This window comes from Anticarsia gemmatalis, chromosome 22 (assembly GCF_050436995.1).
Source record: "Anticarsia gemmatalis isolate Benzon Research Colony breed Stoneville strain chromosome 22, ilAntGemm2 primary, whole genome shotgun sequence".
NCBI classification, from domain to species: domain Eukaryota; kingdom Metazoa; phylum Arthropoda; class Insecta; order Lepidoptera; family Erebidae; genus Anticarsia; species Anticarsia gemmatalis.
Window position 1 is genome coordinate 4082710 of NC_134766.1, and position 223688 is coordinate 4306397.

At 36.0% G+C, this 223688-nt stretch overlaps 12 protein-coding genes across 13 annotated transcripts; 5 read left to right on the forward strand and 7 right to left on the reverse strand.

Annotated features, from left to right (window-relative positions):
- The first annotated feature begins 1282 nt into the window (after positions 1-1282).
- On the forward strand, positions 1283-42530 carry LOC142982921 (phosphoenolpyruvate carboxykinase [GTP]-like). Of its 2 annotated transcripts, XM_076129656.1 has the most exons (13): positions 1283-1432; positions 11687-11765; positions 34090-34189; positions 35225-35370; positions 36052-36236; positions 37493-37615; positions 38776-38925; positions 39347-39450; positions 39785-39998; positions 40370-40562; positions 40944-41142; positions 41460-41609; positions 41894-42530. In XM_076129656.1, exons 2-13 carry the CDS (start codon positions 11734-11736, stop codon positions 42194-42196), a joined length of 1899 nt encoding a protein of 632 aa, XP_075985771.1. In that variant the 5' UTR covers positions 1283-1432; positions 11687-11733; the 3' UTR covers positions 42197-42530. The 2 variants fall into 2 exon arrangements, with proteins under 2 accessions (XP_075985771.1, XP_075985770.1); XM_076129655.1 differs by lacking the exons at positions 1283-1432; positions 11687-11765 and adding an exon at positions 32415-32660.
- LOC142982922 (sister chromatid cohesion protein DCC1) lies at positions 42522-57470 on the reverse strand. Its single transcript, XM_076129657.1, has 5 exons — positions 57348-57470; positions 48084-48274; positions 47161-47972; positions 42819-42982; positions 42522-42713 (listed from the first exon to the last, which is right to left on the reverse strand). The coding sequence occupies exons 1-5, from the start codon at positions 57356-57358 to the stop codon at positions 42608-42610; spliced, it is 1284 nt and encodes a 427-aa protein (XP_075985772.1). The 5' UTR covers positions 57359-57470; the 3' UTR covers positions 42522-42607.
- Tim23 (translocase of inner mitochondrial membrane 23) lies at positions 48450-50660 on the forward strand. Its single transcript, XM_076129046.1, has 3 exons — positions 48450-48776; positions 49348-49455; positions 49672-50660. The coding sequence occupies exons 1-3, from the start codon at positions 48560-48562 to the stop codon at positions 49929-49931; spliced, it is 585 nt and encodes a 194-aa protein (XP_075985161.1). The 5' UTR covers positions 48450-48559; the 3' UTR covers positions 49932-50660.
- LOC142982523 (protein DENND6A) lies at positions 52795-57235 on the reverse strand. Its single transcript, XM_076129045.1, has one exon. The coding sequence runs from the start codon at positions 57054-57056 to the stop codon at positions 55371-55373; it is 1686 nt and encodes a 561-aa protein (XP_075985160.1). The 5' UTR covers positions 57057-57235; the 3' UTR covers positions 52795-55370.
- Positions 57471-57877: 407 nt separating the features above from the next.
- LOC142982552 (stromal membrane-associated protein 2-like) lies at positions 57878-70621 on the reverse strand. The gene is made up of 5 exons (XM_076129094.1): positions 70395-70621; positions 65083-65213; positions 63320-63498; positions 62878-62986; positions 57878-62603 (listed from the first exon to the last, which is right to left on the reverse strand). The coding sequence occupies exons 1-5, from the start codon at positions 70510-70512 to the stop codon at positions 61908-61910; spliced, it is 1233 nt and encodes a 410-aa protein (XP_075985209.1). The 5' UTR covers positions 70513-70621; the 3' UTR covers positions 57878-61907.
- Positions 70622-70921: 300 nt separating this feature from the next.
- Vps15 (vacuolar protein sorting 15) lies at positions 70922-102497 on the forward strand. Its single transcript, XM_076129047.1, has 28 exons — positions 70922-71253; positions 72095-72275; positions 72745-72915; positions 73311-73499; positions 73950-74038; positions 74287-74493; positions 83164-83620; positions 84214-84406; positions 84704-84813; positions 84992-85100; positions 85776-85924; positions 86587-86730; positions 87714-87830; positions 88190-88324; positions 88486-88564; positions 88646-88722; positions 90001-90128; positions 90508-90599; positions 91769-91870; positions 92116-92191; positions 92544-92639; positions 92966-93088; positions 96929-97036; positions 97396-97553; positions 97881-98039; positions 99181-99338; positions 99750-99925; positions 100677-102497. The coding sequence occupies exons 1-28, from the start codon at positions 71162-71164 to the stop codon at positions 100888-100890; spliced, it is 4089 nt and encodes a 1362-aa protein (XP_075985162.1). The 5' UTR covers positions 70922-71161; the 3' UTR covers positions 100891-102497.
- LOC142982526 (CCAAT/enhancer-binding protein gamma-like) lies at positions 102399-105725 on the reverse strand. Its single transcript, XM_076129048.1, has 3 exons — positions 105558-105725; positions 105231-105422; positions 102399-104004 (listed from the first exon to the last, which is right to left on the reverse strand). Exons 2-3 carry the CDS (start codon positions 105351-105353, stop codon positions 103771-103773), a joined length of 357 nt encoding a protein of 118 aa, XP_075985163.1. The 5' UTR covers positions 105354-105422; positions 105558-105725; the 3' UTR covers positions 102399-103770.
- A 770-nt stretch (positions 105726-106495) lies between these two features.
- On the reverse strand, positions 106496-197067 carry LOC142982536 (uncharacterized). Its single transcript, XM_076129071.1, has 18 exons — positions 196588-197067; positions 123370-123526; positions 122281-122571; positions 121776-121971; positions 121332-121422; positions 119740-119871; positions 119010-119285; positions 118486-118618; positions 117855-117965; positions 117391-117489; positions 115795-115881; positions 115226-115366; positions 112581-112755; positions 112124-112254; positions 111713-111818; positions 111381-111499; positions 110822-111053; positions 106496-110462 (listed from the first exon to the last, which is right to left on the reverse strand). The coding sequence occupies exons 2-18, from the start codon at positions 123423-123425 to the stop codon at positions 110334-110336; spliced, it is 2505 nt and encodes an 834-aa protein (XP_075985186.1). The 5' UTR covers positions 123426-123526; positions 196588-197067; the 3' UTR covers positions 106496-110333.
- On the reverse strand, positions 165958-166863 carry LOC142982808 (uncharacterized). Its single transcript, XM_076129492.1, has one exon. The coding sequence runs from the start codon at positions 166861-166863 to the stop codon at positions 165958-165960; it is 906 nt and encodes a 301-aa protein (XP_075985607.1).
- A 339-nt stretch (positions 197068-197406) lies between the features above and the next one.
- Positions 197407-202168, forward strand: LOC142982729 (uncharacterized). Its single transcript, XM_076129402.1, has 7 exons — positions 197407-197734; positions 197824-197920; positions 198292-198421; positions 198930-199032; positions 199329-199426; positions 199648-199915; positions 200079-202168. Exons 1-7 carry the CDS (start codon positions 197627-197629, stop codon positions 201408-201410), a joined length of 2136 nt encoding a protein of 711 aa, XP_075985517.1. The 5' UTR covers positions 197407-197626; the 3' UTR covers positions 201411-202168.
- Positions 202169-202297: 129 nt separating this feature from the next.
- On the reverse strand, positions 202298-204123 carry Dysb (dystrobrevin binding protein dysbindin). Its single transcript, XM_076129403.1, has 3 exons — positions 203538-204123; positions 203212-203376; positions 202298-202515 (listed from the first exon to the last, which is right to left on the reverse strand). Exons 1-3 carry the CDS (start codon positions 204040-204042, stop codon positions 202430-202432), a joined length of 756 nt encoding a protein of 251 aa, XP_075985518.1. The 5' UTR covers positions 204043-204123; the 3' UTR covers positions 202298-202429.
- A 268-nt stretch (positions 204124-204391) lies between these two features.
- dgt5 (dim gamma-tubulin 5) lies at positions 204392-213348 on the forward strand. Its single transcript, XM_076129580.1, has 13 exons — positions 204392-204599; positions 204908-205046; positions 205478-205622; positions 206308-206471; positions 208787-208904; positions 209229-209355; positions 209736-209865; positions 210282-210473; positions 210847-210988; positions 211395-211532; positions 211667-211754; positions 212446-212660; positions 213067-213348. Exons 1-13 carry the CDS (start codon positions 204490-204492, stop codon positions 213297-213299), a joined length of 1941 nt encoding a protein of 646 aa, XP_075985695.1. The 5' UTR covers positions 204392-204489; the 3' UTR covers positions 213300-213348.
- Positions 213349-223688: the final 10340 nt, after the last annotated feature.

Here is a 223688-nt window from a genome sequence, read left to right on the forward strand (position 1 = left end):
ATTTATGAACATCAATGCGATGTCCTTTGCTATTGAATTGAAAACATCTTTGAAAACTATCCGTTTGTCTGTTTTCTTAGTATTTTTCTGTTTTGGTCTGTTTGATGTTGAGATGTGGTCTAAATTTGTTTTTGTATTGTTGTATAGGATTAGTCCTACGCGGTTTGTTTATGATATTAACTCTTTGTTATAACCTTAGAAGCTGTTGTTATGGCTAAGGGTATCTATCGTATTTATCGCCTCCTACATTAGATGCTTAAAAATACTTAACTGATGAAAATGTTCAACTAAAACAAAAAGTACAACCAAAATCAGAAACAATTATATTAAGTAGATCAACAAAAAAAATCGAACCTTCTTCCGCTGTAATGGAGGTAGCGACTATTTAACCATTGCGCCACACTCGCTTTTCTTTTCCATTGATTTAGGAATTCCAAATAATTAGGATCTGTACCTAGTGTTCCTACTACTTCATTGTGTACATTTCGTATATATTTTAGTAGTTACCCATTAAATGTATCCCCGGTATACAATTTAATAGATAGGTACTAAAGTACTTACATCATACTATTAAATAAGTAGGTATTCTGACCTAAGTAGGTAATTAGGCGTATTATCTGCCTAAATACATATATACTTAATTAATTGTTAGTTTTCCTTCACAAGGTACATTGTTCTAATTCTTTCGACTTGAATGAAATCAATATTTGAAATATTTAGACGAAACACATTCATTTTAAGTACATGAGAATGATGAGAAATAAGAATCAAACTTGTACTCCCACACGATTCACAAAATAACAATTTTATATCTTGACTGATTTGACAATTTTAGCCAAAGTTTCATGACCTTTGAAGTCAAGTAGAATTTTAAAATTTATTGTCATACATTAACTGTCACTTTATCTACAGGATAAATTTTCTGACACTTATTCATAAGCCGCGGAACAGGTATCAAGGCCCGTTTTCACTACTTCTAAATATGTAACAGATAGTTTATCAGATTAAACTCTGACAGATGTTTTCATATATTTGCTGTCACATTATCTAGCAGATAGGTTATTTGACACTTAAATATAAACTGTGAAACTGGTTCTTGAAAACCTGTGTGACAGCCATTTTGACAGTCTGCACTTTTTTTTAATCCACATGTCGTCGCAAGCCACGTGGACACACGACATTCAGCCTAGTTCACATATCACCTGAGTAGCCTTGACCTATCAAAACGTCGAGAGTTTTGGCAATCACAATCAGAAGACATGCTCGATCGCTGATAAACAGCGAGCAACAGCCATCTCTCGTGTTTACCCGCAGTACAACAGTGCGTTGGCCGCATACAACACGTCGTACACGCTTTTTTTATTAAAAAAAAATAGTTGTTAACGTGAAACTGTATCGAGAATACCGGTTTTCCCGCGCACCGTTAATCAAGGTAAGCATTCTCGTCAATTTTATTATAAAACAGTGATTTCTTTTCAAATATTCAAGCGAAAGTGAAATATTTCATCATTTTATAGGTTAGTAAATGTTATTGTTGTATTGCGACATATGTTTTGAAAATAAACAATAATCTATGTGACGTTTGATAACGAACTATGATTATTATTAATTTATTTATATATTATTTCAAACAATAACAATAATATCACGGTTGTTAGCTGCTCACGTGTTTCCTTTACTCACGGCGTTATTAAAATTCTTTCGTTCTGTACCAAATTTTAAACAATTAAAAAGTTAACTGTCATAATTTCGCGGTATTATGTAGTGTTTTTTTTTAATGTCAAATTTTGTTTACCTACATAATTTTTAAATGTCAAATTTAAATAGCGGATTACGAATTACGATACGTAGGTAACTAATTAAAATAATAATTAATTATTGTCAATCGAACATTTATGTATTTTAAAAAGTTAATGCGTTTCCTTTAAATTAGTTTTCGATGTAATTATATTGTAATTTGGTTCTATATCAGTAATTCTGTGTACTTATTTGTAAATTAACGTGCACGCGGTCAAAAACAAGATGAATATCTTATAACCATTCATGCAAAAGGAGTACAGACCTATTTACATCCCATGTTGTGAGAGATAACAAAACTTTTTATGAAATTCTTTTACAACCCAAATTTAACAGGCAAACCTTTGAAAGTTATGAAAAGTATTCTTCCTTTTCCATCCCATTTAACCCTCTTTAATGGACGACACTGCAAGCCACAAATATGAATAGACATCAACATAATTATGTACAACTACGCACTTATACTAAATTTCTCTCAAAAAAATTTACAAATTGCATTATGGTCTATAAAAAAGTAACTAGTAGTAATTTTATTGAATTGACTATGGTTTTGATTGGACACAAAAAAAAGTAAAAATTGGTATCAATTACAATTTAAAAAAAGCGGAACCTCCTTTTTATCAGTCGGTTAAAACGAAATTTAAATCAAATAGGTAGTTAGTAGTATATTATTATTTACCAAATATAGTGCTTATTCTTTTTCAAACTAAATAATAATGCCAAAAAAGTCACTGTTTCTATGCAAACAGTGGGAGTAGCCTGTCATTATATCTACTATGACACTACCACATAAAAGTGTGTGTCTGTGTGAAACAGGCTTGCGAAACTGATAACTCAGTATCAGTTCCGCATTCATCGGACCGGTCTATGGGATGGGCCATGCTTGCAACATTTTGGTTAGGTACTCACTACGTTTTGGTGTAGGAATAAAACGATTAAAATGAATGAAGAAGTTTCGTCTTTCGTTTCGTTTTTAATATTTATTGGAGTTAATTCGATCATTTCACCTTGGATTGCTTGACGTTTCGGCGCAGGTGACTCTGGTTGTTGTCCAAGGCTTAAAGGCTAAAGTCTCTTAATCCATACTAAACTCGAAAGCCTATTTGGCTGTTCCCATAATTACCTCCTTCGATATTTCTTATAGAATTACTGGATACAGGACAAAATAAACAAGTCACATGTTTTTCTAGAAGGTACCTATCTTATTTACCTTGTGTACCTTTTGCACGAGCCTTAACAAACACAATAAAATATTTTATGTAAAAAACACATGCACATATTAAATTAACGTTATATAAAATATTTAAAAGATCAACATGAATGACATTACAGACTATCATATTAAAATAATCATCGACAATTCCACCCGCATAAAGAGCTACTGTTTCTTTAGACACTTGATAATATGCCTATAAATAGACAAATGGCAAATAAAGAATCACCTTACAGATAGTGTATCATGTTTTCAAGTAGAAATACTCAACAACTGACGCAATTTTGCATTACATACTTTACCCCCAGCAACTATTTGACCTCGCTGCTGAGATAACCTAAAACTCTAACTATTGATACAATATGTAGGGCCTCTTGTAAAAGATAATATTTCGACAGATTTCGCCAACTCTAGATGAATATCTATTTGTTTATCAAATGGAAATTTTGACAGACATTTTTTGGAATTTTCCCGCCTTTTTATCTATGGTCTTAGGTTTTTATGCGTAAGCGACAAAAAAAATATCATACTAGTTCTTCAAAATTGTATGATGTTTTAAGTTTAGATTTCGTTTATTTATTGTTTAAACATTTTCCTCATTGTTTAGTTCAATACAATATCAAAATTGCTCATGCAAAACATTCATCAGGAACTATCTATAGGTTAATGGGTCACAAAAATATTTGTCGCGGGAATAACACACTAACATTGTTGTGACGTTTAATGCAAAATGTAGAAATAAATTTATACAAATGACATACCTACTACAGCAATAAAAATAAAAAAGTAAAGCGATTATCATAACTCCTTTGTGGACTCTCTTAATGTCAATGCTTCTTTCTTTAATTAATTATTCTTCTTTTCGCACAAACATTGCAAACACAGAGTTTCTTGATATAAAAAGTCTCCTTTTCCCTATTTGTATGTCGAGAAAAAGTAAACAAGATTTTTTTGTCACCAACATTCTTTTACTTGAAATGCTTTTTAAAACTGTTACCTTATCCACTGGAGAGACTATCTCATACTTATTTGTGGTAAATCATACCCTATTGTAGTTACTTCAGGCCTATATTATTTTTAATCTATGCCAAACAGCTGTTATATTGTAGAACGTGAGTTGAACGACCTTATCGTTTGTCCAGTTGTTTTAGCTATGAGCTATGCAGTAACTATTCAATTGCTATGCCTAGTATCTATGTATCTATTTAACTGTATTATCACGCCTAACCTTACAAACTGGTGGTAAATTTACCCAATCATTCAAGTGACCTAAATTTAATAAAAAAATATATATTTCTACTAATAGGTATTACAAATGCAAAAGTTTGTTCGCAAGTAGGTACAGACAGTGTCAAAAAAATTTAATACGAATTTTCAATCGTAGTTTTTTTCGAAAACATTAATTTAACACTTAACTGTTTTTCATCAAACAAACTATTTTCCAGAAGTCATTACATTGATTAGAATGCTTCTAAAAGTTTTACAGCATACAGGTATTTTTGATGCTGACCGAACACAAAACATCATTTTCTAAACCTTATTCAACATTCAGTAGTTAGTAAAACATGTAGTTTTCTTCCTCACCCGTCAACTTCGTCTTTATAATAGTAACTAGTCCATAAATATAGTCCACAAAGCCAGCTATTCTCAGCTGGTGGTCAATCAAAAACTTTCCACTGGCCGCAAGAGACGAGCCCCTCAATTATCATAAGTAAACACATGATGTAAGATGGCCGGCCAGCGCTACCAGATAACATGGCTGATAACGCGCGCGTCATTGTTATTGTCATTTACTATTTATCAATCTGTCATGTTGACTCCGCTTTTTAATATTATTTGCAAACATTTGATTTGATTGACCGTTTGATTTTTAAGAATCGTTTGTGTTTTTTTGATGATAATTTCCGGAGAGTAATCGTTACGTTAGAATTTTTTTGTTACGGTTTTAATAGAATCTTAGAGTTTGTAATTTTAACTGATTATTTCCATAAAATAGTCATTACCTTATTTTTTAATAATCTGTACTAATTATGTACGTCATTGTACCAACTTATCATTTGCTGGAATCGTCTCATTATTTGTGCATACGTTTAAACAATATAAATAAATGAACAATCTTTGAGATAACTGATTTATACGTGTTATTTTATAAAAAGAAAAACAACTTTCTTTTAAACAAATAAAACAAAGATTTTCTTTGTTTAACAATAAAATAACACCATTCATTTTAATATTGTGACAAGCAAAAATATGAAACCATAAACAACACTACATTTTTAAACAAAGGCATTTTTATATTCAGCCAGATATTTACTGGACCTTTTTAAAAGCATTATTAGAGTACGTCGATGTATTTGATGCAGAATCCTTGTGTCATATCTCTTGGGCACTATTCCATCAGGTAAGTACCATATTACGCCTGCAAGCTGAGTGCTTCAACAGGTAATAGATCTCTTAGGATACCATATATCATGTTACGTAAAAATCTTTGAAAAGTAAAATATGATGTAGTGTCAACTTTGTATACTTTTGTTAAACTCTAGGGCATGCCTAAGTATCTTAAGAAAGTACATGAGATACATATTTGTTGATTTAAACAGTATATACCTAGTCTGTGTAAAAAAAAGATTTGTTTATTCTAGATTACCTGTACTTATTAATTTTTTTTCATGTGCCAGCTTGCTAGATATTTAAATATATAATAGAAGAGTAAAAAATCTATCTACGAATAGACATGGCGAAATAATGTCATAATAATAACAAGCTGTAAAAATATACTTAAATTGACAAGTGCTAATATTCGAATAGACGAGGAAAATAAAGCGCTTTGCTTATTATTTCACCACCGTTAGTAATATGTCTGTCAATAACAAATACCAATTAGTCACAAACTAGGTTGACTACTAACTATACCTAGGCACAAAGTAATGTGTAGCTTACAAATGCTGAAGGATTTTTCAAAATAGGTTAAATGGTTCCGGAGATTTTCGCTACATACAAACTAGCAAAAATCTCGCTGTGCCCAAAAATATTGGCAAAGATCAAAATAACTAATGTAATTATAGCTATCTTACTTTCCGAACAAATTATTAAAAAAGTATATTATTATGTATGTGGCGCGCGTATGTACCAGGAATGCTACTCATTTCAACTAAATTTTGTAGTTATCTTTCTCTCGCTTCATAAAATACTAATAAACTAATTGACCTATATAATGGTCATGACATTCCATAGCTTTTATCAAGAAAATACCAATTAATTCTAGAATTTATGTTATTATCAAAATCCGGGTGAAAGAGGTTTATTATTTATATTTATACTTTGTAATTGTTCTACCAAGAATATCTGATTTATTTTTTTAACTCATTGCTGTCCCACTGCTGGGCAAGGGTCTACTCCCAAAGGAGGGCGAGGTTCTTTCGTTATGAGATATAATATATGCACGATTTAACATTAATCAGTTTTCGTATAAAAATCGAATGTTTCGACTTATTGGATGCTATTAAATAATAGTCGGTCTTTCCAATTGATTTAATGACTTGTTTATTATCATATTAATTAACTATGTAATAGTTTCAACTCTGTATGCAACTCGTTAGATAGTTATGAAATAATAATCTAAACTACTGCTGCGTATCAAATGATCAGAATGAAAACCTATTTACATAGGTACAAGTGATTAAAAAGTGTATACTATCTATATGTGTACGCACATAGATACATAAAATCAGAACATTTTCCAATAGGGGTAGGCAAAGACCAAAGAACGAAAACCACTTGCTGCGATCCTTACAAATCTCCCTTAGTACATAATTATACCACGTTTAGTTTATTGCGAAGGACTAAATACTTAATACTACTTAACTAGGGTCTACAATGCGGACTGTAAGTGTAACTGTTTTCAGGTAAGACTTTCAGAAGAACAAGAATGTCTTATAGAACTTTTAGGCATAAAACCTTTCCTCAAGAGGTTTTCCTCCATCGTTCTAAGAAATAATATAATAGATAAATCACATGCGCATATTTTTTAGAAAAACAGCCGATATAGTGACGAACTAAAATACAGTTTTATCTCATAGTATAAGTATAGCGTGATACACTATACTCTATAGAAAGATACAAACATATCTATAGGTACTTAGTATTGACATCGCGGAAGCTGTGCGAACATCACTGTGTTACTGATAAGATAACACACTTGAGCCAAGTCCTTGAGTGTTATGCTACTAAATGTTAGATGAACTTGAATAATAAAATAATAAATTTAAAAATGTCCCACTGCTGGGCAAAAGTCTCCGCCCGAAATGAAAAGGGGTGGCTTAATCAACCATTATTATTGCCCACGCTCATCAAGTGGACAATAAAACAATAGGACCCCCCTTTAAAGACTGTTTAAACATAAATATTAGGTCGGGGAAAAAGTCTTTTCGCATTATAGTATGTATGAACTTGTAATAAAATATCTTTGGCTTCAAGAATCACAAATGAGTAAACGCTTGATTAGGTTTCTTTCAGTGAGCTCGTGAGGTACCCAAATATCGAGTTTTTTTGTGTAGAGAAAAGATTTTATTACAAGTTCATACATACTTTAATGCGAAAATACTTTTTCCCCGACCTAATGCCTAGGTTTGCAGTAGTTTCATAGCGACGTTTTCCTTCATGACTAGAGCGACAACTATTTCGAAAACACTTATAATTTTAAAAGGTCATTGGTGTGTTACTTGTACTTAATTTAAGTTTGAACCTTTAACATCTTGCGTGGCAGACGTATGCTTATACCATTCGGCCATCTGAGTTTTCAGCTGAACTTGACTTTAAAAAAAAAATGTTTGGTTTTTCGAAATTAATCGGATGTCTACAATAAATTATCGTTAAAATAAATTGGTATGCCAACCAGGTCAGTTTGTATTACATAAGCTTTGTGTTAAATTATTCTGACCGGATTTGTATTATGTCAGAATCTAAAATTACGATCGCGGTATTTTTTTTAATGTCCTTGATATTGGATATTTAAGGAAAAAGATAACAAGAAAATTCATATTCGTTCATACCATTTTTTGAAAGAGATTATTAGGTTCATTCAAAATATGGTATTCCGCTAGAAGCTTTTCTTTATGAAACGTCAAAATAAGCTTTTTAATAGGTTTAGAAATGACGTTAATAATAAGGTATTTTTAATCGGGAGCATATTATTATGAGTGATTATTATATGGTTTCTTTGATAATTTAGCATTTAAAAATTATGAAGAAATAATAAAATCTTGCAAACACATTATTATGATGACTAAAATATATAACTTTCCTCGCTCATAATATGAGCTATAAAAATATTTAGAAATTCAAAGTAAATCAATATACCTACCTACAATACAACTTATCATAGCGACAAAGAAGACAAGAAAATAATAATCATTAACCTTTTAGTCGCGAGCTGGTGACATTTTCACAAATATTTCCGTGTTCTTTACAATATAACTTGTATTACTTGTTATGTGTGTGTGAGCATACATACATACAAACATGGCGACTGGACACTCCCCCGCCGAGGCTTTGACCGAACAAAGTGTGTTTGACCTTGGACTTGACTTTAATTCTTTTTGAGTTTATTGCACATGGGTGGCGAAATTCTATAGATCTTTTAAAGAAGGCACTGTATGAAGGTTTGTACAAAACCTATACCATCTTATTTACCCATAGATTCGCGGCTGCGTTCCCATAGTCTTTTTTTATTAAGAAAGTAATTAGCGTAGGGTCATAGGTATAAAATAGACTAAGATCCGGCCAAACCTCCTCTGGATAAGTATTAGATAAATCAGAGTGAATGTTAGCAGTTTTTCTTTCAAACATTTGCTGTTAAATAATTTAGACGAAGCTATGAAACTGGCCCTTATTCTTCTAATCAGAGATCTATCTCTTTTTTTACTCATTTACCTACTAATCATAGTTACTAGAAAGTCTAGTTTGGCAATAACAACATTTTATACTTTACATTTAGTTTTATGTAGCCAATATAAAGGTAGCAACTTTCGCATGATTGATTCGAGAACACAGACAAGATGCAAGAGCCGTTGACCGAAGTATCGGGTGTAAAAAGAGAGTGGTCAAGTTTGTACTACCATTTACGGAAGGCAGACATAATTATCAAAATGGCTGCTTCTTTTCACCATTACACGCAGGTTTAATTTAAACGACATGGCGCGTTTATTTTCCAGATTTATATACCTATGAATCGTATTGGATAGACCATCAATTACGTTACAATAATATTACTATGTTGTTTGATCTTAGAACTAAGATTTAAAATGTAATAATCACTTCATCATCTTTCTATGTAGTACACTTTCTTCTTTTATTTCTGCACCACTCTAAGGTAGACCGTTTCCTGCCAAAGGCATTAATTAAGTCTACCTGTAGGCCTATGCGTATGTATATTAAATCAATAAATAGCAAAAAATAAATTAATATCTAATGACGCCAATACGTATATATATAAAGTCAATAAATGAATTATGATCTGAGTCACATTTGGTTGCAAGGTAATGTGGCACTAATGGATAGGCCTGTTATTTTGAAAACCTACTTCCAATAAAGGGAAAAATCATTTGCAACGGCATGGTGAATTTTTCCAGAGGCGAAGAGCTATAAAAACAGTAATGAAAAATCTTCAAAACAATTGCTGGTATAGTCTTTTAGTACAATAAATTGCAACAGTAAACAAATGATGTATTTCATCAGGGCTGCATTGATGCCAACATGAATTATACACCTGCCAACTAATACCAAAATAGAGTTTAAAAGTTACTGATGTTTTGCCAATTATATAAATAGCTTCACTTTCTTCCAACCTTAGATTACAAACATACATATACAATATCATACAGAAAAGTCAAAAGGACTTGACATTGTGTCTCAGTGTTGGGCAGACGGGCAGAGTTCTCCTCCCAAAAATAAGAGGCTAAAGGTTCAGCCTTGTGTCTCTGCGATGGTCTGGTATTGGAGTCTTTGCATTCTTATAACGAATTCTTAGGCATACAAGGTCTCCTCACGATGTTTTCCTTTAAACAAGTTACAATTATTTGTTATACTTACGTATAAATATCTAATGTTGAAGTAATTTGGCCGTCGATTTAATTCTTGGAGTTATTCGACTGCTTGCGTGGGAAGCGAATCCTTCGACTAATCGGCTATCACTGGTATTACGAATCAATTCAGTCATATTAATAATAACTAGTTTCTAGGGTAAAGACAGTAAGTAGGTTACGGGGCAAAAAAGTTGTGTTATTCCAGGTTATGATGGTATCAGTGTGATCAATTTCATTAAAATTAGTTTTGCCGCATTTGGTATATAAGAACGATAGACAAGGCTCTACTTCCCTATGGTTCACATAAATCTATTTCTTATTAACACCATTAGTTACATAATTTCTTTCCTTCATTATCGAAGCTTTCTTATATTATGTATGATGCTTTAAAACCATCAAGTGGACATACACCCCCTTCCTGAAGCTAAATGATTGATGTAAAGACAATTGACCGGCTATCATCACTCGAGATAACTATACTATTCTACTGAATACACTCTACATGTCGTTTCAATGTAAAGAAGTGTATTTTTCAAAGTGGTTTTTGAGTAATAGAGGTTATTTTCGCTTGTATTAGCTTGGCGATTAGCTTAGTAATCGATAAGTACTGTGTTGTTTGTTGTTTGTTGCTGAAGGTGTGTAAATTAATCGTTTGTAGTAATTGACAGTAATTCTATTCCTGTTATAAAGTAGTTATTGTAAGACTAAGTAGTAATGAGTATTGAATTTTCTTACCTTTATAATTTTAAAAGCAGTCGATCTTTTTCTGCAGTCCTATATTTCTGGCTCTACTTACTTTCCCATCATAATCCCATGAGATACAAATGACATGATTTCAGTTTTGAACCTGTAAAAACTAATCGCAGCACTATAATATAAACTGCGAAAATGTACGGACGAATACGTAAGAAACATCAAGGCTTAGTTTCTGTATCTTGAAGCTAAAAATATGGCGCAGATTTCGGTTCAAAATAATATGTAGCAAATTACTTGTACCTATAAAAGAAACACTCAGGATTTAAAGCCCGTTAAATAGCCAGTGCAAACAAACATGTCAATTTCCCATCATATTTGCTTTCCGTTTACTAAGTAGAGAGCACACAACATTACGATAACGTAATGATAGATAATAACATAATATGTTTGTAAACACTATCAATCCTGATGACTGATTATCTGCAAAACAAAGTCATATGGCTGAATATTTACTTAGGCGGTGACAAAAAATAGACTAGCGAATACTTTATTGTGTAGTAAATTGGGGCTCAAAATTTCTTAAGGGAAATTACTATTCTATTAGTTTCCTTTATGTATTTATTAAAAAGTCCCCAACCCACACTTGGCCAGCGTGGTGGACTCAAGGCCTAACCCCTCCCTCTCGTTTGAGAGGAGACCCTTGCCCTGCAATGGGACACTAATGGGCTAAAAAAAATTAGTTTCCTACCTAGAAGAAGATTTTCTTTATTTTTCTAACCTCTAGTTTAAGTAAAACTAGAGATGCAACAATTTCTGAGGATGCGTGGATATATGTATGACCTTCAAACCAAAAACTATTGCAGTAGGTACCTAATGGAGATTTTGTTTTTTGTTTCAGAAAATACAAAAATTGGGCCTGTAAACCTGTAAACGAAAACAATCAAAATGGTGTTTTTATTCTCGAGGATAACTAAGAAGTAAGTAATTTTACATTTCACTAATCAAAAATATCTTTACACATTTATATGCAAATAAGAATATCAAAATAACCCAATAAAAATAACAAACATTAAACAACATTTCAAAAATACAGACGACTTGAAAATCTCGTCCTTATTATGAATTCGGTTAAACATTCTCATCATTTAATAAATCTATTCGTAGAATCATTATAATAATGTCATTTAATTTTGTCATTTCAAATACTAGGTAGCCATATAATAGTAAACATTTCCAAGTAAATGTACCTATACTTGTAGTGACGAGATTCACGCGCCGCCGACTATTGCCTTACATCTTTACATCACCTGTATAATGCGGTATTAATGAGTGAATGTACTTACATATATACATACAAACATACATACATATGCATTCCAGTAACATATAAAGACGGCGTGTCTAAGTGTACATGACTGTTTGAAATGAATCTGTAACGCAATACACGAATGCACGAATGTTTTGAAGATATAGAGTTCCCCTCTACTAAATGATAGTTTGAAGTGATCTGTAAAAGAAGAAGTATTTTAGGTACTTCTGTTCGAATAGATAATTTACGATTGAGTTATGATTTTAAAGAAAGTTTTCACTGACCTCGTTTGGAAGGTAGAGCCAATGATATTGTTTGACTACCAATGTCTACCGACTGCTTGTCTTTATTTTCGTGGAATCCCAAAAGATTCATGTAGATCTGTAGCCTCAAGGCTCGCGGAGCAAACTTTGAGTATGTCTGCTTTGGTCAATTATTTTATTATACTTATTATGTTTCAATGTCTAAGATCTATTGAGGAATGTTCAATAACTAATCTATACTAATATTATAAAGCTGAAGAGTTTGTTTGTTTGTTTGAACGCGCTAATCTCAGGAACTACTGGACCGATTTAATAAATTCTTTCAATGTTAGATAGCCCATTCATCGAGGAAGGTTATAGGCTATATACCATCACGCTACTACCAATAGGAGCAGAGTACCAGTGAAAAATGTTACGAAAACGGGGAAAAAATTCACTCTTATGACGCAAGCGAAGTTGCGCGGGTCAGCTAGTCACAAATAAAATGCAATTAATAATAGGTATATATTATTATGAACTACACAAATATTTTCATTTAAAAATGAAACCAAAACAGATATGCGCTATTTTATTTGATACGTTATAAATTGCTCGTTTGTGCTACAATCAATAACCAATTACTGAAACCTTAACATACATACGATACCTAGTTATATTGCAGCTGTTGATCAGTAATTTTTGGAAAATTCTTCCAATATTATCTAGCAGAATGCAATACTTCCTCTTTGGTTAGCAACAGCAGTGCAATAACGATGATGTACCAGTTGTGTTCGCAACTCACTTGTTATTTACGATCTATTTTCACATTGCGATCAATCACACGTGACGTTACACTGTCTTGTAAGAGACAGCTGAGGAAAATAGTCTAAGTTATGCACTAGTTTCTGTTAGACTAGTCATAACAAGTTTTACTCACTGCTCGGTAAACTATTTGTTGAGTATGCAAAGTTAGACGCGGTCATTGTATAGATGGGTAGCCGATAGGTACTGGGCGTCTTCATGCTTCTGAGGTCATGTTAAAAGACCGTCCTGGTTGTTGTCCGTTAAGATAACAGTCGTTAAACTATGTCAAAGGCCTTTCGGACTACTTGAACAACTTATTCCATAATATTAAAAATCTGATGTGTTTCCGATATCAGCGAGCCTCAGATTTGCTATAACATAGATACCTAAACTATGAAAATGTCAGTCAAGCACACAAAATTATCACAGTCAAAAATGTTCTCAAATATGGATTCTTGAAAACGTAAGACAATCACTTCTAAAATAACACATTTGTTATAAAACATATTATAATGTTTCGAGCACCTGTCACGCGTAATTCCAAGCTATTATTCCTGCAAATTGCAATACCTATATTACCTATGTAATAAATGTAGCAATTACAAGATTATAACTCACGTCTTGTGAAGCGGTCTGCTGATGTTTCTAACGAACGTCAATAACCTTTAAACCTTTTTTTTATTTATATTTGTGTAGAAATTCAAGGATTCAAGACTTCTCATCCTCCCAAAAAGGCTCGCATCCATGACTCCTAAAAACGTTTAAAAATTGTTTCACTTTGAAAAAATAAAATACTAAAATTATTATAAATGCAAATCAATTTGAGATAAAACCGAATTTATCTTCGTTTTACATATTTTTAACAGACTTTGATTTATATTATTTTCGCAACAAAAATAATTATGGCGATACATTTTTTAATTAATTTTTTTTAACGTAACTCTGACATTTCAATCAGCCTAGCTCTTTAAAAAATAGTTCTCGACTGAAATGACTTTATGCGCCATCTATATTTATACAACGAAAATGTTTTAATTACTTGATATTCTCGTTATTAAAGGTTTATACAATATTTTCGTTGTTTTTAAACATTCGAATTATTATGATACATTTTATTAGCGTTAAATCAAAATATTTAGATACAATTCTGATGATATGATAACAATTATTATTCAACACAATAAAACCACATTTAATCAAAACCAAATAAAGGCAATTTGTTATATTTTTTATAAAAAAAAACATGAGTTGTTAACACAATGTTGGCCTAGATGGCGTTAGTTGTAGTACCTATGATAACACTATATTTTAATAGCGTTTCTAGTTATGTCAACATTCTACAAAAACAGGTTTGCTACTTTAAGACTAGACTCTAGGATTTCCTAGTCCTGTTTACATTATTAGATATACACCTGAGAATTATTTAAACACCAAGGTCACTCTTTAAAAAATCATGTACACGCTTTGAAATAACAAGTCAAAAATAAATTAAATTAATAATTATGTCTCCAAAAAAAAAAGAAGTTTTATTTCCATTTAAAAAAAAGACGATCGACAAGCTTGAAAACAGATTAATTTATAGAATTCGGTTATATTTAAAGACGTCTCTAATATTACCTTCTCATATAAAAAATGTAATTCTTATTATACAGTATACATACGCAATTGAGATAGGAGTATACTCACACGCTTCGCAATAAAAAACTATTGATAACAAGTGATAAAGAGGTCGCCTCTTGACCTCACGGAGGCTTGGCCCCACACCTCCTTCACAGTACTTAAACACAATCTATATAATAATATTATATATTTACCTTATTATAATCTCGAATAGTAACAAAATGCGAGTTGCTAAGAGAACATGACTTATCGGGACTAGAGATTATTGTAGAGTTTATCTTGTAAAATACTATAAACTTTAGCAGTTGTTAAGGCAACAGTCAAACTTATATTACGTACAAAGGTTCTACCTGAACCATTTACCTACTTTTTTCTTTTCTTTTTTTTAACCCGTTACTGTCCCACGACCGGGTAAGGGTCACCTAAACGAGGGAGGGGATTCATGATCGCTATTATTAACGATTACCACTAATTAAAAATTTACTTTAAAAAAAGTTTATCATAACCTAAAATGTCTTACCTTGTCATAGATAACAAAAAGAAAATTAAAAAAAAAGAACCACGAATACTCTCTATACTTTATAGTCCGATTTATACTGTCAAAATAGCGCGATCGTGCCACATAAAGTTCAATTTCACAAATCATACGACTCTCGGTATCATTAACCAAAACTTTCCGACCAAACCTGATGAAATTGACCTCACACGCTCAATTTATACGCAATAATTGTAGAGCCGCGTGTATTCATCGAGTCATCATGTCATTATTTTTATCAATACTTATTTATTATTTGAATTGACCCCCTTTTGTCTATATTTAGCTTTGATATGACTTTGATGTACCTATATAGGCGTAAGTACTCGCAATAAACTATAGGTATTTTTTTTAAAACAGTTTTTTTTTCTGATGTCGTTTAAGTGCGGATTTCTTTTGTGCCTTAAACTGATTTGATCTTAGGTCTTAACGCTAACTAGCCTAGATTAGATTCGTACTTGGTAACTGCAAAGAATTGCATTGCAGATCTTGCAATTACATTTAGCTATTAATTTATTAGTGAGGAATCGTAAATATTCATTTGAGCCTAACTCAAGGATTCTACGCACCATATAACTTAAAAAATAAAGAACTTAGGGTATACCAGAGCAATTTATCTCGGTATAACGGTATGATTACCGTAGTAAGAAAAAATCAAAGTTCCTTGTAAAATAATGTTAGCAATAATAAAGCAGCGAGACTGCGGAAAGTAATCGCTTTCAAATTAACTGGTATCAAAATTACAGGCGGTCGGGTTTCCGAAATCGTCGATACCGAGCTTTTTACGAATAAGAATTTAGTTTTAATTTGTTCAAATTATGTATTAAACTAACTACTCCTTGTAGTATTAGGTACAATAGCGAATCCTAGGCTAAATGTAGGTAGATACTTAGATAGCCACTAATGCTTGAAATTGAGATGTTCCCGAAGTTAATTTTGGAAAAGACCGAGGTTAATTTAGTTTCATAATACAATACAATATTATAACGACATTATACAAACCCCAAAAGGGCAAAATATGACCAACGGACAATAAAGACATGAATGTCTCGTCGCACGATGAGGGAGTTTCTTTCACTATAATATTACTAGGAATTATTGCAATTATTGTGTAATGTTCTAGTATAAAATAATGAATATATTTCGCAATACACATGTTGTTCTGTTTATTTGTTTATATTCCACTGTCCGGGTTTACGCGGGTCATGGTTACATGACGAGAAACCATCTCATTAGAAATGGCGATAACTTTCCTAATTATAAATCTAGATTATAATGGAAGGCGTGTTTGTTTATATTATGGTTAGAAAGTGGGTGTTTCTGATTTATTTGATCTGACAATTATAGATTATATATGACGGTTTAACCTTAGGTTGACCACTTGCAGTATTTATGGATCTATAGACGTTGCAGAATAACATTGGCGTGAATATTTACAACATTTTTTAGGTTGGCAATAATTACCATTTGGTAGATCTAACTTTAGAGCAGTTAAATACGAGCCAAACATATATTTCTTTCAGAAACGCTCTCGTTCTTAACTCATAACTTGTACATAACTATTGTTTCAAATGGCTAGCTCTATCGATACATGCCACTTTTTTTTGTTGGCCGGCACTTTGAAAAAAGGCCCAAAAATGTATGGAGCGTGGATTATCTCCTTTTAATAAAGCCTTAAGTGTATAATATAACAGTTACAAGTTAAATTGAACCATAATTTAAGGTTTATTAGAATTAAGAATGATACGAGTAGAGCTTTTAGGACTTTACAATCATCACTAAGTAGTCACATTAACGGTAAAAACATTTAATTTTACTAAAACTTCAAAAAATAATTATTATACCTAGGTGAGAATGACATTACTCCGCTTTGTAAAAACTAAGTACATAAAGTTAGGTACTCGATTGAATCTTTATTTATATTTAAGTTTAAAATAAAAACAAACATGTTTTACATAATCCAGTCATGCGTTTAATATAATTGGTGATACATTAAAACAAATTCGGTTGTTAAGCAGATAACAGATAATTTGTATTATCTGGTAAAAGTCACGTTTTTTTCAACGATGCCCAAATTATCTACTTACTTTTTTATTGACAGCTGTAACCCATTGATAAAAAAGTAAGGGAGTGTTGTAATACTTAATTACGAAATGTATGCTAATTATGTCACTAATTATTTAAATATTTATAGTCATCATGCTATTTGATTGTTTAGAGAAAAATAGCTACCTTTTCGCATAATATCAACAATCACGAATAATTTTCTAATTTTTGTAGGGTTTCCGTACACTATGTGTAAAAAAACGTCAATTTCTATTTCAAATTATGAAAAATCTGGCCAAAGTTTTATATATAACAACACCAATTACCGGGTAATTTATTAAAAAAATACTTAATTAATTATCTCAAAGGCAAATAATCAATAAATAAATTTAGCGGGAAATAAAAATAAATCATAATTTAATCTGTACTTAATAAAAAAAATACGCGGGCTAATTGAGTTAAGTATGTTTTTATTTTTTATGAATGGTAGTAATGTTATTGCAAGCGATAACAAGTCATATTTTAATACAATTTTATATTATGAAGCGTAAAATATTTATTTATTCAGCTGATAAGTGTATAAGCACGTTGCAAGAGGCTTGGCCTGTTGCATCATGAGGCCATACGAAGTGGTTTTAATATCTTTTATCAGCTGTCCGTCTGGTCGATACTCCCATATGTTTATAGAGAATGCTTTGTAAACGCCATTTTATTTATCTAATTAGAAAAAAGTGTTTTAATGAACTTGTATTTCCGTGGTAACCAAATTAATTGATGTACCCCCGGTTTCTGAGGTACATTTAGCGGTAGTTTATCTATTCAATAGCGTAAAAGATCATATAAAAAACGCAATTGAATATATAAACTACCGCTAAATGTACTCACAAACCGGAGGTTAGTAGACTGAAACACTTTTAAAATAGTTTAAATAATATGTATTTGTTAATGAATTCGCAAGTTACTTGGAGTTCCAAAACTAGATATGGGCCTAACTTTCTCTCACTCGGGAGTAAAACCTTTGTCCAGCAGTGGACTCACGGGCTATAAAAAAAAGGAGTATTAGTGTCAGTTGTCCCATCATCATAGAATGACCCGAGTATATCCAAGTTTCATTTAGGAGGTTCATTAACATCTTAACCACCGGTTTCTGAGGTACATTTAGCCGTAGTTTATATCTATTCAATAGCATTTAAACTCGTATAAAAAACGCTATTAAATAGATAAACTACTGCTAAATGTACTCAGAAACCGGGGTAAATAATGTCCAATGTTATTTTACAGTTTAAAAATATATTAGTAACAATGGATTACTTAACAACAAAAGGTCTAAATATAATTCTATCACACATATTTTTTTATAACCTAAGACGCAAATGACATAATAGCGCAAAAAATCTTCCGTCAACATTGTTAGACATGTAGAAATGACAATATTTGAATAGGCCAAGCTTCCTAGTTTGACAAGTGGTCACCATTCTCTAAGCGACATGTCCCGACCTTGCACTGTACACGAGGAAAATTTATATGGTTCGGCAACTTAGTAAAGAACATTGGAATGCACGATTTTAGATAAATAACTAAATAAATAGTTAAATATATAAATAAACATGCAACACGAGAGTTTAAAAGTTATGAAATATATAAATAGTTAGTAAAAAAATAATAAAGTTAGTGGGATATTACAGTAACCAGTTAGAAAAAATATTACGGTGTATTTCTAAAAGCCGCTTTTTTTAAATTCATGGTGATTTTCAAAGTTATGTGTGTATTAGAAATAGTTGTCACTAGTTCCAATGGTGAAGGAAATCATCGTGATGCAACTTTGCATGCTTCGCACTTGGATAGCTTGGAGTCAAGGCCCAACCCAACAATTTACTTTGAAGTTAATAAACTGTAGCAACTTTGCTTTTTTCATTGATTTAAGTGCTATTGAAAAAGTGACTGCGTATATATTTTCTTATAACTGTATACAGCACAAACAACTTAAGAATACCTTTACAATCACTACGATCTAAATTTGGCGTTAATTTATTTATGTTGTTGAAGTAAATAGAATGTCTTATTTCTTATGTGAGACCGGTTTATTTCCTCATTCTGATGTTTTCTAATGCTGATTTATTAACCTGTTTATCACAAGACATTATTTGTTACTGGTATTTTTATAAAACAAAGCTTAACGCTGCAAAAATTACAAATTACGGTTACTTCTTTTTGAAAGAGAAACTACTAATTCAATTTTGAAACACCTCTTACACCATTTTACCTGCAAATTAATATAATTTGGATTTGTAGACCAAGATGGCCCCCCATTTCGTCCGTAAACTCTATAATAAATGCATCGAACTTGACTGAAAGGTCAAGCGTTCACGACTCATCCATTGCAGTACTGACTTGACCCACTCCTAATTAAACCTAGGTTTTAAATTAACTAATATCTTGGCCCATTCCTATCACTAGCCTTTAGAATTAACCAAAATGGTTAAGAAGTAATCTCTTAATATTCGTTCTTATATCAAACTACTTATAACTGATTTATACTTCAATCATGTCAAACTCAAGACCACTCTATCCTAATCTCCCAATGTTGTGTCGATGTTGCATCAGTGTCACAGATAATATATGAATGTTACTGTATCAAGGCAAGTGATAACCTGGGAGCCTAGTGCCAGTTTTTACAAGGATTTACATTGCTACAAGTTATATTAAAGTTCAAATGTCAAATTGGAGTCAAACACATACGACCAGAATCAAAGTTAAGAAAGTTGCGTTACAATTCCGATGTTCGGTAACTACAATGAGTTAAATAAGATTTATGCTCTCGTATTTTTGTAAATTATAGATGAACATTTTGAAATTTTATATTACAAACGAAGTTTGGGAATAAATGAATTTGTTACAAAGCTATTGCTTGGAGCTTTTCCGAATTCATTGCCATATTTATGGTACGTAAGAAAATGTGAAGAAACTAATAAAATGAGTAGATATTCATTACTTATGTGAATTTTAACATAAAACGGGAAAAGAGAGAGATGATCCGACCGAAGGAAGAATAAAAAAACTATGTTGTGGAATAGAAGTAAAAAAATAATAAATAATCAAAATAGATACTTACATTCGAGGCGCTGATGATTTAAGACTGCATCGCTCTGTACAAATGGAGCGAACAGAGTATAAAATATCTTTACCATAAAAAAGACAGCAACTGCTCTACTCAACTTAAAGGTATTCCATGTCGGAAATACGTCATACTCCGTTACTATATGTGAATATGTTTGACTCTAAACTTAGTTATTTGCTACATTTTTATACATTTATGTATGCATCGATTAGAAAAAAAAACAATAGACGCTAACCTAAAAAAAATATGCTCTCCGTCAATCTTGTCTATGCAAATGAAGACTTAGATTCTTTTCCTAAAAAAGAAGGAGTGTCAGATGACAAAAATCCTTATCAAAAGACTCCGAATGTGGTCTGATTTTATGATAACGTCGTGATATGTAAATCGATTATTATTGATTACAGTCATTCGATTGATATCGATTGATTGACAGGACAGCTGTAGAATAACACTAGGTTGCAGTTTTATATCGGTAGAGAAGAGATTTATTGGCTCATGATGAAATGCTATCAATATTTGAAGCTCCTGATTTACTCGTGTTCGTAATCTGATTGATTTTGACAAGATGGTTTATTGTTTTTTTTTTTAAGTGATGTCATACGGCGGCGTGGCGAAGGCGTGACTTTAAGTCACGTTTTCTTTCTTGCTTTCCTTGCTTTTTCTAAAATACACTTTGTGTTTAGATACTTGACTGCACCGTAGCGCAGTGGCTTAGGTCACCACGCCGCTACCATTGCGTCGGGAGGTCGTGGGTTCGAGTTGTGGGACCAATTATTTGTGCGATACACAAATACTTAATTAGTCTCGGGTCTGGTTGTACTTTGCGTCCGTTATTTGTATGTTTGTAAAAGTTCCCGCGACACAAAATCAAATCTAAATGCGGGAGCTGTCTTTTTTATATATAAAAATCATTTATTAACGTTCCAAAGTTGTATTAAGACTCTAACATAGTTGGAAGAAAGGCTAGGTTGATAAATATGTGGCCTGAAATATCGAATTTCTATTATTTTTGTTCTACGATAAACTAGGTAGTTTATGAGTATTGTTTATAAGTGATAGCTTACATCATAGTTGTACAACTCAAGTTGTTTACCTAAAACTGTAGACTTTGATTACTGATACCATATCTTATACGTGGCGACTGTCGATATGCGAGCTACGGTGACAATAACGTGCGACAAGAGTGGGTGTGTCTAATTAATAGATATTCTTAACTTACTAAAATCGATCTACTTTATTAAATACTTTTAGTATTGACTCGCACAATACTCACCCCTTCTTTCCGGGGTAGAAGCTAAACCAAAATGTTACACTTTTTAACTTATATTTCAAGAGTCGTAGCGCAGTTTTGATATTTACCCATAAAAAATATGATGGTAAATATGTGATAAGAAAGATCTGAAACTTGAGAATTCTTTTATCGTTGATAAAAATTACACACTCGTGAAATGTTACATAATTAGATGTTCACTAATGTGAAAAATATCCAATTTTTGTCGTCTAGACCTCATATCGTCGGTGAAAATTTATAAGGATTCAATAAATATACATATGTACATATATACTTCCCTGCTAAGGGACTGTACCTACTGTACCTAATGGCTTATCAATACGGATTTGCCAACAAATTGATAGCTAACTCATAAGTGGGCGTATACCAAAACGTGTCAGCATCAGAGCTTCAAGGCCTGATAACAAACGATAACAGATTTAAGGAAGGTAGGTACACTGTTCCGGGAGCACTCCGGTCATCTATGACGTAATAATTTAATTAATATTTTTATTGTTTTGTAAAGATCCGCTTCCTTGTTATGATAAATTATTGATTGACTCATTTCAGTGCATTTTTCTTTTGTTTTTTTTGCATTGTTGCTAGTGTAAAAAATAGTTGATCTAATTAGTTTGAACAATAAGGAAGAAATTGTGTTCCTTGATTCAGGAGCTTGGTTTTAATTGTGTTGGTAATTAAGTTTCTTTATAATAATAATGTTTCCTATTAATAATAATAAGATAACAAAATATTATACACCGTATTCATATCTACAAAAATATTTCATACAGAGGTATAAGAAAAGTCGTAATTAACTACACTAATTACAAAAAATACATAATTGTTTTAGGTATAATAATACAGATTTATATTTTAAAAGTTATTTTAACACAAAACTGATAATTTTGACTAGTACTTACCTTTTGTGATTCAATTTATAAAACCTCTAAATCTAAAGACAAATCAATGAAGACAAAGGTATCTTGAACAAAACCTATACAGATAATATAAAACTAGCTACATTAAGTATTACATAATATATTGATATCATTTACATAATAAACAATAACAGATATTGCACAACTCATATCCAAAGTCCACGTTACACTTTGTACCTAGATTCCAGATAAACACTAGTTAGAACTAAACATTAGGTACGAAGTCTAGCCTTTCTTCCAACAATGTCAGTCATCTACCAGTCTTACCGAATGTAGCTTAATACCAGTAATTTACATGGAACGACTGCCCATCAGACTTCCACAACCCAGTTACCTGGGATATAACAAGATACCCGTCGATAACACTGGTTATCAGACTTTCCAACTTCTAACTACTGGTAACGACTGTCAAAAATCTTTGTAAAAGACAGCCGGGACTCACAGTTTAACGTGCTTTCCGAAATAGAAAGCAACTCGGAAGGTATAATATGGTCACCCATCTGCATAACAACCTCGGCAAGCCTAACTTAACCTCACAGATCGATCCGCGCGGCAGTTGTTACTAAACCACAAGCTCTTCATAATAAATATTGATATCATTTACCTATTTAACAATAACATATATTGCACAACTAATATCCAAAGTCCACGATACACTTTGTACCTAGATTCCAGATATAAATACTAGTTAGAACTAAACATTAGGTACAAAGACTAGCCTTTCTTCCAACAATGTTAGAGTCGTCTTCCAGTCGTACCGAATGTAGCTTAACAACAGTATTTTACATGGAGCGACTACCTATCTGACCTCCACAACCCAGTTACCTGGAATATAATACGATACCCTTCGGTAAGACTGTTTGTCAGACTTTTCCAAATTCAGACTACTGGTAACGACTGTCAAAAATCTTTGTAAATGACAGCTGGGTCTCACAATTTTACGTGCCTTCCAAAACACAAAGGAACTCAGAAGTATAATATGGTCACCCATCTACATAAGAACCTCGGCAAGCCTAACTTAACCTCACAGATCGATCCGCGCGGCAGTTGTTACTAAACCACAAGCTCTTCGTAATAAATATTGATATCATTTACCTAATTAACAATTACACATATTGCACAACTCAAAGGTATCTATCTATCCAAAGTCCACGATACACTTTGTACCTAGATTCCAGATAAACACTAGTTAGAACTAAACATTAGGTACAAAGTTTAGTTTATAATCTACCTATAATCTATCCAGTCTATTGACGAACATATAATACTACGACTATTATACTTAATATTGTTGAGTCATATTGATTACTCATTTGTTTTTAAACAGATAATATATTAATAAATACTTACATTTCTGGTTATTCATATTTTCGTAAATAATCGATTTTTAGATACGAAAACATTTGGTATACGAAATATCATGTACATAAATAGTCAATAGACAAGTTATTGAAAATAAGACTCATTATTAGCCATACAGATTTGTATGATTGCTACATTACTATAATGATGACAGGGATGATTGGCGCAAAAGAGACGAGTTTAATGCCTTACATTGGGTCTAGAAAAATTGCACATGATGATGAAGATCATTCTTTACGGAAGAGGACAATCATCACCATAATGTTAAATACTCAAGTTGGCAGACTTAAATAACAATTTGACCGTTAAGAATAAAACTTACAGTTTCCCCTCTGACTTACGGCAGTCTGCAGTAAATCATGTTTTGTAGAAAATCATCATGTAGTTTAACATAAACGGAACGTAACCAATAACAAATATTATTAAGCAAAGACAAGGATGAGGCGACCCAAAAAGTATTTATTTGTATTTTGCCATCGATTCACTTCCAAGTGCAGGCAAAGCAGCGCTAGTCTTAGCTTCTTCTTTTCTCACCTAGCTATTAATAACTTTTAAACTCTCGCGTTGTATGTTTAATGTAATAGAATATGGGAATTAACACGAACACGCATTTTACCTTAAAATGCCTAACGTTTGGGCGCAGGTTGCACTCGCCGTAAACCACGACCACGGTAAAATGCGTGTTCGCGTTAATTCCCGTATTCTATTCACCTAGCTATTTTCAAGTGTAAATATTCTACATTCCTCGTGGCAATTCCTCAAACTCGCTAATTAAAAATCAATAGCGGTTATAAAAGGTTTATTCAGCTCGTTATGGTGTAATACAACATTTATTGACGCTGACCATAAATTGATACACGCGCGGTAGTTGACCGGTGCCTCCCGGCTGTGATCCAAGGCCGAGGTTATGGTTTTTTCTGTTGATACAATTTTCTATAGCAAATAGACGCTACATTTGTAGCTAAAAATATTATGTAATAAATAAAATGTTTCACTTTTTTTAAATATATATGAGTATAAAGCTCTAAAACCTCGTTACAAACTTCTTCATAAGAAACTTACATTATTTGTGAGGTGAAAGGTAGTTTTCTTCCGGGAAACAATCACCGAGAAATTAACATGGATTTGAAAGAATTTCTATTAAACCTGATGTCTATTAAATTATCGCCATCATAATGAGCAGTCTTTCGACCCACAACATACAATGATCATTTTCAATTTTTATTAGAAACTTTCAATAGCAGCCGGTATTTAAGTTAATAGCTATAGGTTCTCCCTCTACTACATTAGACTTATATTGTTACCTACCAATGGTGAAACGTGGCTGTATTTTATACACATCTGCTAGCCTAAACTTTAGGGTATGTCTGAATGTACTGTAAACAATTTTGTTACTTTTTTGCTTTTTATTCAAATGTCACGCTAAAGTTATAACTATTCTTACACGAGCCAGTATTTCGAAAAATAAATTAAATTCTAAGAAAAAGGCGTGTCTATGATAAATCATGTTTAGTCTGTTAATGTCAAAGAGCAGTATTATTGTTGGTTTCATGTCAATAAGTGTTTAATTAATTAGATTTATCGGAATTATGTTAATACGTCAACTAATTAGTTAATACATACTTACTTACTTGTTACAATAACACAATTGCGTATGTTAGGTAATATTGACCATACCAAGATAACTTGGTTTGGAATGCAAGTTAGATTTTGTACCCCGTATTCGTAACATGATTAGAACATAGTACTACATTTAACCAAGGAGTAAGTAAATAGTAGGTATATAGTCTACTAACATAACTCTTGACAAGGGGAAATGAGAAAAACTTAATATCCTTGAAAATTTTCTATGGTCTGCGCTCTTGGAGGCATACAGTACCTATAGTATTTTGGAATTAACATTGAGAAAACCTTAATTAAATTTTCGAAGATTCAGAATTTGATTCCTTTACGGAATGTTTTCATATCAAAATAACAACTTTTGACCCTATCAACTTTTTATGCTTTGGACGGCACATTTCGTGAAATTTTGACATAAAAAGCCACTGAAGAAACACGTTAGTTAAATATAAATTTTTGCTAGTTCTTTCCTTTCGTACCACAGATTATAAAAATAGAAACACACATTCACTCATTCAAAATACCCACTATAACTAATCAATCATACTAGCAATCCTGCTAATCTCACACCGAAAATAGATTTTGTACAAACAAAGGTAAGCGAATAATTACAAAGGATTTTGTCATAATCATTGCGCTTAGCTGTCTGGCGGGTAATCACGAGCTAATTATAACTTTGGTTACTGTAATATTGCCATGTGCAAGGTTTTGAACTAATTTCTACATTAGTGGCTACACAGGCATATGTATGTAACAGGGGGCGGGTCTTCTTGTACAACCGTTAAATGAAAAACTGTTGCTAGTAATCGACTTCCTTGGTCTCTGCCTACTCCTATGGGAAAAAGATAACATATTGTGTATATGTATGTAACTAGTAACTATGTAATCTACTGAAATACTATTCTTGTATCAAAAGAGCATAAACTAGATCATAGATCAGACGACTGGTATTCGACGACGAAAAACTCGAGGCTTTTGATTAAATTACTCTCGCGCGATACATGGGTGAAACTCTTACCCAAACATCTCTAGCAGGATTTTGTGTTCGACAGTGTTGACGCTATTTGTTCCTTTGGACAGTTTCTCCTAACCGAATCGCTCGCTGTCCTTTTTCACCGTTAGAGGTGATGGTTAGTGGATGATTAAATAAACATGAAGACCGTTGAAGACTTCACAGTTCTTCAAACACACACATAATATCAGACTTGACTCGTGGTTTTATTCCGAAAGCTTACTTGTCTTATTGTAATGGCTAATCGTCATAACTTTTCCTACCATCGTCTTTGTAAACAATAAGAACCGTGACATCCAGAATCTATTACAGAAACTTTTGAATAAGTAATATAACGAAATTCTAGTTATTAATTAATATAAAATCATTCCAAAAACTTCCATAATTAATTCTTGACCTTGTGCTTAAAGTCAAAAAACTACTTTTGGTGATTTTAGAAGCTTATTCCATCTCATAGGTAGCAACAGAGAAGAGTGGCGTGACCATAATACGAATAATTTAACAAGTACAACTCGATCATCAAACCAGTTACGGCAGTAACATTTATTTTTTACACCGTGGGTGTGTCTGTTTAAAATACGTCGACGATTACGAATACCTACTGTTTTTATATCAAAACACGTTCTTGTTCAATGGATATTTCCACATGCCTACATTATTATAAAGTCTTGTACGTTTTACAAAGATCTATGACATTAAAGCCTGACAACTTTGTTCTGTCCTGATTCTCTTAGATTCGGAATCAACTTCTAATGGTCAACTTAGTAGAGAGTCTTTTATGTACGGTTTGCGGCTGGCGGAAGTATGAAGTCCCATTCAAGTTGTCGCAGGTTCAAACCCGAGGTAATACACACCAGTGACTTTTCGAAGTCATGTGTGTATTGTAAGTATCACATGCTCCAACGGTGAATGAAATCATCGTGAGGAAACCTTGCATGCCTAAAATTTGTTTAATTTATTGAGGGCATGCAAAGTTCCTAACCCGCACTTGGCCAGCGTGGTGGACTCAAGGCCTAAACCCTCCCTATTACGGGAAGAGACCCTTGCCCAGCAGTGGGTCATTAATGGGTTAAATATGGGTTTTATTGCTTTATTCAGAGGAAATTATTAAGATTGTGACTTCATAATATTTTGAAGAGGTTTAGTTGCCAAGTCGATTGTAGTATTTCCAGTTGGAGTCACGTTTTTAAAGGTGGTTTTGGGGTTATTTAAGACGAGAGTGTATGACATTTCTTCAACTGCTATTTTTACTTAATTTCTTAGCTTGTTATACGGAGGAGAGAATGAATAAAATTTTTGTTATGTAGACACAGCATCTCTTAGAAAATTTGATTTTTTTTGCACAATATGCAAGCCAAATGGATTAATAATTAATAACACTAATATATCCCGACAGCGGCTCGTTGCTCAGGGTCAGTCCTGATTAAATTCTATTACAGTTGTTACCTACTCTGAAAAGGATTACGTATTTTGACACTAGAATAAATATTCAAGAAAAACAAACAGAGAAATCTAATTTAGTCTTTTGTGCCAATAATTTAAAACGATGACAGGTCACACAAGCTTTCGCTTACAAGCATGAGTTTTAAAAATACCAACAACAAATCAGACGGCACTACAATCTTACTGATTAGTTATCAAACACACAAAGAATGATGTAACCTGTGGAACAAGCCTACAGCATGCCTACTGTAACGAGGCAGTTAGACTTATAACCCTATCAATCATACCAGTCATTAGCGAAATAAAAACACACCCTCTGTTACGTAAGATGATTTGTCTATGGAACTTTTGTCTCGAATGACGACGTTAGCAAAGACCTTTTAATCTTTATGGTGGTATATTTAAAAAAATATAACTTTTAGTTATTTTTTTTAATTTGGTCCCTTTATAAATATAAGGTTAACTTTTAATATACCAGTCGCTTAGCATATAAGTATACTCGTAAAATCACGCCTTTCTTCATAGGGCTAGGTAGAGACTAATGAACATTATGTTTAATTAACTATCGCGATGTTGCATTATGTGGCGCATAACCTTTTGAGTAGATTGCAAATAATGTTGTAGTCATGCGATGTTAAAGTTTAAAACATGAATATTTTGACTATTTTTTATACACGAATAAATTGTACTTTTGAGAATTAAATAAATAGAGCCAAAAAATAAGATTCAATTTAAATAAAGCTTTTTAGCAACACATCCTACACAAACATACAGTACCTTAATAACAATCATTAATTAATTTCCGCAGTAATTAATTTAATAAGAAAGGGTCAAGTGCCTACGCCTAAAGCCAAAATGTCATGTCCTTATTTCAGAACGCAATAACCCACCTACATTTGTAGTCTTGAAAACTCTTTGAAGTGATCACTGGCCAGGAATAAAAGGATTTTGTTTATGCATAGAACAGGAAAATAAATTTAAAAATAAATACTTTTCAATGGACCGATAAATTACGATAATGATTTTTTATTATAGGTATTAATTCTACCTAGTTTTCTGTAGACTTATTATTATCCCTGGTGAGTAATTAGTTATTGCCTCAATGTGTTACTGAACACTGGTTTAGAGTGACCCATCTCGACATCGCAGAATAAGTCAACCTTTTGGCCGTAGCCCACCAAAATGACAGACATAACGCCGTTTAAGGTCTATCACCGCGTAAGTCATTTTTAGCAACTTTTCAGGAGAGACCAATTTTAATTTCGTCTTTCGATTCTCTAGCCAATGACATCAAAAATCGAAATGTCAAACCTACCAAAAAATGACTTACGTGGTGATAGAACTTATTAAACGACGATGAGCTAGTTTAATTAGGTCTTATTGTACCAAACCAATGGGTAGAGCGATTTTGCATTCCTTCAACAACTGTTTCAAACATTCTTTATTAAATGCATTTTTATGTAAATTTAAGTAAATTTCTTTGTTTCACAACACAGGAAGACATGCTTTCTATATATAAAGAACAATTATGTAAAACACGGATATCTAAAACTATCCTAAAGGTAACACTCTCCTTCGTCACAAGGCTGAGGCTAAAGAAAATACCATCCAGCCTAATACATACGGGCTTATATACTAATTACTTATTTATTATGTGCATATGTTTGAAGACCCGGATTTGAAATAGACAAAAAAATATTAGATAAATATAACTCTTGAACTTTAAAATGAGTATGGAAAGGTCATCCATTTGTCTCAAATGAGGTACCTACATAAAAAAAAACATTGTGATGTTACTATTTTTGGTAATAAGGTAACATACTTAAATAACAGGTTGGATGAATTGTTGATTGGAATAATTAAAAAAACCTTGCACAGATTTTCGAATACAAAATTACATTTTATAGAAAATGTTACAAATGGTGTACAATGTACCTAGGTACGTAGATCTATTTTCCTTAAATATTTTCTAAATTGCGTATTGTAAGTCTAACAAACCGCTTAGTAATGTACGTAATCATATGTCTATTAATAATATTTGTATCAAAACAAATCAATTACAATCTTTAACAATAATAAAACAGCCGATCTCTTACGTCAATTCTCGACACGCCCTCATTGACAAGGCACAAATGCGCGCGAAATTCATTGACAATATTAATTTGACAAATATGGACGTCATTGTACAAAGTTTTGTGCGTTTCAATTACTTCAGTATGATTGATAGGCTTAGCAATAATAGTACACTTACGCAACAACTTATTTGTTATTAAACAAACCCTACCGCGTCAGGCTGTTTGTACAAACGTATAAAATATTAAAAGTATTTTTATGCTGTTAATTTACACCGTAGAAATCTATACTAATATACCTACTTATACTAATATTATAAAGCTCAAAAGTTTGTTTGTTTGATTGTTTGTTTGTTTGTTTGAACGCGCTAATCTCAGGAACTACTGGTCCGATTTGAAAAATTCTTTCAGTGTTAGATAGTCCATCTATCGAGGAAGGTTATATGCTATATATCATCACGCTACTACCAATAGGAGCAGAGTATCATTAAAAAATGTTACAAAGACAAGGAAATTTTTTTACACTTATGTAACGCAAGCGAAGTTGCGCGGGTCAGCTAGTAAACAAATAAATTCTTAAACAGGTTTTAGTGAACATTTCAAACTGGCGTCTAAATTCGCATAGCATAATGTCTCCCAGAAATTCTAGTTCCTTATTTATAAAGTAAAGAAAACACATTAGTTTTCTATAAAAGATGTCATCTACTTTTTATAATAGCCAAAATTTCTGCACTTGCACACATGTCATTTTCATAGAAATATTTTTTCCTTTATTTTCTTTACTTTTATGCAATTTATGCACAAATTGAAAAGTTCTCGTTACGTAATAGAGGTTTTACTTAATCAATCATTTCACGGCTTTCATTGTGATAGCCGTTATCAATGCATGATGAAACAATTGTTTATATTCGCATGTTAAGCTGTGATTTATCATTGCTCTAACTGACGGATGACGAGTAACCTCCTTGAGGATTATTTATTTTTTTTTCCAATCATCATTACAATAAATTCTAATCAGATATTTTAAACTATGCTCACGGATGTTTAGAGATAGCTAAACTTTTTTTTGCAGGTGACCTAATCTTAAGAACCTTTTACTATGTAAAAAAAATATTATCCTGTAATATTTTTATCTCAGGGTGTGATAAAATAAAGTTTGTATTCCTGATTGTAGTTTCGTTCAGTAATTGCAAAGCCAAAGTATCCCAAACTTTGACATTTAACACAAACACCATGTTTTAATGAACGTTTCGTCCTAAAACAACGTTAAATTGAAACAGTAGCTAGGTATGCAATCGGTATGTTCGAGCCGTACCCTTCGGTGATACGGCGCGCGTGACGAAACCTAACTCGCCTTGAGCTTTGGAACGAGCTGACGAAATGAACGCCTTTGATTACTGTTTTATCGGAAACTTGATGCACAAACTGTATTGGAAGGTATAGCTATAAAACCCATTAAATATTTATTATTTGAGTGTGGCATCATGGCATGTAAAAATATGACAGCAAAATTGGCGGGAATCCGCTATTTTTTTTTAAATAAATAATGAATTTTACCATAGACAACTAGAATTAAAAAGTAATATCTATCTTAAACATAAAAAAAAATTGAGTGCTAATTAAAATTCTGGCGCAATTAAATGTTTATATTTAGAACAAAATACTCTGACATTAACAAACGGAAAACCACTTTAATAATTTGATAAGTTTATCTTAAAGTCTTAAAATAACAGTTTGAACCATAGGAAAGTTCCCTCGCATAATCGTTTTAGGCCATTGAAGTTCAAGTTCAAACTAACTTTTTCTGATGCAATAACGCGTCGCTCTTACCACCGCATGGCAATAAAAACTATAGTCTACAGTCTACACACACTTGGGCGAAAGTAATTTATTTTACTGTTACTAAGTGTATTGAAAGGCAATTTTTTATAGGTATTCTGATTGTAGGTCAATATTAATAATGGTCACCATGTGCTCAAAATCTTTGAAGAATATCTATGTATGTCTTTAAAGAGAACGTGCATCATCTAACAAAGAACGCAAAACCTAGATCTGTTATTGTATTCGACATACTATTATATTTCGTAAAACATTACAAAACAAAGCGATAAAAACTATGGAAAACAAGTTGGAATACCGGTCGACGCGACGTATGCACGCGTCACGACACACCCGCGCTCTCGACCAATCACAGCCCGCCGTGCGCACACTCCTTCCATATAAAATGGCGCGCGCGCGGTACTCGATTCACTACGTTATTAGAGCTTCAATACGTATAGTATTAAATGGGTTACAAATTAAATACAATAGGATATTATAGGTGGTTGATATTCCTGTTCAGTTTCAGTAATTTCGATAAAATTTAGTTCGATTTAATTTTTCATTGATTTTTATTGAAAGTATTATTTTAGTCTAATTTATTAAATTCAAAATGTTGCACTTAAACTCTATCCCCGAAGTTTACGTGAAGAAGACCTCTCAGTAAGTATAATTATATTTTTATTTCATTTTCAAATCATCATCATCGTTCCTCACCACCACTTCAACGCTGATTCCCTCCTATCATTGTTCTAGTTCAAGACTTTACATTCACTATAACTTGTTAGAATTTATTAAATATCGTCCAGGTAAAATGTTGGCTAATGTAGCATATTTGTTGCCCAGACTTACTCAAATCTTGAACACTAGATAGAGTCACCCAATTTCAAAGTCCTTTGTCTAAATTGAACATATCTTCGAAACCATTTCAATTACGAGTACCTACCTAAGCATTTATTTCTTCAAACCCAGAACTATTCAGTTTTACTCTACATTACTTTTCAAGCCATAACAAAGACTTACTTTATTCTATAAACCATGATCTCTTTCATACAAATACCTACGTCCTTACAATAAAATTACTTAATTCGTTCCATGTAGAGTTCTAAACCTAAAATATAATCGCAATACATTTTCATAATTTTACTCTACATTGCTCTATTATATTGTATCTTATAGTTCTTAAAAACTACAACATCAGAATTATTTTTTTCAAAATTGCACCATCCATTTTTACTAAATACTTCTTGGAACACGCATGCTTAAAAAAACGTTGCTATCCTATCAAAAGTACAATGACACTAAAAAGAGCGCGAAGTACAAACCATAAAAGAGCTCGGCTCAATTAACACCATTTTGCAACCGGTACAAAGTTCTAAATGTTAAACTATTGTTATAACCGATAACGCTATTATATGGAATTATTTGACGCACTGTTATAAATGATTAGAACATACAAACGAATTTCATCATACATACATACATAATATATTCACGCCTTTTTCCCATAGTGGTAGGCAGAGACCAAAGAACGCCATTTGGTACGATCCTTACAAACTTCCTTTGCCTCACTCACATCCATACATCTTGTCATACAGGACCGCCGGTTTCGAGTTCTAATTATTTTCATTCATACATTTGGTTCAAATATCGTGTAATCTGGGGAAATCCATTTGTTTTTTCAAAATTTTACCTCCTTCATCGGCTATTCTATAAATATACAGGAAAATGAGTACCTAGGCCAGATGTGCAGTTTCATAAAAACCCGCCGATTTGTGCTTAGGTAGTTACTTGGTTTTCCCCCATTAAAGAAAGGTAGAACAACCCACTTGTCATTGTACCACACTAAAACAATAATTAGTTGGCGACGTACACATATTAACAACTAACAAAATTATTGGAATCAATTGGACCACACAAAAAAAAGGTACTTTTTCAATAACTAGGAATTACCTCCTGAAAAATCAGTTTTATGTGATTACAGGCTAGTATTGTTTAAATATGGCGGCCAATTTAACCTTTCTAAAGTTCAGGAAAAATTAAATACTTATTTGAAATGTGTATCTAAATGTAGTTCTGGTTTTGTCCACAGATATGCGCAGGTGGCGCTGGCGTGCGGGCGCGCCGCTCACCAGACCGCGTTGCGAGGGGCCACTGCTCCCAGTCCTCAACTCGCGGCTTTGACACCCAAGGTAAGAACATACTCTTAAAGATTATTGTCTTTTCGAGGATAAATATCTTCACATAAATTTATCAAAAATATCGACCCAGTGTTCCACTGTTAGTCAAAGCTAGACCCTACATTTCTAACCCCCTGTTTCTGAGGTACATTTAACGGTGGTTTATCTATTCAATAGCGTTCAAAACTCATATAAAAACGCTATTGAATAGATGAACTACCGCTAAATGTACTCAGAAACCGGGGGTAAGCTCTTTGATCGCTTACTTTCTCAGGTAATTCTTCTAGAAATCCATCTAGTTCGTCCCACCATTCCTGTTTATATCTCCAAATAATAAAATGTTCAAATCTTCTTGAAACTTTTTTTGCTAGAGTCCCAGGTTCTTCAGTAAAAATTTAAAAAAGTTTTTAATTAAAGACTGCTCTTGAAAACAATTTCCTTTAACAGTAATCAACCATATAATTAGTTTCGATTTCCTACAGTCCATCTTTCCTATTATAAAAAAACCATGATCTCTAAGCTAATTACTGATCAGGAAACATGTTATATCACAATGATTGCATAAAACCTCTTTTTCCTAATTCATTAGAAGAACAATACGCTTAACGAGAGCAATACAAAATCACAAAGCATAAAGTATCTTCTCTGTTCTACAAACAGATTCAGTCATGTAAAGCCTTTCTGAGCTTAGTTATATTTTACCCATACTTACAAAGCCAGTTTCCACCTCCTCTGGATAAGTATCGGTTAGCTTAACCAGGCGAATTTTGACAGTATTTTTAATACCCCTACTGTCTATACCGTATACGCTATCATACACTTATCCGTGAACCGTAGAACTGGTCCTTATCGTCCCATTGGCAGCCACACCGTAAATCCTGAAACTAGTCTTTACTATCCCATTCATATAGTATCCAACCCCCAAGCCCTCAAAATACATCTATTTTTACTCTCCGCCATTCCCAAGCCTTCAGTTATAACAAAGACAAAATTTTTTTCCATTAATGAAAATTCTGGTCAATATATTAAATATCTTTCTTTATCTAGGTTCGTGCATTCGTGGAGCGCAGTGCAGCTCTCTGCCAGCCGGACCATGTGCACGTGTGTGACGGCTCCGACGCTGAAGCAGCAGCCTTGTTGCACATCATGCAGCAACAGGGAGCGCTCAAGAGACTGCCCAAGTATGACAACTGGTGAGTACCGTGTGCAAACAGTCTTAACTACTCTTACCTTTTTAAACTAGAGTGTTTTTTTCATCGTACGATATTCAAACAGGCATTTTCTTCCCTTTTTAAACTGTAGTGATTTTTTTTTGTAGGGTTATTATAGATTATAATTTTCTTTGTCTATGGTCTATCCCGGAAACTAGACTATGGAAGAGATTTTTTTGTTAAGCCTAGCCATCTAGCTTGATGCCATAAGACTAAAAATACCATAAAGAATACGGATTTATATCATTCAGATTTTTGAATTTAATGTAAAATCTTTAAACTTACTTAAACTGCGTAAATATATGTGTTTTATATACTATGTTATTCATATGCAAATTGACCAAACATTGTCAATTCCATGTCATATGGCGTCAACCACAAAAATTTACTTCATAATCTACATACATACAAACAAAGCATTAAATGTTTCAAAAGTATTCTAAACCGTACTGTACAAAAGACTTCTATGATAACTTAAAACTCGACCATAGCTAACAAAACAAAAAACTAAGAACAATCATTTACCAATACTAATTAAGAACAATTTATTTGAAAAATATCTACTACCTAAATAAAGTCATACCTGACAATTTACAAAAAAAAAAAACATTTTTTTTCTATCAAGCAAAGGAAACATAAACCTAATTCCTTTTTCTTCTCTAGCTGGTTGGCCCGCACGGACCCGGCCGACGTGGCCCGCGTGGAGTCCAAGACGTTCATCTGTTCAGCCAAGGAGCGCGACGTGGTGCCCATCGCTCGCGCCGGACAGAAGTCCGCTCTTGGCAACTACATCGCTCCCAGTGATTACGACAAGGCTATCACCGAGAGGTTCCCTGGATGCATGAGAGGTAAGCAGAGATAAAATAAAATAATAGACTTTTTAAAAAGAGCAGGAATTGAATCCTATGCTTTGTATTTCGTCAAAAAATCCATTTTTAAAACAGGCATAATAATTATTAGGTATAGGATTTAAAAACGCACCCGGTCTAGCATTGTGAAGAGTCGTAAATTGTAGAAAATCTAAAAATGAAGATGATGAATATAGTTTGACTCGACACACTTGGTCTTAGATAGGCTGCTGTAGAAAATATAGGTCGCTCAAATTACTTCAGTTTACTTACAATGTTCAAGTATTTCAAAATAACAAAGGAAGTCATATTTCAACAGGGACATGTTTACTTCCGTGTGTTTAATTTCCCACGCAATTTTCTATCGTGAACATACCTCAGTTTTCTATGGACAGTTCCATTGGATTTTAATACTTCTCATTAATACATTATTATATGATAAACAAAAAAAAACATCATAGAACCTTCGCGAAAACCAGTAACTAATTATATACAAAGAGACTATTTTCGCGCTTAAAACAACCAGCCATACTTGTTAGGTAACGCCAATGGAATCGTACAGAACTCTTTTCTCATAGTCGCGCGTGTTCTAAATTCTTTGAAACCGATCAAATTGAAAACAATCGCTCGAAGAATACAAATGTCTCATTGTGCGATACCTTAGATCGAACGTCATCAAACAATGAGCTATGTTGTGCTAACAATGTGCACTTGAAAAACACATGATTAGACTGAATTAGTAGACATTTCTCTAAAAAAAAACAAACCTCAATAAATGCAAATTTGAAACATTTTATTTTCATTTCAGTGATTGATTCTGGCCACAAAAAGGTCCATTAATAAACCACCCACCATTTAACATTAAAAAGTTAAAGCATAGAGTCTACACTGTTTAAAAAATGCATGCTGTCAAAATTCCCGCGTAGACTTATTTGTCATTTCTTCTCACGATCAATGTAGTCTCTCACTGTAGAGCCATTGACGATTAACTCGTGTTCTTAATAATGATGTAATAAAACAAAACGATAATTTTATACGTATAGGTAGGTATACAAACACCCAAGAATCCAAGATAGTAACTCTTTACGTAGCAACCTAGCAACCGATTACGAATACCATTTGACCCTAAAATTAAAGGTCAATAACATATCACTAAGGTTAAATTGATTTTTAAACTACAAATAATTTCAAATAGGTTTTACTAGACATATTTTTTCTATAATGTTGCTAAATTATGGCGATACTTTTGTCAACAGGACGCACTATGTACGTGATCCCATTTTCAATGGGTCCCGTCGGCTCCCCGCTGTCAAAGATCGGTGTGGAGGTCACCGACTCTCCTTACGTCGTGTACTCCATGCGTGTCATGACCAGAATTGGTAAGTTAACTGCAGATTTAAAGGAATTTATGATTGGTAGATATTCTCATACATTAAAAGTTATTAAAAGTCCTTAACCCTTTGACCATGTACCCACGACGCTATATTTTTGTCGACATATGCCGACGAAAGCGTCGTGAGCTCTTTCTGGTTTGTCAAGTATAGCCGACCGTGGCGGTCAAAGGGTTAATCTGGCTTATAAACGGTAATTCAAAGATTAATTGCGTTAATCTAAAAGCAAAATAACATAGTCATAAGTCACACCCCCTCTTGCATCATAGATAAAATTGTTTATTTTACTCAGCTTGTCCGATAATGTACTGTACTGATAATCCCACAGCCTACGTGATACGAACATTAAAACAAAAACAAAGATAAACGCCTTACAAAAATATCATAGCAATGAGACGGAAATAACTTTTTCAAACAGTGATTATAATAAATCAAGAATTTCATCAGGCGTTTGGCGTTACTTAGAATTCAAAACAATCGAGTTACGAGATTTGTTTTCAAAATAAATGTTGCAAGGTCATTATGTTGAATGTTTTTGTATTGCTTATTACTTTGGAAACATGCGTTTGCGTCAAATGTAAATAACTGCACGTGTCTTTTGTTTTACTTTGAGAAATGTGAACAACTGTTTTCATAATGACGTCATGCTTAAGTACTTTCATTTTTATACTTCTTACTTATGAATGGAAGTTCATGTAAGAAGTGTTGATAGTTTTAAGTTCGTACAACGTGTGGATAAATGCAACAGGTCTATATGTAAATACCTAGGTTGTTGGTTCAAATTAGCCACCAAAATGACTTCATATTAGCCTGCTCCTATCACAAAAGAAGTATATAAATGCATTTAAAGCTTTTTATTATATGCTTTATATACAACGTACCCAGTAAATAGCTACGGGCTCGCATCCTATTTCATGAGACAAATATTGCAAATAGCAAAACATGCATTTGTATGAAATACGCCCACGTATTTCGTCCACCTCTGCCTAAACCTTTCCGTATAATTAAACAGCCGTGATATGTACGTATGAAAATATTGTTATTTACATACAAATAACAATATTTTCAACTAGCTGACCGTGCGGCTCCGCTCGCGTATTCGTGATTCCCGGTACTTCCTTAACACATAATTTATTTTGCCGGTGCAGGTGCTAAAGTGTTAGAAGTTCTTCGTCAAGACGAGCAGTTCGTCCGTTGCTTGCACGCGGTCGGTAACGCCGGCACCCCGGGCTGGCCTTGCGACCCCGCACGCACTATCATCTTGCACAGGCCTGCTGATAACGAGATTGTTAGCTTTGGTAAGTAACAAATACTTATTATACAGTTACAAATACTTTAATTGCCTCAAATGAAAAAATATTATAGGTATGTACGTCGACTTGAGATCTTCCTTTTTGGTTTTCGTCGATAAAAAATATCCTTTATTTTAGTAACTTTTGATAAGTATTTAAAATGGTCATAGCAGTCTTATAAGTTAATAATATATAATTAATACTCACTACTTTAAAACTTTTTGTGAATCAGAAAACGCCTTTTGCAAAACTTTACTAAAACTCCTTATTCTAATGCTAACGCCATCTATTGAATTATAAAGTAAACACTAAAAATTAAGATACAAAAAAGCAGTGATAATTATTTCTGTTACTTGCTTGCAAACTAAACTAGCAACTTGCTCATAATATTAAATAATTAATTATATATTTTGCTTCGTAATAACAGGCAGTGGATATGGCGGCAACAGTCTGTTGGGCAAGAAATGCTTCGCTCTTCGTCTGGGCTCTGTGATCGCCCGTCGTGAAGGATGGCTCGCTGAACATATGCTGGTAAATATCTTATACTACTTTATAAACTATCACAACTAGAATCATTGAATATAGAATGGAAACAGAACATATCAGTTATAGAATTAATTATTAAGCATAATAGATATCAATATGGATTAACAAGTGGTGTATGACTTATCTGTCTACCCACAGAAGACATACTTTACTTTGTTTGTACATACGTAGACACTTATACATAGACTTTATGACACACCCAACCATTTTATAACACACATAAGTAGTATCAAAGCAATCAAAGTAATTTCAAAAATGATCTTTTTTTTGCAATAAAAATCCTTCAAAACCACTAGCTAAAGTAACCCTTTTACTCCAGATCGTCGGCATCACAGACCCTAAAGGTCGTAAGCGCTACATCGCGGCCGCGTTCCCCTCGGCCTGCGGTAAGACGAACCTCGCGATGATGACGCCCACCCTCCCTGGGTACAAGGTGGAGTGTGTGGGAGATGACATCGCCTGGATGAAGTTTGATAAGAATGGCGTGCTGAGGGCTATTAACCCGGAGAATGGATTCTTTGGAGTCGCTCCAGGTGAGATACAGTGGAAATTAACTTTAAATTTCGATAAAAAAATATTTTTTTATTGACAAGTACCTTTATCCAATGAATAACGATAATGATATCTGCAGATTTTCATACTTAAAAGAGTAAATAGAAAATAACTAACGGTAGAAAACAAAGAATAATGAATACTTACATTATTCTTTGGTTTCTACTGTTATCTACAATTATATATTATTTATATTGACAGCTAAATTAAAGTAAAGATACATGAAACCAATTTATTTATATTAGAACATGCTTATACAACAATCATTAAACATCTGCAACAATCACCAAAGGATACTATGACTAAAAAGCAATAAGACTCATAACAAAACTAATATTTTTTAATTTCACAGGAACATCAGCTGACACGAACCCAATCGCCATGTCAACAGTATTCAAGAACACCGTATTCACCAACGTGGCTGAGACGGAAGACGGTGGAGTATGGTGGGAGGGCATGGGAGCCGCTCCTGAGAAACTGACTGACTGGAAGGGACAACCTTGGGACCCTAGCAAGAAGACCCCGGCCGCTCATCCTAACTCTCGGTAAGCTGAATGTTTAGTATCCACTGCCTTTAAGTCTTTTAAAAACAGAAAATTTGTTTTTTTTTGTTATTCCGTTTTACGGCTCTGTGATCTGAAAATTTGGTTTATGGTTGAGTGTTGCCACAATAAAAAATAGTTCCCAAGTTTTGGGGAAATGTAGCCGACGCATAATTCTTTGTCTATTTTTCTCTAACTGAGGGCGAATGGTTCGCGGAAACGAAATTACATCAAATATTGCAAGTGTAATCCTTTTCATATTCTATTTTAGAACCGAGTAGGCAATTCAACCGACATTTTATAACGAAAAGAATTGTAATAAGAAACTAACGAAAAGGCGTTTTCTTTTGTAACAAAATGATAATTTAATTTTTCTTTTAACAGTTTCTGCACCCCAGCTGAACAATGTCCAATAATCGACGGTGACTGGGAGAGCTCTGAGGGTGTGCCTATCTCTGCTATTCTGCTCGGTGGAAGGCGCCCGGCTGGCGTGCCTCTAGTCGTTGAGTCGAGGGACTGGCAACATGGTGTGTTCATGGGAGCTTCCATGCGCTCTGAAGCTACTGCTGCCGCTGAACATGCCGTAAGTAGACATAACTTCAAAATTTTGCTGTTTTCAAGTTCAATTTAAGATCCATGCTAAAGTTAACTTTGTTATTTTAATTGAAAGCAAAACTTTACGTATCATATTTGGAAATATCTGAAATTTTGTGAATCAAAAATGCACCAGTGTTTATAAAATCCTCAATTTAAGATTCATGCTAAAGTTAACTTTTTAATTAATTGAAAGCAAAACTTTACCTATCATTTTTGAAAATAACTGAAATTTTGTGAAACTAAAATGCAGAGGTGTTAATTATGTTGTTCAGTTTGTATAACCTATTTTTTTCTTTACCTCAGGGTAAGGTAGTGATGCACGATCCGTTCGCGATGCGTCCATTCTTCGGCTACAACTTCGGCGAGTACCTGAAGCACTGGCTGTCCATGAACAAGCCTGGACGCAACATGCCCAAGATCTTCCATGTCAACTGGTTCCGCAAGAGTGATGAGGTAAGAACTGATTTTGCCATAATTTTATGTAAAATATGGAAATCTTATACTATACTTCTCTTTTTGAAGAGTTTTGGACTTTCCTCATTAGAGATTCACAGTTCGTTACATTGTCATCGTATGGTACGGTTACGTATTACATTCAATACATAGAAGTTTGTCAAAAATTTAGCTGCTTAATTTATTTCAACATCTAGGACATCACTTCTCACCACCTGACTTGTCTCATAAAAAAGTGCTGTCTTATTAATTATTTAATTAATTAACTTTATTTCCTTCAACAGGGTAAATTCCTCTGGCCCGGTTTCGGTGAAAACTCCCGTGTCCTCGACTGGATCCTACGTCGTTGCGACAACGAGCAGTGCCACACTGAAACACCCCTCGGCTACGTCCCGGCTGAAGGCGACCTCAACGTGAACAACCTCGGAGCCGTCGACATGAAGACTCTCTTCAGTATTCCCAAGGACTTCTGGCTGCAAGAAGCTGATGCCATCGAAAAGTACTTCAAAGAAGAAGTTGGTGCTGACTTGCCGCAAGAAATGATGGACGAACTCAACAAACTCAGGAAGAACGTCCAACAATCTTAAATTATACCAAAGTCTAGTCTTAAGTAATAATTTATAAGAATCGGAATGTAAAAAAAAATATTTGACATATTTTTTCTATTATTATCGAAAAAACATTCCCTAATTATGTATTTTAATTGTTGTAACGTTGATCGTACAATTTCGAATTTGTAAAGTGAAGGTTCTTGAAGATGGCTTCTAATGATGTAGCGAAGAAAAACGAGAAGGCTGTGTTATTTAAGTAAAATAATAATTAATATGTACTATAATATGAAATTTTATGACTTATATGATATTGAATACATACTTTTATGTTAGATAATTTTAAAAATAAAACGTATTATTTAATGAGTAACTTTGAATTTTATTCAAAAGTTTAAAACATCCTCCATGATTCTGCTTATTTCAAAAATTCTAATACAAAATGGCACTTTATTTCATGTGTTTCGCTGAAAATACTCTGACACCGTCTTGGGTGGAAGCTCTGGCGTACTTGGTCAAGAGAGCGTTAACGTTTAACTTCTCTGTTGCATAACATCTAAAAATATAAAGCATATTAGATCAATTTTTCTCACAAATTACTAACTTGTTGTTATGTTGAACATAGACCAAAAATTATGATGTATTTCAAGGCAATACTCACTCAATGTATGGTGAAATCTGGTCAACAGTCCACTTCGCTTTAGTTTGAAACAATATTTTAAAACGCTCATTGATGCCTTCAGGCAAATCGCTTTCAGCAAATCCCCATACAACTTGAGGTGTACTTGATTTGTCTATTAATGCTATTCCTGATAGAAGTGATTCCTAAAACACATGGACCAAGATCCCAGAGCTGCCAGACCTACGTCATTTTAGCAAAGCTGAAACTTTGAGGATTGTTAGTATAAAGGGTCTGTTAAGAGGTATGCACATCCACTACCTTGAAAGCGGGGCCGTTTCTGAGGTAGCGCGGAGTGAAGGTGCGTAAAAAACGACCCAACCCACGTTATAGTAGCAAAGTTGGTTTTCAGATATGTTATTAATGATATTATGTAGAATTAAAATTGACTATTGCCAGACCGTTTCCCGGGGCCATTACTTCTGCCAGACGCCTTAAATGTTATAAAAAAATGAGGTCAACTACGTCATAGTAGCAAGCCTAAATTTTATATATGTTATTAAAGGTACAATTTTAAGACCCCCTGTATGCGGACAGACCATTCCGCAGGGCCCTTCGTCCCCTAGACGCCATTAAACTTTCCCTATGAGTGCGAGAGTAAGAGCATTATTCATACGCATAAATGAAAAACAATTGAATTAAAAAAATAAAAATTGAAAAATTATTGAATACTAACTGACCCGCGCATCTTTGCTTGCGTCACTTAAGAGAGATAGGTCAAAATGTTACATAAACGGGTTATGTAACATTTTTCACTGGTACTCTGCTCCTATTGGTCGTAGCGTGATGATATATAGCTTATAGCTTTTCTCAATAAATAGGCTATCCAACAGTAAAATATTTTTTTATTCGCACCAGTAGTTCCTGAGATTAGCGCGTTCACACAAACAAACAAACTTCTCAGCTTTATAAAATTAGTATAGATTTAAAGTACTTGGAATGTTTAGTAAATAAGTAACATTATTTTGGGGATTTATTTTAAAAATAGATATGGCTTACACTATTCACAAAAATTATGAAAAAAAAATTGTAGTCATTCATCATCATCATCATTATCTGAGCTCTTACTTCCCTCATCAAATTGAATATTTAAATCATCTCCACCATCGTCTTCATTGTTATTTGAATTCTCTGTAAAAAAAATGTAGGTAATGATGTTGAAAACAGTTACAAGTAGGTATATTTAAATAATTTATAGTTAAAATAAAATACCTAATTCGTTTTCAAGTGATTCGCTTACGAAACTTGGCAATTGGTCACCATCAAACCACTTAAAATGATAATGGTTATCCTTTAGAACCCACCCTTTATTTGCTGGGCTTAAAATGCTAGGACGCTTTATATGAGCATTACTTCAGACACCCGCAATATAATTTGCTCGTCGAAATTGTTGAAGCAATTCAGATTTACAAGGAGGTAAATTACTTGCGTCGAATTTTTTAACATTTTGCCGGTGGAATTTCTCATTCACATCGCCGACTGTATACCTACGTGTTAATGAAAAGTTGTAGCCGTGCAGCATCTACATCAATTCAGCTCAGACCATTTAAAATTTTAAAGAAATCGCCAGAATATCAAGAAGCTTTTGTTCAATTCGGAGAAGTTGAATTACACAAGTCGACAAAAAAAATTTTTTTTTTTGAGCCTGTGTTTTAATGAATATTTTCTAATAATATAAATCAAAAAGAAAACAGGAACAACATTAATAGTAAGTTAAGTTTGCTTTTGTACTATATATAATGAAACCTAAATATATGGGGTTTTGGCAGATTTTTTGAAGAGCCGTTGCATTTATGATGCAAAACCAGGGGTAACGGGGCTGGGGGTGTGAAGTGAGTGGTAGCAGACTATCATGGCAGTATGCGCGTGCGCGTTCTTAAGGAAAAACGTATTTTTTTGCGTCTCGGGGTCTAAAAATGGCATCGAAAAAGTGTAAAATCGACGTGGACTCTTTTTGCTACATTTGTGATTAATTTATTAAAGTGAGAGCCAATACAATTTGTTTATCATCAAATAAGAGACTTTGTGAAGCCTATGAAGCTTACTTTAACATGTCAGTACGAAATCAGGATAAAATATGGGCACCTCACTTCTTGTGTAATAACTGCAAAAACACTTTAGAAGGTAAGAAAATACTCCTTTTATTAAATGAACATTTATATGCCTATATACATATTTTTTTAAATATAAATTACATGTGTACATCGTTAATTAATGTTATTAATATTTTTTTCAGCCTGGTACTGAGGAGAGAAAAAAAAGATGAAGTTTGCAGTACCACAAGTATGGAGAGAGCCTACTGATACGTTAAGTTACTATTTTCACACAAGAAAAACCAAAAGTATACATTTCTAAAAAAAAAATTGTATCCTTTTTGTATTTTGTGTTTCTTAATGCCTTATTTCATCATTTTAATTAATAAAAATACATAAATCATAACTTTTTTACTTTTATATATTTATAATTGAATGTGAATAAAGAGCTTTTCCATTAAAATTTATAATTCGTTCTAAAAGCTACAAAAGCAAACTTTATAAGATAAAAATATTATTTCTTTACTTAGTTAGGTATACGTAATCAAAATCAACGGTACAGAACTCAGACTCAAAATTCGTGTTGACCAATGTTATCTATTGATAAAGCGAAGGAACAAAATATATTTGATGTAATTCAAAAATTTATCTGCGAGTTATATAATGTTCCCGGATTAATTGATGTAGATGCTGCACGGCTACAACTTTTCATTAACACGTAGGTATACAGTCGGCGATGTGAATGAGAAATTCCACCGGCAAAATGTTAAAAAATTCGACGCAAGTAATTTACCTCCTTGTAAATCTGAATTGCTTCAACAATTTCGACGAGCAAATTATATTGCGGGTGTCTGAAGTAATGCTCATATAAAGCGTCCTAGCATTTTAAGCCCAGCAAATAAAGGGTGGGTTCTAAAGGATAACCATTATCATTTTAAGTGGTTTGATGGTGACCAATTGCCAAGTTTCGTAAGCGAATCACTTGAAAACGAATTAGGTATTTTATTTTAACTATAAATTATTTAAATATACCTACTTGTAACTGTTTTCAACATCATTACCTACATTTTTTTTACAGAGAATTCAAATAACAATGAAGACGATGGTGGAGATGATTTAAATATTCAATTTGATGAGGGAAGTAAGAGCTCAGATAATGATGATGATGATGAATGACTACAATTTTTTTTTCATAATTTTTGTGAATAGTGTAAGCCATATCTATTTTTAAAATAAATCCCCAACATAATGTTACTTATCTTTCTAAACATTCCAAGTACTTTAAATCTATACTAATTTTATAAAGCTGAGAAGTTTGTTTGTTTGTGTGAACGCGCTAATCTCAGGAACTACTGGTGCGAATAAAAAAATATTTTACTGTTGGATAGCCTATTTATTGAGAAAAGCTATAAGCTATATATCATCACGCTACGACCAATAGGAGCAGAGTACCAGTGAAAAATGTTACATAACCCGTTTATGTAACATTTTGACCTATCTCTCTTAAGTGACGCAAGCAAAGATGCGCGGGTCAGTTAGTATTCAATAATTTTTCAATTTTTATTTTTTTAATTCAATTGTTTTTCATTTATGCGTATGAATAATGCTCTTACTCTCGCACTCATAGGGAAAGTTTAATGGCGTCTAGGGGACGAAGGGCCCTGCGGAATGGTCTGTCCGCATACAGGGGGTCTTAAAATTGTACCTTTAATAACATATATAAAATTTAGGCTTGCTACTATGACGTAGTTGACCTCATTTTTTTATAACATTTAAGGCGTCTGGCAGAAGTAATGGCCCCGGGAAACGGTCTGGCAATAGTCAATTTTAATTCTACATAATATCATTAATAACATATCTGAAAACCAACTTTGCTACTATAACGTGGGTTGGGTCGTTTTTTACGCACCTTCACTCCGCGCTACCTCAGAAACGGCCCCGCTTTCAAGGTAGTGGATGTGCATACCTCTTAACAGACCCTTTATACTAACAATCCTCAAAGTTTCAGCTTTGCTAAAATGACGTAGGTCTGGCAGCTCTGGGATCTTACTCTAACAAGTAACATTATTGCAACACATATTTTTTAAAAGTATAGTAGATAGATTACGATTGCTAGGACACTCAGTTTCTCTCAAGCACATCTGGATAACTTTCCGGATATTTGAAAGAATCGTGCATTTTATTTTTCAAATCCGTAATGAATGGCTTACTGCCTATTATTACAAGAAGAATCAAAGAATTGGCAGTAATAATTAAAAATTCAAGATGCTCATAAATAAATAGGTACTTACATCAGTAACCATTCCTTCAGGTACAGAATCCCTCCAAGCTTGCAAAAACTCCGCTAAATTAAATTTCCCAGCGCTCTTTAACAGCACCCTAGCTAAAAACTTACACACTTTATCCTGTTTATATTCATAATACTGAACACCGTCTTCTAAAATAGATGGAACAGTGTAAAACTTAAACATTGCGGCCAATATCGGAGGTGGAACCAAGTCTTTTAGACTGTCTAGCGTAGTTTCCTTAGATATTCGATCCAGTAACCACGAATTCTCATCTATAAGGTCCAACATGTAAGAAAGAACTCGAAACTCGTAATCGAATTCGAGTAGCCGGTAGTACCCATCGATTTCTACCGCTTGGATTTTATCCAGTTCCTCATTTAACTCAGCTTTGGATGCTTGCACTTGATCAAAAATCGCATCATAGGTAAGCAATTTTGACTTATCTACTGCGTATTCTAACTCCAATCCTTGATACATAGTAGGTTCTAGGATTTTACGTAGCTTAGATAACCTAGGCTTGCAAGGTTTCAGTTCGTAATAAGTAAAAAATGTATTGACTACATCTTTGTGTTCTATTTTCCTTGGCGGTTTCGCTCCTTCATCAGATTCAGTAGATTTGTTCAGACTTGTGTTAGATTTGTCGAAAGACGTGTCAGAGTCGCACTCCATAGAATTGTTGTTGATCGTTTCATCGAGGCCTGTTGAAGCCGCGAATAATAACTCTGGTACTAACATGAGGCTGTTGGATGTTTCTGCTTCTTTCACATCGTAAGTTTTGTTACTTGTGCATAGTACTACGTTTTCGTCAGGATCTCCTAAAAGGTAGAAAATATTGCATCAAAAATGGAAACTAATAAATAAGATCCGAAATTGTTTTCATTCTCAATTGGATTGAAACGTGTTTAATTAAAAATTAAATTACCCACCTTTAAATATAAGTTCGTTCCCTGCTTCTATTTGTTTTAAAAGATTATCATCTAATAACATTAGCCTTAAGTTATCATTGTGCTTCTCTGGTTCAGGGAACCTCAGAACTTGTGTAACTTCGGTCAACTCTGACTCATGTAACTTGGCAATTTTTATTATTTTCCTCACTTCTTCCGGGGTTCTCATTTCGCTGTAACAAAAACTAACAGTTAAGTCTACATTTTTAATTAAAGTTTTTTTTTGTTTAGCTTGTGGCGATCCTAGCATTCTGCCTAATGCCGCCAATTACACAATATTGAATAGTTATTCTAAATGTAAATATTTACGCTGGCAACAATATCATATTTTTTCTTTACTCTATGCTCCGTTTTGACATTGGCATTTCGATAAAGTTCGATTTCTGTAAATCCGCTGCGTGATTTTCGAATCACGTTTTAGTTTTTAGATTAGTGAAAATAGTGATAAAACAGCCAAAATGTCTCTTTTTGGTGATATACTGTCTATAAATAAGAATGAGGAGAAGCCTAATCAGGCGTCAGCTGGTCTTTCTCCATATTTGAACTTCGATCCTCATTACATACCTAAAATGCAGCCTGAATTCTTGTACCCTGATGATAGCCACATGGCATCGACTGCCAGAAGGTCAAACGTAGCTCTGCCCATTATCGGAATGTCCTTTATGACCGGATCAGGTAAAAAGATGATGAAATTTTAATATAACCTCTAAACCGCTAATGATTTTTACATAACACTGCGTAACAATAAATACTGTATGAAATATATATGCGCAATTACTTGAAGTATGCTTAGTCAAAAATGTAGTAATTTTTCAATGTATTCAAATCTTATTGGTAATCAAACAATATTAATCATAGGTGCTAATAATGGGCACCCAGCCAAATTTTAAATGCAAATAATTAAACACTTATGTATTTTAAATACCGAATAGATATATTCTTTCAACCTTAGATATCTATTGAGATGCAATTTTAATTACCTATATCACAAACAAAGCTTCACTCATTAAATGATATCTACATTGGTTCTAAAATATTGGCATTATACATAGGAACCTAATAAGTAGTCTTATTGGATCACAAGAAATGAGGTTCTAATTTAATAAAATTACACATTTAGAATGTAACTAAGCAACAAACACTTGTATGTATTTATTTTTGATCTTAGTTGTTAGAAATCTAACAACAGTATAGTTTTTGTTGTATTTTAAGATAATATATAATAGAATTTTGTATCTGTTTCCAGGCTTGGGGGGTATGGCAGGTTTATACAAAGGTTTAAGAGCAACCACACTAGCAGGCCAGACAGGCAAAGTTCGACGAACACAAGTTATCAACTATGTAATGAAACAAGGTTAGTTTATCAATGAATATTGACTATAGTTAAGTTGCTATATCACATAATAGTACTCCAATTTGCAAACCCAATAATATATATTATCATGAATTTATATCATCTTTGTATGGCATTCATATATTAGGTTTTAAACAAGACAGGTGTTGTTTTCAACAAATGATCAACTTATTTCCACAGTCTACACAATACTAAAATCCATTCTCTAACTTTCAGGAACAAACACAGGCTGCACCCTAGGCATCATTGCATCATTCTACTCCTGCATCGCTCTCGGCGTCACATGGCTCCGTGACAAGGAAGACACGGGCAACACCTTCATAGCGGCCACAACCACTGGCATTATTTACAAGAGCACATCTGGCCTTCGTTCCATGGGCCTCGGTGCCGCTGTAGGCCTCACCCTAGCTGGAGTTTACACACTCATTACAGACAACGACAACATATGGAGCAAAGCGAAATATAATAGATTGTGATCAACCCGCCTATAGCTGTAAATAGAGTTATGTTAGATTTTTGTTATGGAAAAACGCCAAAGGATCTTCAGTGTGTAGGGGGACTTATTTATGCCCATGTACCCTGCAACTATTAGATTTAATGCATATTGTTATCCATAAACTTTGTTATTTATTCGCTTGCCTTGACTAGTCTCTATCACGGTTGTATCTTTCTTTCCGTATAAATATTTATTAGACATGTATAATATTGATTATTGTACCATGAGGTACTGGAATAAAAGCTATGATGGAATTTGTGGGATTATATGACGGAATTGTCATAAATTGTATGTAATAAAATTTTGAATGGGTTGGTGGGATTTGAGGGTAGTCTGACTTGAGCAAGTTATTTAATTCATAGTAAATTGGTACTGTAAAGGAAAGGTTTTTCATCTCACTTGCTGATATAATATTATACTATTGTTTGTATAGTAGTGAAGATTCTGTTATAATAACGAATTATAAAACTAGACATTTTTGAACTATGCCAATAGGGTAATAAGGTTTTATAAGATTAGTCTAATGTCTAACGAAAACCATTACCAATAAATATACTCAATAACTTGAAGCTGTATGTAACCATACTTCAAATATTAGTACATTTTGTTCCTACACGGTTTATGGATAGCACGCGCCTGCATACAACATTATACCCGCCTTGTCGTATCAGGAGCACGCAGCGTTAATAAAAACAAGTTATTTGAAAAATATGTTTATTTTATTTACCATACATTGTGTTACATACACAGTGCATTTTGTACATATTGTATTTACAAAGTGGCGAAAACGATGGGATATGTTTAACTAGTGGAAACTGCGAAAGAAAGGACGTAAATACACATAAACAGAGAATGTCATATTAGCAAACTTTACGCGCGCATTTTTTCCCGCGCGAATACAAGATTTACGCGGAAAATGTGCGCTCGTAAAAGTAGCGTAGGCCGGTACGAGTTTGCGTGAAACGAATCGTAATTTGGTACAGATTTGTTATGCGCCGCGGTAAACTTCGGATGGGATTTTCCCACCGATTCAATGTATGTTTCGGTGAGAATAAACCTCTATAAATGATGAAAATAAGCATCTTATGTCTACTTTCTACACCTTTTCTATTAATTAGTATTCGAAGTTCATATTCGAAAGTAACCGGTGTTTGTTCAGGGCTCATTACCTTACACAGAAAAACAAACATTCTTTTAAACAAGTGAACCGAAGAACACCGAGGCACATAAAACACAAATACCATTTCACAGACTTCTTCATAAAACGTCCTACTACTTGACAATATTTATCAACATATTGATAGCAGATCTTTATCCCTATCAAGTGACAAATTGGACACAGATAAGTCTACTCCAGCAGATTTTGCAGCTAATAGGTTAATCACAGAAGCAGGTTACCCAGTGATCTAGTAAGTACAGTAACTCGACCCGGCCTTGACATTATCTGCCAAAACTACGCCCTCACACATTGAGCAAACAGGCCGTATAACAATGTAGTTAAAATAACTAGTTACAGCCGCAGTAAGAACGCGTTTCTCTCATCTCAAGGTATGTCCTTGGATCTTTCGTTCACTTACGCGACGACATGCGAACTTGACCTCACTTATTTTTAAAGAGACAACTGCCAGTTGTATTGCCTTTACTAGACAGTGTAAAGATGGATCGTTCCTCATTAAATTACCCATAAGTTCAAGGTATTCGAGTTCTTACTAAAGCTGCAAGCCAGTATTTACAAAAATAAAATTACAATGCCTTAGCGTCCAATAAAAACAAAAACTTTTGGCACCCAATTATTTACAAATATTTGCGAAAACATTTTCATACATTGTTTAAATTCAATAGCGTAAAAATATTAAATTTTATTTCCGGGTAGTTTGAGAAATTCAATCACGCGATTGGCCAATATTAGTTTTACGACTTGAAGTCGTTGTCTTAGATTGGCCTGATTGAATACAATAAGCTCAAGTTTATTGTTGAAAACTACCGGGAAATATTTCGTTCATATATTTTTGCATCTACATAACATTTTGATTTGTAAAGCTAATATCCAGGGGGTAAATATAAGATGATCAATCGGGAACGTTCGTTAGATCGTAGTAATTAAACGGTAGTTAACCGTGAGATCGACATAATTAATAAATTGAGGAAGACACTCAATTTGCTCCAATTAATCCTGCATGAAGGGATCTGGAACAAAATCTAGCTCTTGCAAGGAATATACTACTTTTCGCTACAACACTCAAGCTTTCGTGTACTACAATCGACTAAAGTTTTATTAGAGGTATTTGTTTTTACATTAGTATTATTAGTTTGATCAAATAGTAGATAATGTTCAAAGCGCCCTCAATAAACATGTCCGATAACGTAAAACATAGGACTACTATCATAAAACAGCTATCACTTATGTAGGTGGCTTGAAAATGCCATTATCTTATGTGCATCATTCAATGCAGCAAAACGTTTATTCAGAACGAAAGAATGTAAACAAATGAATTCTTCTCAACCCAACGAACGTCGGCATCGATTGATCAATCGCATAGCATAACAATTGATAGACACATCTTACAAGCGTTGTTCTTACAAGATTGAGGTCTTGATAAAATACGTTAGAAAAAATCCTTTAAGCGATAACAATCCATTTATCTTATTCTTTACTTAACTATAAAACAACACAACCGTTGTTAGTAGCAGTTATGAAATAAATACAAGTACTTTATACAAATGGATGGACTTTTGTATAAATATATGAGTTCGATTGATAAGTGGCCTGGGTGTGTCAATATTTAATTTAGTTAATGGCGTCGGTGTATTAATTCAAGTGCAATAAGCGCGAGTCCACTCTATTTGTTGCCACTCGCTGCAAAGCTGACAAATATCGATCATTAACCATGCACTATAATAGAGTAGGTTGGGAAATACGTAATTCTTGTTGTTAAAAATATAACCCGTAGACAATGCTTGCATTAATTTTAGTTGATAGTGATTACGCGACCAATAAGGCAATACATTTTATTTATATTGGTATGTAATATTGCGCACATTTATAAGGAGATCATCCAAATAACAAAATGACTTACAAAGTTCCCAAGCTTTCATTAAAAAAGCTATATCACGAACCAATCAGCCTGAAATGCCGTAACAATTCGCTTCCTAAGCATCTCAATAATTCATTAGAGCGTGACTAAAACAGATAACTGAATATGTTCCCACGATTTTTAATAAACAATGGCCTCCATTTTAACATTGACACACGCAAAACTCCAGTTACAATACACAGACAGACATACAGAGATTCTAAACATATACATTTTAGTAATATAGTTTACGAAAATATATTTAACACATACTTATACTATACTTAGCAAAGTACACAAAGGAGGACTAATTACTTAATTTTAAGTAGTTAGGTTGTATGCAGTAATGGCATTGCTTAAATATTAATGTTCTTTTTAACAAGGTCAGCGTGGCCAGGTGTTACACAAAATATCGACGTCAGATTGTCTCAATTTGTCGGCTACGCATGGGAGGTACGGTTAAAATTGGGTAGTTGACTGGGTTAACGAAAAATTATTAAACTTGTACTCGTAAAAGATTCATCTAAAATGCTGAGGCTATGTAAATTTTAGGTATTATTTAAAAATTGTAGTTAATTAAGTTTTACAGACTGAAACATTTTATTAAGCACTCATTTGATACCAACGGAAAATACGATACTTAGTGACGTCACTACACCGTATTTCAATACTAAAATGTGTTTTTGACATTCCATAAAGAGTATCTGATTTGACTGGTAGTCAACTACCCTATTACCTAACGTAACGGGTGATGCATCAAATATATTTGTATTAAACAGAACTTAAAAGTTGATTCACCCGCATAAGTGCTATGACTCAACTATGTCAGGCCGATTCAAATCAGACAATAACAAAATTGTTTCCCCATAAACTATTGAACAGTCCATACATTAGCCTGACTAATTTACAGCATTAAATTATAGTAAAAACCCATTAGATTTGATAATTTTGGACATTTTATAGCCATCGCAATTTTAAACGCTCCATACAAATGAAACGCACACTTAAGGAACATCTTAAATTGATTATAATGTAAGATAACATCTAACAAACATGTCTGTCGACCTACAAGATAAAATTAACTATAAGTTTTATCACTACGCTATTTACAACACCTATATTATTATAATCGACGTAGTTTCATAATATCATATCGTTATCTCCCAGACACACTCCACCAGGGCGTAGCGAGCGAGGTTTTGAAAATCATAAAATTTAATTATTATGCGCATTTATGGCCGTTTATTGTACATCGAATATTTTAGTCACGGTTACGCTTGTTTGATATTTGAGTTTGTACAACAGGTACCTGTATAACCTGGCAGTTTATCTATTCAATAGCGTTTAAACTCATATAAAAAACGCTATAGATTAGATACTAGATTAACTACCGCTAAACGTACTCAGAAAGCGGGCATAAGGCATTGTCGAACTAAACTCAAATCTGTTGCGTATGTTTAAGTTTGCCGATGGCATCTCCCCCTTTTGATCTCGCCTCCCCGTTCTCGTCTAATTTGTACTGCCGATAACGCGTAACGTCTTCAAGCAATCGGCAAATATCCTTACGAGATACTATACCTAAATATTTTCGCGCTTACTGACATTTTGTCTAAGCCTTTTTATCAATTTAAAAACTTTCTATTATAAGAGTAAACATAAAATAGTCGGAGTAAATATTTGTACATCAATTTTGACTAATAGTTGCTTTCGAATAAAGGGCAAGAACGATTTGAAAAACCATAAGAAATATCATGTGAATTCGCGCAGTTTTCCCTTTAATAACTTGGACGTTTCCAACAAGAATATTATGTGCAATAACCCGAAATTAACCCAGATCAGTCATTCCTAATACAGGACATTTGTAACTACATACTATAATAATTATAACTAAACTTATTTTATAATATCAGTATGTGTGTATGGAAGCATCGTCAAAACAATTTGGTCACGCTTGTTTATTACTTAATAAAATTAATTCCCGACTAATTAATTAGTATCCCTAACTCTACAAGGAAAATTTAATATATTGCGGAAAGAGGTCTATTTTAATAATGACTAATATCTTCAATGAATTGCCCGCTATTATTGATCTAAACCAGAACGAAACGGCAAAAACAACGACATTAAAATCTACGTTATAACATGGAGTCGTAAACAATCAAATAACTAATTGATATTTGCAACGCTTTTCGCAATCGACGGCTAATGCGTAAAAACTATTGCATATTGGGTAAAACTAACACATTTCACATACAAATGATAGAGTGACCATATCTTAACTTCTTGATTTGATTTTTGCAGTCATCGCTGCATCCTCGCAAGCTTGAGGCGCAGCAGTGCTTCTGTCACGTAGCTACGTTCAGTATCGACTTCATATCCTCCGGTAATACGCAGTTGAGATCTTCCAAACGTCGCGCCAACAACGTCCTCGTGTTATCTGCTACAGGAGGATTACTCTTCAACACTTCTCTCAGTTTCAAAACCATATCCACAATTTCAACTTCTTTCTTTCCAATAGACCACTTCTTCAGATCACTCTCAGCTAATGCTTCTAGTTGTAGGGCATGCAGTTTATTTGTCAAGTTACTATGCCTTTCATGGAACCATGCACCAAAGTTTGGTGTCCTGAAAAAGTTCCTGTACAGTCCAATCCAATCACCTTTTATCCCTGTTGTCAACTGAGGCCCAGATTGCTGTAAAGTAGCGAAGAAATCTTCTGGATTGAAAGGATTTGGCACTGGTGGTGCTCTGAACGGTGATATGTTCTTTTGTAGAGGCATCAGAGAAGCCATGTATCTTTCTAAAGGAATCATGAAACTTTGTGTTAGTTCAAGTAAATGCCGCTTCACCATTGCTGTTTGAACCTCAGATGGACGGTCTGTCCTGATGCCATTGTGTAGTTTCTTAATAATTGACTTATCCTTTTCCAGAAAAGCCTTGTATTGAGTATATACCCCTGGAGCTGTGTCTAAAAGCTTCATATTGCCAACTTTCCTTAATTTTGTTTTTATTGAAGTTGAATCACCCAACTTGATAGTGTGTGGCCAGTGTTGCAATGTTTTTGTAAAGAATGGATTGGTCACGCCCAGTATCACACAAGGTGGATTAAATTGTTTCCTCGTGAACTCTTTGAATTCACTGTCATGAATTGTGAAATATGGTCTATATTCAGCTGCATATGGCAATGGCTGTATGAGGTATGTCAGTGCTTGAACTAACGCTGAGCATTCAGTTGGTGAGCTGGCCATTACAACAATGGGCTCGGCTGTCAATACTAGTTCCCATAATAAATGCAGGTGAGAAATAACACTTGATAATACATCAAAAACATTCACATCCTGTATTGATGCTAATATATGAGGTACATTGGGCGAATGCACTTGTTTTGCTATGTCTGACCGAGTAATCTTTCCGGTCTGTTGATTAGGAATGTATGATTGAAATACTGTACCAAGCACAGGTAATAAAACATTCTGACCGGCGTCTAGTGAAGGCCACCTGTTTATATCGTGACAGGCCGCCTCTAGACTCCTTTCTCCCTCCTCGAAATGTTTAGGAGCTATCAACTGAATAACTTTATAAAACAAGTTAATGAATGGTAGTCTGGTGAGTAAGATTATACTCTTCTGGAAATAGCCTCGCGGCAGGGACGGGTCCTTGACTTGTCGGAAGTACACGAAGCCCCAGTAGTGCGTGGAATCGGCACGCAGGGTCGGCACACTGTCGTCATTGTACAGTAATTGTTGACGCGTGAGTCCCGCCCTTGAACGCAGCCGCACGTGGAACTGAGTGTCTCCCATACATCCCGAGTTAGAATCCGGGAAGGCTAAGTAACAAATATTACACTTTTCTTGATCAGTCAGTTTAACATCAGGGGGGTACACACTCTCCATAGCCTGTCCGAGCTCCAAATCGAACGTTACCACACAAATGCAGTGCAGCCAGTCGGAAAACCTGCTCCATTTCGTTTGGAATTCGAGTTCTGCCGCGGGCACGTCTCTGTCCTCGTAATTTTGCAATCCACAAGCCATGGTATAATGCAATTATCCGAAACACATCCCGAAACGCAAAAATCTATTCACTTTTATTGATTAACACGACTTTAGCTCTATGTTATCATTGTTTATTACGATGAAACGAGTTTATACACATTTTTTTAATATTAAAAACGACGAAAACAACGGAGCGCACAGAAGTCGTCCATACAACAGCTGTTTTGCACAATATGGCCGCTGGCGCCAAAACAAAACTTTCCCAACATTAAAGTTGAAATTACGATGAAAAATTACATAAACTGTTATTTTATTACTACACACACTTACCCAGGATCCATTATTTTCAATTTATCAGTACAACACTTTGTAAAATACACTGTATTTTTTATAAATCGGCAAAAAAACAATTTCCCTTTTCAAGCTATATTTGTAACATTTCGTTTTACGCAGAGAAGTTGGTTTAATTTCTACATTACGTTTAGTTTCACCTACGATAATATTTTTTAAAATAAATTAGTAAAATCAAGAAATTGAAAATCTCCGAGCACATAAATCATTTGACAAAAATACAAAGTTATCAGTAGGAGCAGTAAATTATTTGGAAGATTTGATCACATACAAATAATTGAATTCTTAGCCAGCATACTATACCTAGTTACTGGCAAAATGTTCTTATTATTCTTATCTTATTCATTTAAAGAATTAAATGCATTCGATCTAGGATTTCACCATTTAAAATATTTCTGTTAAGTCATGTAAAGGTCATATACCATTCTCTGTAGTAATGTGGTATAACATTTTCCAAAAGTACCTATTATCTCAAGGACAAGTTTAGGAGTAATAAATAAAATAATAAGTTTTATTGGCATTATATTTATTTATGTAAACGAAATACAGGCTCAATCGGGGCTACATTCAGCCAATATGACTAATGGCCCGCTTTTAACTATATTACATATTACTCACTTAATACAGAATCACATTTTATAATATTTCAACTAAATACACCAAAAGTGAATTATGAATGACGATCAAAGAAATATCACTACCAGTACTATTACGGGCATTCTAATAAACTCCTACTTACGTTATAATTTTAGTCTTATACACGTTATAACATTGGGAAGTGGGTCCAATTGGAAGTGGGCAGATATATAAGAATATAAATAATAGTATTTTTGGCGCAAGTACCAAACAGATAATCCTGGGAGACGAATAACATAAATTAACACAGAATATGAAAAATTCGAAGCTATAACTTTGAAGTAACAAAACAAGAAATTCTATGACATTGTAATTCATAAGTAGCATCCGTATCTATACTTCCAAAAGCGTCCTTAAGACTAAAATTAAAACATAAGTAGGAGCTCCAATTAAACGCACATACGCTCACGATATCAACATTTGAATACACCGTATAATGCAGTTTTATATCCTGCTACCTTATACCAAAGGCGACAATAGCATATACGACAAAAATATATCATTTGGTGTACGTTTACCGTTAAAAGTTCTATGGTTATGGTTTAAAGACAGCTTATACATCAGTATGAGGATATAAGCGCTACACTACTTGACAAAACTAAGACGGAACTAACTACTGTGTCTTGTTTCCACAAGAATATTGTCACGATCCTTCATACGGTGTATAAACTGACTTATAAAGCAATACACTAGCAAGTTTTTATAAATATAAATAAGCTTATCAAATGTTTTTTTAGTTTTGTGACCTTACATTGCGACATTTGTTGTTTTATAACATGTCAGTTAGATAATAAGGTTTATTAGTCGTAAAATATATTAAACAAGTCTGCTAGCGATAAGTTGTTCTAAACTCTGCAATACAGGCGACTTAATATTAAGAAAATACTAAATTATACATCGTTGTTTCTTAAAGTGAAAAAACAGGGAATAAAACTTGCTAGTGTATTCAAGCCTCAACCCGCGCCATTTTTGTTCAATCATTCTTTGATCGCGTATACATGACGTATACAACTCATGTTCATGAAAATAGAAAATTACGAAAGTAGGAACCTCGTCTCCTTTTTCGATTAGTCAACGCACTGTTTGCGCGTAAATTGACATTGGAATGTAGTGAAAAATAAAGATATAGTTCCAACTCTCGTAATAAACGTTAGGGTCAAAGCTTTCTTCTAAATTTTATTTTACTTTTCATAAATTGACAAATTATTACTGATGATTTACATAACGATATGACCCTGTCCTAAAAGAACGATGATAAATCAGTCTTTTACGACCAAAACAAGTCTAAGTGCAAAATAATTTACGATACGCCGATAGAATTGATTTTTATTCTCACTAAAACATTAAAAAATGACTCTAATACTTGAACTTCTGCAACACCAAAATTTTCCTAAAAAGCATGAGATGGAAATCGTTTCTAAGTTGTAAATAGTTATAATATAGAAACTTTACAATTTAGAGAAAATGTTTTTTTATCAGATTTATTCAACATTTAACGTCTATAAATAAAAAAAATACAAGACGAACACGCACCAATTTTCAAATTACAAACGTTCCGAGCTACACGACAATAATGATTTCCACATTTACGTATTTTAAAACATCAAAAATATAATATTCAAGAAATAAATATAATTTTAGAAACCCTTGCTTTTAATACAGATTCAGTAAATAGAAATAATTCGGAACGCCTGTTTAAAAAAATAAAAATATCTACTTACAATTACCGCGAATTAAGATCAGTTAGACAAACACAATTTATAATCTGTGCATAAATATTAATAATTGTTACAAAGTGCTAAATTATTAATCAATGTGTAAAACTTTTGAATACACAATATAAATAAATATATTTATTGAAACAAAAAAAGAAAAATATCATTCCTTTTGAAATAATTGCACGGGTCGAATCCTAAGATTTATTTTGATATTAAAATTGTGTTAAGTTCATCCAGGTATTATAATTCAAAGCTAAATAAATTGTTAATTACAATAATATCTAATTATACTGTTAATACATTTATTTAGTAAACTGGTGGACCTTTGTATAATGCTTGAAGTACAATACCTGAAACGGACTTAAAACAATAACAAATTCAGAAGTTGCTATTGATATAAATCGACAATGTGACGAAAATATGGGAATTATTTTTATCTAGAAAACAATGACGCTGCCACTGTTTTGTTTAACAAATCCATAACGTTTTATTACACTGATACTTCGCATAAATTTGTTATCTATTGCGATAGGTAATAACTACTGCCTTTACTAATAAATATTGCGTAAGCAAGGATTAGTTTATCTATGTTCAGTCACCTTCGATGAAGTTTGAATCTATGTGTGAGTGAAAAAGACAAAACACTGTATAACTATCACTGCTTACGCGATATCTAGTAGTAAGACAGACCATTAAAACATTAATTTGGAAACTTTAAGATATGCATTTTAATATATAGCATAGGGAATTATATAGTTTTGTGGTCAGTATTATTTATAACTGTTTCAAACAGCGAAAAACCTTAGTCGACGTATATCAATAGGAGCACTGAAATGTGCGTAGTTTTATATCTTCGAAACCAATGGAAAAATACGAAACGAAAAATTAAAGCAACCACCCGTTACTTAACTCTTTTAAGATAGCATATATAAACAAAAATACATAATATTGCTATCTATAAACCTACTAAGTACTTGCCCAGTGCATTCTTTCCACTGGTTAAGAAGTTTCAAGGCCGTACATACGAACTTAGAGCAATATGAACGTATGCGGTTAGCTTTCTAGGCATTGTAGGCAAGTACTACCGAATTTGATTCTGAGAGAAGTAATTATTAATGTGTAAGTTAAATGTCAAATATTTTACGAATTCGCGCTTTTTGTCACCAATGTGAATTTGCAGTTCATTTTCATCCACTGTCTAGAACCCATAGTCAGTTAAGTGGTTTTTAAATTTTATAGAAATGTTACTGAAAATAGTTTTTCATTTAATTTATCAATAAAATACTTAAAATTGTATGGCATCCATTACTTCTAATGAATCAACAAGGCAAAACAAATTCACCTCAATTTCATAACTCAAATCGGTAATACTGTCTTACCCGCTCCGCTCGACGCTCCGCTCATCGCTCCGTCTATGCGTGTACGGCCTCACAAAGCGCGATGTTACGTGAGCATTACTATATAGGAACAAACTGTTGTAACAAGCCGACGAGCCCCATGCCCGAGCTAACTGCTTATCTACATGTTAAATCATTCGCGCTAGTGTGCCACTTGTCCAGCACGTAGAGAAATATTCTTTAAGAAGACCTGATAATTACTGAAAAGCCATTTAATTTTGTTCGTCTGAATTTAGCAACAAGCCGCGGAATAAGAAGCAAGTATACAAGGCGGTTGACGAAGACAACGTTTCTCTGCCTTGATTACGCATCTTGTATTTATTTTTCGTGTTATGGTCAGTGGTGTGTTGCTATATTCGGATATTCAAAGTAAAATGGCGCGTTTTATGTGGATAGATAGAATAGTATAAATGCAAAATGTTACCTTATGAATGGAACGATAAGGTTGGTATTTCTTTGTATAGAGTGTTTTGTTCAATTTTGTGTTTGCATGTCTAACACGAAATAGTACACGTATTGTGAATGTAATCGAAGTTAAAATAAATAAGTAATATTTATATTTGATTTATACAAATTATAAGTTGTTTATGGCAGTATTTGTATAACATGTAGCTATTTCGGTTAATTCTAATAATTCAGTGTTAAATTGGTATTGATTTTCACAGAACACAGAAACTGCGAGAGAGACAAAAAAAACTTTTACCACAATATCAAATATTTCACTACATAACCAAACAAGCTCACACCATTAAATAAAAAAAGTCTAATACAACATATGACACTGATATTTACTGCCATGTCGTGTTGCTGGCGACGTTCGCATTCGGTTGCGAGAACGCGTTAGGGAAACTCTGCCCTAAGTTCAGACTATTGAACTGCTGTGACAACGGTTGTTGAGGCTGGGAGAAGAACTGAGTACTCGGGAACGGCTGACTCGGCATCGGTTGTTGCACCTGACCAAACGGCTGTTGAAACTGATTCATTTGCTGAAACTGACTAAATGGCTGCATCCCATTCTGAGCGGGCATGCTGTTAAAGCTCTGTTGCTGATACACGTTGCCGAACGGTTGATACGACGGCGGCACAGGCTGCACCGGCTGCACCGGATTGAATTGATTCACTAAATTGGTCGAAGGAGTTTGACTGTACAATGCTAATATACTGTCTTTAGTTAATTTTGATTTCTCCTTCTCCGTCGGCGCGGCTTGTTTGAAGAAGTTCTCCTCTTCCGCTTTGAGATCTGATTTCGGTTCCTCGGGTTTGATATCTTGTGGTTTTTCCTGTGGTGCTGAGAAAAAGCTTGAGAATATGTCGTCGTTGGCTGGTTTTGGGTCCGGTTTGGTCGTATCGAGGCCGAGGAGGTCCGCCGAGCCGTTGGACGGCTTGCTGGCTTCCGGCTGAGTGGTGGTGGGAGGTGTGGACCGGCCCAGTTTAGGACTAACTGAAGATTTCGGTTTAGGCAAGCTGGGGATTACGTCCGATTTCTGAAATGTATATAAACATCTTATTAGTGACTGGGGTATTAAAGACCAAGATCATCACGTTATGATATACTAGCTGACTCGCGCAACTTCGCTTGCGTCACATAAGAGAGATTCCTGAGATTAGCGCGTTCAAGCAAACAAACAAACTCTTCAGCTTTATAATATTAGTATAGATTAGGTTGTCTGTTGACAGAACAAGAATACGAGTGTGTTTTAGAGGATTTTAAAACTCTGCTAGAATTGGAAGTGGATAGACAGGTAAGTCAATACTTACGTTATATTTCTTATCACTGGTGGTGGGTGCAGGCAGGGGTCCTAGACCAGAAGTAGTGGATTTCTTTTTCCTTTTCTGTCTCTCTATTTCTTCATCGATCTCTTTGTCCCTGGAAACACATAGCACACATATTTCACATATCTCTATTAATGTTTGATCAAGCAAGTTGAATGCTTCGAGAAATGAAACAAATAAAAAAAATAAGGCTAAAATCAATAATCTAATGTCCAAAGGGCCAAAATAATACTTTTTTACTAATGACATATGATTAAAAAAAAACCCCAAATGGATAGAAAAAAAAGCACACTGGCCTTAGACTATAAATTAGTCCCATTACACAGCGCAATATGATCAATAGACTAACTTATTTTCAGACAATATTGTCATCTCTTTTCCTTACACCATTCCTCACAGGATAAAAAAGGACAAAAGGTAAATTTACCAGTTAACTTTAGGCGTAGGAGGCGGCACCCACTCCTTGGCGATGTACTTCTTCTGTTCATACTTGGCTCTGATGAAGGCCTCCAGCGAGGAGTCGTTCTGCGGCCGCCGGAACGAGTCGGGTAAGTTCGCCTCGTAGACCGCCCGGGCGCGGGAGTTGCCCATCTGCTGGAGAGATACCTGGAATACAAAGAGATATATGTTATTGAACATTCTTGTCAAAACTGCCTCTTTGTGTATTGCGACTGTTGATTAGGTGGCTTCAATTTCCGGTCGAATAAAGTGCTATTGCTTTTACTTATTATTTTAAAAACTAATAGCAAGGTATTAGCGGTGCCGTTAGCAAGCCACAGTAACCCCATCGTTTCCTCACGCCTCTATTTTAAAGACACTCATAGACTTGAAAATAAAGGTAATTAAAGAGAAAGATTAAAATGTAATTACCACATGAAATTATACTATGAACGAAAGAGACTCTGCTAAGTGATGTTTCTTCTTTTGGTTACACCATTTTCAAGACAATATTTTCAATAATTCCTACCTCTGTAGCCTGAAGTGTATGCTAACTCTAATAACTAGTTTGGTTTGGATTTCCGGGTCGGACAAATTGCTATTGAGAAATTCCAATTTATCTCAGAATTGCTTTATGAGCCAACTTTTTACTAAGATAGGTAAGATAACATGTAGCGGCTCGCTACATACAGCGACATCTACTAGGACCAGCGCGCAACCAACCACCACGCGCAGTGTGACTGACGTCACAAGTCCTAGATCGCGCTATCGAAGTTTGCACGGCAACTGACTATATATACAAGTTCCCGACTACAACAAACGGGCAGCCTAGGCCCACCAGGCACGATCACCTCGCCTGGTCGGAGGATCCTCCCTTTGTGTTGGAGGAACATGATCACCTCGTTCCTCCACAGTGGTGACCCCGACGTGATTGGAAGCAGCCTTCACGAGGAGCAGACCAGCAGCAGCAAACCTTCGCACCCTCATCACTCCTCACTCCTACAGCAGCAGTCGTACAACTCCAGCCAGCATCTTCGGCCACACCAGGGCACTCCACGAACATGTCGCTCACGCACATGACTGGCATACCCTACGGCCTCATCGGCATCCAACCTGGGCATCATCGTCACGCTACTCTGACGCACCCAGGGCACCGCAACGCTTCGTCTCGACTCACCGCAGACAACAAGCACCTCGCCCCGACTCACTGGGGACACTTCACCGCACACCGCACACCGCACCTCTCCGACTCCCTGGAGTTAGCGGCATACAGTTCCGACTCACTGGGACTTGCGGCATACAGTTCCGACTCACTGGGACTAGCGGCATACAGTTCCGACTCACTGGGACTAGCGGAATTCGAGTTCCGACTCACTGGAACTCATCAATGCATGGCACTGGAGAGACTGACTGACATAAAGAGAAGATCGACCTACGGTCTGAGGGGGAGTGATGTAGCGGCTCGCTACATACAGCGACATCTACTAGGACCAGTGCGCAACCAACCACCACGCGCAGTGTGACTGACGTCACAAGTCCTAGATCGCGCTATCGAAGTTTGCACGGCAACTGACTATATATACAAGTTCCCGACTACAACAGTCGGGCAGCCTAGGCCCACCAGGCACGATCACCTCGCCTGGTCGGAGGATCCTCCCTTTGTGTTGGAGGAACATGATCACCTCGTTCCTCCACAAACACATTACTCCACACCGTTTCTTACAGTCGAATATATTATAAGGTGGTACTCACCACTTGTTCAGGGGTCCATGAGTCGAGGTTGACGCTCTTCACCTTGGAGATGTGCACGCCGAGGTTGCGGTGAATGCCGGCGCACCTGATGCACAGGAATATGCCCAGGTTCCATGACGCCCAGCGAGGACCTGACACAATACAAACAGAAAAACATTGAAACACTGCTGCAACTTTAAGAGAGAAGTATAATTTCTATGTTAGAAACTTTAGACTGCCTCCGTGGCGCAATGGTTTAGGTCACCACGCCGCTACCATCGCGTCGGGAGGTTGTGGGTTCGATTCCCACACGGGACAATTATTTGTGCGATCCACAAATAATTGTTTCGGGTCTCGTTGTACTTTGTGTCCGTTGTTTGTATGTTTGTAAAAGTTCCCGCGACACAAGAGCAATTCGTAGAGTTGTCTTAAAAAAATTATCTTGGAGTTGATCAGCCGTTCAAATAGAGTTGGCCCTACGATAATAGTAACAGATACCTACTTGTACAAAGACTCGTCCATTAATCAACTAGATGACTTTATTTTAATACTAGCTGACCCGGCAAACGTTGCTTTGCCATATAAAAAAATTTGTGTCACTTAGGTGTATGAAATAATATGCTCACAAAATTTCATGAGAATCGGTCAAGCCGTTTCGGAACAGTATGGCAACGAAAACTTTGACGCGAGAATTTTTTATATTAGATAGGTAGTACATAGGACGTTTGTACAGTTTGTATTTCGATTTATAAATACTTCTCAGTTAACTATTTATTTTATACAAATATATAAACCATACGAAATTCGAACACATAACAGTTGAAAAGAAGCGTCTTCTGACGTGTTATAAGATAAAAAACTAAACACTAATTATTTATTCGGCTATCTTTTGTTACTTTACACCTGTACAAATGTATCTACATTTCTCAAATATATTATCCTCCATTCCTATAATAATAATATAATGTGGTACTTATACCACATGTATGTGTGGAGCCAGTGTCAATAAACTCAAGGTCATAATAATTGCACAGCAATCATTTATTCAGTGTCAATCAATAAACTCGCGGCGGTTCCCTTGAACTTGCTATAAATTATGATATTTAACACATTGTAGTGCATTCCGGAAATAGCAGACAAATATTTTTTTTTTTATATTAGCTCCTAATACCTAGATAGGATCTCTATGTTACATCCCCACTAATATTTAATATTATAAATACGAAAGCCTATCTGTGTGTCTTTATGCCTAAATAAACCACTAAACCGATTTCGATCAATATTTGTACAAAGACAATTTGATACCCGAGAAAGAACAAATGATAACTTTTATCCCAGTATTCTTACGTATAACTATAAATTCCATATAACTATAGTCCACGCGGACGGAACTGTGGGAAGGAGTTAGTAATTCTGATGATTGAAGCTGTTATGTTACCCTTTCACACAAACTACTGAGCAATTTCTATAAAGCTTCACAAACTCAGTATAACCTGGAATAAAACCAAGAATACATACTCCCAATCCCGGGATATTCCTACATGCATAAAACTGTCAGCAAAACCTAGGTTAACCTTACCTAGGTACCTTGATATCTCGGTCTCCATCTAACATTTTATATAAACTTTGTTTAATATAAAATGTTAGATGGAGACCTCCAGAACTCCACAGCCGTTTGTTTACTTAATAAATAAATACAACGACCACGCACCATTAAAAAGGTCCCAAGGCGATAATAATGAGTGCGTACAAAAATTTGTCATAGGAATGTAAATGTACTGCTATTCATATTATTTATACTCATAATAGAATGTTGACTAAACAGGATAATACCAGTTAAGTGTTTCCTTTTAAACAATATTAGGAGTTAAATGATGAAGGCTGAGCCTGCTGTTAATAATACAACAGGTAATTATGTGAAGGCCAGTGTAACCTGCGCCAAAACGTCAAGAAATCTATACTAATATTATAAAGCTGAAGAGTTTTTTTTTCTTTAAACGCGCTAATATCAGAAACTAGTGGTGCGACTTGAAAAAATATTTTACTGTTGGATAGCCTATTTATTGAGGAAGGCTATGGGCTATATAGCATCACGCTACGACCGATAGGGGCACAGTACCAGCAAAAAATGTTACAAAAACGGGGAAAATTCTCTCTAATGTGACGCAAGCGAAGTTGCGCGGGTCAGCTAGTCTATACTAATATTATAAAACTGAAGAGTTTGTTTGTTTGAACGCGCTTATCTCAGGAACTACGGGTCCGATTTGAAAAATTATTTCAGCGTTAGATAGCCCATTTAGCGAGAAAGGCTATAGGCTATATAACATTACGCCACGACCAACAGGAGCAGAGTAGTACGGGGAAAAACATGACCCATTCTCTCTTATGTGACGCAAGCGAAGTTGCGGTGGTTAGCTAGTTCAGGATAAAATGTATGTTCATGTTAGTGCTATGTAACGCAATCGGTAGGTAAAAGTGACCTTCTAGTCATCTAAACTGGGATTATAAATTGTTAATTAAAAGTCCCCGCGGCACAAGACAGACAGAAGACAAATCTTAGTGCGGGAGTTGTCTTTAAAAAAATAAACTGACCAATATTTATCGTAGCATTCAGCTAGCAAATAGTAAAGAACTACAAACTGGTCACTAATTTATGCAAGTGAGTGTTACTTCCACGTTTTTAGATAACATATCTATATAAGTGATAAAGATGTCAATTCTATTAATGGTTTACAATATGTTTGTATGACGTTAAATGTTTTAGTGTATTGATTACTTGTAATCTGATGGCTTACAATTAATATAGAAACAATGTGTTATTTCCTGGTTTAAGATTAAATCAAATAGTTATCATTTTTCTGTTATCTATTTATTATTGGTACATAAATATTTATAAATTATGTTTTTTGTTGCAATTTATTTGATTTGTAAAAGGTTTAAATGTGTTAATGTCAGAGTAAAGCAGACTACTTATCTTCGATGTAAATGAAGCTAGAAAATATTGTAAGTGTCATACCAAGTGGTGTTCTCTGGTCTCTGCCTACCCTAAAGGGCGGATTGATAGACAAAAGTGTGACTTTAAGTATGTATGTAAAGCAACCAATTCAACTGAAGCATAGAGATTGGTCATATTTTTTTCAAGTATTAAATAAATATTTAAATAGAAGAACATATTTTTAAAAGATTCAGATTCACAACTTATGAAAGAGTGTTAGACAAATAACAGAAAATGTATAAAATCAGCTGTAAAAATTCCATTAGATGTAATACTTAATTAGAAGTTGTGCAACTATGGCTCTATGGCATGGCAATGGTATAAGACAGTTGACATGATAATAATAGACTACATCAAAAGTTGATGTTCAGTTATCTCAGTTTTAAAACAAATAAAGATAGTAATAATTTGATTGTTTAACTGATAGTGAAAACCACTTATAGTGTTTCACTCTATTTCATCACGAAATATTTGTGTTTTAGAAAGTGGTTGAGGCTTATTTTGCTGACAGTCAATTTTCGATGGCATAGTTTTGTCGGCAATATTACGACAACTATTGTTATGAAATTAGGAGCAACAATTTAAATGTCCACTTAGCATTCCATAATGTGCGTATTTAAATTTAGTTTGAAGAACTGAAAACATGATTATTGCTGATAGGCAAGCCTGTGGGCTGATATTGATGAGATTGAGTATGGAGAAACTCAAAGACCAGGCATTGCGTTTAAAAAAAAAAGAAAATGTTCATTTTAATTTTATTGGTGGAAAGTGAGAGAACATTTTGCATGGAGATAGTCATGTCATTGCATGGAGGAGTGAAAAATAGTCTCTTTAAATGAACCAAGACAAACTATAGCAGCAATAGCTCTACCTAGGTTTATCTCTAATAGTAGGTAACTAGAAATAAGGTGCATTAAAAGGCATTGTTAGGTCTTTGAACACAAAACAATGGTGTGATAAGCTTGTAAAACAATAATACATACAGTGCCTATGCTTTCAATACCCGTAGAATTATGCAATTCAATAGCAATATAAGACTGTGTAGTAGATTTATAGATCACAAATCAATATATTTGTTCCATGAATATGATATTGACCTGGTCTATGATATTGTGATTACCGTAATAGGTAATAAGTATTCTGCTAACGCAATAATTGACACATTTATACAAAATATCATTAATATAGATTGAAAGAAATATATATATTTGGTCTGCCGCCAAACATCTTGGCATGTAAATTGACATTTTATCACTCCTTTTTCCCAAAGGGGTAGGCAAAGACCAAAGAACGACACTTGGTATGATCGTTACAAACTTACTTTGCCTCATTCACATCCATACATCTTGTCATACAGGACAAGATTTATGACCAATATTTTGTATGACCAGTTTTTTTATGTATTTTTCAGTGTATAAAAATTATAATTAATCACTGCAAAACTATGTAAATAGTTTTATTTACCTTGATGATACTTTTCCTGAAGAGATGGTTCTAAAGCTTATATTATGCAGTATTTTTTTTTTTTATTAGCACTGCCAGTCTAGAAGTGAATGTATTACATTCCAGAATTATTAGTAGGAGGTGAGTGTTATGAAATTCACTGGTCACTGTTCCAAATATTAGTATTGAATATTACATGATAGAAAAATGATTTATGATCTATGGCCAATATCAGTAACCAGAATTTGTGTACCAAAAGAGGAATAATGATTCCTAAACTTAGACTTTGAGATTTGTTAATTGAGAGACTACTGTTTAACTTAATTGTTCTCAAATAGGAACTAAAAACATTAACCTTTAAATATTTATAAAACTGTGTTGTTAATTTTTCAAACACAATCAAGTTATTTAGGTAGTTTATGGTAGGTATTTGATAGGAATTCTGCCAGCTACTTCACATATTGTTCAGGAATCACATTCTTAGACTATAAGTATAATAGAAGGAATGCATGAACGGTTATAAACGAATCATTGCGTGCAAGAAACATTCGCACGAAATACGATACTATTGTTGTAACACTGCAACAAATCATTCAACCATGAACTTGTTTACAGGGTGAGCAGAGTGCATCATAGTTCACCAACTAAACTAGCAGTACAGGATAACTGACCTATGAATTACGATATGATACTAAAACAGTTATTTCCAGATAATTATGACTCATTAAAATAATTTAGATGTTTAAAAATTGAGTTCAAGGACCCTAAATACTTTCGAGAATCTGTATAACGCAATACATTATACTAGTGCAATCCGTTCGTGACGTATCCCTACTTAATTTCAAAAGAAAAAGAGACTACTGGATAATTCAAAAGAAAGAAAAAATCCGCGTACCTTTAGCATCGCAGTCAACACAATATTTATTGTCTTCATCCTTTAACATCTGCATCAATATGTTCTGGCATCTGTCCTGAATCTGTTTAGCTCGATCTTTTTCACTTTTAGAAGACATCTCTCTGAAATATTAGTCGCAAACGATATCAAATTCAATGAAAATGGGTGGAATGCTTGTTTGTTGAAGGAAAGAGAAACCATAGACCTAAAATGACAGCAGTTTTGATGAGTTGTGTTGTCAATTTTCTCTATGATGACGAAAGATAAAAAACCTGATGAAATAGCAGAAAAATCGTAATTGTAGGGCGCTTTTTCGGTAAAATTTAAATTTTATTCCAAATTATACCAATCTCTTGATTCTCTTTATGTGTCTTAATTTTTACGTATCGATTTCCGACGTTCTTGTATATTTTAAAACGTTTAACTGTAACAGATTTGTGTATTTTCATTGCTTTTAATCTTGATTACGTGAAATGAAACGCTTATGTCATGTCACCAATGACAAGTTTACTTTCGACTGACAGAAATATCAGCCAGCAAATTGTCAAAATTGCGAATTTTGCATTGTTTTGAATAAATACGAGACTTATTGAGTATTTATTTTAATTATAACAAGCGAAATTATTCATTTGAATAAACACACAGACGTTATGTGTGCGTGTATTACAACTGCAGTGCTTTTAAAGTAACTGGTTAAACTTAAACTAGTTTTAGAATAGATGATAGAGGCGTTGAACGCAATTTCTGTTTAATTTTTGCATAACACAATGGGCAATCAGCTGGTGGGTGTTGCTCCGTCGCAGATATATCCCGTGGAACATTATTTGAGCGATCATGTTGACTTATCGTTTGATCAGAGGTGAGAACGTCAACCTTTATGGTAGGGCTTAAGTAATGATTAGTCGTACTGATATTGCTTTGTCCACGTAGTATAACGTATTTAGAAAAAATAATGAAAGTGCTTTATAATCACAATGCGTCATATTATTTATTTTTGTTTTTACAATCCTAAATTAGGAACATAGTAAATGCTTTACTAATGAATCATTTCCTTTCTCTATACATTATGACCTTTCACAGTGAATTACAGTCACTTTTCTGTATGATTTGTTTTAAAAACACTTGTAGAAATAATAAGACATTGCCAACATAAAGGTAGCAAACATAAATCATTCCAATTGCTTTAAAAATTATGATATTTTGGTTTTATTTGTCTTTTTTATTACTCAACTTGAAGATGATAATATTAAGACATTGCACACATACAGTGATACTTATCTTAACTATTATGAAAACATCTGAGGGATAATTTATATAGTTTAATTTTTTTCATGCACTTCTCATAACTTTGCCAGAAAATAATCACACCTATGCAATATTGTATAATCTATACTAATATAATAAAGCTGAAGAGTTTGTTTGTTTGTTTGTTTGATTGTTTGTTTGTTTGTTTGTTTGTTTGAACGCGCTAATCTCAGGAACTACTGGTCCGATTTGAAAAATTCTTTCAGTGTTAGATAGCCCATTTATCGAGGAAGGCTATAGGCTATATAACATCACGCTACGGTCATTAGGAGCGGAGTAGCAACGAAAAATGTTACAAAAACGGGGAAAATTCTCTCTAATGTGACGCAAGCGAAGTTGCGCGGGTCAGCTAGTTGTAATATAACTTGCTAACTGTATCTTTATCTCTGTTCCAGCCTCGGCTCAACACGGTTCTTAAAGGTAGCCCGTGCCAGATCCAGAGAAGGGCTAGTAGTTGTCAAAGTGTTTGCAGTCCATGATCCATCACTACCACTAGCTGAACACAAGGAAAGAATACTAAAGATCAAAGAACAACTGGCATCTGCATTTAATTGTTTGCCTTTTCAGAGAGTTATTGTAAGTATTTGTTTTTCTATTTATTTATCTATATCTTCTCATGTTTTTAAGTAATAAATAAAAAAATTATCTTCAGAGGTGTTAGACATGCTATTTAATAATATACATGTATAAAAAGTCTTGAACAACCATTCTAATTAACCTCTAGTATGCTGAAGCACTGATCAGTGCCAACCCCATACGCGAAACATACTTGTGTGCTCCCAGCAGTCCGTAGACCACAGGTTAATAACTGACTTTAAGCTTACCATTCAAATGGTGTTATATTACTTTTCCCTGATGCCTCAAAGAGGAACAATAAATATAAAAACATTATATCTGTCTATTCAACTTACTTCTACCCACTGTTGAGTATAGTCCTCACCCTCAGTACAACATTTTTATAATCTTGTGTTTGTCTCATCCATGTAAGAAAATTACAGACTCACAAATACATCATGTCACTCTCATATTAATGTTTTTGTTCCAGCTTACAGATAAGGCAGGTCTATTAATGCGAGAGTACTGTAAATGCAGTGTGTATGACCGCATGTCCACCAGACCGTTCCTCACAGTGCTGGAGAAGAAATGGATCACCTTCCAAGTGCTGTATGCTTTACATCGGATGCACAAGCTTGGCATCTGCCATGGAGATATTAAGGTCAGTATTTAAAGCCAATGTACTGTAAGGATGACTAAAATGTAGTTAAAAGTATTCTATTCCTTTTTTAGTGTTCCTCTTTTGCTTTTGTGAGCTCAGAAAGAGACCTTCTGCTACTTAGAATAACAGTAACTAGTATTCAATAACTCTGTCTGTCTGTCTAATCACTACTGTACTTTATTGAACTCTCCTACCTCTACTCTGATTTTGAACAGTATTTGCCAGTGATTAGAGACTTAAAAATCTGACAAGCAGTAAAAATATGTCTGATAAGCCAGGTAAAATTGCTACATCTGTTGAGACTGGAAGCCGACTCCGACATAGTAGGAAGAGAGGTTAGGCTGATGATGGCTTTCCAAAATTTAATATGGTTCAATGAAAATGTTTGTTTCCAGCTAGAGAACATAATGGTAACCTCCTGGCTCTGGGTGCTACTGACAGACATCGCGTCGTTCAAGCCCACGTTCCTCCCGGACGACAACCCGGCCGACTTCAGCTACTTCTTCGACACGTCGCGACGACGGCTGTGCTACGTCGCGCCTGAACGGTTCGTGAGAGCACCCGATCCGCATAATAGACCTGCGGTAAGCATTGCACTCTTTTCTTCTACCTACCGAATTTTAATTTGTTTTTTAGATGTATATTACCATAGGGCATCTTTAGAATAAGTAAAAATACGTATTCATGGTATAAAAGTCCCCGACCTACACTTGGCCAGCATGGCCTCAAGGCCTAACCCCTCCCCCTTGTATGGGAGGAGACGCTTGCCTAGCAGTGGGACAGTAATGGGTTATAAAAAATGAAAGAAATATATTCATGGAGAAAGGTGGAGAAGTGTGTGAGAAGCGTACTGTAGTGTCAGTACCCGGTGGGTACTTGAATATAACTAGTTAGAGGTTGGTACCAACGACTCTAGGTGCCTGGTACTCCATAGGTACTGAGGTGGAGTGGGATCTAAAACTATTTTCGTACTAGGGACAAGTACTAAGAATTTCTGGACAGATCGATTAACATTTAGTTATTATTTGTTACAGGGCGACGATAGGTCCGGTGGTTTATTGCTGAGTGAGTCACCATGTAAAGTGGGCGAACTGGTGCCCAGCATGGATATATTTTCAGCTGGGTAAGAGTAATTAAATCAATAAAAAAAATTACAATGAAAATTGTGGCTTTTCGAACAGGCATCTGAGAAATTTCTGAGGGATTTTATATTTGACCCACAAATCGAAGCATGCTTCACTTATTAGACTTATACCTCAAACTTTACATAGCTTTTGATATTTCATATACTTAAACAGTACCTACTAAAAATAGCAAAGTCTCTTAAACAATACCTATTAAATAATTGTTAATTACTTGTCTTTTCCTTAGCTGTGCGCTCCTAGAACTATGGAACGACGGCACCCCCGCGCTGGACCTGCCCGGTCTACTCGCGTACCGCAACGGAGAAGACCGGCCCTCGACCATGACGCTCAGTACCGACGAGCCACAACTCAGGGCACTGCTGCACTCCATGACCGAGAGGAGCCCGAGAGACAGGCGCAGCGCTGAACTGTACCTCGATGAAGCTAGGGGCAAGTGAGTAGCTTCTTGTTCTTCTCGTATACTTATTCTTCTTCTTTTTCGTGTCAATTTAAAGGTTTTAAAGTCTTTACTACCTGCAGTTTAGTATAAACAATATTAAATCTATACTAATATTATAAAGCTGAAGAGTTTGTTTGATTGTTTGTTTGTTTGTTTGTTTGTTTGAACGCGCTAATCTCAGGATCTACTGGTCCGATTTGAAAAATTCTTTCAGTGTGAGATAGCCCATTTATCGAGGAAGGTTATAGGCTATATAACATCACGCTACGGCCATTAGGAGCGGAGTAGCAACGAAAAATGTTACAAAACCGGGGAAAATGATGACCCTGCATTCTCTCTTATGTGACGCAAGCGAAGTTGCGTGGGTCAGCTAGTACTGGTATATGTTTATATTATTATAATAAGAAAGTTTCATGTTTATTATAATTATTATTATATTCGGTCGACCGTCTGCGTCCTGTATAGTAGGATACGAAAATTAAATTGCGCAATTTGCCATGGAGTGCTTGACTTTTAGGCGTAGGTTGCATTTGTCGCGTTAAGTCGAGTGTGAAATGTGAAGCTTGTTAAAACCATAGAACCTTAAGCTAAAATAGAGCATGCACGTATACTACGTGTACGCTTGTATACGTAATGTGCACGTAGTCGTATACACTTTTTTATTTTCATTTTACATATTAAATTTTGCGTTAAAAAAAGATGCGGGTCTAAATTAATTGCACATATGTGCAGCTAAGCTTACCCAGAGGGATTAAAAGAATATAGGTATACTAGTAATCTTAGTGAAAGCAGATAGTATTTTTCCAAGACATTTATTAGAGCAAAACAGTGTGATAGTCGTCACAGTATAGCGAACTGCAGCAGTACGATGATGTGGTTGGTGATGATGCCCATGAGCGTGAGCGGCAGCACGGCGTCCACGTAGAACAGGCCGCACGCGCTCATCTTGCTGAACGACTCCTCGTTCAACTGGCTCACCCGCTTGCATAGGTGCTGCTCTTTTTCTGCAAACACACAAGCACAAAATAATTAAAATAGACAGTCTCTAAGAAAATACTGGCTGTTAGAACTACCGCTCATAGGAGCGGTCATAAAACGCGACTAATAGTGACTCAGATAAGCTTCTCGACGAAGCCATTATGGCCGTCCCTAGTGGATTAGTGGCGACTTAGCCGAATGCGAGCCTCGCTGAAGCTAGCCCGCTTCTGCGGCCGAAAGTGCTGACGATAAGAACGACCAAACACGGCCACAAGAAGCTAGCTAGGACTGTCGCAGCTTATGGCTCAAGCACGGGCACTCGAATGCTCGGTTGACGTCGATACCATTTATAATGTTTGAACAAACTTGTCCACTGCATGTTAACGCATCTAGGAGGACAATGTGCAGACGGTCTAAGGGTGTTATAGTCCCAAAAATTAGAAGAGAGCTTTGGTGTGCACCATTTATTAAGATTATTTTATATTTGTTTAGATTATTACCAAAATAAAGTATCTGTATCGGACAGACTACCGTCAACTACATAAGCGACTGATACTCTAAATAACGAATTTTGTTTACCTTCGCCTGGTTTGAGCTGTAAAAACACATTTGAATCATACCTGAAGATATATTTCTGATCAACACCTCCATGCAGGTATTCTCAGCGTCTTTCACAGCGGTATAGAACTTCTCGCAGTGTATACACACCAGAATGACGAGCGACGCGTCTTTTATCGTCCAACTGAACGTGGTCGGCACTACTACGGCGTAGTCGTTCTGAAAATATTAAGTGAATAACCCCCGGTTTCTGAGGTACATTTAGCGGTAGTTTATATATTCAATAGCGTTTAAACTATTATAAATAAACGCTATTGAATAGATAAACTACCGCTAAAAGAACTCAGAACCCGGTGGATAGAGTAGATTATAGCGAAGCCAGTAGCGGACCTACCAGGGGCCGGATAGGCTGCCCCGTCCTGGGCTTCCAAAATTCTTATAATTTGGTACAATAAAAAATCTAAGTGCCATTTATATTAATACTAGAGGCCGCTCGCGACTTCGCATTGTCCGCGTGGAAACCCCACCCGTGTAAATCCCGATCCCCCGGGAACTCCGGGATAAAAAGTAGCCTATGTGTTATTCTGGGTCTTAAGCTACCTATATACCAAACATCGTAATCAGTTAAGTAGTATTTGCGTGAAAGAGTAACAAACATCCATACATACATACATTCTCACAAACTTTCGCATTTATAATATTAGTAGGATTAATATGATAAAAATACTTACATATTGAAAGTTGCCCGTAGTAAGATTAGATATAGCAAATAGTCTTTGTATATATAACAAACAACGGCAAAATGTGTTTAGACCAGTATGTACGAATATCTGGAAATAGTAATCTAATAAGTATATAAAATTCTCGCGTCACACTTTTCGTTGCCATACTCCTCCGAAACGGCTTGACCGATTCTCATGAAATTTTGTGAGCATATTGACTAGGTCTGAGAATCGGCCAACATCTATTTTTCATACCCCTAAGTGCCACAATTTTTTTTTATATGGCTAAGCAACGTTTGCCGGGTCAGCTTGTAAATATATAATAATATTATATTGTATATGCTACGTTTAATTGAATACATGGCGAGTGGCAACAGTCAAATCGGCTACTCTTTATGAAATGTCATAAAAACATTTTAGTACAGAAATATAGTGTAGTGACGTCATAAACACATTTTAGTATAGAAATATAGTTAAGTGACATCATGATACCGTATTTTCGATGGAATCTGTTCAGTTCGGTCAGTTCAGTCTGTAATAATTATAAATACGAAAATACTAACGTAGCCTGTGCAAAAAACGAGCCTGGGTTTCTATTCCTTTTACGAGTACAAGTTTAATAATTTTTCGTTAACCTATTCAAGTAACTAATTAATTAATTTATGTAGCTGAGCATTAATTTTGCTACTTTTAAAAGAGCTACCTATTAAGTAGTAATCGTAACAGGCTTTAAGAGTGGCCTCAAGTTCTACACAAAAATTTAGAAAACTGATTTCTGATTAAGCATTTATAACGTAAAATTTGATACGAAAGCATTGCTAAACTTACCAAAAGCTGGAAAATCTTTTTATACAAATTATAAGTAGTTAAAATTCTCTGATATATCTCTAATTTTAACTCATAATCTGCTTTGCTAACGGCTACAATCTTGGACCATTCTAACAAATACATCCTTAGCAACATTATAACTCGTATAGCGTATATTACATTGACATCAGTGACGCATAAATATAATATAGTCACTATTACATCTGCGAGGTCGAAATAATCGTACAATACGTAGAAAAAAGCTATAAGAATTAAATCAATACAAATTATACCCAGAACAAAAATCCAATTGTAAATTATAAATCTCATCACCATATTTGTTTTCAAATTTATTTTTTCGTGTAACGTTTGTATTGCTAATATAATTGCAACGTTATTTTCATTGTTTATTATATTTAGATAAAATATTAAACTGATTGCCACTAGATAATATAATGATATAATCCAAGTGATCATTGTTAGCATTGTAGTACCGTAAAATTCCGGTTTTTGTAATACTACACCGATTGCAAGTCCACGAACGTAAAAAGCGAAAAGAATCGTTAATATTGACGATAGAATTACGTAATATTTCATAGGTATGGCGGTTATAGTATTATTTTTTATTATATATTTAGGGGATAACAGAATATTTTGTGTATAATAAAATGGTAGTAATATATTTTTAATATCTTTGTTTATATGATTCTTCTGAGTTGAGTTTATAGAGATGATTGTTACACTTGATTTTTTTTCTTGAACTTTTTTACGAGCCATATTGTTTTATTGTAACGAGTGAAGGTTTCGAAGGCCAAATGAAAGAATATTATAGAAGAAATATTCTTTATTAGGTATAATAATTTAATTGTCTTGATGTAGTGTTAGATTAGAATCTTATGTTGTTTATTAATCATTAGTTTATTTTTGTGTATCATTATGTATCTAAAGTACCTATATAATTTCAATTTCAAACGTAACTATTAATACTATCAATGGGGTATATGACGTACGCATATATTAGGTCGGGGAAAAAGTCTTTTCGCATTATAGTATGTATGAACTTGTAATAAAATCTTTTCTCTACACAAAAAAGCTCGATATTTGGGTACCTCACAAGCTCACTGAAAGAAACCTAATGAACCGTGTACTCATTTGTGATTCTTGAAGCCAAAGAGATTTTATTACAAGTTCATACATACTATAATGCGAAAAGACTTTTTCCCGGACCTAATAATAATATGTGTTTTACTTGAGGCATAATCATGATTGGCCCAACACATGAAATGAAAAACATAGCAGCTAATTAAATTAATTTATTAATATTTATATTCAAATACATAATTACCACAATTTATTACAAAACAAACTTATTTAAAGACATTTAATATTATAATCGTACATGACAGTAGAGCCGGGGTAGGCACAGAGTGAGGGGTGTAGGCGATGGCAATGACAATTATTTGAATTGATTCAACAAAATAAATAGTTACATCCATTGCAGCCCTACTAGTATGTTCATCGAGCTAGCTAACGGACGAAAGATATATTTTATCAAATATGTCAATAAATAAATTGCGAATGGGTTATCTGAACAAAATCAGTCCAGTATATGAATAACTAACTGACCCGCGCAACTTCGCTTGCATCACATAAGAAAGAATGAGTCATAATTTACCCCGTTTTTGTAACATTTTTTCTGGTACTCTGCTCCTATTAGTCATAGCGTGATGTTATATAGCCCATAGCGTTCCTCGATAAATGGACTATCTAACACTGAAATAATTTTTCAAATCGGACCAGTAGTTCTTGAGATTAGTGCGTCCAAACAAACAAACAAACTCTTCAGCTTTATAATATTAGTATAGATTAGTATAGATTATCTAATTCTTAGCTTATACACATTTAACGATGTCGTCCGAGAGTTAGTAAGTTAGTAACACAAGTCAGCAGCCGACTGGACTTCCAAATTTTACATTTTGCCGCCCTCTCATGCCCTATTTATGCCCCGGCTCTCATCTGCGTATTTTGTTGGACTTAGAATAGGAACAAAAGCAGTGTCACAGTATAGCGAACTGCAGCAGCACGATGATGTGGTTGGTGATGATGCCCATGAGCGTGAGCGGCAGCACGGCGTCCACGTAGAACAAGCCGCACGCGCTCATCTTACTGAACGACTCCTCGTTCAACTGCGACACTCGCTTGCATAGGTGCTGTTGCTTTTCTACAAACATACAAAAAAAAACCTGACTGATATCTTAGTGCATAGCTACTCGTAATTTTTACGAATTTCCCCGATCAATCTGACAAAATCAAACCTTGATGACATAAGGCAATTTGCATTCATAAAGCGACAAAAGACCTTAAAATCGAACCTCATCGACCTTAAAATATTTTTTTTATGTATGCATGAAGCAGTGATAGCTAAGTGGTTCTTTTGTTTGGCAAGTAACCGCAGGTTCGAATCCAAGGCAACACACCAATGACTTTTCGAAGTTATGTGTGTATTAGAAATAATTATCACATGCTCCAACGGTGAAGGAAAACATCGTGAGGAAACCTTGCATGCCTAAAATTTGTTAAACACGTTTATTGAGGGCATGCAAAGACCCCAATCCGCACTTGGCCAGCGTTGTGGACTCAATCCTAACCCCTCCCCCGCGTTTGGGAGGAGACCCTTGCCTTGCAGTGGGACAGTAATGGGTTATAAAAAAAAACTATGTAGGTACGAGTAGGTGACGTTAAATACTTAGGCATAATTCAGTAGGTACCTGAAGAACTATTCATGATCAAGGCCTCCATACAGGAACTCTGGGCGTCTTTCACAGCGGTATAGAACTTCTCACAGTGTATACACACCAGTATGACAAGCGACGCGTCTTTTATCGTCCAACTGAACGTGGTCGGTACTACTACGGCGTAGTCGTTCTGAAAATATATAAAAATGTATTAGGTTCCAGAGATCAACCACTTACCCCCGGTTTCTGAGGTACATTTAGCGGTTCTATTCAATAGCGTTTAAGTTTATGTAAACACTAGCTGACCCGCGCAACTTCGCTTGCGTCACATAAGAGAGAATGGGTCAACATCTTCCCCGTTTTTGTAACATTTTTCACTGGTACTCTGCTCCTATTGGTCGTAGCGTGATGATATATAGCCTAAAGCCTTCCTCGATAAATGGACTATCCAACAATGAATTTTTCAAATCGGACCCGTAGTTCCTGAGATTAGCGCGTTCAAACAAACAAACGAACAAACAAACTCTTCAGCTTTATTATATTAGTATTAGTATAGATGACAGTTTGGCTAGAGAGACTACCGCTAAATGTGCCTCAGAAACCGGGCATTAGTAGAAAGCCCGTATGCAAGTTGCGCGGATGAAGGAGGTATACAACATAAGAGTTTAGAACGTCAGTTACTGACTGACTTATGGAGCGGACGGCTACAGCTACTTTGCTTTGAAAATCGCTATACATATAAATGAATTACAAACGATACTTTAAAGAATTTGATAGAAGTAGTTGGATATAGCTAAAAATGACATTTGCGGGTTTCCTACTAATATTAAAATCATTAATGAGTCAGCTTAGGTTTCATCAGAAAGTTATATAAAACATACTTACATAATGAAAGGTACCCGTGGTAAGATTAGATATGTTAAACATTCTTTGTATGTAACACAAACAACGGCAAAATGTGTTTAGACCAGTGTGTACGAATATCTGGAAATAATAAAACATGTATAAAGAAAGTATTCGCAATCCACATTGGGACGGTAGAGCAGGCGAGCACTTTCAGATTAAAGTGGTTGCAAAAGGCAACGGTCGTGGTGCCGAGAGCACGCAGGCATCGGCCGGTGCTGGAGCGATCTTTCCGCGGGCTTCTCCGTCGCCTTCGACGGCTTTCCATCCCCGTGTGAATTAACCCATATACTAATACTTTTTCAACAACAAAAAATAACTATATATTTTAACATGACGTGTAAGTAACTTACCAAAACTTGAAATAGCTTTTTGTACGAATTATACGTGGCCAAAATCTTCTGATACATATCGAACTTTTGCTCATAATCTGTGTCGGTGATGGCAACAATCCTGGTCCACTCCATCAAATACATTCTTAGCAACATTATAACACGTATAGCGTATATTACATTGACATCAGTCACGCACAGGAATAAAACACCCACAGTTATATCAGACAAGTCGAAATAATCAAACAAAATGAAGAAAATAGCTACGAGAATTACATCAATACAAATTATTCCCAAAACAAAAATCCAGTTGTAAATTATAAATCTCGTCACAATATTTCTATTTAATTTCAAAGTTTCGTGTATCGTTTGTATTGCTAATATAATAGACAAGTTATTGTCCGTGTTTATGATATTCAGATAAAATATTATACTGATGGCGATGCAGTAATATATGGATAAAACCCAAGTGATCATAGTGAGCATTCTAGTGCCGAAAAATTCCGGCTTTTTTAACACTTCGCCGAATAAAAGATCATGAACATAAAAACTGAAAAGTATTGTGAATAAAGTTAATAAAATTACATGATACTTCATAGGCACGGGTATTATAGTATTATTTTTAATAATATATTTAGGGGATAAGAGAAAATTTTGTGTATAATAAAAAGGTAGTAATATTTTTTTAATGTCTCTGGTCAAGTTATTATTTTGTGTTGTGTTTATCGAGATGACCGTTACTCTTGTTTTGTTTCCTTGAAAAATATTACGAATCATATTGTTTATTTTAACTAGTATTACTATTTATAAAACTTAATACTAGTAGAATTTTAACGGCTGCGGCAAAGTGTATTGGTTGTGTTTGTAGGAACTGTCAATTGCTTAATGATATTAATTGAATTAACTTTATGTTACGCATTAATCACTCTTCCATTAATAACTGGGTTTTTGTTTGTATCACTCTATGTAATTTATTTTCAATTAGTTATAACAAGCGTGATATTATGTATATCTATGTATATGCCTAACATTATGTACCTAACTATAAATTAGTTTATTAATATGAATATGCCGTCCAGGTATACATATTTTAGTACCTACACACAAAACCTTGACCACATTGAAAGCATAAAATAATGATAATAAAAGGATAGGTTAATTGAACATTTTCTTTGTGTTACTGCAAATGTTTACACTGTAACATAAATTTTATGTTATAGGAGCGCGGCCAGTTAGTAGAAATTAGTAGTTAGACCAGCCGTACTCCGGTCACGATCAGCGCTCGACACGTACTCGCTTTCTGTGTAAACTACTCCTAAAAGTTAATTGAAAAATGTTTGCAAACGTTTATTCTATACTAATATTATAAAGCTGAAGAGTTTGTTTGTTTCTTTGATTGTTACTACTGATTCGATTTGAAAAATTCTTTCAGTGTTCAGTAGGAGCAGAGTACCAGTAAAAAATGTAACAAAAACGGGGAAAAATTTGACCCATTCTCTCTTATGTGACGCAAGCGAAGTTGCGCGGGTCTGCTAGTCTTGGATAAAAAAAAATACACCATTCATAAAATTCGAATCTACAATATTAGAAACTTAGTAAAAAAGCCTAAAAGCATTTATTTTGTCCCAGATTATTCCCGGAATACTTCTACTCGTTCCTCCAATCGTACATGCTGATATTCTCCGCACAGCCAATACTACCGCCCGACGAAAAAATACTACGAATTCACCAAGATATAAAAAACATCATCAAAATCTTTACCCAACCTTCAGACACTAAGAATTACCAAGACTTAGTCGAAGAGACCACAGACCATCAAAACATAGACAACATAGACAAATTAAAAGACAAGTTTAAAGTTTTAAATATTAATACTACTGATTTTGATGAGGATGATGATAAAAGGCCGGAGAACAGAGACATGGGGCCTGATAGTGAGGGGCTGATATTAATTACGTCACTGGTGACGTCATGTATTAGGGGGCTGCATCATTGTACGTCGAAATTGTACAGTTTGGAGATTCTGCAGCTGTTGTGCGAGAATTCTAGCTCGGAGACCATTTTGGATAGAATTTTGCCTTATATTGTGAGTATTTGTTTTAAAGTTTCATTATGTTAACGGTCGCTGTGGCGCGGTCGGAACTGTATGCGACTGCCATGCAAGAGGTCTCGGGTTCGAATCCCGGGTCGGAATACCCGGAGTTTGGAAGTTTAGACCGTAGACCTCCGTGCCTTGTGGAGAGCACGTAATGCCGTCGGTCCTGCGCCTGACCTCTCACTGATCGTGTCGGTGTACCGTCCCACCGGGCTATGAGAGTTGGACACTACAAACAAAGTCCTACACAATTTGCTGGTTTCAATTAAACTGGCCGCTGTAGTCGAATCGACCAGGAGGATATTATTTTAAATTGTTAAGTTTTTGGTTAAATCATCATGCCACCTACGTCGTGGTGTCCAATCTGTCACCAGCCTCGCCCATCGTGGCGGAGCATGGCACAGGATACTGGACAGAAAGGCCTTGTCCAGCAGTGGGACATTTTATGTGTAATATGAGTTAATAACAAAAAAAAGATGTTAGCTTGTGCCTAAGAGACAATTCATTAGTTTATTTCGTCATTGACGATAATATCTTCCCTGGACCTATAACGTTAAAGTATAAAGCAATAACTTGCCTCCCAGATCCACCTGTCGCACGACACGGTGGCGCGCGTGCGAGCCCGCGCCGTGGTGACGTGCGCGCGCGCCGTGTCGCTCGTGCGCAGTCTGCCGCACGCCGACTGCAACGTGTTCCCCGAGTACATCCTGCCGGAGCTCGCGCCACGAGCCACTGACCCCAGTGTACCTGTGCGACAGGCTTATGCTAATAATATCGGTAAGTCCTATCAAAAGACTTTTAGTCACAGAAGAAGAATAAATACGTGCATTATTAATTTTCCGATGAAATGAAAATTAATGAGATTTTTTTTGTGAGCCTATCAATTTCCTATTTTTTAATTTAGTCTAATTTTGACGTATGTTATTTCAGCAGTTCTAACAGAAAATGAAAGACGATTTTTTTCTTGTTTATAACGGTAAAATATTTGATTAACCGAAAGACAACGACATATTTAACTGTAAAAAAAATGTAAAAATGAATATATGCTCTTGACATAGTATTTCTTTTTTTCAGCCAAATTGGCGGAGACAGCAGTCAGGTTCCTGGATCAGACACAAAACATGGTGGACAAGGAGGCTGCCAATATCAACTATGAGACTGAACTATCAGCTTTACATGAAATGGTATGTACATCTCACCCCTTTTTACCATTTTAAGTATCCATACTTACAATACTTTTATGGTGTATAGCTCAAACTCAAACTCAAGACTGCTTGTTTTATAAGTTAAACAATTATTAAAAAAAAAACAATTTAATTTAAATGCTTGTTCCAACATAATTAAAAATTGTGATTACTCCAGGTGCGGTCCACAGTGTCATATCTATTGACAGACTCACAAGCTGTAGTGAAACGAGCGCTTGTTGAAAACGGCATCACTAAACTGTGCATATTCTTCGGAAAACAAAAAGGTAAGAAATCACAATTATTTGACTTAATAATATATTTCTTCCTTCAAAAAATAATATCCTAGCTAATTTTGCATTAAAACAATGATTTTTGTATAAGCACCCAAAAATATAAATTGTCTCCTGACTGCAAAGATGTGATACATGTGTGTACTTCGTGGCTTGTGAGGTTTCTGACGACAACTTCCATATATATATATTTCTAAATTATCTCTGTTGTCATAAATTCACTCTGGTAGGCTTATAAACTGTGCATATAATGTAATACCTACATATATTGGAAATATATTCCTTCCATCAAAAAAAGTAAAAACAAAAACTCCACCTAGTAAAAAGTTATGAGGTAACAAACAGAAAAAAATACAGTCGAATTGAGAACCTCCTCCTTTTTCTGGAAGTCGGTTAATAAATATTAAAAAAGGTACAGTTGAACTAGTTTCGATTATTTTTTCATATGAAACCAACACAATTGATAAAGATTTATTTTAGTTTTGCAAACTTTATCAATTTTGTTGGTTTCATATGCAAATATAATCGAAACTAGTTCAAATTCCCCCGTTCAATGTTACCCAAATGATTCAAAGTTACCCAAGTTGACTGTGCCTATTTCTACCTAAATTACCCAACTTTTCCTTCATAATTTTGGCCATAGTACTTAATCATATAGTGTTCTTTTAGCGAACGACGTGATCTTATCCCACATGGTGACCTTCCTGAACGACAAGGAGGAGGCGGCTCTGAGGGGGTGCTTCTTTGAGCGAGTGGTCGGCGTCGCCGCCTATGTGGGACACCATGCTGCACCTATACTCGTACCTTTACTACAACAGGTGGGTAAACAAATCCCTGCAGTGAATTCAGCCAGCCCGTGACCATGATTGGAACTAGATCGAAGCGTCGGCTAACATGTTATAAAGTATCGTAACCATGAAATTCTCATTGCGTTTGAAATCCGTTAAGAAATGTAGTATTATGAATTGTTGCATTACCAACAAAATCTATACTAATATTATAAAGCTGAAGAGTTTGTTTGTTTGTTTGTTTGTTTGTTTGAACGCGCTAATCTCAGGAACTACTGGTCCGATTTGAAAAATTCTTTCAGTGTTAGATAGTCCATTTATTGAGGAAGGCTATAGGCTATATACCATCACGCTACGACCAATAGGAGCAGAGTAGAAATAAAATATGTTACAAAAACGGGGAAAATTTTGACCCATTCGCTCTTATGTGACGTGTGCTAGTAGGTCATAAATGCGTGTAAAATTCTGGGGATAGATGAGATACCAACAAAATGTGTTTTGTGTCAATTGTATTAAGGTTTATTTTGATCTATTTTTCGAATAAGTAAAGAATGCTAGGAGAGAAAGTGAGTTATGTGAAAGAGAAGTATATAGAGCTGAGAACTTAAGAAAATTTATGAAATTGTTTATAGAAAATATTATATTACTACACAATAGCAATTGAAAATACTATTTTGTTTTCTTGTTTCCAGGGCCTCACAGACCAATCCGAGTGGATAATAGCGAAAGCACTGCGAGCCACCACCAACTTGGCGGAACTAGGGCTGTTGCCCAAACAAGCGCTGTGTGACCTCGTAGCTGAGAGCGCCGTGTTTCTGGCACACCCTAACTTATGGGTAAGTTAATATATTAGAAAAACTTCATTTATATTACATTTTATTTAACTCTCTATTCTATTAACGTAAACTTTAGAAATAACTAGCTGACCCGCGCAACTTCGCTTGCGTCACATAAGAGAGGATGGGTCAAAATTTTCCCCGTTATTGTAACATTTTTCTCTGGTTCTCTGCTCCTATTTGTAGTAACGTGATGATATATAGCCTATAACCTTCCTCGATAAATGGACTATCTAACACTGAAAGAATTTTTCAAATCAGACCAGTAGTTTATGAGATTAGCGCGTTAAAACAAACAAACAAACAATCAAACAAACAAACTCTTCAGCTTTATAATATTTGTATAGATAGGCTTATCGAGTTTTATAAATATAAAAACTCTTTTTTACATTTGTTTAAAGTGCGCCATTACTTACTGTTATAAACGATTTAATACACTTTGTGATATGTTTAGAAGATCTACAGGTTCGATTCCCGACCGAACTAAATTGTGATTTTTTTTAAATGTAATATGTTTCTGTCCCACTGCAGGGCAAGGGTCTCCTCCCAAACGAGGGAGGGGTTAGGCTTTGAGTCCACTACGCTGGCCAAGTGCGGGTTGACATTGCATGCCCTCAATAAATGAATAAATAATATGTTTAAAGAACTATAATTATTTATTTTGTGTAATATTCAGTTTTTTTTATTGTAGTATTCGTGTAAACTTTGGAAATTATGAGTGTCGAGTTTTTTAAATTAGAAACCTTCCCGTTTAAACTGTGCCATTATTTACTAGAATTAGGTGGTTATAAACAATCTAATACACCATGCGATAAGTCTAGAAGGGTTCGATTCCCAGCCGAAATAAATTTGAAAATGTAATAACGCTTTTTTTGTAGATTGTTCAAAAGTCATCATATGATTGTAAATGTAGGTAATAAGGTAGTAGTAGCATTTAATTCTGAAATGTTTGTAAATTATTTGTTTTTTTTGTTTGTATGTAGATTCGTCACGAAGTATGTGGCTTAGTGTCGTGCGTGTCAAGTCTGCTGAACCCCATCGACGTGAACTGCAAGATACTGCCGCTCGTGTGGCCGCACCTCAAACACAAACTTATACAGGTAAACATAGTATATCTCTTGTGAACATATTGTTCATAACATAATTATATTTATTACTAGCTGACCATAGGAGAGAGAATGGGTCAAGATTTTCCCCGTTTTTGTTACATTTTTTACCGGTACTCTGCTTCTTTTGGTCGTAGCGTAATGATATATAGTCTGTAGCCTTCCTCGATAAATGGGCTATCTAACACTGAAATATTTTTTCAAATCGGACCAGTAGTTCCTGAGATAAGCGCGTTCAAACCAACAAACTCTTCAGCTTTATAATATTAGTATAGATATAGATTATAATATTAGTATAGATTAGTATAGATTTAGAAAACTTTTTTTAACCAAATCCTTGCTTTTCCCGCTAGGTGGAGCGAGCTGAACTATTACTGGAGAGTCTAGCAGAGCCGATACCTCGTAAAGTGCTGGACGCTGTACTGCGTCACGGAGACGTGGACCGACTGGTGCACACGCTCAGAGAGAGGAGGAACACTAGACTCAAGGTCAGTGGTCATCTACCAAGTACTTCTATTAATTTAATTCACACAGGACATTCTGACCATGATTATTTTGTCAGTATAAACGGTTTTTTATCATTATTGACATAGGTTTTAAACATTTGCTGCGTTTTGAGATCTCCGTACTAGTACTCTTTCTTTCACAGGTAAAGCAGGGTACAATGCCACAGTACTCCGAGATGGGTCAGCAGCTTAGAAACTTGTTCAGACGATTGGCTTCTGATGGTAAAAATCTAACAATCCGTTTTTAATACTTTTTGTTCAATTAGAGTTTTTGAAATAAGTATAAATGTGTTGTTTGTGTAGGTATGACAGAACATGTAGAGAATCAACTGTTGGCAATGAGTGCACATCTTATCAAAATACAAGGATCTTCTACACAGGTAATAACATTATTTTCAAACGTTTTACTCTCATTTTAACTCTTAATTGAAACTGCAAATTTCACATAAATTGAAAAAGAAACAAATGTGTATTTCTGAATATAATTAATATACGTTTATCGATTAATATCCTTCATATTCCTTTCTTTCAATAAGAGTTTAATTGATTTAAAAAAATAACTGTATCTTTGTCACAAAAAGAAAAAATATGCTCTATATTCTTCAAATTAATACTGTTTTGCCCGTAACATACCGAATGAAAAACATAAATATATAAGTATGTATATGTTACGGTAAATGTGGATAGTGCGGTTATTATGTACAATTACCGGGAACTATGCATAATTACCAGTGCTCGTGGTAAAGGTTGTAAAAAAATTCGAATTAATCACATTTACCCGTAGTTTTATAAAATTACCATACCCCCTTAGTAAATGTAGTAAATAATGAAACCAACCATCGAAATCAAATGTTTATTAATATAAAAACAATTCTAGTCTTAATTATAATAAAATTTGGTTACAAACAACATCAGTCAAACAATTCTACTTCTTAAATATCAAGAGATCAAACCTTCTGTTTGGTTAAGCAAAACATAAAATATATTCTTATTAAATTAACAAATCAAATATCAAAAAACCAAACCTCTTGTTTGGTTAAAAAAAGCAAAAATTATACTGTTATTATAAAATGAAGAAGTCAAGTATCTAAAAACCAATATTTAAAAAAAATATATATATAATCTTATAAAAATTAAATCAAATAAAATTAACAATTGGCAGGCAATTATCAGTAGAACTCTTGAAATTCTTTATCTTTTATTTATTTCTGCAGGTCCGAAATTTGTGACATTTGGAATTGCAGAGAACTTGTGATTTCTTGCACTTGCAGCGATTTGAATTGCATTCTGAAGTGCAATTGCAATGCTGAAAACCTTGTCTACCTAAATTTGAATCCTTACGAGCACATTATCTCAGAGTTATATTAGTTTCTGGAACTTCTTCAATTGTGATAAATCGTTCTTTGCAGACACCGAATTCGTTTCTTGAGTACAACTGGCTTAAAATCCCGTATTTAGTACCAAGTTTGTAAAGATTTTCATTCTCGATCGAAGCTTAAATCAACATTCACCATGGTCGCGCGGAAGTTTTATATAATTACCGGTAAATGTGGATAATTCACTACATTTACCATGTGCGTAGGTGATTATTCATAATTACCGGTAATTATAGATAATTACCGATTGCTTACATTTACCGTAACATATATAATTGTCAGCATATAACGGAGGCGCCAGGTCGTCTAGTGCTGCAACACTCGGGACTGTCCCGCGCCGTGCCGCTCGACACGGGCGGCGCGGACACCATGCCGCATTTAGACAAACTATACACCTCTACGCAAAACAGGTAACTTATACAGCTTAGATATTTAGATAAAACAATACCAGAAAGGCCTTTAGAACTGTTTTGGATGTAAATAATATTAAAATTGTATCTAATAATGCAGCAGAGATATATTAAAGATCATAGAAATTAAAATGTTTTAATTGTTGACACGGTTGCGGTATATTTCAAAGATTTTGGGAGATAAAGGTAACATGTTAGATCAACTTTGTCCCCAAAATCTTTATCTTTACTTAATGAAACGTTGGGAGGAGAAAGGGAATTGTATTATTATACAATAAATTGTATGAATAGCAAGTATATTTTAGTAATCTTAAATGAGAACAAGCCTAAAAACTTAAAAATGGCGGTATGTTGTTTTATGAAGTTGTTTGTTCCGCAGACGCACGCACAAGACGTCAGTGTCTCACGAGACACACATGAACACGGAGTGGCAGCACATGTTCGGACACTCACACGAGCAACACTCTAGAGGTAAAACTACATTATTTATTTATTTATTTATTATGTATCTTTAACAAGAAATACACTTTACAAAAACAGAATTTATTACAAGCTTTCATTAACTTTTTTCACTTTTACTCATAATTATTTAAAGGCATATTATTATCTCTTTACTTTCTTGTGCATTTTATTTGATATTTTGTTTTTATATGCTGAAAATATATTAATATGTTCAACAACATTAAAAAGTACCAAAACCTAACAGCTATGTACGAAAGTACTAAACTTGCATTTTTTATAAAGTATCTTCAGAGTAATTTAGTATTTAGTAAATTGATACTTTATTTATTACCACCTTACAATAACAGTATCTACTACACATGTAAGTTAGAGGTACATTAGAATCTTTATATATATAATTCTTCTGTAAGTGTGTATGTCACTGAACTTCTCTTAAACGACTGGACCGATTTTAATTAAATTTTTTGTGTGTGTTCAAGGGGATCTGACAATGGTTTAGATTCACAATTTTGTCCGCTGGACAATGTTTTTTTAATTAATTTTTACAAATTTAAGACGTGTAGACAGGACAACGTCTGTCGGGTCCGCTAGTTTACTTATATATTTTTACTAGCTGACCCGCGCAACTTCGCTTGCGTCACATAAGAGAGAATGGGTCAGAATTTTCCGCGTTTTTGTAACACTTTTTACTGTTACTGTACTCCTATTGGTCGTAGCGTGATGTTATAAAATATGCTTTTTTTTTCACGAAAAATATTCTCATAATATTATTTATATCTCTTAATATAACGAAGTCGCGCTAAGGCATATCCGCCATTAAAACAGTTACCATGACAACGGAATTTTGTTAATTAAATGTCATTGTAATATTGAATATTCGCGACTTCGTTCGCCATCTGAATTTTCCCGGGAAATGTGTCATTTTCCCGGGGTAAAAAGTAGCCTATGTCCTTTCTCGGGTATCAAAGTATCTCCATACCAAATTTCATGCAAATTGGTTCAGTAGTTTAGGCGTGATTGAGTAGCAGACAGACAGACAGACAGACAGACAGACAGACAGACAGAGTTACTTTCGCATTTATAATATTAGTATGGATTTAGCGACTTTTTGTGGTATTACTCTCATCAAATACAACTGACACTTTACTTAGCTATATACTATATTAACTTGTGTGAAGTGTCGGAGGGCGTGTCGGCGGCGGCGAGCGGCGTGACGTCACAGGCGCTGTCCGTGGCGCCGCAACACTCGCAGATGGGACACAGCGCCAGCTACGTGCAATGTTAGTCTTACAACATCTTAATATATTTACTCATCGAAACTTCCAACGTGAAAAACAAAGGACTTATACCAATTAAAGACATGAGTATCATTTTTAGAGTGGTATAAGTAATTTCTTTATATTTACACAAGATTTTTCGCTTTTTCTCCACAATTGTAATATCATTAATTAATATTATATTAGGAACTAAAAGAAAGACAGAGATTTGCAGTGTTGTTTTAAATACTTGTTGTATTACTTTGCAGACAGCATGGCACCCTGTCGCGTAGAACTGAGAGATTTAACGGCAAGGATGCAGCAGAAATATCAAAAATCATTGAGGTATTAATTCGTTTTTTTTTTGTTTGAATGTCTAGTAAGATTATAACATCAAGAGTTTACATTTTTATAATATAAAGATTTTTAAATAATTAACTAGCTGACCTGGCAAACATTGTTTTGCCATATATATTTTTTTAATGTTAGGGGTGGACAAGCCACCGAACAAGGCAAGCGATTCTCAGGCTTACTGGATATGCATATTAAATTAGGTAAAAATCTGTAAAGCCGTTTAGGAGGAGTAAGGTAACAAACATTGTGACACGAAAATTTTATGTATTGGATAACAATCTTGAAGTAATAATTAGAAAAGTTATGAAATCATTTGTTTATAATAAAAATGTTAAACGTATAGGAGTCACGACGACCCGATGGAACACAATGAGGACACGATGCCGCCGTCTGGTTGGCGACCTGGTAACCAGCTCCTCGCATACTTACATGAACACAAGTAAGTTAATATTATTACTTAACATCGTCGTTAATTGAACAGTAAATTGACATAACTCTTAATTAATTTGGAAAGAAATACTACTAAACTTATTGTGATTTTTTTAGCAGCTAAATTTTATTGGAAATTTACGTTTATAATTCAAAGAAATTTTTTGTCTTGCAATAGTAATGAAATAGCCACTGCTCTAATTACCATATGGTTTGAAATCACACCTAAAGCTTATTCCAGTCTATATTGTCTATAATGTGTTACAGCGCATTTAATGTATAGTAGTTAGTAGTTAGTATTTTAAAATGCAAGTTTTCCAAATATTTATGTTATAGAGCGCGAGTGAATCAGTTAGTGACCCTGCCGGCTCAGCGCGCGTTGTTCGGTTCATGTTCGGACGACGGCACCGTGCGACTGTGGGACGCCGCCAGGCTGCAGGGACATGCACATATCAACCGGTAACTATATATTAACTAGCTGACCCGCGCAGCTCCGCTCACGCTTTCTTGGTTTTATTTAATACCGCAAATTTTCAAATTTATTCACCTTTTACACCTTATCTGGACTTCCACAAATAATTTAAGACAGTTGGTAGTTTTCCTCACATGAAGACGTCTCTTGGTAGTTTTTCCTCACAGTCGAGTGGTATAAGTTGACACCTCCCACGCAAGTGGTCGCAGGTTCGAACCCGAGGCAACACACCAATGACTTTTCGAAGTTATGCGTGTGTTAGTAATAATTATCACATGCTCCAACGGTGTAGGAAAATATCACCTCATTACGGGTGGAGACCCTTGCCCAGCAGTGGGGCATTAATGGGTTAAATTTATTATTTATTATGAAGACGTCTCTTGGTAGTTTTTCCTCTCATGAAGACGTGATGAAGACGTCTCTTGGTAGTTTTTCCTCTCATGAAGACGTCTCATGGTAGTTTTTCCTCTCATGAAGACGTCTCTTGGTAGTTTTTCCTGACTTGAGGAAGTCTCTTGGTAGTTTTTCCTCACATGAAGACGACTCTTGGTAGTTTTTCCTGACTTGAGGAAGTCTCTTGGTAGTTTTTCCTCTCATGAAGACGTCTCATGGTAGTTTTTCCTCACATGAAGACGTGATGAAGACGTGTCTTGGTAGTTTTTCCTCTCATGAAGACGTCTCTTGGTAGTTTTTCCTCACATGAAGACGACTCTTGGTAGTTTTTCCTCACATGAAGACGTCTCTTGGTAGTTTTTCCTGACTTGAGGAAGTCTCTTGGTAGTTTTTCCTCACATGAAGACGTCTCTTGGTAGTTTTTCCTCACATGAAGACGTCTCTTGGTAGTTTTTCCTCTCGTGAAGACGTCTCATGGTAGTTTTTCCTCCCATGAAGACGTCTCTTGGTAGTTTTTCCTCTCATGAATACGTCTCTTGGTAGTTTTTCCTCAATTGAAGACGCCTCTTGGTAGTTTTTCCTCACTTGAAGACGTCTCATGGTAGTTTTTCCTCTCATGAAGACGTCTCTTGGTAGGTTATCCTCACATGAAGACGACTCTTGGTAGTTTTTCCTCACTTGATGACGTGATGAAGACGTCTCTTGGTAGTTTTTCCTCACATGAAGACGTCTCTTGGTAGTTTTTCCTCACATGAAGACGTCTCTTGGTAGTTTTTCCTCTCATGAAGACGTCTCATGGTAGTTTTTCCTCCCATGAAGACGTCTCTTGGTAGTTTTTCCTCTCATGAATACGTCTCTTGGTAGTTTTTCCTCAATTGAAGACGCCTCTTGGTAGTTTTTCCTCACTTGAAGACGTCTCATGGTAGTTTTTCCTCTCATGAAGACGTCTCATGGTAGTTTTTCCTCTCATGAAGACGTCTCTTGGTAGTTTTTCCTGACTTGAGGAAGTCTCTTGGTAGTTTTTCCTCTCATGAAGACGTCTCATGGTAGTTTTTCCTCACTTGAAGACGTCTCATGGTATTTTTTCCTCTCATGAAGACGTCTCATGGTAGTTTTTCCTCTCATGAAGACGTGATGGAGACGTCTCTTCGTAGTATTTCCTCACATGAAGACGTGATGAAGACGTGTCTTGGTAGTTTTTCTCTCATGAAGACGACTCTTGGTAGTTTTTCCTCACATGAAGACGTCTCTTGGTAGTTTTTCCTGACTTGAGGAAGCCTCTTGGTAGTGTTTCCTCACTTGAAGACGTCTCATGGTAGTTTTTCCTCACCTGAAGACGTCTCTTGGTAGTTTTTCCTCACGTGAAGACGTGATGATGACGTCTCTTGGTAGTTTTTCCTCACATGAAGACGTCTCTTGGTAGTTTTTCCTCACATGAAGACGTCTCTTGGTAGTTTTTCCTCACATGAAGACGTCTCTTGGTAGTTTTTCCTCACATGAAGACGTCTCTTGGTAGTTTTTCCTGACTTGAGGAAGTCTCTTGGTAGTTTTTCCTCTCATGAAGACGTCTCATGGTAGTTTTTCCTCACTTGAAGACGTCTCATGGTAGTTTTTCCTCTCATGAAGACGTCTCATGGTAGTTTTTCCTCTCATGAAGACGTGATGGAGACGTCTCTTCGTAGTATTTCCTCACATGAAGACGTGATGAAGACGTCTCTTGGTAGTTTTTCCTCACATGAAGACGACTCTTGGCAGTTTTTCCTCACTTGAAGATGACTCTTGGTAGTTTTTCCTCACATGAAGACGTCTCTTGGTAGTTTTTCCTCTCATGAAGACGTCTCATGGTAGTTTTTCCTCTCATGAAGACGTGATGGAGACGTCTCTTCGTAGTATTTCCTCACATGAAGACGTGATGAAGACGTCTCTTGGTAGTTTTTCCTCACATGAAGACGACTCTTGGCAGTTTTTCCTCACTTGAAGACGTCTCTTGGTAGTTTTTCCTCACATGAAGACGACTCTTGGCAGTTTTTCCTCACATGAAGACGACTCTTGGTAGTTTTTCCTCACATGAAGACGTGATGAACACGTCTCTTGGTAGTTTTTCCTCACATGAAGACGTGATGAACACGTCTCTTGGTAGTTTTTCCTCACGTGAAGACGTCTCTTGGTAATTTTTCCTCACATGAAGACGTGATGGAGACGTCTCTTGGTAGTTTTTCCTCACGTGAAGACGTCTAATGGTAGGTTTTCCTCTCATGAAGACGTCTCTTGGTAGTTTTTCCTCCCATGAAGACGTCTCTTGGTAGTTTTTCCTCACTTGAAGACGTCTCTTGGTAGTTTTTCCTCACATGAAGACGACTCTTGGCAGTTTTTCCTCACATGAAGACGACTCTTGGTAGTTTTTCCTCACATGAAGACGTGATGAACACGTCTCTTGGTAGTTTTTCCTCACATGAAGACGTGATGAACACGTCTCTTGGTAGTTTTTCCTCACATGAAGACGTGATGAACACGTCTCTTGGTAGTTTTTCCTCACATGAAGACGTGATGAACACGTCTCTTGGTAGTTTTTCCTCACATGAAGACGTGATGAACACGTCTCTTGGTAGTTTTTCCTCACGTGAAGACGTCTCTTGGTAATTTTTCCTCACATGAAGACGTGATGGAGACGTCTCTTGGTAGTTTTTCCTCACGTGAAGACGTCTAATGGTAGGTTTTCCTCTCATGAAGACGTCTCTTGGTAGTTTTTCCTCCCATGAAGACGTCTCTTGGTAGTTTTTCCTCTCATGAAGACGTCTCTTGGTAGTTTTTCCTCACATGAAGACGTGATGAACATGTCTCTTGGTAGTTATTCCTCTCATGAAGACGTCTCATGGTAGTTTTTCCTCACATGAAGACGTGATGAACACGTCTCTTGGTAGTTTTTCCTCTCATGAAGACGTCTCATGGTAGTTTTTCCTCTCATGAAGACGACTCTTGGTAGTTTTTCCTCACATGAAGACGTGATGGAGACGTCTCTTGGTAGTTTTTCCTCACGTGAAGACGTCTAATGGTAGGTTTTCCTCTCATGAAGACGTCTCTTGGTAGTTTTTCCTCCCATGAAGACGTCTCTTGGTAGTTTTTCCTCACATGAAGACGTGATGGAGACGTCTCTTGGTAGTTTTTCCTCACATGAAGACGCCTCATGGTAGGTTTTCCTCTCATGAAGACGTCTCTTGGTAGTTTTTCCTCACATGAAGACGTCTCTTGGTAGTTTTTCCTCACATGAAGACGTCTCTTGGTAGTTTTTACATACAATTTTCAAACTACAAAACAATTACTCAAAATATGCTCAGTTTTACGGTAAAATGTAATACAAGTCTTTCATGAATTGAAATCTTAATGAAGAGCGTATACGTTTGTATGTAATGTTTGTCTATGTATGTATGTTGTAGATCTAAGTCGATGTACAATCGTAACGCGGGTCCCGTCGTGTCTCTGGCGGCGTGCGAGGGAGGTCAGTCGCTTGTGGCTGCCACGCAGGAGTCCGTCTTTGTACTCAGGTAAATACAAGTACATTGGTTATTGAGTTATTTAACTTATACTTATGTTGTTTGTATAAGTTTCTTTGCTGAGCTACGTTAGCCTATTAAAAAAATATTTTGCCTGTAAAATGTGTATCTTAATTTATAGGCGTTTAAAAAGCCTTTACTATGTTTCTGTCACCTAATGGGCTTAACGGCACTGAATACCAGATTTTAGTGACAACTTAAACAGATTTTAACGAGAAATATTATTTATTAACTTTTGTTTTTTAACTGATTTCTAATTTCTAAGTCATTAAGACAAGATTTAAACATATACACGAATTGAAAACATTCTTAATTCGTATCTGATTAATAAATGCCCCCCGCCCCCCCAGGATCGACGGCAGCTCGTCCCGCATGAGCCTGTCGCAGGGCCGCCAGCTGGAGGCGGACGGCGACGACGCGGCGTGCGTGGCCGCGCCCGCGCACCACTCGCTCATCTCATACGCCACGCTCCTGGCCACCATCGTGGGCTGGGACCTTAGGGCTCCGGGTAATTGATTAATTATAATAATATTTACATTATACCCACTTCTCAAGGCCTAACCCCTCCCTTATTTCGGGATAGATCTTACAACTCTTCAAAAACTGTTTTATTTAAATTGCAGAGTTTTTTTTCAATATTATGTCATACGGTTAAAACAAATCATGTTAATTTATAATTCACAAATAATTAACAGTCTATAATTTGTCTTGCTTTAGCTTCAAACCTTCGAACATTAGCACTCGAAGCGATTATTATGACCACATAACTATCACTTTTTCCTCAATTTATTAAACAGTAATATATTAAGGTCTAAACCACATACTCTTTGTCCAGGTAACGCGTGGAAGCTGCAGGGCGACCTGAAGCAGGGCGTGTACACGTGCCTGTACGCGGACCCCAGCGGGTACCTCGCCGTGGGCACCTCGAGCGGGGCCGTGTGCGTGTGGGACCTGCGCTTCCATCTACCTATCACTTCTGTCAAACATCCCAACTGTGAGCATCATAATATCTATACTCATATTATAAATGCGAAAGTAACTCTGTCTGTCTGTCTGTTACTAAATCACGCCTAAACTACGGAACCAATTTGGATGAAATTTGGTATGAAGATATTTTGATACCCGAAAAAGGACATAGGCTACTTTTTACCCCGGGAAAATGACGCATTCCCGAGGGAAAATGGCGGACGAAGTCATAATGCGTTCACATACTTACATAAAATAATCATTTCTAGTGTCGATTTTAAAAGAAAATATCGCTGTAATAATATATCGAGAATATGAAAAGTAATCAAAGTTATCAAAGTGATATCATTTTAATAAACATATTACCAATTCTTAGGATCATTCATGAACTAAAATTTAAAAATAATGTTGTGAATTGTCTATGTCTATATAACTGTAGCGCTATTAAAGCGCTGTAAAGCTAAATTTTGTATGAAAAATTGATCAGCGCCCCTAGTGGATTTTTGCAACAACTATGTTCTACAATGGCTCCCTTTGGCCCAAACATTAAAATAAAATAAAATTTAATAAATTAAATTATTTGCTGGAGCGCACTACACACCGGAGCGTACCTAAGTGCGCTCCAGCAAATATTTTTTGCATAGCTAATAATATTTGAATGAATGAATAATATTCGAAATTCGAATTTCGAAATAAAATATTCTTTCAATTTTAATAAATTATTTAAACAACCACATTGGATCATTGTAGGAAGACGAGGCTGAATAGGTATTGTTTCCTTTGCCTGCTTCAACATAGGCAAAAAATAGACGCTGATTCTTTTTTTGTGTTGATAATGTTTCGTTAAACAAACATATCAACTATTTTGTTTTTGTTAATTATGTTATTTTCATATTACTTATTTATTTATTTTTACTAATACGTTCTAACGTAGACTGTAATTATTTTTTATGAGAATAATACCTTTCATGATTGATCATTTGATTGCTGCCGGTTTCCTAACGAGTAGCTCCATAGAAATGTATGGTACTAGATAGCGTTAGTATCGAATGTACAGAATCGAGCTGCTGGTGTCAACTCCAAGTAAATATGGTTTTCTTATGTTTTGTAGGGTTGTTTTAGCGTTTTTTCCAGGCATATATTATTTAATTGTGATTGTGTCTGTCCAGCGGAGCGCGTCCGGCGCATCGTGGGCAGCGGGTGGGGCGGCGGCGTGTGGGCGGCGGGCGCGCGCGACGCGGCGGCGTGGAGCCTGGAGTCCACGCAGCGCACGCACGCGCTGTGGCCCTGCACCAACCACGTGCAGCCGCTGCACTACACGCCCGCCGTAGGAGGACATTATTATTATTACATTTAGCTTGTTATTTATTTCAGACGACAAAATAATTATAATTATTTCTAGTACTTTAAAGAAAAAAGTGACTAAAGACCATTAAATCAATATTTATGAATACCACTAAAACAACCACTGGAAAAAACAACAAAGTTTTCTGTTGCTCCAACTCCGAAATATAATTCAATGTCTTGAAACTGTCTCTGAAGCAGAAATAATATTCCCTTGAAAAATAATTTCACATTAAATATTCAGTTCTAACAATTTTTGTCAAATTTTGTTCCGATTCCCATAAACGTACTTCCAAACCTAAAACACTTAATGCATCCAAATTTAACTAACGCACTAATTAACTAAGCCATCATCACAATAAAAAAACACAACTTAAATATTTTCGTTACCCAGGCGTCTCACTACATCAGCTCGATATACTGCGGCACGCGGGAAGGCAACCGGTTCGTGGTGACGGGCGGCTCCGACCTGCGCCTGCGCTACTGGGACCTGGAGCACCCCGAGGACTCGTACGTGCTCGTTCACGCGCCCGCCGACCACCTCAAGTACTCGCCGCATGCCAAATACAGGTAACACTTAATATTTTTTTCCCTTAGCCTGTTTGATTGAACCACTGCTGGGCAAAGGCCTCCCCCCTTCCTTTCCACTAAAATAATTACTTTTAAAATGTTTGATACGTTTTTACCTAAGTGTATCCGAAATCTGGATGGATTACGGTTTATACGGTTACATATTTAATTTTAATATCTGGTATATTTAACACAATATTCTACTCGGAATAATTTTAAATGTATTTCGACTTGTGACATACTAAACTACCTTTCTTGACATAATCAAATATCAAATGTTTTAAATCTTTATTCTCTGGTTGACGCGTAGTTAGGCCATTAGTAATGAGAATGTTCACAATGTAATATATATGATATCTCTATAAGTGTGGGCTTGTAAATGGCTGACAGTTTGCCATACTAAATGTATATATTATATTATGTTACATCTAGCTGTAAGCCTTCCATATTATATAAATAAATAAATAAATAAATAATCTGTCAGAACAAAACAATAAAAAACTCATTAATTTTCATTCTCAGTTTTAATTTAATGCAAATGTATATTCTGACTAAAGCCATAATTCTGTTTATTTGTAGATTTCGGACAACTTTTTTATTTTATGTCAAGCAAACAATTATGGTCGAATTTAATTTAAACAGAATAACGTCTATAAAATTTACACATATACTTCCACACCAAAGTTATTAATTTCGATAACAACTCTATTAAATCCCTACAACACAACACATCACTATTATTTTCCAACAGGAGCCGCATAATCGACGGTACCACAGTGATCCAGGAGTGTTGCAAGACGAACACCTCCCCCCCCTCCTCGGCGCTGGAGGACAGCGTGTACCGCACCGTGGAGTCGCGCTCCTTCTACCACACAGCACCCATCACCGACCTCACCGTGGTGGAGGGCAACAAGCCTTATCTCGTCAGCTCGGCCGCTGATGGCGTTATCAATGTGTGGAAGTAACTATACAATTATTGATATAAATACTTGTGATTTCATGTAGGCTATCTATATATCTATATATAGGTATAAAAATTAATTGCTGTTCGTTAGTCTCGCTAAAACCCGAGGCTGGACCGATTTGGCTAATTTTGGTCTTGAATTATTATTTGTGGGAGTCCAGAGAAGGTGTAAAAGGTGAATAAGTTTGAATATGCGTGGTATTAAATAAAAACAAGAAAGCGTGAGCGGAGCTGCGCAGGTCAGCTAGTGTTAAATAAATCCGGCAGAACAAAAGTCAATGTAAACTATGTATGGAGTAGAGTCCCGTCGTCGCATCTTTATTTTCGCGGTTAATTAAAATCTACTGAATTTTATCCGGTTTTCATTAATAGTTAGTGATTTTCAAGGTTGATGTGTATAATTTGTTAAAGTTAACCCTGTGTAATCTGGGAGAAGATGGGACGGGCCGCTAGTTTTCTTGACTATGATGTGTATATTTGTATATGTAGATTGCAACCGGGGCAATATATTTGTTAATTGTTTACTTCATACTGGATTGTGCAATGTTTTCTATGTATATCATTATTTACTTCAACAATCAAGATAATAGGTAACCCCTTATGCATAAATAAACGCTATTTGAAAACATATTTTTGTAGACCGACAACCTATTATTGCAATATATCGGCCGCACCTTGAAGCCTGATACAACTTACTTTTCAATAGTGTTCCCAACAAAAGTACTTATACTTAATTAAAATTAGTTCAGTACATTTAAAAAATATATATTTAACTGATTTTATTCTTCGAAAAAAGCCAAAAGCATAATTGGAATGAAAATTAAATTCGAAATGTATGATGACTTTATATTCTATTGTCATGATGACGACAAAATATTGTTGCGTCATCCCACGTTCGTTGAAATAATAGCATAACAACAAATGTTATGTAATATAAAAACAATATGGCGTCATTGAATACTATCAATACAGTTAAATGTTGCGTTATTCGGGTATGTGTAATATTTGTTATTTATTGTTTACTAGTGCTTGTATCATTTGACATTAATTCACATTTAAATTTCTTATGGCCGTATTTGCCACTTCTCAGTAAATGAGATGGAATATGTTATAGTTTTTTTTTCCATATGTTTGCTATTACTATGTATTAGACAGTATCGTTATCCGAGATCGTTATCTGAGACTTATTCAAAATCTGGGAAATTCCCTTATTATGTACAGAGCTTAACTTGTATCCATATTATATTGGCTGTAGAATTAATTGTATTCATTTTTCCAGCCATTCAAATTGCTTAGTTTTTTGTCAATTTAAAAATAGTCTAGTAAATTTTATATATTGTTTTTTTTTTATGTTTTCTTTAGTTGAAATGTTATTTTTACTAGTTCCTTAGTGTTATTTTGATCTGTGATCATTACGTTTTTAATAAATAGATTAGAATTCGATGTAATGTGTATAGTCCATGCTTATAGTCAAGTCAAGGGAGTTATTTAAAAGGACAACGACTGAAATAATTATTGTAAAAAATGTATTTTATAATTTCATGTTTAACTCTAAATTTCTTAGGTATTAAGATTCTATTTTTCCATAATTAAATATTATTATCAGTTTTTGATGTTTTATTTTATAATGTCAATGCTGCTTTCTTTAGAGGCCAAAGATTTTCAAGTTGCCAGGACACTCAACTCGGCTTAACAGATAACAAACAACACTAACATATTTGCTAATACAATCCACTTCCACGAAATGATAGCCATTTTTCTATCATAAGACACATAATAACGACATAATTTCTCAATATTGACAGATTTCTTTTCTATTCTCGTCAGCGCGACAAAACTATTTGCCAAGTAGAGTTTTATTTCGATGGAAAAATTGTCAACTACAACAATCAAACAGATTTTTCTTCATTTCTATCAGTGAACTACTAATAATTTTGAGCTCATTTCCAGTCAATAGCTGTGAATAATCTACAATAACTACTAACTAATACATAACAGCTAGAAAAACGTCAAGGTTTCAGACAATACATCCCTGTATTAAGCAGTGAAATAACATATAGGTTTTATAGTCAAAATAATTGTGATGTACACATAAATGGGTCACAGTATACACAAAACATGTACTATAAATACATTTAAACTATAGGTACTATACTTTTTCTAATACATCTATATATCATAATATGTTGTTAAAAACATTGCATTTTGAAATAAATAGATAGACTTTTGAGATTTTCTACCAACACAACTGCAAAAATATTTTGAAAGCAGTAACAATTTTCGATTAGAAAGAATTTACTTGCAATATTTTTGGACTTTTGTTTTTAGCATGTTGCACAGATCTACACAACATTGCATTGCAAAGAGCAGGAAAAAAATTGTTTATTATAAAAAACAATAAGGAAAAATAATTTGTACTTGTACAATCAATTATTTATGCCATTATAACAATTAAACTGTACTTATAGCAAAACTGATATCAAGTTTACAATAAAAATACAAAATGAATTACATATAAAATTATTTATTGTATATACAAAGTACTTCATCATACAATTTTTGCATAAAATATGCAAAATTAAAACTTTCAGTCTAGCTCATCCGAGAAGGGATAAAAGCCAAACTTCGTCAACATGATTAAATGCAAAACAAGCAGCTAGCTATTACTCAACCAATTTATTTAACTAAAGCTGTATTTCTAATGTCAAATCCATTGTTCTGTCAGTGATGCACACGGTGCAAAGTCAATACACAAAGTGATACTCCACTTTGATCGCAGAATATATTTTCACACAGTTCAGAAAGTCTTCAACCCACTTTTTCTCACTCACACTTTTCTATCACACGCTACGAAGGCAAGTCTATAAAGAACGGCATACAACTATTTCTTTTCATCAGGAATATCTTCTAGAAGCTTCTGCAGGTCAATGCCGTCGAATTTGGAGCTCTGTGTGTTTGATGCGTGGGCTAGGAACAGCTCCTTCAAGAACTGTAGTTCCTTTGTGAGGGTCTTCACTCTGTCCTCTAGAACTTGGTTCTCGGCTTTCAGGTTACTGACCCTTGTGAAGGTCTCCTGTGTCTTCTGCTTTGACTTAAATCGACTCTTTTTCACAGCCTGAGAGTAAAGATACATCATTAAAAACATGTCATTAATTATCTAAAGGCGAACGGCAGGTTTATATGAAGAATTCGTACAGCTTATAAAATGTCATGTTTAGGTTTACTTTTTGTTTTAATTGGTAGCTAATATGATAGACAAGCTTATTTTAAAATTCTTATATTTTTAAAAGTTGGGAGGTAAATGTTATGTCCATTTTTAGAAGCCCCGATAGTTCGCTAAATTGCTCAGATGCTGTCAAAACCACAATTCAAAATAACAGCAAATTGGCGGATGCGTAGACGTCAGACGAAAAGTGACGTCTCATGAGATTTTCTTTTTCTTTAGTTGTCAACAAATATAAGCCATGGACCAAAAATTATTATTTAAATAAACAAATACTTTCTAATTAATCCGGACTTCTAAAAATAATACTCCCAAATAAAAATAAGTGACTTAGTCCCCTTAATAAGTGGTACAAATTCTGTTACGAAACAACACAAACTTTAAGCTGTACGAAATCTGCCGATCTCCTTTGGCAGTATAAATGAGTCATAGCTAGTTATTTATTGAATAATATGATAAAATAGTATACTATTTACACTATCTATCTGTTGTGAAAAGGGGAAAATTAGTATTGGTTTCTCCAAGTTGCGAGTTATTATAACATAACAAGAAATGTTATCAGTACTACAAATCTAGTGTAAACAGTGTAAATGTTGCACCATCATTACAAGTACTTGGGAATGTTTCGCAATATTTTCAGCTTTCTATGAAACATCTCTTTGAAAATGTTTAAGTTTCAACAAAAATACATTCATGATTAAATAATGAGTGCTACAGATAATGAACCTACCAGTATGAATCATCATCTTTATTTAAAAAAAGAACAGTTATGTCTAAATGTGGGTTATTCCAACATGAAATTGAATTAAGAACATTTATGTTGTGTTTTCCTCAAGAAACCTGTTTGTTTCTTTGTTGTTACTGGCCATGCTTAAAGCAATTAAGGAGGGAATTTCATTTTATGAACAATTGTTTTTTTATGTGCTAAATTTTAGTTTTTTTAAGTAGAACATTAAAATGTTTGTGTAGATTATGTATGTAAGGTTTTTGTTTAAATGCAATCCATTTTCAGATATTTGTCCTCAAAGGTAAAAAATGAAAGGATGTTGCATTCTTACCTATATTACACAAACTATGTTACTAATTACATGTTTTTATTGTAATCAAACACTACATACCTCATTATTTCGGTCTCTCTTGCGTCTGTACTCGTCGTCCTCCTCATCTACATCACTGTTCCCTCGTCGGGTACGTTTTGGAGGCATCTCGCCCAAGTAGTCTTCAAAATCGTCTAATATCATCAAACTGTTTCACACACCAAGCTCGCAAACTCTTCACTGAATTCACAATGAAACTCACTGAATACTTTTCTGCAACAAGAACACGAAAGGTTAAAACAACACGGGACTTTTTTGTCACAGATTTACTGAGAAATCATGACGCAACTGTGGTAAACCCCGATAACTGGTTCAAGTGCCTACGTCGTACACAATATAAGTACGTACCAAATTATTAGTTATAGTAAACGAAAGTTTGTTTCGTTTTCGTTTATATTTATGCACTTCCCGCAAAATAAATAAAAACAACAACAATAGGCTTGCACACTTTTCACGAACGAAATGTAAAAGGTCTCTGACGCGTAGTACTCCAGCGTCAAAATATAAATAGCTCGCAATGTCGTCAGCAATCGTGAGATTGACGTCAGCCGTAATAATAGAGCCGTACTTGTTAATGTAATCGATTAAGACAGTTACTCGATTCTAGTATATGTTAAATGAGCGAATGTAAAGTAATAAGGGAAATTAACTAATGAAGAGATTAATAAATTGATCTTATTAGGTAATTTTGACATATTAACAAATAAAGCACAAGTTCTAGCTAAATAGAGGTAAAATACTGAAGTGTTTATTAACAAGATTCACCATTAACGTTACAAAAGTAAGATAGTTTCATTTTAATTGCACGATTGTCTTTTCTAAAAACAAAAAAAAAAAAAAAAACAATGAAATAAAGTATAACACTGAGTGATTTCAAAACCCGGATTCTTATATAAAAGCACGGCAGACTTTACTTGAGTACAAGAGCTATTCGATTACTACCAATTATTATAAAATATAACCGTCTTAATTATGATGGTGCTACTCTAGTTTGACGTTACTTTGACAGCTGTCACTTGTCATTAGTTGACATTTCCGAAGCAACTAGAGAATCGTCATATCCATTGTTAAAGATGCGTTCACGATTAGTCGTTATTTTTTACAATCATTATGGGGTTATTCTAAGAGGATATAATAATTTTATGCAGTACTTTGGTAATATGGAAATAGTTAAGATAAAGATTATGGTGTAATTAAAAATACATGTCATTAAGACTATGTGAAACCAGAGAGACGTTTATGCAATTGAGGGTGTAGGGTTAATAAAATAAAACAACATGTTATCAGACCACAATATAATTCTTTCTTCACGATAAACTTCTAACAATTTACGTAAATCTTATTTACACAAATAATGGAAGCATCGAATGCTAAACTTTCTAATACTGTAATGCTAACCATTCTCAATACATTTTATAACTATACAGAATAATCAAATTGAAGGTAAAATTGCTTATTCAAGATGAAAAATACTTTGAAACTCTTAAATGTTCAATTTTATAATAATATAAATAGTCGAATAAAAAAAACATGATATCAAATAATGATTTTCGTTTCACTCACAGTTGACAACTCTAAAACGCTATAAAATAATCGATGAAACATCACTTTGTAATCGACTATGTATCGATTTTAACTTTTTAACGAGCACAATCGACTAAATGCCATACTGAAAATAAATGCGAGACAGGAAAGATTAAAGAAGTTTGCCGGAGTCTATCGTCAGTTTACATCCCGCTTAGAATAGTGAAACACATTACGGTATCACATTTACGACCAAACTTCTCATTTTACCATAATTTCTACAAATTCAACTGAAAACACATTTTTCTGTTTGTAATCTAGTTTTTCTCCAACATAATTATTGAATACAAAAACCAACTTTTTTACTCTCGTTCTTAAAAATCATGTTGTATACTGCGAACATGTTGACTAAATAGGTTGATTAAATTACAGTAAACATTATTAATGGCCGTAAACTCTTTCCACTACTATCATAATACGTAATTCACAAACTGAGGGTAAAAACAACAGTCTTCTAGAACAATATTTAAAACGGAACGTTAAAATTGTAATTCCTCTATGCGTTGTATGAAATAAAACATGGATTCCTATCCTAACACTATTCTATTGAGATTAGACCAGTCTAATGGTTATTTACATATTGTGAACGATTAAATACCTTAATTGTTGCGTTATTGGAACTATAGTTAAATATTATGCTTTAAGACATAAAATATACTTCGTTCGTGTAATATTGTCTTAAGTCCACAAGTTACATAATATTGTTTTACAACCACCAAAATTATTTTATTGTGACCTTTAAAAATAATTGTGGATATGTTAGTTTGTTTGCTTAAAAATTGAAGTGGTTGTTGAACATAATACGCTTGAATATGGTCAGAAAAAGTAGACTATAGTTTAAAATTAGTCTTGGTAAATGAATAGTTATTGTCTTTGGCGATGTGGCGCATGAAAGTTTATATACTGGAAATTCACGCAGCCACTTCGCTAAATCGACAAGAGATCTTACAACATACCTTACTCGAAATATAATAAATGAGGTGAGTTTGTAACATATCGCCCACAACTCGACTAACGTCTAACACTGTATTTTAGTTCAAACATACTTATTTAAATATCAGCTACTTGTTTTTGCCACAAAAATACAGCGTTAGTTATTATTGATCCATTTTGTGCTCCCAAATCGCAGACATAGGTACCATTGTCTTATTCAGCTAGAATAACATTAATAAATTATATAGATAAATACAGACTTGAAAATATTTACGACAAATCCATAACAGGAACGTTCATTACAAATATTTCGTATCAGTTAGGTTTCTACTGCACGTTTGTGTTCATTTTGAAAATACACAGACAATTTGATAGCAGTTTCCAACGATATTTATTCTTTAATTATTTCCTACAGAACAGAATTCTATGGAAATGTAAAACATGATAATAAAATATAGAATAATTGATATAATATATGAAAGACAAGTGTAAAAAGTAACAGACAAAATAATAGACTCGTGTGAGGCCTTCATGTGGCTTATTGTACATTTCATAACTATGTTCTAATTAAATATAATGTTACAATAAGTAAGTCTTGAGAAACATGTATAATATTATGTAAAATTTGAAAAGAATGTACGTACAATTAATTAAAAACCCAGTAGAAACCATTGGATAGTCAAACTATCTATGTTTTCGTTTCGAAAATAACCTTTAACTCGCCCGATGGCTAAGCTCGCGACTTGTACATAGTTGTCGAGACAAAAATACGTTTCACTATTTACAATCCCAATTTCTCAACGACAGGTCCTTTTTGTGACCGAAAATATATTAATTACAATTTTTTCGTACGTATTTAAAAACTAAATAATAAGGTATGGTAAATTTATTTAGAATAATTTTAATTTAGAATATATTTGACCAATTGATTACTAAATAATAATCGACTAATTTACGTGGTACATTACTAGTTTATGGTATGATTCGAAAATTGTAAACGGTTACAGCTTGCTAATAATATTGAGCACACATTAACTATAGAAAGAGATGCGAGAGTTTAAATCTAGAAGTAAATAGGCCTTAACCAGACTTTTACCGAGCACATTAGTAACCATCCTTATTATTTAGTCGTATGGTAGAGTTATGTCGACTTATTCTAAACGTACCTACAGACTAATGAACTAGTATCGCTTAGTTACCAGCAGTCGACGGCGCCGCGTCGCCGTATACTCGCCCAGATACGCACAGCCTTTATATAGATACATCAACATCATTATTATCGCTCTCGAATAAGCACATATTTCTGTTTTTTTCTGCTTACCAAGTTATTCGAGAAACTCTTTCGCGAGCCTAACAAAGCTTCTACCTACCATGTTTTTTATTTAATTATTGAGCTATGGCAAATCTACGGATACTCTTTCTTCTAACTTACTTGGAGTTTTTGCGTAGGCCTTAATTTTATTGATTTAACTTAACCTGAGTTTATTCCTAAACAGGCAGTATTCGTGTTTCTAAATTCTTGCTTTCAATTTGTTGCAAGATTGAAGAAGAAAAATCTAGTATATCCGTATCTGGACGAGATCACATTAATTAAAATCTTTAATTATTTATTATCATTGCGAAGACGTCAATTTATTAAACGAAGAATTATTATTAAATATCGAAATCTAATTTATCAATCGCCTAAATCTATACTTAGTCGTAGGAAATTAGAATTATTCGTCACTATATCGACGTAATATGAGCAACATTTGGTTCTCTCATTTGTTTAGTATTATTAGTAACATTTCAATAGTCGATTATTCACTCGAATTAGTCAGTCGATTAGTAATCGAGACGTTATAGCGAGAAGCTTATCTTATAGATAACAATATTTAGAGTCGCAATGTTTCGTCACTACTCGCAGATTATAGACTGTTCTATTCGTTTTTGATGTAATTCTATAAGCTATACTAAACCAGTTTATTTGTTAGCCTTACATTTTACGTGTATTTCTGAAGTTTATCAATGTTTTACCTAGATCTAAAATAAATAGTTCGTAGCGTCTTTAGCGGTTTCCTTCAACACTTCCAAATTGTTCAAAATTTTATTTTTTTTATTCACGAACCACAACCACACAATCTAATGGAATTTAGTCTCAAGTTCACGATATCACTTTTTCACCAATCCACTTGACTTTTTATAGCCACTACTGTAACACTATAAGCGAAATTACTAAGTCCAAAAATCTCTCAGTTCAATACAGGTCTTCATTATAAAGAGCCCAATAATCCAAGTGCACAAATTTCATTAAAATTTGTCCAAATCTTTAGTATTTTATATATTCTAGCTGTTCAGGTCCTCATAATTTTCCAGATCATATGTTGCAGGTCTTCAAAACGTTCAATTTTTCCAATAGTTCTGAGTAAACTTTATCTATGTCAATCTTTCGCTACTAATTTTCACTTGCAGCATTTCCAGGTGTTCCAGGTGTATTTGTAAGTGCAGTGTGTTCACTGTCAAGTCTTCAAAATGTTCAAATTTTCCAGTATTTCTAAGTAAACAATCTTTCGCTATCATTTCTTCACTTGCAGCATTTGCAGGTGTTCTAGGTGTAGTGTAATGTGTTCACTGTGGCGGCTGCATCTGCGTCTTGCGACACTGACAGAGCCACTTGATGATGCGAGCGTTGCGTTCCACCACGCTGGGGGGCTCCGTGTTGCGGTAGATCTGCTTCTGGACACCTGGACCTTGCACCTGTGGGGGAAATATGTATGGTTAATTTATTTTTAGATTGGTATTTGTGTTGTGTGAGCAAAAATTTTGTCAGTATATTATGTTTTATTTTCATGGAAATTATTTTCTTAATTGTACTTATGGAATGCCGATGCTGACATAATACCTAAGTTTTGTCAGTATAATGTTTTCTTTTCATAAAAAATATTATATACAGGTAAAAAGTAGCCTATGTTCTTTCTCGGGTATCAAAATATATCCATACCAAATTGCATGCAAATTGGTTCAGTAGTTTAGGGACGATTGAGTAATAGACAGACAGAGTTACTTTCGCATTTATAATATTAGTATGGATGTATAGCAATATTTGAGTGTATTACCGTGTAGTCGGCGGCGGCGGCGAGCTGGTTGCTGTCGACGGTGGAGGCGGAGGAGAAGAACACGGGCTCGTCGGGCGCGGCGGCGCGCAGCAGCGCGTCGTACTGGCGCGCCTCCAGGCCCAGCCGCTCGAAGAACTCCTGCAGGCGCGCCGCCTCCTCCACCGGGCTGTCGCCCGACTCCGAGCCCTCGCACGGCGCCGAGGCCGGGCTGCGCCCGTCCGAGCGCCGGTACCTGGGGGAGAACGAAGAGTTTGTATATTGAGTTCACAACCTTTAATGGAAAAAAATAATCCAAGGCTCCCATTTACATGACATTTTTTTTGACCTGCTACCGTCCCACTGACGCCCGGACACTGACGAAATATACATAATATTTGTTTTTTAATTATTATTGAAAAGAATCGGGAGGCTAAAAAGTTAAGCAGAAAAGGGTTGCCCACAAAAATAGCGCAGTTTCAGGGTTAATTATCTTTACTTAAGGATATTTAAGAGCTGTATTTCATTAAAAAAATCGATACAAGATTCAACAAAAATGTAGCTGCAAATGTGATTAGTTTACCTATCAGAGATGTCAGACTTGGATCTCAGTATGGGTCGTGGTCTCCGCTGCTTGTACCGCAGACATCGCTGACGTTTGAACGTGCCCAGCGGCGATGTCACCTCCTCCGGGGGACATATCTGCAAATAGCATAAATATAACGTAAATGTAACATGTGAGAAAATTATTGCTATTGTTTTGGGACGGTATTAGTCTGTTATATATTATGGTCATCAAATATGGTTTAAATTTAGCATATTGTTTAATAGTAGGCAATAGGCTTTGTAGAAGAGTCCTATATAATGAAATGATTTCTGTTTAATTAATTTTTAAATATGTATATATGTGTGTACCTGTTGTGCGTTGACGTAGTCCTGCTTGTCGTCGGCGCGCGGTCGCATGCGCACCTCCGCGTACTGCGGCTGCACGCTCACCAGCTCCGTGTGCGGCTCGTGGTACCTGACCAATAATGCATTAATAGTCTTTAACAAAAAAACACAAGTAATTAAGATAAAATGCGTAGAGACAAATTTAAATTACAATATCTTTTATTTCGTGAATGGGGAATTAAATGGGGAAATACATGACTTTGACTTTGCAAATAAATTGCTATAGAAAATTGTAGTACAGGCATTGGACTAACCCTTTTGGTCATGAGTTCAGTTGCTTCAGTGACTTGACGCCTCTCTGAAGTTTAACTAGAACTGCTAGTTAGTATTATGTTATACTAAAAAGCTAAGTAATAAAAATAAAATGGTGTATACCTAGAGTACTCCCGCGGGTACTCCTTGCGGCCCACGTTGAGACACTTGAGCGGCGCCTTGTACGTGCACTCCATGTCGCCGTAGTCGTACATGGGCGGCTCGTCCTGGAACTGCGGCGGCGGCGCGCTCGCCTGCCAAGCAATGGACACACATTAGAACAATGTAATCAAAACTTATGCTATGCTTTAAGAAGGTTCCAAAAGTATTGTCTGTACTACACTTGTAGTAATGCGAGTGCCAAGAACCTTCATAAGTGAAAATTTATTGTAATTTGTTGAGTACCTTTTGGAGAAAAATCAGAAACAAGGCTTTTCGAGATGTCATGATAATTTGTATAGTTGATTGGTTCCTCAGGACGTGCTCAACAAAAGACGGTCATAGGACTAATTTGTAGCATAACTGATCAGATAACCAACTTCAAATTGATTTAAACTTACTGAAGCAACGAATTTGTTACCTGAAAGTGTATGCCCACTCTAGGCACATGTCCGTAGTGGTGGTGGTGCTGGTGGTGAGGGGGAGGCGCGGGGGGAGCGGGGGGAGCGTCGGCGCCATCTTGGAACTGCGGCGGCGCCGACACGTAGCACTCCAGCGACGCGCCGTACTCCGACACTCCGTACGAGTTGTAGCGGCTGGAAGGTCAGAACAATTGAAGAAAACACTTTCTAATACATCACTGTCATATTATTTCAACGGAACGGTAGCCGATACCGAACACTGATCAGTGAGAGATAAAGGCTCCTACAGCGGGAGGGACGCCGGGCAAGCCGCCGTGCATTGAAAGCCGCCGGCTTAGCCTCACAAAGTAGCCGCCGGCATTGTGGGTAATCCGGCTTGCTGGCGGCTTCAATTGCTGGCAGTATAGCCTTTTTGTAGTAGCATTAGGTGCAGGAGGGACTACACTCACGCACAAAAAACCGACAGTCGAGGGAGCGTCGGGTAGCAGCTGCGGCAGCAGCAGTCATAGCACAAGTAACGTTTCCTGTTGCTCACTTCCCTGCCTGACAGAGCTGAGTGGAGGCCACGCGGGGGTTAGTGCACAAAAGGGATGTACTGTTACTGTTCTGTGTCTAAAACGTGGCTATGAGGGTGAGTGGTGAGCGGTGGTGTTACCTAGCGTGGTCGTGGTCGTGCTGCGTGGAGGAGCCGGAGTCGGTCCGGCGGTGCTGGTGCGCGTGCGGCGCGGGCGCGCTGCGCTGCGTGTAGTGCCCGCTCGATACTTAATGTTCCGTGGCTATGAGGGTGAGTGGTGAGCGGTGGTGTTACCTGGCGTGGTCGTGGTCGTGCTGCGTGGAGGAGCCGGAGTCGGTCCGGCGGTGCTGGTGCGCGTGCGGCGCGGGCGCGCTGCGCTGCGTGTAGTGCCCGCTCGATACTTAATGTTCCGTGGCTATGAGGGTGAGTGGTGAGCGGTGGTGTTACCTGGCGTGGTCGTGGTCGTGCTGCGTGGAGGAGCCGGAGTCGGTCCGGCGGTGCTGGTGCGCGTGCGGCGCGGGCGCGCTGCGCTGCGTGTAGTGCCCGCTCGATACTTAATGTTCCGTGGCTATGAGGGTGAGTGGTGAGCGGTGGTGTTACCTGGCGTGGTCGTGGTCGTGCTGCGTGGAGGAGCCGGAGTCGGTCCGGCGGTGCTGGTGCGCGTGCGGCGCGGGCGCGCTGCGCTGCGTGTAGTGCCCGCTCGATACTTAATGTTCCGTGGCTATGAGGGTGAGTGGTGAGCGGTGGTGTTACCTGGCGTGGTCGTGGTCGTGCTGCGTGGAGGAGCCGGAGTCGGTCCGGCGGTGCTGGTGCGCGTGCGGCGCGGGCGCGCTGCGCTGCGTGTAGTGCCCGCTCGATACTTAATGTTCCGTGGCTATGAGGGTGAGTGGTGAGCGGTGGTGTTACCTGGCGTGGTCGTGGTCGTGCTGCGTGGAGGAGCCGGAGTCGGTCCGGCGGTGCTGGTGCGCGTGCGGCGCGGGCGCGCTGCGCTGCGTGTAGTGCCCGCTCGATACTTAATGTTCCGTGGCTATGAGGGTGAGTGGTGAGCGGTGGTGTTACCTGGCGTGGTCGTGGTCGTGCTGCGTGGAGGAGCCGGAGTCGGTCCGGCGGTGCTGGTGCGCGTGCGGCGCGGGCGCGCTGCGCTGCGTGTAGTGCCCGCTCGATACTTAATGTTCCGTGGCTATGAGGGTGAGTGGTGAGCGGTGGTGTTACCTGGCGTGGTCGTGGTCGTGCTGCGTGGAGGAGCCGGAGTCGGTCCGGCGGTGCTGGTGCGCGTGCGGCGCGGGCGCGCTGCGCTGCGTGTAGTGCCCGCTCGATACTTAATGTTCCGTGGCTATGAGGGTGAGTGGTGAGCGGTGGTGTTACCTGGCGTGGTCGTGGTCGTGCTGCGTGGAGGAGCCGGAGTCGGTCCGGCGGTGCTGGTGCGCGTGCGGCGCGGGCGCGCTGCGCTGCGTGTAGTGCCCGCTCGATACTTAATGTTCCGTGGCTATGAGGGTGAGTGGTGAGCGGTGGTGTTACCTGGCGTGGTCGTGGTCGTGCTGCGTGGAGGAGCCGGAGTCGGTCCGGCGGTGCTGGTGCGCGTGCGGCGCGGGCGCGCTGCGCTGCGTGTAGTGCCCGCTCGATACTTAATGTTCCGTGGCTATGAGGGTGAGTGGTGAGCGGTGGTGTTACCTGGCGTGGTCGTGGTCGTGCTGCGTGGAGGAGCCGGAGTCGGTCCGGCGGTGCTGGTGCGCGTGCGGCGCGGGCGCGCTGCGCTGCGTGTAGTGCCCGCTCGATACTTAATGTTCCGTGGCTATGAGGGTGAGTGGTGAGCGGTGGTGTTACCTGGCGTGGTCGTGGTCGTGCTGCGTGGAGGAGCCGGAGTCGGTCCGGCGGTGCTGGTGCGCGTGCGGCGCGGGCGCGCTGCGCTGCGTGTAGTGCCCGCTCGATACTTAATGTTCCGTGGCTATGAGGGTGAGTGGTGAGCGGTGGTGTTACCTGGCGTGGTCGTGGTCGTGCTGCGTGGAGGAGCCGGAGTCGGTCCGGCGGTGCTGGTGCGCGTGCGGCGCGGGCGCGCTGCGCTGCGTGTAGTGCCCGCTCGATACTTAATGTTCCGTGGCTATGAGGGTGAGTGGTGAGCGGTGGTGTTACCTGGCGTGGTCGTGGTCGTGCTGCGTGGAGGAGCCGGAGTCGGTCCGGCGGTGCTGGTGCGCGTGCGGCGCGGGCGCGCTGCGCTGCGTGTAGTGCCCGCTCGACCCGCCCGAGTCGCGGGCGAACGACGAGCCGCAGCGACTATAACAACCATACAATATATTTAAACAATATACTCGAAATTTTGAATAACGTCCATTTGGGTATTGAGAGTCCTTAAGCGTCCCAACTTCATCGATAAAAAGTTTGATATCAAAGTTATCGCGCTCCATTTCAACCAAATACGTCCACTCGCAATAGGTGGCGAGCGGATGTTAAGTAGGCGAGTGAGGAAACGCGTGGCTGCCATACATTCAGACAAGGTATAATGTAAGGAACGTGCGGACACTCACTCGCAAATGCCTCATCTGGATAGGCTCCAAGGTGTCAATATAATGCCCCTATACGTCTGCATTCGGAAAAATAAAGGACCAAAAATGTTTGCCGTTGGCCTATTGTAGAATTAAGCACTATACCTATTTCATGTTCATATTTCTAGTCTTATCTATAAATTAATCCAATAATAGTACCTGTTGTAAGACTGGTAGTTTTCTTCACCGGGAGAGGGATGTTCTGAGAACGCTTCACACGACGACATCAGAGACGAATGGTTCGATCTACAAATAAAAAATCAAATAAGAAAAACCTTCTTCATCTTCGAATAATTACTTTTATTACGCCCAAAAAGTAAATCCACTACAATACAGGTTCCCAACGGGAGTGATACCACTCCCCATAAGATAAGATAAGGAGTCGGTAGCGGAGCGAAGGATATGGATGAATGCCAAAAAAAAATTGTTTTTTTTTAAACGTAGCTGTGGGAGCGCTAATTTTTTTTTCTTTCTTAAGGTGGTACACAAAAAATTGGGACCTTAAATAAAATAAAAAAAAATAGTTTATTGCCAAAAATATTAACAATGGTAAAACAATATCCTGTGGCCCCACACTAGGCAAGCCTGTCCTGTGGGTACCTGACACGACTCAAATCTTTTGTCTTACATTATTAGCTGGGGCAGTATTACCAGTAACTTTGGCAATTTACATTAAAAATAGTTTTACTTAGAAAAGTCAATAAAAACATGCAAAGTAATTTCGTTCAGACTAGTGCATTGGTCTCGATCGATATAAGGACGATTTTATTCGGGATTAATGTAGTGTTTTATGTAAGTATCTCTATAAATAAATATATTATATATATATAATAATAAATATATATTATTAATGTTATGAATATAATATTATACTATCTATAATAATATTATAAAGCTGAAGAGTTTGTTTGTTTGATTGTTTGTTTGTTTGAACGCGCTAATCTCAGGAACTACTGGTCAGATTTGAAAAATTCTTTCAGTGTTAGATTGCTCATTTATCGAAGAAGGTTATAGGCTATATATCATCACGCTACAACCAATAGGAACAGAGTAGCAATAAAAAATGTTACAATAACGGGAAAAAATTTGATCCATTCTCTCTTATGTGACGCAAGCGAAGTTGCGCGGGTCAGCTAGTCCATACTAATATTATAAATGCGAAAGTAACTCTGTCTGTCTGTCTGTCTGTCTGCTACTCAATCACGTCTAAACTACTGAACCAATTTGCATGAAATTTGGCATGGAGATATTTTGATACCCGAGAAAGGACATAGGCTACTTTTTACCCCGGGAAAATGACGCATTTCCCGGGAAAATTCAGAAAATTCAACGAAGTCGCGAAATATCAATATTATAATGACATTGAATTAACAAAATTCCGTTGCCATGGCAACTGTTTTAATGGCAGATATGCCTTAGCGCGACTTCGTTGTACTAAAAGATATAAATAACTTTGAGTATATTTTTCGTGAAAGAAAAGCATATTTTATATCATCACGCTACGACCAATGGGAGCAGAGTACCTAACAGTAAAAAGTGTTACAAAAACATGGAAAATTCTGACCCATTCTCTCTTATGTGACGCAAGCGAAGTTGCGCGGGTCAGCTAGTAATTTATAAATAAATAATATATACGAGTATGTACCTATTTAATAGTGTGATATTTATGATACTGGGACAAGAAGATATGCACTAAAGTAGTGAAAGTAGACTGTGAATAAAAAGCTGGTCTTTTAGTAAGTGTGTTGTTGTTACCTGGTGCCCTTAGAGGAGCAGGAGGCGGTGCGCTGATGCGTGGAGTGTCGGCGACGACGGGGAGACCGACCCAGCGTGTCTGTGTGACCCGCGCTCACACTGGGAAGAAGAAACAATAGTGAATGACTATCAGAGACTAGCATTTTGTCTCGTTAAGATGGAGCATGATGGCTAAGATTCTTCAAAATTGTGACAGCGTAAATATTGAACCAGAATTATTATGATGTAATTTAAGGATCTTTTGGAAATTTCCAAAGCCAAGTTATCTCCAAAGAAGATAAAATACTTCGAATTACCAGGTTACTTTCAAGATAAACACTTTTTCTTTCTTGAAACGACAATTTGTGGACTAATAAATTGTTTCATGGTATTGAATCTGCGACTCTCGCGTTTAGTTGCTCTGATATGGTGACCACTGGAACTACAATGCCATGGGTTTCTAGAATATTGTAGTGTTTACTCACTGTTCAGTATAGCACCTGGTCTGCGTGTGGAGGTCGGGCAGAGACTTGTGACTGTTGATGTTGGGGCAGCTGTCCTCCTCGCGCATGCTCGGCTGAGAGTGGGAGTTCGACCTGGGGATAAACATATGTTTTAGCTACGGACACTTATTAAGACTTTAAGGTAATTTGTACGGTTAATTGTAAGTTTGACTGATGATTTGTTAAGTAAAGATAGGTAGGCCTTGTTATAACAGTTAAAAGGAAGACATCTTGTTTTAGACTACAAGATAACACAGTCTCTTTTTTATAAAAACCTACGCTTAAACTAGGTGCGCAGCATGTATGTGATTAAGCCATAAATTCGACGAATCTAAAACTATGTAGTCCATTTAAGGATTTATATGTCCACTTTTATTTTTACTACTAGCCTGCGTTTACTGTCAGCAAAGACCTTTCCCCGTGATTTATGTATTTAAGACTTCTCATACATACAATGTATATAACTGGGCTTAATTCTTGAGGCATGCTCTGCAAGTCTTCGGGTAGTGCAGAGATACAATATTTCCCATTTTTCTTGATTATTCTAGCTACCAATTGCCTAGATTTCCTCGTCTACTTGCCTGCCGCCTACGTCCTAGTTAAGTAATCATACCTGATGTACCTAGGAGCGGAGTGTGCGTACTGCGCGGGCGGGCTGATGGTGGGCACGGGCTCGGCGGGCGACCCCGACCCGCTCACCACCGGCTCCGGCAGCTCCATGTTCTCGGGACTTGAGTGGGAACTCGCTGGAATACAGACAAGTCAATACACTATGTATGAAAGTGATTTAAGTGATATTAAAAGATTAAATATTTTTGAAAACGAAGCCCAGGTACAATAATCAAGAACATAAAACCAGAAATTCAAAATTTTTGTGAACTTTAACATCTCTAAACTATCTGGAAATTGGTATCATCACAACCTATGGTCCAATACAGTAACACGAACTATTTTGTTACATGGTCAAATGAGTCAGAGCATAATTTATATTCTTATCTCATAGGTACACAAACCATCCTTAATACTGACTTTATAAATCCATGTCAAGCAATAATTGGGGCGAGGAACCAAGGAACCAATAGACTTCACTTTATGTCAAAAGAAAAAATCGAAAGAAGAAAGAAGGTAGGTACTTACGTATAGAATAAGCGCTCTTAATCACAACTTCATTGGCTCTCTGTCGTGGTATTACGAACGACTCTGGGAAGAACACCCTCGCGTCTCCGAAGCTCAAAGGCCTGTTCATCTTGTCCCGGTGGTCAGGGTCCGACTTCTGCGCCTTCGAGCCCGAAGTACCTGAGGAAGATGTCCCGGAGAAAGTCCCGGAGAACGTCCCGGAGTTGTGCTGGGAACGCGGGATGGTCTCCCGTTCGTAGTCTTTGAGACGTCTGGTGTCTGCGTATACTTTGTGCGCTGAAAGTAGAAGTAAATAATGGTGATAAATTGATTTGATTTGATTTGTGATTATTGCATCTTGACGATATGGACCATGAAATGTCTCGGTTGAATCTTACAGCCATTTTTTTAGGGTAAGTTTTATTACGAAACTGTATAAGGGAGCGAAGGTGATTTGCAAGAAGAGTAACTAAGTAAACCTGAAGAGTTGGCTTGTTTGTATGTGTGGAAGCGCTAATATCAGCAATACAGGTATGATTTACAATTTTTTATTGTTTTGAATAGTCCACCTAATGAGGAAGACTAGGCTATATAACATCACGCTAAAACTAATAGCAGTGGATTTGAATACTTAAGTCCACGTGAAAAAAGTCGCCGGCTGCCTTTAGACCTTTTACTATACTAGTGGATATAATATGATAGTGTAAGGAGTAATAGTAGTGCTAGTAAGTGTTTGTGCTTAGGTGCTTACAGACGGCGAAGGGCGGCGAGTAGACGTTCTCGCGGCTGTCGGCGTGCTCCAGCAGGCGGCGCAGCGTGTTCTGCAGCCCCTCGCCCGCGCTCACCGCGCGCCGCGCGCTGCCGATACTGCGGGTCGTCGCGTCTGCACACAATATGGCTTATTTATATTTACTTCAACTTTAAAGTATCAGCCATATGACCTAAATGTTGGTCAAATATGATTATTTACTTCTTTTAAATCTCAAGTAGCCTTTTTTCCAAACTATGTTGGAGTCGGCTTTCAGTCTCACCGGATGCGGCTGGATACCAGTGTTTTACATAGAGCGACGGTCTACCTGACCTCCACAACCCAGTTACTTGGGTATTAACACGATACCTTTCGGTAAGACTGGTTGTCAGACTTTCAAGCTTCTGACTACTTTTAACGACTGTCAAAGATCTTCGAAAATGACAACCGGGCCCCACCATTTAACGTGCCTTCCGAAACACGAAGGAACTCGATATATAATGTATATAAGATGGTCACCCATCCACAGAACAACCTCGGTAAGCGTGGCTTAACCTCAGAGATCGATCCGCGCGGATGTTGTTAACTAAGACACGAGCTCTAAGCTATATTTCTTCAGGTATTTTATTTAAAGCCGACTGTCATAGGTACTAAGCATCAGCAATATAGCTCTTGTATCGCAGGGACAAATATACAAAACAACTGATATAGTACCAGTCGCAAAGCAATTTTAAATATGTTCCGTATAGGAATCGAGTCCATGGCCTCCTGAGGCAGTAGTAGTTATGTCTCATGATTACCTGATAACTTATGAAAATAAAGATTTCGTGGTTAGAAAAGAAATCAAATAGGATGTAAGTATTAAACACGTAACACATAGCATGATTTATCAATAAATACACCCCGTCCTTGTACAAAAACTAGTCCTAAGCAGTCATTAGTATAAAGTATAAAGTTGCAACTTAAATCTACTCTGTCATAATGTTCTTGCAGAAGGTACGTCAGTTCAGTTTCCGCGTAGTGCGCCGGACGTTGATTGATAGCAGATCGCTGCACGTGAATTAGCGTACACAGCTCGATTCATCTCACACGTCTCAACATTACTCTTTGTTATCTCACGACGGCGAGATATATTAATGAGTATTTGCAGTATTAGAGATTATTGAAAGCTTTTTGCAAGGGTTTCCAAATTAAAGCTTTAATTCTACATAACTTTGGATATCTGAATATATCCGAAAACTTTTGCGATGAAGTAAAATATAAAGACTTTTTTTGACATTTAAAATGTTCTGCCAAAAAAGTCCCTACGAAGTACGCAGCCTGCTAGAGGCGGTGATGACATTTTCGTGCAAAATATCTCGATAGCTACCAGGTTGTTTGTAGTTGATAGATGTAGAGTATCGCGCTAGTCTTATCTTAAATATGTGATACACTATTGAAGACACAGTATGCTAGTACACATCTGCTAGTACATCAGAACTAGCAGATGTTCAAGAGCCATCGAATTATCCCTTTAATAATATATTTCATTTAATTTACAATCGTTGGTTTTGTGGGTTAGTATTAATTTGTGTGTGTAAATACTTGCTACTTACAAGGGTTACAGCATGCATCATTGGTGAGAGTGCCGGAGCTGATGAGGTGACAGCCACCGGCTGCTATCGCCTGCCCTAGACCACTGCTCATCTGAAATATTAAGGTGACGTCAGCAACTGGAAACCTATTGTTTACCTTACCTTTATAAAAATAACTAGTTTATAGATGGAAATTTTCACGATCGATTTGTAATTGATGATTGCAAATTATTTAGCTAAGATTATAAAAGATTATTATTATGATCTACGCTGATGTTCTTTAAAAAGGTCAGGTGCTTAGCATTCACAATCGGCGATCATCTGACATTTCATAAATGAAGCAAATGAAGTTTGAAGGAGTCGTAGCAAGTGGCGTTCTTTAGTCCCTACCTGACCCCAACAGAATATGGTCGGATAGCTCCGAGTAGCTCCTTTAAATTAATAAGTATGTCTTAAGGTGCTCACTCTCAGCGGCAACTCCTGCTTCCTATCCAACACAGTCTCAGACTTGACGTAGAAGGCCTTGGTCTCGGCCAGCAGCTCCACGGCAGACTTGCGCTTCTGCTGCTGCGGCGGCGCCAGCGAGCGTGGGGCCGCCATGCCGTCCTGCCGCTTGCGGGGGAGCTTGAAACTTGCGAACAACGAATCTGCTAGGCGACGCCTGACAAATGATAAAATTATTACTGAATTTTCGAATGATGGAAACTTTATAACACGTGTTTATTAATAAATGAAAGATTTTTAAACGTGCCTCCTGCTAAGGAACTGCATATGCTTTTGTTGACAAATGATTAAGTAACAGATAAAAAGTATAAAAATTAAGCATTTATGGTAAACATGGCATCAAATGGTGCATGAGAAGGATGCTTTTATTTGAAATCTTCTGATGGCAAAACATATAGATTCTAGAATCGTTCATTGGAGAAAGTAAAATCATAACTGTTAATGTTGTTTTACTAAAGAAACTCACCTAGGCGGCGACTCAAACGACCTCGAGAACGAAGACGAAGCAGCAGCACCCTCAAACTTCTTCCGTACCTCCTCGACCTTGGACCAGCCGGCCTCCACGTTGAGCCGGCGGTTCAGCGGCAGGGTTTGCGCCGCATGCTTGGCGAGCTCTTCCCGGGTCCTCTTCACTGATACCTCCGGGATCGTGTCACGGGGCCTCAGACCTCGCGCCTCGTGACATCGCTCGATGAACTGCTGCCGGCGGAGCGAGAAGGTGGCTGACTGGTGACAGTCCTCGTCGTCGTCTAGACACCTGCGAATGAAATTACCAATAGAACATACATCTAGGGCACAGTATCTTCAGTGAAAGGAAGCAGGAAGAAAAAAGCTAATTGAATGACTATTAACCATCCGTTATGGTCAGATTAAGACGCAGAATGCAGAGAATCGTTGCCTTCCTGTGCCGCTATCTTACTCGAAGACGTTCTACATATTTTTAATTAAACTCAACTTAAAATTGCTCTCCGTCTATATAAAATAGTTCACAGAAGAAACACAGGCGAGTGTTACGTGATTCGGTAAAAACTAAATATTTGAGTGTATGTAGCAACTTGGTATGCAGCTAAGCATTGTGCTGCAATGGTTGCGTGACTTCGCCATGTAGCGCGGTGTCGCATGACTGACATCCGACCTTGTGGGGTTTGTAGCTAAAAGATCGGTGATTGTTATCTAGGATAGCAAATCGATACTAACTGGCTTAGGAATGGGTTACGGAAATTATATGAGGGTACAGTTTGCATAATGTTATGGTTATAGTGAAAGAACTTGGAGGAATCACGCGTCCAGAATCAGTAAGTGATAACAAAAGAGATTGTTGTCGTCTATGTGACCCTTTCACCCATGTATTGACAGTACGGAGATATCTATAGAATACAGAGTACCGATAGCTGGTTATAATTCTTATCATATCCAAGACCTAGGGCACCCAAGCTACAAAAAAAAATATCACTCTTTGTGTCCAAATGGAAACTAATTTACTCTGCCTCTTCTTATTATAAGTATGCAAGGAAGAGATAAGGATCATATTCTATAGATGGATGGTGTACGTTACCTAGCTGGTATAGCGAGGTGCGAGCGACAAGGCTGGTAGCAGGAGAGGGCGGCCATGTCTGCGGCGCTGCCGGGGGGCGCAGGGGGTGCGGCCGACGTCCGCGCCGCTCATCATTCGCGCACCCACGCACCTACCACACCGCTGCTACTCAAGTAATCTGTAACAAGAAAATTGTGATTTTAGAAACTGTCTTCCGATGTTGATGAACACGAACATAAGAAATTACTGTTAAAACTCAGTAGCAAATTCTAGCAGGAACCATATTACAAAAGGTACAAAAAATAAAAAACTATCCTGTCTGTAGATCGCACAAATCATAATATAGGTACGACAACCGGCGTGATGGTAGTTGGCTAAAAAATTGGCAGTGTGCAAGCGTTATAATTTTTTGTGGATTGTGGAATTTCGCTTTATCTAATTTCTATACAATAGCCTACTATTAGGATCTGAAGGCTGCCTATATTACGTGTAAAGAGACCACTTAATTGACGTAGTTCCTTCAATTGTTAACGATGACTATGTTACGTGTAAAGATGAAGTCACGTCTTGTTTGTTCACCTGAACAGGAAACTATTGAATTGTTCTTGTACCCAGCCGGAAACTAATCGATAAAATCTAGCATTACATTTAAAAAGGTAGGTACAATACAGTTTAGATAATAATTTTGCAGTCTCATAGGACGTTATTAGATAAATATTTGAACAAAAACAGTTCTTACTTTCACCGCATGACGCGACTATCAGTTAGGTAAGAGATGGTATAACCTTCTGATACAATAGCAGAGAAAACAAGGCAAATGTATGAGGAGGCAGATTGAATTATATTTCATTGCCTTTCTATCATTACTTGTGAAAAAAGAAAAAAACAAGATGGCGATTGGCGACCGTTATGTCAAACTGACAAAGCGCGTGAGAAAACTAATTATGTACAGTAACGTGCGAAAGATTAACTCGGACGTTTTAAGAGCTGCATTAAGTGTAAATATTTAGAACAAGAGTGATCGTATAAAGAGATCACAGCTCATTATTTAGATTGTTTATTTATTTATCGCATACACTACACATCTACTGGTGTGTATTATAGAAATAATTATCACTTACTCTAACTAACGGTGAAGGAAAACATCGTGATGAGATCTTGCATGCCTAAAATTTGTTTCATACATTTATTAAGGGCATGTAAAGTCCCCAACTCGCACTTGGCCAGCGCGGTGGACTAAAGACCTAACTCCTACCTCGTTCAGGAGGAGGAAAAATATGATTAGTGGTCAATCCAGGGCTAGAAATGTTCAAGCCGCAGTCTCTGACTTGGTTTACCGACTATTGAGAAGGGAATATGATTTCTCTCAGTGATAATATAGACATTATTATTCCAGGTATCATCCTAATTCTACTCATCTACTTGATTACAAGATCATTGATTGAACCGATATAAATTGGGCCAAAAGGATATTGATTTCGTATCTACAGATACAATGAATCGAGAACGATGACAGGGCAAGAAAGGGAGCAAAATAGCGAAATAGATACCCGGCTAATAAAGATCAACGGAAAAGATAACATATAGTGGGGTTCACGAATAGACTGGATTAATGCCGGGAAGGAACTGAAGGGATTAGATATTGAATGTGACAAATATTTTCCTTTATAACTCGGGATCTGGAAAGTAAAAAAGGTGGTGGGGTATTTTTTTTGATAGTTCCTAAATGGAGAACCATTTGTGTTCATAATTTGACGTGCACTTTTCGGAACTCTATAGATAAAGTTGTTCTAATGAATATTTAACACGTAAATCATACACATATTTACGGTAGTAACTGTAACTACGTACATTAACAAAGTTTAACTTAAAGACAAAATTTCCGGAATAAAGCTCAATGTTATTTGGAGAGACGTCGCGAGTGTGCAAACCAAAGCACAAAATAGAACTAGATCTCCAAAATGTATCTGAAAATTACCCAATGCTTCAATACACATTATTATTAACAATAACCGCTACAATATTAGTATTACAAACCCTCTAAAACCGTACAAAGCTGTTAAATTATACTCCGTATTGACACAATTACATCCTGGAGATCAAACAAGTAGCATTAATCAGGTCAGAGCGTCCCATTTGCGCGGTATTCACTGTATTCAGTCCACGCAGTCATTGCGAATGTCCATATTGACGTCGTGTACTCCCGGGTACAGTGGACTTAATATTATGTGACAATACTAATTGGAACTGCAATGAGGTTGCTGCTTTTGATGAGGTACTTCTTTAAATACGTCAGAGGAGTATTGTGAATGTTTAAAATGTTAATGCTATATCTATTAGATATTGGACCCGTGATTTAAAGGTCGTGACTTTGAATTATATTTATTAGTCTACTTGGTATAGACACTTTTGGCACAAGTTTTAAAATACTAATAGAACTTTATGTCCCGGTTTTCCGATTTCCGAAAAATCATGTTATCAGATAGTTGATTTGGTGGAATTGTGACAGCCGTTTTCATACATTTGGTGTTACATCGGACCAGGTATATGTATACGAAACTTATTGATAAACCGTAAAACAGGGCCTAAAACTTGCAGATAAATATTTTGACAGGTGCTTTTCGTGTAGATACTTTCTGTAACTCTTTTGGCTACTGTTCTTTATACGCAGATTTAATTTTCATTTAAATTGATTTAAATTCCATGTAAGTTTCGATTACCACGCAGTAAAGCAGCTTAAATATATTAAAAATCATTACTATTTAGTGAGAAATACTTGAAAGCTAGAACAAATAGCGAGTAATCGTCCATTAACACAGCACTTCTTGTCATACGAGTGTAGAAAGTTAGCGCAGGGAAAACGAAAGTATGCACTTATCTAGTTTTTACTTTATCGCTTCAAATTACATGCGTTTATGAGAAACTACTGAACAATGGACCTGTTTATACTAGGCGACACGACGACGACACGACAACGTTACGACGACGCCAGCCTTTAACAGGTAATGTTATTGTTATTTATGAAAATAACGGAAAGCATAAACGAATTCTTAATTTATTGATAGCAGTACCTAAGCAATTCGAGGCTAACTTCATTGTGCTCCAACGAACCAAGCAAGTGGTTAAAATAATAAATTCATCTACATTTTCATTATAAATATGATCTTAAGTATTAATATTAACTAATCAAACTTGAATTTCAATAACAAATTGAAACGTGAAAGAGGTAAATCAGCTGAAATACTAAGATTCAATTATTAGTTTTTGACATTTTCCTGTCATTAAATTTACTTTGTCACCCGCGATAAGTCGTGTCGTTCTCGTATCGTGTAAATGAATGCTTCTAAACAATTGGGTGCGTTAGCAGGGAGTGAATTGTTTAGTGAGATTAGACAGCATTAGGGCAGACATAATTACTTTTTTAATTTTAATGTAAAACGTTTGACCTTGAATAAAGTTATGGAGTAATTAGAAAAAGTGTGTTCAGTTTTGGGAACGTTTTTAATATTTCCGTAAATTATAATGTTTTTGTGCACGCCATATAATCGTTACTAAGAAAAAGTATAATTTGAAGATTAGTGTGAAAGAAAATGTCTATAAAAAGTAATTTGTGAAAGATGAGTCTTATTTTATAGAGTTTATACTTTTGAGTTTAGCTAACCTAGAATTAGGGCCAGTTTCTCTGTTTATATTTAAAGTGTCAGTTAAACTATCTGCTGAATAACGTTACAAGAAATGTATGAAAACCGTTGACAAACTACCATGTAACAAGATATCTGATAGACATTTAAAAGTGGTAAAACAGAGCCTTAGTCTAAGAAAAAGCTGATAGAAATACCTATCCTAAACGTTGAGCGATCGTGGCCATAGTAGTTTAATAAAGCAGCAATGGATTCATTAAAAAAAAAAGCCATCTTATAACATAATAACGTAGATTTACAAGATAGCTAAAGCTTCTGCAAGAATCTACGCATTCAAGTGTACAGCGAATTTTTATCAAAAATCTTCATAATTCCTTCAATATTCAGCCATCAATTTAAGATCAATTGGAAAGTGAATATGCCCAACGAGCAATGCTATCAGATGAACTCTTTATTCGTCCAATGAATGAAAACTTGTCTATCTGTTCATCTTAGATGATTCGATACCAGTACCATTTTGTTATGTTATACAAGAACAATTGTGACGCTCTTTTCTCTTAAACTCGTGAACCGTATTTGATAAATGATGGCATTAGTCTTAGTTAGTGAATGACGTTTGTGTATATTTATCATTATGTAGGTTAGAATTAGTTTCTTATAGTGTAATCAACCCTAAAGAGAGAGTATAGTGTATTTAACTTAGGTTAATTATTGATACGAATGATTAAGTTATCGTTAAGTTACAAAGCTTTTTGTATTTGTTTGTATGTTTGAATGTAGATGCAGGAAAGTTAAGGTGTACCTTTATCACAGAATTTTGCTTTTTTCGGAAAATAGCAGGACAGGGCTCCACATCCTGTTAAAGTTCGGTCAGACTAATGTCTAATAAGTTTAATTGCATATACCTACTAAGGTAATTAAATTTGTAACATTTAAAACGTTACGTATTAGAAATGTCATAAAAATTATGAAATAAAATGTTCTTTATTACTTAATACTTATAAAATGCGGAAAAAACGTCTGCATTTTACGCCAGTGACTTTATGAGATTATATAAACGAGTATTGAAATATAGCTGGGCATTTATGTAATTAAATAAAGTATGTAGACTGGAAATCCGCTATTTCTAAGAGATTGCAATTAGTAAGAACTGTAGGAAGTAGTAGGAACATGGAAAGTAGTAATTCAAGCTGTCAATAGGTACTTGTATATAAGATTAGGATAGATAGAGTCGACATTTACGTAGGCTGAGTGAGTTCTATTTAGAGTATATTCACACTTGTCGTGTTTTGGGGACGGAAAATATCAGGAAGCTTGCAGCCGGTCTCAATAACTAATCTTCAGATAGGTTAGCGTATCTAACTAGACATAGCAGTTGTTGAAACATAACTATTTATCCCTAGTTGGAGATATATTATTGGGATTCGCGTTATTTGACATTGGTGAACCTGACAATATGGCGAAAAATTTCATAATTTTGGAAAAGAAGAATTCTGTATAATTTCGGATAAAATTTAATAGACCCATTTGAATTTCAAATGACATTTCAACTTATTTTAGCCTGTTTTGAATATAATTTTGTTTTCGGTGAAAATATTATCAAATTTTCATGGATATCAAATATCATATTTTTAACCATTATTTATGTATTGATTACTCTTTGAAGGTTTCCGTAAAAGGCGTAAGATGTATGATAGTAATAAAACGGCACATTAATCAGGTGGGCAGTGCATTACGTTAGGTCAGAGTAGTCTGCGGTCCAAACAACACCTGTCGACGGCTGTACGCCGGGATCGTGCGGTCAATGGCCCTATATGGCTCACCCATCTGGGCCAATGCCCTGTCGGCCAAAAACATCGCCGCGCTGCGACGTCCGCAGCGCGTGATGGCTGTCAGGGCCGTGAGAGGCTACCGCACGATCTCATTCGAAGCAGCGTGCCTACTGGCCGGAACGCCGCCGTGGGACCTGGACGCGAAGGCCCTCGCGTCACTCTATACATGGCGCGAGGAGGCCCGAGGCGGAGGCTCACTGCCAGCGCCTCAAGAAGTGGAGGCGCGGAGAGCAGAGCTCCGCCAAGATGTCCTGGCGGCGTGGAAGCGGCGACTGGAGAACCCCAGCGCCGGCCTCGTTACCATCGAGGCCGTGCGGCCGGCGGTCACGGAGTGGCTGGAGAGAGGGCACGGCGCGCTCACTTATCGGCTGACGCAGGTCTTGACCGGACACGGTTGTTTCGGCAAGTACCTGTGTCGCATAGGCCGTGAGCAGACGCCCAGGTGCCATCATTGTGGTGACTGCCCCGATACGGCGCTGCATACGCTGGCACACTGCCAGGCGTGGTCGTCGCAGCGCCGTCAATTGACCGGGGTAGTCGGGAGCGACCTCTCGCTCTCGGCCGTGGTTCTGTCCATGGTCGGGAGCGAGGCAGCGTGGTCGGCCGTCGCCTCGTTCTGCGAGGAAGTTATATCCGCAAAAGAGGCGGCGGAACGGGAGCGGGAAATCAACGCTCCCCTCCCTTCCCGCGCAAGACGCACTGGGCGTCGTAGGCGCCGGGATGATCTCCGGCCCCCGTGACGCGGACCTGTGGGCGGCGGAGGCGGAACGCTCCGTCGCCTGGACAGGGAACAGGTCCGAGAGGTGGGGAGTGCGCTGTGTGTTCCTGGCACACCCCCTTGAAGTGGAGAGCTAGGGGGGGGCAATCCTCGTGCCTGCCCCCGCTCGAAGTAGGGCCCGCATACAAAGCGGGCCGTCACCGACTGGGACGCGGAGTATCCGATCGGAGGTACCGCGTCCTGGCCACGTTATGGTGACCGCAGAAGGAACACCGTCAGGTTTTTAGTCGGTATGCCCAAGTTAGCCGGAACGCCTTGCCGGCGGGAGAGCCCGACAGACCCCCGCTTTCCTCCCTGGGGCGGGACATGCAGTTATGCATTTTCCTGACGAAAAAAAAAAAAAAAAAAAAAAAAAAAAAAAAAAAAAAAAAAAAAAAAAAAAAAAGAGTAGTCTGCGGTGACACCCAACGCTTGCGCAACTGTCTGCAACCACGTCATCTCCTAGTTGCATACTAAGTGGACATAGACGCTATGCGGGTTAGTTTTATGATGATTTTATACGTAAATAGAGTACTGTACTAAAAGTAAAGATGTAATACAGCGCTATAGCATATTCTCAAGCGCGATTTTTACCTCTATCTATAAACTGGTAAGCCTTTGACAAATTTTGTGTAATGATCTGATCAAGCCCGCAGTAGGTATCGCGTAGTAGCAAATATTTAGACACATTTTTGATATTAAGTTTCGATAATGGAAAGTGCCGACTGTAGAAACTCGCGATACGGGCATTAGAAAACGATAATACCATTGTAATGCCTTAAAAAAAGGCATGTTTTTGGTAATCGATCTATGCTTACAAACTAAAAAAAGATAAAATTATGTATAGAAAACAAAAGTGTAATTTCTAGGAAATCGTCCGATATAAGATATTCTTTTCTCTTCTAAAACCACGTGGTTCCAAGCGATTGTGATGCGCTCATAATTTTTAACGGTCATTCGTTATACTTCGCTTAAAGATTTATGACTATAAAGCCATTATCTAAGCCATCCTTGAACTATAAATATCGTCAATAAGTATTTCAAATACATTTGTCACGAGTGGCTTTACATTATGAATATTTCGTAACACACTTACTGACTCATATTGTTAGCATGTGTTTAGAGTAATGATGTAAAAGATATGGCCTAGATTTTAGCTAGTGTTCTTTAGATATGAGAAATGATTTGGAATTCCTACAAGTAGATATGGAAAGGAAGGGAGCTCTGTGGCGCGGTCGGTAGTGTATGCTACTGCCGGATAAAAGGTCTCGGGTTCGAATCCTGGGTAGATCAGCAAGAGAAGAGGCAACAGTGGCCCTTATTCTTTAACTCTTAAATAATAATAAAGATTGCGACTTAAATTTTAGATAACAGGTATATAATAGGTAAAGATTACGCAGATTTGAAATTACAGGTGTTACGATGTTTATGACATGTACAAATGTTTATTTTTAGCAAAGTATGTCAAGTATAAGTTAACACTACGTGATGATCGGCAAATAGTTTAACATCATAATAAACACTGGAATATCACGCTTCATTGCTGAAGGACGAGGTAGAGACGTTTTACACTAACATTTTGTTGCTAAGTGCACTTCTGGGCGACATTTATATTTAAATTCCATCAGTCATTATAATAGACTAATCCTGGAATGTCTCTAAAAAAAGTGTTTTTTAAAAGATAAAAAATAGATTGAAATCTTTATTTTACTGCTGATATCTACTTACATTGCTAAGGGTACGTCATGGCCATGGACATTTATATCAAAATACTCTCCTAGCTCGATTTTCTATAGAAAACTATGGTATCAATAGCCACATTAATTAATTTCGTATAACGGTCAGTTTCAGCTTTAAGGAAAATTTGTTCCGTTCAGTCTACTCCGCCTGTATGAATTTCAAATTTCAATTTTTACTTTTTAGCGGAATACTAATACTCGTATTGAGGTGGTCAAAACCTTATTCAAAAAGAAGTAATTAAGTTAGTTTACTGCAACTGACAGAGCTGCACATGTTTTTGTAAAACTTTTGATATCTCAAAAGTATTTGCTGTGTGGTTCTTTTTTGCAAAAATACGGACAGTAACATTCATAACACCTGCATCTTATCTAATGACATCAAAGTGCAGTCAAATATCGGTTACGAGGGCAATATTAGCAATTAAAAACGTTCATTAATGCCAGTCCGTTATTGTTAAAAGCGTGAAGATATTCAGATATCAAGATAATATTATTCATACTGTGTGGAGTGATAAAACTAAAGATTAAAATTAAAAGATCAGACTAACGGTCTATGGTAATACGGGCGACGTTACCCAAGTGTTTGCATAAATAAATAAAAATCACGCGATGACGTTTGTTGCGCGTTGGGCTAGGAAAACAGTGGGAGAAATTAGGAAAGAAAAGAAAAAAGATAGAATTGAATTACTGTCCAATGTAGTAAGATTTGATTTGATTAAATTGATAACTAATACGTTACTTCATTAATGCCTTTATTTAAATTACGCATGTAAAATGTAATTAGATTCGATTTGTTTTGATTGAATGGTACCTACCTTCTGCGATAATCATTATATTTATTAGTAAAAACTGTATAAAAATCTGTTCAGTAGATTTTGAATTTACCTATCGCGTACATGTAGACGCGGCGAGGGGATTTTACTTTATTATATGTCATGGTTAAGTAACATGTCATAACAAAAGAGGATATGCAGTTTAGTCTGTTAACCATATGGAAACGGTATTTACAGTTTCAGCGCATTCAATTTATAGCCTTGATGACAATATCCTAGTCTCCCATTATCACACAATGGTAAATTATATAAATTGATAGAACTTAAATCACGCCATTAAGTCCTAACAATAAGATTGTATCACTAACTACAATTTTCACTAGTTTTTTTACCGGTTTAGTCTACTTAGCAACTAGGTTAGTAATTGCAGATTATTATTTTTGCAATGGTGCTGCCATTATTGAAAGTCTACGAGCGGATCGCATGTTTGAGAGTATTTAAAGCTAAATTCATTAGCGGTTTCAATAAAGCACTTTACACAAATATAACTGTAGCATTTTACCGTTATTTGGTAGATATACGGGTGGTTTTACTATAGCCGTAGATACATTTTTCCCACCCTAGTGTACATGTTTAATGTTAATGATACTTTTTTCTCCTTTGTTCATGTGATAAGTAGGTTGTTCAGGCTGGATTTGGTGTTTACACGTAAAACTAAAAATGTTTAGTAACAAATACAGACTGTTAATAAAAACGGAATTTTGCTTTTTTTTGGTACTGAGTTAATACAATCAGTATGTCATAATCGCAGCCTGCCTATTTCGCAACATATATTTTTTATCCTTAAAAAAATGTTTCACACTTTCCCTGTTTTTGTAGATAACCGAGAATTGAAACTTTTTATAACGAAACAAAAAAGCACGGTATTGTTGAGCACATTCTCGGGTCATCGCCTAATGACCCAGACGGCTAAAACTTTTTATCTGCAAATGACTCAGATAAATAAAAAACACTAGGAGGCATTTCATATTACAGAAAAAAAGTTTTTTACGTTGTAAAGCAATTTTGTACCAACTTAAACATGTTAATATTCTCCTATACTGATATTAAAGAGTATTTGAAATATGTCTTAAATGCATATCAAACTTGGTGATGTTCATAAACTTCATAAAACAAGACTCATATCACTCTTGTAAGAAATAAATTATTTTGTCTTTTGATGACTGTTTTAAAATAGGTACTAATTTTAGGAACTATTTTTCAAATGATTCAATTTTTTTTTCTCTATGACGACTAAACATACCTAATAGCGCAATTTTATCACATCCTAGATAAAGTAGTGCGATTCTGAACCGTCGTTACTGTCGAGCTGTAGAGTATCGAAATTTTGACATTTAGAATGTACTGCCAAAATATTACCAACGACACCCGACAGAGGCGCTGATCAGATTTTCATACAAAAATTCTCGATGACAGGTCGGTTGTCGGTAGGGAATCGAGCTACTGAATAGGAATAGTTTTAGATAGAGTTACAATAAGACTTGTAAACACTTATTATTATGACATTACTGTCATGTTTTCATCGTGTAGCCTTCATCTTCATACAACGCATCCCGTCATTATAAAGGACAACAATAATATTGTGTTGCATGTGCATTGTATATAATAAGTAATTAAGTAGCAAATTACAGAAGTGAAGGTAATATTATTGTTTAACATAAATTATATACAATAATAATATACAGCCATTTAGGAAGTACCTGCAGTCAGTTATAAAGTGTATGAGGTGATTCATTTCCGTTTTACTAATAGTATAAAAGATATACATTTTTAATGCTTTGTTTTTATAAAAAGCAAATTATCAGGTACTCTATTTCTTTTACTGTACCACTTGCTGCTATATCTATTTATTACTATTACAAAATAAAGCAAAAGTTTGCGTATATTATACTAAACTGCGTAACACATTTTCTCACTAGAAAACTATAAATTAGCAAACTTCTTTCAAAATAGTACCTAAAGTTACGTGTTTATTCTATTACATGCATATTACACTAACAGAAAACCAATATTTGTATTTTCACAACTTAAATAGAAAGTACAAAAAATGCATTACCACGTCGCACATCAATCGCTAATCGCTCCGCTTATGAACTCGCTGTTTTAATAGCGTGTTATAAATTCCCCTGTTTACACTATGTTATGGCACGCGAGAGCATCGCTCTTGTAAATGTTACCTATTTAGCAAATAGAGTAGCACGCTATTTTGACTCACGCCCGTATACCGCTGTATTGAATTAGAACGAATTATTAAGTATTTTTTGTTTGTTGAGTCATGTAATGGCGTGTATCTATGTTGGTTAATTTTTACGTTACTGTTCTAGGTCATTTTTGTTTTTGAGTTTATTTTTCTATCATAAGTAGACAATAATATCGTACTTTGCCGTTAAGAATTACGACAAGAATCCTCTTAGTATATGTGACTAGCCTATTTATGGGAGAAAAGTGTGAAAAAGAATCACTACATGTGGGAAAAAAAAAGAATGATAATAGGTTTAGGACTTACATTGTACAATTGAATCCATATTCATGAAGAAATTGTGAGAACCAAATATCACTAAATCTTTATCACAATAAAACTATTTCACTGTTTTTCATTATCACTAAAACATTACAAGGTAATTTAAATAACACATTAATAAAAACACAACGCTTGCATTCCCTCCAATTTTATTTTATTTTTAACTTATTTGAATTTAGAACTCAGTCGATCACAAACAGCTAAACTTTTTTTTAATCGTGCGTTGTCGTGTCGTCCGAACGAGTGCACGGCACCACAATAAGTGAGGTCCACTTAACAGTCCATGAACGTAATTATTAGTTTTCTACTAACTAGTTAGTGCTAATAATGAGTTAAAAACAACATTTCTGGTAATTATATTAATTTGGAAGAAGTTCCTAATGACTTTTTACTAGTTATTTTGAACAAAATTATCTCTAAAATGGGCATTGGAGCTATTAGCACGGACAGAATAAAGAATAGAAGATATCAGCTATTAGTGATAATTTTGCATTATTATGGCTATTGTTGACAATGCAATTTATTTCTATAGGGTTCAAATGAATGAAGTACATTAGACTTTTCGAAGAATATTATAATGTTTTGTTTTGAAAAAGTGAATTGTATCGAATAAAATTAAATGATGTGTTCCGTTATCGCAGGTGAAAGAGATATCCATATAATCTTTGTAGTGGTTGTTCTTAACATTGTTTCGTAATGTGTAATTAATAGTTGGATTGCAGTGCAGTTGCTTTTTATTATTTTAAGGCTTCTAAGTTCACCTGCTTTCCAAATCCTTTATCTGTAGGTGGCAGGTGAGTGTAATTCGATGGTATCTGTCTACAAGATCGATCGCCTTTTGTAATTATTTTGGTAAGTATTCAACCCAGGAGTTACAGTAGGTACCTACCACCATACACCATGGGATTTATTACATTTATTTTTAGATACCTACCTATTAGCTAACCATTTTAATTTACCGTTGCACTTTCATGAGAGCGCACATAATAATATAATGTGGTGTATTCCCTGGTGGTCTAGACTGCACGATGGCGTCGGCCCTTGCATTACAAATTCAAACATAACTGCATATTATTAACTTGTCGGGAATACCCGACGCTGATATTAATATATTTTACTAACAAATTATTTCATCAACATTTTGTTTCGTAGACATTTTTACACGCGCCATACTGTCTGAAAACAACTTTACTTTTTTATTGCACTAGTTTCTGGCCGAGATTTAGCCCGCGGTAATTTTCGTTCACTTTCCGACGATATTTCTAAATAAAACTTGGCCTGCATCGTGTGAAGTCTTCGTAGAATAAATAATTCTGCGACTCTCTGTTTGTGAAAGAATAAGAATATTTCATTTGGTGGACCACATAACTAAATGAATTAAAAAAGTAAGAAACTGTAAATTTAAGAAAAAAAAAAGAATTTTCATTTTCATATTTCCCCTCCTACAAACAAAGTAACTTGTTGTTTCCTCTTTATACTATTAGCATAGATCACATGATTACTTAAAACGCAGACATGTAGTTGCAAAATGCAAAACTAGCTAAGCGTTTATTGCATTATTTTGCAATTGCAATAAATATTGCTTATTTGGCAACATAACCTGGAAAATTTTCTAGAATGCGCGCGAAACGGCCAGCTTACTGCCTAGCTGTCAAATGTTGTCAATAAATCAAATTAAAACCCAATGGATGGTGGCGCTCCGCCTCCACACATCTCAGAGCAGTGTCTGCTCCACACCTTGATGTCATGGATTCATTCATAGACCACACACAGGCATAAAAAATCGTCTCTATAAAATTAAATAATCTTTAAACTGTACTACGATTTATTCTATGGCGCCCGCCTCCATTTTACAAATGCGTGGGATAGGCTGTATAGATGATATCTGTGCATTACTTAATAGATGCATTGTTTATTGTTTATGGGTTTAATCATAGAGTATTTATAGCTTTAAAGACTGATGAACTTTATGGTAGAGACGATTTGATATAATCATATATTATTTATAGTTAAATACCTATGTTTTAAATAAGTGACTTCGTTTTACGCTCTACTATCTCATTACCTATCTTCTAAGAGCAATAGCCAGGTTTACACACTTAAACATTAACCTGTAGAATGTAATAATGCCATAATTTCAAGCTAATCCAGTATTATCTACAGTCATCAAATTAATCCCTATTTAAATTAATTTATTAACTGTAAATGTTACTCTACAAACGAACCGCAGCGAAACCATGAAATAATGTGGTTAAATCAATAAATTGGTTACAACAAACTATGGTGGTCAATGTCGTTATATAAACTAACTACTTATTAACTCTATGGTTTAATGTCTGACCTTGTATAGGTACTGTTATTTGTGAAATTATGCAATTAACTGCTTTCGATACGGATTGAGTATTTGTTTATGAATTATCAGAGGTCTTTATGGATCAAAGTTTGCTAGTAGCTATAGTTAAACGCCAGTGTTAAGGCAAACAAATCAACAAGCTTTTTCTCGTAGCCCTTCAAGAACTTAAACACTAGGCTGACAACAATCTAGATTTTTTGTTGATGTTTTGGCCCTACCTTCCGAACTGGCGGTAAATTCACTCTCTGTATCATTGACTATCATAAGTGTCAACATTTGACCTATATGAATAAATGATTTGATTTGATTTTTCTAGATGCTTGCTGTAAGAAAAGTAAAAATTTGAAGAATATATGACTCTATGGTCTATAAAAGCTGTGGCAACCATAGACTAAAGAGACCATTTTACTCTTTGATTTTTACCAATCTACTTGCATTTGAAAGTTGGTATTTACTATTTTACTTGCTTCAAATTGTTCTTCGGAAGCAAGTAATAGTACAAAACAATGCAAATAATTATCCGTTCACGATTGCATAAGTATGACAGGTACAGTTGTCTAGATATTCTGGATCCCATGCATGGATGCGCGCGCGTTTCGCAATGTACCGTTACACGGTGGGCGGGACGTGTAGCTCTGTACGAATACGAGTAATGCCCGCCGTGTAGCAAGGCTATTTTGTTGTTTTGGAAATAAATATACATAAATTATATGGTAGTTTATAATAGTACTAATATATAAAGAGGATAACAGGAGTTTCTCTGTTTTGTACTTTTAAGCGACGTTATTTTACCAAAAGTTTAACTTTTCTCGAACTCGACAAAACGTCTTTTACGTACCAAGAGACAATAAAGGTACATAATTCAGGTTTTAAAATATGCTTAATCATAGTAATCGGTCGAGAATTCATGGAAATTCAGCCAGAGAGCAATGACTTTGGCATTAAGTTTTGCCTAGGCGTAATAACTAGATGAAAAATCATAGAGATATCGGGCATAATAAATTTATTAGAACAAAAAGGCTAAGATAAATACGCTCTTTTGACAGGCTCCACATGAATTGCCTTTAATAATAGAAAAATAGCTTGAGATTTGTTCTTCATATTCATGTTATTGAGTACATTCAAGATAATTCTCTCATTTAAACAATTACTTTTTGATAATATCCTTGACGGATACTGTTTACAAACATATCTAAACTACACAGTATTATGTATGTTTCTCACGTTCCTACATACATCGTATGAGCACGGAATATCAATACAAATAACTATCTGATAGAGACCAGACTTCGTAATGACCATAAATAAATAATCTGTTTTCAATAGGACATTGTGGTGATTGGTGAATATTAAAATAAAGATTTATTGCTATGACCTAGAGATTCTTTATGTTCGACGTCTGTATAAATAAATATTGTTTTAGTATCACGCAGATTGAATGAGTGGAAAATTCTGATAGTCAGTGACACTGCTTGTGTCTTCTAAGCATGGGTTTCTTTGCCAAAGATTCCATGGGAACCTTAAAACTTATGGTAACAAATAGATCAACCGAATACATAGCTTCTCTGATTCAACTTCAAATTGGTCGTTGTTAGTGGAAGAGCATTTAAAACAATGTTCTATAAATGTTTCTGTAGTTTGAACAATAAAATTTTGCGTATATAAAAAAACGAACATACTGACAACGATATTATCCTAAAAAATCTTGATTAAACTGATTTCTGATAGGATACTTTTTAAGTAAAACATCTATTGAAATATAATGAAAAGTATCTAGTAGCAGTTAATCTTTTTACCTAACTGAACGTTCATCACATATAAATAAAATTACATCACCGATTATTTACATCTTCGACATTACGTAGCAACAGTCGTACCACTGTACTGGTATGTATGTATAGAATGTCAATCAGAACCACTCAATGCCAATAAAGAGAATATCGGTAGCACTCGAGATACACTCGTGACAGTATCATTGTGATTTATAACTAACTGTCCTTTAATGAGTTTGTAGAGATGATGTACAAGTATTGCATACAGTTTTGTTATTATTGTGATGCATATAGGAGCTTTCTATAAAAGTGTATCGTGGTCTAGGGCCCGTTAGCATAGACAAAAGTGTACGCAATATTTAGCTAGACTTCTAGGCACGGTTGCATAATGTTACGTAAGAAATTGTTTTTCTTTGTAGGTATTATGTTCCCGTATTTCATGTTTTAACGTCTCAAGTATATATTATAATTTTCACTAAAAAATAGCAAGCAAACCCCATGGACCTTTTACTACATTATTAAAATCTTTTTAGTCTTTAAAATCTTAGTAGAGCAGCTACTTCTAGACCTAAATAATGGCCATAAGTATGTTCTGACACAAAGATTTAAAATACTTTTATTGTTTTTATTTATAAATAGCTTTATCCATTAAATAAACTTTTCCGAAAGTAAATTTTATAAATAAACTGTTCGCATAAACAACAAAACTCGTTATCAGTCAAACGGCTAAAGCCTTCATTACGAGTTGACACGGTTACGTGCATTAACATAATCACTATCAACTGTAATCACTAGTTCACTTGATTGTTTACAAATGAATGTGCCTTAAATATACACTGTGGATTTAAATAGACGATTTATAGTTAGAAATACTAGACGTTTTATTGTATATCTAGCCTTTTCGAGCTATTTCGTCAGTTTGTCATAACTTTCCGTAATACCTAAATAAAAGCTTATAATATCGCTACTATAGTTTTGTTATTGAAAAAAAACCTTATAAACATAAAAAAACAAATTCTTTCGTAGATTTTTTTTTTATGTTTGATTATTACCTTAAGCTAGAATCGTTTTTAACTCATAGTTTAGGCTATATTTACAAAATTGAGAGATTGAAAAAAAAGCTTTCTCTCGTTACATGTCACACAAAATTTGAGGTTACTTTTAACACTATTTTCCTAAAATAAGATTTCTACATTTCAAAACCAAACATTTTAAGTACTTATTCATACATAATCTATTATTCTAATAAATAAATAAATAAAGAGTTTTTAAAAGGAGTACATATATTTTTATAGTAGTCAATAATACGAAAATATGGATTTATTTCGTAATATTTTAGGAAGCGTATTTTGGTGACCATTTATCCATTTTAGTAACCGTTTAGAATTTTATTGGTCGTGTAATTGGTACATTTTGGGTGGCGCTTAAACACAAGCCATAAATATATTGTAAAGAGTGTCCTTCATGGTATTCATAGTGGAATTAAATCGAAGTACATCTCAACAAAGCGTCAAGTTCATACGACTGACCTCTCAATTGTACAGCACTGATACTAGCACGTTTGAAACAGTTCCATACGGTACTGTTGTGAGATAGCCGTTGTTAATGTGACGGTGATGTATGATTGATTCGGTTATTGTCTTGTTGAAAGGGCAGAAAAAACACGTGTTCTTAGTTTAGCAACTTAGTAGAGCCTTGTATGGAGGTACCTACAAATTTCAGAATTTGGAAGTTAGTGACTTCTAGGCTTATGCTAATTGTGTCCTGTTTAATACAGCTACTTTATTTTTTGAATACACTATTGTTTGTAATTAAGATGAATCGTACATGCATCCCTTTTAAGTTTTCTCAAAATGAAGTCTTCTTCATAAAGTCCTCAATTTTTTTTCATGGATTCCAAATGGACTTTAGTTATACCTAGATGGAGTAATTTATGAGAAAAGTATTCATTAAAGTTTTCTGTAATGTATATGAATTATGACGATAATTGTTAAAGACTTTGTAAGAAAATATACCTACCTACCTACGTTTAAACTTCTTGCATGGGTCTGCTAGTCTAGTTATAATTTATTTTTACTTAGTATAAATGTGTCTTTTCTTTCTTTTAATAGCTAAAATAAAAAGAGAAGCACGAGCATACTACTCGTTCAAGGTTATTTACAATAGTAATTGAAGTTTTAAATTAAATATTGTCATCATTGTCTCATTATGTGAATCTCAAGAGCACGCAGCCATTGCTCTCTATAAAACAGGTTCCGTTTCCGGTCGAAACAATAATTTAATGTAATTATCCATAGTAATGTATATTTCTTTGCAATTGTGACGATTGTGAACAATAAAATGAAATAATAAGCGTAATTTAATTTCATTCATACGCATTATCTCGTACGTAGGAACCTAGGTATTTCTTTTTTGTTTTTTCCTGACTGTGTTTCTTGTGTCTTTCTTTCTGTGTTTCTCTAAAAAATTAAGTCGTTCCGAAAGAAGTAGGTACTTCTCAAAAAAAAATTATCATAAGATACAGTATGGGCCCTTTTCGTATGCATATTTAAGCTGGTATCCTAAATCTTAAGCTTCTGTTTTGACTTCAATACCTGATGAACCGACTGTTTTGAATAACTGCCATAATTAACGTTTATTACCTGTAACAAAAACAAAAAATAGTTAGTAATGTTGTAAGTTGTAGAAAAACTAAAACAACTCCCAAAAAGGTTTCAAGAAAGAGATCAACCACATAATTCGTAAGGATTATCCCGCCATCTTTAGACGAGAATAGCGTTCATAAATCTATACTAATATTATAAAGCTGAAGAGTTTGTTTGTTTGTTTGTTCGAACGCGCTAATCTCAGGAACAACTGGACCGATTTGAAAAATTATTTCAGTGTTAGATAGCCCATTTATCGAGGAAGGCTATAGGCCATATATCATCACGCTACGATCAATAGGAGCAGAGTACGAGTAAAAAATGTTACAAAAACGGGGAAAATTTTGACGCATTCTCTCTTATGTGACGCAAGCGAAGTTGCGCGGGTCAGCTAGTCATTAGGTAAATAATAAACATAATAATTCATAGTACAGTAATAAACACAAACACGGAAACAGGCGCAATGTAATCGGATACTATTTCTGTAGTTATCGACTGCGCCCGGTCATCCTGCGGGAAGATAGGCACACCACGATACACATAGCCCATAGGACATTGATTATGGATTTAAGATTACAGAGGTAGGTACTAAAAAGTAAGAAAATAAATTAATCAGCAATTAAACTTTTTCCCTAATTTTTCATTTTTGGATTTGTAGACCTTTATATTTTGCAAAAATAGTAGAGGACCAATAATAGTTACTACTAGTTAGATTTGTTTTACTGAAGCACTGAAGTTCATAATTATTCCATGTTTTTTAATACATAACAAGTCTAGTAAGCTACTTATGTCATTGTTTTAGTTTAATTTAATAATTTTAAGCTTTCTTTCAATCTTTATTTGGTTCCAGTTAGATATGTGGGTGAAATGTTGATTTTGTTGTTCTCAATCAAAAGAATTCCTTCCTCAACAAAAATATCGTTGGTATTTCAGCTTACGAAAACTGCATATTTATAAAATCTCTCCCAATTAATATTGTAGAATCCACGGAATTTAGTTCACAAAATTCGTAGACCAAACTGTTTACAATCAAATAAATAAATAGTCAAAACAAGCTCGCGACAAATTCTTGAGAGTATCCCAAATGTCACATAATCCATGGTGTAGTTCTGCTATGACACAGATGCACATTTAAATATGGACGCCATTGCACGCACGACGCGACGCTTTTATTCTCAGTTCGTTTTATATTTATATCTCTGGTAAATATAAAGCTAAAGAATCTGTGAGTTCGTTTGTTTGTACGCGCTAATCTTAGGAACTGCTGGTTTGAATTAAAAAATATATTTTTGTGGTGATTTGTCCATATCCAACCCGGCCATTATGGTGGGCTCAAGACCTAACCCCTCCCTTTTTCCGGGAGAAGCCCTGCAGTGAGGCATTGATGGGTTTAATTTATTTAGTTAATAGACCATTTATTAAGAAAAACTTTGGCTATATAACCTATACTGACTAATGGGAGAGCAAAAAAAAATTGTGAAAGCAGGAAAACTAAAAGACTACGCGGACAGAGTCGCGGGCGCTCGCTAGTAGAGTAAAAGCAAATGGCGACGCTTACAGGAGGAGTTTAGCTCAGATTTATGTTAAGTAGCGGCTTATATTTGGGCTTAATTAACACCAAGATAGATGGAGTAGTGACGGGTGCAAGTTATGAAGATTGCAGTACGTTATTATGGTTGATTTAATGGTATGGATCGGGGAGGGCTTCTATTTTAGGTTGAAGATGAGAGTAGGAGCATTACAAGTTGTAAATATTGTGAGACATTTTGAAACGGTTGTTTTATATTATGACAACTTAGTAGGAAGTTTTGGTATGTACGATTCATCTCGATTATAATTAGTAATTTTATGTATTTTCAAAATAGAGTAACTATATCAAACAGGCCACCGTCACCTGCATAGGTAAGCCTATTTATTACTGATATTCTAAATTCTGAATTTTGCATACACTCGACAGCTGCGAACCTTCATACTAAGCTTTCTAGCTAAGCTTCGTCCTAAAAACAGATAATATCATTTCAATTAAATTTCTGATCATAGATTTGTTATGTTTAATTCAAGTTGTCTATAACCATTTAGACACTAATCGACAAGACTATTTACCTATACACAGTTTCCCGCCATTAGTTTTTTATACCATAGACATCTCAAATGAACCTCTATAGTACCATCGGTTCGCTTGCTGACCTGCAGCGAGTGCAGAGACATTCAAATAATTTTTTCTCGCTCGCGTTACGAACGTGACCGAAATCACAGTACACAGTTACTACGCTTTTGACAGCCTCCGATGGCCGCCCGATGAGTTACGACTTGCGACATAAATACCGGTACATATTTACAGGGAAGCAGAAGTTACAGTTTAAGACCTTTTGGAGGTAATGAGGTCATGTTTTGGGTCTTTTAAGAGAAGGGGTCCTAGATGAGCTATTTCAAGCCCTTGTTAAGAAAGAACATAGTTTTAGGGAATTATTTAACAGTTAAATACTTATTTTTAAAAAATCTACAGATATTCATTGACATAAACTAAGAAAAGTCAAATAAAAGCCCCAATTAAAAAGATAATTGAGAAGTTGGGTCAATGGGAGAACATTAATATCAAACAGTATGATATAATCAATATTAATCATGTTACATTTTGCTTTATATAGCTAAACACCTGTAATAAATATTATTCAGAGCTGGAGTATCTTATGCAAGCCTTAGGTAACAATTCACCTGCAATGACGCAATCAAACTAATTAATTAGTGTTGTATTGATCTACTTGTCATAGGTCACATACTCAGGTGCAAAAGTCCTTTGAAATCCTTATACTTACTAACATGATTCAAATTAATTATCGATTTATACCGTATGTAGAAAAATATACTCATTCCACTGATAGATTGCCGGATATCCTATCCAACGGATAAAGCTACGATACTGGTTGAGATAACTAAGGGCTGATTTGTCTATCATCTGATTTAGAAAAAAAAAGACGTTTTTTCGTAATTTTGACAGATAATATATCCATAGAGTAACTGTCAAAATAATTATTCTACTAAAAAAAATAGGCTTAAGTTTACCAATATTTTACTTTACGTTAAATTAACGTACACTTGAACTATTTATTTCCCTTGTATTATGGTTTAAAGATGGTATGCACCTCATTAATTCAGTTTAAAGTGAAAAAATACATACGAACAAAGAGTAATGCACGGCGCGAGTGTTTTAAGAAACAGATGCGTGTGGCTAAGTGCTACATCTTGTATACATTGTACAATCTAACACATAATAGGAAAAAATATAGGTAAGTATTTGTTTGTAAGGGACCTCGGAAAGTCCTGAACCGATAGTGATAAGGTAAGTGAGTTTTTACTGTAGGATATATTTGGAAGGGTATGAGATGTCTTTCAATGCGGTTTGAATTGCAATGCAGATGTTGTTAAATGTCAAAAATGTATGTTTTGTATTCAAGTAGGTACAGAGCTCTAAAAATACAGCCTTTTATTTTTTCGTTTGTTTTCAAAGTTCGTTGTCTCAAGCGATTTAGTACCTTCAGTTATGTCATATGAACTGGTATAAGTAACAAAAGTAGTTACCGTAAGAGTTATGAAGAACTTTAATTATAGGTCTCCTACAGTAATTTCTTTATTACAGAACAAAAGGCTATTTCAGAACAGTTACTTTTTAATATTATCAATTTTATTCATCAAGCGTGTCGTTTTAAAAAGCGGAAAATTAATCCAATTTTCTTGTACGCGTTCTTTAGTCACGCTTACTGATATTTGAACCATCAAAATACTGATTGAGACTGGCTGACAAACATAAAAAAAAGTTTGAAAAAAAGCTATGTAGTAAATACATAGGTCTTAGGTTTTAAATCTGATTAAGTATGTACCTACATAATATATTTTCATCTCTCGTATGTATTCCGCATTTTTAACTACATTTTTATAGTCACGAATAAAAGCTAAAATCCTTCTCAAGATTTTCCTTATCTTAGTTCCGAGTATTTTTCCTAGCGCATTGTTTCCAGTTAATTTGTGAAATGATTAAAATCAGCTGCGACAACGAGTGCGAGTGTACGACGCATTATTTATTCAACGCATCGCTTCTCGGTTCGTTCACATCGTATGACAAACAGTACTGAGGCTTACGTGATAAACTAACTGCAATACATCTCGGTTTTTGGGCGAAAAACATTTTGACATTTCATTAGAAAAAAAAGGAAAATTGAATTTCCCGCTCTTTTGTCAGTAGAAAATTACGTCCCTTTTCACGAAAATAAACTTTTTTATTTACTTTTCTTTATTCCAATAAGTATCATTTTGTAAAATAAACTAGACACCAAAATACCTAGGATAATGTATTTTTCTTCAATCTTAAACAGTTACAAAACCGATAAAGATCAGTAACTGGCAGCAGTGCTCCGTTTGTCTGTGTGCCGACATTCGGTGGCCATTGTCTTCATGAGCCACTGGAATGCATTCAGAGGTGAATATGTCACATAGTTCGAACAGACTGTTAGCTCAGTTTACAAAAAGACATTCCTTCGAAACTATTTAAATTTTAAAATGCTTTTCGTGTTCTGTAGAACTGTTTTGTAGTTCAATCGCCTTATTTTTGTTATACTTTCATCTGAACTGAGAACGTCGTTAGTTTAAGTTGTCATTAGATGCTATGGTAACAAATAAAAATAATGTAGGTTATTCACAATAGCATTTAATAAACCATAGTGTAATTTAAATTTATTTTGATTGTATAAGTAGTTTTATTTTCGGCCATGTTTGTTTATCTTAACAAAAACGACGAATAGACTTAAATATTTTTAAACAAAGATATTTACGTGTTTACAATGAAAGGTGTTTTCACGAAAACCTTAACGAAGGATTGAAATCACAATAGCCAGCTAATAACAATCAAGTGTGAAATATTGCCATCATTACCATCACCGTGCGAAGGCCGAGGAACAAAGCCTCGGTCATTACCGTTTCAAATCCATATTCCGGTGCGTAATCTCTAGGGCGATAAATAGATGGGCAACCGGACGTCCGCCTAGTAGACGGTACACAAATACAAGTGCGTATACCGAATAGCAAATATTAGTTGGTCAAACATATTAATGTCCAAGGGCCGATTATGTTACCGTCATATAAATCTAAGAAAAAAAACATATTTGTGGAGTATCTTTGTGCTTTATTTGTCAAAAACGTGAAAAATGTACTGAAAAAGTTATCTAGAGATCGACAAATTGATCCTAAATAAACAAAAAAAGAAAGATAACAGAAATTGCCAATGTCAACCATAGAGTAACTTTTTGTTCGCTCTATGAAATAGAATAATAGATTAAATAGAGAATAATAATATATTATGTCCGTATGTATTTTATTTTTTTATCAAGTATGAAAAGCTTTTTTTGTCCGAAGTGTCGGGATGTGTTATCTAAAAAGCAATAAACGAACAGCCGGACATCCGCTAGATACACGCATACAAAAAACAAATGAGATATGGCACAGGAAAAAATATACTGCCTATTGATATTTTATTGCACGATTTTTATGCTCCGGATAGATGAAAAATTGAATGGTGTCGTATTTTGACCAATGTTTATCCATTAATGTAAGTAAATAAATCATCATTCTTCGCCAAACATCAATATTGACTTGTTTTTGGATAATTTAGTACCCCTTGTGCCTGTGTATATTGTTGCTATGTGTTGGATATTTGTAAAATCCTTCGTGACCGAAGAATGCACATTTTATAATAAAATTATAAATCAATACCTATACAAAGTAGGTACCATAAACACCACACAATAAAAAATCATAGATAAAAAAAATCATAAAAGGCATAGACAATAAAGTTTTGCCGCCATTTATATGCACGCATCAAAGACAACGCGCCAACGGATGCGATTACCTTAGACGTAAGTTTAGTCACCTTATTGGCAATCAAGGTTACCACGTGGGACTATGGCTACATTATTTACATATTTTATATAGAAACCGTGTCAATATTCCTAATAAAAAGTATCACTTTTGGTCAATGCATTTCATATTTGTACAATATTTTTTCATGTTAAACCAATTATTACCGTAACCTTCTGGCATTAGTAAAAGTTTGTAAAGCTGTATGTAACCCACACACGAAAAAACTTCTACAGTAATTTTGACACACAAAATAAAACCTAGATTAGACTACTAGTACTAACCCAGAAAACCTTCCCGAACAAGTAAAGTAGCAGGCAAAAGTTAGTTAGTTCCTAATTAGTGATGGGGCCGAACTTACGTAATTATTGTCAAACAAGCACTTATTTCTATCAGTCTGTTAAGAAGCAGGTATTACGTCAAGTTCAAAACCAGTACTATAAAACACAAAACAAGTCTTATCTAGTCATATTTTTTATTTCATGCCGCTTATAAAAAACTTAGGTTCGAATAAATATCACAAAGTTTTTATTCCTTAATTTAAAAGACGTTTAGTTGACTCAAATACTGAAACTGCAAACGTAAACGACTATGAAAAGTCTTACTTTACATAATTGGTTCGTGCCTCGGCTTTCCTCGGGGTGAATAGAACATCGAGTGGCTCCTAATGCATCGAGAAGCGATCAACAGCTATCGACTATCGTTTAAGCACTCTTGCAGAATTTTGTGCTATGTTTCTAAATGCAATATGGGTTGTTAAATGTTGCGGCAGCGGATCTGAATCTTTAGATTGACATGTTTGTGAAATCGTTGGTATAATTACCACTAGTTTTATTAAATGTATCCAGACATTTTAGATATCAGATTTTATCAAGCCTAGTTTCAATAAAACTTAATTAAAATTGTATCTATTCAATAAGCTTTCCGGTTATTAAAACCGCCATTAAAAATTCTACTCCCTTCGTTAGTACTTTAAAAAACGTATAATTTTGTTGAAGTAATTTTTCCTAACCCATAGCAAGTAATATTAGAAAATGTGTAAGTACGTCTATTTTGTTAAAAATGTCCTTTAACCATACAGAACGTTTGCACCCATTTTATTAAATTCATTGTACTATCTGAGCATATCCAATAAAGGCACAGGAAATCTGGCTTACATCCACCCCACTTAACTTAGTATGGCTTCCTATATCTTTCTTGTAACTCGATACGACTAAAAATAGTTGACTCAGATTTAATTTCCCGCCGCAACTCAAAATAACTGCCGGTCATAATTTAAGTAAAACGAAGTTAACACACGACCAAAAAGTTTTCATAAGAAGATTAAAAAAAAACCATAGACAATGTAAACTGACATTGATTTTGGCGGGAAACCACATGTCACATTTTTTTTTAATTCTTCTGTAGTACATACAGGCACGATTTGAACAAAAAGATTAGTATCTAAGTAGGTACAAATTGCAAAAATAAACTTAGACAAGACTGAACTGAGCATCATTTACACTGCAAGTGGCTAGGACAGGCATGCAAACCGCCTGTTCAACGAGATACAAACATAGTATACAATATTGGTATAAGCCGTGGGAACCGGTCGACTTGCCCACGAACACTGTCTACTGAGAAAATGTGAATCGAAAGGGCTCATTCGCAATAACGGAAGGATCGTGTTTAATGTAACTTGATTTGACTACAGGTCATCGTAATTTCATGATAACATTATAAATATTAATTTAAATGCTAATTCTTACAAGTTGGATATAAATTGGCATGCTTTATGTAAACGATTGCAATTTGAAAGTGCATTATAAATGTCGCTGAGTATAACACTTCCTTCTTGAAAGCAGAGACACAAATTTAAAGAACATGGGCTTCCTAAAAAGGTTTAATCTGAATTCGATCAAAGACAATATTAAACATAAAAATATTATTTAAAAAAAGATAATTCCCCTATTCTATTGTAAATTAAAATTGCAACGAGAAAGTTTAACAGTTTTACAAGAAAATTAAACATCATATCTAAGTAGGGACAATTAATGAAAAGTGTTTGTCCTCCGCCCTTAGCATTGAATTGATTCTAGAAAATACCGCGAAATAGTGGTTTGTGGTCGAATAGTGATTGATTGTACCTTTACATAACATTGTACCGGAACTGAGTTTGTCTAGGTAAAATATATTATGTAGATATTTCTTACTAAACTTGATCAATATAACTAGACTGGAATTAGGTATACAAATAACTTAGGTATTTTCTAAACAAGTCGTAAGCCGGATACTGAAGCGGAAAGGACTTTTAGCATAAGATATTAAAGTGACAGATAACCTACCTGACAGATTAACTGACATCTCAAAATTCCTTCTGATAAGTAACAGGTACCCTACTTATTGAAAGTTTTTAAACTAAGGCTTAACCACTCACTCTTCTACTTATTTCAAACCGAAGATGAGTACTTTATATAGTCACTGAGATACTTTGTATATACTAATATGTTACCATAGCTTCTATGGACATACATAATATTACGACTTTTTCCCACAAGGGTAAGCAGAGACCACCACTAGGTACAATCCTTAAAAACTTCCTTTGCCTCATTCACGTCCATACATCTTGTCATACAAGACCTGGAGTCGGCTTCCAGTCTAACCGAATGCAGCTAGGTATCAGTATTTTACATGGAGCAACTGCCTATCGGACCTCTACAACCCAGTTACCTAAGTTATAACACGAAACCCTTCGGTAAGACTGGTTGTCAGACTTTCAAGCTTCTAACAACTGTTAACGACTGTCAAAGATATCTGAAAATGACAGCCGGGATCCACAATTTAACGTGCCTTCCGAAACGCGGTATGTAACTTAAATGCAATTTACTAAGAACAGTTGTGCAGACAATAAGGTAATAATATAGTAACTGGCTTCAACATAAAGTTTAATTTCTCGAGCATCGATAATGCGCTCGGACGTAGTGTTTTACGTAAATAGTGTTCAGTGCGGTATTGCGTGCGCGTGCTGCCATCGCGCCCGCGCCCGCGCCGGTCGGTGTCAACAACTTACAGGTTTACACGATTAGGACGCGCGAAAAGTTGAACTGCGCTTTGCGTAAATATCAAGATAATATGTAATTTAAGATAACTAGCTTAAAAACTCGATATTGCCATTGTTAAATAAGTTTCTGATACAAAAATATGTTATTCTTGACTAATTTTGTTTTAAGCATAGATTGAAATATCAGATGTAGGCTTATGGCTAAGTGTGGGATAAACTATCTGATAGATATAGTGACGGCAGATGTATGAAAACAATTGGCAAAATTTCAGCTGATAAGCTAACAAAATTTGTTCGGAAGTGATGAAACTGGGGAACCTAAGATAAGTATCGTTTAATTTGTCATTTTTTTCAAAGTTTAACTTCAACAGAGAGTTCTTACATTACAATTTAAAAGAAAACAAATATTCCAGGACAAGTTAATTACGTTGTCTACTATTACTTAGGTACGCTTACACTTAATCAATGTTTCCGAACTACTTTCCAAACTTCTAGGTAAACCCTAGCAGTAAACTAGTTAACTTTTTCCTGCAGTTATGCACATAAACCGTGCAATGAGACGCGAGTCACCGCGCGAAGAGTGAAAGTCGTGACGTCAATAAAAAAGGAAAATGGCGGAAAATAAACCTAGTAAGTATTAGTTCATTAACCTTTTACTAGGTACCTATTACTACATATCATAGAAATGAATAGCGCGATATTCTACAGTCAGTACTAAAAAATATCGCGAGTTTGACATTTAAAATGTACTGCAAATAGGTAAAATAAAATAAATAAATATCATTGGACAACTCACACACGGTCATTTGATTCCAAACTAAGCAGAGCTTGTACTATGGTAACCAAATAACTGATAAACATACTTATATACTTTTAAATACATACTTATATATATAGATAAATTGACATCCAGGCTCAGAACAAATACTCGTGCTCATAAGGTACCTCTATAGTTCCTTGGACGCTAGAATCGTTGATCAGATTTAAGACCTAATAATTGTTACAACAATATTTGATGCCGAGTAAACTGTTTTTTTTTTAAGTCAACTCCCGCACTAAGAATTGCTTTTGTGTCTTGTGAATTGCTGTTGTTGTGGTTACACATACTTATCTATACTAATATTATAAAGCTGATGAGTTTGTTTGTATGAAAGCGCTTATCTCAGGAACTACTGGTCCGATTTGAAAAATTATGTTAGATAGCCCATTTATCGAGGATGGCTATAGGCTATAATCTTCACGCTACGACCAATAGGAGCTGAGTACCAGTAAAAAATGTTACAAAAACGGGGAAAAATTTCACCCATGTGACGCAAGCGAAGTTGCGCGGGTCAGCTAGTTATTAATATTATTATTTTAGATACTATTAATTTCTAAGGTACCCAACTACAATATAGACATAACTAATACGAAAGTCAACATAAACAATACCCCTATTGTATGTATTTGCTCCAACAATATCCAATTTGAGCTGATCTATTGAACATAAACTATCAACAGTGTTCCGAACAATCAAATTATGGCGGCCTGCGAACAAGTTAGGAGTAAACTAACAGCCACTTTACTATACTGAGAAGGTAAAGCACAACACACACTAGTTGCGAGTGCGGGTCGGAGTGTTTTTAACGCGTGAGCCGTGGTATACGATATCTTCGCACACAAAGCGGCTGCGGGTCAACCTGTCGATTTTGGACATAAATATAATAGCTTTAGTTGCATCGGTTTTTGGATGTATTGTCTTTTTTTATGTATTTATTCGCAAAAAAGAAAAAAATGGGTAAAGCGAAACGTGGGTGTATTTAAAAGTATCTCTGCCTACAACTTTGCGTATAACACACGTCACTACTCATCATTACCAACGCTGTACTCACGTATTAGACCCGCAGTCGTCCCGCAACCGCGTCGTGTGTGATACGCTCCTAATTCTTATATCAATAAATAACAGTATCCTTGACGTCTGATTGTGGTTCGGTTGATACAACTAACACCTACACACGCCTACGGGTTGCGCAACCCGTACACGTATAACCAAATGATAAAATGTCTAAATTTTGAGCTAGAAGGTGCCATTGGCCTTTTAACGTAGCAACCTGTCAAACGCTAAATTATGGTTGATGAGATTTGCATGGAAGTTTAAACGCTAATATATCTTTATATAGAGGTAATATGAAATATCTGTGGAAACGTTGTGGATTGTACGATAACTCATGTAATGTGTATAATTATTTACTGGCAAAACACATTGTACAATTGTTTGACAAAAGAAATATAAATTTACTCAATTAACGACAAAATAAACCATTTAGGAATCCACCAAACCAGTATGTATCAGTTATCAGGAGGATTTTTGACATTTTCTTTAATGAATTTGCTAAGCTTTTTAACTTTATCTCTAAGATAGGTTATCAGACACTTAGCAAAAGCTATGAAACTGGCTCTTTGGAAACTTGAAGAATACTTATTTTTACATAAGATATCCCATTTTAACTGGTATAATTATGCTCTCTGTACCGTGCTTATGATATAACCGACATATTAAAGCAATATAAACTAAATTGATCAGTCTTTCCTCAAAATATAGATAAGTACTATACTTATCAAATTAAAGTAATATGCAGACTTCAATCCAAATAAATCTTTGCGAAAAGGATTAATACATTTGAAAGGCATTTCCCTAACTCCGCGATAGTAATCAATAAACGATCATCTCAAGTACCACGTTTATAAATACAAGTTGTATTTGTACATGAGTCTGCAAGCGATTTGTTTACCGTGTCGCATCGTTATCGATCTGTCGGTTACCATGGCAACCAACTGATACACCTATCTGTGGCTATCTGCCTTCGGTCTTGTACAGGTTGTAAATCTCTGTGTTACATGGAATTTGTATGAAATTTTTGTGTATGGGTAGTATTAAATAATATTGAATGGTAAGCGTAGTAGGTTGAAAGTAGCGAAGTTGGTCGTGATAGAGCTTTTGTTTATAGAAGCTTAACATATTAGGTCGGGGAAAAAGTATTTTCGCATTATAGTATGTATGAACTTGTAATAAGATCTTTTTGGCTTCAAGAATCACAAATGAGTACACGGTTCATTAGGTTTCTTTCAGTGAACACGTGAGGTACCCAAATATCGAGCTTTTTTGTGTAGAGAAAAGATTTTATTACAAGTTCATACATACTATAATGCGAAAAGACTTTTTCCCCGACCTAATACATTTATACGTCACCTTTTTTTAAAAGTTAATCAGGACTAAGCCATGTCCTGAGGCTATCACGTATTTCAGTTGACAACTATTTTACTATGCTGTTGTAACTATGTCATACATTGTTTCCTCTTTTAGATTATAATGTTTAAAACGTTACGTCAAAGCAACAATGTACTGTAGCTCAAATCTCTATTACTATCGACTACCGACAACCGACCTGTCATCGAGAAATTTTGTATGAAAATCTGATCAGCGCCTCTGACGGGTGTCGTAGGAAATATTTTGGCGGTAAAATTCTAAACGTCAAAATTTCGATAATCGAAAGTACCGATGATACAGAATCGCGCTACTGTACCTCGATTCTCTACCACTATCGACTACCGACAACCGGCTAGCTATCGAAATTTTGACATTTAGAATGTAAGTACTGCCAAAATGTTTCCTACGACACCCGTCAGAGGCGCTGATCAGATTTTCATACAAAATTTCTCGATGACAGGTCGGTTGTCGGTAGTCGATAGTAATAGAAAATTGAGCTACAGCTGTCAATTGTTTAAAGTTTTAGCCAAATGCTGAGAGTGTGTAGGCATACAAAATGCAATCACATAGTGTCAGCGGCGGCGGCGGCGCTTGACCAAATGAGTTCATTTTGAATGGACTGCTCTCCTAATTTGCGGTCGTCTCATTAGCAGCCACGTTGCGCTTGTGTTACGTAAATAATTGGCAATCCTGACCGAAGTAATTTATGCGAATAATTGAATAACAGTTCGTATGGTTATGGTACGATAAAAATTACATGTTATATGTTTTGTAGAGGTCTACCTCCGTGGCACAGTGGTTTAGGTCAACACCCCATTGCGTCGGGAGGTCGTGGGTTTGATTCCCAAAAAATAATAATTGAGAGGTTGACGGGGTTATGAATAGATTTGAGTGTGGGTATAACCCTGCTGTGGCTTCTTTCACCACTTCATGAAAAGTATCGATTAGCGTATATTGAAAAATTCTTTTATACGTTTATTGTTGCTTTAAGTACTTGTAGTTTTTCAAACATTTATCTATAAACCGTGAAACTGTCCGTCAGTCATTCTCCAAATATGCAAGACTAACTCTAGCTAATGATATACATAACCAAATGTGCCTACTAAATAGTAGTCAAAACCACAGATAAAACAATATTCCGTACATTGTACAATCATACGAGGAAGCAAAACATTAATTTTCACGGAAATGTTGTTAGCTTGTGCCATATTGTAGTTAATAGTAGATAAATCATACGATATCAGACAATAAACGTCTATTAGAACGTTCTCGGAGAGGCGCATCGTACGGGCCCTACCAGTGCGGCATTGCTCTAGGTGGTACGGACTGGATTTGATTTATTTACAAGTGATATGCATAAGTATTATTATGTTAGCAGTTGACAATATTACATTGTGTAGATATACATATATTGCTTGCCTGTTTGCTATTTACTGGACGATTGGTGGGCTGAATCAGAAAGATGCTTGAATTCTTTCTAGTGTTACTGATATACTGATTATTTTAGTTATAGTCTTTTAAGTTATTTCAGGGCAGCAATCTCAGCTTTACATAAATCATAAATAAATAAATATTTCATAGATTTATTAGTTATTAAATATTTGTATTGTCCAGCTTACAAATACTCTTTTATATTTTGCTCAGAATGCTTTCTTTTTTTAGACAGATTTTTTTAGAATATATAAAATATTATTGTCTACCTAACACTCGGTAGTAGATATTCCTAATACAATATTGCACGCCCAATATGCTTCCAATCACTTCCAATACAAAACCAACATGAATGGCCGTACAGCGCTTATGTACATAAATCACAATGATAATATCAGTTACCGAAATAGAAACCGCCTATCTAATTTATTACTTCGTTAACAAATAAATGCACAACATTATTTACATAAATGGCGCCTCATTAGTTAACAATTTGTAAATATGTATCTCACAAACTTTGACTTAGATACTGAACAAACCAAACGACCAAACCATAGATAACAGAATTCTAATTTCTGTAGAGCAATTCTCTACAGTCGGTACTATCGAGTATCGAGCATTTAACACTTAAAATGTCTTACACTGTTAGTTCCTACGAAGCCCGCTAGAGGCGCTGATCAGACCGGTCGGTAAACAATCTGTGGGTTAAGCAACCTTGGCGCGGTCATTGCATAGATGGGTGACCGCATAGAGGTATTTGAGCTAGGCGTCTCCGTGCTTCGGAGGGCACGTAAAAAGTCGGTCCCGGCTGTTGTCTACTAAGATAAGAGTCGTTAAGCCATGTCAAAGGCCTTTCGGGCGGCTTGAACAACTTTGACACTAGGTTGACCACTAACCATACGACAAACGACAGTTGATAATAGTAGAGAATCGCGTTACTGTAGTCCAAACTTACACTTGCATTATGATCAAGATAATACTAGGATATAGAGAGGTCATGGAGGTCAGAGGTCATGACCCCTGAAATGAACTGAGCCTTTACTTAATCTCAAGGGAAATCCTTTTTCTTTGAAGTGCTGTTTTTTCCGAACGTCATAAAGATACTGTTGAATTTAATAAATAATACAATGAACCCTTGAAGCACAATATGATTATATTAACAGTAGCTGTAGTAGTACGATTGGTTAGACATCCCTAGACTTTTATGAACTTGCATTTATTGAAGTAGCCGGTCATACATTATTTAATATTCAGTGCCTTTTGAAAGAAATCCATGCACATTTTCTTACTCTGTCTGTCATAGAACAACGTTATATGTAATTACAGGAGCTTTTAAAGTTTTTGATACAAGGTCACAACGCGTAAGGTTCAACTATAACGCATAAAACAATCTTTAAGACATTTTGTATGGAATTAATGAAGTACAAGAAGTTTGTAGGGATCGTTACAAGTGGTGTTCTTCAGTTTCTGCCTACCCGAACGGGAAAAGGCGTGATTTTATATACATATGTACTAGCTGACCTGCGCAACTTCGCATGCGTCACATAAGAGAGAATCGGTCAAAATTTTCCCCGTTTTTGTAACATTTTTCCCTGTTACGCTGCTCCTATTGGTCGTAGCGTGATAATATATAGCCTATAGCCTTCCTCGATAAATGGGCTATCTAACACTGAAAGAATTTTTCAAATCGGACCAGTACTTCCCGAGATTAGCGCGTTCAAACAAACAAACAAACAAACTCTTCAGCTTTATAATATTAGTATAGATGTAAGAGATTATATTTCAGTTCGCATCAGTCATTAAGAACTTAATGATGTCTAGCAGATTTTAAATATAAATGCACCTCAAACTTAATTTCAAAGGAGACAACAATGTTTCCGTGTAATGTTCTACGGTGTACATAGTGATGTGTTCGGCCCACTTGAGTTATCTTTAAGAGGTCGAAGCAATCAGTTCAACTCGTTCACTGACCTACCACACGTAATGGCTTCTGTATTTTAAACTTATTTTATTTAGCTCAACGTTTGTAGGTACTATTTGTAGAGTAATTGAACGAAGAACTACGCACTGTCGACCAGTTTGATTTTCACATGTCGAATTTTAAGCCATGTTTTGTATAACATCAGCAAGTTGTATTCATAGTTTAATTAGGTATTAAAGACATCATCATTATTTCAATGGCTTAATTTTAGAAAAGAGTACTCTATTGCCATTCGGTAACATAGGAAACTTAGGAAAGGTACCCTATGAAAATGGGATAAATACCTACCTCTATTACGATATCAGACTACGAAATAGAAATTGAATGTACCTCTAAAGTCGGTAACGGAAAAGTAACGGAATCTCCGGTTGTCAGAGCAATTCACATATTATTTGTCTTCGAAAGACTATCTTATCGGATTAGGACTATCCATGGATATTTAGTGCCTCTCAAAAAGTTACTAAATACTCATTGTTTTAGTATTTTACAATCTGTCATCCCGACTACCAAACCCAAGAGAGACGGATACATTTTGTAAAATATCTCTCTCGTTAAAAAAAAGGTACTCATCGTCGCCGTAGCATCGACGCGTAATCGTGAAGGGGTGATTAATCTCTCCCCACCCCTTTCAGGCCGACTACGGATTTAAACCGTTCAGTCTAGACGTGGAACTTGCAAATAGGAAATACGGCCTCAGCCTGAGTGCTGTTACTAAACTCCCGGAGGTTTCATTTGCTTATGACGGTGCTGCACTGAAACGATCCGATTTAGCGCTGTACTGCGTAATGTGAATTGCGTATCGTTTAGCTGTAGAATTGATTTTGTGTACTACTATCATGTTAAGTAAATATTGTATACCTTCTTACTGCTTAACTTATTTCGCATATGAACACTGTGAAAGATGAATAGTAACATTACCGCTTAATGTTTTACATATAATATAGTTAACTCGATAGTAAAATCTGTGTTTGACTATTATAAGTTAAAACTCTAATGTTTAAAGTCACAAATACATCAAATATCCGAAATTGGCTATGTACTTCTCAATCTCATGAGCAATACCTACAAACAAATCTATACCGTTCATCTAATTGAAATAAATTGATAGAGTTTGCTACCAACGGCACCATGCTTTCTGACTAGTCTTTAACAGTACCATATATTGATGAAAGCATTGCTCCTCAATATCCCGCAATAATTCAGCACCTCACATCAATATATCTGTAATCTGTATGTAACGTTGTTTGCGCAGTTGTTTAGATTGGACATACCGGAGCGCTAACGGGCTGATGACCCGATTTACTGAACACACCTATTTCATAAGGCCAACGCTCCGGAATCGATTGTTTGTTAGTTTTGAGATGTTTACTTCAATTGGGAATTCCTATTAACATTGTTTTAAGTAGTTTATCTGTCAGAATTTAGCATTAAGCAAATTTTCTGCTTAAAATAGCATTGTATCCTTAATGAATGAAGACAAATTTTGCATTATCGGAATGTGAAACCCTACCTGCCAGCCAGCAATCGTCAAAACAATAAGAAATCTAAAAAAATAAGTTAAATATGTTCAAGATGAAGTGAATCTATCGTTATGTCGAAAAATCTAGTCATGATCGAAAGCGGACATGAAATTTCATATTGAAGATTGATTGCAGATACCTACACTTTTGAAGCCACAAAAACCGCGGAAATAAAATACCAAGCCAAAAATTTGGACTAAATTCAGTGTCAGTCCATATTAGTGTTGGCATTCCTAAAGTTTATTTTATAAACAACAATGTGTACCAAATGAGATACAGAACAATGGATTGTTTTGAATCAAACAAACAATTTTTAATTATCCCATTAAGGTGCTGTCAGACACAGACACTTCAAACATTACTAAACTGATTCAGAAGGCTCCATCTCTCGGGTCATTCACTTTCAAGTGATTCCGTGTAAATCCACAGCAAACAAAGCTTTTCTTTCTGAAATATTTGTTTAATAACGTCTCGAGTTTCCACCCTTCTTGTTGTTCAAACAAAACAACGTCCGAATAACGACCAAAATATTTAATGTATAATAGAATACGGGAATTAACGCGAACACGCATTTTACCTTAAAATGCCTAACGTTTCGGCGCAGGTTGCACTCGCCGTGGTCCCAGGCAGACAATTAAAATGCGTGTTCGCGTTAATTCCCGTATTCTATTATACATTAAACATGCAACGCGAGAGTTTAAAAGTTATGACCAAAATATTTTTCAAACTTTCTATCATAAGAACTTGGAAGCATAAAAACAACTTTAACTACACAATACAACCACAATTTACATTTATTTACAAAAACACCCAAAACATAACCTCAATAACCTCAAAATTTTTACCCGCCTTTTTGCCGCCATTATTGATTTTCACGTCGTCCATTTTGTGTTTTTTTGCGATAAGTCATAGTCACGTCTATGGCACCCACGAGCTCTAAACTTTTCGTAAAAAATAAAAAGTCGTTACGCCCGTGAGATCTCGATTCGGTTTGTGATTGAACTTGAGAACTGCCGCAAAAAATCCATTGATGGAAGTAATTCAACGATATGTTTACGAACATTTCCGTAGTGCTTTCTATATGGTTCAAATATTTATAGGTAACTGCTGAAATTAAAATAAACTAGCAATGGCGACGACAATACAATACATTACTTATGTACTTATAGCTGGACAAATAACAACTTCTTAAAATGATTATGCAACTTCACGGAATTAAAATATGAAGAGTGCCCTATTTCGTCACAATACTTAATGCTGATGATTTTCTAGGTAAGGTCAGCGAAGCGTACAAACAATAAGACGTCTTATCTAACAAAACAAGTGAAAAGTAACAGCAATTTACAACAATTTCAACTCATCAAATACAAACAAGTGCAATTACTTTCAATACTCTGGCAATATTTTGACACTGATACTTGCACTGTGGCTAGGGTTACCAAGTTCTATAGTCTCTTTTGATTTGTTTACAAATCTAGCGTTTGATTGTGTCAAAAAGGTCTAAGTATCTGCGTCCCCCACGTATGTGATCGACGATTGACCGCTAGTGTATTAGATATAATTACTATCAATTGTTACATACCTTGCATGCCTAAAAAATGTTTAATGTATTACTGCAAAGGCCACATTTGGCCAGCATGGTGGACTCAAAGCTTAACCTTCCCTCAATTCGGGAGACCCAGCAAAAAAAAACAGACTCGTATAATTGTTTAACGCGGTTCTTATGTTTTGGACCAAAGTACATATTTTAGTGAAATTTTCACTTGAATTTTAGGTCAATAAAAGCGTTTTTTGGACTATCAACCCTAACTTTATCGTTATTTGGAATATTTGGACACTGGTGACTAAACATAGAGTCATTATACTTCGAATATGTTTCTAACTGTCGAATGTTCCACATAATACAGCCATTGAGGAGAGAAGACAATACGTAGAACACTGTCTGTATGTAGGTTAACGTGAAGCAACGCACGTTAACGAGAGATCTATGAAAATTGAGATTTTCTTCAATGACATTCTGTTGTTTAAATAGCTTTATGGATTGTAGGTACAATAAAAACTGTATTTGTTTCTTAATCTTTAAAATCAGTGAACTGATTTAATTATACTGCTAATAATGATATAATGCTTTGAATTCTCGACTTTATTCCAGAGAAGAGAAAGATTACAGGGTATCTAGAAATCTGTTGTATCGTAAAAGCGAGGTTTTTTTAAGGAAATTAAAGAATAGACTAAAAGTAATTCACATTACTTTTCAATTCTATATAAGTATTAATTACGAAGATAGATTGTCTAGTAAATCTAGCAGGTATATAATATGTATCTTTTGTATTATACAGATATAAAAGAGTTATAATAATACATAGTTCATAATATTGATTGTCCGACTAGAGACAATACCGATCAGTTACGCGTCGTGGTCACCTTGATAGACGTAGGAAACAATATGGAGGACCCTCTTATTGTTTCAATATTACTATTACATATATGTACATACTACACAGAGCTAAGGTATTACAGATGATCTTCAGATACAAGTTAGACGTACACATAGACGTATAAGAGTAGAAACTAGGCACCTTTAGTCTTTCAGTCTTTTCTATTTTATTTCAGGCATCAGACTTCATATCTCAAAGAAAATACCAGCTGGTTCTCTCTTCCTACATGCAAATAGAATAATTGACAATTGAAAAAACCTGTTTTTTAAAGCATTATGTAAATAGTAGATTTAGGTTTGATATAAATCTGCTACAGCCTATGTTGTTTAAGGCAGACGAAGGCTATTGACATGGCGTAACAATAACTACTTATTAAAATTTTCTTCTTTTCACGTGTTCTCCGAAGGTTTCTTAGCGTAAGTTACAATAACCACTGGTATTATAAATATGATAAAAGACCAAAATACGAAACTGCGGACAGAATCTACTTATTATTCATCATCATCAGCCTAGCCTTTCTTACAACTATGTTGGAGTCGGCTTCCAGTCTCACCGGATACAGCTGGATACCAGTATTTTACATGGAGCGACTGTCTATCGGACCTCCACAACCCAGTTACCTGGGTTACAACACAATAGCCTTCGGTAAGACCGAAGAATCTACTTACTATGCGTAATCCATACTCCATACTAATATTATAAATGCAAAAGTAACTCTATCTGTCTGTCTGTCTGTTACTCAATCACGCCTAAACTACTGAACCAATTTGGTATGGAGATATTTTTATACCCGAGAAAGGACATACGCTACTTTTTACCCCGGGAAAATGACGCATTCCCATGGGAAAATTCAGGTAGCGGACGAAGTCGCAGGTAAAAGCTAGTCTACAATATATTTTTTCGATCTGTACAAATTATTTATGTGTCATAACTAGGGAATGCAATCCCGACTCGAGATCGTCAACTCGAGATCCCTCGCGATCAGAAATATTGTGGTGTTGGAGGGATTGTCCAGACCAACCACTAAATAAACTGCGCTTTCTGGTAAATAATAGTTTATTTGCAACTTAGCTTAAATAAAGTTCTAAGTAAGAGCGTACAGTACACAAAAGTAATTAAGAAGCACAGCACAGAAGGAGAGGAATAACATGAGCGATGGATTAAGCTAAGAAAGTTCATCAGCGTTAAATTTAGATCGCGAAGACTTAGCGCGCGGACCAGTGAGCAACGTTCGGCATGCGTGTCGCATCGAATGGTGTTAACGGTCGACTAGCGGCGGCTCACGCCCCGAGGTACATCTCGGTGCAAGGCGCCCGCGCAGGTAGCCGCGTGACGTCACAAGAGTCGGCAGGCGGCCGGCGCGTGGACATTCGTTCAAAACAACAATGTCATTAAACATATGCAAAAAAATGAAGATGTCATTGTGTTTGTAAAACATTATTTTTATGAATATTAATGAAAAGTAAAACTAGCGCGAAATATGTTTTGTGGATATTAGTGCCGTGCAGGGAAACTGAATTCGGCTTCGGCCGCTAATTCGGCCTCCGTGAAATTCAGGTTCCGTGCGGACATCTCTAGTGTTATGATTAAAATGTGCTGTACTTATATAGATTATACAATAGTTGTTTATATTAGTTTTAGGTTTCTGTACATAGTCTAGATATAAGTTTAATTTAATGTAATACAATTTAAGTTATAATTTGAGTTAGTTATAAGTTTAAAATGTAAGTAACAAAGTAGCTCCGCTACATCACTCCCCCCGTGAGACCGTTCCTATGGGCGATAATAAGCAGGAAATCTCACCCTACGACCCGATCTGGTAGTTCTGACAATATTCTCTTCAGCATCAGGACTACACTGGTTTGAACGATGTGTTGGTATGGGAGTATTAGTAGGTGTGTTAGCATGAGTGTAATTTTGAGTGCTAGTGTGATCATTAGTTTGATTGTTAGTGTGAGTGTTTGTGTGAGCGTCGGTGCGTGAATCACAGAGTATGTAGGCAGGTTTCAGTCTGTCTATGGATACTGTGACTGTTTTACCATTCAACACAATAGTAAAGACTTTATCAGTCCTAGATAACACCTCGTGAGGGCCAGAGTATGCAGGTTTTAGTGAGCCAGCTACAGTGTCATTGCGGAGAAAGACATGTGAAGATGTAGCCAGATCCTTGAAAACAAATGGAGAACGATGACCACTGTGACGCGATGCCTGTGGTGGCTTTAAAGAATTCACAAAGGACCGAATGCGAGATGTGTAGTATGCCATGTCGTGATACTCGTCCTTTGGGGGAAGAAAGAAATCACCTGGGAGTCTTAACGCCTCGCCGTAAAGCAGTTCTGCTGATGAGGTATTCAGGTCATCCTTCAAAGCCGTACGAATTCCTAACAGTACAAGAGGAAGTGACTCAACCCAGCAACTGTCAGCGTGGCAGGTTATGGCAGCTTTCAACTGCCGATGGAACCTCTCCACCATACCGTTAGACGCAGGATGATAAGCTGTGGTACGGCTATGGACAAAACCGGCCATGTCTGATAGCGACTTGAACAAAGCGGACTCGAACTGAGCTCCTCTGTCGGTCACAATTTTGAAAGGACAGCCAAAACGGGAAATCCAGCCACTTAACAAAGCTTTCGCCGTAGTTTCGGCGGTTATATCCGGGATCGGAATAGCTTCGGGCCAGCGAGTAAATCGGTCAATAGCTGTCAGACAGTACCGATATCCTAGCGACAGTGGCAATGGACCAACCAGATCAATGTGTACCACCTGGAAACGACCACTAGGAACACCATAAGAGCCTAAGGGAGCAGAAACGTGTCGCGTAACCTTACACCGCTGACACGGCAAACAGCTGCGAACCCACTCGCGACAGTCTTTGCGAACTCCCGGCCAAACGTAACGATCACTCACCAACTTAATCGTTGCTTTGGCCCCAGGGTGGCTTAGGGAATGCAAATTATCAAAGACTTGACGGCGGTAGGTGTTGACAACGTACGGCCTCGGAACGGGGCCACTTACGTCGCAGAACAACTCCGTATTGGTGCCAGGCAACCTAACCTTATCAAGAATCAAAGACGAGTTTCCAGTAAGTAGACGTGGCAGTTCTCGATCTCGGAGTTGAGCGGTTGCTAATGTCTCAGGGTCAATTGGCTGGATAACCTCCTCTACCCTGGACAAGGTGTCAGCAACAACATTGTCGCTGCCCGAGATGTGCCGTATGTCGGTGGAAAACTGCGAGATGAAATCCAAGTGACGATATTGCCTGGGTGAGCAGTTATCTTTTCTCGACGTGAACGCGAAGGTGAGCGGCTTGTGGTCCGTATAAATGATAAAGTCACGTGCCTCGACCATGTGTCTAAAGTGCTTGATGGCCTCGTAAATGGCTAAGAGCTCGCGGTCGTAGGGAGAGTACTTGGTCTGGGCAGGAGACAGCTTCTTGGAAAAGAATGCTAGTGGCTGCCAAGTACTACCCTTCAGCTGCTGTAAGACCGCACCTAACGCAACGTCGGAAGCATCGGCAACAAGTGCCAACTTCGCACTGCAGTCTGGATGTGCCAACAAAGCCGCGCGACACAACCCTTGTTTGCACGCCTCAAAGGCATCCAGTTCCTTCTGACCGAAGGTCACAGGATGAGAACCCTTGACAGGACCAGCCAAAAGCGCATTTAAAGGGGCTTGTTGTTGAGCTGCATCTGGTATGAACCGACGGTAAAAATTGAGCATCCCTAAAAATCGACGCAATTCTTTGACCGTTTTGGGCTGTGAAAAATTTAAAATGGCGTCCACTTTTTCAGGCAAGGGCTTAGTACCTTCCGAAGAAATCCTATAACCTAAGAAAGTAACCTCCGAAGCGGCAAAAACACACTTATTCGAGTTTAGCACCATACCAAAATTTCTAAGTCTGCTGAAAACTTCATGAAGATGGGCTTCATGAGTTTTCAGGTCTGCGCTAAAGACCAAAATGTCATCAATGTACGGGTAAACGAAATCTAGCCCTCGCAACATTTCATCGATGAAGCGTTGGAAGGTCTGACCCGCATTACGAAGTCCAAAAGTCATGTACGGGAATTCGTAGAGTCCAAAGGGGGTGGAAATGGCGGTTTTGGGAATATCGGCGGGATGGACGGGAATTTGCTGGTATGCTCTACTCAGGTCCAGGACTGAAAACACCTTACAGTTGGCAAGGTCGTGGGAAAAGTCCTGAATATTGCGGATTGGATATTTATCCGGTATCGTGCGTGCGTTAAGCCTACGGTAGTCACCACAGGGTCGCCAGCCATCCTTCTTCGGAGCCAGGTGTAAGGGTGAAGCCCAAGGAGACTCTGAGGGGCGACATATCCCCATCTGCAACATGGCCTCGAACTCCGCTTTGGCGATTTTCAATTTTTCTGGCGACAACCTGCGTGGAGAACACGACTCTGGTTGCCCTGGTGTAGTGCGAATGTAATGACAGGTGTTGTGTTTCGTGACGTTATTCAAACCAGGAGGTCGGGTGATCTCGGGGTACTGTGCTAGTATAGCATGATACACCGAGTCACCAGACTTAACCTTCACTGAAGAAATACTGTCGAAATTCGCGAATGAAACCGAGGCGGCGAGCCTAGTATGTGCGTCAACCAGCTGTTTACTGCGCACGTCTACCATTAAGTTGTAGTGGGATAAAAAATCCACACCTATTATCGCCTTTGTAACATCGGCTACAATAAATCGCCAAGGAAAGTCGCGACGCAAACCTATATTTAAAATTAAATTAATATGACCATAGGTACTAATTACGGAACCGTTAGCGGCACAAAGTTCTAAAGGTGCTTTGTCGCGTCGTTCCTTTGCGAATGAGTGGGGGAAAACACAGACATCACTACCAGTATCAATTAAAAATTTAATATTATTCCGTTTATCGGTTACAAATAAGCGGCCGTTATTGGGGCAGTCGTCGGCCGACATTACACACTGCCCTACACTTTTCCCGTGTAGTCGCACGGTTTGTCACACCTAGCCGCTTTGTCACCGAAATTGTAGTGGTACCAACAGGTAGGATGATTACGGTGGTTAGCACTCGACCGGGATCTTGATCGCGAGCGGTTACGGGAACGGTGGCGGCGCGAAGGAGAATGCTGCTGACCACTGGAACGTGAACTGTAGGACGCGCGGGTGCACTCATCTACCTTCAGTGACAGCTGCTCCACCATCTTCCTCAGCTCAGCGATTTCGCTTGCCGCGTCACGTGAGTTGCACGACGTGGCTGCCACGTTGCACGGTGCGACGGTCTCCTGGATGTTATCCGCAAGGTCGGCGAGCTGCTCCGGTGATAGGGACGTCTGTGATGCCAACACCGTCTGGACAATAGTGGGAAGACGCTGTCGCCACACGGTTTTGATGAAGTCCAGGGGCACAGAAGGTCCAGCGAGGTCCTGGAGATGGCGCAAAAACTGCGACGGTTTCCGGTCGCCGAGCTCCTCGTGGGTCAGGAGCTGCCGGATCTTCTTCTCGTGCGACGCGGAAAGTCGGCGCACCAGCTCGGTCTTGATCCTCTCGTACCTGTTCTCAGCTGGAGGAGTGAGGATGATGTCCTTCACGGCCTTGGCATGCACTACGTCGAGGTTGGACGTCACGTGGGCGAACTTAGCCGCGTCATCGTCGATGCCGTAGACTGCGAACTGGCCTTCCAGTAACGCGAACCATATTTCTGGATCCTCAGGGGAAAAGGAAGGCACCTTCAACCTCGTCTTCATTGGGTTGGGCGATGATTCGTCATCTACGAGTAGTGTGCATTTCCGCAATTTCCGCTTTCGGCGCATGGTTACATGATCGCCATCTTGTGACATCGCCGTGGCTGCCGAATCACTTCCGGAACCGCTCATGATGTGCTCAGTCGGGGTCACCAATGTGGTGTTGGAGGGATTGTCCAGACCAACCACTAAATAAACTGCGCTTTCTGGTAAATAATAGTTTATTTGCAACTTAGCTTAAATAAAGTTCTAAGTAAGAGCGTACAGTACACAAAAGTAATTAAGAAGCACAGCACAGAAGGAGAGGAATAACATGAGCGATGGATTAAGCTAAGAAAGTTCATCAGCGTTAAATTTAGATCGCGAAGACTTAGCGCGCGGACCAGTGAGCAACGTTCGGCATGCGTGTCGCATCGAATGGTGTTAACGGTCGACTAGCGGCGGCTCACGCCCCGAGGTACATCTCGGTGCAAGGCGCCCGCGCAGGTAGCCGCGTGACGTCACAAGAGTCGGCAGGCGGCCGGCGCGTGGACATTCGTTCAAAACAACAATGTCATTAAACATATGCAAAAAAATGAAGATGTCATTGTGTTTGTAAAACATTATTTTTATGAATATTAATGAAAAGTAAAACTAGCGCGAAATATGTTTTGTGGATATTAGTGCCGTGCAGGGAAACTGAATTCGGCTTCGGCCGCTAATTCGGCCTCCGTGAAATTCAGGTTCCGTGCGGACATCTCTAGTGTTATGATTAAAATGTGCTGTACTTATATAGATTATACAATAGTTGTTTATATTAGTTTTAGGTTTCTGTACATAGTCTAGATATAAGTTTAATTTAATGTAATACAATTTAAGTTATAATTTGAGTTAGTTATAAGTTTAAAATGTAAGTAACAAAGTAGCTCCGCTACAATATCAATCCCGCGGGATCCCGAGATTTTCGGGATCCCGTCTAGTTAGTAAAAATAATACAATTCGAACGGCTTGTTTAATGTAATATGTGTGTGATAGTGTGGTGAATGCAATAAATTATTATTTGAAAGAAAATAAAAGCCTTTATTTTTCAATATTACTAACAACGTAACATAATTAACAGGTGTAATAACATGAACATAATCAAAAAACTAGGTGTAGCTCCAGGAGATCAAAATAAAAAGTAATCACATGGCATTTTGAAAGTAGCCTCTTAATAAACAAAGTGTATCAATAGTACGAGCTTCTAATCGGCATCTTAAGTCTATTGCAATGTAGCCAACTGCTGAAAATGCCCTCTCCGACAATCCCGAACGGGATCTCGTCATATTATGCTTCGGGATTGATCCCGAAAAAATACACGGGATCTCGCGAGATCGGGATCCCGCGAGATCGGGATTGCATTCACTAGTCATAACGTAGTGACGTCATCAAGGACGGTATTGGAAAACAATATTATTGACAATAGACTATAGAGTGGAGTGGACCGAGGTATTGTGTTGTGCCTAAGTGGTATCTAATTGATCTGTTAGATATTAACTCAGTTGTTAATGGAATTGATTTGATTAAGACGTTATTGCTATGGCAGGTTTGATTGTATGTATTTGATATAGAGCGTAGCTTGGATAGTAGGTAAAGCTCTCTTGAAATTACATTAATAATGTTCAGTTGAAAAGTTTCTTAGCTTATAAACTGTCTGGTTGCATTTTTATTGTCTAACATTATAATTGATGAACAAGCATGCGATTTTGTAACTACGGTCAGTAGAAGCCAACTTTAATTTAGACCAAACTACCCAACTAGTTTAGACTAACTTGTGCCAAAACGTCAAGAAAAACAAAATAAAATGCTTTTTTTGTGTAACTAAATATGCAACAACTGATCACATAAATGTAATTCTGGTATTATTCTTTGTTTTAAACAAATTTTACGTAGTTTTCTTTGTTTTAAATATATTTTACGGCCTGGTTAAGTAAAGTACCTACTTAGTAAAGATGACCAACACTTGCGCGTAATCTTCAAGGAAGCGAATTCCTAATATTTTTTGCTCACAAATAATCGCATCAAATCTGAAAGGAACGAATTTTATATTACATATTCATAATTATACAATACAGATATCGAAAATTTAAACCCACAAACATACAAATAACCCACATACAAGAATAACGAGAGCGTTATCATAAACAATAGATTCACGTTAGCTTCGATCTACTGATCTGTTTTCCATGCCGTGTTCTCATGGGACTCGCTAAGTGTTCGTATTAGTATTCCTAATGTAGTTTAATTGTTCGCTATTTGTTCTGTGACCCGTGACTTGTGGAACACGTGATGATATTGAAATATGTCAATAAGAATTGTACTCTGCCATATTATTATATCATGTATATTTTTTTGTTTATTTGCAAGGATATTGAAGTAATTAAGTTTCTGTTTTGAGTAGCAAATTGCTGAGATTTTTCTGGTTGAATTTTTAGCTCAAGAATAAATGTTCTTAATGTAAGATCTCTTTATAGGTCAAAGCAAATCTTAGACCATTTCATTCATATTAACCAACTATATCAAATCTAGACGTAATAATACGTATGTGTGCATGTTCATTCGCCATGTATATACGAACATACACCATAACAAATATACATATGTAGATACATAATATCACGCCGAAAAACCCAAAGAGGAAAGCATAGATGTACAAAATATAACCACGTTTATCCATTATCAAAGAGGTCCATATAATAGGATGTAGGTACGTATTTTATACACTCCAAACCCTATCTCCAATCGACTGCATAAGCCTCTTGCAATTTTACTCCAATACGCTGTTATCCAGCTATTAGACGAAACAAACATGGAACAAATACAATTAACCTTTATTTAGAACGTTTTCCGCTCTTTACAAGGTAGATAACAGACCCTTTTAACTACCATTTAACTCTAGTTAATCGTATTCAATGTACACAAGTCCTGATTGGATCATGAACGAATGCTGACTGTCGAAAATCACGCAATATCTCCGATTCAATTTGCCGACCGGGTGCAATAAACTTTGCTAGACACGATCGAAATTTACAAAAAACAACATGGCTGATTTTAAATTGCGTGATCCTGAAATGAAGTTACGGTCTTTATGGTATTTTTTTGAGACGTTAAGCGTTATTTTAGCGATTTATTTGTATTTACTTCGATTGTCGTATAAAAGTTAAAAAGTATAATATGAGATTTGTGTTAAAAGCTGCTCTATTTCTATAATAATATACCGATATCATTATAGATACTTTTTAATCGCGAAATGTTTTCGCGCAGACAAAGTCACGGTAGCTAGTAGATCATAACCAAGACAAATAAAAGCAACTTTAGAAATAATATTAATAAAGTTTTGACTCGGGAGCGAACAGCATAACTTAGAAACTGATCTAGCTATTAATTTACCTGCAAACTGCAAGCAAACAAACAAAACAAACATAGTATCCATCTCACAACTCGCACAGAGAACTCTAAATTGTCGGACATGTTTCAAATGCGAAATGTGAATATTGGAAAATGGATGAGTCCCTAAGGTCAGTGACATTTTGAAGCAACAACGATGGATAATTTTTTTTTCAGCAGGTATTTTTTATAACATCGCTACCAGTAGTTCGAAGCTTGAAAGTCTGACAACCAGTCTTACCGAAGGGTATCGTGTTACAACCCAGGTAACTGGGTTGTGGAGGTCAGATAGGCAGTCGCTCCATGTAAAACACTGGTAGGTATTCAGCTGCATCCAGCAAGACTGGACGCGACTCCAACATAGTTGGAAGTAAGGCTATGCTGATGATGATGAGATATTTTTAAGTTTAAAGTAAGCTTGGCAACAGGAGTTTTGAAAAAGTAACGCAATTTTTCAAGCGTTTTAAAAAGTAGATGAAATTATGCAGTTACAGCGAACTAAGATCTCGTGTTAAAAAGCAATTATTCTTTTCTACGAGTCTAGGTTTAAAGATTTAACTCTAGCTATTTTATACAATTTCTCTCTGAGACTTACAAAAATGGTGCTATTAGTCACAGTAATTAAAATATACTACTGAATATTTATGGACAGCCATTTTCCTTAAAACACGGTAGATTGTTAACTTTCATCTTTCGTTCAATTAAATAGTTTTTAAGCTAATGTCAAAGATTCAATATAGGCACCAGATACAATATTTATAATAAAAAATAATAATAATTATGCCCAAAAACAATGCGCGCAAAAGGAAATTATGGAAGTCATAGACAAGTGTAGATAAAAAATGCTAAAGAATTTGTCTCCATAGCAAGTATACCGTAATGGCTGTTTTCATGTTGATCAGAAACAATGATGGCCTGGTAATAATAAGGTTAGGGACTTAAATGTCGCGTAAAATGTCGGCTCCAGAAAGATCTACCATCTCTAATAATATTACGCCTATAATGTCAACAGGGAAAATAGCAGCAAAATGTCAATGTAGATGAAAACGGAGGATGGAAAGGTTGTGTGGTAGCTCAAAATATTTTTATAGGCACAGTATAGGTTGAAATTTAAATAAAATTACTGATTCATGAAGTATTTTTTTTGACATTTCACCGGGATTCTATTATTTCAAGAGTAGATTGAAACTACTCTTGTCGTCTCTTGTGGTCAGAACTCAATCAAGCCCTTATTTGCAGGCTTAAAAACGTTGCAAATTAAGTCATTATATATAAATAATAATCGAACTTACGTATTTTGACTAAAAGATAAACAAAGATACCTATTTAATAAGCACAAAACACCAAGAAATCAGTCAGGTAAATTATTTTCTAATGAGGTAATAAAGCATTCTTGATTTAAAAGTCAGTATTCTCTCCGACTTTTGCGATGGCTGTTTGCATCGTCTGAGTGCCAATAAAAAACAATTCACAGTTAGGTCAAGTACGTGACTCAATAAAAAAACACACCGTGCTTAATTGTGTCTATGGCAATCTATTAAAACTATATTGATGGCTTCTCGCACGCTAACAATTACAATTTCTATTGCACGCTATATTTAGAATGTATTGAACTATCCGATGGAGGGAACAATTATTTTAGATTTGCTGTAGCTTAGTCATATTAGAAAACAATCGCAAGATACTTATGTTTTAAAAATGTCGTTTTAAATTACAGAAGCAGCAGCTTATAGAAAATTTTAATCACGAAACTTTTAATTCAGAATTTTACTAGTTTTAAGTGTTTCGTGTCTTTTCTAGTCTTATTCCATTTACTTAACAACTTCCTTGTATTTGCGGAAGGAACTATATTTTTAATTTTGCAATTTTTTAAACTACAATTTCAGGTGTCAATTCTTTTTTTTTACTAGGAATTCCTGTATTCTAGTGGCCATGCAACCGCCAAAAACCCGGAACCGGGAACAGCTATTTGAACTGTTTCAATTGAAAGGCAAATCAAATTACAAACGTGGCGGCACAAAAATTCGTTCTAAACTGACCGTGTGGGTTCAATATTCACACGAACCATTCAGATAGCTTTTTCACCCTCTATTTTTTTAATACGCAGGCATTTTTATGGATGCTGTTTCTGGTAACATTTGTAAGATTATTATGCATGCATATTTATATTATTGGAAGCAATAAGCCCTTAATTCTTCAGGGAGCGTTAAAATTTTATTTTGTGGTAGACTTCTCTTGGTTATATGTGTTTGTGAAATCGCCATGTTGTCTCATTTACTACAAAAATATAATCACGCCAGTAGGTCGAGACCAGACCACAAATTGTAGAGTAAACTGTAATATTGAACAAATACCCAAACATATAAGTGCAGTGAAAGCTCTGAATTTTCTTTTTCAATTTATGGTGCAACACACTGTTGGGTAAAGACTTTGTCTACGTCACTACCGACCAGTCCTATCGTGAAAAAGTTACCGCCAAAGATAATGCTACAAAGCAAAAAAGAGAACTTGTTATCATAGTGCAAAGATACACAACCTCTCATGGGTGGTTTGTATGTCCACAGTTAAGTTAAACGATCTATAATTAAACTGTACTCGTAAACATTCAGCGCGTGCTAGCATCGATTGACAATCAGTGAGTCACTGGCGACGGAGGGGACTAATCTGAGTGACTGTCCCGGACACACGTAGACTATTTAAATAACAAGTACTTGTGAATACCTTGTGGAATAAACGTATAGGAATTGAGTCTGAGTACCCCTATTTGTTCACTATTCTATGAACTTTTCAAGTAGTATTTCTGAGAGTTTTATACAAGTCTTAAGGCATCTAACTAGACTACTAGACAAATATGTGCCAAATTATTTTTCCGAAGTAGATCTCTAACTACTATATTACTGAACTTCAGAACGTTTATCCTCAGTTTATTACTACATAGCAATTAAAACTATAAGTGTCAATATTTCACATACCAGAATATATTATTCATGGGCTATCCACTTGAGACGCAAGTGTGATTTTACCTATATAAGTATGTATAAATAAATGATTTGAAAAATTCTTCAATACTTATGATAAACTTCTTAATATCTTCAAAAAGATATTAAGTCACGTACTCTTCAAACTATCATCTTTCATGGGAAAATGTTTCACTAGTAAATCAATCCGTTAACTGGCAAACTTGATTGCTCCACAAGCGTAATAATAAACAATATTGCATCACTGTAATCATAGACTTCTGCACCGATCATCATAATAGAGGCTATTGCTATCCAAACCTCTTTGTTTCGAAACTGCATGATTAAGAGGCCACCACGTTTGGAAAAGCCAAAATACTTCGGTAACGTGACTTAACGTGAGGCAATTAATTACTCTTTTAAATGCACTTTGTAAGTATGGTTTTGTTAGAAAAGGTTATGTAATGTAGAGTACTGTTTAGCTGAATGATTGACATATCTGTAGGCGATATATTGTATGAAATAAGTTGGTGACTTGTTAACAACATGGCGAAAGATTCATTATCAATGCTTTTGTTTTTAAAAATGGCGACCTGTTGTCAAAATTGTGTATAGATTATAGACAGAAACTGCCCTATTGTATGTCCTTTTTCCTTGGCATCTTTTGCTATCGCATATCCCACTACAAGCAAACGTTCTTTTTTTGTAAATATTTTTCATGTCCTGATTTGTAGCAAAAATAAAGACTACGGACTGACCTATGAATCAAAAACTTTGCATTAATTAATATCTCGTCTTATTAAGCATCCATTTAACTAATACACGACGATTGACAACATTTTAAAAACAAAATGACAGCGTTATTACTCGTCTTTGTTTACAAACAACTTGAAATCTAGTTCAAGTGACGCCGTGAACGGGTTTCTACTGACTCTCTGATACAGTTTGACCACTTACGTCCACCGTGGCTTGATGAATGACACGTTACGTCATGGTACATAACACTTTACAAATTATAATTTATTATTGGCCTTAATGAACTTGTTAAATGAAAGAACATAACTTTAGAAATCTACGTACTAGAGCATAGTTGTGGCAGTGAATATAATGCGAAAGAAGTCAAATGTCTGGTATGTGTTAGACAGGAAGAAAAAAAGGGGCTAAAAAAGTGTATGATAGTGAAATTCTGAGGAAAATTTCTTTGTAACTCTACATAAAATGGAAAATGGGCTACAATCAGCAACGTTACTTTAATGGAAGTCACTTTTTTTTAGCATCTTGTAAATATCATTTTGACAGGTTTTATAGAGACCAAGGTGTGTAATAGTCACTCTGCTTAAATATATCTAAATCAAGTTTTTAGATTAGTTATTGCTATGTAACGAAATGACAGAGTTTAAGTACCAGCATAGAATACCGAAAGCTAAGAGTTAAGGAACTAACAAAATATTATGAGTTTGTATAGTAAAGCACCAAACGTCTAGACATCAAGAGCAATATAAATAAATACGATGGCAATACTATAATAATGATGAATCGACTTCTACTGAAAGAACAGTAAAGAATACCGATTACGTCATCACCAAAAGTGTTAAATTAGTTGAGATTATTACATTGCATCACAATCAGTCTATCATCATATTACACGTACAATATTACAAAACAGACTCAAAAATCTGAGCGTGGAACAACACTGTTGTTGCACTGGCAACACTGACCAACACTGCTGACTGAGTTCATCATTAAGTTTGCAACATTACCTACCTTATGAACAGACAAATAAGTAAATACAAAAAAAATGTGTCCATTTTTTTTTCATGTGACTCGTGATCAGATAGATGCATGGGCAGTATTGCCTCGCAAAATATCACCAGCTATTATGAGAAGACCATATACTGGCTTAAATTATGTTACTGAAATGATACTTTATACCTACCAGGCAGAGAAATACAGTGAAGACTTACTTGTTGGTTTACTATCATTTGTGTTTAGATATAAATGTATAATTTTAGAGATTTACCTAATAACATATCAGGCTTTTCAGTATCAAGACTAAAAGGGGAACATAAGTAATTGACTTTTACTTATCATAAAATATATTACATTCTGTATGACAAGATGCATGGATGTGAATGAAGCAAGAGATGTTTGTAGAGATCGTACCTAGCAACTTGCGTTTTTTGGTCACAAATAACTAACCTAGGTAATTTCTATTTAAGAAAAACTGAGTTTGAACAGTTTTAAAAACCCTAAATTTTTAAAATCTACACACTAGTTCTTATAAAAGTTCCCTCACTCCTTATCCCTTACCTACTTCATAATGTTAAAGTAAAAAGTACAATAAAAACTATAATAATGAGTTGTTATATCTCAGAGTGCTCGCAATAATATTGTTCCAGTCTTGTGGCGGCCGTCAAGCATGAAGCGTTTGTGCAACTACTCATAAGGAATACTGTGACCATGAGGTTATGGACCAACCTGTCTATTAAATATTTAAATAATTAAGCTTTGTAAGAAGTAATCTTTGAAATTAACGAACCATTTTGAAAAAATATTGCATTAGTTAACTATTTTTACTTACAAGATGGTTCGATGTGAATGATGCAAGTAAAGTTTGTAGGTATCGAAGCCAATTGCCTTTTTTGGTCTCTGCCTACCCCGATGGCATAAATACTGTTTTGCGTGTATTCATGTGTGTCTACTTGCTTCTTGAGTCGCAGAAGTGTACAGAAAATCGTTCAGTCCATGAAATTAAGACGTATTTTATTGCACTTACCCAATATAATACTTAAAATAAGTAATTGGCTTAAACTGTTAAATTAATATTACCTACTGCTGCTCTGACTAGACAAATTTTAATAGTATTAAAGAAACCTGTGTAATACACATTGAAATGTAAGCAAAAAATATTTTTTCGACTTTTCCATCATAGTTAACACAATACTTTTTCTTGCATTTTGCTATGCCTTGATGCTTAAGCTGTCGTTATCATCCATCCGCAAACAAAAACAATATTTTAGCTTATTTTCACTCAAAAAAAAAATCCAAATTTCTTCTACAAATTAAGGTTACGCCAACAAACTTTACATTGGCAGCAAAAACGCGTGGAGAATATATTAAGCTAATAAGATAATTTCCGGCGTACAAATACCAAAGAATATCAGCCACATCTGGCAAGCACCGTTAAGTTCGCAGTCATCATCATTAACAGTCCAACACTCAGACTGATGCGCTCACCGGCTTGTGAACTATCAATGAGACACGTAAACTGTGGCGCAAATCGTGCGATGTAGACTGCTTAGTGATGAACTAAGTATGTTTGTAAGTATAGGCTCAAATAGGGAATTTAAAACTGTGTAGACTTGATCTATTATGTGTTTTTTTTGGGAAATATCAAAACACTTTATTTTTTTTTATACTTTTGTTTTTTTGGCCAAACAAAAGTTGGCAATCCTAACTAAAAATAAAAAGTCGCATAAATTTATAAGCTGTCAATTAAAATTATGAAAAGCCGTCAAGGCAAACACGGCTTGAACAGCTTTGACTGCGAAAGAAAGACCGGAAAGCAAGCCGAAAGTACAGTGAAAGTGAGAGATCCGATGCTCTTGTAATTACCCCATCACTACCGCCGGTTACATATTAATTTGTAATCACTAATAAATACAAGTTTATTCAATACAAGATGTAACATCCGCATCAAAAGAAATTATTTACAAACTTTATTTTATTGATATTATGTCATGTTATTTAATAACGTTAAGGTTTTTCCCTCATAAAGTTTCAGTTATATCGGTGATATAATTTAAAGTGGGATGTTAAACTTTCTTATTTTTTTGTTTTATGGCACATTGTGTAAGTGAATTAAAGGCATTGACAATAATAAAGGTTTATGCCTGGTTATACCACATCTTGATAACAGTCAGATAGTTTATTAGAGGGACTTTTAACAGTAGTTTTACGTATGTATTTGTTTGTTGTACCTTTATCTAGCAGATAGTTAATCTGACACTCATGGATAAGTTATAAAAATAGTACTCACTATGTCGCTTGAATAATTTTGATATAATGTTGACAAACCACTTTAAAAAATGATATCTGAAATAGGTACTAAGACCGTTACTGCAACTTTCCGACTCACACACACAATTTTAAAAAGGTTTGCGAGACGTATTGGCACAGGTTGAAACCTCACTTAGTTAATATTACTTATGCCTTTAATTTAAAAGAAGCCTTATGTAGGTATTGTCATATAATAATTTTACAATATCCATGAATACAATACGCAAAGGACTGTCAAGTTCAATATCTTCATCTTACCCTTGACACTTGACATTCACTTTAAACACTGAGTAATCCTGGCTTGTTACCTAACTGCTAAACAACTACCTATGGTAATGTTCGACGTAAACTGTAATTAAACTGGTTTTTTGCCTACATATCCGTCTCCTGTGTTTTGTTATTGTGGTTCAGTGCAAAAAAGATCAACGGATTGAGATTTCGGTTAAAATTTAAAGTTAACATAAGGCGCTGATTTTGAAATACCGATTTAAACGGCCACAAACACTTCTAATTAACTATTAACAAGGGCTTTATTTATAAATTTCACATAGATAAGAAATTAATTTCTCCATAAAACCAACACGTAACTAAGTATAAACTATGTATTTGAATAAGTTTCTAACGTAGCCCTTTTTTTTTCACAGATTGGCGGTGCATAAAGCAGTTACGTCTGCAGCTATCTAACTGCAATTAACTCTTGAGAACTTAAGTAGAATACACTTTTGAACTACACTTTTACGCAATTCTTTAAACATCTAAAATAATGCAATTCAGATAAAGAAATAAAAGATTGAAGATAAAAACCTAATTTCACGCCAGTTATACGTGTTCAAAATGCTCCTGTAATTTTTCTTCGCCATTAACAATGTAAGTTCCATGCAAATAAAGGACAGGCTATTGCCATACCTATATCACTTTACCAAACTCCCGCTTACTATTGAGAAACTTGAAGAAATAAGACACTAATATACAAAAAGTTCCACAACATCCCAAAGCAGAGAGCCCCTAGTTCCTCCACGGTTGGTTGCGGTCGCGCGTCGTGTGCCTGACACCTGGCCCACACGCGTCAGCTTCGTACTCCGATATTATGCACCCTGCACCTCCCTGCACCTCCCTGCCTACATTGTTTAGACCAGTGCTAGCATGAATTTAACCTTTTGAAACATGAGATTTAGAGAGCTTTGATTTTTGAGAATAGATGTGGATTGTATTAACGGAATTTTAATTTATAACTTGCTTTGTAATAAGAGGGTTACTATTTTCACTGCCTCTTAATAGGTAACGGATAAGTCACAGTTATTTTTTGTAATTTTTCTGACAGTATATGTGTTACTGTAAAAGCCCGGACTGTGGTAAATCCTAAGATTTTCCGGTAAAACCTAAGATTTACCAACTCTCAATGGTAAAAGTCCGAACAATTCTTTTATTTCGAACTTTTACCCCTATTCACTTGGTAAATCTTAGGATATACCTCAAGGGCAGGTAAATGTAGCTAATATAAAATAATTTTATTGTTACAAAGAAGGAGTTTTGGGCAAACCGACATGGGTAGGTTAGGTTAGAAGGCTGAGGTGGGAGCGAGCGAAGCGAAGCTCCCACCTCAGCCTTCGTGGTTATTTTTTTTTAAACCACCCAGAAGGAGGAGCCCCGCGAAGCGGGGCTCCGGCGACATCTTCAAACTCTCATTATAACTATATTACGGCATATAATTATATCCCTAGCAATATCATTATATTACGGCTCAAACACACATGATAATCAACTTTTACCGTGTCGTTAAGTAAATCCTAAGATTTGCCAATTAAATGGTGGTAAAAGTTCGAAATAAAAGAACGTTCGGACTTTTACCATTGAGAGTTGGTAAATCTTAGGTTTTACCGGAAAATCTTAGGATATACCACAGTTCGGGCTTTTACAGTAACATATGTACCAAAAAGGCTATCCAATATCCATTCATGGTAAAATAATATTTAATTTTTAAAAATATTTATTATCACCATGACTATAATTGCGAAAATTAATTTATTGTAGTAAAGTATCAGTAAAATGTAGTAATAATTGACACATAAATGTCAATATAGAAGCCTATAATATTATTCTTGACAAGCAAAACCACAGATAAACTCGATACTTTACGATAACTACTGTCATTGATTAAACTGACTGACTGTCAAATAATAACTTGCAGACAATGGATAACGATAATAATGTCAAACACATAATAATTTATATTTGAACCAGCGGCCCGTCACTGTTTCACTGTTGACTATAAAGTTATTTTACAAAAACACTGCAATTTTGACATATAAACCTTCCTCTTAAATCACTATTATCTATTAAAAAACGCATCAAAATCTGTTGAGTAGTTTTAAATATCTAAGCATACATAGAGACAGACAACGGAAAGCGACTTTGTTTTATATTACGTAGCGATTTTTCTTGATAGATAGTTTAGGTATTGTCTTGTTTCATAGATGGATGAACTTTCAAAAACATTCGCTGTCTTTTTGCACGGCAATTAGGTACAACAATGTGAATGACAAGTTGCAAAACGCTCTAAGTTTTTAAGTACTTTTTGCAGTTTTTTGGGTTTGTTTCCTTTCGTATCAAGGTGTTTAAATGAGGCTTAAAAGGTTTACCTAAATAATCTATGCCAAAGACAATACATACTAATGAGGAATTTTAAATATCATTGTACAAAAATAGGCCAGATATTTTTTATTTATGTTTTTCTACGATTTTTAACAAGATTAAACATAATTAAGTAAATCACAGAGAGCAATTTGCCATTATACTATTACGCTTATTTGTCGTCTCATTGTTATATCCCAAAAGGTATCCTCTATTTATGGACAACACAGCTTTTTTTCTTTTTTGTAATTTGAGACGTAGGTGTTGCCAGTATAGTACCTAATAAGGAGTGAACAAGACAAGATCGAAAAGGATATATTGTTGGGTACCATAAAGTACACGTTTTTTTTGGTAGATATGCTTAGGTGTTTAAATAAAATAATTTATGCATATTATATTAAAATTCTTATCTAGGTTTCAAAACGCCAGATTTATTTTTGAATCTAGTCTCAATTTTTAGGACAACATTGAAGGGAATCCTACATTCGAGACATAGGCTCAATCTGTCAATTCGCAAAGAAAAAATGGAAATTTATAGCTTCAGTAATACGATTCTGAAAGAAGAAACTTGCCAAGCAATTCTTTTACTTTTTATTAGGTCTAATGTATGAAAAGATAAGAAAGCTGATACATCAAAACTGCTATTTTTTCAACCCATAGTTTTCAAACAAAAGAAGACAGATCTGACTTATAAGCTAAAGTGAATCGTTGCCAAATATTCTCAACAATACGGTATTCTGGCAGTTTCATGAAAAAGTTGGGAAAGATAAGCAGTATTCTGTAGGTTTTATAAAGCCCTAGAGAACGGAACTAGAGTCCGGCCAACGAGGGAAGATGGTCGTTACTGTGTCCTGATTCCACAACTCTTTAAGGACCTTTTGAAATGCCAAGCACACTTCCCACTGAAAATTTAATGAGATGAATTTTAAAAAGGACGCTTTTGGATGCATTGTATTTATTGTTCTATCTCAACATGAAAAAAATGCATTATTTATGGCAACATTTCTGAAAAATATTGCAGTCTGCACTCTGCACTAATGCATCCATAATTTATATTTCAATTTCAAAGCGTTTGAAAGCTCTTTGATAAAATATGTATTTGCGATGAAACTAAACGGATTATATCGCATTGGGAATAGTTTGGCCGTTTGGCGAGCTCGCGCCCGCACTCCACCGGGTTTCAAATCACTGCACGTATATGCGAGTTTGATAACTAAGTTATTTTCGTTTAAAACCGTACTGAGTTCGTTAGTTCCGCTCTTGAATATAACATTTAACTTTTCGTTGAAAACGTTGCATTTTAAATGAAAACTATCAAATAATAGTCTCACGATATCTTCAAGTATTTTTAACTTACAACACAGGACGCTATTGAAAATGCTATTGATAATTTAAACGCAAATTACAATAGAACAATGAAATCAGACATTCATTCCGAAGTCTTTTAATAAAGCAGTCTTGAGAATCTCAAACATCGCATGCCCGTTTGACGTCTGTTTAACTATAGACAAATAAATAGCAGTATTGAAGAACCATAGACACTTAACATGGCGACCGCCTATTGTCTTCCATTCCGTTATACTGTCCTATAATGTTATTAGGGATATCCTTAAGTATGTTAATAAATAAAAATATAATTGCCCATGAATGTCTCCTAAGCCGGTAAGTCCGTCACAAGTCTATGGGTTTTTGTCATTAACTAAAACTAAGACAAAACTCTGTATTTTTTCAGAAAAAAATATCTTAATGGTAATAACACAAGGGAATAAAGCAGCCCTGAATAATTTACGCCAAAGTGAAAACATTAAATTAATAACATTAGATAATAACTTCGAAAAATACAGACGCCATTGCTGAAAGAAAATACGATCTAATTTTAGGTTAGTACAATTGAAAAAGATAATGAAAAAGGACTTTCTTTTTTTGTTTCCATTGTAGTAATACCTAAGTTTCTTTTGTTTAAGTAAAGACTCTGTTTCAAAGTGCTTGTCTAGCTATCAATCATTGGAAACAATAACTAATGATATATCACTTGCAGAACAGAACTGCCACACAAACCAGACTGAACGATTAGTAAGGACCGGATACGATCTAGGTTCACTTACGATTCACTGTCAGCACTAAGATAGCTGACTGACAAATATTATTTTGTCTTAAGATTAAAATGTTTATTTTATAAAGAACTAGCTGACACGGCGAACTTCGTACCGCCTAACAGTCGATATATTATTTAAAAAATATTTTTTATTTTTTTCTTATTATTTATTTTTCTCCGTACTTTAAGGAATATTATAAAAAACTGTTTCCCGCCGCGACTGTCTGACCGCGATGAACTCAAATCTACTGGAGTCGACTTTCATATGGTTCCTTCCAATAGACAGAATGATTCACAAGGATTCACGGGTCTGATTGCTGAATATAATCTAAAGTTTAAACAACCATTTTAGCGATGGGATATGAAACCTATTTGTGATGTTTGTTGGTAATTGTATCCGATTGAATTAGTTGTCTTCGGCGTTCTTAGTTGTAATTAAGATAGATGTCGTTAATCCAAATCAAACAGACTATCGATGGCTTAAAAGAATGAGTTAATATTTCTTGTACACTGCTTTCGTCTAAACAAGTACCAGCCAAGTTCCAGCGGGTTGACAACTTTAAAACCACTCTAAAGGAAACAAAGAAAAAACTTGTCCGTAGTTTTGTCTTCTTTTTACGCTGAAACAGCTTTAGCTACTATTGGCAGGGTGGTAGATTATATCCCACTAGCTGACCCGCGCAACTTCGCTTGCGCCACATAAGAGGGAATGCGTCAAAACATTTCTTGTTGCTACTCCGCTCCTATTGGTCGTAGCGTGATGATATTATAGCCTATAGCCTTTTTCAATAAGTAGGCTATCTAACACTGAAAGAATTTTTCAAATCGGATCTGTAGTCCCTGAGATTAGCGCGTTCAAACAAACAAACTCTTCAGTTTTATAATATTAGTACCTATAGATAAAATACAGACTGCAATTTTTCGATAAAAATGGTGCCTGGACTATACAGTTTGGGCAAAACATTATCACTATAATCTGCGAAGGCATACATTACGATTCGTGATCGCAGTGTTCCCGCTAGATCGTGGCTTTCATATCACATCTATTAGACTATTAGAGCATCACAATGACCGCGTGTATCATTACCTCCCAACTAGCACACAAGCGCTATAACAAGCTGCACAATGGCCGGTTAAAGGATTTTTATAACGCCTTAGGCTCCTTAGTAAGAAGTATAGTGGTTCTATAAGCGGCTACAGATCTCTTGTAGCGTCAAATAGGCCCATACTGTCCAGCTTATAGCTCGACATTGGATCTACAGTGGTCGTAAATAGTAATTATAATAGTAAGTAGTATAGTAGTAATACAGGAGCGCTAAAATAAGATGAAGGTGGGATAATCGCGCTACAAGAGCTTTTTCGCAGCTTCGTGGCGCTTACCAGCTGTTGTACAGAGGTGGTTAGCGCTACGAGCGTTCGAAAAAGCTCTTGCAGCGCGATTATACCACCTTTACCTTATTTTAGCGCTACTGTGTAACGGTTATAAATGCTAACGCTCTAAATTAGTAATATGGTCGGTTTATTATGGTGTAAACTAAATATATTGTATTAAAATGAATCATCAGTGACAAATGAGGAGACATTTTATTTTTACGGATTGGATTATGAAAATAACAAGTAGTCTATCGCTTTTATTTCTTTGTGTACGTGATATGAAAGTGCGAGTGCCAGTTTGCTGTCAATATATATGTATATTATCGTCAATATTTTCATGCGCCCTCAAAATATTCAGTTTTAAATGCAAAAATTATATAGATATGTGGATTTGGAAATTGTATTTTGAACATAAATAAGACTTTGAGGGTTACAGATAGTTTAATTAGGGTTATAGGTAATAAAAAATGATTTTAATTATGTTAACGTTACCAGGCTATAGATTTATATGATCTTCAAAAGATCGTAATAACCTCAAAAAATATGTTTACCAAATGCTGTAATGGCGTCTCGATCAAGCACCTCTCAGAGTTGGTTACATCTGTTCTAGCGGCTTAAGCTGTACAAAGGCTCTAGTGTTTGCTGTTGTAGACCTCAAGGTTCTGCAGTTGTGGCATAGGAGTGCTTCAATATAATTGTATTGGTCGCACACCAGCATTTTACTCGTACTTTTAAGGGTCAGTCGTTGAATATTAAAATAGTTTGAAAATCATTTTTTTTTTTTATTTATTTTATTTATTTTATTTATTTTATTTATTTTATTTATTTTATTTATTTTATTTATTTTATTTATTTTATTTATTTTATTTATTTTATTTATTTTATTTATTTTATTTATTTTATTTATTTTATTTATTTTATTTATTTTATTTATTTTATTTATTTTATTTATTTTATTTATTTTATTTATTTTATTTATTTTATTTATTTTATTTATTTTATTTATTTTATTTATTTTATTTATTTTATTTATTTTATTTATTTTATTTATTTTATTTATTTTATTTATTTTATTTATTTTATTTATTCTTTAAAAACAGTTGACAGACTGAACCACCACTGCACCTATGTAAATATATTATGATAATAATTTTAAGCTTTAGTATAAAGGTATATTACTCGGTTATAGCGCTTTAGGTGCTTAACATAATTCTGTAATCCCCATGGCTGTAAAAATGTTTCGAATGATACCTTATACATCTATTTGCTGTACAGAAGCCATATAAATATCTGATATAACGCTCAAGGCGCTATTAAAGACCTACGCAACTCTTTTATAGATGAGTAATACACTAGCCCTAAAAAAATCTGTTATAGAACCTAAGGCATTACAAAAAGCTTATTTACGCTCTTGAGCGCTATAAGCGCAACGTATAACTCCGTTTAAACTCCTTTATCTCCTAAAGTCCCCTTATACAGTTAACGGTGTTATAGAAGATTCCATTAACTCAGTTATACTTCCCTAGGCTGTCTAGCGATGCAATTACATGCTCATATATCACTATAAGTCATTAGTTTCCTACTAAACGGCTACTGTCCCGCCTAGCTGTTAAAGGGTTTTTTAAATAGCTAGTATACAACTTATAGAGAATTGTACAGCATTTGAACGACTCTTATGCAACTATCAGGCTGTATAACGACTGTATAAGCAGCTTGTGTGCTAGTTGGGCTGCCATATAGAAAATTTATAATTTCACGCCGATCGGCCATTATTGACTGACATCCATTTGGTGGGACTCTCCGACAATGTAATGACAGTAAGTGTTGAGCTGATAGCGTGATTTATATCGTAAAAAATATTGACACCTTGCTGTGTGCACATTAGAGAATCTGTGTTGTGTTTATATTTTCCTGGAAAATTTACTACTTTATGCAAAAAAATAGAGTATGGCAAGCTTAAAATGTTTTGTCTTTTTTCACGATTTCAAATAAGTATCAGTAAAGAAGTATTAGATATAATGATCACTTGTTCTAACGGTGAAGGAAAAGATCGTGATGACATCTTGCATGCATAAAAATAGTTTAACGTATTTCTTGAGTAGGTACTTGCAAAGTCCCCAAACAGCACTTGGCCAGCATGGTGGACTCAAAGCCTAACCCATCAATACGGGAAAAAACCCTCGCCAGCAGAGAGACATTAATGATTTAAAAAGTTTACGTAGAAATCAAATTTCGATTGTAATACAAGTAAATCAATAATCATTAACTATTAAGTTCTCAAACTCTTCAAATTCAGTTAAAAGCGTCGTAATATCTGTGCTAAAGAGTATCAACTAACAAGTCTATCAAACAAGATGGAAGACCAGTCGTGCTGAACATCATTACAGCGCACGATCAGCCTACAATCCAGTTACTGTGTCATTCTGATGCCTCTTGTTTTACTTATTTGTTCGCGTTGGTGTAGGCTGACGGTTCGTGTATTAATCTTGTTCATACGATCAATCGCCGTTTCTAGGTAGGTACTAGAGCTTGCAAATATTTTAACAGTATACGGGTATTTCGTGACAATAAATTCGAATATTTGCAAACAACTGTGGTATTACCAAAAATAGTATACGCAGTAGCGCAGTGGTTAAGGTCGCCACGCCACTTCCATTGCGTCGGGAGTTAGTGGGTTCGATTCCGCACGGTACAATTATTATTTGTGCAAGCCACAAATAATTGTTTCGGGCCTGTTTTAACTTTGTCTCAAAATTGCAGAGAAAGTTGAAGTTTATTAACTAAACTACGAATCACCATCATTTAAAATTCTTATTTTTCATAAGTACCCAGTTACCTACTTTTTAAATACCTTAATACCACCGCACTGAATAACACTACAGGACAGGTATGTCTTAATCTTGATGGCAAATGTGTTAGTATCTTAATTCGGATCTCAATTAAGTGCGGTACATCCAACAAATCGGACAACCGATAAGCCATCTTACGACATCGGCACACTTGAACGCGTCGACGGCACTTATAATTCGCGCAGTCATTTAAAAAATAGGTCAATTTAAAGTCTCTATCAATAGTCGCTTTATTAACCGAAATGAGAAGCTTTGATGGTGAGACATAACTAGAGCAAAGGACATATATAACCCTATCCTTACAATAAAGCACGGTTTAGGCAGAACTGTATGAAAGACATCCCCGTTTCGTCATTAACAATGTTAGTCCCATGTAATAGGTGACAAGCTTATTGCCATTTACAAGGCAAGTAACCAAACTCCGGGCTACTGAGAAACGGTTGAGAAACATTCTAATATAAATTAGAAAAAAGGAATAGCACTTTGGCCGACATGGGAATCGAACCCAAAACTTCATGACCAGCAGTCGGATACGAAGACTACCGACCGCGCCAGAGAGCAGTCTATACAATTCAACAAAGAAATAAAACATATGCAGTTAAGTCTTGGTGGATTAAGGACTTATGGTTTGGGGTGGTTTAACAGGGTGTCAGAGTACCGATTTAATAACAAATTCGCAGTTCAGGGTTCTTATCGCATTTATCTTTAGTGCAAATCACGTCATCATAGCTTGAGAGAGATTTTTTGGACCTTCGACTACCAAATTCTAATTTAAATGTCATATAAGTAACTGAATCTCAGCTCTTGCATCTTTTCAAGCTTCTCAAACTAGCTTGCAAATAATGCACTTGTTTTTCTACAAAATGAACAATGAGTTAACATGCAAGAAACACGTGTGCAATTGTCGCTGCATGTGCAAAAATGAACACAATATGTGTTGCAATGTGCACAATATGTTCGTGTTCAATGCGATATGCATAGATTGTGAACTGCAGGGCCACCGCTAAGAATTACTTTATGTTAATTTATTTGTACTTTGGAGTGCTTTTTGGACTTTTCGTATACTTACTTCAAACTTTTGCGGTCTTCTTTTAGATATTTTGAAGTAGATGCAGTGGATCAGACTTTTCTTTTAGTGAAAAGATTCTACTTCGCGTATGCATATAAGCAACTATAAGTAGACCATTTTTGCGAGGTTTAAAATGTCACTTTTTCAATTTATCTTAGACCTCAAAACTATAGATTTTTTTCAGAAAAACCAAATCAAATTATGTATCTGCGGCTTGTGTATGCATTAGCCAACCAGCGTATGTAATACGAGCACATAAACATTTTTATTTGTTAGTTAGCAACCTCAAATTCTAATAGTAGTATTATTACAATGATCCGCCAGATGGCGTCCCTAGCGTTACTTCTGTGTGACTCTGATATTGAGTCATAATGCCGCGATAACGGCTCAATTAGCGAATTGTTTAGTTTTACGATGATTACTGCACTTACTGCTGATAACGTACAGTTGTTATTGCAGTACACGTAATAATACAATTTTTACAATTAAGTATTTGAAAGATTTCGGAAAAGAATAAAAAACTACATTATTATGGGTTACATTAGCTATGAATGCTACGATCTAATTAATAGAATAATAAATTGAAGTTACGACGATCTCGCCAGAAGCCGATAAAGAACATATCGGTACAGAAAGATGCATATAAACAGAACTTTTCCAAAACTCATTTTAAAATAACACTTTCACAAAATATTAAAGCGAGTAACTCGCAACTATCGTTTTCTCATTTATCATCGGCGAAGTGCGAACCGATTGTATCTATGACAGTTCAATTTTAAAACTGCCATCATGCGATATTCCGACCGAATCATTATGAAGAGCGGCGATTAATTAAAACTTCCAATGGAAAATGTGTGGCGAGAATATCTGTGCGGGAAATAAAAATAGTAAAGTCCATCCATTCGTTGATTAAAAAAATAAAGCATTCGACTTTATTACAGGAACTGTGGCTTAAATTGAATTCTGAACGAAAAAAAAACATTCCATGTTTAAAATTTTCGCAAGATGGCGCTCTAACTCGATGTGTTTTTTTTAAGACTGTTGTTTTTTTTGTCTCGTGCAATATTGTTAGGGGCAACTGAAAGTCAGTGCTGTGCCCAGCACAGCGTACATTTAGCTGTAGCCCTTTGTAACATATAAATGTACTGACTAGTTACAAAGTTCTGTATCTTTGATTTTTTTTATCTGTAACAGAAATAAATGGTTCAAATGTTCGAAGTACCCACAAAACTTAAGCATATAATTCTCAACAGATCGCCTACTAACCAGTCCTTACATTATTTCTATTATTTTCTCTCTACAAAAGCTCAGTATTGATAGAGTGTTAGTTCCAAGGCCTGCAACGTTTCCGCCAAGCACAGCAGCTCGCCGGCCTATTGTCGAGAGCGCACAATGCAAGTGTGAGGATACATCACCGTTATATTGACAACGATTGTTCGCTTTTTATAGTGAAGTTATACATTCTTTGTAACAATTACACACGTGCCGCTGGAGAAAGGGACCAGGGGGCTTTATAAACTGACGTAGAGGAAGACACGTGCTCAAATGACTTATAAAACCTTTGACAGACACCTGGCGCTGTTATTACCTGGTTCACTTATGTGTAGTCCATTCACTGTACCTTTTGTAAAGTCGATCATAAAGGTCAATCTCTGTCAACAATCAGATCAGGCTCAGATTTTAATGTGCCCGTAAGTATTTGTTTTTTTGTATTAATTTCTATGGTCCTGCGTCCACTGGATCGGCAAAGAAATTAATATAAAGTTACATATCCTTACCGTCCGTACGCTCTGTGTAAGTTCCGATTCCGATGAAAAAGACGCGCAGCTTGAACTAAACGAAATAGACTAGGTTTTAATTAAAGAATTGATAAAGTTTCTATGAATATTAGTTAAACATGCAATTGAGTTTCAAGTTGGAACAAACTAATGTATCTCAGACTTGCTAGTTCTCCATATTTTCAGACAGAGAAGAAGACAGACTTTACAGAAAGCATTTTAGTTCCTGCACAAATCTATTACAGCTTGCCAGGCATTGAGGCTGCATAAATCCCAACAGTTTTTTTTTTCTATATCTATTGAGGTCTCAACCACAGATGTTGGGCAGTGACAAACAAAGAAGTAGAACAGATGTTACCAAATTCTTATTGTATGATGCACAACATGTATTTACGTTAGAAGAAACACATGTTACTTGCGGTTGCTTGCAAAATTAATAACGAGACAGCTTTCAAAATGATGCAGGATGTAAGAATAACAGAACTATGTAATTGTTACTGATTTATAACACTACTAGCTGACCCGCGCAACTTCGCTTGCGTCACATAAGAGAATCATAATTTTCCCCGTTTTTGTAACACTTTTCACTGGTACTCTGCTCCTATTGGTCGTAGCGTGATGATATATTATAGCCTATAGCCTTTCTCGATAAATGGGCTATCTAACACTGAAAGAATTTTTCAAATCGGACCAGTAGTTCCCGAGATTAGCGCGTTCAAACAAACAAACAAACAACCAAACTCTTCAGCTTTATAATATTAGTATAGATTTACTGTGAAAAAAAACAGTGTTAAATTCTTTCTTAAATAGGTTTGCACCCTATTACTAACATTGCTAATGGCGAAACGCGGGTTTATTTCATACATCTTTTACAGGCGTGAAATTAGGTATATGTGTGTCACAATATCTAGGAGTCCTTATCGAAATGTTCCCAATTTGCAAGTGGACTGGTGCCAAAAAAGTAAGAATATTGTCTCATTAATAACCGCTTAGGCCCAAAAGAAGCACATTTATGACTATTCAATAGGTACTAATAACGGCTCCGATGTACCGTTAATATTTTTGTATGGCCAAACACCATACTAAGGTTACCTATACTGGTATTTAAGTAGGTATGCAGTATTTTAAACGTAACGCAAGTTTAGCAACGTGAATGTATAACATACACACATTTTTCACTATTAGCCCTCCATCTCTATGGCCCCTTATCGCCACGTGACCAAACTTCGGGCTACTTTTGAGAAATATTCTAATGTAAATAAAAGGAATACGAACCGGAAAACGAACCTGAGACCTCATGATCAACAGTCAGACTTCGGACTACCGACCACGCCACGGAAACAATTTCACTTGTTATTTATCACGACAATTTTAGGAAAATGTCCTAGCTATAGACTCATTATAAGTTCATATTAATCATTAATTAGAAAATAATATTTATTACCCACACCGCTACATTTTCGCGTAACACTAAAACAATTCAAAATAACATCAACGCGATCTCATTTCATATTCAATACAATATTACTCAAAATAGCCTTTAACACTAGCAAAATAAGGCATATATTCTCTTACTCCAATACTGTTGAACATTGCATTGTGTATGAGTAGGTTATGGGAATGACATGGGATTGCGTGGGAGTGTGCCAGACCTGTTACCGTAACACCGTGTACCGTTCCAACTTGAAACCATGATAGCTAATCTTTCTTGGAATCGCTTTCTTACTTATGGAAACCGTTGATTTAGTCAATTAATCATTGAGTTTTAGGTCAAAATATAGTTGTAATTTAAGATTTTAGGGTTGTTTAGAAAAACTGCAACACATGTAGGTGTTTTAAGCAAGCTGAATGTAGACACAGTGCAGAGGAGTATCGATTTAGTGTTCTATCAATCGAGCGATCGAAGCGCAATAATGTTTACCATAGTAATTCATTCCAAATGGATCTAAAATCGTCTATTATGGTGTAGCGAAATTGTTCAAGTTGTTTGACGGCAGATACACCGAAATTAGTCCGAAGAATAAGCAGACAGGACAGTTTTCTAATTTGATCATAACAAGTCTAAATATCAACAGACAGTAACTAAATCGGTATTCTTCATAAGTTTATCATAACAATCGCTCTTAAAGACAGGTCGGAAGCATACAAATAACAACTAACACTTAAACCAATGAGGATGATAAACAAACCGCGTCTAAGCACCCTATTCTTACGCACCTATTTATAAATTTACGATAACTGCCCTGTTAACGAGTAAAGAGCTTAAACCATAAAGCACTATAGAGTAAGCATTGAACCATAAAGCAAAGAGTAACCAAAGAGTCTATAACACGCGTAGATTATAAACAGAAAGTGAAATAAACATGAACAATGGCTATCTATTCGATTTGTTTACTTTGTAAGTAGTTCCTGGTTTTATTGAAAAACTTTCGGTATATTTGGTGAAAGGAAAGTTTTACAGCTTGTAGTTTTGGATAGCGTGTGAGGTACTTGTAACTGAAACGTGGTCGTTATTTGAGAGGAAATGGTAACAGAACTTTTGTTTATTTAGTTAACTTTATTGCATTAGATGAATGAGGTTTCTTTTCTGATTTCACTCCTTTTTTCATGTCCATAAAATGCATGAGTCTCGGAATTACAAGCATTTTATCAATGAAAAAGTTAAATTTATTAGACGAATATACCTAAGTAGTTAATTATCAGACGATGGAAAAATAAGTCCTTTAACTATCAATCCTTATTGAAGTACAGTCGAGTACTGTCATGGAAATCTATCAGGTTGCAAAAAGCAAAGAAACTGGACTGTTCCGTGCAGTCCACACAATATTATAACCGAACATCGTAGTATCCACAAAATGTGGTCACGATTTTCAGCAATGATACCTCCAGAAACTAATTAGTTCATAGATATATTTCTCTAAGGTAGGAGATAAAATAATGTTAATTCATCAACTCTACATAGAACAGCACAGCTCTTAATACATCTACCCACCGCGTATCGTATCGGATAGTCACGTAGCTGTCTCGAACACTTGCGAGACTAGACGTCGTATCTGCAACTTCACCTGTATCTACATTGATACAGTCTGAAGTACCTGCACTGCAAATATAGGACAAGTGGATTTATTATCGCTTGTTTGTTGACATTTGCTATTAAGTTTTGATTAAATTTGTTGCAGTTTGTAAGACATCGCTTAAGTACCTACTTCTGGATTAATATCATAATGCAACGGGTCTTAAACGCGATTGAAAATTAAAGGTTAGAATACTTTATTTGTTGACCCGACGTTTAAGACTTTTCATTTCTTTCTTTCTGGCTTTGCATTTTTGTAGATTTGTTGTCGATTTAGGGCGGAGAAGGGAGGCTTAGTTATTCGAAGGTCACCTACCTTCGTAATTTGATTCTATAGGAGTCGTAGACAATTTCACATCGGGTGAGATGCATTTAGAGTATTTCCTTCTATAGTGAGCGTCTCCATTTATCGGGTGTTCTTTGATCCACAAACGGAACAATTTTTTATGATACACATAGTCATTTAAAACTACCTACTATTATTGTAAAACCTGTTTTTAGCCTCTAGCGACATTATTACATTACATTATTTTGTGGTTAGTTCCTTAACATCCAAAAATTAAACGATTGGTGTTAATTTAAAGAATTTATAAATTCAGAAAAACACCCGTGCAATGTAGTTTGTCGTTACAAACTAAGGTCTTGAGAACCGACTATACAAATATTTATGTCATATTTAGAAGACTAACCGAGTTAATTATGTATAGGAGATAAAATCTTATTATTATTCTAATATAAAATACATACACGTTTTTCTAACAAGGTTTCAAGGTTCTCATTATAATTTGTTTATGCAGAGTGTATTAATGCATTTTCAATGGCTGCCATGACTACTTTTTCATTACTTATTACCGTAACCTCAAAGAAAATTAACTCTAGGTAAGATGAATCAAAGAAGAAACACCTTGTTGTTAGTGTTATCGTCTTCTTATCACAATTTAACAGCTGTTTATACGAAAAATCGAGGTTAAGTGAGATAATCCTATTTTGGAATAGACTACTCCTAGAACATTATGCATAAAAATAGTATTCAAATAAAATAAAACGCCGCGGCCGCATTCTGCCTATTCGCGATAAACAGAGTTTGACGCGGTGCTCGCCAAAAAATAGAGCGATTCCTTAAGAAGTTAAGATTTTGCGTAAAATAACCGGGCGAAGCTGAAGCGATTTGCTAGTTTACAAAATAAGTTCCAGTGTTAATTACATTTGTTAAAATATTCACGGAAATAACTCCACGAGACTCTTCCTATTGTGAATCACGTTCGTTTATTATTCAATTGTAATTAACAGGTGAATATGACCTTTCGAACAAAAGGTCACAATCACAACTGGAATCTACTGTATCAATATATAAAAGATACATTAACTATCAGCTATCTAGAGATAGAATAGGACATTCTAAAACCATTTTCGGCTATATGCGGAAATGTTATTAAACTTTAAGGGTTTAGTAGCATAATACCCAGTTGCAGTTTCTCCAGAAATTGATTTATGCACGATTTCACCTGAAAGGTGCGAGCAGTATTTGAAATTTTGTTTGTCAATTTAACGTGTATCGTGGCGACAGACATACATTTGACTACCACTAAATATTGAATGATATTCCTGCATTAGTCGGTTTTTAGGCAACTTTATCTCTTGTTAAGGGAATGTTGAATAATTACAGTACATAATTCTTATAAAACAATAACTTTTGCATCCTAAATTAATAGTTGACTCATGCAGTACAAAATTTCGACACAGTTGCTTCATTTCATCCCATCCGGTGGTTTACATTAAATGAAAAATTAGCCTATCTATGTGGGTCAGTCGTAAACAGTCGGTATCTATGCGCATCGAACGATAGCGGCCTTTCAGTATCGGTAGTTTGTTCGATAATGTTTTACGATACACCGTGGTAGCTAATTAAAACTATTAGCTTAATGGTGTAATATGATACGTGTTTATTTCCATGATGGTGGAAAATTTATGTGAATAGGTGAGGAATTTAGAATTTTAGTTTGGGATTATCGAATGCATGGATAATTGATATACGAAACGAGATAGATGGCCACTGGTATTAGTTTAGCTTTTTTTATTAGAACCAACTTCTTTTGTAAATCATGTTTAGTTTGAGTAGGCACTGCTTTAATTTTTTTCATAATTTATTCTAAGAACAAAAACGAAAAAGCTGCCTAAACATTATAAAAACAGATGTATAAAAAGCCAACAGTACCAAAAGTAGTAAAATAAACATCCACTTCAACCCTCAAATAAAACTAATAACTTAAAACCCAACACGTGCTAGCCACCCCAAAAATATACACGCGCCCTTAAGGGTACGTCCAAAGAATAATTTATCTAAATAAGGGCCATATGAAAAGATGTCGGGTGCTTTACTAAATGGGCCAAGGTCACCGCCTGGGTACAGCCTAATACTGCACACAGATAAAAAAAGAAATGTTTCGCCTCATACGTCGGAATATTTATTTAGATTCGTATAAAAAATTGTAAGTTCGAATATATTAGGTCTGTGTGCTTGTAAATAAATACAGTGACAAGATTTTGTGATAAAACAGACATGCTCCTCAGTAAATGTTTTACTTTCTTTATTTATAACATCGTTATCAAATAAAATCCTTGTTCTCAAAATAATAATCGTTACTTAGTTATCAAAATGATATCAGTAGAAAATGGAAAATATCTCTCAAGCAAGTTGTTTCAAAACATTTAAATTACATTCATTAGATAAAAGATATCCTTGTATCCTCTTATCTCTATTAAAACGTAAATATTTATTTCTTTTGTGGCGAAATTTGGGCGCGGAGAAAATAATTTTGTTTATTTCACCCGCCGAAATACGGAAGGCGGTGTCCTTAGGGATAGCTCGGTAAGCAGGCCAAGGCCAGCGGCGCCGCCTGGCATTGCCAGTGTTTAGGGGATCTAACATGGGATAATGTAATGTTTCAGGAGATACTTACGTCATACAGAATATTATATTGTAAGTTTTGTTCATCGGTAGTATCGTCTGGGAGGAATTGGATTTTCGATATCGGAAAAAAAATCTGGAGACGAGACAATACCATCTTTTATTTCGAGTAATGATATAAGACATATGGAGTGTGTAATATTTAAAACAGAAGATTAGGTGCTCGACTCGAATGTAAGCATCTTGTAATCATTTCTTGGTTTGATGCTTGGCTAACAAATTAATGATATCCGCAAGAACCGGAAATGAAGTAATACGTAAATAATATAAACATGTTTATTTAGAGCAGAATACATGCAAGTGTTATGTAAACTACAATTAAATGAGATCGCAAACAGTCTACCTGTAAATAATACAAGAATGAACAAAACAAACTACAACTACACACAATGAAATTACACAATTTCTTATAAGAACCGTAGTTTTTATTGCATTTATTTTTTGAAACATAAAGAGTAATCGAATTGCTGGTTCACGCTTTTCGATATCGCAAACTTTTTTGTTTATAGGTACTTTTCCTCTGAGATTTTTAATAATGACCTTAGATATATAAAATCGATCAAACGTTATATGAAAATGAGCCAAGTGCATGCAAAAAGCGGTTAAAAGAAAGATGAAAAACATGCTGTTAGTAGTTGTTAGCGCCAAAGCCATGCTGACAGCCGACCCACAACCAACCTGAATAGAAAAAGAAAAAGAAACAAAAATTAATGAAAATATCTACTAATAACATAGGTATTTCATGCAAGTTAAAATGAAGACGTCAACCATGCTTCAGGGTTTAAACCCTTACAGTGATTTAGTCTTTCAGCCGATAGTTACTTTACGCTTCAAATTATTGTTCTAGGAAATATTCGTTCATTTAATCTGGTCTTTAGCTACCATTTGCGATACGAATGCGCCCAATATAAAATTACGATACAGTATGCAAAACAATATTTGCATAAATTAAAGTTGAATCAAAATATAAAACAAATTACATAATAAGATGGACAGAGCGTTTAATTGCAATACATTTCCTATTAAACAAATCAATTGATGAAGAACTCTTAACCCACATAATACCTTCGTATGAATAATACACGATTCATTGTAACGCATCTAATGGCGATTTGCATACAACTCTTAAACAAGATTATTATGCAAATGTAATAACTATCGATAAGTGTCATCAATTTGTTTTTTATGTCGATATCTGCCCACATGCTTTTATCGGGTTCATTTTACATTAATTAGTTACTTTGAGGTACACAGGTGCATACCAGATCTAGGTACGTATTGATAGGTCCTTTCTGTGTTAAGTACCTGAAAATTTCATTGAAGACAAAGAGTATCTGATAGCCGAATGTACTTGCAGTAATACCGCTTTAGTTGAAGACAGGCTAAAACCTAACTAATTAGGTACAGAGGTATGGAGAACATAGGTACCTATCACTGCACATGTTAGGTATGTACCGAGTGCTACAGAGTACGTAGGTACTTACTGCATCAAATCAGATTGAATCTTAACAGGTACAAGCCGAACACTTTCCATTCAGTGACAACACTTGCATAACAAGTATTATAGCGTAAATACGAGAAGTGAATACATCACTCACCGAGCACAGGTGACGAGATGACGACTCAGCGGCCACTTGCAACCGATTGCAGCATCACTAACGGACAACGCTCACACCACACTCACTCGCAAAATATATATACCACAAACAAATATACATAAACAAAAAACCCAACGGTCCAGAAACCCGTTCTCAACACGAGTAGCGGGGCTCGCACTTGTTGCAAAACTAACTAAAGTCGTTTAACACACAGAAATATCAACGAAAATACGAACAGTCGTTTTATAATCGATTTTTTTTACTCTTCTTTCTTCTATTGTTCACTACACAAACTCGATAACTTGCCAATACTTTGTAACACTTTTTTTAATAAAAGCCCAAGTTTGTTTGATTGTTTAGATTTATTTTTCATTTAATAAAATAAATTATAATTATTTAACTGATCTGTCAATGTCCATTCAGCCACCTCAGCTGTGCGCGCTTGCGCGTAACGAACGTAGCGGCAACGCCACCTGGCTGCGCAAGCCAAACTGACATGAACGGTGACGGGCGGGCGGGACCGCACGCAGGGATGCAAGCCTACAAAAATACTTGCTTTTACGCACAATGTTGCCGGTTCTAGAGCCTTCAAAAAGTATGCAGTAGAGAGATAAATTGTAATTTATAATAGAAACGAAAGAGCTATAGAAGAGAGCCCAACAAACGCTAATGTTATTGTTTCAAATAAATTTAGGTTACTTAGTTTAATAAATGCAACATCGTTACTTTTGTACCATAATGTTTTTAGGACGGCCTCTTTGCAAATATCTTGCCTAGCCATCGCGATGACAACTTCATTCATTTCATTTGGTACGAAATTCGAAAAGCGATTTCAAATAAAAGAAAAAAATATATCATGTATCTATCAAAAAAGAGGAAAATTTTGTTATTGTAGATTTAACCACCAATGTCTTTCAAATTGTCGTCGTTTTTATTAACAGTTTTACCGTTAATTTTTCTCTTAAAATTTAGTGACTATTATATTAGTTCGTTTCTTATTCTAAAGATAATTAATTGTATGTGTGAAATGTCACATTGAATGAGCTTCGAAGTGGATCGGTACTCGTCTGCGTGGGCACATATCGCCCTGTGTGCGGATCTCACATGGGCTACAGAACCTCCCGATGAATTCATTATAGCTAACCAGGTACCGAAACACCTACATGATCAGATTCTCGTAAAACTTGTGGAAATGTCTCCAAATCTGCTGTCATTGATATTTTGATGTTCTTTCAGCGTCTCTGGGCACAACATTGTCGTGTCTCACAAGTTCTACAGGACACAACATCAGAATCACAAAGTTTGCAAACGAATAATCAATGCGAATTGACAGGTACGTTGGAGAGCTAAGTTCTGTGCTAAATGAACTTCTTGAAGGGCTAAAGTGAAGATCTATGAGGTATTGTTTGTAAGAGCGACTTGTATGGACTGACTGTTATTTTTTCCAACACTCTGGTCGATTCTGTGCCTGGGCATAAACGCAAGAGATGGTTGTTAAAGTCTCCTAAAGAATACTATCTTAAGCCTAAGAGACGGTTACCTAACACTAGAATGATACTTTTTCTAGTCCCGTCTAGAAAGCATACCTTACGTCTTTTTTTTAAATCTGTTTCCGTTATTATTGAAATTTCTTTTTGCCCTCGCACCATCGAACCTTCCAGAAGGTTCCAAAGCAAATGATCCTCATTGCAATTTATTTTGTAGACAATAAGCGTGCTATATCAAGCCAAAGCCAAGAAAATGGAAGCGGTAGTGGCAGAAAAAGTGTGAAAGACGTTATACCTGAGTCAAGACTGGCACAATTTTATGGAAACTTTTATTACGACGAAGTCAGGTTACTATCATTATACATTTATAGACTAGCTACAATAAGGCTCCGTTTTGATTATACCACTCGAATTAAGCGAACTTTTGGGTGCCAAACAATTGTCTGGAGCATACGTACGAGTTTGTTGTTTGCACGTTAACCTATGCCGTTTAATTCTAGTTGTATTCTATTAATTCTCATACCTCAACAATGACGAAATTCAAGTGTTACGGTACCTGTTTGAAAACAATCTTCCGGATATCTAAGCTAAGTTTTGATTCCCGTCGTCTTCATATTGTGTGACTGAAATACACTTTTTGATATGCTTCCATCACGCTTCTCGCACCTGCCTGTCACAATACCTACCTAATTGGTTTTTTGATATTTTACTTTCGCGTCGTTATAAGTAGGTATCATGCATAATATTGCAGCGACACTAGAATATTTTTGCGTTTGGCGGTAAAAATGATAGGATTGACAGATGATGCTTTTTTTTTCATAGACAACTTGATTGATTGATTGTTTTTTTTTCTAGAGAGAAATGTTACACAAGTACTAATGAGAGGACAAACTTGCGAGGCTACAACGGGCAAGGTTGCGAAAACTCTGACCTCACGGAATGTTGGATGTTACCTGAGGTAACATTTTTAAAGCATTTGATTTTCAGTTACAAAGTTACCGTATTTTGGTGCACTACTAGATCCCTTGGTTTTAAACCCAGTAGATCAGATATTAGGTATATATACTTACCACTTCTGACCATCAATGGATAGGACTTCAGGTAACTAAAGCATGGTGAAGTCCTAGTAGGTATTCAATGCCACTCATTGCAGTGCCTGGAGAATTAAAAAGTTTCTAAATCTATTCTTAATTTGCGTACTTATACCTACTTACGTATTTTACAAGCATTATTGTTAGTTTATTTTCCATCCAGGTGGAATATTGGTTCCGCAAGTTGGTAGACGAGTCATCGGAGCGCAGCATGTTTCCACGTCGCCGTCGTCAATACCGGATGTTGCCCGACGAGGATTTGTGCGTCTTTTCCCTCTTTATCACTATCTTACCTTTTATATAGCTTAACTCTTTTACTATTTCTTCAAAAACCTATTCTCGTGCAATGCTATTGTAACTGAGAGCATCAAAGAATTATCTTCATGAAGTCAACATTGGTTTACTTAATCTACTAGGTCTACTTACAAAAATATTTTAAAGTATCCGAGTAGTGTAATTAATTGGCACCGATCGGCAGCTAGCGAGCGCTGGGGCCCGAGTTCGGGGCGCGCCGCCGGTGAAGAAGCGGTATTGGCGGCCCGTGTAATGAGCGTGCGGGCGCTCTGGGCCCCGCCTAGCCAGTCTCGGGCCCCCCCAGCGCACACGCCGCGGGCCCCCAGCCCCCCGACCGTGTCAAGAAAGATGCGCGCCAGGCGTCGGCAGCCAAGACGCCTCACAGCGCTTGCGCCGCCTCCGCCCGCGTATTGCCTGGATGTACCCGCTCAGCTCTTTTGCGACCCTAGTTGCAAGGTTTGTGTTTTAGACCTTCTTAAACATTTGGTAGACCATCGTTGGATACAACAAAATACTACGTTAACTCATTCATCTAATCAAAATTGACTAGCTCGTCTCAAAGGTTTTATCACATCTTAGATTCTTCGAAGATGACTAAATGTTAACTTTGCATTCACAGTTTCAGTTTGATCCACCGCGACCGCCTCAACTGACGGAATGTCAGCGAGCGATGGGTCGTCTGTCAGCGAGCGTGCAAGCTGTGATGCGTGCGTCAGCGGCGCGGTGTCCCCCGTACCGCGGCACCAACGTGAGCCGGTACGCGCCCACCGGCCAGCGCCCCGCGCGCTGTCCTGACCGCCGGTATGGCGTCTGGTGGCCCAGGGACCACCCGTCACCGCGCCTCGACCACCGGTTTCAACTCACACATATCAATCATACTGCTGCCAGCACTAGTCAAAAATCTTTACCTCGAACAGAGCCAGAGGAAAGCAAAAAGGAAGATCCTCCTACACCAGAGAAGGAAAGCAGTAGTACAAATGAGCAGGCTCAAGTATCTGAGGCCGAGCCTCAAACGTTACAAGAGGATAAACCAGAAAGTCCGAAAACCCAAGATAAGACTGTAGTGGACACCCAGCTGCCGTCAACCAGCGCAGCTGCAATGGAAACTGGCTTACGGAAGAAACGTCTATATAGCACAGTACTTAGCATGAGCGCGCCAGCACCTATTGGTTTGACTCCAGTAGTCAGATTAGCGCAGAAACTCGTAACACCTGGTCTCCTCAAACTGAACCCTAAGATGGTACTTCCTGGCAGTAGAGTCGGCCGACCACCAAATGTCGACCACAAGTTTGAGGAATTAGAAAAAGAGGCGCTTGAGCAGTACAAAGCTTCTGATGAGAGTATAGACACTAAATTTCGGGAACTAGAAAAGCAAGCTGTCGAACAATACAGTACGAGCAACAGTAACACCAGTTGCAGTAGCGGCAACTCAGCAGAGAAACGCACATCTAGTTCACCTTCTGAGAGTGATACGAAAAGCAAGCAGTCAGCAAAATTTCATAAGGAAAAACCGGTCGACAGTGTTGTAATATACTCCCAAAATTTTCCCGATCTAAATTCCAAGGGGCAAACGTCCAGTGTCATGAATTTAAAAAACTTCCACACCCCCCCGAGGGGGGAAAAAAAGGAGCAAACCCATAGACCGAGTAAGAGCTTGCGAAGTTTGAAGAACGATTCCCAGCGAGCGGCGTCCGATACGGACTACGAGGGCAGGGAATCAAATTTGAAGGGGAATCATAAAGGTCCCATGCGGTGGACACTACATGTGGTGCCGCCGAAGAAGCGGCACCTGACACTGTGCGTGTCGGACTTCTCATCGGACGAGGAACTAGAGGAGGGGACCGTGTCGATGAAGGACGCGGGGCCGTGCATCAAGAACCATGTGGCCGGCAAGGTGAAGATGTCGGCGCACGGGGGCGGAGACCTCCACCCCATCATGCGCAAGACGTAGCAGAGTCGAGGAGACGTCGCGTGCGCGGCGTCCCACCCCCGCAGACCGACTGCTACTTAGAGAGTTTACACGCACTCCTACTCCCGCCACTGACTGTTGGAGAGGACGGTGGTATATTGTTGAGCAGAGTCGGTCACAGCGAAGCATACACCGTGAAGTAGTCGTATTAGTAAATTGATTAGTGTGTGGCGTACTGATATATTTTTGACAGGTTTATATGAAGCGTCCGTCAACTCTGAGTGGTCGGAGTTAGTTTTTGATATAATTATTGTGAATCGAGTTTTAGTGGGATCCCTCGCAGACATGTATCGAACTATTGTCGTGACCGGCGCGTGCACCGTGTTCCGATAAAGCTGTTTTAGCAATGTGCTTATTTTTACTAGTCATAAATGCTTTGTATATATATTTTTGTATTTTTGACTTTATTATTGAATAAGAAAAACAATTTCAGTTCATAAACAACGTTACATTACAAAAATTGAATTCTTTAGGTAATTATGAAGATAAAATAAAATTTTATATGAATATTTCAAACTTCAGGGTGTTATTTGATAGCATAAGTGGGTTTAAGTCCAACTTAATTTTAATTAATATTAGAAGTCAAGCCTCATTCAATTTCCAAATATTTTCGTTTGTCTCTACTCGTTCTCTGGTAGCAAAAATTAATTAAATATCAGAATGAGATGCTAAGATACTTTCTAGGCTAGACGTAGAACGCTAGTTATAGCCTAGCTACCCGCGACTTTAATAGCTTTTTAATCCTAGGTCTTTAGCTATTCCCATGTCAAACTTCATCCAAACAGGTTCAGTAGTTTCACCACTTTTACTGAACAAACAAACAGACTTCTGCATTTAAAATATTCGTGTATAGGAATAAAACAGCATGATAAAAAATATCCAACAAATATTATATTAACTTTGGAATAAAAATAGAATGCATTAAGTCTTAAACATACAAGCTCTGAACATATCACTATACATACACCATTACCCGAGTGATTGAGAACAGAACTGAATCATCAACTATCAAGGAATTTCTCCAGGTCTGTGCTGTCGGTGTCCAGCTGGATCTGTTCTAGAGTTACCTTCGGGGTTGATGGTTTATCTGAAAATTAAAATTATTATTGACTCAATGTATAAATCTATGGGACAGGTTCCTTACTGCTTACAAACTAACTCCCTGTCACAAGAAAGAAATAAAAACCCTTTACACAATAGTTGTATTAATAGTGACTTACCCTCTTATTCATAAAAATATATGAAGTTATGAAAGGCTTATAAAGTGTTTTGTTTCTATCACTCCTAAGCGAAATGAAAAAGAGAAAACATTATAGTAGCTTTTTAACTAAAATAGGTTTATAGTGTCAATAGTGTGTTTATGAATAAGAGGGTAATACTATAAATTTGTCTAAGGAACCAGTACTGCTCTACATAGAGTTATAGCATCGACTAGGAGGGGTTTCACCTCTGATAGGAGCCTATGGTTTATAGCAACACAAGGGAACCAGTATAAAACTCCATCACATAGGATAGTTTGTTGAAATCATACCATCTATAAAAATGTTTGTTTTGTTTGTGAACATCTACAAAACTACTGCAGTAATGAATGCATATCTCAAATTCTATACTGTAACACAACATATTGAAATCCTTTTATGCCAATATGAAGTTCCATTATCCAGTGCGTATAAGTTAAGTTGTTGGCATGTACAATGTACAAAATACTTTTTACACAAATTGAAAGTAGGAAGATCATAAAAAAGGTTTTGAAAACAAGCAGGTAACTATAGTATTAACTTACTAGTAGATAAGCTGCCACTGGCCAGATACCTGGCCACATCCTGCTGGAATGCCACAGAGCTCTGTTCCCTCTTGTTCTGCAACTCTGCTAGCTGCTGTCTCTCTCGCTCATAGCTCATCTGTGTGTTCTCTCTCGCTAGCTTGTTGCGAACATCCTCTAAGGCAACTGGAAGAAAAGAATTAAATTAAAAATTAGATAGTTATAAAGATGGAGCATGTATTTAGTGACTCGGTGTTCATTTGTAGGTAAAAATAAATCTTCCAATTAGATGAGTATTGGAGGTGAACCTTGGTTTAATAATAATGTGAAAAATCGTAAGCACTCACCCATTTTCTTCTCTTTATACATAGTTAAGTGATAGTGGTGGTCCAGTTTCCAGTTCTCCATCTTACTCCTCTCCACAATATCCTCAAACTCAACTAACTCATCCTCAACAGTCTTCAGTAGATCTTCTACATTCTTCAGACTGTCGATACACTGCGCCACAGTCGCCGTCAAAGTAGGAATCACGGCCAAATTTTGCGCCAATTCATTCGCACTTTGTAAACGAACCTTCGCCGATTCATGTAACTCCAGTATCAGTTTATCTACTTCATCAGCTGCCTTAGCGTTTACATCAGCGTTCTCGTGTATTTTCGCCCATTGTTCTTGGTATTTCTCTAACAAAGCTGCCCCAGCCCCGTAATTAACTTTGCTCTCGTGTACTACTTTCTGTTTATCTTTAAATATGTTTTTCACTTTCTGAACTTCCTGTAATGTTTGCCTTATGTTATTATTTGACGTCAACCCATCTTGCACTACAGAAATAAACTCTTTTAAATTCCCTAACATTATTTTAGAAGATTCAATAAATATCAACTAAATACGTCAACATTGTTTACTTTGACATATGATTGACTGTCGTTGCTCAATTTCACATGACAGCACTGTCACACGCGAGTGGATCATCCTTTTTATTTAATGGCAAGGAAATAAAAAGCTACATCAGCCTAAAGCCAGCTATTCGCTTTCTTACTAGTTTAATTATATCTACTTTTGTACGATTATTATAATTCTAGGCTTTTAAGCTTGTTCAATCTAAATGTAATTACAAATTGATCGCATTAAAATGTGTCTACGCTTGATCGTGTATGTCTGGCTTTATTTCTCTCTGGTATCGTCTATCTGTCAATGATGTTTATCTGTCAATTTTGAATTGAAATTTGTCTGTTGATATATTCCGTGATATCGCATTGTTTACTAATTTTCTGAAACAAAATATCGCTAAATACTTTCACAATGAACGAGGAGAAGCTAACTAGTGATAAAGTGCCTCAAAAATTTGCGGAATGGCTTCTTTCAATGGGATGTCCATCAAATAAAGTGCCTTCAGTAGACAAACTCGGAGAGTGAGTATTCTAAACCTCCAGAAAATAATAGTTAATTTCTTATTCTAACGTTCAATTCAATGTATCGTACTCCTATATTAAACAGCAGAATTGTAAAGTCATGTCATTTTGTTTAAAACATCAGACTTTAAATCATCTTTTGTAACATTTATTTAAATCTTTATTTTATTGTAATTCAATCATGAACTTAATTCATACCGTCTAAAACATAATACAATGCGATGTGCGACACATTATTTTCCATCTATGCCAAAGTTGCTTGCTATAATAAATCAATCTCTTCCATAAATTATTGTTATTTCTTTCAGAATGTGTAGAGGGCAATACTACATGGTGTGGCGCAGTCTGATGGAGCATGTGGAGCCTAAAGACACGATCAGACTCAAGAGACTGCAAGTATTCAATGATGATGTACAGCGATGTCAGAAAAGAAATGCTTTTTGTAAGGTAAAGTCAAAAGTAATATACAATTGAATTACTTGCTCTCCCACTGCTTGGTAATAGCCTCCTTTTCAAGAGGTTTCAGGCAGTTATGATACTCTCTGTTAGATTTGCTACACGCATAATTGGTTTTGCACCTTCGTAATATCTATCAAACAACAAAACTGATACTCACTTGTTCTGCTTGAGCCAATTGAGTTCATCTACACATATTTGGTTTTGCCGCCTGGCTAAGCTGATTAATAACAAACCAAATATCTGTGTAGCAAGCCTTAGGATTCCATGCAAATTCCTTATTCAGTTCTCATAAGCATCCAACAGTGGGCTACTAAAAGTTGAATACATAATCAGAAATCTACATCTGCTTATCCAACTCAAACAAAAATCATTTTGTTTCTTGTTTGACAACACTTTGTAATATTATAATGTGATTGCAGCCTGACTCAAGTGTAGTGGTACCTGAGGAGCTGTCACTATGGAAGCAACAGACAGAACTGAGAGAGAAGCTGCAAGACACTGAGGCAAGAGTCCTGCAGGCGAGACAACAGTGTGATGAGCTGGTGGACAAAGTGTCTAGTAAATGTAAGATGTTGTTGTAATTACTTTACTTATGTGATGTTCTGTGGCTAATACAGACACATTGATAGCTTTTAAATAGTAGAATTTTGTAATAAAATAATAAAAATATATTTAATCCATTACTGCTGGGCAAGGGTCTCCTCCTGTTAGGAGAGAGGGGTTAGACCATAAGTTGTATAATGTTATATTTTCTGGCTGATGAAGATTCATCCTACCAACATAAATAAGTTATCTATGCATAAATAACATTGTGTACACACAAACAACTATAACAGAAAACCGTATTTGAATGTTTTTATCAATGCTTTAAAGTCATTCTGTGTGTTGTTGTACCATTGCTGCTGCCTGTAACTTTCAGCAGTATGTACAATGTAGACAGATGACTAGAAGCATTTTCACGGGAACCTAACCAAATATAACAGACTAGCTAACCTACGAAACTTCGCTTGCGTCACATAAAAGAGAATGGGTCATAATATTTTCCCTGTTTTTGTAACACTTTTCGTTGTTACTCTGCTACTCATGGCTGTAGCGTGACGTTATATAGCCTTATGCCTTCCTCGATAAATGGTATATTCAACACAAAAAGAATATTTCAATTCGAACCAGTAGTTCCTGAGATTAGCGCGCTCAAACAAACAAACGCTTCAGCTTTATAATATTAGTACAGATAGTTGAAACATTGCAGTGTCTCACCGCAATCTATCCCGGGTGCGAGTGCAAGACGCGCAACGCCGCGCGTGGTTGCTACAGCAGGTGGCGGACGAACTGCGCAACAAGAAGGACAACTTGATGGAGACCAGGTCCATTGCTGACTCCATATGCTGTATAGACAGTAGTGTTGATATTGAAGTAAGTATTAGGTCGCGATAAAAATCTTTTCGCATTATAGTATATATACAGGGTGTCCCAAAACTCAACGATAATCCGAGACAGGATGAAAGGCCAAGTCATACCGGTTCTAGGAAAAAAAAAAAAAAATCCATATCACTTAGTTCTGCAATAATAGACATTTTTCAAAAAAGTTGAAATATTTTTAATAGCAATAAAAGTGGCAAGTGTTGCACCATTTTGTAATCTTGATTAAATGCGCCAACTTTTGAAATAACTTGCCAAGGGTAGTGTAGTACATTTTTTTTCCAATATGAAGCGTCAAAGTTAACTAACGATATTTTTGTGAACCATGACTCACTAAAACTTAACTTTTTTTAGTAAATTAACAATGTTTTGTGCATTAATTTGTTTTACGATTAATAGCATATTTAATAAAGATCCCAAAATTAAAAAAAACGCCGCGAAATTGTGACATTACTGATCACAGGACTTGAAAATGCGACCAAGGGTGTGGAATTTCAACTTTTTTGAAAAATGTCTATTATTGCAGAACTAAGTGATATGGATTTTTTTTTTTTTTCCTAGAACCGGTATGACTTGGCCTTTCATCCTGTCTCGGATTATCGTTGAGTTTTGGGACACCCTGTATATGAACTTGTAATAAAATCTTTTCTCTACACAAAAAAGCTCGATATTTGGGTACCTCACAAGCTCACTGAAAGAAACCTATTGCAGGGGCCGAAACAGGTCAGTAAAGTCAGTAAAAGTCAGTATTTTTGGACCTGGTCAGTAAAAGTCAGTATTTTAGAAAATCGGTCAGTATTGTCAGTATTTTTCCAAACTCACACACGTTTTTTTTTGGTTTTCCTTTGCTGTTGGCCAATCTTACATTCTCGATTTGCCCAGTAATCATATCAGAGGGCTGCTTTGGATGCTCGATATTATGTTGATGATCTGCGTAATATATATGTTACTGTAAAAGCCCGAACAGTGGTAAAACCTAAGATTTACCAACTCTCAATGGTAAAAGTCCGAACAAGCCGGAGTTTAAAAACTGTAACATATACTGTATATTACAAAACTCCTTCTTCATAACTATGTAACCGTATAATTATATACCGTAACATAGTCATAAAGAAGGAGTTTTGGGCAAAGCGACATGGGTAAGTTAGGTTAGAAGGCTGAGGTGGGAAAGTTAACCTTTGTCGTTATTTTTTTTTTAATCCACCCAGCAGGAATGCAATGCAATGTAGGAAAGCACCCCACGAAGCGGGGCTCCGGCGACATCTCGACATCATCAAGTGAATAGAGGTAAAAGTTCGAAATAAAAGAATTGTTCGGACTTTTACCATTGAGAGTTGGCAAATCTTAGGTTATACTGGAAAATCTTAGGATTTACCACAGTTCGGGCTTTTACAGTAACATATACATGTATTAAAGCATCACATGACTTCAATAGAACAGCAAATTAAAATTTACTATTTTTTGAAATCAATATTTTTGAAGTGAAAATTCTTTAGCGCCGTTTCGCACTTTTGCGAAACTTCGTAAGACCTGATTGAAAATTCGTAAGACCTGATTAAAAATTCTTAAGACCTGATTGAAAACTCGTAAGAGCTGATTGAAAACTCGTAAGAGCTGATTGAAAACTCGTAAGACCTGATTGAAAATTCGTAAGACCTGATTGAAAACTCGTAAGACCTGATTGAAAATTCGTAAGACCTGATTGAAAACTTTATTAACAAAGCTTTTTAACACACTAAAAAGGCAATGCTTGTTGACTACGGGGATGGTGGAGACCAATAACCGAAAATAAGCTTTTTAACAGTCTTAAAAAAAGGATTTTGACTTCTCAATTCGACTGTATTTTTTGTTATTTCACACCATTCACCTGAAAAACGGTTTAGAAATGGTCTGTATTTGGTCAGTATTTTTGAATTTTTGGTCAGTAAAATCAGTATTTTCGACCTCGGAACTTGTTTCGGCCCCTGCTATTGTACCGTGTACTCATTTGTGATTCTTGAAGTCAATGTCCCCAACCTAATATAAACCTCTCAAACGTTTTTCTCTAATTATTTATTTTTTCCTAATCCATCTATCTTACCGTACAGATATAATATTAATTAGAGATATAATAACCGGCTTTTTGTTGGCCAAAGTTCTCCCCCAAACTCCACTACCTTTGCCTTTGCCTTTGACTTGCCAACCAGCATTTTCTCGGCGTCGTCATCCTTCGGGTATTTATTATACATCTACTTTGGCTCACCTATTGAGTTGCATATGGACAACAAGTACAGATTAATAGCACAATCAATAAATATTATCTTTTCAAGGGCAAGCTGGATAAATGCACAACGCTCCGGCGACAAAATAGTCGCGGGCTTTCGTCTTCCATGTCTACAAACTCACAAGTGAGCATCACATCCAATAACGGAGATTTTAATGATTCAGGTAATTACTGCTATTGTACTACTGCTGTATTACTGTTTGTACCTGGGATTTAACAACCATTTACTTGCTCATAATTGATGAATGATCCACTTATGTTCTTCTGCGTCAATTCCATTTCAAGTGACCTCAAGGCGTTTGTAATTACGAACTTTCGATTTAATGGTCGAAAGTGTCTTAATAGCTAGCTAAGAGAAGGAGCAGAAGAGAAAATAGCAAGCGAGATAATGTGAGAGTAGTATATTTAAGTCTCACAAAGCAAAAGTTTCGAAACGTTTGAATTACTTAAGGACTTATCTACTTAAATATCTTCATCTTTTCTTTCAGAGGAGTATCTATCGCTAGTGAAGTGCAGTGGAGAAGCGTTATGGCCGCAGCTGTGTGAGCGTCGCGCCGCGCTCACTGCAGCTCTTAACATCACTAATGTACCAGAGAAGACTACTGACACAAACAGGTTAAAATAAAATTTTGACTCGAAGCTTCACTTCGCAGAGTTATAATTATTATTAACAATAAACTCATTATTGACAAGAAATAGCTCATTATTGAAATTTAGTAGACGTATTGTGAAGTTTAAGATGCTACCCAGGATTGTAACCAGCAAAACCCAAATAATATGGCTATGTCAAACATTTTAATTCAGACTTTTATAATATTGCTTAGGAAACCGATAAAATAAGCAGTCACTAAAAAAACTATGACCTAAAGGCTGCGAATCCAACATCACGTATAGTACTTCGATTATAATTACTTTTTATAAACTGACTTTCATTTGACCAATTAAGTCTCAATTTTCTATCAAAACTATCAAATGTGCATTTATTCTGTTTCCAGGGTGTCTCCACAGTGGGTGTTGTCTAACACAGCGTCGCTTCACTGCTCGCTGGCCCTCGACGCGCTCAAGAACAGAGCTCACATCGAACATACGAGAGCCAAGCTTGCCAACGCACTCACACAACTTAATGTAATATTCTTATTATATTATACTGTTTTATAGTTTATTTCTACGATATTCTAGGCTTTTGGTAACAGATATTATTATTTTTGATCGCATTGTGTAATAAGTACTTTATATATACGGACTTAATCGGATTTGGGACAAGACTAGTGTCTATAGCAGCAACTACAATATTGCTTTTCATATTAACCTTGGAATACCTGAAGTTTCGTTTAGTGCGTGAAATGCATGTTTGCGTTAATTTTCGTATGCTACTGTATATTAAAGTGTAAAAGTTATGGTTATAAACCATGTTGAAGTTGTCATTTTAATCATTAGAAATTATTTTAAATATAAAACATGAAAGATACATAACATCGCTATGCATGTTAGTGCTTTTTTTACACTGCATGAAAATACAACCACTATATTGTTACTTCCAGGACTATCTATCAGGCGAGTCCTGTGAGCTGCTCGTGGTCCGCAGCGAGCACGCTCGTGCTGACGCGCGGCTGCACTCGCTGCGGGCGCTGCTGGATGACGTCACGGGACAACATGGCGCCTTCGCCACGAGCGCCGACGGGAACACCAACACTAACAGCGGGAAACAGATCAATGTTATTGATAAAGCTATTGTAAGTGTAATTTATCGGATAAGTATCAGGTAGCTATCAGATGGAATTTTGAGAGGTCTTTTTATACATTTGCTGTCACGATAGTTGAAACTTGCCGATTTAAATGCCATATTTCGAAGTCCAATTTCTTAGCGAAAGTAGAGTAGGTAAAACTTGGAGTCAAGGTAACATAAAGCTGGCAAAGCTGGCCCAGCTGCAGTCAAAACTGGCCCAAAGGAAAAGTTACTAAATGTTAACTTTTGCTTAATAATTTACGTAAATGTGATGTTGTTCTTCGTTGCAATATCAAAATAATGGAATCAACTATACTGGTAAGTCACCAGTATAGTTGATTCCATTATTTTTCGAAAACTCTAAACAACTGCATTTTCAGGAGAGCAAACGAGATGAACTGAGAAGAGTGATCACATCTCTGGCTCTAACCGAGAGAAAGATCCAGAACGTGCGAGAGTGTCTCATCACTGTGTTCAACAGCTTCCATACAGAAGGATACTCCGATACAGATAGATTTGGAGGTCAGTACATTATTGTTGAACAACTACAATATATAGAGCATAATATTTATAAAAGAAAGTCTTATTTGTATGAGAATAAGATTGATTATACTACAAATTACATTACGCTCGTTTTGCTACATCCAAATTAGCTGTAAGAAGTTAATCACATGATGTTTTAGTAACATTTCTTAAGCTTTGAAACAGGCATTCATAATGATATCACAAAATCACGCTCCCTTCCCGTAGGGGTAGACAGAAATCAGATGATTCTACTTAGTACGATCTTTACAAACTTCTCTTGCCTCATTCACATCCATTCATCTCGTTATGTAGGACCGCCGGTCAAGAGTACTACACACCTAACCTTTTTCAAAAAACCTTACCTTTTAAAAGCGTAAAATATATTTCAATTCTTATGTTCCAGGTCAATTATCAATGCCACAAGAATCAATATCGACCCTCCGACGATTTTACGAAGAGAAGCGAGAGAAACGCAGAAACAAAATGGAGTTGAGCTTGGATCTTGACACCTCAGATAACTGTTCTTATAATGATGGCATGGGTCTGTATTAATTAGTATTCATTAGTTCCCTCACACTACTACCAAAAATATTCTCGATCAGAAAATCACTCTCTGTATAGCTTAATATGGTGCCATGCTGATTGAAGTGCATATATCATGTATTGTTTTTTCAGATTTAAGTAATCCGAAATTCATAGATGAATTAAAAGTATACCTGAAGAAATTCAGCTTAGAGAAGAACAGAAAACTGGTGCTAGAGAGGTAAGCTTTACATTTTCTACATTATTTCTATTTATTATTTTATTCATTCACTAATTATGAACTGAATGCACGGTAGACTGCTTTATAAAAACATTAGCTGACCCGCGCAACTTCGCTTGCGTCACCTAAGAGAATGGGTCAAAATTTTCCCCGCTTTTGTAACATTTTTCGTTGCTACTTCGCTCCTAATGACCGTAGCGTAATGTTATATAGCCTATAGCCTTCCTCAATAAATGGGCTATCTAACACTCAAAGAATTTTTCAAATCGGACCAGTAGTTCCTGAGATTAGCGCGTTCAAACAAACAAACAAACTCTTCAGCTTTATTATATTAGTATAGATTTAAATTTTCTTTAAAAGTGGTCCTTTTCATATAAAACTGACTAAAATCAGTTATTTGGAACATACACTCATATATGAACATTTTTATAGTGTAACGCAGGTGTATAATACACCCCTGCTTACGCCTTTAGGCATAACAGGCGTGATATTATGTACCTATACTTATATAAATATTTTGAATACAACAAGTGTCTTATTCATTGGTTTTAAAACCTTTAAAAAAGTTACACAGAACAACATACATACATACATAAAATCACGGGTAGACAGAGACCAGAGAACACCACTCGACACACGCACACAAATTCAGAACAGAACCATCAGAATTAATAAAACACATTTATTTCAGTGGTGAAAAAATCTGGATATTTGAAACCTTACAATCTTCGATAGAGCGGCTCCACACGAGACTGCAAGACCACGAGTTGTCATGTCCTATCGTATGTCCGGCCGACAGTCTGTCCGCTAACTTACTGCGACTGGTCAATGTTGTAGAAACCAGGGAACAACTGACTGAACTACTGAAGGAGCTGGAAGGACGGCAAAGAAATGATCTGGTTATAGGTTAGTATGGCTTTTCATATGCTATAAGCCTGTAATTTTTTAACCTTCTGTTGTGTCCCACTGCTAAGCAAGGCTTCCCCACAATCAAAGTTTTCTTTCCATCTCTTTCCATCGTGGTCATACGAAAGTTAATGATTATAATGCCGTATCTACCGACACTTATCCGAGAAGGATGAAATAGTTTGGGTGGGTTTTACGAAATAAATTTGTGTTAGGTAACTAATTTTTAAAATTTTATATTCGAAAATATTCATATTTCTGTTGTTGCGTAAGTTTTGCAAGACTTTTTCTTATAGCAGAAGTTAGGTTTTAATAAAATCACATAAAAAATATTAATCACCTTAGATTTCATTATTTATTTGGCACCTATTGTAGATATTTTTATATAATTGTTAACATTTTACAGACATAACTTCACACGCAGAAGAAGAACAGAACACCATAGACAAGATAAAGAAGAGACTGAATGAGAACTTGCAGAGTCTTCAGAAGACTATCAAGACCCTTGACATGGGACAGGAGAACCTCAAACTATGGTCTGATAACTCCATGAGGAAATACATAGCTCCGAGCAGGACCATCGACGGCAGGAGTTATAAGGATTATGAATCTTATTATGTTGAAAACTTGACGCTTTGAAGTTTTCTTGTATTTATTATATGTATTCAATAAATATTATAATGAAGTCCATTAGCGTTTAATTATCCCGCGATTCGCTAGTTAAATATTATGGCTGTTGGTATAGAAAGAAGCACAGAATCCAATAAAAGTATTTACTTGAATTAAATAAACATGACAGTTAATAAAATTTTAAAACAAAAACTCGCGAAAGCCCCACATATTTATCTTTCTTTTCGAGACTATTGTAAACTAGCCTGCAACTTTATCCACGCGAAAATGTTTTCCGGTGTAAAAGGTATCCTATATGTTAATCCAATTTATCTATCTATGTACCAAATTGATTCTAAATCTCTTTAGTAATTTTGTCGTGAATAACAAACATCCACCCAACTTTCCAGTCTATATTAGATTAGTACATAGCACAAAAATGATGATGCTTGAACTATTCAATAATGAAGTGATTTAATTCGAAGAAGTGAAAACTCAGCTTCACCACGCAACGAATGTTATTCCCGTTCATTGACCACAGGCGTACCTACTTATTGTGGTTTCAAAAAGTCGATCATTAATAATAAAAACAAGCGCAAAATAAGTTTCTGCATATGAGTAAATACCTAAAGATATTAAGTAAATATTTCTACAAAAAAGTGCCTCAAACCTTTCAAGCAGATCATATTGTTCTATAGACAGAGTCCATGTATAACATCGTCGTGGCTTTGCCTTTCTTCCAAACTATGTTGGAGTCGGCTCCCTGTCTCACCGGATGCACCTGAATACCAGAGTGTTACATGGAGCGACTGCCTATATGACCTCCACAACAGTTACCTGGGTTATAACACGATACCCTTCGGTAAGACTTTCAAGCTTCTGACTACTGTTAACGTCTGTCAAAGATCTTCGAAATTGAAAAAGATCACAAAATACTTAAATATGTGAAGTCTAAGCACAAAAAGCATCACTTTTCGTACTCTCAATCCGTCGAAACCATGACCACAGAAAAGGGCACCCTCAATTAACAACCCTAACCTGACTGGAGCCGCAGGGTATTGACTCGACTAGGGACTTAAACCTAGGGTACAAACTTTTTTCTATGTAAACCCGAAATAACACTATCAGTAGTCGGCTGTGGAACTTTATAATAATATAGCGTACCTATGGTTAGTGGTCAACCTAGTTTCAAAGTTGTTTAAATTGCCCGAAAGACCTTTGACATGGCTTAACGACTGTTACCTTAAATGATAACAACCGGCACCGACTTTTTACGTGGCCTCTGAAACACGGGTCTGTTAGTTTCGATACCAGCAGTGGCGTAGCGTGCATTGACGGGAACCCGTATAAAAAATTGATTGGGGGCCCTTACATTGTTTGGGGGTAAAGATTTTTCACAAAAGAAAATTATATGAAATAATAATAAAAAATATAATAATTATTATTATTTCATTTTCCTTACACACTTTGGGGGCCCCCGTGGCCCGGGGGCCCCGTATAATTGATACGGCAGATACGGCGGTAAAGCTACGCCCCTGGATACCAGTAAGTATTATAATTAATCTTAGATATCATTATGCGGTTACCCAAATACTTACATAATATAAGACGTAAGATAGGTTCACTGTTCAATTTATAGTCCAGGATCACGCCTTAGAAATATTGTTTAATCATTTTAGACGATATTTATATTCCGGTTTCAATACTAGTTGGGACAATCCTTCGGTAGACTAACGCAGTATGATATGAAGCCACCCGCGATGCAAACTATACTTCGTAGGTACGCGGGAGATGTTCTAAAATAAACGAAGACCTCACCCTGTGGTGCATTTACTGTACCTCGGTCTGCACTGCAACGCGGAAGCTCGTAGGTTTAATGCCCACACGGAACAAGACAACTATTTGTGTCATTAACATGTAACAATTATAAATGATGCGCACGAAAGATTCTGTTTCATTAAAACACGACAAAAAGCACGTTTCTTGTACAAAAGTAATTAGGTATGTGTTTTTTGTACAGTAGCAACAAAAATACATCATTAGTGAAAATTCACACGGGCAAAAGATGGCAGTGGCTAAGATGGTAACGCCCACTACCAGTCAGTGCGTCGAGAGGTCATGGGTTCGATACCCACACGGAGCAAGTATTTGTGCAATCGACAAATAGTTGTTTCGAGTCTGGTTGTACTTTGTGCCTGTTGTTTGGATGTTGGTAGTCCCCGCTACACAAGAGCAATTCTTAGTTCGGGTGTTGTCTTTAAAAAAAGAAAAAGTAATACCTGTTCTGCTTATACCATTTGGTTACGGGACCCCTTAAAAATCTTCGTCGTAACCTATCTACACTGCACGGAAGGCTTTCAACTGCAAGCGGGATAGGTGAACGTGTCAAGGGCAGACAATGCGCCTTACCGAGTGTTTGTTATTGTGACCGCAACCGCAACCAGATCCCTACCTGCTCAGAATATAATTAACAGGTTTCTGCACCTGGCCGTCTTTGTTAATGTTTACCTTTGAGTTGACAGGTATCTTGTGCCGCGAGTACAATAGGTACCTGCAAGTTTTCTAATGCTTTTCTCCTGTACCTGTACATATTAATTAAAAGCAAATAAATAATTCAGTCCGTATACCAGTATGCAATAATACTTAACCCAGTTTTTGTTTAGTTAAATTAGATTAGTTGATTTAATTTGATTTTAGAGATTGGAAGCCGACTCCAACATAGTTTGGAAAAAAGGCCAATCAGATATATAGATTAGTTGATTAAGTTCAGTTCAATTTTAAGTTCAATTTATTCAAATAAATTAATACATAAAGTTTAATATAAGTCGTATAGTTAGAATATTAGGTAGGTACATAATAAAAACATAGGGAGCCTGTATTAGGATAAATAAATCCTGTATCACAGGCTCTTAGATACGGCGAGCGTTATTGATAAAAAACAAAAATTTACTTATACAATATTTAGATATTAAATAATAATAGTTAAAATTTCTGGCAAAGTAAAGTTTAGATAGCACTACAAAACTGTATCATACTCCAGACCAACAAGACATTATTCCCCAGCTCCCGTGCTAGGTTTGTACCTGTGTTACGGTGAGACAGAGAACAAGGCCGTCAGAGTCTTTGATAACACAATTATTGCAGTACTATGTTAATATAAAGATTATAATGGACCTATACACTATCATTATATAAAAATGACAAAATATGCTAATATGTAACTTAAGTAACGAAACATGTATATTGAAACAAAAATAAAAATCTAGGTCAAGCATTTAATGACGCAGTTCAGAAATTTGCTAACTAAGGAATCGAGTGTGAGTGGGTCAGTAGTGTTTGATGGAATGTTTACATTGGTGAAAAATGAAGAAATATAATAATGAAGTACAAAGTTCACACACATAATTATTACGAAAAATAACTTAATTAAACGCCTATGCACCCTCATAATCAACAGAGTTGATGTATCTCTGTTCAGCAGCTTTTCTAGCGGGACACTCTGCTATTCCTGTTTGGTGTTTATTGGGCTTATTGTAACGTGTGCAAGTAGCGCATTTAGGCTCCATGGTATGCTTCAATATACAAGCGTCTATTTTATGTCCCGTAGCCGCACAGTGTCCACAAATGGTGTGACTTTCACGGCAAGATTTTGCCGCATGCCCGTACTGCTGGCACTTGTAGCATCTAGTTACAAGTGTGAAGTCCCTAACAGGACAAGAGGTCCAGTTTATGAATATACGAGTCTGAGTGATGAGAGCCTTGCGAATATTAGCAGGGACTTCAATTATATAATTACAGTTCGGGGCATCTTTCCTGCCGGATTTGTGGCTTAACTTGCATGTGGTCAAAAAGGTTTCTAGTGTCAAAGATGGAATTTTCTCGGCTATGTTTTGTTCGAATATGCAGGCAAAAACCTCTTTTTCGGGCATTGCGGAGGGAACCCCAACGATCACAATCCGAGGTTTGCGCTTTTGGGGTTCATCGGCTGTGAGTCCAAACGTAGATTGTTGTACGGCTTGTTTCAACTTTTCGGCATCATTTTTTGTCTCCGTGCTAATTATAACGCCTCCGTTTTTCGTTTTCTGCAGTCCGCGCACCTTCAACTTCATTTGTTCCGGACAAATTATTTTTTGTACAAGGTTTTTCGTCTCGTCGCTAGATTTCTGTTTATCCTTCGGGTATACGGCGACAGAGCTGAGGTTAGCGGGTCGAACAAAACTATTAGCTCCCTTTTTGACCATATCGGCAAACGAAACATTTCCAACGGTCGATGACTCCTGGACCGTCTGCTTGAGTGCAATAATATGTTCTGTCAGGTCGCACTTTTCTTTCAGAGCTTCATTTTTACTTGATAAGTCCAGGGCTTGCTGCTTCAGCGACTGATACAGAACCGCCATTTCAGACGTTCCTTTCCCAACTTTGCGACATAAGTTTGAGATTTTTAGCTTTTGATCCGAGTTTAGTTTACCCTCGGTGGATATGGAGCACACTTCATTCAAATATGTCTCAATGGTCGTCATCCATCTCTGCAACTCTGCTGTAGACACCACTTCAAGAGACACGGAAGTGGAGTGTTGAGGCGACCTACTCGGGGTGCAGGGGCTGTTCTCCATTTTATTATTTCTATCTATTATACACGTACCCGTAACTTATAAACTCATTACTAACGATGGAATTTGCAAGCTTGCATTGTCAACGCACTACACAATTAAATTCTAAAGGAGGTCAATATATTATAAACTATATTAAATAATGCATAAGAGCACGTCTATATGCTTCAACGGTCAATATATAAAATGATTAATTTAATTTGGCCAGAGAACCTTTATTTTTAGGTACAAAATATGTAGATATCCTGTACCTAATTGCAGTAATACTGCAGTTACCAAAAGTCCTGTAGATAGTAGGTAAGCATAGTTACAATGTCACTGTACCTGCTTGTAGGTACGTTGTGTTGTTACAGTAAATGGCTTACAGTTACAGTGAGTTAGTTTAATGTAGTTAGTAGTTACTGTGTGTAGTTACAATGAGTCCATTTGTACCTGCATTGCCCTGTACGCGTTTACAGTTAGCGTTAGCGCCCTTTTATTATATACTAATCTATACTAATATTATGAAGCTGAAGAGTTTGTTTATTTGTTTGAACGCGCTAATCTCAGAAACTACTGGTCCGATTTGAAAAAATCTTTTTTTTCAGTGTTAGGTAGTCCATTTATCGAGGAAGAGAGATATATCATCACGCTACGACCAGGAGGAGCAGAGCGGCAATAAGAAATGTTACAAAAACGTGTAAAATTTTGACCCATTCTCTCTTATGTGACGCAAGTGAAATTGCGCGGGTCAGCTAGTCTATACTTATTCTTGTTTGTTTGTTTGAACGCGCTAATCTCAGGAAATTCCGGTCCGGTTTGAAAAAATCTTTCAGTATTAGATAGCCCATTTATCGAGGAAGGTTATAGGCTATATATCATCACGCTACAACCAATAGGAGCAGAGTACCAGTAAAAAATGTAACAAAAACGGGGAAAAATTTCACCTATTCTCTCTTATTGGACGCAAGTGAAGTTGCGCGGGTCAACTAGTAATACAATAAGTGACCATGCTTCTCTAAAATATTTTTCATCATCATTAGTTTATGCTTACTTGCACTTCAAATGACCTTGAAATGCGGTATTTGGGTTGTGTTATATCTATATATTATGTAAATATGTGTGTTACCGACTTCTAGCGAACAGCTGACTAAAACAAACTGCTTTTGAAGTAAAGAATTTGCTGATTCATATTAAAGCCAATATTTAAATAGGTATTTAGGCCGAAACTATGTTACTGTGGCAATACAATATGAGTATACATAGTTAAATAACTCGGCAAGATTTACTAAAAAAGAACATCCATGGAACCAGAGGTGTTGGCAAAAGCTGCTTATTCCATACTAGCTGACCCGCGTAACTTCGTCACATTAGAGAGAATATGTCATAATTTTCCCCGTTTTTGTAACATTTTTCGTTGCTACTCCGCTCGTAATGACGGTAGCGTGTTACGTTCTGGTCTTATCCAGTGGTTCACAAATAGAGGACATTTTGCCGCATTTTCAGGCCCATATTTGAGAACTACTGGATAAGACCAGAACGCTGAAAATTTAATTATCTAGTAAACGATAACCACATAATTAAAATCCAAAATTCCAAGTCTGTAGGTCATTTAGTTCCGAAGTTTCGGATTTATGAGACTCACTCTTGATCTGAAAAACATTCATTTTAACTATTTCGGAGCGTGATGCTCGAAAACTGATGAGAATTTCGATAAAGTGTGTATAATAAAAATTGTAGACAATTTTATCATCTTTCATTATGTAGAAGAGACACTTTTTCTCTACGACGAACCGTTTTAAAGATATTAGTGAAGAACTAAAAAATGGGAACTTTAACCACCTTCCCCCACCCCGGCGCCCCCCCCCCCCTAGAGGCGGAGATTTTTAGTATGTTTATGCTCTAAGCATCCTGAACCAATTTCTGAAGAAATTGCTTAGGATCCCTTTCACGCACTCTACACCCGCTTTTGGAGTATTCTTTGAGCGGACTATATGCTTGCTTATGTAAGTACGTTTAAATGTAGGTCAATTCGTTTAAAGGTTATCTGTATCGAATAACGACGATCACAAATTGATAGGTGAGCGCGTACGAAAGATACAAACTCGCGTACACTCGTACCCGCTCACACGTACACACCCGTAGAGTACGCCGTACGCGCTTAGCCGGGCGTACAAACCCGTAATACGCTGGTGGTACCGTACGAGCGCAACGTACCGTACGTAACGTAGTTATTGCCTTTTAATATAGGTAAGGTTTATTTACTTAGTCGCTGTTTTACACAGCGAAAAAGTAATAAATATTAGTGTCGAGTAGATTTACTTAAAATTATACCTAACTACTTACTTTGAATAAAAACTTCTAAGAATTTGTATTTAGAAGTATATTAATGTCATGACGTATTACTCAGACGCTAGACGGTGACAGACCCTGGTATTTATGTACAGGCACTATGTTAATCACTATAGCAAATATTTATGCCCGTAATTTCTGGCAATATGCCAACCTAGTCCGGCGAGTGACAAGACTTAGCTTCAACTTTGCTCGTAATCATTACGTTAAATGATGTCTTCTGCCTTTCATTTTACGTGTAATTGAAACTTCTTAGTAAAACCTAAGAATACCTATTATTGAAATAAATCACTAGCACTCAGCTTTATAATAAAACTAGCTGACCCGCGCAACTTCGCTTGCGTCACATAAGAGAGAATGGATCAAAATTTTCCCCGTTTTTGTATAGCCTATAGCCTTCCTCGATAAATGGGCTATCTAACACTGAAAGAATTTTTCAAATCGGACCAGTAGTTCCTGAGATTACCGCTTTCAAACAAACAAACAAACAATCAAACAAACTAACTCTTCAGCTTTATGATATTAGTATAGTATTAGTATAGAAGTATAGATTCGTTCTGAATTAATTTCTGAATGCTCCATAACGTCTCACGCGTGTTAAAATGATTTTCAGTTTCTCATGACATACCTACCTAGAATAACTTCAGAGATAATTCAATTCATACATAAGGAACGCAAAATAGATATAAAAAACCAACGGCCTGACTAAAAAAAAAACAAAAAAAAAATAACCTTGAACAAAATCCTGACTTTTTGTTTAAGAATAATATATTATCTAAGTAATATCCACGCAATATCTAGCTCTGAGCCAGTGGGGTCGATACCGGTCGTACGCCGTGTGCCACGTTGCCAGCTCGTGCGGTTGTGGCTTGTGGCTCTCGCCTCGCATCGCATCGCAACTACGATAACGCCCCGAGTCGCAACGTTGTAGATTGTACACTTTACAATGTAGACTTGTCTTGTACAATGTAATGTAGAGAGGTACTGTAAAGTTTAATGGTACTGTGTCGTAGAGACGTTTTTTATATGCGCGAATTGCTAATCTTTATGTATATAATTCTTCTGTAAGTGTGTATGTCACTGAACATCTCTTAAACGACTAGAACGATTTTGATGAATTTTTTTGTGTATGTTCAAGGGGATCTGAGAATGGTTTAGATTGTTAAAAAAAGTTTAAAATTTTCAAATTTAAGACGTGTAGACAGTACAACGTCTGTCGGGTCCGCTAGTAATGATATAAAAAAGTTAAATTCGAGCTGCAAAGGTTTAACACATAAGATTATTGTAAAAGTTACTTATTAGATTATTCCATGCCGACACCTAATAATGTTGTATTTTTCTAACCAAAATGAGGCCACTTTTCGTCACGGGTTAACGGACCGGATGAACAGCGTTCATAAACTAAACAAACTTGTACACAATGATAATTATTATCACTTATACCTATAGGTACAGTTTGCGCAGGAGTCGGACTGACGGACCAACTCGCTCGTACGACTTAAATGTGACGGAAGACGAGCGAATCCGAATCCAATCGATTTTCGTACGACTTTATACGCGCTGAAAACACGCCCGCATAAGCGCAGGAAAAGAAATAAAAGTATTCAAACCACTTTTGTATAATACCTAGCAAATGATAGGTAGTATATATTCAGCGAACTACGCACAAAAAAAAGAGAATGAATGATAAAAAGAATAAAAAAGAGAGCGACGTACAAAACTCGGAACAACATTGTCCTCACATTTCACCCGACTTGGAACAAAAATACGAGTAGAAATAAACTCGTGAGTAATGTAGTATGGGGTGGTGTAGGGTTGTAGAGTCCGGGCCTTTCCGCCGGCAGGGGGCGGTGGGGTTTAGTGGTATCGGGGGGTCCTCTCAGTAAAGCCACCCGCTCCCCCGGGCCCCGTGAACCTTTTAATATAAATATGGGTACCTACGTACCTATAACGCGGGCTTTTATACGAAAGGCAGGTAATAGAAGGTTTTAACTTTTTTATATGGCACATAACTTTGTAATGGGTCTGTTTATAGATTTGTCTGTTTATAAGTTTGGATACATGTGAAATGCGTTGTATGATTTTATAAAGGGATATCGAATAATAATCAGTATTATTCGATGTCCCTTTATTTAAACGTGGAAAGAAAACATATTGGATCTAGTCTAGAGGAGTCGAGCACGAGGCGAGCACGAGGCGAGCACGAGGCGAGCACGAGGCGAGCACGAGGCGAACACGAGGCGAGCACGAGGCGAGCACGAGGCGAGCACGAGGCGAGCACGAGGCGAACACGAGGCGAGCACGAGGCGAGCACGAGGCGGAAACGAGGCGAGCACGAGGCGAGCACGAGTCGAGCACGAGGCGAGCACGAGGCGAGCACGAGGCGGAAACGAGGCGAGCACGAGGCGAGCACGAGTCGAGCACGAGGCGAGCACGAGGCGAGCACGAGGCGAGCACGAGGCGAGGACGAGGCGAGCACGAGGCGAGCACGAGGCGAGCACGAGGCGAGCACGAGGCGAGCACGAGGCGGAAACGAGGCGAGCACGAGGCGAGCACGAGGCGAACACGAGGCGAACACGAGGCGAGAATGAGCCGAGTGCAAACACGAATTTGTGCTTTGGCTTTTCTTTAAAGCGTAGATCCGCTTTGATAAATTCGTTATTGCGCATCACGCAAATAAAAATAGACTCAAGGTTAGGTAGCTTACCTGATGCGTAAATAATCAACTGTGAATAAAAAAAAAGGTATACTAAAGTATTAACATTGCCTATCTGCTTATTTACTACACGAGCCAATACAAAAAATTACTTCGTAAATTAACATTAATTTATTAGAATACGGCACCAACTCCCATGATTCATAGATCCCATAACGATCGTACTAAAATATCACAACGATAATAGGTACCTACTTCCTACTGAAATCGTTACTTGTATTGCTAGGGTAGAGAGAGAAAGAGCATGTGGTCTAGCCTGCTCACAAACCGGTTAAGACCAGACAGAATAACACGGATCGAGGAACTCGGCGGATTATGACTATTCTTTTCTTTTCCGTATCGCACACAGACATAAAATAGTTAAAAATTGTAAGTATAGTTATTAATATAGGTATACCTATAGGTATAGTTATTAATTTACTCTTTGAATATTTAAGAATACCTACTTGCATAAATGTATAATACCTAATAAATCATGAAATTGTTAATCAATTACACATAACATAAAATACCTACATAAAGGTATATCTAATAATTAATTATCTATAATTGATGTCTATGATTGATAATTGGTTGTATCAATCAGGTTAGGTATCTCTGAGCGGAGTTGAGCACCCGCCGCTTAATCCCAGTAAGCCCACTACGCTCAAATTATTCAGACAGTGACTCAATGTTTCGACTCAATCTATATCCAGTATTATTATTACTTTCGACCAAAGCGGAGCGTTGTTTGCCACTCGAGCCGAGTGAGCGAGGTCATTA

Coding starts and splice junctions, on each gene's coding strand:
- LOC142982921 (XM_076129655.1), top strand. CDS start 32,611: ATGTTGCACTTAAACTCTATCCCCGAAGTTTACGTGAAGAAGACCTCT. Junction 39,451..39,784: donor GGCTCGCTGAACATATGCTG/GTAAATATCTTA, acceptor CTTTTACTCCAG/ATCGTCGGCATCACAGACCC. Junction 40,563..40,943: donor GCCGCTCATCCTAACTCTCG/GTAAGCTGAATG, acceptor TTCTTTTAACAG/TTTCTGCACCCCAGCTGAAC.
- Tim23 (XM_076129046.1), top strand. CDS start 48,560: ATGTCTCTTTTTGGTGATATACTGTCTATAAATAAGAATGAGGAGAAG. Junction 48,777..49,347: donor GTCCTTTATGACCGGATCAG/GTAAAAAGATGA, acceptor ATCTGTTTCCAG/GCTTGGGGGGTATGGCAGGT. Junction 49,456..49,671: donor CAACTATGTAATGAAACAAG/GTTAGTTTATCA, acceptor TCTAACTTTCAG/GAACAAACACAGGCTGCACC.
- LOC142982523 (XM_076129045.1), bottom strand. CDS start 57,056: ATGGCTTGTGGATTGCAAAATTACGAGGACAGAGACGTGCCCGCGGCA.
- LOC142982922 (XM_076129657.1), bottom strand. Junction 47,973..48,083: donor GAACGAACTTATATTTAAAG/GTGGGTAATTTA, acceptor TCTACCTTTTAG/GAGATCCTGACGAAAACGTA. Junction 42,983..47,160: donor CTGAAGGAATGGTTACTGAT/GTAAGTACCTAT, acceptor CATGTGTTTTAG/GAATCACTTCTATCAGGAAT.
- LOC142982552 (XM_076129094.1), bottom strand. CDS start 70,512: ATGTCTTCTAAAAGTGAAAAAGATCGAGCTAAACAGATTCAGGACAGA. Junction 63,499..65,082: donor CATGGACCCCTGAACAAGTG/GTGAGTACCACC, acceptor TTTGTATTCCAG/GTATCTCTCCAGCAGATGGG. Junction 62,987..63,319: donor CCTACGCCTAAAGTTAACTG/GTAAATTTACCT, acceptor ATGTGTTTCCAG/GGACAAAGAGATCGATGAAG.
- Vps15 (XM_076129047.1), top strand. CDS start 71,162: ATGGGCAATCAGCTGGTGGGTGTTGCTCCGTCGCAGATATATCCCGTG. Junction 84,814..84,991: donor TATCAGCTTTACATGAAATG/GTATGTACATCT, acceptor TGATTACTCCAG/GTGCGGTCCACAGTGTCATA. Junction 90,129..90,507: donor TACACCTCTACGCAAAACAG/GTAACTTATACA, acceptor TTTGTTCCGCAG/ACGCACGCACAAGACGTCAG.
- LOC142982526 (XM_076129048.1), bottom strand. CDS start 105,353: ATGATATTAGACGATTTTGAAGACTACTTGGGCGAGATGCCTCCAAAA. Junction 104,005..105,230: donor AGAGAGACCGAAATAATGAG/GTATGTAGTGTT, acceptor CTTTACTCTCAG/GCTGTGAAAAAGAGTCGATT.
- LOC142982536 (XM_076129071.1), bottom strand. CDS start 123,425: ATGGCCGCCCTCTCCTGCTACCAGCCTTGTCGCTCGCACCTCGCTATA. Junction 121,423..121,775: donor AGCAGGAGTTGCCGCTGAGA/GTGAGCACCTTA, acceptor TTAATATTTCAG/ATGAGCAGTGGTCTAGGGCA. Junction 112,255..112,580: donor GAGTGGGCATACACTTTCAG/GTAACAAATTCG, acceptor ATTGCTTGGCAG/GCGAGCGCGCCGCCGCCGCA.
- LOC142982808 (XM_076129492.1), bottom strand. CDS start 166,863: ATGAGCGGTTCCGGAAGTGATTCGGCAGCCACGGCGATGTCACAAGAT.
- LOC142982729 (XM_076129402.1), top strand. CDS start 197,627: ATGAGCTTCGAAGTGGATCGGTACTCGTCTGCGTGGGCACATATCGCC. Junction 197,735..197,823: donor AATTCATTATAGCTAACCAG/GTACCGAAACAC, acceptor ATGTTCTTTCAG/CGTCTCTGGGCACAACATTG. Junction 199,427..199,647: donor ATGTTGCCCGACGAGGATTT/GTGCGTCTTTTC, acceptor ATCGGCAGCTAG/CGAGCGCTGGGGCCCGAGTT.
- Dysb (XM_076129403.1), bottom strand. CDS start 204,042: ATGTTAGGGAATTTAAAAGAGTTTATTTCTGTAGTGCAAGATGGGTTG. Junction 203,377..203,537: donor GTATAAAGAGAAGAAAATGG/GTGAGTGCTTAC, acceptor CTTTTCTTCCAG/TTGCCTTAGAGGATGTTCGC. Junction 202,516..203,211: donor CAGTGGCAGCTTATCTACTA/GTAAGTTAATAC, acceptor TTTAATTTTCAG/ATAAACCATCAACCCCGAAG.
- dgt5 (XM_076129580.1), top strand. CDS start 204,490: ATGAACGAGGAGAAGCTAACTAGTGATAAAGTGCCTCAAAAATTTGCG. Junction 206,472..208,786: donor ACAGTAGTGTTGATATTGAA/GTAAGTATTAGG, acceptor TATCTTTTCAAG/GGCAAGCTGGATAAATGCAC. Junction 208,905..209,228: donor CGGAGATTTTAATGATTCAG/GTAATTACTGCT, acceptor CTTTTCTTTCAG/AGGAGTATCTATCGCTAGTG.